This window comes from Pinus tabuliformis, chromosome 3_1 (genome assembly GCF_031772625.1).
Source record: "Pinus tabuliformis cultivar Carrire ecotype Pingquan chromosome 3_1, CPIR1, whole genome shotgun sequence".
NCBI classification, from domain to species: domain Eukaryota; kingdom Viridiplantae; phylum Streptophyta; class Pinopsida; order Pinales; family Pinaceae; genus Pinus; species Pinus tabuliformis.
The window spans coordinates 886,152,113-886,440,470 of NC_142301.1; the positions used below are offsets into that span (position 1 = coordinate 886,152,113).

The 288,358-nt window shown below is 38.0% G+C and overlaps 1 pseudogene; it reads right to left on the reverse strand.

The window, feature by feature from the left end:
• Positions 1 to 9,444: 9,444 nt before the first annotated feature.
• LOC149190449 (peptide chain release factor 1, mitochondrial-like) lies at positions 9,445 to 10,114 on the reverse strand (annotated as a pseudogene).
• Between the last annotated feature and the right edge of the window lie 278,244 nt (positions 10,115 to 288,358).

A 288,358-nucleotide genomic window follows, 5' to 3' on the forward strand; every position in this document is an offset into this window, starting at 1 on the left:
CACAAGAACGAAGAATGGCGGCCCCAATTTCCATGGATGTTAGACTAATTACAACTCCTCACCTGGACCTGGACTACCTTCCCCTTGCTGATAAAGATTTCCAAATCAAGGACCCTCTATCCATGAATCCCCACTCAAATTGTATTGTTGATACAGAGACCAATACCTAAACCATGTTGATAAAATAAGTCTTTGGGAGTATATTTTGCCCAAGTATCAATTTCTTGAGGTACACATCTTTCTAGAGATTGTCTGTTATTGCCATGCAAGTTACATTCCCAGTCAAAGAGCAGTGATGTCCCCAGACTAGACTGTACTTTTCACCATCATTGCTGATTGAATAAATGAAATGTTGCAACTTCAACGAGGACAAAATTTAACCCCTATCTCAATTGGAGACCTACTAGACATATTCCCCAAGGTAACCACTACAAATCTTGCTGAATTGTTCCAAACTTTTATTGTAGAACAAAAACATATCCCACAAGATCCTCCCCCATATGTATGTGCCATATTTTCTCAATTTGGCCAAGACATTGTAGCAATGATATCCAGTATCTTAGGCTATACCACCAATGAATACATAGATGAAATCATCTTAGCCTTCATGTCTATTTTCACTCTAGGACAGCCCCCTGCTGTCATGTATGATTATGCCAAGTACATAGCTGATAGGATGCATGAAAAATTTCTTAGAATGAGTAATGAAAGAGTATTCAAGTATTCTTCAGTTTTATACCATCTTTTTCTATATTACCAAGTTGACAAGTTCTCCTTCACTCTCCAAAAGATTGATACCAAATATCATCCTAGATCAGTGATTTTCTGGACTCCTTTGATCCATAACCATGACTCAACACATCCATACACAGACTTCATAGATATTTTTGTACATCCAGTAGTGACCATGCTGCTAGGAAGTCCTCCCCCAAGAATCAATTTAGATATCAGGAGGATCCTACAGCTTTCAAAACAACACAAAGTAAGAGATTGGTACTTGTACCTGTTAGCGCTCGAATCTGCCTCAGGCTGAAGGAGGGCGAGGTTCAAGGCAACATCAAACCAAGCTCATCCTCGTAGCTAGCCCTACGAGGACAGGAAAGGGCTCTCTCCACGTCTATCTCGATAAAATGATCAATAGAGTCCGAGATGACTTACAAAGGGAACTGATTTTAGGCTGGTAAATGAATTTGAAAGAAGTATTTGATTTTTAGGCTGGGTTTTCTGGGCTGTATGGGACCAAGGAACAACATGAACAGAGAAGTTAAATCAAAGACACAGATTATCTCTTGAGGCAAGATAGGCAAGAGATTTAACATCAAATTTGAAATACTGTGGAGTGGGTGGACTATTGAGAGGTTGACAAGGGCATAAAAGATGAATCCTTGTCAAACAGAAGAAAGAATTAAATATGAACACTTTCCCAATGCAGAGCAATGAATTGGATTCTGCCTTTCTCACTGTAAAAGCATTCACCTGAAAACGATTATGAATGAACTATGAAACAAAAACAAGAGACATATGAAACAGGAGAAAAAACACATGTTAAATTCATACCGCAAGCATCTCATGAAACAGAGCTGTACCATTCAATTATTTCTCTGTCAAATCTGTATAATGAAGCACTGGGTTTTTTCCTCCCACATTTTCCTCAGAAAAATGCCAGCCCCCCTTTTACAAATGATTTTTCATACAATAAATAAACTTTATTGTGGGAAAATGGATCGACCCAAAGTGGGGGTTATTTAATCATTGCTAACAGACATGAAAAGCTAACCGTCTGTTCTAAAGAAAAGGAGCGTTACACTTGAAAACTGTTTGATAGTCCACGAAGAGGCAACACCTGTAGTGTAGATACTTTGAATCATAACTGAAGTCCAAAAATAAACCGCCTGTTCCTATTTCTCTACTGTGACAGATGTCTTTGTTTTAAATTGTAGGTGTTCAATCTGTGACTGTTCGCTTTCCATTTACCTGGGCCTTTTGAATAAAACTAATTTTTTAATAAAAATAGCCTTTAAACTAAAATTCCGCCTTGAATAAAGGGAACCGCCATTTCCAACTGCAATGTAGCATTAGAGAAACAAATGCTGTAACCTGCACTAGCATCTCTTGTTCACCAACAGCTTTAATGAGGATAGAGAGTAGGGAAAGATCAACCCCGCTTGGCAATAGTGTGGCCTTTACCAATAAAATAGTAGCTGGCATAATATTTTCATGGGAGATTAACCTAATCTAGAGACTAGAAGACATATTTAATGATCAATGCAATTTTATTTACAATGAAAAACATTCTCTGCGCCTCAGAAATTTACCCATACAATCTGTTCAACATAGGTCTGCTGTGCACCATATCTATCAATTGTTTAAAAAAAAAAAACCTGGATGTAATAATACCATTTCTGATGATTCCAAGAAGCAATTGCAATATCAGGAGGTATCACTGAACGAAGAAATTGCATCCATTTCTTGTTTTAGAATAAGAGCATCGAAGAAAATATCCAAGCTTTCACCCTGCACGATATCTCCTATCGAATGATGAGTTATCCCAACTCTATGATCAATTACCCGGCCTTGGGGGTAATTATATGTCCGGATCCACTCTGACCTTTCTCCACTGCCAATTTGTTCAGAACAGAGCTTAGACTGGCTAGAATGGAGTCTCTGTCTTTCCATTTCCTAAAGTTTCACACATAGAACTTTCAGTGCTTTAGCTTTGTTCTTGTGTTGTGATCGCTCATCTTGAATGGTTACGACAATGCCTGTTGGAATGTGAGTGACACGAACAACACTGCTCGTTGTATTTACATGTTGACCTCCTGCTCCACCTGATCGATAAGTATCAGTTCTCAAATCCTCATGTGCAATTGCACATCAACCTCATCAGCCTGAGGAAGAATGGCAACAGATGCAACACTAGTATGGATGCGACATGATTTTTCCGTAACTTGGAACACGTTGCACACGATGCACACCACTTTCAACTTTAAGCTTTCCATAAACACCCGAACCTAATATTGCTACACTAATTTCCTTTCATACATTTTAAATATATCCATAGCAAACAATGATGCTTCCTCTCCTCCTGTGCCAGTTTCACATCAGATTTATTGGCTATCCACTTAACTAAAGGAAAATCAGAAATCTCCAAGTTTGCAGGATCAACTTTAACATCTTTATCTTGTTCAGCAGCAAGTTCATGCCTACCAATTGCCAATATTTGGTGAGGTCCAACTTTTGACACCATTCCATTTGCCCATGCTACCTCAATGTATCGATCCTTATGACCTATGACATTCCCAAACCAAGATAGATTGGATTCTTCAAGACTATTGTCGAGCTCTGCCTTCTGTTTTCCTTTCCGAGTTTTCTGGTTTGTAGTCTCGACAACATCTTTGGTTCTTGTTTCATCCTTACAGTCTGTCTGGACAACGAACTGATTGACTATGCCAGGCACTTCTGTTTCCCCTAATACCGAAGAGAGACGCATAACGATGCCCCCAATTAAGGTGTTGTAAGCTGTATGCTTAGCTAGCTCATACACACTTACCATCTCCTCGCCATCAAATTTGCCTCTATCTCCTGGACAATCCACAGATTTGAGCCACCTTACTCTTGCTCTGCGCTCCTTCCAATCCACATTTTCTACAACTCCTAATCGTCTGGCTCTAACGTCTGAATCCCCCTTCAATACATACTGTTCAGGAACAAAGTCATGGTCCCCCAAGATCATAAATGGGAATCAGAGTTCTAGAATCTACACCGCAACTCCTTGTTCCATCTTGCCATATCACATCGACCTTAGTCCGTTTGTTGCTCATAGTTAGTACCCCATCAACAATATTATCCCTAACTTTTGACATCCTCTTCTCTAATGCAGGAAGCAGACACCAGTCGCTCAGTCGCCAATTAGCATGTGAAAAACAAGATAATAGCTTTAGCTGCTTAGGGTCCTGTTGCATTGCAGGGACTATACTAGACTGAGAATTGTAACCGGGATTTGCTATAGTAATCCAACTGATGCAAATTGATCCCATTTCCACATCGCATATTGTACCTTCTTCACAATTTTCCTTCCATTTACCACACAGCCAAATACCATTCTTGAAAACTGCTGAAGAACTGACCCGGACACACTGCCGTGGAAAGTAAAGGTAAGGGAGATTCTTGTAGATTTGAATAAGGTGATCAGGGTGGGCGTTCATTAATTTAGATTTTGTTCCAACATCAAATATAACTGTCACATCATCAGCCACTTCATCCACTCTGCCAAGCCAAGGTCCAAGAGTTACATAATCAACACATGCAAATGCCCTTGTTAGATGAAGATTTCTAGTGGAAATGTTTGCCATGGCAACTGATGTGGGAGTTGACAAATCTACTGTAACATCCACTGCAACCACTACGCCTAACTGTCCCGATGGATGTGAAGCTGCTGCAACGATATCACCATGTGAGAACAATCTGTCAATCACCTCAATGCCATCGATTTTCTCTGTAGTCTCGGAATTGCTTGACCAGCTAATCCGTGCACAACCCTTTGGAATAGAATTTGAACGGTCTGCAATTTCAATTACTATCCAAATTAAACCTTGGTGTTCTATACATTGGACTGTGTCTTCTATGTAAATGCGTGCATCAATTCGCATTCTTGGCCTCTGAATCACACATAGAATTTTCTTCCAGACAGTTTCAAGATGTTGATCTAAGGCTTTCACAACAAACTTTAGGAAGCTCGAAAGCGCGACTACCATGCAGGAAGTCGAAATCTGAATTTCCATCAGGGAACTTCGAACTGCAGTTCCCACCCTCTTCATCCACTGATGGAACGTCGTCACCAGCTGAGCCATCTGTGCCTTTGGATGCACGACTATCTTAAGCCCACTATAATTTCCTTCCTTCAAATTCTTGTTCGCTTAGAAATCAGGCCTCTTGTGTCATTCAAGGCTGCCTCCTCTGTTTTCCGCCGGAGTCCTGTGGATTTTCCACGGCCCAGGTTCGGATTTGGTGCCATACAAACTTCCAAAACTTCGAAAATCTATAAAGCTGAAGCTGATATGTTATTGTTTAGGGAGGCACCCTGATCGATTAATAAGCTCAATGCGATCTTCAAACATTTGTCACAAGGTGAATTCACACGTTTTTGGGCAATTGGAGTGAATCTGGGCAAATCTTAGGCTTCCTGGCTGTGTGCGCCGCTCAGCACACCTAGTGCGCCGCGCCGCACCGGTGGGGCGCTCCCATGTAAAAACACACTGTGTGGAGGTGCCCAGTGCACTGCACACTCTCTATGCGCCGCGTGCTCTTTGTATGTTCCGCGCATTGACTGTTAGCACAATTCCAGCCTCAAAACAAAAAATTCATCCTTTAACCCTTCAATTAGATCTTTTTGGATGCAAATGGCCCTTTCAATCAATGAAAATATCTTGATGACTTTGATTTTGGCAAATTCACATTGTAAAGTTGTAGAGTCTTCGCACTTTGACAACTTGGACACAAACCCTGATTTCGCGTTTCCTCTGACTTTTGTCCTTGAAATGATGACTTTTTCTTGATTGATTTCCTGCAGGTGTTGGAGCTGCTGAACCGTGAAGACTTATTTCGATCCTCTCTACGTGCCTTTGGCATTATTGAACATTCTACAAACCAAGTTGTATAATTTTGGCATTCTGGCATTTGAATTCAAACTCTGTTTCGTTTGATTTTGCTTTGCCTCTTTGTGCTGATGATGTTCTTTCTGTTTGTGCTTTTGCAGGGATAGGAGCAGTGAAAGCTGCTACCATTGAAGAGTTGTACAACTTTGAAACACTTTGACAAATTACATATTTATTACAAAAACACATTTGATGATTTCTTCTTCAAAACAGGGTTTTGAAGAAGAATCAATCTCGCATTATTGACGATGACATTCCTGAAATAAAAACTTACTGAACCTCGCTCTGGCTTGCAAGCGTTATTTCACACTTCTGGAGACAAAACCCTGGACTCAAGAATTAAAATGACTCTTTTTGACCAAAATGGCATTTGATGACTGCAAATGACGAGAAATGAACCTTGGTGAATTTGATTCTGACAGAGGACTGACAAGACTGAGTCTAACATTGGCTCCAATTGGGATGGCAGCTGCCGCTCCGTGGAGGTGCCAAGAACATCAGATCTTTGGGAGAGCTAGACAGTGCCTTCGTCCATTGGGCTATGGAGTCCATTATTCCGACAAACCAACATGACTCAATTTATTGACTGAAGCTTGACTCAAACTGACTCAATGCGAACTGAAATGACTGAAAAACTTAACTCTAGAAAACTAACTCAAAATACCAAGACCTGAACTTAAAACTTAAAGCTTGGTGGCAGTATATGGCCACCTGTGTTTTTTACAAGGCCATATACGATCAAACTATATCAGAGTGCCAATGTAACCAATCAAGCAGATTCCTTCTTGCTTGATTCTCCTGATCAGATCTTCTGGTCAACAGTAGATGCTTGTAACTGGGTCTCCAAAACGCTAATTTACCATGATCTCCTTCATCACTGATCACTCCAATAATCACCGTCACTGCTGGCTGTAACAAACTTGCCAGAGGATCTTGAAAAACATGAAGATTTTCCATTGCCACTTCCTGCTGAAAGAACAAGGTGTCCCTTTCACCTGCTTCTGATCTTTCTTCAAAATGTACTTCATTAAAAATTTGCTCCTGGCGCCCAAAAAATTCTGAACAAATAGATGAGCATATCTCTTCTTGGAAAAACATTTTAGCACATGAAACATATGAAGAAGAATTTGAATGGAAATCCTGAATGTTTTGATCTTCTGCGGTGTAAATGTACTGTAGGTTATCTTCATATGATATGATAGCCAGGTTTTCATGTTCCTTATTACATTCATTTATCATAAGAAAAGCAACTTCGGATGATTCTTGAAACTCAAGCATGACATCATCTATCGTAAATTCATCAAGAGAAACTTTTTCACATACTTGAACAAAGATATCCTCTTGTTGTTCATGAATTGACTGGATTACCTTGGTCGGAAGGCTGTGTTCTGATGAGATGAGGGCAGTTAGGCCTGTAACTCTATCTTCTTCATTTGAGGTAGCCTCAAAAATGCAATTCTCTTCTATGAGATCCGGAACAACATGTTTTTCCTCGTCACAATCTGTCTCTCGATCTGGTTTATCATCATCATTTTCGGAGAGTGGAAAATCATTTTCCTGCGTATCCTCATTTGCTTCAACTAGATAAGAAATAGGACTTCTTTTTTCATCATTTTCAGTCATATGGAAATCTTTAACCTGCTGATTTTGATCCTGCTGCAAAGTTTCCTCTAATAGTTTTGTAGACTGCTGAAACGGATTTTCATACAATGCTTCCATGATCTCTTCAACCATAAAATTATCATCCTCATAATATCTTTCAAGGCTTTCAATAAAAGTAGAAGCATGCTTGCAACAATCCTGAACTAAGTTTAATGACAAATAAGATTCTTTATATTTCTCAAAGAATATTGAATGAAAATCCTTTAGACAATAAATGGAAGCAGGTGGCAAACTTTCATACCAAGATCGGGCTTCATCTTCCAGAGTAGCCATAAACATTTTCATCAAACAGTCTTCAGGAAAATCGATCTTTAATTTATGCACGTGAATGTGAAATTTCACCAGATAAAGAGCAGCATCATTACCTTCCACATTTCTGAACACAGGCAAATTCTTTAACCACTCTACCTTGGGCATTTTATTTGGAAAACCTGGGATGTGATATCGGCTCATGGGAGCGTATCTTCTTGCAATCCGATCCATCTTGAAAATCTTACCGCTACTGATCTCTCTGCAGTGGAGTCACCATGAAGGATTGATTGCTAGATTCTTCAGTGAATGGAGTCGCCAGGTGAATGATTTCAACCGTCTTCTTATGTCTGATCGTTGTTCACCATCAACCATCAGATCTGCACTTGATAGATGTACTGGGGCAAAACAATCTTCAATCAAACCATTTTCTCCCCAGTATGGTCGCCACAATGTTAGCGCTCGAATTTGCCTCAGGCTGAAGAAGGGCGAGGTTCAAGGCAACATCAAACCAAGCTCAGCCTTGTAGCTAGCCCTATGAGGATAGGAGAGGGCTCTCTTTCGGTCTATCTCGATAAAATGATCAATAGAGTCCGAGATGACTTACAAAGGGAACTGATTTTAGGCTAGTACATGAATTTGAAAGAAGTATTTGATTTTTAGGCTGGGTTTTCTGGGCTGTATGGGACCAAGGAATAACATGAACAGAGAAGTTAAATCAAAGAAACAGATTATCTCCTGAGGCAAGATAGGCAAGAGATTTAACATCAAATTTGAAATACTGTGGAGTGGGTGGACTATTGAGAGGTTGACAAGGGCATAGAAGATGAATCCTTGTCAAACAGAAGAAAGCATTAAATATGAACACTTTCCCAAGGCAGAGCAATGAATTGGATTTTGCCTTTCTCACTGTAAAAGCATTCACCTGAAAACGATTATGAATGAACTATGAAACAAAAACAAGAGACATATGAAACAGGAGAAAAAACACATGCTAAATTCATACCGCAAGCATCTCATGAAACAGAGCTGTACCATTCAATTATTTCTCTGTCAAATCTGTACAATGAAGCGCTGGGTTTTTTCCTCCCACACTTTCCTCAGAAAAATGCCAGCCCCCCTTTTACAAATGATTTTTCATACAATAAATAAACTTTACTGTGGGAAAATGGATCGACCCAAAGTGGGGGTTATTTAATCAGTGCTAACAGACATGAAAAGCCAACTATCTGTTCTGAAGAAAAGGAGCGTTACACTTGAAAACTGTTTGATAGTCCACGAAGAGACAACACCTGTAGCATAGATACTTTGAATCATAACTGAAGTCCAAAAATAAACCGCCTGTTCCTATTTCTCTGCTGTGATAGATGTCTTTGTTTTAAATTGTAGGCGTTCAATCTGTGACTGTTCGCTTTCCATTTACTTGGGCCTTTTGAATAAAACTAAATTTTTAATAAAAATAGCCTTTAAACTAAAATTCCACCTTGAATAAAGGGAACCGCCATTTCCAGTTGCAATGTAGCATTAGAGAAACAAATGCTGTAACCTGCACTAGCATCTCTTGTTCACCAACAGCTTTAATGAGGATAGAGAGTAGGGAAAGATCAACCCCGCTTGGCAATAGTGTGGCCTTTACCAATAAAATAGTAGCTGGCATAATATTTTCATGGGAGATTAACCTAATCTAGAGACTAGAAGACATATTTAATGATCAATGCAATTGTATTTACAATGAAAAACATTCTCTGCGCCTCAGAAATTTACCCGTACAATCTGTTCAACATAGGTCTGCTGTGCACCATATCTATCACTTGTTTAAAAAAAAAAAACCTGGATGTAATAAGACCATTTCTGATGATTCCAAGAAGCAATTGCAATATCAGGAGGTATCACTGAACGAATAAATTGCATCCATTTCCTGTTTCAGAATAAGAGCATCGAAGAAAATATCCAAGCTTTCACCCTGCACGATATCTTCTATCGAATGATGAGTTATCCCAACTCTATGATCAGTTACCCGGCCTTGGGGGTAATTATATGTCCGGATCCGCTCTGACCTGTCTCCACTGCCAATTTGTTCAGAACGGAGCTTAGATCGGCTGGAATGGAGTCTCTGTCTTTCCATTTCCTAAAGTTTCACACATAGAACTTTAAGTGCTTTAGCTTTGTTCTTGTGTTGTGATCGCTCATCTTGAATGGTTACGACAATGCCTGTTGGAATGTGAGTGACACGAACAACACTGCTCGTTGTATTTACATGTTGACCTCCTGCTCCACTTGATCGATAAGTATCAATTCTCAAATCCTCATGCGTAATTTCACATCAACCTCATCAGCCTGAGAAGAATGGCAACAGATGCAGCACTAGTATGGATGCGACCTGATTTTTCCGTAACTTGGAACACCCTGCACACGATGCACACCACTTTCAACTTTAAGCTTTCCATAAACACCTGAACCTAATATTGCCGCACTGATTTCCTTTCATACATTTTAAATATATCCATAGCAAACAATGATGCTTCCTCTCCTCCTGTGCCAGTTTCACATCAGATTTATTGGTTATCCACTTAACTAAAGGAAAATCAGAAATCTCCAAGTTTGCAGGATCAACTTTAACATCTTTATCTTGTTCAGCAGCAAGTTCATGCTTACCAATTGCCAATATTTGGTGAGGTCCAACTTTTGACACCATTCCATCTGCCCATGCTACCCAATGTATCCATCCTTACGACCTATGACATTCCCAAACCAAGATAGATTGGATTCTTCAAGACTATTGTCGATCTCTGCCTTCTGTTTTCCTTTCCGAGTTTTCTGGTTTGTAGTCTCGACAACATCTTTGGTTCTTGTTTCATCCTTACAGTCTTTCTAGACAACCAACTGATTGACTATGCGAGGCACTTCTGTTTCCCCTGAGACCGAAGAGAGACGCATAACGATGCCCCCAATTAAGGTGTTGTAAGCTGTATGATTAGCTAGCTCATACACACTAACCATCTCCTCGCCATCAAATTTGCCTATATCTCCTGGACAATCCATATATTTGAGCCACCTTACTCTTGCTCTACGCTCCTTCCAATCCACATTTTTTACAACTCCTACTCCTCTGGCTCTAACATCCGAATCCCCCTTCAATACATACTATTCAGGAACGAAGTCATGGTCCCCCAAGATCATAAATGGGAATCAGAGTTCTAGACTCTACACCGCAACTCCTTGTTCCATCTTGCTATATCACATCGACCTTAGTCCGTTTGTTGTTCACAATTAGTACCCCATCAACAATTTTATCCCTAACTTTTGACATCCTCTTCTCTGATGCAGGAAGCAGACACAAGTTGCTCAGTCGCCAATTAGCATGTGAAAAACAAGATAATAGTTTTAGCTGCTTAGGGTCCTGTTGCATTGGAGGGAATATACTAGACTGAGAATTATAACCGGGATTTGCTATAGTAATCCAACTGACGCAAATTGATCCCACTTCCACATCGCATACTGTACCTTCTTCGCGATTTTCCTTCCATTTACCACACAACCAAAAACCATTCTTGAAAACTGCTGAAGAACTGACCCGGACACGTTGTCCTGGAAAGTAAAGGTAAGGGAGATTCTTGTAGATTGGAATAAGGTGATCAGGGTGGGCGTTCATTAATTTACATTTTGTTCCAACATCAAATATAACTTTCACATCATCAGCCACTTCATCCACTCTGCCAAGCCAAGGTCCAAGAGTTACATAATCGCCGCGTGCAAATGCCCTTGTTCGATGAAGATTTCTAGTGCAAATGTTTGTCATGGAAACTGATGTGGGAGTTGACAAATCTACTGTAACATCCACTGCAACCACTACGCCTAACTGTCCCGTTGGATGTGAAGCTGCTGCAACGATATCACCATGGGAGAATAGTCTGTCAAGCACCTCAATGTCATCGATTTTCTCTGTAGTCTCGGAATTGCTTGAGAAGCTAATCTGTGCACAGCCCTTTGGAATAGAATTTGAACAGTCTGCAATTTCAATTACTATCCAAATTAAACCTTGGTGTTCTATACATTGGACTGTGTCTTTTATGTAAATGCGTGCATCAATTCGCATTCTTGGCCTCTGAATCACACATAGAATTTTCTTCCAGACGGTTTTAAGATGTTGATCTACGGCTTTCACAAGAAGCTTTAGGAAGTTCGAAAGCATGACTACCATGTGGGAAGTCGAAATCTGAATTTCCATCAGGGAACTTCGAACTGCAATTCCCACCCTCTTCATCCACTGATGCAATGTCGTCACCAGCTGAGCCATTTGTGCCTTTGGATGCATGGATATCTTAAGCCCACTATAATTTCCTTCCTTCAAATTCTTGTTCGCTTAGAAATCAGGCCTCTTGTGTCATTCAAGGCCGCCTCCTTTGTTTTCCGCTGGAGTCCTATGGATTTTTCACGGCCCAGGTTCGGATTTGGTGCCATATAAACTTCTGGAACTTCGAAAATATATAAAGCTAAAGTTGATATGTTATTGTTTAGGGAGGCACCTTGATCGATTAATAAGCTCAATGCGATCCTCAAACATTTGTCACAAGGCGAATTCACGTGTTTTTGGGCAATTGGAGTGAATCTGGGCAATTCTTAGGCTTCCTGGCTGTGTGTGCCGCTCAGCACACCTAGTGCGCTGCGCCGCACCAGTGCGCCGTGCCCATGTAAAAACACACTGTGTGGAGGTGCCCAGTGCACCGCACGCACTCTATGCACCGCGTGCTCTTTGTATGTGCCGCGCGTTGACTGTCAGCACAATTCCGGCCTCAAAACAAAAAATTCGTCCTTTAACCCTTCAATTAGATCTTTTTGGATGCAAATGGCCCTTTCAATCAATGAAAATATCTTGATGACTTTGATTTTGGGAAATTCACTTTGTAAAGTTGTAGAGTCTTGGCACTTTGACAACTTGGAAACAAACTCTGATTTCTCATTTCCTCTGACTTTTGGCCTTGAAATGATGACTTTTTCTTGATTGATTTCCTGCAGGTGTTGGAGCTGCTGAACCGTGAAGACTTATTTCGATCCTCTCTACGTGCCTTTGGCATTATTGAACATTTTTCAAACCAAGTTGTATAATTTTGGCATTCTGGCATTTGAATGCAAACTCTGTTTCGTTTGATTTTGCTTTGTCTCTTTGTGACGATGATGTTCTTTTTGTTTGTGCTTTTGCAGGGATAGGAGCAGCTAAAGCTGCTACCATTGAAGAGTTGTACAACTTTGAAACACTTTGACAAATTACATATTTATTACAAAAACACATTTGATGATTTCTTCTTCAAAACAGGGTTTTGAAGAAGAATCAATCTCGCATTATTGACGATGACATTCCTGAAATAAAACTTAATGAACCTCGCTCTGGCCTGCAAGCGTTATTTCACACTTCTAGAGACAAAACCCTGGACTCAAGAATTACAATGACTCTTTTTGACCAAAATGGCATTTGATGACCACAAATGACGCGAAATGAACCTTGGTGAATTTGATGCTGACAGAGGACTGACAAGACTGAGTCTAACATTGACTCTAATTGGGATGGCAGCTGCCGCTCCATGGAGGTGGCAAGAACATCAGATCTCTGGGAGAGCTAGACAGTGCCTTCTTCCATTGGGCTATAGAGTCCATTATTCCGACAAATCAACATGACTCAATTTATTGACTGAAGCTTGACTCAAACTGACTCAATGAGAACTGAAATGACTGAAAAACTTAACTCTATCAAACTAACTCAAAATACCAAGACCTGAACTTAAAACTTAAAACTTGGTGGCAGTATATGGCCACCTGTGTTTTTTACAAGGCCATATATGATCAAACTATATCAGAGTGCCAATGTAACCAATCAAGCAGATTCCTTCTTGCTTGATTCTCCTGATCAGATCTTCTGGTCAACAGTAGATGCTTGTAACTGGGTCTCCAAAACGCTAATTTACCATGATCTCCTTCATCACTGAACACTCCAATAATCACCGTCACTGCTGGCTGTAACAAACTTGCCAGAGGATCTTGAAAAACATGAAGATTTGCCATTGCCACCTCCTGCTGAAAGAACAAGGTGTCCCTTTCACCTGCTTCTGATCTTTCTTCAAAATGTACTTCATTAAAAATCTGCTCCTGGCCCCCAAAAAATTCTGAACAAATAGATGAGCAGATCTCTTCTTGGAAAAACATTTTAGCACATGAAACATATGAAGAAGAATCTGAATGGAAATCCTGAATGTTTTGATCTTCTGCGGTGTAAATGTACTGTAGGTTATCTTCATATGATATGATAGCCAGGTTTTCATGTTCCTTATTACATTCATTAATCATAAGAAAAGCAACTTCGGATGATTCTTGAAACTCAAGCATGACGTCATCTATCGTAAATTCATCCAGAGAAACTTTTTCACCTACTTGAACAAAGATATCCTCTTGTTGTTCATGAATTGACTGGATTACCTTGGTTGGAAGGCTGTGTTCTGATGAGATGAGGGCAGTTAGGCCTGTAACTCTGTCTTCTTCATTTGAGGCAGCCTCAACAATGCAATTCTCTTCTATGAGATCCGGAACAACATGTTTTTCCTCGTCACAATTTGTCTCTCGATCTGGTTTATCATCATCATTTTCGGAGATTAGAACATCATTTTCCTACCTATCCTCATTTGCTTCAACCAGATCTGAAATAGGACTTATTTTTTCATCATTTTCAGTCATATGGAAATCTTTAACCTGCTGATTTTGATCCTGCTGCAAAGTATCCTCTAAGAGTTTTGTAGACTGCTGAAACGGATTTTCATACAATGTTTCCATGATCTCTTCATCCATAAAATTATCATCCTCATAGTATCTTTCAAGGCTTTCAATAAAAGTAGAAGCATGCTTGCAACAATCCTGAACTAAATTTAATGATGGATAAGATTCTTTACATTTCTCAAAGAATATTGAATGAAAATCCTTTAGACAATAAATGGAAGCAGGTGGAAAACTTTCATACCAAGATCGGGCTTCGTCTTCCAGAGTAGCCATAAACATTTTCATCAAACAGTCTTCAGGAAAATCGATCTTTAATTTATGCACGTGAATGTTAAATTTCACCAGATGAAGAGCAGCGCCATTACCTTCCACATTTTTGAACACAGGAAAATTCTTTGACCAATCTACCTTGGGCATTTTATTTGGAAAACTTGGGATGTGATCTCGGCTCATGGGAGCAAATCTTCTTGCAATCTGATCCATCTTGAAAATCTTACCGCTACTGATCTCTCTGCAGTGGAGTCACCATGAAGGATTGATTGCTGGATTCTTCAGCGAATGGAGTCACCAGGTGAATGATTTCAACCGTCTTCTTATGTCTGATCGTTGTTCAACATCAACCATCAGATCTGCACTTGATAGATGTACTGGGGCAAAAAAATCTTCAAGCAAACCATTTTCTCCCTAGTATGGTTGCCACTATATTAGCGCTCGAATCTGCCTCAGGTTGAAGGAGGGCGAGGTTCAAGGCAACATCAAACCAAGCTCAGCCTCGTAGCTATTCCTACGAGGACAAGAGAGGGCTCTCTCTGGGTCTATCTCGATAAAATGATCAATAGAGTCCGAGATGACTTACAAAGGGAACTGATTTTAGGCTAGTAAATGAATTTGAAAGAAGTATTTGATTTTTAGGCTGGGTTTTCTGGGCTGTATGGGACCAAGGAACAACATGAATAGAGAAGTTAAATCAAAGACACAGATTATCTCCTGAGGCAAGATATGCAAGAGATTTAACATCAAATTTGAAATACTGTGGAGTGGGTGGACTATTGAGAGGTTGACAAGGGCATAGAAGATGAATCCTTGTCAAACAGAAGAAAGCATTAACTATGAACACTTTCCCAAGGCAGAGCAATGAATTGGATTCTGCCTTTCTGACTGTAAAAGCATTCAGCTGAAAACGATTATGAATAAAATATGAAACAAAAACAAGAGACATATGAAACAGGAGAAAAAACACATGCTAAATTCATACCGCAAGCATCTCATGAAACAAAGCTGTACCATTCAATTATTTCTCTGTCAAATCTGTACAATGAAGCGCTGGGTTTTTTCCTCCTACACTTTCCTCAGAAAAATTCCAGCCCCCCTTTTACAAATGATTTTTCATACAATAAATAAACTTTACTGTGGGAAAATGGATCAACCAAAAGTGGGGGTTATTTAATCATTGCTAACAGACATGAGAAGCCAACTGTCTGTTTTGAAGAAAAGGAGCGTTACACTTGAAATCTGTTTGATAGTCCACGAAGAGGCAACACGTGTAGCCTAGATACTTTGAATCATAACTGAAGTCCAAAAATAAACCGCCTGTTCCTATTTCGCTGCTGTGATAGATGTCTTTGTTTTAAATTGTAGGCGTTCAATCTGTGACTGTTCGCTTTCCATTTACCTGGGCCTTTTGATTAAAACTAATTTTTTAATACAAATAGCCTTTAAACTAAAATTCCGCCTTGAATAAAGGGAACCACCATTTCCAGCTGCAATGTAGCATTAGAGAAACAAATGCTGTAACCTGCACTAGCATCTCTTGTTCACCAATAACTTTAATGAGGATAGAGAGTAGGGAAAGATCAACCCCGCTTGGCAATAGTGTGGCCTTTACCAATAAAATAGCAGCTGGCATAATATTTTCATGGGAGATTAACCTAATCTAGAGACTAGAAGACATATTTAATGATCAATGCAATGGTATTTACAATGAAAAACATTCTTTGCGCCTCAGAAATTTACCCGTACAATCTGTTCAACATAGGTCTGCTGTGCACCATATCTATCACTTGTTTAAAAAAAAAAAACCTGGATGTAATAAGACCATTTCTGATGTTTCCAAGAAGCAATTGCAATATTAGGAGGTATCACTGAACGAAGAAATTGCATCCATTTCCTGTTTCAAAATAAGAGCATCGAAGAAAATATCCAAGCTTTCACCCTTCACGATATCTTCTATCGAATGATGAGTTATCCCAACTCTATGATCAGTTACCTGGCCTTGGGGGTAATTATATGTCCGGATCTGCTCTGACCTGTCTCCACTGCCAATTTGTTCAGAACGGAGCTTAGACCGGCTGGAATGGAGTCTCTGTCTTTCCATTTCATAAAGTTTCGCACATATAACTTTCAGTGCTTTAGCTTTGTTCTTGTGTTGTGATCGCTCATCTTGAATGGTTACGACAATGCCTGTTGGAATGTGAGTGACATGAACAACACTGCTTGTTGTATTTACATGTTGACCTCCTGCTCCACCTGATCAATAAGTATCAATTCTCAAATCATCATGCGCAATTGCACATCAACCTCATCAGCTTGAGGAAGAATGGAAACAGATGCAACACTAGTTGGATGTGACCTGATTTTTCCGTAACTTGGAACACGCTGCACACGATGCACACCACTTTCAACTTTAAGCTTTCCATAAACACCCGAACCTAATATTGCTGCACTGATTTCCTTTCATACATTTTAAATATATCCATAGCAAACAATGATGCTTCCTCTCCTCCTGTGCCAGTTTCACATCAGATTTATTGGCTATCCACTTAACTAAAGGAAAATCAGAAATCTCCAAGTTTGCAGGATCAACTTTAACATCTTTATCTTGTTCAACAGCAAGTTCATGCTTACCAATTGCCAATATTTGGTGAGGTCCAATTTTTGACACCATTCCATCTGCCCATGCTACCTCAATGTATCCATCCTTACGACCTATGACATTCCCAAACCAGGATATATTGGATTCTTCAAGACTATTGTCGAGCTCTGCCTTCTGTTTTCCTTTCCGAGTTTTCTGGTTTGTAGTCTCGACAACATCTTTGGTTCTTGTTTCATCCTTACAGTCTGTCTGGACAACCAACTGATTGACTATGCCAGGCACTTCTATTTCCCCTGAGATGAAGAGATACGCATAACGATGCCCCCAATTAAGGTGTTGTAAGCTGTATGCTTAGCTAGCTCATACACACTTACCATCTCCTCGCCATCAAATTTGCCTCTATCTCCTGGACAATCCACAGATTTGAGCCACCTTACTCTTGCTCTGCGCTCCTTCCAATCCACATTTTCTACAACTCCTAATCGTCTGGCTCTAACATCTGAATCCCCCTTCAATACATACTATTCAGGAACAAAGTCATGGTCCCCCAAGATCATAAATGGGAATCAGAGTTCTAGAATCTACACCGCAACTCCTTGTTCCATCTTGCCATATCACATCGACCTTAGTCCGTTTGTTGCTCATAGTTAGTACCCCATCAACAATATTATCCCTAACTTTTGACATCCTCTTCTCTAATGCAGGAAGCAGACACCAGTCGCTCAGTCGCCAATTAGCATGTGAAAAACAAGATAATAGCTTTAGCTGCTTAGGGTCCTGTTGCATTGCAGGGACTATACTAGACTGAGAATTGTAACCGAGATTTTCTACAGTAATCCATCTGACGCAAATTGATCCCACTTCCACATCGCATACTGTACCTTCTTCGCGATTTTCCTTCCATTTACCACACAGCCAAAAACCATTCTTGAAAACTGCTGAAGAACTGACTCGGACACACTGCCCTGGAAAGTAAAGGTGATGCAGCCCAGGCCGCTTCTACCAGGATCCTCAGACAACTGCTTCCACAAGCAATCTTAATACTTCTCATTCACATATGCTGGTTCAAGAATGCGCCCTTACTGTTCTAATTCGACCCTAATTCAATTGCCAAATAATGCAATATGGTCACTCTTCTCTCATTCTATGGCAAATCGGTCCATATTCAGTTTTCTCAAGAATCAAGAATACATGGTTTGCGGTTCAACATCTACATCTTCATGTTTTGGTCTTACGCAACATATATATGCTACCATATATATACCTGTAGCAATACGCATACAATATCACTAGCTGAATGCCGAACTGTGGTCCTCTTGCCACGAACTCATAGTAATATCACGATTTAAAATCTCTTACAACTGTTTCAACGTCTCTGGCGCCGGATAGTCTCAAACAGGAATGATAAACCTGTGTCGCTGGAATGTCCAAGGCGATGCTATCATCATAACAGTTGGCAGTAATTGCGCGTTGAAAAAAAATGATATCCACCATTCAATCAAAGAATTAAACATGCAAATACAGCGGTTAGAATTCGCTGTCCGCCACTAAGTCAATACAGAGTTGAATATATATCAAGGAAAATCAAAGGCGCCATGTGGAGACTGCGGAAGTTCTAAATCGTTACATAGACTTTCCTTTAAATAACATTACCATTATATTTGCGCAAAACAGAGGAATTTAATCTGATTGTAATGAAATCAAATTTGAATGCCGGTTTAATACGCACAGTTAAATAATAAGTGGAGAAATAAAAAGGCCATTCACGCCTTCCAATCCATAGTTAAAATCAACCACCACTGGATACATGCATAGTATCATATCCCAGAATTCATTAAGGCAATCATGCTCATTCAGAACTGAATTAACATACTCATATTTACATAAAACAAGCATTCACCAAAGTTCTATTCATGGCTAGATATGCAAATCTATGGCCCTTTTACAAACTGCCCAAAGGCTCACTCCTCACACTCACTCCTTACACACCCCCAATGCCTTTGAGGCTTCCTAATTTATTAAACTTAGCATGATATAAAAATCCTAAAATCACTCAACTAAAGCTCATGCAATGCATACATATGGAAAAATCATCCCTTCAGCTTTATTCTGTCTTTTTCCCTTGTTCTAAAATAGAAAAGCTTTCCTTATGATCCACATCCATTCCTTTATGCCTAAAATCTCTCCTAGTTTTATTTATTTATTTCGAGAATATCTAAGTAACTTGGAATTTAGGAAACTAATTCCACGATTTCATGAACCCTATGTCTGTTATTTACAATAATTTCCCTTTGGTCTAAATGCTCCCGCATCAAAAGGTAAGGGAGATTCTTGTAGATTGGAACAAGGTGATCAGGGTGGGTGTTCATTAATTTACATTTTGTTCCAACATCAAATATAACTGTCAGATCATCAGCCACTTCATCCACTCTGCCAAGCCAAGGTCCAAGAGTTACATAATCACCACGTGCAAATGCCCTTGTTCGATGAAGATTTCTAGTGGAAATGTTTGTCATGGCAACTGATGTGGTAGTTGACAAATCTACTGTAACATCCACTGCAACCACTACGCCTAACTGTCCCGATGGATGTGAAGCTGCTGCAACGATATCACCATGGGAGAACAGCCTGTCAAGCACCTCAATGCCATCGTTTTTCTCTATAGTCTCAGAATTGCTTGACCAGCTAATCCGTGCACAGCCCTTTGGAATAGAATTTGAACGGTCTGCAATTTCAATTACTATCCAAATTAAACCTTGGTGTTCTGTACATTGGACTGTGTCTTCTATGTAAATGCGTGCATCAATTCGCATTCTTGGCCTCTGAATCACACATAGAATTTTCTTCCAGACAGTTTCAAGATGTTGATCTACGACTTTCACAACAAACTTTAGGAAGCTCGAAAGCGCGACTACCATGCGGGAAGTCGAAATTTGAATTTCCATCAGGGAACTTCGAACTGCAATTCCCACCCTCTTCATCCACTGATGCAACGTCGTCACCGGCTGAGCCATCTGTGCCTTTGGATGCACGACTATCTTAAGCCCACTATAATTTCCTTCCTTCAAATTCTTGTTCGCTTATAAATCAGGCCTCTTGTGTCATTCAAGGCTGCCTCCTCTATTTTCCGCCGGAGTCCTGTGGATTTTCCATGGCCCAGGTTCGGATTTGGTGCCATACAAACTTTCGGAACTTCGAAAATATATAAAGCTGAAGCTGATATGTTATTGTTTAGGGAGGCACCCTGATCGATTAATAAGCTCAGTGCGATCCCCAAACATTTGTCACAAGGCGAATTCACGCGTTTTTGGGCAATTGGAGTGAACCTGGGCAATTATCAGGCTTCCTGGCTGTGTGTGCCACTCAACACACCCAGTGCGCCGCGCCCATGTAAAAACACACTGTGTGGAGGTGCCTAGTGCACCGCGCGCACTCTATGCGCGACATGCTCTTTGTATGTGCTGCGCATTGACTGTCAGCACAATTCCGGCCTCAAAACAAAAAATTCGTCCTTTAACCCTTCAATTAGATCTTTTTGGATGCAAATGGCCCTTTCAATCAATGAAAATATCTTGTTGACTTTGATTTTGGAAAATTCACTTTGTAAAGTTGTAGAGTCTTGGCACTTTGACAACTTGGACACAAACTCTGATTTCTCGTTTCCTCTGACTTTTGGCCTTGAAATGATGAATTTTCTTGATTGATTTCCTGCAGTTGTTGGAGCTGCTGAAACTGTGAAGACTTATTTCGATCCTCTCTACGTGCCTTTGGCATTATTGAACATTCTGCTAACCAAGTTGTATAATTTTGGCATTCTGGCATTTGAATGCAAACTCTGTTTCGTTTGATTTTGCTTTGTCTCTTTATGCTGATGATGTTCTTTCTGTTTGTGCTTTTGTAGGGATAGGAACAGCTAAAGCTGCTACCATTGAAGAGTTGTACAACTTTGAAACACTTTGACAAATTACATATTTATTACAAAAACACATTTGATGATTTCTTCTTCAAAATAGGGTTTTGAAGAAGAATCAATCTCGCATTATTGACGATGACATTTTGAAATAAAAACTTACTGAACCTCGCTCTGGCCTGCAAGTGTTATTTCACACTTCTGGAGACAAAACCCTGGACTCAAGAATTAAAATGACTCTTTTTTACCAAAATGGCATTTGATGACTGCAAATGACGAGAAATGAACCTTGGTGAATTTGATTCTGACAGAGGACTGACAAGATTGAGTCTAACATTGGCTCCAATTGGGATGGCAGCCGCCGCTCTGTGGAGGTGCCAAGAACATCAGATCTCTGGGAGAGCTAGACAGTGCCTTCGTCCATTGGGCTATGGAGTCCATTATTCCGACAAACCAACATGACTTAATTTATTGAATGAAGCTTGACTCAAACTGACTCAATGCGAACTGAAATGACTGAAAAACTTAACTCTAGCAAACTAACTCAAAATACCAAGACCTGAACTTAAAACTTAAAGCTTGGTGGCAGTATATGGCCACCTTTGTTTTTTACAAGGCCATATACGATCAAACTATATCAAGTGCCAATGTAACCAATCAAGCAGATGCCTTCTTGCTTGATTCTCCTAATCTGATCTTCTGGTCAACAGTAGATGCTTGTAACTGGGTCTCCAAAAAGCTAATTTACCATGATCTCCTTCATCACTGAACACTCCAATAATCACCGTCACTGCCGACTGTAACAAACTTGCCAGAGGATCTTGAAAAACATGAAGATTTGCCATTGCCACCTCCTGCTGAAAGAACAAGGTGTCCCTTTCACCTGCTTCTGATCTTTCTTCAAAATGTACTTCATTAAAAATCTGCTCCTGGCCCCCAAATTTTTTTGAACAAATAGATGAGCAGATCTCTTCTTGGAAAAAAATTTAAGCACATGAAACATATGAAGAAGAATCTGAATGGAAATCATGAATGTTTTGATCTTCTGCGGTGTAAATGTACTGTAGGTTATCTTCATATGATATGATAGCCAAGTTTTCATGTTGCTTATTACATTCATTAATCATAAGAAAAGAAACTTCAGATGATTCTTGAAACTCAAGCATGACATCATCTATCGTAAATTCATCCAAAGAAACTTTTTCACCTACTTGAACAAAGATATCCTCTTGCTATTCATGAATTGACTGGATTACCTTGGTCGGAAGGCTGTGTTCTGATGAGATGAGGGCAGTTAGGCCTGTAACTCTGTCTTCTTCATTTGAGTCAGCCTCAACAATGCAATTCTCTTCTATGAGATCCGGAACAACATGTTTTTCCTCGTCACAATCTGTCTCTCGATCTGGTTTATCATCATCATTTTCGGAGATTAGAACATCATTTTCCTATGTATCCTCATTTGCTTCAACCAGATCTGAAATAGGACTTATTTTTTCATCATTTTCAGTCATATGGAAATATTTAACTTGCTGATTTTGATCCTGCTGCAAAGTTTCCTCTAAGAGTTCTGTAGACTGCTGAAACAGATTTTCATACAATGTTTCCATGATCTCTTCATCCATAAAATTATCATCCTCATAGTATCTTTCAAGGCTTTCAATAAAAGTAGAAGCATGCTTGCAACAATCCTGAACTAAATGTAATGACGGATAAGATAATTTATATTTCTCAAAGAATATTGAATGAAAATCCTTTAGACAATAAATGGAAGCAGGTGGAAAACTCTCATACCAAGATCAGGCTTCGTCTTCCAGAGTAGCCATAAACATTTTCATCAAACAGTCTTCAGGAAAATCAATCTTTAATTTATGCACGTGAATGTGAAATTTCACTAGATGAAGAGCAGCGTCATTACCTTCCACATTTCTGAACACAGGAAAATTCTTTGACCAATCTACCTTGGGCATTTTATTTGGAAAACCTATGATATGATCTCGGCTCATGGGAGCGTATCTTCTTGCAATCCGATCCATCTTGAAAATCTTACCGCTACTGATCTCTCTGCAGTGGAGTCACCATGAAGGATTGATTGTTGGATTCTTCAGTGAATGGAGTCGCCAGGTGAATGATTTCAGCTGTCTTCTTATGTCTGATCGTTGTTCACCATCAACCATTAGACCTGCACTTGATAGATGTACTGGGGAAAAACAATCTTCAATCAAACCATTTTCTCCCTAGTATGGTCGCCACTATGTTAGCGCTCGAATCTGCCTCAGGTTGAAGGAGGGCGAGGTTCAAGGCAACATCAAACCAAGCTCAGCCTCGTAGCTAGACCTACGAGGACAGGAGAGGGCTCTCTCCGGGTCTATCTCGATAAAATGATCAATAGAGTCCGAGATGACTTACAAAGGGAACTGATTTTAGGCTAGTAAATGAATTTGAAAGAAGTATTTGATTTTTAGGCTGGGTTTTCTGGGCTGTATGGGACCAAGGAACAACATGAATAGAGAAGTTAAATCAAAGACACAGATTATCTCCTGAGGCAAGATAGGCAAGAGATTTAACATCAAATTTGAAATACTGTGGAGTGGGTGGACTATTGAGAGGTTGACAAGGGCATAGAAGATGAATCCTTGTCAAACAGAAGAAAGCATTAAATATGAAGACTTTCCCAAGGCAGGGCAATGAATTGGATTCTGCCTTTCTCACTGTAAAAGCATTCAGCTGAAAACGATTATGAATGAACTATGAAACAAAAACAAGAGACATATGAAACAGGAGAAAAAACACATGTTAAATTCATATCGCAAGCATCTCATGAAACAGAGCTGTACCATTCAATTATTTCTCTGTCAAATCTGTACAATGAAGCGCTGGGTTTTTTCCTCCCACACTTTCCTCAGAAAAATGCCAGCCCCCCTTTTACAAATGATTTTTCATACAATAAATAAACTTACTGTGGGAAAATGGATCGACCCAAAGTGGGGGTTATTTAATCAGTGCTAACAGACATGAAAAGCCAACCGTCTGTTCTGAAGAAAAGGAGCATTACACTTGAAAACTGTTTGATAGTCCACGAAGAGGCAACACCTATAGCGTAGATACTTTGAATCATAACTGAAGTCCAAAAATAAACCGCCTGTTCCTATTTATCTGCTATGACAGATGTCTTTGTTGTAAATTGTAGGTGTTCAATCTGTGACTGTTCGCTTTCCATTTACCTGGGCCTTTTGAATAAAACTAATGTTTTAATAAAAATAGCCTTTAAATTAAAATTCCGCCTTGAATAAAGGGAACCACCATTTCCAGCTGCAATGTAGCATTAGAGAAACAAATGCTGTAACCTGCACTAGCATCTCTTGTTCACCAACAACTTTAATGAGGATAGAGAATAGGGAAAGATCAACCCCGCTTGGCAATAGTGTGGCCTTTACCAATAAAATAGCAGCTGGCATAATATTTACATGGGATATTAACCTAATCTAGAGACTAGAAGACATATTTAATGATCAATGCAATGGTATTTATAATGAAAAACATTCTCTGTGCCTCAAAAATTTTCCCATACAATCTGTTCAACATAGGTTTGCTGTGCATCATATCTATCACTTGTTAAAAAAAAAAACCTGGATGTAATAAGACCATTTCTGATGATTCCAAGAAGAAATTGCAATATCAGGAGGTATCACTAAACGAAGAAATTGCATCCATTTCCTGTTTCATAATAAGAGCATCAAAGAAAATATCCAAGCTTTCACTCTGCACGATATCTTCTATCGAATGATGAGTTATCCCAACTCTATGATTAGTTACCCAGCCTTGGGGGTAATTATATGTCCGGATCCACTCTGACCTGTCTCCACTGCCAATTTGTTCAGAATGGAGCTTAGACCGGCTAGAATGGAGTCTCTATCTTTCCATTTCCTAAAGTTTCGCACATAGAACTTTTAGTGCTTTAGCTTTGTTCTTGTGTTGTGATCGCTCATCTTGAATGGTTACGACAATGCCTGTTAGAATGTGAGTGACATGAACAACACTGCTCGTTGTATTTACATGTTGACCTCCTGCTCCACCTGATCGATAAGTCTTGGAGAAACAAAAAGGACAAGAAGAGCTTATAGACTTGGTCCTAAAGCTAAATTACCAGTTGAAAGAAACAGAGAAGGAACTAGACACATTGATTCAGTCCAAACAAAGTGACCTGGCCACCACTTCCAGGATTTCCATTCCCACTGTTTCTACTGCAGTTCCTTCAACATTGGAAACATCATTGGAACTCACAGCTCCACCTCCCATAGCATTGCCTATCACTACTAAATCTACAATAGCAGGTGCTTCAATAGAAAAGATAGCAGAGCTAGTAAAAGTCGTGGAGGATATTGCAATCCAGGCAACAAAGATTAAAAGGCTTAAAGAGAAAGTGGCAAGCTTAGAAACTGAGTGTAAGCTTGCCCAAATACAGTAGAGAGAAGAAACACAGAAAGCCCTAAGGATGGGTGAGAAGATCTAGGTACTAGAGAAAGATTTAACTCTACAAAAGCCACTAGGACAGACCAAGGAGATGCTCTGGGCCAATATCATTGACTCTGTCAATGATATTTGGCCATCAATTCAAGTAATATTTGAGCAAACTAAATTGGTAAAAGTGGCCACTAAAGCAATTCAAAAAGTAAAGGAAGATTTAGGAGACTAGCCTGAGGATGTTAATCGACTTATCCACTTCCTGAATAGAAAGAATAGACATGAGCTTAATGAGCTTGGTGTGGAGGATAGCACTGAAGCCATCATAGAAGTCAAAAAGGATCTTTCCAAAAGAAACCTTATGGTTAACCTAGAGGAAAAATTCCATAACATGCAGGTGGGCATTGACAGATTCATGGACAAGTTTCAAATTTTGAGGGATAAAGGCCTTCCCAGCCCAATGGTCATCCATGATAAACTTATGACCCAATTGGACCACACTGACAGATTAAGGAAGTTGGCCAAGGAGCAAGCAAGCACTTTAGGTATCAAAGCCTTGCCAATAGGGAAAGTATTGTATGATACTTTGGAGAATATGTTTTTTCTAGAGCATGAGGTGAAACATTTGTTTGTCACCAAGCCTAATTTTTCCAAATACACAGAGGCGGACGAAATCTACAAAAGAATGCTCAAAGTAAAGCTACCTGAGAATGAATGGTGGGAAAAGATGACAGATTTACTATAAGTTACCAGAGTAAATCTGAAGGTAGTAGATGAAATAGGTGAATAGGGTCAAAGAGTAGCAGGTTAAAGAGTATCAGTAAAAGACCAAAGATAAATATGATTCCAACGTACAAATATCAACCAGCTTAAAGGGCTCAAATTCAACTGCAACATCCAGCACTACCACAATAAGAGGGACAACATGATGCAGTTTTCCATTTGTCTCTATCTTCATGCTTGAAGATATTTTTATTTCCTTAATTAAATCTCAAATTTTTATGAGATGTTTTGTAATATTTTTTGCATAAATACTTCACATTACGAAGTATTTAGGGTGGATTCAAAGACATTTCTGTAGACTTTTATCTGAAATCAAAGTGCTATTGTATCAAAACTGGATTGGCTTGCTGGATCATGGAATAAAGCTTAGATATTTTTCAGGATTCTTGTGTAAAGCGATAATCAAATAAGTATTCTCTCATGTGTATTATTTTTTTTCCTTATGTTTCTTAATAATCATATGCGATTCTGTGAAATCTGAATGGTAAACTAGGAATGATAATTCAGAACTTGCTTTAATGCACTTTGTCTTAACTGTTTACATTCTTAATGTTTTCCGCTAAACTATCTTAGTTATGGAATTCTTAAATGCTCCCTTAATTCCATAGTTTCTCCCCCTAGTCTATAGCAAAGGATTATTAATTTCCCTTTGTTCATGATCACCTGTTTCCTTTCATTCTGATCCCGATCTAAGGATTTTTCATTTCCCTTTCGCCCTGGTTAGAATCATCTCACCCATTAAAACCTAAAGATTTTCCTTTTGCTTTGTTAGCCTGCCCTGTGAACATTCCCTTTAATGATCTGGTCCAGTTAAGCTATCCTTTGGTTGACTCCATAGCCCAATGGCTTGAAGACTTAGCCCTATCCATCTGTTCTAAGAATTCCACCACCTAACTTTCAATCCAAAATCAAAATCCTCACAAACACTAAGAACTAGCCTGAAATCTAATACAAACAAAGATAAATCATAAAGAGAGAGCCCTCTCTGGACTTAGGTTAGCTAGAACCTGAGTCTAAAAGATTAGGTTTGTGGTTACCTTAGATTATTCCTTCTTTTGATAACTTCTAGGGAAAACTTTTGAGTGATAACATAGTGGTGACCATACTGGGGAATCAAATCCTCAGTGTTAATAAACCTCTAAGAAATTTCAAATCTTTATTTCAAGCCTCTTGAAGGGTTTATTAGAAGTTATTTACAAAATTTTTACAAAAAGAAAATAATCAGAAAACGCTTGAAAATTGGCTTCAAGGAGAACTCACTACACTAGGGCCAATCCTAATCCAAATCCTCCCCCAATAGTGGATAATCCCAACCTGATTTCAAGAAGATCTAGAAGACAAGAAATTTCAGTCAGTCCAACACCTTCAATTAAACGAGATTCATGCCTTGATGAGTTGTTGTTTTTAGAATACCTCCCTTTTGATGACCCATTTGACCTTTCCTTATTTAGAACCAGGTCTGAAAGTGCACTTGACAACATAATTCTAGATCCAGAATTTATAGCAGATCTTGAAGTCCAAAAGGAAAACCTGTCAATTGATGAGTATATTTTAAATTCCCCTTAGTCACCCCTTACTACTTTTAAAATCCGTGAGCTTTCTGAAACAATTTCAACTTCCTTCAGTTCACCATTATTCCCTTCCACCTCTGAAGTTCATTCCTCACCTCCATTCATACCCTCACTTCCCTACCAACCTATTGTTACCCATCAAAAACCCATTGTTCCTGGTTCTCCATCAACTACTGTATTATCCCCTGCTACCCTAACTCCATTTCTTAGCCTTGCCCAACTTAGAGCCATGGGAAATAGATATGCCCCGCTTGTGTTACCTACTCCACTAGGTGCCATGCCACAAGATTACCAGAACAAAATTATCCAATTTGATGGCATAAGACCTTATACAACACAACAAAATGTAAACAAAATGACATATTACTTTGAATTACATGAAATTGATATTGGAGATGTTCAAATGAGACTGTTTGCTCAGACTCTAGCTGGTGATGTTAGGAAATGGTTTAGAGCATTGCCTACTAAGAGCATAGATAGTTTAGAAGTATTTTATCAGCAATTTTTTAATAGATGGGAAAAGAAAAAGAACCCTCTGTAGATTATTTCAGAATATGAGAGCATCAGGAGAGGACCAAATGAAACAATCCAAGATTACTGTACCTGATTTAACAATATATACAATTCAATACCAATCAATATTAGATCCCCACCTGACTTGGAGCTGATAAAGTTTCCTGATGGGTTTGATACTAATATGGCTTTCCAACTTAGGGAGAGAAATCCTACAACTTTAGAAGACATGTAGAGTGTAGGAGTTAGTGTAGAAGCTAACTTGCTAGCAAAAAGATCTAGGGTTAGGAATGAAAGGAGAGGACCTGTGAAAGATGAAGCCTCACCCTTTGACCTTAAAATAGATGTCCTAACCAAAGGAATGGAAAAAATGATGGATATGATAGAAAAAATTGAAAGGAATTCTCAATGGGATAATCAATAAGCACCTCCAGTGAGAAATCTAAACTTTAGAAAGAATCAAAATCAAAATACTGGAAAAAATGGACTTGATAAGAATATTAGGCCTCCTTTTCAAGAAAACTATGCTGAAACATCTCATTCAAAAGACCTTGAACAAGACACACAAATTAACTTAATGGGATTAGATGAAGTGGAAACTGTCTTCTTGACTCAAGATGATTAGGAATTACATATGATTCAGCGATTGCAGATCCAATCTGGGGAATCATTTGATTATAAAGAAGGGTATGATTCTACTATCTTTGAAGTGAAAAAATAGTACAACTTGAGGAGTAAAAAGAAAACTGATACTCTTGACCAAAACAAGAAAGTAGTACCAAATCAACCTAAGAAAATCAAAATAGTTCCAGTTACTAAAACTCTCCAAATCCTCCCTAGACCAAATCAGAACCCTTTTGGTCTCACCATTGTAGATATAACTCATGACCAACCCCCTGATTATCAACCATCCACTTCAATCCCCTCCAAGGAGACAGTGGAGGAAACTCCAAATATCACATTAGAAAATCTACAGAAAAAGACTTCAAATGCAGGAAAAGAAGAACAATCTACTCAAACTCCTACCAGGAAAATTCCAAACCCTCAAACAGAGAAAGCCCCTTTGCCTTTCAATTTGGGAGCAGAGATGGCTAAGCTAAAAATTTCAGTCCCCTTAATAGAGTTGATTAAAAATGAAACTTACAAATCTCAAATAAGCAAATCCTTAAACTTCGTTGAGAATGAAGACTCTGTTAACTTGTTTGATGATCAGCTTGAGCTTATATTCGGTCCTGATGTTAATGGCAAACCATTAGAAGGAGGGATACCACCCTTTTATATTAGCCTTAACATTCATGATAAGATCTTACACAATGCAATGTTAGATTTTGGGGCTTCACACAATTTAATGCCTAAATCTGTTATGGAAAAAATGAACATAGACATCACTAGGCCTTACAAGGACTTGTTTTCATTTGATTCAAGTCAAGTAAAGTGTTTAGGGTTAATTAAAAAACTCTATGTTTCCTTAGTAAAATATCCTGCTAAAACCATTCTCATGGACATAGTTGTTGCTGATATACCACCTAAATATGGCATGTTATTGTCTAGATCATGGGGGGCTAAACTCCAAGGATCTTTACAACTTGACATGTCATATGCCACAATTTCGGTCTTTGGGCACCCTAAAAAACTGTACAGAGAGACTCTAATGAAATATGTAGTGAGTAGCTAGGATATGCCTCAAAACTTTCCTATCTATTCCATGCATTCTGACATCGATTCTTTTATTTTTTACAATGATAAACAAACACCAGAAACTACCTTAAATAGTATTATTTTAGAACCAAAAGAAGTTGCAGTTACAACCCAAATCCAAACTCAAGAGTTTTCAGATAAAAAAGATGATCAAGACACCTTAATCAATGATAATTTTGTCCCTCGAGACAGTAAGAATTATGAACATGAAATATTATGGCATATTGAATTTGATGGATTAGTGAACAAGTTAGGAGCAAGAGCAAGAGTATGGATTTATAATTTAGAGAATGATTACTCAGAGGGCCATGCTTACAGACTGAATTTCAAATGCACTAACAACATGGCTGAGTATGAAGCACTTCTTTTAGGTCTCAAATTGGTTAGAAAGTTAGGAGCTATAAGAGTTTCTATTATGGGAGATTCTGAGTTGGTTATAAAACAAATTAATGTTGTATATATGACCAAAGACCCTAGATTAAGTTTTTATAGAGGAACAATTGTAGAAATATTGAACACTTTTCTAGAAACTAAGCTTGCAGTCATTCCAAGGAAACATAATATGCAGGCTCATAGTTTAGCAATGTTTGCCAACACTTGTAAGTTACCATTCCAACCTAACCATCAGTACACTGCTGAGGTTAGGCACAGACCTGCTATCCCAGATAACTTAAAAAATTGGCAAGTATTCACTAATGACCAACAAATAAACAATTTTTTAACCTTAGAGGAGGAATTTGTAAATAGTAATATAGATACTGACATAACATTAGATCCTTGTTTTACAGATAAAATAGAAATTAACAAATTAGAAGATGAAGAGATAGATAGATTCCATCCCACTAAATTTACAAAATGATATGTACAAAACCTAAAGCAAGTTGAAATTGAAGAAATAATTAACGAAGATTATGAAATTATTAATATCAAAGACAACTTTTTGCCCAAAGGATTAACTCCTTTGGAAGACTTGTTTGATTCAAATAATTTCCCTAGAAAACCAAATATGGAACCCTTGAAATCTAATATAGAGGAGGGTAACATAGGTACTGAGGAAAATCCAAAATTGATAAAACTTTCGAAGTCTTTACCTCCTACTGAAAAAGTAAAATACATTGAACTATTAAAGGAATTCCAAGATGTTTTTGCTTGGAGTTATGAGGACCTTAAGCCCTATGACACCAGCATAATACAACACACCATCCCCATAAAAGAAAACCAGAAACCCTTTAGATAGAAGCTTAGGAGGATTAATCCTATTCTATTGCCTTCTATTGAAAAGGAAATCAGAAGAATGTACAAAGCCACGATAATTGCACCAATTAGATTCTTTGATTGGGTTTCAAATTTGGTGCCCACAAGGAAAAAGGCTGGTGAGATTAGACTGTGTGTTGATCTCAGGAATCTCAATAAAGTTTCACTCAAAGACAATTACCCTCTCCCTAAAATGGATCATATATTACGAAGGGTAGTAGGGTCAACCAGAATCTCATTATTGGATGGGTTTTCTGGTTAAAATCAGATTTTAGTTCACCTAGATGACCAGGCTAAAACTGCATTCACTATTCCTTGGGGCACATTCATGTATGTGAAGATGCCTTTTGGATTAAATAATGCAGGGGCCACTTTTCAAAGAGCTATGGACATAGCCTTTGCTAAGGAAATTCATGACTTCCTAGTAATATACTTAGATGATATCATTGTATTCTCTAAATCTAATAAACAACACTTAGATCATCTAAGGCAGGTTTTCATCAAATGTAGGAAGTATGGAATTTCTTTGAATCCTAAAAAATCTTTATTTGGGTTAGAAGAGGGTAAATTGTTAGGCCACATAATCTATAAAGATGGTATCCGAATAGATCCTGCAAGAATTGAATCCATCTTACATATACAACATCCTAGGAGCATTAGAGAATTACAAGCCTTTTTAGGGAAAATAAACTTTCTTAGGAGATTTATTTCTAACTTAGCAGAATTAATTAGATCATTGAATAACATGTTGAAGAAAGATTTGACCATAAAATGGACATTTGAGGCTAAGAGATCCTTTGAAGATATTAAACTAGGCTTAACAAAAACACCAGTTTTGATTAGTCCAAAGTTTGATATGGATTTCATTATATTTTCCTTTGCCTAAGAACATACAATTGCTACAGTCCTACTGCAGAAAAATGATGAGGGTTATGAAAAACCTATTGCCTTTTTTAGCAAATCCCTGAGAGATGACCCTTTAAAATGCAATATAATGGAAAAGCAAGCTTTTGATTTGGTCAAAGCTATCAAAGATTTTAGAGTTTACATTTTATATTCTCATGTAGTAGCCTATGTCCCCAATGCACTAGTCAAGGATATCCTAGCTCAGGATGGTCCAGATGGAAAGAGAGGGAAATGGATTGCTACTATACTAGAATATGACCTAGAAATTAAGCCAACAAAGTTAATCAAAGGCCAAGGTTTAGCCAAGCTCATGGCTAAATCAAACTATCAGGCCTTAGACATAAATTTTATTGCAGAAATGGATAATGGAGAGGAGATGGCGACTCCACCAATCAGCCAGGCCTTTATTGAATCACCATGGTATGCTAACATCATATATGTTTTACAAAATTTACAAGCTCCTCTTGAATTATCCAGGACCAAAAGAAGGTTTTTAAAAATGAAATCTTTAAAATTTTTCATAATTGACAATGCTTTGTTTTTGAGGAATCATGAAGCTATCCTTCTTAATTGTTTATTGAAAGAAGAATCTGACAAGTTGTTACAAGAGTTTCATGCAGGTGACCGTGGAGGACATCTTTACTGGAAAGCCACTGCTGATAAGATTCCCACTTTGTTTTCTGATGTAAAGAAATTTGTAACCTCATGTCATAAATGCCAAATTTTTGAAGGAAAGAAAAAGATTTTACCCCTCCCCCTAAAACCAATATCTGCTGAAGCACCTTTTCAACAATGGGGCCTTGACTTGGGCGGAAAATTGGAAGAGCGAAGAATAGCTAGGGTTGAATTTGTGCAGGCGTTGTTCTCCATGGTAGGGCGGGGAGGAGGGAGCTCTACTCCCTCCTACAAGCAAGTAGTTACCAGCCGTGGTAAGAAGCCATTGGAGGAAGTCAGAAGAAATGACAAGGTGAAAGAAAGCAGGGAAGAAGGGAAGGATAGAGACAAACATTGTGAGAATCAAAGCACTAGAGACAAAGAAGAAGATATCAAGGAAAAGGGAGCAAAAATCAAGGCTCAGAGTGGTCCTTGTAAACCTAAATCTCAGGTTACACCCAGGGTGGTCCTGAATGATCATGCGCTGCAGGCACACAGGGACCACATGGGCTCTTATGCTATTATTTGTAAATTCATGGGAGTATGGCCCACTGAAAAAGCTTTATAGACATGGATTAAATATCATTGGAAACCTAAAGGGAGCATTGATCTACATCTAGGGTCAAAAGGATTCTTCACAGTGGTCTTCACTAACATTGAGGATAAAGACAGAGTGTTTGAAGGAGGGCCCTACTTCTATGTAGTTGCTGGCCTCTATATGAGGCCGTGGAGGATGAACTTTGTCCCAGAGAGAGAGACTTTCACTGTAGTACCGGTTTGGGTAAGACTTTACTCCATTCCTCTTGATTACTGGCAAATAGAATCGTTAACAGCTATAGGGAATAAACTGGGACATTTCATCAAGGCTTCAGAAGCTACTAGAAGAGGAAAATATACTTCCTTCGCACGAATCTATGTGGAAATGGATCTCTCTGGAGCTCTACCGGATGAGTTGATCCTGGAAGTTTTGGATGAAGAATGGGTGCAAATAGTAGATTATGAACATATTCCATTTAGATGTCACAAATGTCATGAGCATGGGCACCTGTTCAGAGATTTCCCTCTCAGTAGAATCGAGAACAGAAGCAAAGATTATACTATGAAAGAAACAGAGAGTTTTCAGAAAGTGAGTCATAGAGGAAAAGGCGACAAAAGGGGTCTTAGGCACCTTCAAGCCAAAGGATCTCAAGTTATGCTGAATAGGTTCTAGGTGCTCGAAGAGGAAGAAGAGACGATTAAAGTAGATCAGGGATTAGAGGCAAATCCAGAGAATAAGGAGATAGAGGAGATCAAAGACCAACCAAAGCACAATAATATACAGAAAGAGACCATGATGAGCGATGTAGAACTGGATATGGACCAGGAAATCACCCAAAGTGAGATGGAAATGGATGATCAGGAGCTGCAAGATATTTTAGATAGAGAACATCTAGACTTAGAAGGATTCTTGAAACAGGGAACCATGGAAGGGTTAGATTCGTTACCTCAAGAAGAGTTCTCTAGAGTACAACAGTTGTACTTATGGAAAACCCAGGCTGGTGGGGAGGAAAGGCAAGGCAATACGACAAAACAAGGCAATGATGGTGTGAAATCTTCAAAAAACACACATGGATTAGCACCTCGAGGCCCTGGAAAGAAAAGAGGCAGAAAAAAGCAGAATGAGCTGCTGATGGAGTGTGGAAAGCTAATGATAGACTCGGGTAAGATGAAAGACCTAACCAGTTACTCTTTCACTAATCTTTAATGATGAAGTTTACTTCTTGGAATATCAGGGGTCTAGGTAGTAAAAGGAAGCAAATATTACTTAGTAACAGGATGAAACAAGAAGCTCCGGATATCATTTTTGTCCAGGAAACTAAATGTTCCATACAAAAAATTAAATATCTTCATAATAAATGGCTTAGTTGTTTTGAGTTTCTAGAAGTCAAGGCAGAAAACGCAGCAGGTGGTATTCTGACTCTATGGAATCCCCTCAAGATTGGTATAATAGATGCTGAAGCTTCCAGAAATTATCTTGCATTGGTCATATAGCCTAAGGGAGATAGGGAGATCTATCTGGTAACGAATGTCTATGACCCTCAGAGAATGGATGACAAATTGAGATTCCTTGATTCTCTTATGGATCTCAGAGATAGATATGCTGGGATTCCATGGATTTTGGGGGGTGACTTCAACATGATCAAAACACCATCGGAGAAAAAGGGGGCACCAGAGCTCTCACCAAAGATGCTTTAGCTTTTCAATCCTTTTTGGACACTTCGAATCTGGTCGACATTGATACAAGTAATGGATTCTTTACTTGGAATAATAGGAGAGGAGGGGGGTCTTTGGTGGCCTCTAAGTTAGACAGATTCATCCTTTCAGAGGACCTTATTCTCAGTGATACTGGTATGGGAACAAGGATTCTTCCCTTTGGAGGTTTTGATCACTGGCCAATTCAACTAGAGATCAGGGGCGTCGGTACTCCTAGGAATAGACTTTTCAGATTTGAGAACATTTGGCTCACCCATCCAGATTTTATCAATAACATTTCAGGTTGGTGGTCTGAGGTACGAGTATGTTCATTCTTCACAAAAGACTAAAACATATAAAACTCAGGCTTAAAGAATGGAACAAGAGAGAGTTTGGCAACATTTTTGAAGGTAAAAAAGCTGTTGAAAACAAATTGCAGATACTCAACCAATCCATCATCGAATTTGGCTTTGATAAGATCAACGATAATAGAGCTACCACTCTTCAGCATGATTGGGAGGACTTATGTAAACAAGAGGAAATTTTCTGGAGACAAAAATCTAGAGTGAAATGGTTAAAGGAAGGGGAAAGAAATACCAGATTTTTCCACAGATCAACCTTGGCAAATCGAGCTCATAACAGAATCTCCTCGATTAAGGATAAGGAAGGGCAACTTGTCAGTACCCATGAAGAAATTGAAGCAGTTTTAGTTCAACACTTTAGGGGGATTGCCCAGGAAAATATTCCAAACATAGAGCCTTTCATTAAGGATATAATAAGACATATACCAAGACTAGTGTCCAAAGAGGACAATCTCAACCTCAACCGGCCAATTATTGAAGAAGAAATTAGTGAAGTCATAAAGGAAATGCAGAATGGTAAGGCACCGGGTCCTGATGGTTTTAATATGGAATTCTTTAAAGCATGCTGGAATATTGTAAAACAAGACATGCTGAAGGTGGTAGAAGATACCAGGAGGAAGAGAACTATCTTGAAAGCACTCAATACCTCCTTCATTTCACTGATCCCTAAACAAGATAATGCTCTTACTCCAAATAAGTTTCGACCCATAGCATTGTGCAATGTGGTTTATAAGATTATTTCCAAGGTTGTAGCTAATAGACTCAAACCTCTTCTCCTCAACCTTGTTTCTGGGGAGCAATCTGGTTATGTGTAAGGTAGACAGATTTTCAATAACATCATTCAGGTACAGGAAGTGGTGCACTCACTAACTAGCAACAGGAAGGTGGGAATGATCATACAGCTGGACATAGCTAAAGCCTATGATAAGTTAAACTGGACCTGCATAAGGAGGGTTCTTATAGCTTTTGGGTTTGATCACAATTGGGTTAGATGGGTCATGGCTTTGGTAACGTCTTAAAGTTTTTCAATTTTGGTAAATGGCTCTCCCTCCGAGATTTTTATTCCCATAAGAGGCCTTAGGCAGGGAGATCCTCTTTCTCCCTTTCTCTTTATTCTCATGATGGAAGGACTTGGTAGATCGATTAAGCAAGCAAAAGCCAAAGGCAGAATCAAGGGCCTTCAAATGTGTGAGAATGGACAGACCTTGACTCATTAGCAATTTGTGGATGATACCATGTTGCAGGGGGTTCCTATAGTCAAGGAAGCTTTGGCTTACAAACAACTTCTAAATGAATTTGGTCTAGCCACAGGTATGGAGGTTAATCTTTTCAAATCTAAAATCTTTTTCTTTAATACTGATATTGCTATCCAAAAGAACATCTCCAGAATTCTAGGTTTTCAAAGAGATTCTCTTCCTTTGAAATATTTGGGAGTCCCCCTTACTGCTAAACCTCTTCATAAAAGTATCTAGGAACCAGTGATTAATAAGATGCAAGATAAAATCAGGAATAGGACCTTCAAATCTTTAAACTTAGCTGGTAGATTGGTGCTTATAAAGGCTGTTTTACAATCTATCCCAGTTTTTATGCTTTCAGCATTCCCTGTTCCAAAAGGAGTCTTACAACAATTCAGATCCATCCAAAGGGAATTTCTCTGGGGGAAAGGGGAGAAAAAAAGGAAATGAGCCTTAGTGGCTTGGGAAAAGATTTGTAAACCAAAAAATCTAGGAGGTCTGGGTTTGGATGATCCAGAGGTTCTAAGCAGGGCTTTAGGAGCTAAATTATGGTGGAGATGGGTAAAAGAACCAAAGGCCCAGTGGGCTAGTATCTAGACAGAGAAATATGCCAGCACTTGGGATAATAACGATCTCATAAGGATGTCTGGCAATATAAAGGGCTCATACATCTGGAATAAAGCCTGGGAGAACAGAGGCTTAGTTCAAAGGAATAGCTTCTGGGAAATTAGAGAGGGGGACTTGGCACTTTTTTGGGAAGATAAATGGCAACAAGAACCAATACTGCTAAATGAGCAATTTCTGGACCTCAAAAAAGAGACAGATATCAAGGGGCTATCACAGGTCAAAGATTTTTGGGACCAAAATAATAATGTAAGCAAGTGGAGAAAGTGGAGGAATATGTTTTATGGGGAAGATAACCCCTTGAAAACTAAAGCTGAGGCTCTCATGAGGATACTGGAACAAAGGAAGATCTTAGTAACAGGGGGGCATGACCAATTGAGGTGGGGCAACAATAATAAGGGCACATTTAATCTGAAGGAGGCCAAACACAAACTCCTCAATTTGGACTCGCTGGCTCCAGATAGAGTTTGGAAAAATATATGGAGGCATCAAGGTTGGATGAAGATTAAACTCTTCATGTGGCTTGTCTATCATAAGAGAATTCTAACTTGGGATAATATAAGGAAAAGGGGTGTGCAGGGGCCTTCCAGATTCCAGCTCTGTGATGCCCAAGAAGAAACTATGGAACACCTCCTCAATAATTGTAACTTTACTTCTAGTTTATGGGATTATTTTGCTAACATCTTCCAAAGGAGCAACAGGGACAGAGGGTGCATCTTCAACACCTTAACCAGATGGGGAAATAATTACTCAAATAATGAAATGCTCGATGTAGCTTGGGCTCTAACACCTAGCTTCATTATTTGGAATGTCTGGAAAGAAAGGAATCAGAGAATTTTCAAAAATGAGAAGAGATCCCTTCAGTGTCTTTTAAAGCTAACTTTGTCTCAGCTTAAAGAGACAATGAGCCCCATAGTTCGGAACTCCCCTATTCTTCCACCCTCAGAAGCTGACTTGAGGGTTCTGGGGCTATTGGGAATGCAGGGGCTTTTGTTGCAGGGCCCGGACAGAAGAGTTTTGGCTAGGGTCTCTAAACATGAATTCTGGCATCCTCCCCCTTTTGGATTTCTGAAGTTTAACTTAGATGGGGCTTCTAAAGGCAACCCGGGCAATGCGGGCTTTGGAGGGGTGTTAAGGGATGTTAATGGAAATATCCTTTCCATCTTCAATGGACATTTAGGCAGGGCTACGAACAACATGGCAGAAGCCATGGCTATGGAGCAGTGCTTAGATCTCCTGGTGCCGGATAACCGACAGAATGTAATTATTGAAGTAGATTCTGAATTAATTATCAACTCTGTAAAAAAAATTAGTTGGGGCTTGGAGCCAGAGAGGGTTTCAAATCATTGGAGGATAATCCAAGTATTTCAAAGGATCCAGATCCACTTCAGAGGCCTAAGCACAATCAGTTTTTACCACGTTCGAAGGCAGGCTAATAAAATTGCTGATTTACTGGCCAATCAAGGGGTGAAATGTTCCATGTACGGGGTGACATTGGGCGGGCATAGGCGGACTTAGGATAGTTTCATGGACCAGTGTGACATCCAAGCTGTCGAGGATATGATGGTGTACTGGACCAGAACTATGGAAGCTCTGTCCAATAATGTGGTTGAATTATGAGGTGCTATTTTCCCCTTTTCTCATTTTTTCTCATGTTGCTGGGGGCGTTTGCTACCATAACAGATGGTTGGAGGGAAGAGTTGGTACGACCCTCAGGATCACTTACGGCGGCAATAGCGACAGTGGTAGCAGACAAAATCCAGAGTCCAACGACGTCCTGTACGTTCCTTTTTTGCCGCCAAAGAGTGTTAATCCGCTAACGGAGTGGTGTCCGGTATATCGGGGGCCTCCCAAGCGGGAATTGGTTTTCAATTTTTGGGAGTGATCATACTCCTTGGTCGACAAGTGGCGGTGGGGCAGTTTTGGTTTCCACCTTTATTAGGTGTTAAACAACAGCTATAATGTTTGGAGCGATATGTTCCTCCGCTGTTGGATCTGTCCCAGTGGATCCACGGTGGTGATCTATCGGGATGGTTAGTGGGGCCACAAGATTAAAGGGCGGACGTCCAGGCGGGCAATACTTTCCTACACCATTGAATTGATTTGGATGGATCAACGGTTAGGAACATGCACGCTCATTGGTGCTTCCAAAAGGATTTGGTGGGAGCTGTGGTTTTGCGTGATCATCCATTGCAGATGGATTCTTTTGTGGCCAAGATATTTGTTGCCTTCTTGGGGGTGCAGTGTTGTGGGTTAGGATCAGAATTCTTATACCTAACTAGTGACCCTAGGTTATAGAGAAAGTAGTGTTGGTCTAAGATCCATGTTTCCATATGGATGGTTGTAAGATATGTAAATAATTTTTTGTTTTATTGAATATGAAGGTACGACTCTTGCTTCAGAAAAAAAAGCAATGGGGTCTTGACTTCATTGGTGAAATTCATCCACCTTCCTCTGCCCAACACAAATGGATTCTCACTGCTACAGATTATTTTACCAAATGGATAGAAGCCATACCATTAAGGCAAGCCACTGAAACTGTTATAATGACCTGCCTTGAATCCAACATCCTATCTAGATTTGGATGCCCAACCAAGATCATCACTAATAATGCAGCAACCTTCAAATCTAAGTGAATGATTGATTTCTGTAATAAGTACCATATAACTTTGGGCCATTCCACAGCTTATTACCCCCAAGGAAATGGGCTAGCAGAGTCCTGAAATAAAAGTCTGGTAAATATCATCAAAAAATTGTTAGAAGACAACAAGAAAACATGGAACAAGAAGCTAGTGAATGCCTTATGGGCAGACAGGCTAACCACAAAGAAATCCATTGGTACTAGTCCTTGTCAATTATTTTATGGAATGAAAGTTGTTTTCCCATCTTCCTTGGGAACACCAGTGATGAAGATACTCCAAGAGTTGTAGGTTGAACCAAATGACATCCAAAGGAGAATCAACCAAACAATCCACTTACAACAGACTAGGAAAGGATCAAGAAGAATTTCGACAAAGGACTAAGGCAGAAGATTTTTACCTAGGGGACAAAGTTTTGAAATGGGATTCAAGAAGAGAGGATAAAAAAAAACATGGGAAATTTTATTTCCTATGGAAAGGCCCATATATCGTCTATGCATTCTGTTATCACTCAGAACTATAGTTCATGTATATAAGGTTGTCCATAAGTTTCATATAAAGGTTTTAAGTCTTGTGAATAGGTTTATTGGTGTATGTCAATTTGAAATTTGAATTTCAAAAGGTATTGATGTGAATTCGTGTAAAGAAAAGATCATTAGATAGCCTCCATCATTGTTAGTTAAAGCCTGTCATGTCATTAGTACTTTGCGCAGTTTCGCAGCGCATGTTTGTTTGGTCCATTTAGCTGCGCAATGATGATTCTGTCTTTTCGCAGCGTACTGTCAGCAGCCATTTCGTAGCGTGTTTTGTTAAATTTGAACTGTCCGCGCTACGAAATCGGGGTTTCGGGGTGTTTGTAGCGTTTTCTCTTGCAATGTCAAATCCGGGACGGGTGAGTCATAGGTCCAGTCATGTTTGTCAGTTTACGTCCTCTCCAGGTCTTGATAAACCATCATTCCGCCATAAGGTCCAGAGTCATGCATTTGAGTGTCAGTTTAAGGGATTTTACAAGGGATGGTTATATCATAATGGGTTTTTCATAATGTGTAAACATGTTTGCTGTATGAGAAGCCCAAGTTCTTATTTAAAGGGACCATTGCAAGCGAGCCTGCACTCCAAAGCCGAAGTTTGTTTTCGTGCTACAAGCTACCATTAGTTTCCTGTGTGAAAATATTCAAAGCAAGATGGAAAGGAGGGAACACCGATCCGGTAAGTGTGTGAGGACAGAGCCGGAGGGGTTAGATGTTACTCTCAGGGATGAAGGTGTAGCAAGAGCCTTTCGAAATGCTGGCTGCTGGCGGTTTTGCGAAAAATTGAAGGGAGGACATGCAGAGGTGACGAAGGCTTTCGCATTAAATTTCACTGGACTGAATTCGAAGGTGGCAATGTTAGAGTTTCCGGTGTCTCCTGAAGTTATTTCCACTGTCACTGAAATTCCGAGGGGTGGCCAAGAATGGTTCAAAAACTTCAAGTTCGACATGAGTCCCTGTAAAGAGTTTTTGAAGGAACCTTATGTAGATGAAGACCTCACCAAAGCGGTGCCAAGGAGTTATATAAAAGAGAATTATGCTACGCTCCTCACATGCATCCAGAAATACCTGACATGCGAGGGTAGGTACAATAAAGTTTACTCCTACCACTTCAAACTTCTGTTACATTTCACAGGTAAGGTTTCAATAGACATACCTTTCTATTTGTTCAGGAGCATTAGCAAAATGTGTGATAAAATTCAGTTAAAGAAAGATAGTTGTGAAACATCCCTTTTTCATCATGGTCTAGTAAAGTTGCTGGTGTTGGATAGTTTACAAAAAATTGGTAGAGATTGGGATTCATTTGTGTTTATGGCCGGCTTCCCAAGCAAAACAGGCCTCACTCCATTGCCTGTGAGAGAAAGGGAAGAAAGGAGTGAAGAACCCACTTTGGCTGAACTTAGAAGAGAAGTGACAGACCATAAGCAGCCTAAAACTAAATCAAGGAAATCAGAGAAGTCTGTGGCAGCTAAAGAGACACCTGAAGCATCAGGGAAGAAAACTCCTAAGCCATCATCTAAGGAAACACCTCAGTCATCAAAGCAGAAGATTCAGAAAAAGAAGGATGAAACTAAATCAAGTGAAGTTGAAAAGATTTCAAGGGTGAGAACCAGAGGTCAACTAAACAAGGAGAAAGGAAAGTCAGTTACTGTGGAAGAAAGTCCTATTTCAAAAGGTAGTTTAAATGACTTACTTGAAGCCATTGAACTAGAGCAAGATCAGCCAGTACAAATTGAACCACTAGAATTTGAGCAAGATCACTCGGGGCAGCCAATGCATATTGACCTCACTCAGTCCTCACCTGAAAGTTCTAAAAAATCAAGGGCTTCTAAAAGGTTGAAATTTGAAGAGCCAAGTAAAGAATATGCTTTTAAGCCACGCAGACCAGTTACAAGAAGGCAAATCAAAGAAGTGGAGAAAGCGCAGAAAGAGAAGGCACCATTAGAAGTGCCTAGGACAGAGGTACTTGAGGTTTTCACCGGAATAGTTCAAGCAGCCAAAAGCAAGAACAAGAATAATAAGGTTATCATCAGTCAAAGTGGAAATGTTATTGCTATCAAGAAACAAGCTGGAGCAACAAAGGAAGAAATACCTCAGATTAAAAATGTTTCTAAGGAAAGGGCAGTAAGATATACAAATTATAAAAAGGCTGTAATGAAAGGCAGAACAAGTTTGATTAGCCAAACTGACTCAGTATCTGATGCATATGTGTGGACAGTGCCAGCTCTGAAGCAGGAAAAAATCATGAAACAAATGAATACAAGCTTAAGAGCAGAAAACAAGGTGTTAAAGGAAGAAGTTAGCAGCTTGAAAAGGAAGCTAGGCAAACTAGCTAATTGATCCAAGGGGAAATTTGCCTTCCAAATTTTGGTAAATTTTGGCTGTCATCATTTTGAAACTTTTTGAAACTTTTTGAAGTCCTTACACCTGTGTAAAATAGCTGAAGAGATCACAGAGTTAAGTCATTGTTGCTTTAAGGTTCATATGCTTAATTTTGATTACCTACAGCAGTTTCGTAGCGCGCTACGAAACTGCTGTAGATGACTGTTTATATGAAAAATTTGAGATTGATGCTGAGGTCAGCGAATCTTAAAGGGATGACTCGAGGCTAGCATGGAGATTATATAAAGCCATTCAGATGTTTAAAAAGGTGCCAGGTGTAAGTATTTAAGGAAAAGGTGAAATTTTGTCTTTTGTTAAAGTTTTCACTTTATATCCGAATTTTTAGGGTTCTGGTAGGGTTGCCGAGGTGTTGAGTGGTACACCTGTTCAGTTTATGAGATGGCCAGATCATAAGGTTTCTTCCATCATACGTGACTATTAGAGGATTAAATGGCTTGAAGCATAATCTTAAATGCATGAACACTAATGGGAGGCAGAGACCATGAACATAGGGCACAGATTCTTATCTGTTGATGAATCATCCATATATCAGGCATCCGAAGCTGCTCATTCAGTGAATGTTCTTCCAGCTTGGCTTGGCTATTATTGAAGTGCTACAGGTGTCAAATTTCAAGAACGCATCAATGCACACGAGGAGATAGACTTGAAGTTTCAATGGGAATGGAACCCTCTGTTTTCGCAGCACAATACCTTTGTAATTAATTAGTTTGTTTAAGATATAGATAAGATAATTAATGATAGAATTCCGAGCTCCCTTCATGCTTGTTGAGGAGTCTCAGGTAGTAGTATTTTGGTTTGCTATATATAGAAATGACTCTGATGTAAAAAAGGTTGGACATTTTATACAAAAACAGAGTTATTTGGGCCATTGTAAGACTTGTGACAGTAATAGTAAAACAGTGTTGATTTCTTCTCAAGATTCTCGATGGATTATTGTGTTCAAATATAATGGTGGTGTTTTATATTATATGTTCTTTTACAGTCTTGTTATAGTACAATCACTCAGAATTCATATCCTATGCTCTGACTTCCTGTGTATTTGGCAAGCTGTGGTTTTTATGGAATATGTTTGGACATTTAATGCAAAGAGCCTTGACTTCCATGAAATGACTATGTTTTCTTGTTTACTTAGTGTATGAGACTCCATAGCCCAATGAAGACCAGTTTGATATGTATCCAACCAGCTTTTGCTTTCATGAATGAGTAAAGAGTTGGCCATCTGTTGTAGTGAAGGATTTTTATTAAGAGTTTGTGAGAGAGCCCTCTCTGATCAAAGAGGCTAATCTTTGATCTAAAGTTAGGTTGAAAGAGTTACATGAAATCTTGCTTGGTTGCAGCCCTCAGTAGTGATTTTGTGATAACACATTCAGAGGTAACAATGCTTTCTTCGTCAGAGAAATGGATGGCATAGAAGCAGAAGGTGGATCAGTTAATGGTCGAATGCTTAAACACTACATTGAACCTAGTTATTGATTCCACTAATCATTTGTACCTATTATGTTTTTCAAAGTCTAGAGTGGATTAGATAGTAATTTTTGAAATTGAAGCCCGAAGAGAAGGCCCTAAGCTTCAAAAGTTTTACTGTCGTAAATAACAATAAGACAGAAAAGTGAAAGGGAAAAAGTTGTAAAGTGACATCACAGCAATTCAGAAGGCCATTGATCTACAAGTTCTTGACATTCCACCAAGAAATGCCATGCCCAAGTGGAGCCATTGTTAGGTTCGTATACCAATAGGAGTCATAATTTTTGAATGACTAAGATTAAAACTGTAATATGTACATACCTTTGCTTTCTGCAAAGTGTTTTCCATATTCAAAAAATTAAAAAATGTAAAGTGGGTATGTCCTAAAAGAAAAATCAAAGGACAAAAAGGATAAAAAGGTAAAAAAAGATGGAAAATATGAACCCCAAGAAAAGAAAAGACCATGAAAGTGTGCACGTCAAAATGCCACTACTTTTTACTTTTTGTGCAAAATAAATGATTGTGTGCAGTTTGTAATCTTTGCCACAATCCATGATAGTCAAAATGTCTAAACTTGGCTATTTTATGTCCATAGATAGAGAATAACATCTGACCAAATTGTTTAATCTTGGTAGATAAGTAGATAGGTAGAGTGAATGAAAGGAGCTCAATTATTTAATCTAAGCCCTTGGATGTAATAAGGTTAAATTTAGTTAGTTTACCATTGTAAGGAAAATAAAAATGTTTGATAAGGGTTTGCTAGCTCAAATGCACCCTAATAAAGAGAAGTAAAAATGGTAGGATGAGTAGATGGGTAAGTAGTAGAAAGGTTGCAGAATTTTGATAATTAATTAGACAAAAGCATGTGTATCATCTTTTTCATCATACAAGTTCCAAATGTGAATGGGAACTCAAGCATGCAGATGGATATCAAAGTCAATTAATTAATTTCCCTCATTCATTTTACCTTTTACTTAACTAATTTCCCAAAATAAAGATCAAAGTACTCAAAAACCCTAAGTCAAAGAGGTTTAGAGCATTTCTCTGACTTTTGGAGGGACCAGACCCTCGGCTCAATGACTTATAGGCTATAAGTACTAAATCCCCTCATAAGGATTCATTTCCCCCCTCAGATCATTCGTTTTCCCTAAATAATACTCTTCCTGAGGTTAAATCAATTTTACTTAGGGAAAGTATTCATTCCCCCCACATAACCCATTTTCACATAAAAAACCCATAAAAAACACTATATCCTATGTTTTATGTGATTATCGGAAAGCGTTAAAAACATGAAAATCATATGTCTAGGGTATGGTGCCCCTTCTGCCCATTTAACTAAATTACTAATTTATTTATTAAATCCTTAATGAAAACCCTTTCCCGTATATATATTAACTCCCGCAATAATTAATTACTCCCATCCAAGTTTAACTATATAAACTAAAGTTTCTACCCCCGGACCCACTAATTAATCGATCCTCGATTAATTAGTTAATAAACCCAATTAAAGTTTGCTCGAAGCCTTAACCCCCGCCTTAATCACGCATTAAGGCAAAACCACCATGCTTAAACGTCCGCCGGGCTGCCCCATTATCTTCCGTGCAACTCCCGAGCTCAACCACCGCACAATCTCTCCCCTCCCCATCTCATGGCCCATGTTGATTTCGGAAGGGCCCGAAATTTGAACAATACCTGCTCGAAATGGGCTATTTTCGATTGGGCCCCCGAGGCAACATGGCACTCGATGAATGGAATCAGGCGGCCTCCCCCAAATACTGCCAAGCGTCCAAAGGTTGTGCAAAGTAAACCACTTACCACCAGCCCGCTACCCGCCAAAACAGTCACTGTTCACCCCGCTACGCAACAAACGGTCACTGTTCACCCATACCCGCCAAATTAACTTTTTCCACATAAATCCAAAAAAGCCCCAAATCATTGTTTCTATTGTTATTTCGTCTGAAAACTTCCATGCACACATCTGTGAATGTCCAAGCTGTCAACCCACGTACAATTACACTTTGAAGACGCCAAAAGCTCCCAGATTGCCTCCCAGCCTGATTGAAGCCTTTTCAACTGTTCAAAATTTCCATTCACTTGGTTCAGACCCAAATTCGTCAAATTCCAGGTATTTATGCCAGAATCCATTGAAAAAACTTCTCAATTTCCAAACCAGTTACTAAATTTTCGTAATAGAAACTAAAGAAGAACTTTAGTAACATAAAACCCACCTGGAATTGACTCACCTTACCTTAAAAAATTGACAATTTACCTTCCCCATTCTTAAATCCACAAGAACTAAGAATGGCGGCCCCAATTTCCATGGATGTCAAACCAATTACAACTCCTCACCTGGACTTGGACTACCTTCCCCTTGCTGATAAAGATTTCCAAATCAAGGACACCTCTGTCCATGAATCCCCACTCAAATTGTACTGCCGATACAGAGACCAATACCTAAACCATGTTAATAAAATAGGTCTTTGGGAGTCTAATTTGCCCAAGTATCAATTTCCTGAGGTACACATCTTTCCAGAGATTGTCCATTATTGCCATGCAAACTACATTCCCAGTCAAAGAGCAGTGATGTCCCCAGACCAGACTGTACTTTTCACCATCACTGTTGATTCAATAAATGAAATGTTGCAACTTCAACCAGGACAAAATTTAACCCCTATCTCAATTAGAGACCTACTAGATAGATTCCCCAAGCTAACCACTGCAAAGCTTGTTGAAATATTCCAAAATTTTATTGTAGAACAAAAACACATCCCACAAGATCCTCCCCCATATGTATATACCATATTTTTTCAATTTGGCCAAGACATTGTAGCAATGATATCCAGTATCTTAGGCTATACCACTAGTGAATACATAGATGAAATCATCTTAGCGTTCATGTCTATTTTCACTCCAGGATAGCCCCCTGTTGTCATGTATGATTATGCCAAGTACATAGCTGATATGATGCATGAACAACTTCTTAGAATGAGTAATGAAAGAGTATTCAAGTATTCTTCAGTTTTATACCATCTTTTTCTATATTACCAAGCCAACAAGTTCCCCTTCACTCTCCAAAAGCTTGATACCAAAAATCATCCTAGGTCAGTGATTTTCTGGACTCCTTTGATCCATAAGTCTGACTCACCATATCCATACATAGACTTCATAGATCTTTTTGTACATCTAGTAGTGACCATGATGCTAGGAAGTCCTCCCCCAAGAATCAGTTCAGATATCAGGAGGATCCTACAGCTTTGAAAACAACACAAAGTGGGAGATTGGTACTTGTACAAAAATCACACATAAACTAGAATCTATGGCTGTGAGTTGGCCCCATATAAACTGCCCAGATACCTCCCGATGAGGTTATTTGCTCTATAGTATTACAGGCAGATAATCAACTTAGATGAGGTGCATTTTGTTAAATCCAAAAAGAAGGCCCAGCTCAGAATCAAAGATCAACTAGGCCTCTTTGTGTGTAATAGCCGAGAAGCTGGAAAAGAAGAAGAACAAATACTTCAAAGACTTAAACTAAAATAGAGGTTCATGTGGAGATATGATCCCTGTAACTTCATCTGCAACAGAAGATAGAAAAACAAGATGGCTCCCTACATTCACCACCGAATCCATGAGATAGAGAAATATGCAAATCAATTGGAATGGGTGGAGAATAATTTAGTGGACAGGGATAGCACTGAAGTTGTAGTTGAAAATTCTCTAATTGATCTTGAAAAAAGGCTTGATGAGGGTTCTTTCCTGCAGGTTCCAGGAGAATCTCAAGCCCAAGGAGAATCTCAAGTGCAAGGAGAATCTCAAATCTAAGAAGAATCACAAGCACATAGTGAATCAAATGCAGAAGGAGAATCCCAGGTGCAAGAAGAGTAAGAACATCCAGGCCTATCAGAGGAATTGACTCAAACAAGTATACCATAGCCCATCATGAGTACTCCCCCTACCTTGCAAACTGCTCTCAATGAGGAGAAAAGACTCAAAAGAAATAGGGAAGAGGCCACTACATCAGGCAAAGCAACCATACAAACATATGCTGGGACCAGCCTAGTCAAAAGGTAAAGGTTAAGTCTTGTCTCTGAGCTAAAATTCACAGAAGAAACAGTTGGGGCCACTAGCACAGAAAGAGAAGGAAGCAAGCATGCCACTCCCTCTCGGGGCACACTAGAACCTTCCACATCTCACACTCAGATGTTGGAGAGGCAATAGAGTGTTGAAGTGTCCTCATTTAGGATGCCAGCTGACAGGGACCAAGACATCAGAGAAAGGTACAAGGATATTAAAGCTAGGAATAAGAGGCTAAAAGCCCAGACTTATGCACAATACCTAAAGATGGCACCTACAAATCAGACTAGGCTTATGTTAGCGTATGATGTGAAAGAGGGCACAATACAGATGACATTTATGAAGTTTACTACTCAGCAACCAAGAACAGTAGCGGACTTCAAAAGGATAGATTTCGAAGTACTGGAAAAGGACATACATCCTATTGACCAGATTAAGCTACACAAGCAGACAAGGGAGATGATTTACTCCACCTTGACAAGGAAAACCATCGCAACTCACCAATTGCAAAATTCCCTAAATAACATATCAGCTCAGTTCCAATAGGAGACGGCCTCTTCACAGGCAAAAGACACCAGAATCAAGTCCTTAGAGGACTTAATCATTGAGTTGGGAGATTATCCCAAAGATGTAAAGGCCACAGAAAAATTGATAAAGAAGAAGAATGATGGCATAACTGCTTTGTAGAAGCAACTCAAGATTCCACCCCTACATCATCCACAAACAGCAGAAGTCCTGGAGACACAAAAAGGACAAGAAGAGATTATGGACTTGGTCCTAAAGCTAAATAACCAGTTGAAAGAAATAGAGAAGGAACTAGACACATTGATTCAGTCCAAACAAAGTGACTTGGCCACCACTTCTAGGACTGCCATTCCCACTGTTTCTACTGCAGTTCCTTCAACATTGGTAGCATCATTAGCACCCATAGCTCCACCTGCCACAACACTGCCTATCACTACTGAATCTACAATAGCAGGTGCTTCAATAGAAAAGATAGCAGAGCTGGTAAAAGCCATGGAGGATATGTCAATCCAGGCAACAAAGCTTAAAAGGCTTAAAGAGAAAGTGGCAAGCTTAGAAACTAACTATAAGCTTTCCCAAATACAACAGAGAGAAGAAACACAGAAAGCCCTAAGGATGGGTGAGAAGATTAAGGTACTAGAGAAAGATTTAACTTTGCAAAAGCCACTAGGATAGACCAAGGAGATGCTTTGGGCCAATATCATTGACTTTGTCAATGATATTTGGTCATCAATTGAAGTAATATTTGAGCAAACTGAATTGCTAAAAGTGGCCACAGAAGCAATTCAAAAAGTAAAGGAAGATTTAGAAGACTAGCCTGAGGATGCTAATCGACTCATCCACTTCCTGAATAGCAAGAACAGACATGAGCTTAATGAGCTTGGTGTAGAGGATAGAACTGAAGCCATCATAGAAGTCAAAAAGGTTCTTTCCAAAAGAAACCTTATGGTTAACCTAGAGGAAAAATGCCATAACATCTAGCTGGGCACTGACAGATTCATGGCCAAGTTTCGAATTTTGAGGGATAGAGGCCTTCCCACTCCAATGGTTATCCATGATAAACTGATGACCCAATTGGACTACACTAATAGATTAAGGAAGTTGGCCAAGGAGCAAGCAAGCACTTCAGGTATCAAATCCTTGCCAACAAGGAAAGTATTGTATGATACTTTGGAGAATCTATTTTTTCTAGAGCTTCAGGTGAAACATTTGTTTGTCACCAAGCCTAATTTTTCCAAATACATAGAGGCAGACGAAATCTATAGAAGAATGCTCAAAGTAAAGTTACCTGAGGATGAATGATGGGAAAAGATGATAGATTTACTATAAGTTACCAGAGTAAATATGAAGGCAGTAGATGAAACAGGTGAATAGGGTCAAAGAGTAGCAAGTTAAAGAGTATCAGTAAAAGACCAAAGATAAAGATGATTCCAGTTCACAAATATCAACCAACTTAAAGGGCTCAAATTCAACTGCAACAACCAACACTACCACCATAAGAGGGACAACATGATGCAATTTTCCATCTGTCTCTATCTTCAAGCTTGAAGATATTTTTATTTCCTTAATTAAATCTCAAACTGTTATGAGATATTTTGTAATATTTTTTGTATAAATACTTCACATTACGAAGTATTTAGGGTGGATTCAAAGACATTTCTGTAGACTTTTATCTAAAATCAAAGTGCTATTGTATCAAAACTGGATTGGCTTGTTGGATCATGGAATAAAGCTCAGATATTTTTCAGGATTCTTGTGTAAAGTGAAAATCAAATAAGTATTCTCTCATGTGTATTATTGTTTTTCCTTATGTTTCTTAATAATCATATGTGTTTCTATGAAATCTGAATGGTAAACTAGGAATGATAATTCAGAACTTGCTTTAATGCACTCTGTCTTGACTGTTTACATTCTTAATGTTTTCTGCTAAACTATCTTAGTTAGGGAATTCTTAAATGCTCCCTTACTTCTGTAGTTTCTCCCCCTAGTCTATAGCAAATGATTCTTAATTGCCCTTTCACCCTATTTACAATCATCTCACCCATTAAAACCTGAAGATTTGCCTTTTTCTTTTCTAGCTTGCCCTGTGAACATTCCCTTTAATGATCTAGTCCAGTTAAACTATCCTTTGATTGACTCCATAGCCCAATGGCTTGAAAACTTAGCCCTATCCATCTGTTCTAAGAATTCCACCACCCAACTTTCAATCCAAAATCAAGATCCTCACAAACATTAAAAACTACCCTGAAATCTAATACAAACAAAATAAATCATAAAGGGAGAGCCCTCTCTGGACTTAGGTTGGCTAGAACCTGAGTCTAAAAGATTATGTTTGTGGTTACCTTGGATTATTCCTTCTTTTGATAACTTCTAGGGAAAACTTCTGAGTGATAATAGGTGTCACTTCAATTTATTTATGGCTAAGGAAATTGGCAAAGACATTGGAAAAGATAAATAAGCATTAATTGGCATTTATTTATAAAGGAAAATAGGAGAAAAAGAAGACGAAAGGTCACATAATTGCATGAGAAGGAGATTGAAGGAAAAATAGAGGAAATTGAAGAAAATAGACACCTCAATGATAAAAAAATATTATGAGGATCAGTTCACAGACTTTTGCCAGTTCAGCCTTTGTCATTCTCACTCTTTTCTCTCTCTCATACTCTTTCATACTTAGATTATTCTTGGAGCACGCTTGGAGCACTCAGACATTCACTTGGATTTGGAGAAAGAAGGCAAAGGAAAACTAGAAAGTGCAAGGGAACAATTGTATCGGCAGCTAGAACGAAATTACTTTGCTGGTATTGAGCTACATGTATGGTTTCCTTGCTTGTTTTGGTATGCATGGTACATGCATGTCATTTCTTGGTTATGAGTTGTCATTTGGCATGGAGGATTGCTTGGATTGATAGTGGTTTTTCCTAGCCTTTCCATTTCTTAAATGGCCATGATGTTGTGTTTTTTTCCATTTTCTTTCTAATTGGTGTTCATGTTCCTTATGGCTATGGGTTGAATTACTAGTTAATGGTACCTAGGTTGGACAAATGCTCTGGAATCCTTGGAAAAACGTGGGTTGAGTTACTAGTCCTGGAAGCCATGGTTGGACAAACTCTCAGGATCCCTTGGTGGTTGAGTTACTAGTGCTCTAACCTTGGTTGGACAAGTTCTTTGGATCCATGTGAAATCTTTGCGTTGAGTTACTAGTCTTGGAGCTAGTTTGGAACAAACAATATGGATCCCTGGACATCTTGGGTAGAGACCGATCAAGTGATGGTTACTGATGTCCAACCGTGAGGTGGAATCACTGCTTGAGGGTTGAGGTGGTTTGGCCTCTGGAAGCCCAGGTTTTGTTTTGTTTTGGTTATCCCATGAGATCCCACATTCATGTTTGGATATGGCGTGGGGTGATTAGTTGAAATAAAAAATTGGTTCAGTCCAATCTATGGTCAGGTGGTACATGGAAGTCCCTGAATTGGTTGGAATTTTCATATTTTAATAAGAGGTATCTTCTATTGTGATATATGAGCATATGTATTGATTACCATGGTGATATTATGGTTGCGTTTCCATGGTTTATATGTTGGTTATTTGCTGGTTTCTATGTTGGTTATATGATGTATAAAGTCTATGGCTCTTGACATGTTTGATGAATATATGAATTGTTGATGAATGTGTGGACTAAAAAATGTTATTGCAGCTACTACGAGAGGGAATTAGACCTTCTTGGTGAATCTCAGGTAAGTTTCAGACCCCTATGTGCAGATATGCATTCATGACCTTTAGATTACGTGTTTTCCATATGTTTGATAAAATGTCTTTCATGGTATGCTTTGTTAGGTCAAGTACTTGATCAAGTTTTGTGTTAGAAGCTTCGTAATTGTGTCATTCATTGTTCTGGAAAGTTTCATTAAGTTATGGGCAGAGTTCTGGAGACTAGCCTTGAAAAAGTGCCTCAAATCACACGGTTGCATGCATAGAACTAGGTGAAAAAGATTGCAGTCACTCCCTTGCAGAATTATGCATGTGACTGGAGGGTTACAGTCAAATTCCTACAATGTTGTGGTAGCATCTGGGAGTCCAAGACACCGAAAAAGAGGCTTAACTCAGGGTTTGGGCACCTGGAAGGGTGGTTTAACCCTTGTGGGTCTTGTACCACCGGAGGGAACTCAGTAAGCTTTTGGTTTTGTCGATTCCACTTCCTTAAGGTGATCTCGGAGGTTGAGTCATGTCACAGTATCTCTTCCTCTCATGTTTACCCTGGAAACCTGGTGAAGGTGGGTAGATATGGTAGGGGGTGTTACAAAGTGTCAAAATGACATTGGAAATACCTATGCTCCAAGAAGAAATGTTGATGTTGTAGGTACCAATAAATATTATCAAGGAAATTCAAGGCATAATAGTTTCAGAGATGCAAAATGGCAATCCTCAGTTTCCAGGTATCATACTATTTTTTTTGGTCATTGATACTCTTGTATAAATTTTGGGCACATGGTAGAGGATTGCAGGGCATATAACAAAGACATCTATGAGGACTCCAATCAGTTCCCCAGAAGTAAAGGTGCAAAGAGATATCTCAATGTACATACCAACAGAGATTATGCTCCTCCATTCATGTACAAAATTGAATGCTTCAAATTCCATAATGTTGGACATATATCTCTAGATTGCAAATTGAAATGGGTTCCTAAACAATACGAAGAATCATCAACCAAACATAGAAAAAGAGATGCAAAGGTTTGGAGAAGGAAGCAAGTTACACCAAAACAAGAACACGTTAAATGTTCCTTTAATTCTCAAAGAATCAATCATTTTTGTTGATCAATTTAAGGGCATCATAGGCAAAAACTATGCTCTGCCAAGGTTTTGCCTCTTAAGAAGATCATGCATACAGTTAGGGGGAGCACAAGTCAAACACCATGATAACATGGAGAATACCTTAATGATAAGAAGAAAAACTCTGTGCCAACATGAATAGCTTAATGACAAGGAAATCAACATATTATGAGGGGGAGTTGTCCTTGATGAAGAAATTGGGAGAAACTTGATAGAAGTTAGAGCAATCATGATGATAAGGGAAGAAGCACAATGACAGGAGGAGAACCATATGAAAACATTGCCATTTCTATCAAAGGGGGAGAAAATGCTAAAAGGGGATGAGTATTACCATCAATCACAAAGTGGAAGATTGTTGGTAAAGTTTTCATTGATGTCAATATGATGGAAACCCTAAGTGCATTGTTGAAGCAAACCCGAAGAGAAAACCCTAGTGTAAAACCCTAACCCTAAGTGCAAAACCTAGTGAAAACCTAACATTGCTTGTTGAAGATGAAAACCATAGGTGTATAAAAGTTGTGATAAAACCATTTAATGAAACCCTAGGTCCTTACCCTAATATTCATATGATGAAACCTTAATATGCATGAAAGCCTAAGTTGACCTAAGTAGTGTATAAATGGATAAAGACCTAGGTAATGATATGCCTTCATGTCCCCCTAGCCCTAATATGTTGAAACATGACCAATGAATATGATGGAGGTTGGATGGAAAACCCAAGAAGGTTGATTAGCAAACTCCAATAGTGTTCAAGAATATATCTTGGTATTTAGATAAGCAACCCTAGATGTATCTATAAAAATATTATCCAAGCATGTCAAAATAGTGGAAAAACCCTAAGCGACATGATGATCTAATTCCATAAAATAAATTCTTCAATAAGGGTTGTTATAAAAAATATGCATATGTTGATATTTTTTTTTTTTTTGCCAACAATGGAGATAAGTTATTGGGGAAAAGACTACATCAGCTTATAGAGGAGGTCATAATCTTTCTAATGAGTATTCATATGCATTATAATTCCTTACCATTGAAGAGAAATTGATTTTTAAAGTTAAAATATATAAAAAATTGACAATTTTCCAAGCCGACTTTTGTAGAATTGACGTGCATCTCCAAAATCCGTGACCCTTCAATTATGACAAAAAAATATAAATACAAACCATGTGTTGTTCTATTAGGAATTAATTTTGGATCACAAAAGTGAAGTGCAGAGCAGAGTAAGGAAATTCGGTCAAGGATATAGAAATTATTTTAGACTTGACGTAAATATAAAAGGAAGTGGAAGAAGGTGAATTTATGTGGATTATCGCTGTGCAATTGGGGCGAATTTCTCTATAATTGATACTCTGTGAAGAAGGATGGAAATTTCAAGTAGCTAAGCTAGAAAGTCTCTTTGTAATATCGACCAAAATTTATGTGTTGTTACAACTAGACAAAGCCCTGTTTTGGAGAGGTTGAGTAGCATTATGGGTGGCCAGAATAAGGGTACATTCTTCTGAAGCACCAACACAAGAATATAGGGTCTCTGGGAGAGTTTTTATCTGTAATTTGAAGCTGCTACAACAACCCTAACCAAGGTTGATTTCCATTGGAGTAGAGAACAAACCTTAGGTTACTACTGTGGCTTGATCTTGGATTATATATTGGGAAAATGTAGATTATACTTGGTCAATATTCTACAATTGTGACTTGGAAAGTGAATAAAAATCTTGAATACTTTGTCACCTATTTTGGAATAAGTCTTAAATATTCTTACAACAACATATGGAGCATTTTTGGAGAAACTGATAGAGTGACACCTTGAAGCAGTCATTAAATATCATTGAACAATATTTGAAATAGTCCTTGAAGACACTCTTGAAGAAACTTATCTTGTGTTGAACATCTTATTTGGAACAAAAAACAACAAGATCTCCTATAGCAGTAGGGTAGTCATCCATATGAAGCATCCTTATTTGATGAAGTATTAAAGGTTCTTGAATTTGAAGCAACATTCATGTGTCTTGGTAACCTCAAAACACTTGGGCATGTGATTTGAAGGCTTGTGGAAAACCTTGGAGATAACTTCTTGAGAAACTTTTTGAGAAAACACCTAGTTAGTCTTATTGAGATTTGGAAGCAATCCATTTGTAGTCTTTTTGAAGTGCGTGACTTGAAGCATCCTGTTAGGTCCCTATAATACTAGTGCATTCCCTTATTATTATAGTCATTGTATTCCCTTATTGTTATTGTTGTGCCCATGTTGTCCCCATATTGTTATTATTGTGCCCCATAAAAGCTCACTATTGTTATTGTTGTGCCCTTACATTATTATTGTTATGTCTGCTTTGACTATATTGTGACCCCTTAGACTCCTATATATAGAAAGGAGATCTTGTCATTTGTATCATCCAAGAATTGTTGATTTGTGTAATTTAAAGGAGGTTTCCCCCTCGAAGAGGCTTATTTTGAAGTCGTTGCTCTATATTTTCTTATATTTTGTGAGATGGTTGCATAACATTTGGTTTTAGAGCTTTGGATTCTAGGGTTTCATTACTTCAAATAGGTCATCGTGGAAGTTTTGCTATAACTTATTTTATACGATTTTTCAGAAGCTAAAATCAAAAACCATTTGAGAAAAAATCTTGATGAACCTCAGGTACGAATTTTCGATCTTGTTTCGCTATATTTTCTGAGATATGATCCAAGGAAATTAGGGTTTTTTCAGGCTCCCAAATTATATCTCAAATAGGAGACCTAGGGAAAATAGTCATAAATTTCTCTCTGAGCATTAGATTGAAATTTTGTAAAATGATACAGAAAGAGGATGGACTTTAGTTTTATGTATTTCAGGTTCAAGTCCGAAGGTCGAAACAGTGACACATGGAACTTCGTACAAGTTCTCTATACTAAACTAGTCTATAATCAGGTTATCATGGGAGATTTGGAATAACTCTTTATTGGAGAATCCAATATTGGTCATACTTGCAGGGTTAGAACAAGAAATTAGAGGGATACCACAGGACAAAATTTCAGACATTGGAGATCCAAAATTATAGAGATACAATAGATTCAATATCGAGCTCCTACAAAGCCAAAAAAGGTGTATAAACTTTTTAAAAAATTTCATAAGTATGGTTTGAAAAGTTAGTTTGAAGGAATTCAAAGGACATAGTGAAGCATAATTAAATTAATTGATGCCTTGAAGAAAGAAAAAGGAAACAACTAGTAAGCAACCTAAAAGCTCTAGCGTGAAACATGAAGAAGAGAAAGAAATACAACATAATATATCAAAATTACGAGACCAAGTGCAACAAATTTCACTTTCACAAAAAGTAACAGAAGCTAATATGGATGGTTTAAAGAAAGGCATGGAATCTAATATGGATGGTTTAAACAATGGCATGGAAGCTAAGATGGATGGTGTGGAATATAAGATTGATGGTTTAGAAGTAAACATTGAATATTTGAATAAAGACATGGAAGGTTTAAAAGGAGGTTTGGCAAATTTGCTACAAGAAATGCTTCCTCATGGCGAAAAGGTAGTAGAGGAAACTAATGATGAGAAAAAAAGAAATGTTTTTCATGATATCATAGACTCTAATGTTGGATTGAAGACCCACCATGTTTCAAATATCGATATGAGGAAGTTTTATGGCAAGGATCTCATAACATGAATACTACAAATGGAGAAATATTTCAATCTCCATAATGTGCAAAACACACAAAAGGTACACATTGCGACTTTATCTTTGGAACCCAATCAATTTTTATGGCATCTATGGCTTTTCTCTTGTAAAAAATTTGTCACTTGGGAAATTTTTATGGAAGAAATCATAGCACATTATGAGGATACAAAAAACAACACCTTTTTTAGCCAATTGATAAATTCAAACAAAAAGGTTCAATGGTGGAGCACATTGAGGACTTCCAAAAATTGAATATAAGGGTACAAGATATTCCAGAGGAGCGTAGGATTGATGTGTTCAGAGGGAAATTAAAGGATAACATCCAACATGAGGTTTGCCTTTGGGAACCTGACTCATTGGAGAAGGCATTCAGGTTGGAAAGAAAAATTGAAAGAAAAATTATGGCAACACGGAAACCTACCAATCACAACTATAAAGATGGAAGTGTTGTTGCCCATATCCTTCCACAAACTACAAGGTTGACACCACAATAATTGGAAGAAAAAGAGAAAAAGAGCTTTGTTACAGTTGTGATATCAAATACACTAAAGGTCATAAGTGTGCTGAGAATAAATTATTTTACATAGATTGTGAAGAGGAAGAATAAAAGGAACAAGAAACATCAAATGAAGAGGATACACACCAGGAACAAATCTTATAGAAAGAAGAAATGAATCTGACCATATCTTGTAATGTATTGTTCGGAATAATCACTCCTCAAACTATCAAGATAGAAGGACATATCAAGAAGAAAAAGGTAATAGTCTTGATTGATTCGGGCAGTACCCATAATTTTATTCATTGTAAGATAGCAAAGGAATTGAATTGCTTCCTATATCCAGCATCAGAGTGTCAAGTGATGGTTGCAAATGGAAGAACCATAAATTTCTCTGGAAAGTGCCATAATATGAAGCTATCCATGGGAGAATATGTGTTGAATATCCAAATGATTTCCATTCCAATGGGTGGTGCTAATGTTGTACTAGGAGTCCAATGGGTACAATATTTGGGTACGATAACTTTTAATTTTCATGAAATTTTCTTGATTTTCTTAGAAGGAAAGGAAGTTGAATTAAGGGGTATCGTAGGGAAACCAAGAAAGATAATCCACTCTCATGGCATGACAAAGCTTCTAAATAAAAAACAGTGTGGCGTAATTACACAATTATGTTCGCTAGAGGCTCCCAAGTCGAAATCATATATTTCTCCAGATCTCCAAAAAGTCTTGGAGAATCATTCCAAGGTATTTGAGACTCCCATAGGCCTCCCACCTATTCGTTATCATGATCATGCTATTCATTTGATTCCAAGAAGTGTTACTCCAAACATCAGGCCTTACAGATATCCCTATGCCCAAAAGAGTGAAATTGAACGAATGGTTGCAGAAATGCTAGAGGTTGGTATAATTCAACCTATTCAAAGTTCTTTCTCTACTCTAGTAGTATTGGTTCACAAGAAGGATGGATCATGGCGCATGTGTCCGATTATAGGGAGCTCAACAAGCTCATTATTAAAGATAAATTTCCAATTCCTGTTATTGATGAATTATTGGATGAATTACATGGAGCAATTTACTTCACCAAGTTGGACCTTCATTTAGGATATCATCAAATCATAATGAAGACTGAAGACATTCTGAAAATAGCATTTAGAATTCATGAGGGTCATTATGAATTTTTGGTCATGCCTTTTGGCCTTATAATGCACCTTCTACATTTCAAGGTTTGATGAATTCCATTTTCAAACCCTTCCTCAGAAAATTTGTGTTAGTATTTTTTGATGATATACTAATCTATAGCAAGTCTTGGAAGGATCATGTTCAACATGTTGATAGAGTTCTCAAACTATTGGAGGAGAAACAATTATATGAAAAAACCTCCAAATGTTTCTTTGGAGTACAAGAGGTGGAATATTTCGGTCATATTGTATCTCATGAAGGTGTTAAGGTAGACCCTAGAAAAATTAAAGCCATTAAGGAATGGAAAATCCCCACATCCATAAAGCATCTGCGAGGATTTCTTGGGTCGACAGGGTATTATCGCAAGTTTGTTAAGAATTATGGGAGAATAGCAGCACCTTTAACAACATTACTAAATAAAGATGCATTTTCTTGGACTCCAGAAGAAACGAAATCCTTTGAACATCTTAAAGAGGCAATGTGCCAAGCACTGTCTTAGCTACACCATACTTCACAAAAACCTTTATTATGGAATGTGATGCCTTAGGAAATGGAATTGGTGTTGTTTTAATGCAAGAAGAAAGACCCATTGCTTTCGGAAGTCGTCCAATCAAAGGAAAGTATTTAAACAAAGCTATTTATGAGAAGGAAATGTTGGCAATACTACATGAACTTAAGAAATGACGACCTTACCTAATGGGAAGACACTTCGAGGTAAAAAAAGATCATGATAACTAGTCTTAAATACTTTTTAGAGCAAATATTATCTTCAGAAGAGAAGCAAAAATGAGTCACAAAGATGTTGGGTTATGACTTTGAAGGGAAGAAAAATGTTGTTGCAGATGCACTCTCAAGAATGGATGAGGATGTGGAAGCATTGCTTTGCATCGTTTCTATTATCCAACCATATTGGATAAACAAAGCAAGGGATGAATGGAAGAATGATGAAGAAGTGTGGGCACTCATTCAAAAGTTACAACAAGACCCTAGTACATTTGATACATTTAGCTGGAAAAATTATTTGTTATGGTACAAAGATCACTTATACCTCTATAAGAATTCCCAACTCAAACAAAATATTCTTATGGAATTGCACACCTCTCCCTTAGGAGGGCACTCAAGATTTTTAAGAACTTACCATAAGGTTAAAAAGGCATATTTTTGGGATGGCCTTAAATATGATATTCAAAGTTTTTGGCGGAATGTTTGGTATGCCAACAAATACAGTTGAAACAATTAAGACCCCATGTCTATTACAACCTTTATCCATTCCAAGTCAATGTTGGGAGGAGGTTTTAATGGATTTTATCACAGGTTTACCCAAGTCCAAAGGAAAGAGTGTCATCATGGTGGTAGTTGATAGACTTACCAAGTATGCACACTTTTGTGCATTATCTCATCCCTTTAAATACATTACATTTGCCACTGCATTTTTGGAAACAATTCAAAAGCTACATGGAAACCCAAAGATTATTGTAAGCGATAGATATTCCAATTTCACTGGAAATTTTTGGACATAATTATTTTCTTGTCTAGTTACTCAGTTAGCTCATAGCTTATCTTATCATCCTCAATATGATGGGCAAACTGAGATAGTGAAAAAATGTTTGGAATGATATCTTTGTTGCTTTGTATCTGATAAACAGACACAATGGGTTAAATGGTTGCCTTTGGCTAAATGGTGGTATAACACCTCCTTCCATACTACAACAAAAATGACCCCATTTATGACACTTTATGGATATCATTCACCATCCATCACATCATATTTAAGAGAAAATTCTAAGGTTCAAGTAATGGAAGATCACATCGAGCATCAACAACAAGTTCTCCAACTCTTAAAGGATAACCTCACTTTGGCATAGAATAGAATGAAAAAACAAGCAGATCAACATCGTAGCAAAAGAAGTTTTGATGTAGGTGACTGGTATTTCTACGACTACAACCATACAAAAAATTGTCCCTCAAGCAAGCTAAGAAGGATAATAAATTATCACCAAAGTATTATGGTTTGTACAAGGTGTTGCAAAATATTGGTACTATGGCATACAAATTGGAGCTTCCTACAGCTTCCCGAGTGCACTTAGTTTTCCATGTTTCATACTTAAATAAGGTTATAGGCGACAAGCTCCTAGTTCAAACAATATTGTCAGAACTTGACGAGGAAGGAAAAATCATATTGGAACCCAAGGCAATCACAGAAACAAGAACTCAATAGCTACAAAATCGATCAATTTCAGAGTATCTCATCAAGTGGAAGAATTTACTCGTTGAATATTCCACATGGGAGGATGAGAATTTTATACGGAAGCATCCATAACTACTCAAGTGTTGAGGAAAACACTTTTCTGAAGGAGAGGGGCATGTTAGGTCCCTATAATACTAGTGTATTCCCTTATTATTATTTTCATTGTAGCTCCCTATTTTTATTGTTGTGCCCTTACATTATTATTGTTATGTCGACTTTGACTATATTGTGACCCCTTAGACTCCTATATATAGAAAGGAGCTATTGTCATTCGTATCATCCAAGAATTTTTCATTTGTGTAATGTAAAGGAGGCTGTCCCCACGAAGAGGCTAATTTTGAAGTCATTGCTCTATCTTTTCTTCTATTTTGTAAGCTGGTTGGATAACACATCCTTAAAGAATTGAGAAGATTATCCTAAAAATATTGTTGAGCAGTGTCATAGCTTTGAAGGACCATGAAGAGAACCTGGTAATCCAGCCCTACATAAGAACATTTGAAGCAAATGAAAAGCCTTGGAAATACGTTCTAAAGTATCTTATGTGGAAGAGGTGTTTGAAACACCTGGGATTACTCTTGTAGCAATATATTGAAGATCATTTGAAGACCTTTTTTTTTACTTATTGAAGCAGTTGAAGAGAAAACCATTAAGGACATCTCTGGAGAAACATTCTTGGTGACACTTTCATAGAGCTAGATTGAAAAATGAACTAAGGAGGACATATTGAAGACGTATTTGGTGAAGCTAATCTTGTAGTGTTATTGAAGATATATGTGGAGCCTAGTTGGAGAAGATAATTTAGGACTTGTTGAAGATGACGTAGGAAGTCTTGAAGTTGTATTGAACATATCTTGAAGAAAAAAAACACAGGGTTGGAGCCCTAGAGGATTGGATTCCTCAAGAATACCAAGTTGGAGCCTGAACCAATTTAGAGGGTTGGATCCCTAGAGGATTGGAGTCCTCAAGAAGACCAAGTTGGTGCTTGGTGAAGTGTAGGTTGGAGCCTAGTTTTTTTTAAGATTGGAGTCTTCATCTAGGGTTGGAGCCTTGATCTATTATTGTACTTGATTCATTGTAAAGAGGACTGGAGTCCTCATTAATTATTATTAATAAAATTATTTATACTTTTATTGTTCAAATTGTAAGTGATATTAACTAGCATAAAAATAATAATTGTTAAAAAATTAATGATTCACCCCCCTAGTGTTTCCAACATTTGGTATCCTAGGAAGTACATTCACTTAGAATGTAGATCCTTAGAACATAAATGACAAGGTCAAGGAATAAAGGATCCAAACCTTCTGAAGATCTCTCTTCATCAGTAAAAAATTTAGATGAAAACTAGGTTGTCAAAGCCCCCATATTGAATGGAACAAATTTTGAAGCATGGAAGTGTAGAATGAAATTATTTTGTATGGCTCAAGGTATTGAAGTTTGGGAATCAATGATTACAAGAAGCATGATGGAAGAAGAGTCCAAGGAACATAATGCAATAGTGATAAAGGAAATCTTGAGTGGCCTCACTATCCTATAAAAGTCAAAATGGAGAAATTTTCATCAACAAAATAGCTTTGGGAGAATCTTGAAGATCTTCATTCAAAAGGACTTTTACTCAGAACCTCAAATGATGAAACTCAATAGCACAAAGATGATTGAGAACTAGAGAAGATAGATGAAAGCAAAGTTGAAGACACCAAGAGCAAGGAAGACCTATAAGATGAAGAAAATGAAGAATATCTCAAGGAAAAACTTGAAGTTTCTCTGGAAGAAATAAGTAGATTAAATAAGGAAAATAAGGAACTCAAGAAGTAGTTACAAGATTGTTGATCCTGACCTTGACAAAGAAAAGGAGGAATTTATTCCTTTAAAGCATGAAGTACAAGAAAAGAATGAGGATCTCACCAGGCTTACAAAATAATTGCATCAGTTTTAGGAAAGGCATAATGGAGAAGTAATATACATGACAAGTCAATTGGAAGAAGAAAAAAGAAGGGAAGATAATTTGTCAAATCGTATTGGGCAAAGACTTTAGGACTTGGGAAAATTTGAAGTATAAATTGGTAAATATAAGAAAGAAGTTTCTTCCCTTAAAGCTCAACTAGAAGAAGTGAAGAAACAAGCATAAAGATCTACAAATGTAATGAAAGGTTTAGTCCTCCTAAAAGGAAAAATTGATGAATAAGAAAATGAAAGAAAGGTCATGACATGCTGACTAGAAGAAAAAGATGAAGATATCTTCAAATTGAAATCAGATGTCATCTCTCTTAAGGACCAAACATGCGAATAAATAAGGATGAGGGGAAAAATGGAGAATCAACTAGAAAATAAAGATGAAGAATGAGAAAATATGAAAGAAGATATTTTTTCTCTAAGGAAAGAAATTGATCAACTCAACAAGAATGTAAAGATTTCTCAAACCTTAGATGATATCCTAAGTCGTCAAAGGTCTCCTGTTGATAAATAAGGTATTAGTTATGCAGGTGAAACTTTTAGCAAAAATTATGCAATCCCTAATGCAACAAAAGACAATAACACGAAGAAGCTTCAAAATTATGCTAATACCCCCAGCTCTAGCAAAAGCAAGGAAATGAGTCAAAATGACATTGGAAAGGCCTATGATCCAAGAAAAAATGTTGATGTTGTAGGTGCAATTAAATACTATCAAGGAAATTCAATGCAAAACAATTTCATAGATGCACAATGACAATCCTTAGTTTCCAGGTATCATATTATATTTTTTGGTCATTGTTACTCTTGTACAAATTTTGGGCATATGGCAGAGTATTGAAGGGAATATAAAAAAGGAATCTATGAGGAATCCAAATAGTGCCCCGTCAGTAAAGGTGCAAGGATATATCTCCATGTACATACCAACATATATTATGCTCCTCCATTCATGTACAAAATTGAATGCTTCAAATGCCATAATGTTGGACATATAGCTCAAGATTGCAAATTGAAATGGGTGCCTAAACAATCTGAAGAATCACCAACCAAGCATAGAAAAATAGTCACAAAGGTTTGGAGAAGGAAGCAAGTTACACCAAAAGAAGAACATGTTGAATGTGTCTTGAATGCTCAAAGCATCAATCCTTGTTGTTGATCATTTTAAGGGCATCATAGGCAAAAACTATGCTCCACCAAGGTTTTTCCTCTTAAGAAGATCATGCATACAGTTAGGGGGCACACAAGTCAAACACCATGATAACATGAAGACTACCTTTATGACAAGAATAACAACTCTATGCCAACAAGAATAACACAATGACAAGGAAAACAACATATTGTCAGGGAGTTTGTCCTTGATGATGATAGGGGGAGCAACTTCATAATAGTTAAAGCAAGCATGATGACAAAGGAAGTAGCACAATGAAAAGGGGAGAACCATATGGAAAAGACTCCATTGATGTCAAAGGGGGAGAAAATGCTAAAAGGGGATGAGTATTGCCATCAATGACAAAGGGGGAGAAAATGCTAAAAGGGGATGAGTATTGCCATCAATGACAAAGGGGGAGTTTGTTGGTAAAACTGTAATCTATGTCAATAAGATGGAAACCCTAAGTGTATTGTTTAAGAAAAATCTAAAAGAAAAACCTAGTGTAAAACCATAACCCTAAGTGCAAACCCTAGTAAAAACCCTATCATTGCTTCTTAAATATGATAACTATAGGTGTATAAAAATTTCCATAAAACCATTTGATGAAACCCTAGGTCCTTTCCTAATATTCATATGATGAAACCTTAATATGCATGAAAGCCTAAGTTGCCCTAAGTAGTGTATAAATGGATAAAGCCTTAGGCAATGGTATGCCTACTTGTCCCCCTAGTCCTAATGTGTTGAAACATGACCCATGAATATGATGGAGGTTGGATGGCAAACCCAAGAAGGCTGATTGACAAACTCCAAAATTGTTGAAGAATATGTCTTGGTATTCAGGTAAGAAACCCTAGATGTATCTATAAAAAAATTGTCCAAGCATGTCAAAATAGTGGAAAAACCCTAAGCCACATGATGCTTTAATTCTATAATATAAATTCTTCAATAAGGGTTGTTATGAAAATATGCAGATGTTGAAAGAAAAATTAAATTGCCAACAATGGAGATCAGTTCTTGCGGAAAAGAGTACATAAACTTATAAAGGAGGTCATAACATTTCTAATGAGTATTCATATGCCCTATAATTACTTACCATTGAAGAGAAAATGATTTTTTAAAGTTAAAATATATAAAAAATTGACAATCTGCCAAGAAACATATGTAGAATTGACTTGCCTCTCCAAAATTCATGACCATTAAATTATGACAAACCATTATAAATATAAACGCTATGTTGTTTGGTTAGGAATTGATTTCATATCACATAAGTTAAGTATATAACAGAGTAAGAAAATTCGGTGAAGGATATATAAATAAACGCATGGCTGAAGTAAAGACAAAAGGAAGTGAAAGAAGGTGAATTTTTGTGGATTATCACTGTGTAATCAGGATGAATTTCTCTATAATTGATACTTTGTGAAGAAGGATGGAAGTTTCAGGTATTTGAGCTAGAAAGTCTATTTGTAATACTTGTCGAAATTTTTGTGTTGTTATAGCTAGACAGGGTCCTGCTTTGTAGAGGTTGAGGAGCCTTGTGGGTTGCTAGAATTAGGGTTCATTTTTATGAAGAAACAACGAAAGAACATAAGACCTTTGGGAGCATTTTTCTCTGTAATTTGAAGCTGCTACAACATCCCTAACTAGGGTTGAGTTCCACAGAAGTAGAGCACAAACCTTAGGCTACTACTGTTGCTTGATCTTGGATTATACATTGGGAAAATGTAGCTTAGACTTGTTCAATATTCTACAATTGTGACTTGGAAAGTGAATAAAAAGCTTGAATACTTTGTCACCTATTTTGGAACAAGTCTTCAACATTATCACAACATCATATGAAGCATTTTTGGAGAAACTAATAGAGTGACACCTTGAAGTGGTCATTAAAGATCCTTGAAGCAATCTTTGAACCAACACTTGAAGACACTCTTGAAGCAAATTATCTTGTGTTAAACATCTTATTTGGAAAAAACAACAACAAGATCTCTTGTAGTAGCAGGGTTTTCATACATATGAAGCATCCTTATTTGATGAATTATTAAAGGCTCTTGAATTTGAAGCAACATTCTTGTGGCTTGGTAACCTCATAACACTCAGACCTATGACTTAAAGGCTTGTGGACAACCTTGGAGCTAACCTCTTGAAAATATTTTGGAGAAGACACCTAGTTAGTCTTATTGAGATTTGGAAGAAATCCATTTGCAGTCTTTCTGAAGCATGTGAGTTGAAGAATCCTTGAAGAATTTAGAAGATCATCTTGAAAATATTGTTGAGCAGTGCTATAGCTTTGAAGGACCATGAAGAGAACCTGGTAATGTAGCCCTACAAAAGAAAATTTGAAGCAGATGAAAAGTCTTGGAGATACATTCTAAAGCAACCTGTGTAGCAGAGGTCTTTGAAACATTTGGGAGGGCTCTTGTAGAAGTATGTTGAAGAGCATTTGAAGACCTTTTTTTGTTGACTTATTGAATCAGTTTGAAGAGAATCTGTTGTGCACACCATTAAGGACATCTATGGAGCAACATTCTTGGATACACTTTCATAGAGATATATTGAAAATGAACTAAGGAGGACATATTGAAGACATCTTTGGAGACACTTTGAAGCTGTTATTGTAGTCCTCTTGAAGATATCTTTGGAGCCCTGTTGGAGAAGATCATTTAGGACTTGTTGAATATGATGTAGGAAGTCTTGAAGTTGTATTGAACCTATATTGAAGAACAAAAGCATAGGATTGGATCCCTAGATGATTGGAGTCCTCAAGAAGACCAAGTTGGTTCTTGGTGAAGTGTAGGTTGGAGCTTGTTTGATTTGAAGATTGGATTATTCATATAGGGTTGGAACCTTGATCTATTATTGTACATGATTCGTTGTAAAGAGGATTGGAGTCCTTGTTAATTATTATTAATAGAATTATTTATTTTGTTATTGCTCATTTTATAAGTGATCTTAATTGGCATCAAAATAAAAATTGTAAAATAAATATTGATCCACCCCCCAGTGCCCTCCCCCCCCCAAGTATTTCCAACAAGCAGATGAAGTCATCCCCAATTTTTTTCAGAGCTATGCCAAACTAAAGGAGATCAAGCAGATCATTGGTGAGAGTGCTTAGGAATACGATCAGTGGTTCTGCGCCATCAAAATAGCAGTAATTAGAGTCTGAAATCCTTCTTGTTATTAATCCACCTAAATATGAATTACAAGCTGAATCTCAAAACTTAGTAAAGTATTTCAATTAAATTAAAAAAAAATGTTATTAATAAATATAAATCAAAGTGCCACATTTAACACAATGATATTAGATGTTTTCGACACATGGTAACCATGCCTGCATACTTTCACAAGTACACCACACGGGTTTATGCTCAGACCACTTGTCCACAACGATGATCTAGATGTATGTCTATTGTTATTTTTCCTGTTAAAGTTGGTAGACGATAGCCTGCCATTTTTCCTGTTAAAGCTGATCGAAGGTGGAGGTCACCACTGGTTAGCTTTCTTGAGAATGTGGAGGTCATCATTGGCTAGCTTTCCTAAGAACCTGAATTGCCCAAAACTCAAAGATCGAAGGTGGGGGTCATCACTAGATAGCTTTCCTGAGAACGTGAATTTCCAAAAACTCAAACGAATCCACAACAACAACATCCATCACATCGTGCGTGGAAAGAAACTGCCCTGTTGAATTGACCCTTCCAATTCGAAGTACCCATAGAATTGGAAAAATAGAAGAATGGTACCCATTTATTATCAAAAGACAAAACCAAAAATGGGGGGTTGTTGCTGCTACAAAATCAAGATAATTTTGGCATTAATATTATGGCTATGTAATTCATACAGTCTATATAATTTTGATGATAGAGGGCACAAAATTCAAGGCAAGCCTTACAACTGATTTGAGGGTTGTTTGTGGCACAAAAATCAAAGATAAGTCAGTAATTTCATTGTTGGGTTAATTATGTTGTGTAAATTATGATGCCAAAGGATAATAATAAAATCCTCCCTCTCCCAAACTAGTTTCCCTTAAGGGCTTTTCTAGGGACTCGTTCAAAAAATTATGAGTAAAATTTCATGGTTTGTTGAGTTATTTGTTGATTTAAAAGTTCATAATTTGTCATATTTCTCATTGTTCATAAAAAATAGAATTGAATTTGTTGAATGAATGCAATTTCTTGAGTGTAATTTTTATTGGAATTGTAACATGAGTGTTGACAAAGTGTTTGACAAAAGTTCTACGAGAGAAAATTGAATTCTAATGAATTTCCCAAGTGGTTTTATCCCATGGTATTAGAGTTTGGTTGCTTAGATTGAATCGACAATTGGGACAACACCTTGTACTAAGTTTTTCCTCATTAATTGAAGCAAATTTCTTTCTTTTGTCATGGTTATTGATCTGAGGTTTGAGCACATATTAGAGGGAGCTTCAAATTTTAGTGCATGGAAGGAAATGATTGTACTGATATAGGAGGAGAATGAGGTGTGGAATATCGCACAGAATGTGTGTTGTCCCTCAATATCTAGTTTAGTTGGAATCCTATAACAAGAAGAAGGTGAAGGCAAAGAGAATTTTTATTGATGCAGTCAAAGACCATGTGATTCCCCATATCATAGGTAAGACCCATGCTTTTGAAATTTGGGAAGCGCTTTGAAAATGAAATTAGAGTTCAAATTGGAATAGGAAATTTTTGCTTAGGGAGAAACTATGGAGCACCAAGATGAAAAAATGACACAATATCTTCATACCTTACGAAACTAACATAGATATGTGATGAATTGGGGGTTATTTGAGATGAAGTGGCTAACTTTGAGCTAGTTAGAATTTCCTTAAATGGATTTTCTAAGCCATGGGACAACTTTGCGTGTGGGATTGTTACTGGGGAAAACTTGCCTGATTGGGAAATACTTTGTGACGATTTCATGTAGTGGGAGCTAAGATGTGGGGGTTTATCTTCTAGCTAGTAGCTTCAAGATGATGAGGATAATGTGGCCCTTGCAGCTAAGGGAAAGAATAAATTCAATAAGGTTCCTGTGGAGCTGTAACAAGGGTCTTTTTCACCTCTAGTTATCTCACATTACAAGTCAATCCGGGAGCGTTTTGTTATTGTAAAGGACATCTTAATTTGAGGCTATTTGTCAGGATAATGCTTCGTAGTATAGATCTAAAGAATACAAGAGTAAACGGATGCTAATGCTAAATTACTTTTGCATAAAGAAATCACACACGCAGCAACTTCGTCGGTCGAGGGTATGGAATTAGTAACCTATCCCCCTAGAAACTGATGAAGGAGTATGGATCATGATCTGGGAGCATTATAGCGTCTGCTGTATCTCACAACAGTCTTGAACCTCCTCTCATGCCACTTCAATAAACGCAAGCGAAAGGAACAACAATAAAACAGAATGAAACAACAACTTCAGAAATGGAACAGCAATAAAAGGAACGGCAGTAAATGGAACGGCAGTAAAGAAACTAAGTCTCGCGAGGTCAACACTTCCAATCCTTGGCACACACTTACATACAAAAAGGAAAGCAATCATTTATACAGGTTTGCAGCTTAATCAAATGGAACAGCAAATTATTAAAGACAGGAAACGTCAATCATATATATATCAAATGGAACAGCAAATCATTAAAGACAGGAAACGTCAATCATATGTACACGATCTGCAATAGTCACCAACAATCCATTAACCCCAATCACCTGTAGCTGAAATATTCTACTTATGAATTCTGTAATTGATGCAAACAATTCGGATCAATAGTATGCGAAGAATCCTGAAAGTATGATATGAACTTGTTACAGAGATTTATAACAGGAAAGCTACAGATGAATAAATATGAAACAACATGCAACCATAACAGATTAGGAGAAACAAACCACACAAAGCAGAATTGTAATGGTACAATCAGCCAGTGTCCGTTGGAGCCGGGCCCAAAGCTTCCAATGGCGCACTGCCGTAAACTACTTCAGACGCATGGAGAAATTAACGCCAAGATATTATATTAACGCATCAATGAGAGTACAAAACTAGGTCTCAGAGAGACTCAATAGTCTGAGTTCAACTGACAATAAAATTCATGACAGAAAGTTAAAGATACCAAAAGTAATCCCTAGTTTCCAATGCTACCCTCCTTTTATACAATTAACGGCGGAGTTCACCGGTCGACAAAACGATTGATCGTAGCGATCCCTCAGGATCGAAGATCCTGAGGGATCTGCTAAACTGTTAACGCTTTCCTTTACTCGGCCTGTATTTCCGAACTGGCAGTCCTTCATCTCGTTCCGGACTGATCTTCCTTGATTTACTCGACCTGGTCTGAACCTTATTTAGAATTGGAGGGACAGCCGTTATCTTCTCATCAAATCCTCGTTTTGCATTGCGCCTTCCTGCTTTTACCTTTTCCTGCGTAGAGAAGACAACTGTTAGTGATTGGATCATTTTAGACTCGTTCTCGTTGCAGTTTCCCTACTTTATAATAAAGAAAAGATTACAACTATTGCTTAAAACATCACTAAATTATTTATTAAAACATACCTTCCCAATGCTCTACACACCCCCCGACTTACTCTGTTTCATGGCCTCATGAAAACGTTATAATTAACATGGAGAGCAGTAAGAGAATAGGCTGGAGAGGGTACTTCATGAGGGGGTCTGCAACCATGATAGGCAACCAGATTATCAAAGAAATAATGCAACTGATCTGCAGGCATATCATACAAGGCCTGGTACCCCGGTGCAGGGTGCCAGATAATTGGGCTACGGAACCGATATCCTAACCATGATGGTCCAGCTTGCAGAATGCACTGGCCATAAAAAGGCAATCGTTCAGCAGCCAGCTCAAAGTTCTCATATTTGAAGGGCTCCCTGAGCTGGATGCTTGGGGTGGAAATCCGATAACGGAATTTGGCAGCCTCCAAGGCGGAATCTTTAATAACCAGGAAGTATTCTAAGCTATTTCGGATCAACTCCTCATGCATGGGTCCTAGTAGTTTTATAACGCCAGGGTTTCTCATAAGGCTTTTATGTGATTGCCATAGGCGAACTGGATCTTGAGGCTCAGCCCTGACCCATAGATCTAGGCTGTGCTCCTGCCTCTGAAAGGCATTATAAGCCCTGAGCCATTTTAACTGGTTGACCCCGAATGAAATAAAGGCTTGCAGCTGTATATCCCCCACAAAGGGGCCAGGGTTTAGATCAGTTTCCTGCTCAACCACCATATTGTGCAAATAAAATTCGCATAATAATCGTTGGACCTTAACCCCATAATGTTTGCAACAATCAATAAAATCATTAACAATGTTAATCTGAATGGGGGCACCTGCCCTGACAGCTTTTATTTTCAATCTTAAGTATCTTTCAAGGAGGAATAAAGCATAATTCTTCGCGGGGGCCCTGCAAGTCAAAACATCATCATACAACGAACATACAGTGTCCAATTGTTTAATAACAGCATCTAGTCGACGTGTTACCTTAGCAACCTTTTCCTGTTCCTTCTGCCATCCTTCAAAAGCCTGACTCTCCGATTCACTCATGTTTCGCAACTGCTGTTGCAGTTCTTCATGTTTTTCCAGAGGGATCCTTTGTTCCTCTAACTGCTCAGCCCTCTGCTGCAATTCTTCGTATTTTTCTTGAGGAATCCTCTGCTCAACTTCCTGCTGCAGCTCTTCATATTTTTCTCGAGGAATCCTCTGCTCAACCTCTTGTTGCAGCTCCTCATATTTCTCTCGAGGGATCATTTGTTCCCGTAGCTGTTCAGCCTCTTGTTGGGCCTGTCTTATCTCGCGGCGCAAGGCCTTGGTTTTTGGATCCCTTTCCCATAATTCCCTGGAGGCAGGAAGTTTCGCCTGGACCTTTACATTTCGTCGCTTAATTTTCCCTGAAGGTGGTGTCTCAGTGTGAACTGCTCTATTTTCCCCTTCCTTCTTGACATGTATAAAGGGGTACGGTGGTCCCTCTGTAACTGGGATGTCGCCTTGTGGCTCAGTTTTAATTGGAACGGCAGTTGGTTCTAATGGGCTGTTTGGAATATCAGCCTGCTCCTCTATGTCAATAGGAACGGCATTCTGGTGCTCTGTTCCAGATGGAACAGCATTTTGTTCCTCAGTATTAATTGGAACAGCTGCAGGTTTGCTAGCAGAGTATCGACCTACTAGATGTCTATAGGTGCTCTGTCTTCCTCTCTGAGATGACCCAGCTGTATTTGTCCTTCTTTTTCTTCTCACAGTCCTCTTTATTCTCAAACTGGCTTTCAGACTCCGAATTTTCTGCCGAAGCTGGGCTATAATATTCAGCAATTTCTGCTGTTTTCTTCTCAACTTCTTAATTTCTTTTGCCTCGGCTGTGGGCACATGGGCGGCCCTCAGTTCTGCTCCTCTTTCATCGAGGTTTTCTTCTATCATTCAGGGAACGTCCTGTTCCCGACAAACATTTTCATCCCCCCTGCCATCAGCGGGTGGATTTCCTTCTGGTGTTTTGGGAACGGCTTGTTCCTGATTGGTATTCAGATTTTCTTTGTCAATGACAGGGGGGTTTTCTTCCCCTGCCATCCCATCATGCAATTCGTCACACGTCTCTTCCTCAGAAGGTCCTTCGGGAGGCTCTGCCGGACTGGAGGGTGAAGGATAACCTCTAAGGCTGGCCAAGATGGTGGCCAGCTCTTCTTCCTCCACAGGGTTTTGTGGATGGCTACCCCCCAATTGTTCCATTTCCTTTTCCCGAATTGGCTGCTCAGTAGCTGCCTCTGGATAGCTGGTCTCGGCCGCAGAGTCGTCATCCCTATCTCCTTCTTCAGCTCCTACTTCATTCTCTGTTTGTTCCAGGTTTTCCCCAGGTATTTGTTCTGGCGCTGGAGGGTCCTCTATTATTTCAATCGGCTGGCCTATGTTTGGCTGGATTTTTTTCAGCCTACCTCTTATCTTTGCCAACCGAACTGACTTTCTAGGCCTCCCGGGCTGTTCGGGTGTGCTGACCATCTGTTCCTCCACCTCCACCTTTCTGCGTTTTTCAACCTGTTCTTCTGTGCCAGAGGAATACCTTCGCTTTAAGGTAGCACGTCTTTCTGCGGCCAATTCCTTACGTTTTTCTGCATGTCTAGTTGCTTCAGGGGTGCATTTTTGTTTCCCTAGCTTTATGCGTTTCTTCGCTTGCTCGGTTGTGCCCGAGGGTTGCTTAGGTTTTGGCGATTCTCTGGGTTTTTTAGGTGTTTCGGAGGTGCTAGCGGGGTGCTTCGTCTTTGGGGATGGTGATGCTACTTCCCCTCCAATTGCTGTAATAAGTTCCCGCCAGCTAGTCTGCTGCCGAGCGAGACTGTATGTCACTATCAGGCGGATCAGCCCATGGTGGCTAACCACTGCGTCTTCATGGTGTGCCTTTTTCAGGCTCCGAGAGGTATCATGCAACAATGAATTTAACAATGCAGGGAGATTCACAACACATTTTCCTTTTAACACAGCTAAGAGCTTAAGGTGACGCGGCCTTACCACATCTTTTCGTCCTTCGCAGGTGATGTAGCGCTGTACTACCTTTGCCAGTTCGCTCCAAGGTTCTCCCAGTGTTGCTGGCAGCACTCCTTTTCCCTTCACTGTCAGCTCCTGCCCTTCATCTTGGAAGAGTTCTACGATCTTTTGCAGTCTTTCTTTCTTTGTCGTCCATATTGGACCTAAGTCTGGTAATCCGGTTACTTCCGCGATTATTTCCTTCGTGACTGCTATCTGCTTCCCACCTACCACTGAGTGTTCTTCCTGCAAATTCTGCAGGAATTCCATGGCCACTATTTCGTTTGATTTGCGCAGGCGGCCAAAATAAGTTAACCACCCTGCTTTTTCTAAGATCTTCCGAGCGGCTTCGGAGACTATGAGCTCGCTCGGCTCGCTTCTGATAGACTTCCCCCCATGGTTCTGTTTCAGGGTCTAGATGGAACAGCAATGCAAAGAACGTAATTGCGGCAAAAAGAAAAGACACAGAGCATGCATGAATAATTGATCATAAATAACAACTTTTTCAAAAAATAGCATTGTCATGCCGTTAACGCATATCGTACCTCCGTATCATATCATTTCCGAATGATGTGTTAACACGTGGCCGGCGGAGTAATGAAGTCACCTCCCCCCCGCGCGAAATGATAGGCTGCCTCAGCCGTCAAATAGAAGAAGGCGGTCATCCCATCACCGAGTCATAATGGAACAGCTTATAAAGTTTTGCCATGTTTCAGATTAGACAGAGAAATACCGAGATCGATGCGACAGATAGATCGCGTTTAACATAAGCCTTCGTGATGTGATGCAGAACATAAGGATAGGACGTCTAGCACTCATGGAAAGTCTGAGATAGTCATAGTCAATACCTTTGCCATAATTGGTAATGATAAATGTTCATGTGACGTATCCATTAAAGTGTAAGATATAATTATTACGAGGATAGAAAGAAATATTTAATAAGATCCAAATTGGTGTATATGTTTTGACTCCGATACCATTAACAGAGCTCTGCTGCCGACCGGTGTTTATAACCGTGGCAGAGTTGTTTATTTCACCCCGGAACCATAGTCCTTTGTGTAGTTTTGAAGAGCAATTCTTGTCAACATGCAGGCCATCATGCTGGCTTGGTAACCAGATAACCATGACGCCATTCACCAGAGAGGCGCGAAACGTGGGCAGGCTGGCTCGTGATGAGACCCCCTGTTCCAAGGTTTGTTTATATAATGAACCTGTTGGACCATATCCCTGGTGTGGTGGCCATGATGGGAATGCCACTTCGCTTCCAATCTTATGATCATAGTAGGCTGGTTCTTTAATGAAACCCCCTATCCTGCATTTGACAAATAATTTCTTTTGGTTCTGCTGCTGCTTTTTTTTTTTTTTTGAGATGGACTTTTGCTCTTGTATAGTTACACATAAGGGTGGTTCAGCCCTCCTTAAGAGTGGGAATGGCGGAAGAAGTCTTGTTATCCCAATAGGAAAATATAAATTTTCTATTCTTATTTCCAAGTAATAATAAAGAAAATTGTAGGAACGTAACATGATGAAGTTTTCCAACAGGGCAGAGGAGGTGAGACTTACGGCTGAAAGAATGATGAGTGTATGGTTCCCTCCGTTGTTGCTTCAATACTAGGACTGTTATAGATAGCGATTTATGATGTGCTGATCTTGATATATCATGCCTTTTATATTTGTTGCATAAATATATAGCTGCTACTTATGGCCTCGGGACAATGTTTTCTTCTTATAGAAAGGACGAGGGCATACTATTTCTTTCTTACAAGGGAGGGTGGGAGGGTTCTTTTGATGTAATGTCCTAAGATAACAAAAACACTTAAATGCTGCTTGCTAAAAAAAAGAATTGAAAGAAAAAAAACACACAAATGTTGCTCCTTCTAAAAAGGGATAAAAAAATTCAAAAGTGCTGTTCCTTTTGAAAAGGAACAGCAAAAATTCAAAAGTGCTGTTCCTTTTGGAAAGGAACAACAAAAATTCAAAAAGTGCTGTTCCTTTTGGAAAGGAACAACAAAACTCAAGGGTGCCGTTCCTTTTGAAAAGGAACAGCAAAACACACAAGTGCTGTTCCTTTTGAAAAGGAACAGCAAAACACGCAAGTGCTGTTCCTTTTGAAAAGGAACAGCAAAACACACAAGTGCTGTTCCTTTTGAAAAGGAACAGCAAAACACACAAGTGCTGTTCCTTTTGAAAAGGAACAGCAAAACTCACAAGTGCTGTTCCTTTTGAAAAGGAACAGCAAAACACACAAGTGCTGTTCCTTTTGAAAAGGAACAGCAAAACACACAAGTGCTGTTCCTTTTGAAAAGGAACAGCAAAACTCACAAGTGCTGTTCCTTTTGAAAAGGAACAGCAAAACACACAAGTGCTGTTCCTTTTGAAAAGGAACAGCAAAACACACAAGTGCTGTTCCTTTTGAAAAGGAACAGCAAAACTCACAAGTGTTGTTCCTTTTGAAAAGGAACAGCAAAACACACACTCGCAACATATATACAAAATTTACAATCTTATATACAAAATGTGGTAATAAAGAATGAACTTCTTACCAATCTATAGGGGAGGAAGTTTTTGCTTCCTCTCCCATAATCTTGATGTTAGTATCTTGGCGTATCTGCTGGCAAAATGATTCCCGAGTGAGCGGTTTGCGATACAGACGAACTCGGTGGCCGTTTACCTTAAATGTATATCCAGATCCATCAATTGTAATCAAAGTAAGGGTCCCATTGTCATGGACTTTTTGAATCTCGTATGGTCCCAACCATCGAGTCTGAAGCTTCCCCGGGAAATCCTGAAATCTAGAATCATATAACAGAGCCCAGTCTCCTTCGTGAAATATATTGTTTTTGATGAGCGCATCATGCCATTTGGCTCGCTGCTGCTGGATGAGTGCTGTATTCTGTAATGCAGCGAGCCTTGTTTCGTCCAACTCATTAATTTGCTGTAATCAATTTTTCTGTGCTTCACTTAAATCCAATCCGACTTCTTGGGCAGTTCGCAGGGTTTGGATTTCAAATTCTATAGGAAAAATGGGTTGCTTTCCAAACACTAAATGATATGGTGAATAGCCAGTGGTACTTCTCCATGTGGTTCGATAAGCCCACAGTGCCTCCGGTAGTCGGGCGGCCCAATCGCGGCGGTGTGAGGCAACAGTTTTTGTCAAAATTGACTCTATTATCTTATTACTGTTCTCGACTTGCCCATTTGCCTGCGGATGGTATGGGGTAGTAATTTTGTGATGGATGTGATGGTTATTGAGTGTTGCAGCTAATTTATGTCCCACAAATTGTGGTCCTCCATCTGTAACCACTTCCCTTGGAAGACCATAACGTACAAACAAATGGAACAAGAACTGAATTACCGACTCCTCTGTAGCTCTGGGTAATGCCTCCGCCTCAACCCATTTGGTAACATATTCAGTTGCCACCAAAATGTAGGTTTTTTGGTTTGATGGGGGGTTGATGGGTCCGACAAAGTCCAGAGCCCAGCGTTCGAAAGGTTCGATCACCAATTGAGGCCGCAAAGGCATTTCGTCTGCTGGGCCAGGTCGTCCTACACGCTGACAACTATCACAGGCCTGGACAAATTTTTTGGCATCTTTGAAGATTGTAGGCCAGTAATATCCTGTTTGTAATACTTTGTGTGCTGTCCTTCGTTCAGCGAAATGTCCTCCACATGGCCCGTCATGGCAGGCTTTCAAGATATCAAAGATTTCGTCTTCTCGAATACATCTTCTGATTTCCATATCTGCGCCTGTGTGAAACAGATAGCCCCCAACCCACAAAAATCGATTGCTTTTCGCAACGATTTGTTTCCGTTCATTGGGAGTTAAATGTTTTGGAAGCTTACCTACTGCAAGATAATTAGCCACATCAGCGTACCAGGGAGTCTGAACAGCGACTGCAAATAAGTGTTCATCTGGGAATTGGTCCTCAACTGCTGCTGTTTCAACTGATTTTGGTATTCGTGAAAGAAAATCAGCTACAGGGTTCTCCTTCCCTGGTCGGTCTCTGATTGTAATGTCGAATTCCTGCAACAAGATCAACCACCTGGTTATTCTTCCATTTGTAACAGGCTTATTTGCTAAATACCTAATAGCAGAATGGTCTGTGTACAAAATAACGGGATAGCCTGTAATATAGTGTCTAAATTTATTAATAGCATGTATCACAGCTAAAAATTCTTTTTCGGTGACAGTGTAATTTAATTCAGCCGGAGCCAAATTTTTGCTGATGTAATAGATAGCGTATGGTCTTTTCTCTTCTTCTTGGCCCAACACTGCACCGATTGCTGTGTCTGAGGCATCGGTTGAAATTTGGAATGGTAAGTTCCAATTAGGTCCTCTGAGAACTGGAGCTGTAGATAGCAACTTCTTTAATTCTGTGAAGGCTCAATCACATTTTTCTGTCCACAAAAAATCAACATTTCCAGTTAATGCATGTAGAGGTGCGGCAATACGTGAGTAATGTTGTATAAATCGTCTATAATACCCAGAAAAACCAAGAAAACTGCGTACCTCTGTTTTATTAGTGGGGGTTGGGATAAGCATGAGTATTTGAATTTTAGCCGGGTCTACCTGAATGCCAGCTGCTGAGATGTAATGTCCCAGAATGAGTCCTTCTGTCATCATCATGTAACATTTTTTGTGACTCAAGCAAAGCCTGGTAGCGATGCAACGTTCTAGAACTTTTTCGAGAGTGTCCAAGGCTGGATCAAAGTCGTCTCCATATGGTGTAAAATCATCCATATAGACTTCCAATCCATCATTAATTAAATCTGCGAAGATGCTAAGAACAGCCCGTTGGAATGTGGCCGGAGCATTACATAATCCAAAGGGTAAGACTCGGTAGGCGAACGTTCCCCAGGGGCAAGTAAAGGTAGTCTTGTCCTGGTCTTCAGGGGCAATCTGAATCTGGTTATATCCGCTGAAGCCATCCAAGAAAGAAAAAAATTTCTTGCCTGCTAAGGTGTCCAATATCTGGTCTATGAAAGGGAGAGGGAAGTGATCTTTTTGTGTAGCTTTGTTTAATTCTCTGTAATCGACACAGATCCTCCATTTCCCGTTCTTTTTAGGTACGACCACAAGTGGGGAGACCCATTTGCTGTCAGAAATAGGATAAATAAAATTAACGTCTAATAATTTCTGCAGCTCATCTTTTACAACATCTTTTAAATGGGGATTGAGTCTTCTCTGTGGTTGGCGAACCGGTCTTGCATCTTTCTCGATATAGATACGGTGTGTACATAGCTGGGGATCAATCCCCTTCATATCGGGATAGTCCCAAGCAAATGCCTCCTGATACTTTCGTAGGAGCTGGATGAGTTTGGTTTCTTGCTCAGGTGTCAGATTAGCGTTAATGTTTAAAGTTTTGCCCAGTTCAATTTGTATTACTTTGCTGTTAGCAACAGAGGTTACAGGTATATTTGGGTCATTGTCATCTTTTAGAGGATCTTCCTCTAATTCGTTATCAAATGCCGCTTTTATCATAAAGCATTGTGTATACGATGTGGATTCTGTTTGATTAATGAATTTATTGATGGCATCATCTTCCGTTTGATCTTTAAAATCTAGCGCTTCCTGAACTGTTAATGGTGGTCTAATATTATCAGTAATATATGAGGCAGGGCGCAGATTGGTCAGCGATATATGAGGTGTGATGCTTGGCTGGGCTGGTGGGTACAAGATTAAATTTTTGATATCCGGTCCTCTGGTTACGGTCATGTTTCCCTGCCGGCATCCAATGTAGGCGTCAGTAGTAGCGAGCCATGGTCTACCTAGAATTAGCGGATGTCCATCTAGTCGGGTTTTTGGATTAATCACCAGAAAATCGGTCGGGTATTCCCAAGAGTCCACTGAAACCATGACATCATACAAGGTGCCTTCTGGCCTTATTACTGATCGGTCAGCTAGTTCTAGTAAAGTGGAAGTAGGCTCTACCGATGTGATTCCAAGCTTCTGGCAGGTTGATGTTGTCAGGATGTTAATTGCAGCCCCTAGATCTACTAAAACGTTGGTCAGGGTCTGCCCACAGACTTGAACAGTGACAATTGGGTTTCCAGGATCCTCATATTTAATTGGTGTTTCTTTCCCTGATAAGAGGTCGGATAAGGTGCCGACTACCTAGACTCTAGGGTTAGGGGTTATATTTCTTTTTGTTTTTCTGCTACACAGGTCTTTTATGGTTTTTGCATATATGGGGATATCCTGTATAGCCTGAAGGAATGGAATTCTTATATACAAGTTTTGAAGTTCTCCCAGAATATCAAAATCCGGATATTGCATTTGTCTCGGAATGGCTAGTCATTCTGGGAAAGGTGGAGAAGATGTAATTACTTGCTGATGAACCTGGTCTTTACTTACTTCTTCTTGTTGTGACGGCTGTTCTATCGGTAACTGGTTTTCAATATGAGCGGTTCTATGTCCCTCAGTTTCTATTATTCGCCCAGATCTCAACTGAAGATCATTGCACTCCTGCAGAGCAGATTCAATGTCGGAAGATTCTATAATTTGAAGAGATTGAACTGGTCGATTATTTGGGTTCGGGTTGGGTTGGGCTGGGAGCTGCGGTCTTAGGTTGGGCTGGGGATTTTGTTGCAAGGCTGGCAGAGTTGGTTGAGGGAGCGGAATTGATCCTGGTGTTTGATATGTCGATCTTGGCCAGTTGCTCTGCCAGGGTGAACTTTGCGAAGTGGAAGGGGTCCACTGCGGAGGATATGAATTATTTGGCCAATATGGCGGAGGATAAGGAAAGTTTGGCCAACCAGCTTGGTTCATCCAAGGGTTCGGAGTAGGAAACATTTGAGGCGGCCAATTTGAAAACGGGTGCTGAGACTGATTTTGCCACATATTCTGTTGCTGAGCATTAAATTGCGGAGATTGAAAAGAAGAGGAGGGATCTTGAAACATACCAGGTTGCCTAGGTTGCCATTGACGACGCTGGTTAATAAAGTATGCTGATTCTGGTTCCTCTTCTGCTTCTTTGTACACCGCCTTCAAACCAGGGAGCGAGGGACAGCTTTCAGTCGGATGGTCCTTGGTACAAATAGCACATATTTGAACTGTATCGAGCGGGCATTCTTTCTGGCTATGTTTCTTCCTGCACCGCGGGCAGAAAATTGCCAGATTCTGTTCCGCCTCTGCTTGCTTCTGTTTAGCCTGCACAATATCAAGCTGTGTAGTTAATGTCCCCATGATATCAGTTTTAAAATTCTCTAACAGATTTCCAAGTTCCACTCGTGATACTCCTTCTGTTGATGTTCGATTGTCTCTAGTGAAGCGATCATATTCTGCTGGTTTTATCCTTGTGCTGCCTCTTGAGCTCCTGATACACAGATCAATGATGTCAGCAAAATTTTCCTGATAAATGTCCCCTTTTCCCATAATATTCAGCGTTTCAATCCATTGCTCCTTCATACCTCTAATCAATGCAGTTTTCAACACGTTATCGGGCAGAGGTAACGATGCATATGGAGATCTCTGCAAGTTATATTGGAAACATTCTACATATTCTTCTAAAGTTTCATTTGGTCTGGCTGACATTTGAAAGATTTCATCCTTTAGTTCTCTTGATCTACAGTAATCCTGATATTTTTTTAAGAAGGCCGCTTTCATTTCTTCCCAATTGTTTATGACTCCACCACCTAAACCCATGAACCATCTCAGAGCTGCTCCCTTCAAAGTAGAGGGAAACAGTTTTAGCTTCTGGGGATCAGTGGTGTAATCGTATCCCCTGCATAACACATCAAATTCGAATAGAAACGCATCAGGGTCTTCTGATGTGAGTCCATGAAACGTCGGAATATGTTGAAGCGGAATTGCCTTCATTGGTGCATTCGCAGCGGAATCTACTATGGGATATTGCAAAGTAGAGGTTTGGGTATTTGGCTGATTCTGCGCCATGGAATCAAATATATGCCAGTAATCTTCAGGAATTTCCAAGAGAGTATTCCTTGGTTGAGGAGGGGTAATCTTAGCAGGAACTATTTTTACAGCACTCCCTTTATCAGGGATAATGATGGCCCCTACGGTCTGAGGTGAATGAATTCCCTCAACGAGGATTTTTGCAGCGCTTCCTTTATCTGGACTATTTAAAGGCTGGTTTGGTTCAATAGGAGATCTAGGTTCCTCGATTTCCCCTGTTTCTCCTTCTCCTTCGCAAAGGTTGCTAAAATTTCCTTCGTGCACTGGTCCAGGAGTCGAATTGTCAAATTCTTGAAAGTCCTGCTCCTCTGTCTGACTGTGCACCTCCGCAAAGGCTTCAGATGGTGATTCTGAGGCCTGAAGGGAACTAGCAGGTTGTTTAGAGTTTACTTTCCTATAACCTACTGATGGCGGAGATCCGGCTTTCTTGTAAATTTCGTCTATAAAGGTCTTTCGTCCAAGGGTCGCCGACCCCTTGGCTTTTTCGGTTTTGGATGGAGGCTTTTGATTCTTTTCTGGCTTTTTCTGCGTAGTCATGCACTCCAATTAAATTACTAAATCAATTCTGCTAGGAAAGCGGATGGTGGAGCAGGGCTTTTACATGCTCCGCACGCAGGTTCTTACCTTCCGTTTTTAAAATCCAGTTCTCCCCTAACAGATTCACACACTACCCTGTTAAAAAAAACAAATGGCTATGCCCCTTCCCCGGCAACGGCGCCAAAATGTGGAGCTGTAACAAGGGTCTTTTTCACCTCTAGTTATCTCACATTACAAGTCAATCCGGGAGCGTTTTGTTATTGTAAAGGACATCTTAATTTGAGGCTATTTGTCAGGATAATGCTTCGTAGTATAGATCTAAAGAATACAAGAGTAAACGGATGCTAATGCTAAATTACTTTTGCATAAAGAAATCACACACGCAACAACTTCGTCGGTCGAGGGTATGGAATTAGTAACCTATCCCCCTAGAAACTGATGAAGGAGTATGGATCATGATCTGGGAGCATTATAGCGTCTGCTGTATCTCACAACAGTCTTGAACCTCCTCTCATGCCACTTCAATAAACGCAAGCGAAAGGAACAACAATAAAACAGAATGAAACAGCAACTTCAGAAATGGAACAGCAATAAAAGGAACGGCAGTAAATGGAACGGCAGTAAAGAAACTAAGTCTCGCGAGGTCAACACTTCCAATCCTTGGCACACACTTACATACAAAAAGGAAAGCAATCATTTATACAGGTTTGCAGCTTAATCAAATGGAACAGCAAATTATTAAAGACAGGAAACGTCAATCATATATATATCAAATGGAACAGCAAATCATTAAAGACAGGAAACGTCAATCATATGTACACGATCTGCAATAGTCACCAACAATCCATTAACCCCAATCACCTGTAGCTGAAATATTCTACTTATGAATTCTGTAATTGATGCAAACAATTCGGATCAACAGTATGCGAAGAATCCTGAAAGTATGATATGAACTTGTTACAGAGATTTATAACAGGAAAGCTACAGATGAATAAATATGAAACAACATGCAACCATAACAGATTAGGAGAAACAAACCACACAAAGCAGAATTGTAATGGTACAATCAGCCAGTGTCCGTTGGAGCCGGGCCCAAGGTTTCCAATGGCGCACTGCCGTAAACTACTTCAGACGCACGGAGAAATTAACGCCAAGATATTATATTAACGCATCAATGAGAGTACAAAACTAGGTCTCAGAGAGACTCAATAGTCTGAGTTCAACTGACAATAAAATTCATGACAGAAAGTTAAAGATACCAAAAGTAATCCCCTAGTTTCCAATGCTACCCTCCTTTTATACAATTAACGGTGGAGTTCACCGGTCGACAAAACGATTGATCGTAGCGATCCCTCAGGATCGAAGATCCTGAGGGATCCGCTAAACTGTTAACGCTTTCCTTTACTCGGCCTGTATTTCCGAACTGGCAGTCCTTCATCTCGTTCCAGACTGATCTTCCTTGATTTACTCGACCTGGTCTGAACCTTATTTAGAATTGGAGGGACAACCGTTATCTTCTCATCCAATCCTCGTTTTGCATTGCGCCTTCCTAATTTTACCTTTTCCTGCGTAGAGAAGACAACTGTTAGTGATTGGATCATTTTAGACTCGTTCTCGTTGCAGTTTCCCTACTTTATAATAAAGAAAAGATTACAACTATTGCTTAAAACATCACTAAATTATTTATTAAAACATACCTTCCCAATGCTCTACAGTTCCCAAGGATTGGGCCAAGAAGAAGGGTAAGTAGAAGAAGGATATGAGAAAATTTAAATGCTTTGCTTTCCATAATATGGGACATTATGTGGTCACTTTGCCAAATAAGAAGAAGAAGCAGGTTGTAGCTTCAATAGAGGTGGATGATTTTTCCACATGATTTGAGAAGGTGTTCTCATTGATTGCTTATCTTTCTTATAGTGAAGATTCTTCAGATTCTTGGTATATTGATTGTGGAGCCTCATGCCATATGTTTGGTGTCAAAGAGTTCTCTACTGACCTCATAGAGGATGGATTTGTTTGTGAGGTGGCACTTGAAGATGACCCCACGATCAGGGCAGTAGGTTGTCGAATTATTTTTTTTTAGAGGGATTGTTTGTTGCCTATGACAATGAGGGATGTTTTGTATGTCCATGGGTTGAAGAAGAACCTGATTTCAATTTTCACCATAGAGGATAGAGAATTTGAGGTGTTGTTCATACCTAGAAAGGTACTCGTGTACCCTAAGGGGTCCAACATCACTTCGACCAAAATAATTAGGATCAAACAAGGGAAGTTGTCGAGGTTCATGTTTCAACCTTGCCATGCCTTGATTCATAACAACAATAGTAACAAAGATATATGAGTTTCAAAATAGGAGGATGGATCATTTACATGATAGATCTCTAAGGATTCAAGGAGAGATTACCACAGGATTTCCTGAGTTCAGTGTAGAGCATGAGGATGCGTGCAGAGGGTGTGCTCTCGAGAAGTACACTAAGACTACTTTTCCAAGTAGTGATAGTAGGCCAACATGTATACTTGATTTGGTTAATTATCATGTATGTGGTCCGACGTCTTCAGTCTCTCTTAGTGGTTACAAGTAGTATGTTATATCCATAGATGAATTCTCCATGAATACCTAGATCTACTTCATGAAGACCAAAGGTGAGGCCTTCTAGTAGTTCCAAGAATTTAAATCTATTGTGGAGAACTAAATATGGAGGAACATTTAGGTGTTGAGGTCAGATAATGAGGGTGAGTATACCTCCATTCACTTCAAGGAGTTTTATGAGAAGGAAGGCATCAAGAGAGAGTTGATAGTACCATACAATCCTTAGTAAAATGAGGTTACCGAGTGGAAGAACAAGGCCATTGTGGGATTAGCTAGAGCTATGTTGCATGATCAGAGTTTACCATCCTTGCTTTGGGATCAGGCTTGTAGAAACACAATATATGTTCAAAATAGAAGTCCTCATCATACATTGGGGAGGAAAAATCCCAAGGAGGATTTATATGGGAAGAAGCCTGAGGTTGGGAAATTTCTTATATTTGGGTGCTTGACATGGTCACATGTCCCTTTAGAGAAGAGGAAGAAGCTATAATCCACTACATAAAATGGTATCCTTGTTGGGTGCAGTAATACTTCAAATGCATACCATATAGACATCCCTTCCTTGAGGAAGGTTTTTTTGAGGAGGGATATGAGATTTGAGGAGGATAGATACTTTTGTAGATCTTTGGAGGGAGAGCAGTAGGGACCTCATGTACAAGTTCCTCATATCACAAGGCCATAGATTTCAAGAGGTACAATTTCAATTGGTATTGGTTCTACACCAGTTTCAGCTGTCACCAAATCCCATATTGTTAGTTCACAGGGTGCTAATGTTGAAATGTGTAAATAGGTTCAGTCTTAGTAATATTATACGTACTATTGATTTTATATATTTGATGTAAAAGAGAAAGAAAAATTATTATTGTTATTTTATAGCACAGGTTTCATGGCCAAGTTCAATTTTTTTTAGGTTAAAGCACCCATTGTGTGCTTTTAGGTTTTGTCATAGAGTCTAGAAGTCAAAAGAGTCATTATCATATGTAGTATACCATATTGGGAATTTTTTAACAATTCACAAGAATTTATTTTGAGTCAAAAAGTGGCATATTACCCCTCCAAGATCAAGTTGGCCTGCAGAGAAGAAGTCTTCCTCATTAGGGTTATTAGTCCTTCTGATAAGTCTATATATAAGATGACATTCAACCTCATTTGTAGTAGTAGATCCAAGCAAGTTTGATCAAGAAGTTCTATCAAGAAAGGGGAAGGAAGAACAAGTGAAGGGCTAGATCTCAAGAAGAAAAATGAAATTCTGAATTTTTGCTCATTCTCTCTCTCACGTGTGCAAAGAAGAAGCTAGGGTTTTTGCAGCTATAAGGACAAATTTCAGATCTCCAGGAAGGGCTGAAATCATGATGAAAGGAATCAATTTTTGAATTCTACTTGTCTAAAATAAATAATAAAGTAAAACGAAGAAGTAAGGAGGACTAAAATAACTTATTTCTTCCACATGTATGAAATGGCAATAGTTGTAGGAGGGATGAAAAAGTGCAGATCTAAAGTGAAGGCTGAAATTTGTTGCATGGGTGGAAATTATGTCTTCTCCAAAAGGTTTGAATTGGCGAAAGAGAATCTAATCTACAAAAGGTTGAATTGGTCTTGGAGGAGTCTTAGTATTGGGTCTATAAGGGATTGGAATTTTTCATTTTAAGATTCTATAAGAAGAGAATAATTTCTTGTGGGTTTTCCTCTCTAGGAGAGGTTTTGTTCTTGGCTAACAACCTACATCTTGTGTCCATTAGTTCTATTCATCTTCATGTTTTGATAGTTGTTTGATGATAAGAAAACTATAATAATCAAGATGATAATAAGCTTATTATAATTACATCATGTTAAATTAAAGAATCACAAGTAGTTATAAAAGCGAAGCGAAATCACACCTATTCTAGCTGCCCTAGATTTCTCAACATGGTATCAAAGCTAAGGTGACAAGGAAAGGCAACTTGAATATTAATCAATTGAAAAAGAATACATAAGGGATTAATATAATAGGAAGAGCACCAAGAATACCTAGTCATCACATCACAAATACCCTATCATCTTGAACGAAGAACTCTTGGAAGAAGAATAAAAGACCTCAAGGAAACCATCTACATCTCAAAGAAAGAAGAACTTTACACATTTGAAGCATCTTGTGAAGCTTCCCACATTCCACATCATAATCCAAAGGATTCAAGAAGAATCACTTCATCATCATCAAAGGAATCAAAGTGACCCCTCTCATATTGAAGAAAAGATAAGAACTCAAGCATTTTTGAAGGAAGAACATCTTTCCTCATCTTGAAGAAGAAGAATTTCCATTTTGAAGAAGGAATATCATCCCTCCCTCATTCTAAATCTCACACTCTATTGGAAGACATCATCTTCAAGGAGGCATCTTCATTCTTCAAGTAAGTACTTTATATTCATGTCTCAATCTACAAATCAATTGTCTACTTTCTGCAAGGAGAACAATAAACTTGTTAAGACATCAAACTACCTTTCCTGGAAGAAAAATAATAGATTTGGCTCTCATAGAAAATGAAGTTTTGGATTATATCAAGGGCTCCATCACAAAGCCTCCTCAAGAACAATCTCAAACATTATCAAAATATATGAAAGGAGAAAAAGAGCTCAAAAAATCGTCATTGAACCTATCAATGATTCTCTCATTCCCTTTGTAGAAAAATTGAAGACATCTAAGAGATCTATGAAGAATTGGTAGAGCTATACTCTATAAGTACAATTGGGGAAATAATATCCTTAAGAACCAAATTATATAAAATGAAAGTATTAAAGGAAGAAGGGTTAGCTTCATATCTCATGAAGGTAACTCAAATTAAAGATTAACTACAAAATCTAGGAGAAACAATATCAGATCCAAAAATGACCACTTGTGTACTTAATGCACTACCAGATGAATGAGACAACTTTGTATCAAGAATATATGAAAATAAGGAAGCTAAACTATTAAGTGATACATGGGCGTTATATAAGCCTGAAGAAACCAAATTAAAATCAAATAATGACGTTAAATCCAATGAGAAGTCTCAAGCATTTGCAACCATGTCAAGGAAGAAAGTAAAGTTTGGAAAGTTTAAGCCTATAAAGAGATTTCAAAAGAAATTTGACATGTATAAAATTCAATGTTATGAATGTAAGGAATTTGAGCACTATAAGAAGAATTGTCATAAAATAAAGAAGGGTAACAAGAAAGGGAAAGAAAGAAGTGAAGCCCACGTGATTGAAGAATTAGAGGAAGTGGAAGAGAATAAAACAAAGAATAAAGAAGTGAAATACTCGTACTATTAAAGGTATCTCATACATTTAGTTCATTTTTAGTTTATGGAAGATAGTAAGTCATGGTGAGAAGCATTGTAGTTATGATAGGATGCATTGTAGCAGTATTGAGATGGCATCATACTATAAGTACAAAAGAATAACAAAAGTAGCAGCTTGTACGGTTGAAGTAAGTCATCTAGAAATATTGGAAGATAAGAGATCATAACACCTCATCATTATTAGAATTAAGTATTTGTAGAAAAGGATCATCAAGATCCTCTACAAGAATTTTTGTTGAAAAGGTTCATCCCTACTAAAAGAAGCAAGTGCTAAATAGATAGTCTACATCCAACCTAGTGTGGGATCTATAGTTTGGAAGGATGAAGTTATGATTACAAAAATGTGCAGCATGATAATTGAAGTTGAATTATTTTTCCATCTTCAAGAAAGGGAAAGGAAGCTTCTAGTAAAAGGTATGCATGCATTTGGTAACTCTTAATAGATAGATAAAGTCATGTAATCAGTTAATTAGGGATATAATGGTTAGAATTCTCTATATCATGAGCATGATTGAAGAGGAAATAACTCCTCCATATGAAGAAAGCATGAAGGCATAATTTCAACATACTACATAAAGGCATAATGGAATCAAAATACTATATGACCTCATGAAGATTATAAGGAGGTGGGCCATAAGGTTTCTAATAAAGAAGGAACCATGTATAAATATGCTAAAAGAAGTAGTATGTGCATAAGTTGGAAGAAGAGCTCGTGAGAATACAACTACATAGATGATATAGATAATCAACATTTGATTATAAGAAGGATTTACTAAGCCATATTCATGGAATAAGTTATGAAGACCCTGATAAGTATGATGAAGAAGGAAAATTTTGGTAGTGAATGTCTTGAAGATGGATTCATACAATTTTCAAGGGTGTTGATGTCGCAGAATAAAATGTTATGATGAAGGGCCATGATAAAGAGGTAATTATGGTTTAATCTTCACTTTTGATCTTTGAAAGAAAAATATCTGGTTGGATTAAAACAAGGATACCAACAAAAGGTTGTATAAATCCACCTACAACTAGTACACATAAATTTGGATAAATGATTCTGAGGAGAACATGACTTGGAAAAGGTAGTAGCATGAAGGATAGCTAGATGATGACAAAGAAGGCCACTTTCTGATGATAAGAAGGATGACAAGACTAGAAATAATTGGTTCACCACTGTGCTCCTTAAAGAAAAGTGATGAGAAAGATCGCTGAAGCTCTATAAAGAAGTTATGAAAGAAGATTGCTCCATGATGTAGAAGTTGAAGTTTACTCATGACATGATGATGCAGAAAGAGGAGCCCTACAAGTAGTTGATTGTACCATGATCTCCATAGAAGAATAGATAGTTGTTGTTGGAAACAAGTCCCTAGTTAAGAGGAAGCTTGGGTATATTCATTTCATATAAAGGAATGAGTATATTCTCCCTAGTTGAAAGAGAGAGATAGACACATCATTCTTTTCTTCACATCATGAAGAAAGAATGGAAGTGTTGTAGTGGCTACAACCACCCTCCAAAATTTTTCCTTAGCTTCGTTTTGGAGCCTCCCTACCAACCTTTCACAACAGCATATCTTGCTTTGTCAAGTACACAAGCTTCAGTGTTTTTCTTGCAGAATGACAAGCTTTCCATCAGAGCTTGTTGCATTCCCCTCACATGCTATTCTTCCGGACTTGGTCCAGCTGCAAGCTAAGAAGCTCCCCCAAGAAATTGTGCAATTTTGCAGGGCAACCAACCTTCCCTCCAGAAATTGTGCAATTCTGCTTGGCAGCCTTCTAGGCTCCAGAATTACACAAATATGCTAGCCAAGATTCCCCTAGAAAATTGTGCAATTCCTCCTAGCAGGGCTGCTCAACCTAGAAATTGCGAATTCTGGGTAGCATTAAGTTGCTCTGCCCAAAAATTTTGCAATCCCTCTTAGCAGCCAGCCCAAATCCCTCCCAGAAATGCACATTTTTTCCTCCCAGTTGAGTAGACTGTTGCATGTGCAGTTGAGTTGACTAGTTCCATCCAGGACCGAACAAAATCGATTTGCATGCACGGGCTGCCTCTCCCAAGGCAACATGCAAAGGAATTCCTTGAATCAGGGATCTACTTTTAGCAGCTAGAGGTTGCAGGCAAAGATCATTTCGGAGACCTCCCACCAAGTTTCACTCTTCCTAGATTTGTGGCATGCACATAACATCTTTGATTTTATTAAAACTCATGAATCGGACACTGCAGAGCTCATTCCTCACATCAACCTTGCAGCTTTGACATCCCACGTTGCATCTAGGAGTCGTCGGCACATTCAACTCAGCTGTTTTGGGGTAAACTCGCCTTCCATGTCTTGTGTTGCATTTCTGGTGCTTTTCATGTTTCGCTTCATATGAATGTTGTCTGCTTGATTTCAGTGAGTGCTTGCTATTGCTTTGATACATACTAGCTTGTACTAGCACCGTTTTAGTTTTCGTTAACATCTCACTGTTGTCACATGCATGAAACCGTTTTTCACAAATGGTCGTCGATTCGACAACTCACCTCACCCACATGCATGTTGTTATGTTTTCTGAATCTTTAATTCACTGTTTTCATGCATGATCATTCACTTATACTTACACTTAGTATTGCCATGCATTCACATTCACATTCATTTTCAGTTACCTGTCGGCGGGTTTGGGCAGCCTTGGCCCAGACTCTACCTCACCAAGATAACATTGCGCAATCCTAAAAGGGAAGGCTCTGTCTTACTCTCAGGAAATGCACATTTCTTCCCAGTGACTGTCCTCCAGTCTTGCATTGCACAATTCTGAGGGATAGTGACTGCTGGCCTAGAAAATTGCGCAATGCAGTCACTGGGCCTGCAACGATTGCTAGTTGACATTACGCATTGCGCAATTTCAACAGTCAGCAGCTGGGTTGGACTGTGAATTTCACAGTTTCAGCAACCATTTAGCCTCCTAACAGCCCAAACTGTGCCTTGTGCAGTCTTGGTAGTCAGTCTCCTGACCTCCCGGCAGAAATTGCACAACCTTCATGATTAGTCACACAGGTACATTACAAGTCAGTTCTCAAGTTCATTTCGGTTTTCGAGTGACAGATTTCTTGCCATGAGTTTTTCCATGTCTCAAGGTATCACAAGTGTTCATCTGCCTCTTAGTAGTACAAGTACAATTGTTTCCAGGAGAGCAGAGTCGAAGACACCGTTCAAAGCACACTTGGGGATGTAGTCGATCAAGTGTCTATGGACTTGCCTACCCATGAAGACATCAAGTTGTTCGTAAACAAGGACATCAAGATATGATGGCAACAACATCATAGCAAGAAGTTCCATGAACGATAGTTGAAGGCAACATAACAGATGCAACGAATGCAAGAGGAAGGTTGTTGACAACACAAAGGCAGAACAAAGTTGCAAAGCTTAAGCAAATACACTTGTGATGAAAGCAACTTTGGAGACTCGGGATATGAGGTGATGGAGAAACATGAAGATCACGTGAAGATAGAGAAAAGAATAGAGAAGGAGTTGCATGTGCTGAAGTAGCAACTCAAGGGAGAACAAGATTTGCACAGACGAGAGAATGAGTTATAGCAGGAATAGGTACAACAATGATCTCAACATGCACTCACGGATGAAACTACACCCATACAAGTTAAATATCCATCCCAACAGCTGGCACGAAGCAGACATGGTGAGCAGTGTTGTTGATCCCATGCAAGGGAATTTAGTAGCATGCATTTCATTGTGTGCATGCATGCGATCCCACCCATTCAGCACATTCACCGAGGCAAAGACAAGAAGCAAGTTTGACTGAAGCTGAACATGCAGTTGATAGTTGATGCGCATGACCACTAGCACACAATGGAAGATTAGCACAGACTCTATGCATTAGTGTGTTTCTGGTTTGGCCACAACCAAGAAGACCATGAGCATGTTAGTAGACGAGTTGGATGAAGGAGCCCCATCAATGCACCTCGATGCAATAGAGGCAAGAGTTTGCTTCAACAATATGTCACCATGGAGCGCATGCACACCATCACGGACGACCAAGCCTAACATCAGCTCACCACCTTCACCATCATAAGAATGTCAAAGAGTTAGTCTCACCACAATGGACCAAGTGTCAGTGATTTCTTGCATGGCTTTCTCAAGCCATTTTGTCTCACATGGGCACATGTGCATTTCAATGTAACATCTTGTCAAGTTCAAGTTCAAGTGTCGATAGTTGGATTTAACAATCATAGAGTGGATGAAGAGTCATGAGGGTAGATGAACTGTCACAAAGGGGAATGTCAAGGGTCACCCTACCCTTTGCTATAAATAGAACCTTGTAACTCATTATAAAGGCTTTTTTTTAGCCAAGCTTCTGATAGGACTATCTTAGAGAGAGCTTGGACAATATTGTAACAAGCCTTGGCTTCTCCACCGTGGAGAGCTAGTATATCTCTTTGGAGGAGCAGGCGGTTGTGGCTGTAACATTCCGCTATCAGAACTAGTGGTTAGAAATGGATGTATTGTATGACTAGAACTTACACTTATTAATATAATAGAGGCAACACGTTTAATGCATATGTTGCGTTGTATTCTATGCTATCTAGTTTACTGTAAATGATATATGTATTTATTTGCTTACGCATGCATGTATGGAATTTTTTGTGTGTGTATGTATGAATCTTTCTAAAACGTGTTGTTGGTTTAACCATCACTTTGGATTGCTACTAACTTGCCTTCCATGTTGTGATGCATCTTTGCTTGTGTGTTCCCTTTCTTAGATCCGTGATATCACAGGTTTCCAAGGGGCGCACTCATCTCAACCCCCGTTCGTTTGAACCTCTCATGCACCTTCCTCGGCTTTCTACAATTGTCACATCCTTGCTACCAACAGGGAAATCTTACTTTCCTCTGTGAAAAATCGTGGTCAAGGCATTACCGTACGTCCTAGTGCTAGGATTCCTACACCAAATGGTTTTAGGTCTAATTGGGACTTCCTACTGCAGATATCCCCTTACATGTTAGTGGGTCCAACACCATCAAAATTTTGGCGCTAGAAGGAGGGCCAGATGAGAATATGAGCCCTCATCATCTATTTTGAATCTTCGCACATCTATCATGGAGTTTGTTATAGTTCGCCCTCCGAAATGTCTGTCCAACAGACATATCTTTCACGTCGAGAGGGAGATCTGGGATCACTTGTCACAAATCATGTATGATGGTGAAGGCGAAGTGGCCTTACCTGAGCACCTAGATGACTTCCATGCGCTCATGCAAGGCATGGAAGATTTTAATGAAATAGAGGTTTGTTCGTTGCTCACACATACACTCCGTGACCACCCATCAAAATGGTGTGGCACACTACCTCATAACTTCGTGCACTCATTCAAGAACTTTAGAAATTTAATCGAATATGTTTTCCACCTTTTTGATCCTAAAGTGTTTGATAAAAAGTTGTTAAGACAACTGAAGGACCTGCATGAATCACCTATGGAGTTTTCAGAGTGCTTCCGTCTATTCATGTTTGAAGCCCCGAAAAGTCAGATGAAATTTCAGTATCTCATGGACAGATTCAAATACTACCTTGTCCAATCTGTCAATCCTAAGAAGAAGTTCAAGCTTAAACCTCGCTCAGCATACTTCGGGGATGGAGCTGCACAATCACGGACAGACACAATCACTATCACAAGTGACTGTTTGTCGTCCCCTCATCAAATAGCTCCACCATCACAGAGTGATGTGGGAGAGAATGCACACACATTTATTCAACCATCACATCCTCCCAACATTGCTCCTTCTGATTTTGGTGCAAACTTGGTTGTGAGTCCCATACCTCATCACATGTATTTTGTGCCTCAACCTTCGTCTTCGAACTAGGATAATTCTCTGGATGACACTGTCTTGTGTTCTTCTATTCTAGACTATACACCTGTTTTGAATGAGGATCGATCTATCAATGGAATTGTTTTTGCACAACCAACATGCACTGACATTCATGAGGAACATGACTGGGAGCTTGAACATCCACTGACAATAGAGAACCATCCTTGTCTGACCATACCTCCTCCTCTTTTTCCTGAACTCCTTGGTGATCTTTCCATCCCTAGTTTTTCATGTGTATCTCCGTCCACGAAAGAACCCATTGTTGATCATTCGCAGGACACACCAGATGTCAGTCCATCATCTAACAATGGAGAGGACCAATCATTCTTTGAACATCCACTTTATTTTTCATCTATCTTTTCCAGAAACGCAGGGGATGAACATTCTTTCTGCTCATCTACCCCTCTATGTGATTCATCGAATCATGAGGATGTCGACCAAAATCCTGAACTTTCTGATCTTGGTTATCGTGATCCATTTGCCTCATCATATGATCTTGATGTTGATTCACTTGTTGTAAATCTATCTAAGCCACTGGTCTATGATGATCCATTTGTCAATGAAGTCGAAACCCCAAAGACTGTCAAAGCACTTCAGCCCGAGCTGATGGTTATGTCAGGCCCTCGTTGTCCTGAGGTTGGTTTTACTTTTGATCAGGAAAATTTTCAAACATGAAAGCCTCCTCATCACTCATCTATATGCATTGAAGATCAATCTAACACTTAGATTTCACTTCCTACACTTGAACTACATGATCCCATTGCTCATGCATTGGAGGAGTCTTACTCAGCGAGCACACTTGCGCAACGTAGGTGGTCTACCTTCCTCACGTATGCTTGTATATCATAGTCAAGAGTGTGTGTATGCTTAACATTTGCACATAGTGCCACACAATATCATGGTATGTCCACAGACTGCATGTCATGCACTTTCACTCATTTTTGTTCTGTGGATGCTTGTAAGCTCGAAGTATGTCTGTCTTCATTGTTGTATGTTTCACAGCTGCTGGTCCACACGACCGTGTTGCTTGTGGACCATTCCTTCACCAACATGGGTCAACCGATGTGTTGGTGGGTGCATTGGAAGTATCACTTCACGTGATCAGGACCATGACCGTTAGCTTAGGAGTTGGAATAATGTTTTCTTTCAGTCTGTTTGCTTACTTGCTTTGTTGGTTTGTTTGTCCACTTTCTTGTTTGCTTACTCACTTTTCTTTCACTTTCACTTCTGCTTCTACTTTTCTTTGTTGTTTGTTTTCTTCTTTTGTTTGTAGGTTAGTTTTGCATGAAACCATGTATGAATCTTGAAACAAGCCGAGTAAAATATGAGAGGACTTGTACAACTATCAACGTTTGGTTATCTGTTGTCCGCTCTCTTATGTAAGAACTTGTTGTCTTCATTCCTTGATACATCAATGGAAAATATGTCGTTTGAAGTGAACCTTGGTGAAAACACAACATTTGCATGCTAACTAGTTTCACCTTCTCTAGTAAGTTGTTTTTGGGTTAACCCTTGTTAGCTCAGTTAAGTAGAGTAAGGCGAGGGGGAAAACCTTAACAGGCACGTCAGAGATATGATAAACTACGTCTCTGTAAGAACAACTTCTTCTGCTCTCAATAAGTTGGGATCCCTCTTCCACCTCTAAAATGAATAAGTGCATTGCATAGTTATGAAGATGAAAAATGAAAAAAATGAAAAAGTGAAAAAAGTTTGAAAAAAATGAAAATGAATAAGCTGATAGAAGAGAAAGGATTCCTATGTAGAGAGGTGATGCAAGTAACTTCGTTGGGGTACTGATCAGGCTCACTAGCAGTGAAGCCATGCTTATGTTCCTATGTGACTCTGCCGGGGTACTGTCTAGGGTTGTTGGCAGTGGAGCAACACCAGAGATTAAACTAAGACTCTGACAACTATACTACTTGTGCACCAATACACCCCTCAAACCCAATCGAAACAACTGTGTTGAATTGGCTTGGAATGTGTGTTAATTGACCAAGAGCTTGGCAGATGCTACATCTTACAACCAAGCAAGTGTGGAAACCAAGATGAACTGAGAACTAAACAATAATTCCGAAGGTGTTAGACTTGGTTTTCACGAACAAGGTCCATTTAGAGAGCTAGATTTCTACCAGTGTGTCACCAAGTGTTGTAGCGGCTACAACCACTCTCCAAAATTTTACCTTAGCTTCGTTTTGGAGCCTCCCTACCAACCTTTCACAACAACATGTCTTGATTCATCAAGTACATAAGCTTTAGTGCTTTTCTTGCAGAATGACAGCCTGTCCATCAGAACTTGTTTCATTCCCCTCACAAGCTGTTCTTTCAGACTTGGTCCAGCTGTAGGCTGAGCAAGTCCCTTAAGAAATTGCAGAATTCTGGAGGGTAATCAGCCTTCCCTCCAGAAATTTTGCAATTTTTTTGGCAGCCTGCTGGGCTCCAGAATTATGCAAATCTGCTAGCCAAGGTTCACCCAGAAAATTGCGCAATTCCTCCCAGTAAGGCTGCTAAACCCAGAAATTGCACAATTTTGGGCATAGTCAACTGCTCTGCCCAGAAATTGTGCAATCCCTCTGGGTAGCCAGCCCAACTCCCTCCTAGAAATGCACATTTTTTCCTCCCACCTGAGTAGACTATTGCATGTGTAGTTGAGTTGACCGGTTCCCTCTGGGACCGAGAAAAACTGATTTGCATGCACGGGCTGCTTCTCCGAAGGTAGCATGCAAAGGCATCCCTTGATTCATGGATCTACTTTTAGCAGTTGGAGGTTGCAGGCAAAGATCATTTTAGAAACCTCCCACCAAGTGTCGCTCTTCCTAGATTTGTGGCATTCACATCATATCTTTGATTTTATCAAAGCTCATGAACCGGATGCTGCAGAGCTCATTCCTCACATCAACCTTGCATCTCTGACATCCCACATTGCATCTAGGAGTCATCGGCACATTCATCTCAGCTATTTTGGGGTAAGCCCTCCTACCATGTCTTGTGTTGCATTTATGGCACTTTTTGTGTTTTGCTTCATATGAATGTTGTCTGCTTGATTTTAGTGAGTGCTTGTTATTGTTTTGATACATACTAGCTTGTACTAGCACTGTTTCATTTTTCGTTAACATCTCATTGTTGTTGCATGCATGAAACCGTTTTTCACGAACAGTCATTGATTCGGCGACTTGCCTCACCAACATGCATGTTTTTTCGTTTTCTGAATATTTAATTCACTGTTTGCATGCATGATCATTCACTTATGCTTACAATCAGTATCGACATGCATTCACATTCACATTCGCTTTTAGTTTCCTGTCCGCAGATTTAGGCAGCCTTGGCCCAGACTCTGCCTTACTAAGGTAGCATTGCGTAATCCTAAAAGGGAAGGCTCTGTCTTCCTCTCAGGAAATGCAAATTTCTTCCTAGTGACTATCCTCTAGTCTTGCATTGCACAATTCTGAGGGACAGTGATTGCAAGCCTAAAAAATTGCGCAATGCAATCATTGGGCCTGCAACCATTGCTAGCTGAGATTGCGCATTGCACAATTCCAACAGTTAGCAGCTAGGCTGGATTGTGCATTGCATAGTTCCAGCAACCATTCAACCTCTTGATAGCCTGAACTGTGCCTTTTGCAGTCTTGGAAGTCAGTCTCCTGACCTCTCGATGGAAATTGTGCAACCTTTATGATTAGTCACACAAGTATGTTGCAAGTTAGTTCTCAAGTTCATTTTGGTTTTTGACTGATATATTGCTTTCCATGAGTGTTTTCGTGTCTCCAGGTATCGCAATTGTTCATTTTCCTATCAGCAGTACATGTATAATGGTTTCCAAGAGAGCAAAGTTGAAGAAACTGTTCAGAGCACATTTGGGGATGCAGTCGATCAAGTGTCTATGGACTTGCCTGCCCACGAAGACATCAAGTTGTTCATAGAAAAGGACATCAGGATATGACAGCAAGAGCATCACAACAAGAAGCACCATGAACGACAGCTGAAAGTGGCATACCAGATGCAACAAACGCAAGAGGAAGGTTGTTGACAACACAAAGGCGGAACAAAGTTGCAAGCTCAAGCATATCCACTTGTGATGAAAGAAACTTTGGAGACTCAGGCTATAAGGTGACGACGCGACATAAAGATCACGCGAAGAAAGAGAATGGAACAAAGAAGGAGTTGCATGTGTTGAAGCAATGACTCAAGGAAGAACAGGAGTTGCATAGATGAGAGAATGCATTATAGCAGGAACAAGTACAACAACAGGCACAACATGCACTCACAGATGAAACTACACTCATACAAGTTAAAGATCCATCCCAGCAACTAACACAGAGTAGACATGGTGAGCATTGTTGTTGATCGCATGTAAGGGAATTCAAAAACATGCATGTCATTGTGTGCACGCATGCGATCCCACCCATTCATCACACTCACCGAGGCAAAGACAAGAAGCAAGTTCGACTGGAGCTGAACATGCAGTTGACAGTTGATGCACATGACCACTAGCACACACTGGAAGATCAACATAGACACTATGCATTAGTGTGTTGTCGGTTTGGCCACACCCAAGAAGATCATGCACATGTTAGCAGATGAGTTGGATGGAGGATCCACATCAATGCACCTGGATGCAACAGAGGCAAGAGTTCGCTTCAGAAAGATGTCACCATGGAGCACATGTGCACCATGACGGATGACCAAGCTTGGCATCAACTCAACACCTTCAACATCGCGAGCATGTGAAAGAGTTGGTCTCACCACAGTGGACCGAGTGTTAGTGATTTCTTGCATGGCTTTCTCAAGCCATTTTGTCTCACATGGTCACATGTGCATTGTAATGTAACGTCTTGTCAAGTGCAAGTTCAAGTGTCAATAGTTGGATGTAACAATATAGAGTAGATGAAGAGTCATGAGGGCAGATGAACTGTTACAAAGGGGAATGTCAAGTGTCACCCCACCCTTTGCTATAAATAGTACCTCATAACTCATTGTAAAGGCTTTTGGTTAGCCAAGTTTCCGATAGGACTATCTTAGAGAGAGCTTGGATAATATTGTAACGAGCCTTGGCTTCTCCACTTCGTTGAGCTAGTATATCTCTTTGGAGGAGTAGGAAGTTGTGTCTGTAACGTTCCTTTGTCAGAACTAGTGGTTAGACATGGATGTATTGTATGACTGGAACTTACACTTATTAATCTATGAGCCATCATGTTTCATGCATATGTTGTATTGTATTCTATACTATCTAGTTTAATCTAAACGATATATGTATTTGTTTGCTTACACATGCATGTATGGAATTTTTTGTGTATGTATGTACGAATCTTTCTGAAAAGTGTTGCTGGTTTAACATCCACTTTGGATTGCTAGCTAACTTGGCTTCCATGTTGTGATGCATATTTGCTCGTGTGTTCTCTTCTTAACTCCGTGCTATCACAAGTTTCCAAGAGACGCACTCATCTCAACCCCCATGTGTTTGAACCTCTCATGCACCTTCCCTGGCTTGTTACAGCTGTCACACCCTTGCTACCAACAGGGACATATTACTTGCCTCTATGTGAAATCGTGGTCAAGGCATTACCGTACGACCCACTATTGGGACTCCTACACCAAACAGTCGGAGGTCTAATTGGGACTTCCTATCGGGGAGATCCCCTTACATGATAGCGGGTCCAACACCATCAATAGGAGGATTGGGTAAGCATATGTGACCAATACCGATACTCTTTGAGGATGAGGTGGGGTTTATAATAGGCAAGAGTAGTCGAAGAGGAGATTCCTTGAGGATGTGTAAATCCAAGAAGTGAATGGTCCTAAAAGGACATACCTTATGAACATATGGATGGGGTGTGTGCCTTGAGAGACAATGATGAAGGTGTCTATAAATCATTGTCTCCCCAACATTATGGTCTAGTCTAGTGGAGAGATATAGTTGTTAGTCAAGGCCTTTCTATATAAAAATGCTAGTTGATATGATGAGATGCACTGATATAAGCTAAAAATATAGCTTGTGTGGTGGCTTACAAATCTGACTGTTCTTATGAGAATTATTTAGTATGAGAATGTCCATGTACCACCAATGTATTATGAATACCTCCTTAGTTAATAGGGAGCGTTGAAGTGTGTAACTAGGTTCGGTATTAATAATATTCTATGTACTATTGATTTTATATATTTGATGTAAATGAGAAAGAAAAAATATTATTATTATTTTATAGCATGGGTTTCATGGTCATGGTCAATTTTCTTTAGATCAAAGCACCCATTGTGTGCTTCTAGGTTTTGTCATAGAGTCTAGAAGTCAAAATATTCATTATCATATGTTGTAGACCCTATTGGGCATTTTTTAACAAGTCAAAAGAATTTATTTTGAGGCAAAAAGTGTCATAGTACCCCTCCAAGGTTAAGTCATCCTGCAGAGAAGAAGTTGGCCTCATTAGGGCTATTTTTCCTCATTAGAAGCTGATATATAAGATGACATTCGACCTCATTTGTATTACCAGATCCAAGTAAGTTCAATCAATAAAGGAGAAGAAATAACAAGAAAAGGAGAAGTAAGAACAAGTGAAGGGCTATATCTCAAGAAGAAAAATGAAATTCTGAATTTTTTCTCACTCTCTTTCTCTCACATGTGAAGAAGAAGCTATGGTTTCTACAACTACAATGATGAAATTCTAGATCTCCAAGAAGGGCTAAAATCCTGATGAAAGGAATCAAGTTTTGAAGTCTACGTGTCTAGAAGGAAGAAGCAAGGAAATCGAAGAATTAAGGAACCTAAAATAGCTTCTTTCTCTGACACGTGCGAAGTTACATCAATTGTGGGAGGGCCGAAAAAGTGCAAACGTGCAACGAAGGGTGAAATTTGTTGTAGGGGTCAAAATTGTGTATTCTCAAGAAGGTTTGACTTGGTTTGAGTTTGTGAAAGATAATCTCATCTACAAAAGGTTTACTTTATCTTGGAGGAGTCTTAGTCTTGGGTCTATAAGGTCTTGGAATTCGTCATTTGAAGATTCTATAAGAAGAGAATAATTTCTAGTGGGCTTTCCTCTCTAGGAGAGGTTTTGACCCTGGCCAGTAGCCTACATCTTGTATCCATCTGTTCGATTGATCTTCATTTTTTGGTAGTTATTTCATGATAATGACACTATAATAATCAAGAGAATAAGAAGCTAATTGTAAGTACATAAAGTTAAAGTAAATACCATCACAAGAAATTATCAAAGTAAAGATAAATCACACTTATTCTAGCTACCCTAGATTTATCAACAACTAACACACCTACTTCAGTGTCAAAGCACCAAGGAAAATTTTAAGGATGGAAAATTAATTTAAAGCTTAAAAACATTGGCGAATCTCACTAGTACCTAATATGAAAACTATAAATTTTTTATCGATATATTTGTAAAATTATTCAAATTTATAATGATTTTATATATAGTCTCTATATAATGTTGGCGGTTTTTAAGGTAAAATAATTTTATATTATAAAATTTGGGCAAATCAATTTTAAAAAAAATGGAAATTGGAAAATATCTTTTTTTTGGAAAAATCATGGAAAATTAGCCCACCTGCAAATATTAGCCCCTGAAATTTTCCATGCAAAGCACTAGAGGACAATTATATGAGTGTACAATATTCATCTACATATTTGGTAGATGAGGAGGACGAGAAGGATTATGCCACTCCACTGAGGAAGAAACTTAAGAGGCTGTAGGAACTCGTCAATGAAGCTAATGAGTCAGTGGGTAGTCCTAGGAGCATTATTAGGGAGAGTAAACCACCAGAGAGGTTCTGCAGTTATTTGGCTATGGTGAGAAACATTTGAGAAGTAGAGCCTTCTTCATATGAGGAGGCACCATATTAATATGTCTGGAGAGATGTTGTTGATTTGGGGTAGCATCGGATGTTCTCTAGCCATGAAAATTGGTGGAGAGGCTAAGGCACATGAGATCTCCAATACCCAGAAATGGTTTTGGAAGATTCTAAACATTTTGGGAGATATTAAAATAATTAATATTTTTAATGGAGTCCCTAAGTCTAAACTTAGGGAAAATAAAATATTAATGTGAATTAATATAACACTATGTTAGAATGGTCCAAAAGTCATGGATCAAGCCAGATCTAATCTTAGTCATTGACTAGGGACTTAATCTCGATCATTGATTTTTCAACGAGAAAAGTATAAGAGGAGGCTTGAGGGTCACTTGGAGAACACACTAAGAGATCAAGATTTCAACTTTCTAGGGCTGGGTTTGCTGAGAAAGTTGAGAGAGTGATCAGAGTTGCAGCTGAGGGGTAGTGAATATAGAAGTAGAGAGGCAAAGCTAGCATCGGAGGATCAGTGCAGTAGCTGGAGAGAGGGATGCAGAAGCAGCCAAGGGTTCATGTAGAGGCATCCAAGAGCTGCGCAGTGCCTCAGAGGGCCAGCGTGGGTGACGTAGAGGGCTAGAGGGCTGATGTAATGCCTCCAGAGGCTAACGTAGGCCAAGCCAAAGATACGTTGGGCTAATGCTGGGCTAGAGAGAGGCTGACACAGTGCCTAGAGGCTGACGCTAGGGTTTCGTGGGGCAGATTGGAGCTGTGGATTTGTCGGAGTGTTCATCTGGGGTTTTAGTTGGAATATCTTCTTCTGAGTAGAGAGGTACTATTACCGAGATTTTTCTCTGTTGGGTGATCTAGATTTGGCACCTAGATTGTATTATGAAACTGCTTAATAAATCAAACCCTCAGATAGCTACACCGGTTTTCCTGCATTGAGTTTTTTTCAGGACATTAGTCCAAAAACAATGGTGTCACTTGTGTTCTTGTTTCTATTTCCTTTAGTTGATGATTTGTAATGTGTTGAGCATGTGCTTGTATTTATTTCCAGTATTTACATGGTAAATAATTTGTTAATTAACAGAACAAGTAGGTAGGAATAAATCAGTAAAGTGCATGAAGGGTTTCTAACGTGTCAGACTTAGAAATTCCAACATCGTATCAGAGCGTGGTTGCAGATCATAGGAGAACTGAGGACATTAGCCAAGCAGAGCAGCAACAACATAAAGCAGTTGTCTCGAGTGACAAAATTTGTTCCGAACAGAGTAGCAGCAAGGAAGGGGTGACGCAATGCTCACGTCATTAAGATTGAGCTAGGAAGAGGCAGCGCAAAGGTTGCGGGAGGTAAAGGCAAGCTCATGTAGAGGCTAGGACAGTTGACGCAGTTGGCTGAGCAGGATGATTTTCTAGTACTAGGATTGCGCAAAGCCTAGGAGCTCTAACCTTTAGTTTGCTGGGGTTTAGGAGGCTATGGGTAAGTTGCAGAGTGGAGTTGGTGGGGTACTGTAGTCAGAAAAGTACCTAACGGGGAAAGACCAAGGAGGAGGGAGTTTCTACTGAGGATTTCTAGCCAAGAAATCCGGATCAGTGGTGCAGTTGCACTAGCGATCAGAGTGGGGGCATATCGACATTGGCAGAAGGGTTTCTAGGAGGGAAATCGAGGCTTAGAGGGAGTCACACCGAGAAATTCTAGGAGGGAAGTTGAGGAGCAACAAGATAGAAGTGAACGATGTAAGAGACCAGGATAGACTGGACGAAGCCACAAACTTCGTAGTCTGGAAGGTTAGAATATTATCTGTTCTAGACAGGAATCGTGTCAAGCACTTCGCCTTGAGGACGATAGCTATCCCAGTTGACCCAGCTGATAACGACAAGTATGAGGAGGCAATGGTGAGGGCCAAGAGCATCATTCTTGATGGGGTCAAGGACCATGTAGTACCACATATTTCTGAAAATGACACAGAAAATGAGATGTGGGAGGCCCTAAAGAAATTGTACCAGCATACTTTCATGCAGAGAAGGATGTTACTAGAAAACCAGTTGTGATCATACTAGATGCAGAAGGGGGAACAGATCGACCCCTTCCTCGGTCGATTGAAGGAGATCCAGGATCATCTAACTTCCATAGGGGCCACACTAGATCAAGAATTGATGGTGAGAACAACCCTGAATGCAGTCTTAGAAGACTGGGAGGTGTTTGTCCAGAGCATACTGGGTAGAGCGACCCTTCTAGATTGGGAGGAAATGTGGGCTACTCTTTGCCAAGAAGAGATCAAAAGGCTGAGCAAGGTAGGAAGCAATGACAAGGGGATCAGAATCAAGAAGGTGGAGGAGGTGGATGCTGCTCTAACATCTGAGGGAAAGTAGGAGAAATGGAAGAAGAAGGACCTCTCCAAGGTTAAATGCTTCCACTGTGGGGAGCTGGGTAATTATGTGGCCCAGTTTCCAAGGAAGAAGAGCAAGGGAGAGGCCTCTGAGACCAAGGTTGTGCAAGAAAGGGAAGAGAAGAAAGTGGAGACAGACAATGACTGTGCCATGAGTGCACACACGCCACTTGAGCAAAAGTGGGGAGACATTGAGCTGTAGTCAGGAAGACTACAGGAGATGAGGGGTAGGATCCTAGAGGTACCCAACCTCTTGGATTAGACCTTGCTATGGGAGCCCCAGAGAGGAGTAGCAGTGTAGGCAGATGTTAGGAGAGATAGATGTGGATGGAGCGACAGAGGGACCTACTGTGCAAGATTCCCAAGACAGCATGGGGCAGCAGTGCAAGAACCAAGGGAGTGTTGCACCAGTGCAAGATGGCATAGAGAGGTGTGCAACGATGTGAGATGCATAGAGTTGTTGCAACAGCGCAGAGGTTAGAGAGGGAGCATGTATCAGTGACAAAGTGAGTTTCAACATCAGGAGTGTTTTTAGAATGATAGAGATGTCATAGTTGGGAGACCAGTTACTTAATTCTCAGCCATTGAGTTGTCGTGTAGCAATTAGTAGTGGTAGTGCTATGGGCAGCACAATGCAGCATGATGAGAGGGGTTCTAGTGCAGATGCAATAGTGGCAGTGGCAGGACCATGGGCAGCAACACAGATGCAGATGGAGTTGTAGTACGGATGCAGCAATGGCAGTGGTAGGGCCATGGGTAGTAGTACATGATGCAGCAGTGCAGTTCATGGAGCATTAGCACAGGGACCGATGCTGGATGATTAGGGTGGTACTCAGTGAGGAGTATTTCTAGAGCACCATCCTCGCTAAGAGAGAGTGTTGATTTGGGGTAGCATCGGATGCGATCTAGACACAAAAATTGGTGGAGAGGCTAAGGCACATGAGATCTCCAATACCCAGAAAGGGTTTGTGAAGATTCTAAATAGTTTGGGATATATTAAAATAATTAATATTTTTAATGGAGTCCCTAAGTCTAGACTTAGGGAAAATAAAATATTATTGTGAATTAATATAAAATTGTGTTAAAATGGTCCAAAAGTCATGGATCAAGCTAGATCTAATCTTAATTGTTTATTAGGGACTTAATCTCAACCGTTGATTTGTCAATGAGAAAATTATAAGAGGAGGCTTGAGGGTCACTTGGATAACACACCAAGAGATCAAGATTTTGACTTTTTGGGACTGGGGTTGCTGAGAAAGTTGAGAGAGTGATCAGAGTCGTAGCTGAGGGGCAGTGAATACAGAAGCAGAGAGGTAGAGATAGCACTGAGAGGATCAGCGCAGTAGCCAGAGAGAGGGATGCAGAAGCAGCCAAGGGTTCATGCAGAACCAGCCAGGGTTCACGCAGAGGCATCCAGGAGTTGCGCAGTGCCTCAGGGGGCCAACGTGGGTGATGCAGAGGGCTAGAGGGCTGACGTAATGCCTCTAGAGGCTGACATAGGCTAAGCTAGAGAGACGTTGGGCTAATGTTGGGCCAGAGAGAGGTTGACGTAATCCCTAGAGGCTAACACTAGGGTTTTGTGAGGCAGATTGGAGCTGTGGATATACCAGAGTGTTCATCCAGGGTTTTAACCAGAATATCTACTTCCGAGTAGAAAGGTACTACTGCCAAGATTTTTCTCTGTGGGGTGATTTGATAATGAGATCTGCGACAATTATTAAGGTATTACAAACTCATGTGCATGGATTTGCCTATGTTACTTTATGCAATGGATCGATAAGATTGCGAAATACATAGACAATGAAGCAGTTAAAGAAGCATAATAGACAACACACACAAACACAACAAGTTTAATAAGGAGTTCACCTAATACTCCTGGGCTACATCTCCTCGTCCAACCTTCAGTGGTGACCTCTCTATTATGTCTTCAGAACAGAGTTTTACAACAGTGTGAGCTTAACTTGAGTCTCAACACACAACAAATACAACAGGAAGAGTTTTACTTGAACCTCTCAAGACTCTCTGAGTACACAGACTCACTCTATCACTCTCTGGTCTCTATATTTGCTCTGTCTCTTGACACTTCCTGCCTCTGTCTTCTGTTTTCTATGGCTTTAAAGCCAATCTGTGTTTCCTGTTCATTTCCTCTTCTCGAATTTCTGTCTCCCGGCCTCTGTCTGCTCAAATCCACCTTCTGAGCATTAATAATCACTGCATAACATCTTTAGGAGAGGTGGCCACATGTTCTGCAATGAATGAGTGCATCAGGCCTTTGAAATCCTTGAAATTACTATTCTCTGTTTACACAGAGAAATGCATTCAAACACAGGAAAAACCGCCAAAACACTGTTCATCCAGACTTAAACTATTCATAAATGTGTTCTATTCTCCTACCAAGTCCACCTTTAGGTCGCTTATCGCATCTCCACCGTTGATTTGGGAGATCCAGATCCAACAGCTGCAGTTCATTTTGGGCTGCTCTTTCTATGGAGGTTAACCCCTCGATGAGGGTGGTTTTCTCTCTCCTTAGCCTCGAAATGTGGCAGCCGATGTGTGGGATCGGGCGGAACCCGACCCAAACCTCTTACTGCCCTTGGCCCCCCTGAAATCCCACTCATATCGTGATTTCCCTTTGTATTGAAAATACATTAAAAACATTGAAAATACTGCTTATCGGACTTGAAATCATATGTAACAGTATTAATAAACCCTTTCGGGTCTGTAATATCGCATCGGCACATTTTCTTTGGTTTTTCGTTTATTCTTCAAGAATGCGATTTACAAAGGAAAACTCTATTTTCCAGATCTCAAATCATATCAAACATTGTTTATAATTGTTATCGGGTTTGAAAATTGCATCGCATACATGTATATGTATATAGCCCCATTCCATTGTGTTTGCCGATTGTGATTCTGCGATGCAATGTGAGCTGTCGATTTACGCGCTCGATCGACGGTCCTCGTTGACTGCACCGATCGCCATCGCAAGTTCTGTATGGTCTCCACTGATAACCTCCGATAGTGTTTGTTGATTGCGATTTGCCGATCAGATCTGGACCGTTGATTGGCCAGATCTGACGGCTACTGTGCATTCACTGTTCAAGCCTCCGATACTCTGTTTTTCATTGTTTTCTTGTGTTTTTCGCCTCCCGATAGTGTTTTCTACTATTTTATGAAGGTTTTCCCATGCGATAATTTTGATCTTTTGAATGATTTTGAAGACTTAAAGAGTATTCTAGGATCCATTTGAATCACGCCTTCCCACTAAAAAGGATTTTGGAGCACCAAAAGTTGGTTTTTAAGCATCAAGCAAGTGAGGATAAAACTTCCTCACTTGTCCAATCTCTATGCATTTTGCACTGCTTGGTTTTGACCCTTTGAGTCCAATTCTCAGGTACTCAACATCCCCACTGCACGTAGTTCTCACCTTTCTATCCAGAACTATATCTTCTTGCAACTCATTGAGATATTCAGGCAACAGATCATCAATAGAAGGTAACTGACTTTTCTCTTTGGGATCTTCAATCAAATAAAGTTCAAATAGTCTCAAGTTCTCTAATTAACTACTGAATATATGTGCATGTAAGTTGGCAAATCAAGGCGGAAAGCGTTCTCACCAATTTTCTCAAGTATCTTGAAAGGCCCATACCTTACTGGCTTCAACTTCTTTCCTTCACCTTGCATTCTGTCTTTGCTGATGTACATCCAAACTTGATCACCAACTTGGAAGCTATGCTCCGTTCGATGCTTATCATGCCTTGCCTTGTACTTGGCCTAGCTCTGTTCCAGCTGTTCCTATACTCCCTCGTGAATTTCATGGATCTGTTCAATGAACCTAGTTGCTTTGTCCACATAACTGTGTCCATCAACTGCTATGTCTTTACTAAAGACAAAATCCAAGGGAGACCTTGGTGTAAAACCAAAACAAGTCTCAAAATAAGATCTCTGTGTAGAAGAATGTTTAGCACGGTTGTAATCATGTTGCACATAACACAAATGTTCATCCCAAAGCTTGGGATGCTTGCTACAATAGCCCTGAGCAACTAAATCATTGTCATGTTGACCACCTCTATTTGACCATCTGTTTGTGGATGAAAGGTTGTGCTCTTCTTCAGTCTAGTGTCGATCAATTTCCACAGACTTGACCAAAACTTCCCAACAAATTGGGAATCTCGATTAGATACTGTGGAAGTGGGTAACCCAAAATGCACCCAGACATGCTGAAAGAACAACTTTGCTATTTTTTCAACTGTAATCTGTTTGTTACAAGGCATTAAATACACATTTTGTTGAACCTATCCACAATAACATATAAATAGTCATGACCTTTTCTAGATTTTGGTAGTCCCCCAACAAATTCCATGGAAACACTTTCCCAAGGATGAAAAGTGTTACACAGTAATTTGTCATTGGCCTTATATCCCCTCATCTTGGATAAAGTCAGTCTATGAGTGACATCTCCATTGTGTCATCCATAAAATGAATGTGTCCACATCTTCCTAATCATTCAAGAAGATTAAACAAGTGCTTTTTAATCCTGAAGATTGACCCTTTTACCCATGTTTCTGCATCATCGCAAGTAAACTGCATTCTTCCTGTGACGATTCTCTGTAATGCACTATAACGTCGCGACATCGTCGCAGGGGTACATCTATTCCCTATGACGGTCGATTTTTAGGGCTCGGTGGAAGAACTCAAGATATTTCTTATGACGATGGCTCTGGATACACTACTTCCTTGCAATGTCGTCGCTGAGCCCTAGTTTATGCCTTGTGACGATACAGATATGGCGAGTTAGTTCAAACAGAATGCTTCTAGATGTTTCTATAACTGGTTGTTGGGTCAAGGGAGTTTGCCTTTCCTCCTTTGGGATGGTAGTTCCACCTTTTGAGAAACCTCCCTTGAGGATAATCTCCCTCTCCCTCATTTATGGAGGCTTCTCCTCTTATAAGACACTCCCTATTGCTATGATCAGAGTTTTTGGGATTGAGCAAATTAGCTAGCTTTGGTGTGAGTTTGATAGTTTGTAGTGTGAATTGTTGATAGTTTAGCAATTGGTTGTGGATTGTCTTAGCCTTGTATTAGTGCTTGTGAGTGAGAGAGAGAGTCATCATCTACTTGGGAGACCCTTTTGAGAGTGAATTCTTGAAGAAACCTACTGGCTAGACCCTCCGAGAAAGCTTGCAACATCAAGGCTTGGTTGTAAGCTTTGCTTTTGTTCATTTTAATACAAACACTGGTGATTTCCTATGTCTTGTGTAAAATATACTTGATAGCTTATGGTTCCTTGACTTTGTAAGTAAATAGATCATTGTTGTACTCTATTATGTGTTCTGTTGTTCTCTTGTGTTGTTTCAGGTGAATTTCTCATTAAGGAGAAGGAAATGATAGTTGAAGTGGCGCAACGAAAGCTCCATCGAACACCAGTTTGAGGTAGGCTCTTTCAACAATGATTGTTTAAGGAAATTAGCTGTTGTTTTTTCTTGATGTGACTAGTCCCACTCTAGGGCTAGAGGGGTTGCCTCTGTCCACAGAGGGAACATTTCCTACATCACAAGCTGGCGACTCTGCTGGGGAGTCCTTTGTGTGTTGTCTCTTGTTTTTCTCTTGCTTTGTTTTTGATTTGGTGTCTCTTGATTTTGGGGCTGAGCCATAAGTGTTATGGGTTACTTGAGTCAATCTAGTAGTCCCTCTCATTGTCTAAGAGATTAGTCTAGTTTCCTTCAGGTGTTTTTGCTTTGTTTTTCTCTTAATTGAGATCATCGCTGTTTATAGCTTAACAATTGCGACTACGTCGCGCCTGTTCTCTTTGGTTAACCTGCATGTCACAGATATCCCTTCGTACAGTTGTGATGAGTCCTGAAATCAGACTGTTGCAGAAGATAGGTGTACACCTGCGATGACGTCGCCCAATTGCTAGCTCTGTGCTTTTAACGATTTGCCTTTCGTCCCAAGTTGCTAGTTGTTTTTTACAACTTTACCTCTTGAATCAACCAGTGTTGCTTGTCCCCTGCTGTCTTTTGTCTCTCATCAACTTGTTTTGGTTGTATTTGGTTAAGGCACTTCCTCCTTGGTTTCATCTAGTGAGTCTTGTGTTTTCAGACCGTGTGACCTAGCTCTTTTCAAGATTTCATCAAGAAGTCATTTGTTTGGGTTACTCGTTCGTCTAAGATTTGTCCACAACTAGTTGATTGATTTTTTTGAAGCTGTTTTACTGCTTGTTTTCTTCTAATTGGTCTTGAGTGTTTGGTTATTTAACTAGTTCATCATATTGATTTGATTTCCACACTATCAAACATAGATCACATTTGTTTGGATTAGTCAGGTTTACACTTGCTTTTTTGTCATTAAAATTCCAAAAATAAAAAATATTGCATTCATACAACATACGAAAGTGAAAGCGCATTTGCATTACTGAATTTTCATGATTGAGAAATTAGAAAGCAAAGCTTAAATCTTTCATTAGTAGTTGTGAGATCGGTGTATTGATGCATTGTGTTTCTTAGTTCTTACATTTGCTTGTCTTGGTTTGTGTTTGCTTGGAAATGAACTCTTTACCCTCGGGTAGGTAGTTGTTCATTGAAATGAATGGTGCTTTACTCATTATAGTTTCAACCTAGGAATTGTTGAACTACATTCGATAGGGCCTGAAAATTGAAACTTAATCCAAGATTAACTCTTAAAATCTATTGAATGAACCTAACAACGCATTGGAACTTAACACACATTTATCTAGAGGTCTAGGCTAGAGACGTGCTTCGACATTGTTAAACCTAGTCACTATTGTTTTCGCTAAGGTTGGGTGATTCCTCCTTCTATGATTCAATAGCTACTAGTACAGACTTGTGCTCCCCATACCGTCGAGTATATATTGGGAGACCCCACTAGGTTATCATCCTATCATCCATAGGAAGCCAAGTCTATCGCCTTACGAACCGTAACGCACTGAACACAACATTCGGGAAGATTGACTACCATACGGAAAGTCCTTGGTCATTTCTCTTTCATTTGATCACCAAGGTGTATATGCAGTTTTGCGGTTTGTCTAGTCAACCTCTTTTCTAATACTCTAGAGTAGTCACTTTCGTTCCTTTTTGAATCCTTAAAAGAAAAGGATCATCTGAGCACTTGTTCTTTCAGGCTCATTAAATATTCGAAGGTGACTAGAGTCATCTTTTGTCCTTTTTCTTGACTCTTTAAATATGAAAAGGTCAAGTTTTATTCCTATGTCATAAAATTTATTTGACCATGCTCACATTTTCCCTGTTAATCTTGATTGTGGTTTTGGTTCGTGTCGAGTTGTGACCCTACTCGATTATCGCTTTTTCCAGGATCTTGAGTTAAGTCATCCTGGTGGAATCGTTGATCCCGTACCCTGTACCAAGTGACCAAGACTCTACATCCCCTATTGCTTCTGTGGTATCGGTTGTTAGTGATACTCTTCCTATTATCCCGAGTATTCAACCTCTTGACTCTCAAGCTCCAGGAGGGGAACTGTTTGGTCAATTTAGTGATGTCTAAATTGCAACTTTTAAATGTCAACCCGGGGCTCGTAAGCTGATGAAGTGAGGTGTACTATATGTACTTAGGTAACTGTTTTCTTAATCTTTTGTCGTTTTTATCTTTTTAGTTTGTTTTTGATTGTATCTTTCCTAATGTGATGTGATGGAGATGTAATAAAGCGAGTGAATGTGGGTGATTGTGATGATTTCTAAGTGATTTCTTGAAACTTAAAGAGTATTCTAAAAGGAAACTTGAACAATAACTGAAATAAAATCAAAGCTTAAAATCAAATAAAGGACTAATGGCATCGGCCCAGTATCTCTGCTGCTGACGAAAATGAAAATGAAATCTATATTAACTCAATGAAAAGCAAGAACAACTACTTTATACTACTTTACACTATTTTAACTCTTCATTAAAATCTAGTCAATGTGAAATCTAAGTGAGACAAATCACACCATTTTAACCTTTTCTTAATCATGTGAGAACAATTATGAACAGGTCAGCAATGTGAGTCTTAAAGAAAAATAAACCAAGCTACACTAAGTGATATTTTGGCTCTCAATAAAGATATTGGATTATGGAAAAAAAGAACCATCAATAGATGAACAACTTGATAACTACTGAGCAGAAAGTAAAGTGCAAGTTAAAGAAATGATACTAATGAAAATCAAACTGCAGAAAAATAAAGGTCAGCAGCCTAGACAAGATGATCACACATGCCACTAGTTGTACAAAGAAAAGAAAGAAAACTGTCCCGGGCTCGCCTAAGAAACCTGCATAACACACTGATCAGTCATGAACAAAAGTGCAGAAATGTAAATCAGCAGAATTCAAAGTTTATGTACAGCTATTATACATGTTGAAAATGCACCAATTAAAAGACATCTGTACAACTATTATACATGAAACAAGAAAAAAAAGAAATGCTGGAAATTAAGAGTAAAACTACTATACAGTGGCTGCCGCAAACAGGGGCCCTCTGCCTACTTTAGCCAATCCAAAAAGCAGTTACACGCTTAGAAACAGAAGAATCTTCTCATGTATTAATCATCAAAATGTCAAGTACAGTGGGGAGCTCAAAATTACAAACAGAGGAAAGCAAACTAACTTAACGAAAACTAAGCTATTCAAACAGCTGTGTAAAAGCACGTAATCTGGCTGCATCCTCGGATTTAGGCAACGATCGTTGTGGGCATTCAATCTTCTGTTAGATTCGTGTTTCCCACTGTATTCGTGGCTGAGGAAGATGCCACCTGTTCTTCACGTGCTCCAAAATAGAGCACGCAGAGCCGTGCCACCGCTAATGACTTCTGTTGACCGTATTTGCCTCCTCGTTGACCACGGGTTTTTATGACCGGTTTGGGTGAGCTGGAAGGATACACACCATGTCCTTGGTTCCACGAACTTGCCCATGTGGCTCTTCTTCCCTGAGGACACCTGGAACATATCATTTAATAAAACAGCTGCGGAATCCGGGGTTGGCTGCGGAAACCGGGATCAGCTGCGGAAACCCTGTGTGAGCTGCGGAAACGTAGCACTTTGAACCAAAATTCTAAACCAACAACAGTCATTAGCATAATTAGCAAACCATGTAAAAAGTCCTAAAATACAATGATTTGAGCAATTTGATGGAGGGAATGAGTGGCAAAAGAAGGAAATGAATAAGAAAAGGAGGCTGAGAGGATGTGTGAAGAAGTGCAGGTTTGAGGCTCAACATACCCCCACTGTGAAGGTGTTGCATGTCCTCATGCAACCAAAACTTTGTCATTGTTTTTCAATCCATGTGCTCAGATGCTTCTGCCAAAACATCTAGCCTTCTTCTCTTTCTCCTTGCTGCCAAAATTGTCCTTGGTTTTCTGACTAAACACTTGAATTTCAAATTGATCAATGCCCTGCTCAGCTTCTTACATTTTCTCTTCAATTTTCTATTCTTCTTCTGCCAGAGTCCTAAGTGAAGCATGGTATTGTCATGTACAATTTTGTCCACCTTGCTTTGTTCTTTCAATGCTTTGTTTTCTTGTTTAATATGTCGATTCAGGACTTCTAGCTCAAATACCTCCTGTTTTAAAGATTGGACCTGTTCATCAAGGGGAAATATAGTGCTTGGACCTGCAACTGATTGCTCCAAGGTCTCCAAATAATTGTATACCTCCTGCTGGTCAGGGTCAATTTCAGGTGTTCTTTTTGGGCTATGTTCAAAATCAAATTCTGTTTGAGGTTCTGGCTGGAAGGGGCTCTCTTCATGTGGAGGAGTGGTCTCAACACGTGGAGGACTCGACTCAAGGTCAAGCCGAGTTGGAGCCTTTTCAGGTGTACCTTCTCCCAAATCAATGAAATGTGATTGTTTTCCTTTAGTCACACTCATTTTTTCTTTAAGTCTACTGCTTCTTCTCACTTGTGCACTAATGCTCTTTTGCTGGGCACCCTGTTTTTCTTTTTGTTTCTTCTTTGAGAGGGCAGCAGCTTGAAGTTGTGCTAGTCTATCAGCCAAGGTTTGAGAGTCTTCTTCTACTGAAGGTTCAGGTGATGGATCTGATTCTTGAACAATTGTTTTCCCTTTATCCTTTTTCTGTTTCTTGGTTTTATCTCCCTCTTCTTCTTCTTCTTGAGCAATTTCTTGAGTTTCTACTGTAGGAGGATCTTGGGCTGCAACATTTCTTTCTCTTCTCCTACTTCTTTTTGGGATTCTAGGGGAACTGCTAGAGGCTTCAGTCACCTCTTGGAAATGGTTTCTGATTAGAAACTTTTCCCATGTATCCTTGTTATTTTTCAATTTCTCTTCTATGAGAATTTTAATGAACCCGTGATGATACAAGTGGAGTTCAATATGGCCTACATTCTTTTGGACAGTGGAACTCATTTTCTTTAGGCTTGCTAACAGAAAGTGGGGTAAATTGAGGGCCTGGCCTTCCATGAAATTCATCATAATCCTTGCATGGTACATATACATAATGCCAAAGCGGCCCTCACATGTGATAAACTTTTGAACAAGTAATAACAATGCAGTCCATTCTTCCTTAATTACATGCACAGGAATCCCTTTAGTGAATATTGAAGTGTCCATACCTGGGTTCTTAAGCATGTTTTTCCATCCCTGATCTTCCAGCCCTCTATTCTTAAACCATCTGTCTCCCTCTTGTGGTAAACTGGTTGCTGCTGCTATGGTATTCTCTGTTATTGTGAATTTCAGGTCCCCAACTTCCACGGTGTGTCCATTGAAGGATCGAGCAAATGCTTTCGTGACCTCCTTATTATACCCTCTGAATTTTTGAATAAACTTCAACCACTTTGCCTTCTTTAATGCTTCATTCGTCTGTGGATACCCTTCTAAATATTTCGGACCCTCAAGTTCAGCTCTAAGCAGCTTCCCCATCTTCGGCTCTCAACTTCGGCTGATGCTTTGACTGTGTGTGGATGCTCAAGGAGGATGCTCGCGGGAAAAACAGGTGGATTACGGCTGTAAGTGGAGTAGCCGTAATGTGATGCAAGGCGTATTGCAGAACTGTAATCGGGGTTTGAAACAGAACTGTGGAGTTTGCGGCAGAAATGAGAGTGGAAATAGTGTGAGTACGAGGGAGTAGAAGACAAACACGAGAAATGAGTTCAACGCATGCGGAAATGGAGTGATAAGTGGACGGAATAACGACCAAATCCTTTAGAGTCGGGTGGCTTACGCACACGTCTCAACATTGGCTGCGGAAATGATGGTAAGGAGAGCCGTGGTACATTGGGTTACGTCACGGAGGTACGACCAATAAATGAAAGCGCAACCCCATTTCGAGTTTGAATTAATGGTGATTATGGAACCGTTAGAAAGGTATGAGGTGGATTATCGTGGAGGAGAAATGGGATGATCTTGCCGAATCATTGCATTTAGTGGCTCTTTCCACGATTTAATAACTATGCATAAAATGACATTAAATTGTTGTTTGGAAAAGATTTTGATCATACCTTCATAAGTTCGCCATTTGTTGATTAAGGTTGCTGACCCATTATTGCTTTTTGATCTTGCAGATGCCTCATATCCTTGCTATTCTTGGTGATGATGATACCTCTGACTGTGACTTTTGAAAACAGAGTGCTGCTGTAGAGACAGAGTTTGCTGGCTGCTGAATCATTTCGAGCTGCGAAAACTGGTGCGAGCTACGGAAACGGTTCCCAGCTGCGGAAACTAAGACAACTCCCCTTTTTGCTGCACAAATTTAGTTAGAAAAACAACTAACTGAATGAAATATTCCTGAGAGGGACTTTTATTAATGGAATGGAATGAAATGGAAATGGAATGGAGTGAAGTGGAATGGAGATGAAGATGAGATGGAGGTGAAGATGGAAATGACAAGTGAGGTGGAGTGAAGATGGAGAGAAAGAGATTTTTTTTTTTTTGGAAAATATAGAGTGTCAGGTGTCCCTGATTTTCACTCCATATTTTCTGTATAAGACCGCCAATCTGAGATTGGTTTTCAGGCTTATACACATTTTTTTTTTTTTTTTCAGAAAGAAACAAAGACTAGGCTGATGGAGGAGAAGAATTCTTCTCCACCAGTCTCATTGCAGAATTTTCTTGAAACATTTTGACAAAGTCCTCTTTTGAGAGTGGCTTATGATAAATTTTCAATCGGTGGCCATTCACAATGAGAGGAGTTTGAAACTCATCAATAGTCTTGACTCGAACTGCTCCATTGCTAAAGACTTCATCAATCTCATATGGCCCAAGCCAATGAGTTTGAAATTTTCCTTTGAAGTCTTTAAACTTTGAATCAAACAGTAATGCCCAATCTCCCTTTTGAAACTTCTTCTCTTTGATATATCTGTCATGCCACTTAGTTCTTTGGTGCTGAACTAGATCGGTCCTTAAAATTGCATCTTGTCTTATTTCATCTAGCTCATTCAGCTGCTCCATTCTGTGCTTTTGGGCTTCTGATAGACTCATCCCCAACTGAACTGCCATCTTGAAGGTCTTGACTTGGAACTCAATGGGGAGCAAGACTTCTTTCCCATAAACAATTTCATAGGGAGAATGTCCTGTTGTGTTCCTCCATGTAGTTCTATAGGCCCATAAGGCTTCAGGAAGCCTTTCTGCCCAATCTCTTCTGTGGAGATGAACAGTTTTGGTGATGATGCTCTCAAGAACTTTGTTTGTGGATTCCACTTGACCATTTGCTTGCGGATGGTATGGAGTAGATTTTCTATGCTTGATTTTGTATTCTTCCATCAGCTTCTCCATCAAGTTAGAGGTAAATTGACTTCCCTGATCTGTCACAATTTCTCTTGGGACACCAAAACGAGTAAAAATATCCTCAAAAAGAAATTGAACAACTGAATTTTCAGTGGCAGAAGGCAATGCCTTGGCTTCTACCCATTTAGTAACATAATCAGTGCAAACCAATATATACTTCTTTTTTTTAGATGGTGGATTAATAGGTCCAACAAAATCTAAAGCCCATTTCTCAAAGGGTTCGATGAGTACCTGTGGCTGTAATGGCATTTCATTTGAAAGAGTTGGTCTCCCAACTCTTTGGCAGCTGTCACACCTTCTAACATATTGTTTTGCATCTTTGAAGAGAGAAGGCCAATAATATCCTAAAGAAAGGATTTTATAGGCCGTCCTCTTGTCAGCAAAGTGTCCACCGCACGGTTCATCATGACATGCCTTAAGGATGTCAGGCATTTCATCTTCCCGAACACATCTTCTGATCACACAATCTAGCCCTGTTTTGAACAATTCATTAGAAATCCATGAATACTTTGAACTCTCCTGAATGATTTTCCTTTTCTCATTAGGAAATAAGTGTGGAGGTAGCTTCCCTGTAACCAAATAGTTAGCAATATCTGCATACCAAGGAGTTTTAGTAGTTACTGCAAACAGATATTCATCTGGAAACTTATCCTCTACGGGAGAATCTTCGTTAGTATTTTGGATTCTAGACAAGAAACCAGCTACTGTATTTTGTTTTCCTGGTCTATCTAACACAGTAATATTGAATTCTTGTAAAAGTAAAAGACATCTTGTGACTCTGCCATTAGTAACAGGTTTGTTCATGAGATATCTAATTGCAGAATGATCAGTATGGACAAAATTTTCATAGCCCGTTATGTAATGTCTAAACTTGTTAATTGCATGGACAACGGCTAAGAACTCTTTTTCAGTCACAGTATAATTTAACTCAGTGGGAGTCAAATTTTTACTGGTGTAATAAATGTCATAAGGAACTAAATCCTTTTGACCCAACACAACTCCTAGAGCTGTATCTGAAGCATCTGTAGAAATATGGAAAGGAAGTTTACAATTTGGCCCTCTCAGAATGGGTGCTTCAGATATTCTTGTTTTTAGAGTTTCAAATGCAGATTGACAGTCAGGATCCCACTTGAATTCACAGTCTTTTGTAAGTAATTTGAAGAGCGGAGATGCTATCTTGGTGAAGTTTTCAATAAATCTTCTATAATATCCAGTAAACCCAAGAAAACTTCTAACATCTTTTTGACAATTTGGAATAGGTAACTTAGAGATGACTTCAACTTTTGATCTATCAACTTTAATTCCATCTCCTGAAATATGATGTCCTAAAACAATCCCTTCAGTAAACATCATAAAGCATTTTTCATGACTTAATGAAAGATTTGTTTCCTTACATCTTATAAGGACTTTTTCCAAATTTTCTAATGCCTCTTCAAATGAATTACCATAAACTGTAAAATCATCCATATAGACCTCTACACAATCATGAATTAGATCAGAAAAGATTCCTAATACTGCCCTTTGAAATGTTGCAGGTGCATTACATAATCCAAAAGGAAGTACTCGATAAGCAAAAGTTCCCCATGGACAGGTAAATGTGGTTTTGTCCTGATCTTCAGGTGCTACCTGAATTTGATTGTAACCACTAAAACCATCCAAAAATGAGAAGTACTTTTTGCCTGCTAAAGTATCGAATACTTGATCAATAAAGGGTAAAGGAAAGTGACCCTTCAAAGTTGCTTTGTTTAATTCACTGTAATCAATGCAAACCCTCCATTTACCATTCTTTTTAGGTACTATAACCAAAGGGGAAACCCATCGGCTATCTGAAATGGGGTAAATGAAGTTTACATTAAGTAACTTTTGGAGCTCTTCTTTCACTATCTCCCTAAGGTTTGGATTCATCCTTCTTTGAGGTTGTCTGATTGGTTTACTGTTTTCCTCAATGTAGATGTGATGAATGCAAGTCTTAGGGTCAATACCTTTCATATCGGTATACTCCCATGCAAATGCAGTAGAATGTTTTTGCAAGATTTTGGTTAGCTCCCCTTGTTGTGATTTTTCCAAGTTTCTGTTGATATTCAATGTTTTTCCTGGAAAAATCTCAATGGCAGAACTACCGAACTCTTCCATAGAGAAAAGAGACATTTGTCTAGATGATAGACACTCAATGTCAGAATCCAACTGAAATTGTGTGGAGTCATATTCTGAAGATGGTTCAAAATTTTCTAATGTGTTCAAAATTTGACTATCTTCACTAACCTCAGAAATGGTAAAGACAGGTTGTATAGTATCTTCATCATCAATCCACTCATTATCCCCTATTTCTGTAATTGCTTTTGCTGGAGGATACAGATTGAACTTCTTTGTCGAATTACCATCAGAAATATACATATCCCCAGACCTACAACTTATGAAAGCATCAGCTGTGGCTAGCCAAGGTCTTCCTAAAATAAGAGGATGTCCTCATAGATTACTCTTGGGAGTTAAAATCATGAAATCCACTGGATATTCCCAAGAGTCTAGGGAGACTGGAATGTCTTCTAATACACCATCTGGTTTAATAATTGATCGATCTGCCAATTGCAATAAAGTAGGTGTGAAAATAAGATTAGGAAGTTTTAGCTGTTCCATAGTCTGTCTACTCATAATGTTAATAGCAGCCTCTAAATCAATCAAAGTATTTGGTATTTCTACCCCATTGATATGTGTTTTGACAATTGGACTACCAGGGTCTACATATTTCTGCATAGTAATTTTTCCCATCATGATATCTGCAATTTTTCCTACCAGGTGGATCCTTCTGGTATCTCTTGGTTTCCTTCCTGGTCTTTTAAGGCTCAACTCCTTTATTGTTTTTTCTAGAATAGGAATTTCCTTAATGGCTTGTAACAAGGGAATCTTGATACAGACATTCTTCAATTCATCTAGAAAATTATAGTCAGGCAACCAAATTTGTTTTTCCACTCCTTTGTCAATTTGTAATCTTTCAGGAAAAGGAGGTGTGGATAAAGATGCAGGTTGCTCAACTTTGGGAGTTGTGGGGGTTAATTCTTTTTCTTTTTCTTTTTGAGTGTTTGGGTTTTGAAGAGATGCTTTAGAACCCTTATTGGCTTCAAGAGATTCTTCCTCAAAAACGCTTTGCTTTTGATCATTTATAGAAGGCTTATCTAAGACTCTACCTGATCTGAGTTGTACTTCATTGAGAGGAACAATCATATAGGTAGGAAATGGTTGACCTTCCAACATGTAAGCATTTTGAGGATTTTTATTATTGGGGTTTGGCAATGGCTGAGAAGGAAGTTGATTTGACTTCTGTTGAAATGGAAGCAAGAGTTGAGAATTTGGATTCTGTTGAGAAGGTTGTTGTTGTTGAAATGGCAATGATAGTTGTGGATTTTGATTTGGAAGTTGTGGAGCTTGTTGGTTTTGAAAAGATGGAGGATATTGGTAAATTGAGCAAATCTCCCATAAGGATTTTGCATACCTTGTACCCATGATTGAAAAGGATTTTGAGGTTGGGACCAAGGTTGTTGCCAAGGATTCCAATTTGGTGGGGGTTGAAAATTCATAGAGTTGTTAAACCCTTGATTTTGTTGCCCCTGCCAAGGTCTCCTTGCAACAAAACAGAGAGATTCGAGTGTATTTGTATCTTCTTGAAAGACAACTTTGAGCCCAGGGATTGAAGGACAATCCTTGATCTCATGATTCTCTGAACAAATTACACATGTCTCTACAACTTTTGCATCCAAGGGACATTCCCTTAGAGCATGTTTCTTTCTACACTTTGGGCAAAAGATGGCCAAAGCTTCAGCTTCTGCTTTCTGCTTATTGTGAATCTTAAGGGTGTCTAATTGTTCACTAAGAATTCCTAAGATATCAGTTTTAAATTCATCAAGCATATTGCCAATCTCAGCCCTACTTACTGATCCAGTTGCAGATTTGTTTGCTCTTATGAGAGAAGGATCTCTAGGCCCTTTTTGAGTTTTAGACTTCCCCCTTGAGAGATGGACACATAGTTCTGCTATATCATTGAGTGAAAGTTGAGATATATCTCCCTTTCCCATCATGTTCAAAATATCTATCCATTCATCTCTAATGGCTTTTAGTAGAAGGGCTTTTAAGGTCTCCTCATCTAAGTTGTTCATTTTTGCTCTTTTCAAATTGTATTGAAATCTTTCAAGAAAATCCTCCAAATTTTCATCTTCTTTTTGCATCATTTTGAATACCTCATCCTTGTGATTGGTGGGCATACAATAGTCCAGGTACCTATCCAAAAATGTTTGTTTCATATCATTCCAAGACCTAATGGACTGAGTGAGTAATCCCATGAACCACTTCAAGGCTGCTCCTTTCAATGTTGAAGGGAACAGTTTGAGTTTTTGAGAGTCTTCCAGATAGTCATAAGTTCGACAAACGACTTCAAACTCAAATAGAAATGTTTCAGGGTCTTCATTCCTCATCCCATGGAAGTTTGGGAGGACAGATGGTGAGATGTTTTTCATGGTGGCTCGGGAGTCCTCATCGACTATAGGAAATCCGAATGAGTTATCTCCATCCCTATTTCCCCCAATGTTACCTCGACCTCCTCCATTGTTTCCTCCTCCTCCTCCTCCTCTACCTCTACCTCTACCAAATCTAGGTGCTCCTTCTTCTGTCATGGTAGTCTCCCCGGAGACTTCAGAGTTTTCCGGTTCCTCTACTAAGGGTGAACAAGAAGGAATTTCTCCCTCTTCTTCAGATGATTCTACTTCTTCAATTAAAATTTGTCCTCCTATGGAAGGAAGAAAAGGGTCCCTTTCTGATTCAGATTCGATAGATGGTGTGGGAGAGTCAACTATTGCCTCTTGAATTCCAGGAATCCTAGGGCTAGGAGTGTAAGTTGGAGATGATGGAGGTGTCTCTTGTCTATTCCTTGAAGTAGATGGACTTGTAAAAATCGAACTCTTGGCTCTAGCTAAAAACCTTCCCCTAGAATCTCTTGCTCTATGCATGTCATTTTTTTATTTTCCTTCAAGTCGGGGTAATAATTCTCTTTTTGATCTTCCAGATCACTTTAGGTGCAAGAAGAGAGCATACTCAAGAAACTATTAAACCAATAACTTTCTCTTTTCTGATCCTCCAGGTCACTCTAGGTGCAAGAGGAGAGCATACTTTGAGAGGTTATTAATTTTCCTTCCTTGAAATTTTCTTGTTTTTTTTTTAAGAATTGGCTACCTAATTTCACTTCCCCGGCAACGGTGCCAAAATGTTTGGTCAATTTAGTGATGTCTAAATTGCAACTTTTAAATGTCAACCTGGGGCTCGTAAGCTGATGAAGTGAGGTGTACTATATGTACTTAGGTAACTGTTTTCTTAATCTTTTGTCGTTTTTATCTTTTTAGTTTGTTTTTGATTGTATCTTTCCTAATGTGATGTGATGGAGATGTAATAAAGCGAGTGAATGTGGGTGATTTTGATGATTTCTTGAAACTTAAAGAGTATTCTAAAAGGAAACTTGAACAATAACTGAAATAAAATCAAAGCTTAAAATCAAATAAAGGACTAATGGCATCGGCCCAGTATCTCTGCTGCTGATGAAAATGAAAATGAAATCTATATTAACTCAATGAAAAGCAAGAACAACTACTTTATACTACTTTACACTATTTTAACTCTTCATTAAAATCTAGTCAATGTGAAATCTAAGTGAGACAAATCACACCATTTTAACCTTTTCTTAATCATGTGAGAACAATTATGAACAGGTCAGCAATGTGAGTCTTAAAGAAAAATAAACCAAGCTGCACTAAGTGATATTTTGGCTCTCAATAAAGATGTTGGATTATGGAAAAAAAGAACCATCAATAGATGAACAACTTGATAACTACTGAGCAGAAAGTAAAGTGCAAGTTAAAGAAATGATACTAATGAAAATCAAACTGCAGAAAAATAAAGGTCAGCAGCCTAGACAAGATGATCACACATGCCACTAGTTGTACAAAGAAAAGAAAGAAAACTGTCCCGGGCTCGCCTAAGAAACCTGCATAACACACTGATCAGTCATGAACAAAAGTGCAGAAATGTAAATCAGCAGAATTCAAAGTTTATGTACAGCTATTATACATGTTGAAAATGCAACAATTAAAAGACATCTGTACAACTATTATACATGAAACAAGAAAAAAAAGAAATGCTGGAAATTAAGAGTAAAACTATTGTACAGTGGCTGCCGCAAACAGGGGCCCTCTGCCTACTTTAGCCAATCCAAAAAGTAGTTACACGCTTAGAAACAAAACAGTCTTCTCATGTATTAATCATCAAAATGTCAAGTACAGTGGGGAGCTCAAAATTACAAAATGATTACAACAATCACTAACTATCCAGCATTCAAAGACGCTTTATTTATAACAGAGGAAAGCAAACTAACTTAACGAAAACTAAGCTATTCAAACAGCTGTGTAAAAACACGTAATCTGGCTGCGTCCTCGGATTTAGGCAACGGTCGTTGTGGGCATTCAATCTTCTGTTAGATTCGTGTTTCCCACTGTCTTCGTGGCTGAGGAAGATGCCACCTGTTCTTCACGTGCTCCAAAACAGAACACGCATAGCCGTGCCACCGCTAATGACTTCTGTTGACCGTATTTGCCTCCTCGTTGATCACGGGTTTTTATGACCGGTTTGGGTGAGCTGGAAGGATACACACCATGTCCTTGGTTCCACGAACTTGCCCATGTGGCTCTTCTTCCCTGAGGACACCTGGAACATATCATTTAATAAAACAATTGCGGAATCCGGGGTTGGCTGTGGAAACCAGGATCAGCTGCGGAAACCCTGTGTGAGCTGCGGAAACGCATCACTTTGAACCAAAATTCTAAACCAACAACAGTCATTAGCATAATTAGCAAACCATGTAAAAAGTCCTAAAATACAATGATTTGAGCAATTTGATGGAGGGAATGAGTGGCAAAAGAAGGAAATGAATAAGAAAAGGAGGCTGAGAGGATGTGTGAAGAAGTGCAGGTTTGAGGCTCAACAGGAACCTTACGATATCAATTGGAAAAATATTTGGGAACCTTCAGAAGAGGACTTCCCAGTTACTCCCCCTGGTGTTTTGGCTACAATGTCCTCTTCCGACATGGATGAGATGACCCCCGTTTCCTAGGAAGAGAACCTTGTGTCAAGTGGAGAAATTCCTCTTCCCACAGAGGGTTTCCCCTTTCACTCGGGTCTTGGCATGACATTTCCCCTACCCTATCGCACCTTATCCGACCTCATGAGTTCCATGTCTCTTAATCCGAGTTCTGTGTGGTCTCATACTATAGCCCTGACCTCAGAGCCTTTCATAGCTCGGATTCACAATGTGTCTGTCACATCTGTTCCGTCCATGCCTACTATCTGTGTGGCCTCTACAACTCCTGCTATTAGTGTCGTTGCTGCGTCCTCGGTGGTTACCGCTTATTGGGCCCTTAGTTGATCCCACTAGTGGTGGTCCTTTAGCCTCGACGTTTGGAGTCATAAATCCCAAAGGTAGTGTTCCACTCTCTTTCGGTTCCATTCCGACAGGGTGGTCATATGAGCAATACATGTTCGCTCTTCAAAATCTGGATCTGCATAATTTGTTGCATTATTATGATCCTAGAGGGACTCATATTTATCATATTGGGTCTCTCCCCCCCAGCCTATGGTTGAGGTTTTCATTCCGTTATCCATTGCCTGGGCTCATACTACTTACCATGGTGGCCAAGGGCAGCCTTCCGCTTTCCAAGGATCGCCATATCAAGGGCAACCATATCAAGGGCAGTCGTACCAAGGGTAGTCATATCAAGGGTAGCCGTATCAAGGGTAGCCATATCAAGAACAGCCGTATCAAGGTCAACCATATCAAGGGAAACCTACTAGCCTACAAGGACAACCTTCGGCCCTTACAGGTTCCTCTCTTATTTACTTAGGGCAACCTTCTGGTCAACCAGGTCAGCCTCAACTCCAACCAGGCCAACCCGTTGCCCAGCAAGGTCCACCCTCTGGACAAGTAGGCCAACCTCAAATCCAGCAAGGCCAACCTACTATCCAGGCTGGTCAACCCTCTGGACAAGTAGGCCAACCTCAAATCCAACAAGGTCAACCTATTGTCCAGCCAACTCAACCCTCTAGCCAAACTAGCCAACCTCAGCTTCAGCAAGGTCAATCTATTACCCAGCAAGCTCAACCTTCTGGGCAAATAGGTCAACCTTAGTATCAACAAGGCCAGCCTTCTAGCCAGTTGGGTCAACCTCAATTTCAACAAGGACATCCATCTGGTCAAATAAATCCATCTCCTAGTCAACCGGGCACTCACGCACTCGTTGTTTCTCAAGCCCCACCTGGTTTCTAGACTCAAGCTGGACTCCAGATCTCAAGTTGGTTTTCAAGCCCAACCTCTTTATCAAATGCAGCCTAGGCCTCAGGTGCAGTTTGGAGCTCAACCATAATACGGTCCCCAAGCACTTCAGCAACCCCAAGGGCAACCTTAGGCTACTCCGTACCAAAATTATCAGCAACCACAGGTCAATCCCTATCAAAATTTTCAGCAGCCTTATGCTACTCCTATTGGTCAAGCTAGTAACCAATGGGTTGCTAGTGGTCAAAACCTGGGTCAACCGTCCAGTTATACTTATAATCCCTATGGACAGAACCCTTACGGATAAAACCATTATGGGCAAAATCCTTCTGGCCAAAATCCATGGGGGCAACAAGGGGTTGGATGGAACCCTAATGCTGGCTCTTATCAGAAGCCTATGATGTCCTTTAATCCTCAATTACCTTTCCTAGAAACCTTGGAACTGCCTGATGTGTCCAAGCTCATGAACGATCCGATCCTTCATAATCCGTATTGGCCACCAGTTCTAACTAAAATTCTCGGTGATTGTCCTAAATTTGATGGTAAATCTGGAGAGGACCCTTAAGCGCATGTCATGACTTGTCACCTCTAGTGTTACTCTAACTCATGGCTTGACGATTCTATCTGTCTCCGTCTCTTCCAACAGACTCTCACTGGTTCAGCTGCGAAATGGTATATTGAGCTTTCTCATGGAACTTTCCAGGATTTCAATTTGCTTGGAATGGCATTTCTCACTTACTTTCAGTTACCGATTCGTTATGAAACGGGCACACACCTCCTTACATCTTTGAAACAGGACACGACGACGCACATCTCTGATCATATTCATGAATGGAGAAGGCGACGTTGTTTGATTAAGTTCTGGATCCCTAATCAGCTTCTAACTGACTGGTTTACAACCTCATTTTTCAGTTTGATATCTCACGATATTGCCATGGGGGCATGTGTTACTGAAGAGCAAGTTATCGCGTGTGCTCAGTATCTCGATTTGTTTTATTCCCAATCCAGTACACTATATGATTACTTGCCTGATGCTTCGCGACCCAGAACTACTAAGGCTCTGTCAACGCCATCGGTTGATGGTGTCATTGGTTCCGTTACTTCATCCACCCGAAAGTCTTCCGTGACCCTTGCGAAGCAAAACTCTACTGCTCCAAATGAAAATGCTTCTTAGGCCCTGTCTAATATTGGTAAAGCTTCCGAAGTCAATGTCATCTAGTCCACCATGGAAAATAAAGCTTTGAAAGGTAAGAAAAAGGGAAAAGGAAAAAAATAAAGCTGATCCACCGAAGCAAGATGCTCCTAAGCCTCCCACTGATGATGGTATCAAATGCAAACCCAAGTACCCTTGTCTCATCTATGACAAGGATCACTACACTAAAGACTGTCCTCGACAGTCTAAGGTTAGTCGTTTTCTTAAGGGGACCCCTGGAACTCCTGTTGTGCTTAAGGAACCTTTTCGCTCTCAACAAACCCAAATGATGGTTGATCAACCTCAGTCCTCTTCCACTTTTGGCTCTCAAGTTTCATGGCTGGGACTATTCCCATTCATATAAGTACTCAATCGAAAGAATATCCTCCACCCGCTAGAAAGGAACCTGAAGTCCCTTCATGTGTTCCTTCGTCCAGTACTTGCCCTCTCTATATTGAATAGCCTAGCACTGAGTCAGTCATTCAAACTCCTACCAAGGGAGTGCTCCGAAAATCTTCTTACAACCCTACTGCTCGTGCCGTGCAGTACTATAGCATTGTTGAGGACACTCCTTAACAGTCGAGCCTGCTTACGCATCCTTATGGTCGAGAACCTAAAGGTGATGGCGGCCTTAACAATCGAGCCTGCTTACGCATCCTCTCCCTTGGGGTCGAGTACCTAAAGGTCCTTATCAGTTGAGCCCCCTAAAGGGTCCTTATCAGTCGAGAGCGGATGTTCCTGCCACCACGCTGCAGAACGGGATTGATGCTCGTGTGGAACCAAAATTGGATTGGATTTATAGCGTAACAGCGGTGAATGAAACGTAACACAATATTACGCGTAACATCAGGTTCTGGATCGCTGCCTACAGGGAACTAAGCCAACCAAGTGTAGAGGGTCAGGCAACGTAAAGCCCCGTAAATGCCATTTCCCGGTCATCTGGCTAACGCAACGGGGAGGCGCTTAGCACGCCTTCACCCTCTCCCAAGCCCACCAAGCCTCACCTACCTATGCGGGTGTCCCTATCCCTATTGGCTATGCGGGGTGGCCTTAGCCCAAGCCCCTTCAGCTATGTCTACTTTGGAAGTCCTCCAGAGTTGTCCCTCCCAAAGGAAGTCTCTATTATCAGCCATTGGTGGCATTGACCCAGCCAATTCGGATTTAATCACTTTCGATCTTGACAATCATGTACCATGATTGCCTCATCAGATTGCTTTCCTCATTCAAGTCATCATTAACTTGAAGAATATTCATCGTACTGTTATTGATGAGGGCGCCTCCACTTGCATCATGTCTGTTGCTTGTTGGAAGGCCATCGGTTCCCCGACATTGAGTCAATCTCCTAATACTTTGGAAGCCTTCGATGGAAGAGATTCCCATCCTTTCGGTATCCTCCTGCATTTGCCCATCACTCTAGAGGGGAAGATAGTAGAGGTTGAAGTCAAAGTTGTTGATGCAAATTTGACCTACAACCTTCTATTAGGTCGAAGCTGGACATACGCCATGCGTGCTGTGGCCTCATCTCTCTTTCGTGTGCTTCGTTTTCCCCACCAAGGGAAAATTGTCATGGTTGATCATATGTCCTTCTTTGCTTCTTCTTATTTAGATGGCAATGTTCCATTTGTGGAGCATACCTCCGTTCCCTATGAAAGTGTGGGCGCTGGACTTTTCAAAGATCTTGCCCTTATGGGTGTCTTTTAGCTCCCACCTCCCAACGTCGCACCCATTAACATGATTTCTATTCATTTTGATCATTAGGTAGTCCCTCCCGTTGATCAGGTAGACTCCTGGGGTGATATAATGCCATTGAGTCCTACCAAGCTCAACTATGTCAAAATTATTTCCTTATCGGCTTCATCCTCCGATCCTACTCCATCGAGTAGGTCTCTCGACATGTATGTACAATCCCCTTGGCTCGGAGATAGTGTTTCTTTGGATCCGTTAAAGGAAATCTTTCCTTCCGATGAAGCGATTTTAGAGACTATGTCTTTCGAGGAGCCTCCCTAGTTCGATCATCACCATCGCTCCTCGTTTCTCCCAAGCCATGGGGCCATGACTACCTGTCTAGAGAAGTTTGCTTCCTATATCCCCTCTCAGCCGCTTCAGATGCCTATTCAGATTCATGAAGTATTCTTTGAAGGCAATATGGGGAATATTACGAAAAATATTCCCATCGACATCTCTGTCAAACCAGGATTATTGAGAATATCCACATTGGAGTTACCTATACTCTAAAGGAGATTCATCTTTATACCGATCCTTTTAGAGAACTTCGCGACATGTTTGCTTGGTCATACAAAGAAATGTCTGGTATTGATCCTAGTATCGTGGTACACGAGATCCCTACGTATCCTAGTGCCAAGCCTATTCGACAACGTTTACACCCCGTGCACCCGAGAAAGGCCGTGGCTATTAAGGGAGAGGTTGAAAAACTTCTCAAGGCCAGGTTTATTTACCCTATCCCACTGACTGATTGGGTCTCTAATATTGTCCCTGTGACCAAAAAGCAAGGCACTATTAGGGTTTGTGTTGATTACGTGACATCAACCATGCATGTCTAAAGGATAATTATCCTATGCCCTTTATCGACCAGTCCATCGACGATTGTGCTGGGAGTGAAATCTACTCGTTTATGGACAACTCTTCTGGTTACAACTAGATTAATATTTCCCCTATCTATTAACACAAAACTGCCTTCATTTGCCTATGTGGTACCTTTGCTTACAAGAAGCTTCCTTTTGGCCATAAAAATGCCGATGCTACCTTCCAGCGAGTAATGTCCTACGCATTTCATGACATCCGTCACATTGTTCAACCATATCTAGATGACCTCCTGGCTCATTTAGCTAAATGATCTGACCATTCGAACCACCTCCGCAAGATTTTTCTTCGCTGTCGAGATTACCGTATTCGTCTGAATCCTCATAAGTGTGTCTTCTACATTGAATCTGGAAAACTTCTTAGGTTTGTCGTCTCTAAAGAGGGAATTCGTCTAGATCCCATCAAAGTTGAAGTTATATTGAATCTCCCTCCTCCTACTTCTTTGCAACAATTACAGAGCTTGAAAGGCAAAGCCAATTTCCTATGTCATTTTATTCCTAACTACGTCGAGATTCCTAAAGGCTATACGCGAGTCCTAAAGTGTGACACTCCCTTTGTTTGGGATGACACCACCCAAGAGTCATTTGAGAAACTCAAGGCACTCCTTGTTTCTACTCCCTTATTGCATCCACCTGACTACCATCGTGACTATACTCTTTATCTTGCTGCTGCCGACAACACTATTGGCATGGTTTTGGTTCAAGATGACGACAATGGTTTCGAGCACATTATCTATTATCTCAGCCGCAACCTCCTTGACACTGAAACTCGATATTCTTATGTCGAGAAACTCGCCTTGGCAGCCGTTCACGCTGTCCAATGTTCCGTCACTATATTTTGTTGTGCACAATGACAATGATTTCTGATTGCAACCCAATGACATACATCTTGTCATGTCAATTGTTGGGGGGAAAGTACTTGAAATGGATCATTATCCTTCAAGAATTCGATTTGGAGTTTACTACTACCATGTCCAAGAAGTCCCTTGTCTTCGCTGAATTTCTTTGCTCGTTACCGTCCACAACCGCTCCCTCTCGATTAGAGGATCGCATTCTGGACGATACAATTTTCTTGATTAGCACCCTCGATCCCTGGTATGGTGACATTATTGTCTACCTCCAGACATCTTCCCTCTACCCTGATTTGTCTAAGGATGCTCGGTGACGTATCCGTCATCATTCTTAGCCTTATCGTATTGTTGGGGACACCTTGTATCGTCTTAGCGTTGATTCAATTCTCTACCGTTGTTTAACATTTGAGGAAGTTGAATGAGTCTTGAATGACTGCCACTCTGGCACCTGTGGTGGTCATATGTCTGGTTATGCTACTGCCCAAAAGATCCTTTGCGTTGGGTATTTTTGGCTCTCTATTTTTAAGGATTGCATTCTCATTGTCCGTTCCTATCACGCGTGCGAAATTTACTAATGGAATATGTGTGCACCACCATCCCCCTTGCATCTTATCATTACCGTTGGACCCTTTGCTAAATGGGGCATTGATTTTATGACTTGTAACCCTCGCTTGGCCGGGCGGCATGGGTATATTATCGTTGCAATCGATTATTTTACAAAATGGGCTGAAGCGATGCCTACATTGTCCAATGACGGTAAGACAACTGCCCAGTTCTTATTCAATCATGTGATTACTCGATTTGGAGTCCCTTAAGCTATTGTCACTGATGACGGTTCTCATTTCCACAGTCATATGATGACTGAGTTAACAACCCAGTTAGGCTTGTTTCACGATAGGTTGATGCCTTATTACCCTCAGGCCAATGGCTAAGTCGAAGCTATCAACAAGGTGTTGGTTACGATGCCTCAGTGTACCATTGGAATGCACATGTCTAATTGACATCTGATGTTGTTTTCCACCTTATGGGCCTACCGTACCTCAGTGAAGGATGCCACCGGATTCACACCGTTTCAACTCGTTTATGGTATGGAGGCTACCCTTCCAATTGAATGCGAGATACCTTCTCTCAAGTTAGCTGTCGAATTTCTCTCGAATACTAATCTTGTAGAATAATGTCTTCTTTACCTAGAGTGGCTAGACGAGACCCGTCGACTCGCCTCTTTAGTCATCGAAGCACAGAAGAAGAGAGTGAAAACTCACTTCGATCAAATTGTTACTCCTTGTTCTTTTATTGAGGGAGATTTAGTCTTGTTGTACGATCAAGCGAATGATAAGCTGGGGGCAAGAAAATTTGAACCAATGTGCCATGGGCCTTATATTATGAAATGCATTTTTTAGAAAGGGGCCTATGAGCTAATTGACTATGAAGGAAATCCTCTCGATAAGCCCTGAAATGGGCTTTATCTGAAAAAATATTATGCATGAGTTTTCATGCATTTGCTGTGTACATATGTGTGTTTTTTGTGTGTGTATGTGTGGCTTGGTATGTAGGCATTATTGCCGCTTACTGTGTCTTTTTACTTCTTGTGCAGATGTCTGATGCACCTTATATCAGTTTCGCTAATGGTGCTTGTCGCAGTACATAGAATCTTTCCTCTGCGACATGAGTGATCTACGATCGTCACGGTGAGTTAGTAGACTTTCAAGGTGTTTGTCTAGGGTGTACCATGAACAATGTCGATGAATATAGCACCGTCATTGAAATATTGGTTGAGGTTGTTAACCTCAATATTCGTGCATTGGTTGTGAATGTGGATTCTCAACTTGTTGTTCTCCAACTTAACGGGCGTTATTCCGCCATAAACCCTCAAATTTTAAGATTGTATTTGCGTGTTCGCTTACTGGAGAGACAATTTTATTTTATTACATATCAACACATTCCTAGAAGGCTAAACACATTAAATGATGCATTGGAAAATCATGTATTAGACAGACATTTACGCAATTTATAATAAAAAAATATTATGTGCAAGTACTCAGACACAATAAATAAAACATAGATAGCTATATATCGTGTGGCGCACCGAGGCACTAAAAAAATAATGTATATGTTCAAGTTGCATCCGAGACACATGTCTCTCAAAACATCAGACAAGGAAACCTAGGCGGCTACTGTGGTGGGTTTTGCTCTCTGTAGCAAATCACTGCTCGAACTACTCATCTTAGTAGCTTGTGAACCCTGTTCGACACACCCGTGGTGTGTCATTGGTACTGTCATGGGATCTCCTTGAACCCTCTATAGTCTGGGATCCCCTCGGTCAAGCCCTCTAAGTTTTGGGCTATATCGTCCTTTGCGTCACCACCTGGAGGTTGCAGAGCAAGCTCTCTGCTCTCTCCCCTTCGGGCTGTAGGGGCTAGACCCACTGGTCTCTCAGGTCGACATCTGCAAAAATGAACATAATTATTACGACATACACATTTAAAATCCAAAAACAATATAAAATGAAAAACTGAAATTTAATAGTGTAGTGGTCTATCCAAGTGTGTTACCTCTCTTGTCCCACTTCTCTCTGGGCGAAATTAGCATATTTGGGTCTCCTCTGAAATCTATACTTGCATAGGGCCAGTCCTCAACAAATACTTGCTGATGATGCAACCACTCCATGAAGACAAGACCCAATGATATTGGTTGGCCGCCACCTCCTCATGGCATCACCAGGGCCGAACTAGTGATCCTGATCTATCGTGGTACGCGCTCCAGCATGAACGGTACCAGGGTGGACCCATATCCAAACTGCTTTGTCTCCCCTCACTGGCACTTGGTCAGTTGCCTCTTCATATTCAGAGACACTGCCTCGGCCAAGTTGTACAAGGTAGGGTTGAGGCAATCTAAAGCCAACCACAGTTGGGTTTTAGTTGCCTCATGTTGAGCCTGAGAGCCTGCTGCTCTTGTGATTGTAAACAATAGAACACGCAGTGACAAGTCATTCACTATTGGGATCTGTAGCTTCCCGCCAGTGGGTGATTTGCGTGCCCCTAGGCACGCTCGTGCAATCAACATATCTAGAGACTCTCCAAGGACTCGTACAATGCCCATGCGGGGTCTCTCTCCTGGTCGAGATAAGCTAGTGAGGAGATATATGTCCGTCACATCAAACTGGACCTCTTGCCCCTGGATTATGAACTTACCCTCTGTTAGGTTCCATGAGCGAATCAAAAACTCTAGAAGGTTCAATTGTGCTTGTAATAGTGGCGTGAGGAAGAATTTGAGTAATCCACAGTTCTGAAGAACTTGCATACATTGGGGATCAGTTTCCCTTCTTTTGTCAGTGGCATCGTGCGTGCGTTCTTGCCATGCAAACACCATTTTACACCCTGCATACACAAACATAGTCTGATTAGAACATGTTTGAGTCGCTTTCACCATTTTTCAAATCATCGCAAGGGTACATGTGTTTCCTGCGACGATGCCAATTTTGGCATGTTTAAAATTCATAGTTGTCGCGACCACGCGGGGGACTTCTGCGACGACCTAGGTGATTTTTTGGAATAAAAAATCCTTCCAAACTTAGCCAAAATGCATGAAATTAGAACTAAAAGCACTGAAAACACAATGGCAGAGGCGAGATACTTACTTGGCGAAATATTGGCGCGGAATGGATGACCCCAGCTATAGAAATCGACCTCCAAATTTGCACAAGTATGCATTGTTTTAAAAATTACCAAGGTTGAAAACTAAAAAATTGTAAATGTTTTTTACCATAAGTCTTACTTTTTTTGAAATTTTAGGGTTTTTAACTATAGGTTTTGGGTTTTACTATAGTTTTTGGTTTTTCCTTATGGTTTTAGGGTTTTTGACTTAGTTTTTCTAACATTACACGTGTATCCTTGTCGAATGGATCTTACGTTTGAGTTTTCTGTGCAGATACAGGTGTGTCGAACACGAGTTCTGGTCGATGCATGCTTGGTAAATTTGTGAAAATTTCCCACGAGCCCTATTTAAGCTATTTTTTGACTCATAAAAGATGAAAAGATTGTCGAGTATTTTTCCCTTTTTAACTCGTTAAAGTGAATAAAAATGGCGGTCTGCTTTCAGCTCTTTTCCGACCATTTAAAAAACAAAAAGATGGTCGGGATTTTGTTGTTTCAAGCTCGTTTTTGGTTACGAAACATCATGTCACCAGTAAGTTTTCTACTTTTTCGGGCTAGAAACACTATTTACGAAAAGTATTCCTTGACTGAAATGGTCAAGCGGTTCTCTCAAGTATTGTTTTCTACCATTTCGGGCTTCGGAGACACAAACTTATGAAAAGGGCCCCCCTGGAGTTTTCTTTTCCGTGTCTTTTTCAAACTCTCTAAACATGAAAAAGACTCCGAGTTTTACCTATGTTGGACTTGTTAAACCCTGACAACATTGGACTCATCACCATGATGAGACCCGAGCTCCTCCTCCCTAGGGCTCATTAAAATTTCACTAGGTTGGATTTGTTCCAAGGATGAACTCATATTGCAAGCATATTCTATCCCATTCAAGCTTGTTTTTCAAAAATAATTAGGGTACTCGCCAGCAATGGTGGGGGAAAATTTGGAAATCTTCCACTGGTTACCTACGGAAAGTAGTCACTCTTGAACATCGACATTTTCGCTTCTCGCCGGGTTTGGGACATCCTCTCATCATCATTGGCCTTCCGGGGTTTGGATTTGTCATTTTACCTCATTTCATTTGATCCTTATTGTCTTCGTTAGACCTCTGATCCCTTGGTACCAAAATGCTGTCGCCTTCTAGAGTTGTGTCGCCGATATGTTGAAGAGTTTAATCCTTCTGCAGTTTGCACCCTTACCTCCTCCTTTGATTCTTTGTTTCATCCATCTTCATCTTGTTCCTTGTCTTGTGTCACTGGTGTGGGAAACATTATGGCCCTCCTGCGACGGGTCACTTCCCGTCGACACCAAATCATTATCCAGGAAGTTGATCTAGAGATTCCTTTCGATACCTTGGAACTTGCATGCCTCAATGGCAAGTTCTTCGCATTTCACAACAGGCTTGCATTATTGGTCTTTGATTAGGTGATTCCACAAGTGTTCGACTCCAGCTCATTCTTCACACTTTGTGGATTGTACTTGGTAGTACCTTGAGAACCATTGACATCACTAGTGGTCTCTCTCGCACTTGTTAACGGTTTCCATTATTGGCCGGTAATCAAGCGATTTTCTAGTATGCTCGACTTCAACACATCTATTCGCATATTAGAAATTGTACTTTGATTGGTTTGGATTCAAGACCCCGGACTAAGATTACATAATTTCGGGTTGCGTGGATTGGTTCGTGATTGCATACATGACTCTTTGATTAGATGGATGCGACCATACCTCTATCTTTATATATGATCTTATTGACTGAGTGGCTGCATCCATACCACAGACCAAGTTTTATATGTCTTTTGGATGGCTGCGCCCATGCCTAGATTACATGTATTTCATTATCAGAGATATCAGTTGTACTTGCGCCTACAGGCTCTTAATGATGGTGTTCCAGTTCGGTTATGATTTCGTAAAGCATTTTACCCCTCCCACTCTCTCGGCCTTCATGATTTAGGGGGCATCTGTTACACATCAATTTTTCACTGGCCTTATATCCCTTGATCTTGGATAAAGTCAGTCTCCAAGCGACATCTCCCCTATGTCATCCACCAAATGAATGTGTCCACATCTTCCTAATCATTCAAGAAGATTAAGCAAGTGCTCTTTAATCCTGAATATTGACCCTTTTACCCATGTTTCTACATCGTTGCAAGTAAACCTCATTCTTCCTGCGATGATTCTCTGTAATGCACTATAACGTCGCGACATCATCGCAGGGGTACATTTGTTCCCTGCGACGGTCGATTTTTAGGGCTTTGCGCAAGTACTCAAGATCTTTCTTGTGACAATGGTTCTAGATACACTGCTTCCTTGCGATGTTGTCACTGAGCCCTAGTTTATGCCTTGCGACGATCCAGATATGGTGAATTAGTTCAAACAAAATGCTTCTGGGTGTTTCTAGAACTGGTTGTTGGGTCAAGGGAGTTCACCTTTCCTCCTCTAGGATGGTGGTTCCACCTTTTGAGAAACCTCCCTTGAGGATAAGCTCCCTCTCCCTCATTTATGGAGGCTCCTCCTCTTATAAAACACTCCCTATTGCTATGATCAGAGATTTTGGGATTGAGAAAATTAGCTAGCTTTGGTGTGAGTTTGATAGTTTGCAGTGTGAATTGCTGATAGTTTAGCAATTGGTTGTGGATTGTCTTAGCCTTATATTAGTGCCTGTAAGTGAGAGAGAGAGTCATCATCTGCTTGGGAGACCCTTTTGAGAGTGAATGCTTGAAGAAACATATCGGCTGGACCCTTCGAGAAAGCTTGCAACGTCAAGGCTTGGTTGTAAGCTTTGCTTTTGTTCATTTTTGTTAAACACACATGGAAAACAAGACAATGTGAAAGATAAAACATGTAGTTCATTTTTTTATTAACAGAAGATATACATTTATAGTACATTATGTGACTCTTGGGTTTCAGATCCCAAGGTATCTTGGACTGCTTTTGTCCATTCGACTTCCACACTAACCCATTTAGGATTAGGTGTCCAACATTCCCCCCCTTAATCCGAAGGGTTATGTATGAGTCCAAGAAGAGAGCTGTAATACAAAATGTGCAAAAAATGCATGGCAGCACTAGGCTGAATGTGCTCTATGAAATGTTGGTATAAAGGGCAGTGGTTTAAGGATGACCACCAACACTGGAACGCTTAGTGCAGTTCCCGGAACTCTTCCAAAACTGGCAAGAAACTGAAGTTTTCTGCTAGAGGAAGTGATCCTATTGTTTTAAAGAGGGAAACCTTCAACCATAAAAGGGAGGTCTCACCTCGCATAAAAGGTAAAACTTCAACCTGAAAAGGGAATTCTCAACCTGTGATGGTTTAAGGATAACCAACAACTCTGGAATGCTTAATGCAATTCCTGGAACTCTTCCAAAGCTGGCTAGAAGCTGGTGTCTTCTGCTAGAGGAAGTGTTCTCAATTTTGTTCCCGGAACTCTTCCAAAACTGGCAAGAAGCTGAAGTCTTCTGCTAGAGGAAGTGTCCCAGATTTCCAACTGAAGGCATGTTCACGGGCATCTTTGTTTCTGGCTACAACTCTGAAACTGGTGTGGCAGGTTGTGGCTCAGGCTCGCTTGATGTGACTTTGAAGCTTGTAGATGACCATCATTTTCCCCCCTGTCAGATACAAGGTGAGAAGATGGAGAAAACTCAACTGCAAGACTGTTCAATACTATGGAACAAGTTCTGACATGTGTTTGGAATATCTTCTTGGCTGTTGATGCCCATTGCCAAGAAGCGATCCATCCAAGATGAATCTTTGTTCTTGTACGACGTTTATTTATGAAACATCTGTGTGAAGAATGGTTGGTTTTATGACAGTGCTTACATGGATGAAGATCAAAACAGTGATCTTTCAAATGGCCAACTCGATCACAGTGTTGGCATTTCACGATCTGTTGTTTTTGTTGTTGTTGTTGTTGCTGTAGAAGAGGGGCAGAGTCTGGAAAAGATGAAGCTGAACCGTCATGAGGAGCAGTTGAACTGTAATGAATGAATCCAGCACTCTGAAATTGAATGGGCTTGGCATAGTCTGGAATATGAAAGGACAAGTCCTTGTCATATCCAAGACCAGTTTTGTTCTTGTTGTGGAAAAGCTGTTCCCAAGGTCTGATGATGGGCTTGGGAAGTGCAGACTGAGTTTTTGCATCTGCATATACAACTGCTGCTTTATTTGAATGAACTGTAACATTATTAACATGCTGCTGATGGGTGGTTTTCTCAATGTTCTGAACAAAAATAGGTTCAGAATGGTGTCTATTTTGATGTAGCTCTTCTTGCTGTAGCTGTGATTCAAGCTGCAAAAAATCGATCTTTTCCTGTGCATTTTGTAGACATGTCTGAATTTCTGAGAGAGATCCTTTGCTGATTTGTAATGTGTCATCAACAGTGGATTGTATAAGAGTTTTCATGAACTCTAATACTTCAGTAATTGTAGCCATTTTTCTCAATAGAAATGCACCACTAGAAACTTATTTTGGAGTGAAAATGTACCCTAAATAATCACAATGCTTGCAACAAATAGCAGACAATCACCCCAACAATTAAAGCAATCTTCTCATTAGAATCTGTTGAGAAAAACAATTTTGTTTGTTGCACATAAATTTATGCCCAAACTGCACAATAGGAACAAGTAAATTGAACAAGCAACAACTTTAAATTGAATTGGATCTTTCAAATACTCCTTCACTTTCAAATCAACATCAGCAATAGGTTCCTAGAATCCAGGTTCTTTAAAACGGACTAGTAACATGCATCTCAGCTTTTTACCCAAATCAAAAACCTCAATCGCTGGAAATTTCACAACTGTACCATTGTCTTTTAATGCTTCCACATGTAGTAATAGTCTCCAAATAAACTTATATTATCCACTAGCAAATTCAGAGATTAAATGCAACGACCATTAAGTGATAGCTACTACATAATGGACTGTTCTCATTCAAAAACTTAACTTAAACAAAGAACAGATTGGAAGATAGAACTCGACAATTAAATGTCAGTGAATACAAATTAGTAGATATGCAATTATTAGTCCCCAAAATGGCACCTCAACATTTGTTTATGATGTACGCTGCCCAGGATATGGAAGAATAGATTCCCTCTTCACCACAGCCCTTGTATCATCATCAAACCATACTCATTCAACTTTTGAGATAGCATACAGTCCCTTTAATGCAGCTGCATCAATAACAGAAGGTGGAAACACGCAAAGAATACCGGTGACCTTGGTATCATCCACTGGATGCTAGAATCACAACAATCAACCTAGTTAGTGTCTAGAACGAGTGAGCCTCCCTTTATTATAATAATACAAGATCGAATCAGTGGGATAAATTTCCTGCACAATTCAAACAAGCCAACGAGACTGTGCACCGTTGACAAATAACAAAACCTTGCTGGTATGAAGTTGCTTCACGTAACAAAACCCTCAGTCAAGCAAGAGATAAATGGACACATCTAAAAATATGGTCAAGCAATAGAGAGCTTGCAATAGGGATTCCTCACCGATGAAGTCATAACCTTAAGAATCAAAAGAATTGGGGATCTTTCAGTGAATATTTCTCTTTATGATACCACCGTGGAGTTTAAAATTCACCAAAGTCCATGTGGCCTTTATCCATCTGAAGAAAAATTCAGATACCCATTAACTCCCAATAAGAGATAAATATAGCCCAGAGACAATGAAATAGTCTGCACTTCCAGATTGTAGCAGCTTGTTCAACCAGCAATTAATAGAGGGTGCAATCAGCTTAAGGCAACTCAAATAAGGATCATGGCTCTTCCAACATTACCAGCAACAACTCGAAACTTTATGCAGTCAACAGTAAACCCCAAATCATGATGACAGGCAGCCCCAATGCACAGTTAACTACAACAACTTGGCCCAGATTTTATTAGTGGCTCATTCAGCTATAAAAGACAGTGACCACGGTTCTGGAATGGTGTAAATGCTTCCCTCTTCACACTCAGAAGAATAACTTGACCATTATAAGCTTCTAGCAATTTATTAATAGGTGTTTCAACCTCCTACTAAAGTAGCTCAATCCCACTGTAAAGGAGAACTCGTCCAGTCACAGGATAAGAAACTCATCCCTTCTATTCTCCATGGAACTCGTACTAATGGTGGTTGGTTTTTATTACTGCGTTTGCTTCTTCAACCCAACTTCTGCTTTAGAGATTTCGACCAGCAGAGTGAGGGAGAATCGTTCCTATTTTATTGGCAGTGCCTTAGCTCTTGATATGACTGGAAAAATCGAATCCCAACTTTGTCTTCAACCTTTACGGTGAAATCTGAGTGATTTCACTTTCGAATACCATATGCAATGTGTTAAAAACTTCAGCAGGGCTTTATTATGTATTCTGCCCTCAAAATACAGAGATTCCAGCTAGGAATTTAGCCAATCACTGACAGATTTGTGTCGCAGAGTCAATCAACAGGAAGCAACAACAGGAGAAGCAGCACTAATACTAACACTACCACCAACAAAGCAACGACGATGGCTCAGTACAATGCGGACGCGAGATTACTCCAAGTCTTCGAACAGTCCGGGGAATCGGGTAAGTCTTTCGATTACACGAGATCCATAAGTCCACAACAGAGTCTGTTCCAGAATAGAAAATTACCGCATATTTATCTCGAATTCAAAGAGGGGGAAGAGTACAACCATTTGGCTGTGTACTAGCAGTGGAGGAGACCACTTTTAGGATCATTGCTTACAGTGAGAACGCAGTGGAAATGCTAGATCTTGCGCCCCAATCTGTCCCGAGCATGGAACAACCTCAACAAGATGTTCTGACGTTCTGGAATGAGAGGCTCAAAGTCCAGCAAATGTTCGACTCCAGTGCGTAATCCAATGGGGTCTTTGCCAATCACTTCCCCAACTCCTCCTCAAGTTGCTAGCCACGCTCAAAATTATTTTCTTTGGCAGAGTAATTTGAAGGAAAGGAAACAAAGGTCGAACCTGTTCGATATGCACTGATTTGCGACCAACACAAATAGGCGCAGTCGACACAATCCGGTTACATTACATGACATTTTGTGCGTTCGGCAAAACTTCTCTCTAACGTTGGCAGACGTTGCTCGATAGAAGGTGAAGGCTAAGAAAGGCGGGCAGTTAACACTTGGAAAAAGATGATGATGTCAACAGATACAGGTAGTATAGAATTCAATGAAGGATGGGATATTATTCAGAATGGCATCCTAAAGTTGATAAATATTCTCAAAACAAATTTAAAAGGCGAGTTTCCTGTAACGGAGTACATTAAGATTTATACAACTGTGTACAAAATGTGCACCCAAAGGCCTCCTTCTCTGTACACACAACAACTCTATGACAAGTACAGGATTTCGTTGGAAGAATACGTTGCTGTCACAGTATTGCCAGCTTTAGGGGAAGTGCATGGTGAGTTCCTGCAAATTTGCGAGGATTAAGATTTCACTTCCACAAATAGATGAGAAGAAAGTCAGAGAGGTTGTAGATGCCATGCCATCAATGCTGCAATAATCCGGACAACAGAGGCTGAGCGTATATGGACAGTGAACGCAGGTCTCATAAATAGAATATGGAAGACATACATCTCAGAACGGCTTGGACAGATGCGTTATATGGCAGAGGCAGCATGTCAGGAACGCTGGAAAAGAATATGGCAGAGGGCTTTTAACGTACAGCGTTGGAAAAGAATATGGCAGAGGGCCAGGACTGCGCACATCAGAAGAATGACATCGCTGATAGAGGTAACAACTTCTATTTTAAGAAATGCTCAGAAAAGTGTAATCAAGAGGAGAGCATTGGTTTACAAAGGCCACAGAAACAGGTGGCTCACACTGGAGCAGGGTAGGAGATCACCCGCTCTGATACCATGTTAAACACACATGGACAGCAAGACAATGTGAAAGATAAAACATGCAGTTCATTTTTTTATTAACAGAAGATATACATTTATAGTACATTATGTGACTCTTGGGTTTCAGATCCCAAGGTCTCTTGGACTGCTTTTGTCCATTCGACTTCCACACTAACCCATTTAGGATTAGGTGTCCAACAATTTTAATACAATCACTGGTGATTTCCTATGTCTTGTGTAAAATATACTTGACAGCTTATGGTTCCTTGACTCTGTAAGTAAATAGATCATTTTTGTACTCTATTATGTGTTCTATCATTCTCTTGTGTTGTTTCAGGTGAATTTCTTATTGAGGAGAAGGAAACGATAGCTGAAGTAGCGCAAAAAAATATCCATCGAACACTGGTTTGAGGTAGGCTCTTTCAACAATGATTGTTTAAGGAAATTCGCTGTTGTTTTGTCTTGCTGTGACTAGACCCACTCTAGGGCTAGAGGGGTTGCCTCTGTCCGCAGAGGGAACATTTCCTACATCACAAGAAGGAACTGGAAGTGGAGTGTACAAGCCTAGTTTTCTATTGTTAGGCTTGCTCTTAGCACACATGGTACACCCTTTAATGTATCTAGAAACTGTTTCATGCATTCTTGGCCAATAACAAAATATTTGTTGCTGTGCAACTGTTTTACTTACACCAAAATGACTTGATATTAGAGAAGTATGTTCTTCTCGGAATATGTTAACTCTTTCAGTTTGAGGAATGCATAACTTTCCCAAATGATACAAGAGTTGGTCCTTAACATGATAATCCAATTCTTCTACTTGTTTTCCATGACTTAAAGTTGCATATACATCTTTAAAATCTACATCTTGAGCATATTGTTCAATGTAGTTTTCATGCAATATTGAGTTATGATTAACTATGGTAGATGCATTTATGATTGATCTAGACAACATATCTGCAACTTTATTGTGTATGCCCTTCTTATACTTGATGAAAAGATGAAAATGTTGCAGAAAACCCATCCACTTGTAGTGTCTTGATTGCTGCAATTTAGTTTGTGAGTGTAAATATTGAAGTGGTTGATGATCAATATGTATAACTGTTTCTTTGCCCAATAGGTAATGTTTCCACTTTTTCACACCCTGCACTAATGCATACAATTCTTTATCGTATGTGGGATAATTAACTACTGCAGAATTAAATGTCTCAGAGTGATAACATATGGGTTTACCATGTTGCATCAACACTGCTCCCATGGCATAGGCATTGGCATCTGTTTCAATCTCAAATGGTCTTTGAAGATCTAGCAATGCTAGTATTGGTGCTGTACTAGTTTTTTCTTTCAAGGTGTTGAAGGCTTTCTACTGTTTGCCTCCCCATTGAAACACCTTGTTCAATCCTGTCAAAGCATGTAAGGGAGCTGCAATCAATGAAAAGTTAGCAATAAACTTTCTCCAATGTTGTGCTGCTCCTAGGAAGGTTCTAACTTCTGTAGCAGATTTGGGTTTAGGCCAGTTCACAATGACTTCAACCTTAGAGGGATCTATCTTCAATTCACCACCCCCTACAATATGACCCAAATAATTGAAAGATGTTTTGCCAAATTCACATTTTGATAACTTAACATAGAGATTTTCTTTTTTCAAAACATCTAGAGTCTTCTTTACATGCTTCAAATATTCTTCCCATGTTTTACTAAAAACAATAATGTCATCTAAATATACAATTACAAAATCATCAAGAAAATGTCGGAGTACATCATTCATTACTCTCATGAAAGTGGAAGGAGCATTAGTTAAGCCAAAAGGCATAACCAACCATTCATACAACCCTTGCTTTGTTTTGAAAGCGGTCTTCCATGCATCTTGTTCTGCTACTCTAACCTGATGGTAGCCACTACGCAAGTCCAACTTGGAAAAGTAAACAACTTCTTTTAACTGATCTAATAGATCATCTATGCGAGGAAGAGGATAACGATTCTTGATCATTATTTTATTCAGTGCTCTGTAATCAATGCACATCCTCCATGAACCATATTTCTTTCTCACCAACACAATTGGATATCCGCATGGTGATGTGCTTGGCCTTATGAATCCTTTGTCCAGCAGCTCTTGTACCTGCTTCTTGATCTTTGCATTCTCTAAAGCGGACAACCTATACATTCCGATGTTAAGCAATGGAGCATCTTGCTGCAAATTAATATCATGTGCAATTTCCCTTTTGGGTGGCAGACCTTTAGATTCTTGAAATAAGATATCATATTCTGAAACAACTTTTTCTAAATCAGCTTGTTGTTTAGCATCACAACCTTCAAATACATTGGTTTTATCAGGTTTCTTTTCCCTTACAACCATTAGTAAAAATTGCTTGCATGAATTTATAATTCTTTTCATCTGCCCTGAGTTAATGAGAGTGTACTTATTTTTGAGTTGATGAGCTCTTACAATATATTCTATTCCATCTTTTGTGAGTTGATACTTATTTTTAGCTCTATGGAAAATGCTTTTGTATCATACAAGGACTTCCTAAAACAATACCACATATATTCAAGGGAACTATATCCAACTCAACCTCATCTACAAATGCTGACCCAAAAGAAAACCTAATTTTACATTGTCTAGTCACTTGTAGCTTTTCTTTATCACATACTCAACCTAATGGATATGGCTTCTTGTGAGGTGTGGTTAGTAGTCCCAATTTCTTTACAACTGCTTCAGAAATCAAGTTTACTTGTGAGCCACTATAAAATAAAGTATCAATCTTTTGATGCTTGGAAATAACTTTAATATGAAAAAGTTCATGTCTTTTCCTCTCATTTTCTTCATTATCATTAGATTGTGCAAAATTACTAGTATATGCTTCAGATTTTTACCTTTGATACCTGTGGCTGCAATTGTTGTTTCATCACCTGAGTTTGACCCCAAATATTTTTAATAGCAGTAGCAATCTTCTTCTTCTTGCCATCGAACTTCTTGGGTTTCAGCTCTGGATGCAAAGACTAGCAATGTTCATCATCATGTCGATCATTCTTATAGTGAGTGCATGAAGGTTTGTCTTTCTGTACATCGTTTTCCTTCCTTTCTTTCCATTTATGCTTCCTCTTTTGCTTGTCCTTTCTTGCAGTGGGTTTTGATGATCCCACAATCTCTGGGTTCACATTCTTGCCTCTAGCTTCTAGATGTGTAGCCTGAACAGATACCTCATGTATGATAGTAGGGTTAAAAATGAGAATGGTGTGCCTCAAATAGTTGTGTAGACCACCTATATACTTCAGCAAATTTTCAGGTGAGTCTAGAGAAATGCCTAGAATTAAAACTCTTTTTCTAAATCCATGGGTATAACTTTGTACACTTTTCCCTTTTAATTGGTGAAGAGTTTGCCAACTCATCATAGCTTGCTGCATATAAGCTAGTGGATAGAATTTTTTTTTAATGGCAGAAACAAATTCACTCCAGGTAGAAATAATTTTACCATGCTTCTTCAAATCAGCTTGGGTTCTGCCTTCCCACCACACTAGGATAGTTCCTCCAAGGCGAAGGCTGGCTAGCTGAATATTTCTCCTTTCTGAATCGATGTTCTACACCCTGCAATATACGTCAATCTGTCTAATCCAGTTATCTAGCTTTTCTGCATTTAATTCTTCATCATATATTGGCAAATCAAATTTTACATCTAATTTAATCAAAGGGCTAGAAGGAGGTGTTGTTAGAGGAGGCTTTTATCCTTTCCCTCTACCTTCAGAATGGCCATATAGAAGAGATTCCTCTGTTCCTTTGTCTTGTTTGGAGGTTGAAGAATCTTCACTTCGACCTTTCTTAAATTCTCGATACATCTCTTCTACCATGGCTCTCATGGTCATGAAATTGTCGATGAACTGAGAGTCTGATTCCAAGGGATTTTCTTCTACCATTTCCCTCTTAGGATAGACTCTTCCTATTTCTGGGTTAGCTTCAACTAGTTCTCCTTCTCCTAATTTGAGCTTTGACCTAGTTATCATTCACCAATCCAGCACAAGCTTGTCTAACTTAGCAGCCTAAAGCTTTGATACCACTTGATCTGATAATGAGATCTAAGACAATTATTAAGGTATTACAGACTCATGTGCATGGATTTGCCTATGTTACTTTATGCAATGGATCGATAAGATTGCGAAATACGTAGACAATGAAGTAGTTAAAGAAGCTTAATAGACAACACACATAAACATAACAAGTTTAATAAGGAGTTCACCCAATACTCCTGGGCTACATCTCTTGGTCCAGCTTTCAGTGTGGACCTCTCTATTATGTCTTCAGAACAGAGTTTTACAACAGTGTGAGCTCAACTTGAGTCTCAACACACAACAGATAAAACAACAAGAGTTTTACTTGAACCTCTCAAGCCTCTCTAAGTACACAGACTCACTCTATCACTCTCTGCCTCTTGACACTGCCTGCCTCTGTCTTCTATTTTCTATGGCTTTAAAGCCAATCTGCACTGCCAGTTCGTTTCCTCTTCTCAGCTTTCTGTCTCCCAACCTCTGTTTGCTCGAATCCCCCTTCTGAGCATTAATAATCACTGGATACGTCTTTAGGGGAAGTGGCCACCTGTTTCACAATAGATGCATCAGGCCTTTGAAATCCTTGAAATGGCCATTCTCTGTTTACACAGAGAAATGCATTCAAACATAGGAAAAACCACCAAAACACTGTTCATCCGAACTTCACATATTCATAAATGCGTCCTATTCTCCTATCGGGTCCGCCTTTAGGCCGCTTATCGCATATCCACCGTTGATTTGGGAGATCCAGATCCAATGGCTGTGGTTCATTTCAGGCTGCTCTTTCATACAGAGGTTAACCGCCTGATGAGGGTGGTTTTCTCTCTCCTTAGCGTCGACACATGGCAGCTGATGTGTGGGATCGAGCGGAGCCCGGCCCAAACCACTTACTGCCCTTGGCCTGCCTGAAATCCTGCTCATATTGTGATTTCCCTTTGTATTGAAAATACATTAAAAACATTGAAAATCCCACTTATCGAACTTGAAATCATATGTAACAGTATTAATAAACCCTTTCGGGTCCATAATATCGCATCGATGCATTTTCTTTGTTTTTTCGTTTATTCAACAAGAATGCGATTTACAAAGGAAAACTCTGTTTTCCGAATCTCAAATCATATCAAACATTGTTTATAATTGTTATCGGGTATGGCAATTGCATCTCATACATGTATATGTATATAGCCCCACTCCATTGTGTTTGCTGATTGCGATTCTGCAATGCAACGTGGGTCGTCGATCTGCGCGCTTGATCAACGATCCTCGTTGACTCCGCCGATAGCCATCACAAGTTCCATATGGTCTCCACCGATAACCTCCGATAGCCTTTTCCGATTGCGATTTGCCGATCAGATCTAGACCATTGATCGGCTAGATCTAACGGCTACTGTGCATTCACTGTTCAAGCCTTCGATACTCTATTTTTCACTATTTTCTTGTGTTTTTCTCCTCCCGATAGTGTTTTCTGCTATTTTATGAAGGTTTTTCCATGCGATAATTTTGATCTTTTGAATGATTTTGAAGAGTTAGAGAGTATTCTAGGATCCATTTGGATCATTGGGTGAGCCAGATTTGGAACCCAGATTGTATTCTGTAACTGCTTAATAAATCAAACCCTCAGATAGCTACACTGGTTTTCCCATGTTGGGTGTTTCCGAGGACATTAGTCCAAAAACAACGGTGTCACTTGTGTGATTGTTTCTATTTCCTTCAGTTGATGATCTGTAATGTGTTGAGCATGTACTTGTATTTATTTCCAGTATTTACATGGTAAATAACTTGTTAATTACCAGAACAAGTAGGTAGGAATAAATCAGTAAAGTGCATGAAGGGTTTCTAACGTGTCAAACTTAGAAATTCCAACAGATGCCATGGTGGAAGAGTATGATTCCATCATGAAGAATGATATTTGGGAGGTGGTACCAAGACCAGAGGGGAAGTCAGTTGTGACTTCTAGGTGGATGTATAAGATTAATTATGTTCTGTATGGAAGCATAGAGAAGTAAAAAGCATGATTTGTGGAAACATGATTTTCATAGGTTGAGGGAATTGATTATGATGAGACATTCACACTAGTTGTTAGATACACTTTGATTAGAGCAGTGAACTACATTTCAACAAATATGGGGTGGAATATCCATCAAATGGATGTGAAGACCACATTTCTAAATGGATTTTTATAGCAAGAGATGTACATTGAGCAACCATAGGGCTTTGAGATTCATGAGAGAGAGTCTCATGTGTATTGGTTGAAGAAGGCACTATATGGATTAAAGCAATCTCCATGAGCCTAGTATTCATAGATAGATGCTTACTTGTAGCATATTGTTTTTGAAAAGAGTGAGGCAGATCCAAACATGTATTACATTTGTATTGGAGGATAACCCTCATTCTTTTACTATATGTAGATGACTTGTGCATGACAGGAGAGAAGAGAGTAATAGCTACTTGCAAGCATGTTATTGCTTCAGAGTATGAGATGAAGGACCTTGGGTTGATGCACTATTTTCTGGGGATGGAGGTGTGGCAGGAGGATGGGCATATATTTTTGGGACAAGGCAAGTATGCATTTGATATTCTAAGGAGATTCAATATGGAGGGTTATAGGCCTATGACTACATTGGTAATCACCAACTTCTAGAAGCTTAGCACTTTTGAGGGAGAGTTGGTGGGCCCCACTTTATATCATAAACTCATCACATCATTTTTGTATTTGGTCAAAACTAGCAAAAAAATGTGTTTTGTTATCAACACTCTCAGTGGGTATCATTTGGAGCTTAGGAGAATGCATTTGGTTGCAAAAAAACATGTGCTAAGATATGTGTAGGGGATAGTGGATTATGGGTTGGATTATGTGTGAGGATATGGAGTGCACCTAATTGGCTACACAAGTTCAGATTGGTTAGGAATTTCAAGGGACCAAAAGAGCACATATGAATGTTGCTTCAGTTTGGTTCGGTAGTTGTGTCATGGCTCAACTAGAAAAAATAGTCAGTGGCACTAAGCTCTATAAAGGAAGAATACATGGCAACTAGTCAGGAAAGTTGTGAGGCAATATGGATTCACAAGTTGTTGGTGATCTTTTTTGGACAACAGTTTGAGCCCACTACGATATACTGTGATAATAAAATTTGTATCAAACTCTTGGATACTCTAGTATTTCATGACTAGTCCAAACATATTTACATCAAATAGCATTTCATACGAGATCATATGTAGAGAGAAGCAGTGAAGTTGAGATACATTTCCACTGATGAGAACGTTGCAGACATTCTCATGAAGTCCCTTATGAAGGGATTTTTTTTTTTTTTTTTAGAGACAAAATGGGAGTGGTGAATAACACTTTCCTATATAAGAGGGAGTGCTAGAAGTTAGCTAGGAAAAGTGTTTTCCATATAGGCTTGGAGCTAGCATGTGGGAGATTTTACTAAAGTGACTTGAGGTTTAATTTAACTTTACGAGATATAAATTTAACGAGAAAATAACACTTTATTAATGTTAACAAGAGATTAAAACATAACCATTGGATAAAGAGGGCCTAATATTAAATTTCATCCCTTGATATTGGAGGCTAGGTGGAAGGCCAAAGGACAACCCTCTTTTGGCTTTATAGTGGCACAAATTCCAAGGAGAAGCTATATTCTAGTTGTTGAGTGGAAGACTCATGAGAAAGGAGAGGGTGGAGCTAAAGGAAAGAGGATGAGATGCTAAGTATAACATTCAAGTGGCACAAATTGCAAGACAAGGGTGCTGGCATGAATCCCAAGGCAGTGTGAGATTAATTGTAGACCATATAAGAGTGAAAATGTTATGTAACCAGATAAAAAAATAGAATAAAATATAGATTAACAACTTCAAAATAAGCCTCTTCAAGGGGGGTCCATCCTTTTACATCACATAAATGAACAATTCTTCTATGATACAAATGACAAGACCTCCTTGGTATATATAGGAGTATAAAGGGTCACAATATAATTAGGCCTACATAACAATAATAATGTAAGGGCTCAACAATAAAAATAATGGGCTTCTATGGGGCACAACAATAACAATATGGGGGATACACTATTATTATAGGGACCTAACATGCCCCTCTCCTTCAAAAAAGGGTTACATTAGTGTTTCCATAAATGTAGTAGCAACTGTAATAACTTTTAAAGAATGAGATAGTGCACAAAAGTGTATATACTTGGTAAGTCTATCAACTAGCACCATGATGACACTCTTTCCTTCAGACTTTGGTAAACTTGTGATAAAATCCATAGTTACCTCCTCCCAATGTTGAATTGGAATGGATAATGGTTGTAATAGACCTGGTGTCTTAATTGTATCAACTTTTGTTGGAAAACAAAAGATTTTGCCACAAATTTCTGAATATTAGATTTAAGGCCATCCCAAAAAAATTCCTTCTTGACCTTGTGGTAAGTTTTTAAAAATCCCGAGTTCCCTCCTAAAGAAGAGGTATGAAATTCTAAAAGAATATTTTGTTTGAGTTGGGAGTTCTTACATAGATATAAGTGGTCTTTATACCACAATGAACCATTTTTCAAGATAAATGTATCAAATTTACTAGAATCTTGTTGAAACTTTTGAATGAGTATCTACACCTCTTTTTCATTCTTCCATTCATCCCTTTCTTTAGTTATCCAATCTGTTTGGATAATATAAATGACACCGAGAAATTCTTCCACATCCTCATCCCTTCTTGAGATTGCATTTGCAACACCATTTTTCTTTCCTTTTTTGTAGATGATTTCAAAGTCATACCCTAACATCTTTGTGACCCATTTTTGTTGCTCTTCTAAAGATAATCGTTGTTCCAAAAAGTATTTAAGACTATTATGATCTATTTTTACCTTGAAGTGTATTCCAATTAGGTAAGGGTGCCTAGCTTTAGGGCATGTAGTATTGCCAACATTTCCTTCTCATAAATAGGTTTCTGTAAATACTTTCCCTCGATTGGATGACTTTCAAAAGAAATGGATTTTCCTTCTTGCATTAAAACCACACCAATTCCATTACATGAGGCATCACATTCCACAATAAATATTTTTTGTGAAGTCTCGTGTAGCTAAGATCAGAGCTTGGCGCAGTGCCTCTTTAAGATATTCAAATGCCTTAGTTGCTTATTGAGTCCAAAAAAATTCATCTTTCTTTGGTAATGTTGTTATAGGTGCTAATATTTTCCCATAATTCTTAAAAAACTTGCAATAATACCTTGTCAACCCGAGAAATCCTCAAAGGTGTTTTAGGGTTGTGGGGATTTTCCATTCCTTGATAGCTTTAATTTTGTTAGGGTATACCTTAACATGCTCATGAGATACAATATGAACCAAATATTCCACCTCATGTACCCCAAAGAAACATTTGAAGGGTTTTGCATATAATTGTTTCTCCTCCAATAGTTTAAGAACCCTGTCAAAATGCTGAACACGATCTTTCCAAGACTTACCGTAGATTAGTATATCACCAAAACATACTAACAAAAATTTTTTAAGAAAGGGTTTGAAAGTGGAATTCATCAAACCTTGAAATGTGGAAGGTGCATTGGTAAGGCCAAAAGTCATGACCAAAAATTCAATATGACCTACATGACTTCTGAATGTTATTTTTGAAATGTCTTCTATCTTCATTCTAATTTGATGATATCCAGAACAAAGATCCGGCTTGGTGGAGTAAATTTATCCATGTAATTCATCCAACAATTCATAAATGACAGGAATGGGAAATTTATCTTTAATAGTGAGCTTATTGAGCTCTCTATAATATGGGAAATTACACCATGATCCATCCTTATTGTGCACCAATACTACTAGAGAAGAGAAATAACTCTGGCTAGGTTGAATTATACCTTCCTCTAGCATTTCTGCAACCATACATTCAATTTCACTCATTTGGGCATAGGGATATCTATAAGGTCTGATGTTTGGAGGAACACTTCCTGGAATCAAGTGAATAGCATGATCATGATCAAAAATAGGTGGGGTACCTTTGAGAGTCTCAAATACCCATGAATTATTGTTTAAGACTCTTTAGATATATGGGGAAATGGATGATTTCTATGTTTGAACATCTAGTGAGCATAATTGTGCAATTGCACCTCATTGTTATTTCTTCAAAATATTTCTCATGCCATTATAGCTTCTTATCTTCCTTGGCTTCCTTGTGATACCCCTTAATTTAATTTCCTTTCCTCCTCAAATTTCTTTTAATAAAAGTTCTTGAAAATTAAAAGTTATCATCCCCAAATATTGTAACCATTGGACTCTTAATACAAAATTAGAACCACCCATTGGAATACAAAGCATTGGACTATTCAATACATATTCCTCCCTTGATATTATGGCACTTCCCTGAGTAATTTATAGTTCCTCCATTTGCAACTATCACTTGAAACTCTAGTGCTAGATATATAAAGCAATTCAATTCCTTGACTATCTTACAATGAATAAAATTATGGGTACTACTCGAATTAATCATCACTATTACCCTTTTCTTCTTGATTTATCCTTCTATATTGGGAGCTCGAGGAGTGGTAATTCCCGCTAATACATTTCAAGATATGGTCAGATTCATTTCTTCTTTCTTTGGGGTTGGTTCTTAATGTATATCCTCTTCTTTTGTCGTTTCTTGTTCCTTTTCTCCCTCCTCTTCACAATCCATGTAAAATAATTTATTCTCCACAAATGTATGACATTTAGTGTATTTTATATTAGAACTATAATAAAACCCTTTGCTCCTTTTTCCTCCAGTTGTTGTGGTTTCAACCTTGTAGGTTATGGGAGGCTACGAGCAACAACACTTCCATATTTATAGTTGTGAGTGGTAGACTTCCTTTTTTCCATAAATTTTCTTTCAACTTTTCTTGCCACCATGAATGAATTCTCTAATGACTTAAGTTCCCAAAGGAAAACCTCATGTTGTATGTTATGCTTTAAAGTCCCTATAAAGACATCAATCATATGCTCCTATGGAATATCAATTACCTTGACATTCAATCTTTGGAAGTCCTCAATGTGCTCCACCATCGAACCCTTTTGTTTGAGATTTATCAATTGGATAGAGAAGGTATTTCTCTTTGTATCCTCATAATGTGCTACCAGTTCCTCTGTAAAAATTGTCCAAGTGACAATTGATTTACGAGAATGCCATAGATACCACAAACTGATTGGGTTCTAAATACAACGGTGCAATACATATCTTTTGTGTGTGTGGCACATCATGTAGATCAAAGAATTGCTCCATCTGTAGTAACCATGTCACTGAATCCTTGGCATCAAACTTCCTCATATTGATCTTTGGAATGTGGTTTGTATTAAACCCAACGTTGGATTCTCTAAAATCATAACTCATATTCCTTTTGTCACCAACATCCACTTGGAAAAAGTCTAGTTGCAGCTGCAGAAAGAACGCCTTACAAGAGCCCATCAGAAGCTCAAACCACTTCGATATGGTCCTTACACCATTAACAAGGTTGTGAGAAACAATGCTTTGGAGCACATCATTCCCCCATCCCTTCATTTTCATTGAGTGTTCAAAGTGGACCACCATTGACCATGCTTGCCACCATTACTGGACACAACAGAGGTTGCATAACAACTCACTAGGGACCAAGTTCAGCAGAAGTTTCCTCATCTCATGGAGGAACTCAACGTAATGGGGAACATTTATTCCTTGGGGTGGAGGAATGATCCAGGTGGATGTTTGTGGCCACTCACCTATCCCACTTGAAGCCCCACAACTGTCTCTTTTAGTTTTTCAGTTTCCTTAATTGTAGCACAATTTACTATTTTTAGCAGTTTTTCGAGTCCTGAACATATGGATCCGTTTTGAGGCCCTAAACGACGTTTTTTGGGAAACATGGGAGCAACATCGGTCCATGGACCGATGTTGCTCTTCCCAAAGTTGTAGTCATCGTATAGATATTTCTAATGAGGTATTGTGTGCGTCAAACAAAGATCATATGCCAAAGTTACGACCCCTGGAAGTTGATGTATCAGTTTACCCAAAACGGGGCTTATAGTTTGGCGCTTCATCTCCTAGGGTTAGGGTTTTGGATGTTTAGGGTTTTCCATTGTTTCTCAACAATAAATAGGCCTTTGAGCCTCGTTGTAAGATAGTTTAGAGGCATGTAGCCACCACATCTCTTCTCAGAGATAAGATACCATCGCCTTAGCTACTTTATTTCCATTTCTATATGTAAGCATATTTAAGTATTTTACATTAATGAAATGAAGCATTATTTTTTCTGCATCTCTGTATTTATGGTTATTTCTATAATTTGTTACGTTCCTATTTAAATCCGGATCACATCATGATTTTCATGGATTACCTTGTCACCACTAGGAATTATTTCTTGCAACAACTTTGTCAACCCTTCCAACTTAACATTAATTGCATCTTTGTCTACTTTAAAAAATCACATGTTTACTTTTAAACCATCCATCTTAATTTCTAGTTCATTTTTGGTTACTCTTTGCGAGAGAGAAATTTGTTGCACTTGGTCCCGTAATTTCTATATATCATGTTGCATTTATTCCTCTTCTTCATGTGTCATAGTAGAGATTTATGTTGGCTCATTAGGTGTATCCATTATTTTGTTTCAAGGAATTTCGGAACTAAATAATGATATATATGCTTCACTATACCCCATTGAATCACTTCAAACTAATTTTTCAAACAAAAGTTATGCAAATTTTTAAAAAATACACACATGTTTCTTACTTTGGGAGCTCGATATTGAAACTATTGTATCTTTGTAATTTCGAATCTCCAAGGTCTAAAATTATATCCTATGGTATCCTTCAGGTTCTTCTTTCCAGTGCCAAAAGTTAGAATGAGATTTCATTCTTCAAGGTAAAGTTATGCCAAAACTCCCACGATGACTTGATTATGGACTGGTTCAATAGAGCGAACTTGTATGTGATTCTACATGTCATTTTTTCAACCTTAAACCCTATAAATGATAGAAAAGAAGATAAAGTCCATGTGATTTCAACCATTTTTTATGAAATTGAAATCTGATGCACAAAGATAAAGTTATAACAATTTTCCCCATAATACTTATTTGAGACTGAATTATAGAGCATGCAGAAACCCTAACTTCCTTAGACTATATATCTAAAAATATAGTGAACCAATCTCTGAAAGTTTTACATGATATTCATCAATATTTTTTCTCCATATGGTATGAATCTTAGCTTCTTAAGCCTCACAAAAAAAAAATTATAATGAAAATTCCAAGATGACCTGTTTTAAGCAACGAAACCATAGAATCTAGAGCTCTAATACCAAATTTTACGTAACCAGATTACAAAACAGAAGACAAGATAGATCAACGACTTCAAAATAAGCCTCTTCAAGGGAGAAACCTCCTTTTACATCACATAAATAAACAATTCTTGGATTATACAAACGAAAATACCTCCTTGGTATATATAGGAGTCTAAGGGTCACAATATAATTAGGATCTACATAACAATAATATGTAAGGGATCAACAATAACAATAGTGGGCTTCTATGGGGCACACAAATAACAATATGACAGATACATGGGGCATAACAATAACAATATGGGGGCTACACTAGTATTATAGGAACCTAACAAAAAAAGTAGTTCGTACAATAGTCAAGAAGCACATAAATTGAGGCAGAGAAGGGGCATGCACTTATGAAGGAGTGTTGTACCATACACCAATTATTTGCATGCTTTCCAATGAAATTTTTGCGTTGATTTTTTGGTTGTACATTACATACAAATTGTAAAGTTTGGACAATAGAGGGCACACAATTTGAGGCAGACTGTACATTTGATTTGAGGGTTGTTTTGTGTCTTGGAAATTGATATAAGTCTATAATTTCAATGTTGGGTTAATTTTTCTGTGTAAATTGTGATTGTTGAAGCATAATAATAAAATGCTCCCTCTCCCAACTAGTTTTCCCTCCGAGTTTTTTCCAAGGACTTTTCCCCAAAAAATTCAATTAAGTTTGTTAAGTTCTCATGGTTTGTTGAGTTATTTGTTGATTTAATCATTCAAAAATTTCCATCTATGTTATTGGTCATAAAAATCAAAATTGAATTTGCTGAGTGGATGCAATTTCCTTAGTGTATTTTTTATTGGAATTACAACCTAATGGTTGATAAAGTGTTTAACAAAAGTTATACTAGAGTGAATTTTCTAAGTGGTTTTCTTACATGAAGTGCTTTCTTTCATAATTTTGTTCATGTTTATAGGGATGGGTTATCAAATATTTTGGAATACATTTCTTCATATTTTAAATATGCAATTTTAATAACATCTATGTTTATATCTTTCCCAAGTGCATACTTACTTCCTCGAACTTGTTTCCCCTTCAATTGGATTTTATAAATGGTTTTAGGCTTTATATCTTGAGTAGATATTTGGTGTTATGTTCTTCATGTGTTCTCCATTCTCCACAAGTCTGTCTTGTAATTCAACTTTATATTTAATCATGTTCTATAATGATTTTATGTTACTATGCTCGAGTCAACATGGTTCATTATGTTCTCTAAGATTTTTAAGTTTCCCCATAAACCTTACCTTGGTTTATAATTTCCATCATGTTATTTTACATCATCATAAAACAACATGGGTCCATGAAGCATGAGGTAACAAGGGAAAAGGAATAAAATACCATGTGGTGGAAAGTTTTCATAGCAATGGATTTCACAGGTGACAAGGTACTTCTACATATGCATGACATTACACAAAACGATGTCAATTTGGATGAAGATAATGATTAATAGGACAAATGGAAACAATAGAAAATGTCAGATTGTCATATTATTAGAAGGGAAGGTTGGATAAGCAACATGGAAAGTTTAAAGGGTACCATGTTGAATTATCACATTAACATATTGGTCATGAAGATTGTTAGGACTCCACTATGTACCATTTTTGCTATATATTTTGACACCATTCTACTCTTAAACTATGAACTTCAATGTCTTTTTCATCCACTTTATCCCAAGGTATATAGAAACCTCTTCTTTATTATATGATTAATCTGTCTTACATTTAATTCCGCAATACTCTTATATTTCATCATTAATTGAAGTGCATTGTTGCTAACACAAGTCAAAGATCGCAGATAAGTTATATGCCTTGTTGGGAACAAGCGGCCGTTGCTGAAACAGCTGACTCCGTTGCTGAAACAGCTGACCCCGTTGCTGAAACAGCTAACTCAGTTGCTGAAACAGCCGTCAAGCACGCAAATCCCGTTATGCGTAATTTGCGATTCTGGAAGAACTTTTTGTGGAATAGTAGCAGTAGCCCGAAGATACGGTTACCTGGATTATCCTGAAGATAGCACCTCTGTTGTCTCGGTTGTAACAATATCTCTTTTTAAAAGAATAGAATAGTCCTGTTTTGGAGAAGAAAACAGAATCGAGATATTCGCTCTCATGTAAATTGTAAATGATGTCTCCTCTTTAAAAAGAGGAGACATCATCATTAGAGGGGGATTGAATTGTAAGTTACAGGACAGTATTGTGGAGAACTGGAGCTAGTCTCCTTCTGTAATGTATCAGTTACTTTGACAGATGAATAAAAACTTCTTTTGAGCGTTCCAATTTAATTCTTTCTCCTGGGGAATCTTGTGAGAAGGAAAGGGCCCGCCTTCCTCACAAGATTCACCCTTTTGGTTCCTGTAGTTTGTTTATCTCTTTATGTGTTTGCACTTCCCTTAATTCTGTTGTTGAAACACTAGTTACATGGTTTGCAATACTCTGTTTCTTAGCGCTACACGTATTGAATGCACGAGTGAATGATGTTGAGAGCATGTGCTGAAGATCCCTGCATAAAGGGATAGGGTCTTGCTCCCATTGATTGCTTTCCTTTGCCTGCAGTGTGATTAAAAACAAGAGGACAAGTGCTGAAGGTTCCTGTTCCTGGGAATAGGGTCTTGATCTCTTGAAGTTACTTTTCTTACAGTGTGATTAAGTGCCAGGCAGCAGGTGCTGAAGTTCCTCACCAGGGAATAGGGTCCTGTTCCTGCTATGGTTGAATGATTTCTTTCCTTATAGATTGATTTTCCTTTGCTATAACTGAGAAATCGTTTCTGCTATTGACTTCAGCTTTAATTAAGTAGAGTGTGAATTAGTAGATTAATGAATTCAACAGGTGTGTGTCTTTCTTTCACTACAACATCGATCCCGCTTTTGAAATTGAGCATATCCAGTGCGCTATTATCTTTGAAATAAAAAGACCTTCTCGGGTTGACAATTTATGTGGAGCTCGAATTGTGAAAACAATTAGAGCGACCAACATTTTGGCGCCGTTGCCGGGGAAGGTAATTATAGATTTCAAAAGCATTCATCTTTTCTTTTTAATGTGCAGATTGTATGAGAGGACGAGGAAACCAGAAGAAAAATAACCGCACAGGTGGCAAGGGCTGGAAAGGACGAAAAACTTTTATTGACGAGATTGTATCGAAGGCTGAATCATCACAAAGATTAAGTTCTCGGAAATCAAAATTCCAGCGTTCTCCTCAGTCAGATTACAGAACAGAGGAAGTTGTGGGTCCTGAAAATACAGAAGAACCAGCAGCCAGCGCTGAAGAGTCAGAGGGAAGTATTAGCAGATCAGTAGAACACATTGAGGAAATAGTAGAAAGCGTTGGACGACCGGTAGAAAACATTGAAGAACCAATAGAGGATTCTGACGATCAAGAAAGTGCAGTAGGAAGGCCAACGATGGAAGATAACAATGATGCATTCCTCTTTGGAGGAGGACGTGCAGGTCCTGAAGAAGAAAGAAGGGATGAAAATTCCCTTTCTACCTTAGGATTTCCCATCAGTGATCTTCCTGCAGGAACAATGAAAAATATCCCATTGTCTGCTCTACCTAACTTTCATGGTTTATCCACTGAGGATCCTGACGAATTTCTTTTTGAATTTGATATTTTATCCAGAAGTTATGATTATGTTACTAATACTCAAAAATTGAAGCTGTTTCCAGCCACCTTAAAAGGGAATGCTTTAAGGTGGTTCATGAGCCTTGGAAGTCAGGTAATCACAACATGGGAACAAATGAAACAAAAGTTTCTGCTTAAATATCAAGACTACTGCCGGACGAGAGAGAAGAAGGATGAACTATTCAATATGGCACAAAAATCGGATGAAAGTCTGGAGGACTACATAGAAAGGCTGCAATACAACATACAGAGATCCGATCATCCGGATATAAGTAAGGAAATTCGTAAAACAATATTACTTAGAGGTTTAAGGGATGATTGTTTAAATATGTTAAATATGCTTGCTAAGGGAGATATATCCAAAGAATCATATGATGAGATTTGTGAACTTGCTAAAAGGTGCTCTAGGGGAGCTGCAAGAAACAGAATAAGAGACTCCACCTATTCAAGGGTGCAGAAATCGGCCAATGGAGGAGCAACAAGAGCAGAAATAGGTAATTTACTTGAAGAATTTAAAACCGAAATGTTAAGTTCTTTTTCTTCGCAGATTGACACTTTGCAGGTTAAGAAGAAGCAGGTCGAAGCAGAAGCAACTCTGGCTGTCTTTTGCCCGAAATGTAGAGACAAGCATCCACTAAGGGAATGCCCAAGAGATAAAGTACCAGTTTGCACCCTTTGTGAGAAAGATCATGAGACAGAACAGTGTCCATCTCTACCAGGAATAAAAGCAGTGTTGCAGCCAACGGAAGAAGAAGCTGAGGCAGTTTACTTGCTAACTCAAAGAAGACAATGGCAACCTAAAGGGCAAGGTACGAACTCTGGTATGCCATTTAATCGTTGGAACAATTATTCTGCTTTTGGCCAAACAAGTTACCCCCCCTTCAACCAAATGCAATATCCACTTTTCAATCAAATGAATTTCCCACCCATGCAAATGCAAAACCCTCCCTTTGTTGATCCTTCAATATGGACTCCTTGGCCTCCACAGCAACCACCTCCTTTCAATCCTTGGAACCCAAATTGGAATAGTCAATCACTCCCGTACCCAAATCAAATGCCTCAATTCCAACAATCACTCTCTCTGCCATCAAATGCTCCGCCAAACAACCAAATGAGACCCCAACTACCTGTGCAACCAAATCCTAACCCCAATAATAAAGTTGTGCAAGTCATTGATATTCAGAATCAGTCTATATTCCCTACTATGCAATGTAACGATATTCATCTGAGATCTGGAAGAATAGTAGAGCCTATTATTGATGACATAACCGATTCAGATAAAAATGAAACCGAGAAACAAAAAGAAGCTCAACCACCTCCTAACAAAAATGTTGAATTAACAGAAGCACCATTCCCCGAGCGTTTGGTTTTAACCAAAACAGCTGAAACACCTGCTTTTAATTTTATGGGGGAATTGCAAAATTTGTATATTAAAATTCCACTTTTACAAGCATTAAGAGATGTACCAATTTATGCCAAAACATTAAGGGATATTTGTGTTAAGAAACCTGGTAGGAAAACCAAGGATCCCCTTACAGTACATGTGATGGGAGACTTGTCTGCATTAATGTCCGGAAAAGCCCCTCCTGTAAAATATGGTGATCCTGGCCATCCTACTGTCACAGTTCAGATTGGTAAAGCAATGATTCCCCGAGTTCTGGTAGACTTAGGTGCAGCAATTAATATAATGACTCTAGAAACTTCACAATTGTTACAGCTGAATAACACAATCAGAGATACACCCACCATCTTAGAGTTAGCTGACCGTTCCATAATTAAGCCAGAAGGGATTGTTGAAGACCTACTCATTTCAGTTGAATCCTGGAAATATCCAGCTGATTTTGTTGTATTGCAAACTAAAACAAAGCTGGGGGGACATCCCTTAATTCTAGGAAGGCCATGGTTGGCCACAGCTGATGCATTTATTAGTTGCAGATCTGGTTCAATGACAATTTCTAATGGTTATGAAACAAAACAATTAACTCTTTATCCTCACGCTACGCCAGTAGTCAATAATGAAGATTCTATATGGATGGATTATGATGATAATGCTGTTCAGCCGATTCTAACTATAGGACAAGCTTTAACTCTTAAAGACAATACAGAAGATAAGATAATTAATAATTTTATTTGTGAGCCTTCTTCTGTCATTGCTGAAACACACAATCAATTAACTGCAATTTTTGAAACTGATGCACAAGAAAAGATTGAACCTGAAGATTCATCTCAAACTTTGACCACGATCTCATCTAAAAGCATAACAGTTGAAATTGAACTCGGTAAGACATTAAACATAAATCTTGATCTAACAGATGCTGAAACACAGCAGCTAATGAAGTTATTACACGAATATAAGGAGGCATTTGCCTGGGATTACACGGACATGAAAGGCATTTCTTCTGAATTATGTACTCACAGAATCTACATTAAAGAGGGATGCCGACCTGTTTGTCAACCCCAAAGACGAATGAATCCTAATTTACGAGAAATTGTTAAAGAAGAACTTCAAAAACTGCTTAACGCAAGATTTATATACCCCATATCTGACAGTGAATGGGTTTCCCCATTAGTAATTGTTCCTAAGAAAAACGGGAAATGGAGGGTATGTGTCGACTATAGAGCTTTAAACAAAGCTACTCAAAAGGATCACTTTCCCTTACCTTTCATTGATCAGGTGTTGGACAGTCTTGCAGGGAAGAAATTCTTTTCTTTTCTAGATGGATTTAGTGGGTATAATCAGATAAGAATTGCACCCCAAGATCAAGACAAGACCACTTTCACCAGCCCCTGGGGAACTTTCGCCTATAGAGTTCTTCCATTTGGGTTGTGCAATGCACCAGCAACTTTTCAAAGAGCTGTTATAGGAATTTTTTCCGATATGCTGAATGATTGTATGGAAATATTTATGGATGATTTTACCCCCTATGGTGTGTCTTTTGAAGAGGCATTACAAAACCTTGAGAAAGTACTTAAAAGATGTATTCAAGCTCACCTCTCCCTAAGTACCGAAAAATGCCATATGATGATGAGTGAGGGAATAGTGCTTGGACATTTCATTTCATCTCAAGGTATTCAGGTAGATCCATCTAAAATATTGGTCATTCAGAATCTTTCTGTTCCTAAAACTCAAACTGATGTGAGAAGTTTTCTAGGACATGCTGGTTATTACAGGAGATTTATTAAAGATTTCTCTAAAATAGCTTCTCCATTATTTGTATTGCTTATGAAAAATGCTGAATTCAAGTGGACTAATTCTTGTCAGAAAGCTTTTGAAGAACTGAAGCATCAGTTGTCTACTGCTCCTATTTTGAGGGGGCCCGACTGGAATCTTCCGTTTCACATATCTTCTGATGCTTCAGACATTGCTATTGGAGCGGTTTTGGGACAAGAGGAAAATCATCTTCCTTATGCTATATACTTTATCAGTAAGAATATGACCTCTGCTGAGCTTAACTATACAGTTACCGAGAAAGAGTTCCTTGCAGTAATCTACGCCATTAATAAATTCCGACACTATATTACTGGTTATCCTACTTTTGTGCACACTGATCATTCAGCTATCAAATACTTAATGAACAAATCTGTCACAAATGCTAGAGTTACCAGATGGCTATTACTATTGCAGGAATTTGATATTACAATTGTAGATCGGCCTGGTAAAGAAAATGTGGTGGCCGGTTTTCTTTCACGGTTAAAAACTGACAATGATATTCCAGTAGATGATAGTTTTCCTGACGAATATTTGTTTGCAGTCTCTGCTCATTCTCCATGGTATGCAGATATTGCTAATTACTTGGTTGCAGGAAAACTACCAGCACACCTGTCATATAAAGAAAAGAGAAGAATTGTTCAACAAAGTGCCAGGTACAGCTGGATAAGCGGGTGTCTCTTCTATACTGGGCTTGATCAGGAGATCCGAAGATGCATTAGAGAAGATGAAGTGTATGACATATTGAAAGCTTGTCATGATGGCCCTTGTGGAGGCCATTTTGCTGATAAAAGAACAACGCATAAAATTCTGAGGATGGGTTACTATTGGCCCTCATTATTTAAGGATGCAAAGAAGTATGTAAGGGCTTGTGACAGCTGCCAGAGAATGGGTCAACCCAATCATAGAGACCAAATGCCATTAAATCCCCAGGTAGTTTCTGAACCATTTGAAAGATGGGCCTTGGACTTCATAGGACCCATTAATCCTCCATCCAATCAAAGAACCTATATATTAGTCTGCACAGACTATATGACTAAGTGGGTGGAGGCCAAAGCACTTATTAGAGCCAATGAAGAGGCTGTTCTAGCCTTCTTGTTTGAAGAAATTTTCACTAGATTTGGAATTCCCAGAGAGCTAGTTACTGATGGAGGACCTCCATTCAATTCTCATGGTTTTAAATCTACCCTTCACAAATATCATATTCAACATAGAATGACTACACCATACCACCCCCAGGCCAATGGGCAGGTGGAAAGCACAAACAAAGTTTTAGAGGCCATTCTAACTAAAACAGTGAAGGACAACCGAAAGGATTGGTCCCAAAGGCTCCCTGAGGCATTATGGGCTTACAGGACTACTTGGAGAAACACTACAGGTTTTCCCCCCTATGAATTGGTTTATGGTAAAAATGCTGTCTTTCCTGTGGAATTTGAAATTAAAACTTTAAGGACTGCTTTAGCTGTTAATCTTGATTTGAATGATGTGCAGACAGCTAGATTGCAGCAGCTTTTGGAGTTGGATGAAAAGAGATTAGATGCCATTCATCAAACAAACATGTTTCAGCAACAAAGGATGAGGTGGCATGACAAAATTATCAAACACAAGCAGTTCCAAAAAGGTAATTGGGCCTTGTTGTATGACTCTCGGTTTGAAAATTTTCAGGGAAAGCTACGTACACGTTGGCTTGGACCATATGAAGTAGATGATGTCTTTCCAAACGGAACGGTAAGGCTTGTAACAATTGATGATGCTAAAACACCTCTACTAGTCAATGGCCATAGGCTCCGTCTATATAAGCGCCCTGTTTCTAAAGAGGATTTCAAGACTGCTTGCATGACTGATATTCATTATCTTTTTCTAGGGGAGTCTTCTGCTCCTCACAGTACTTAATTTTCTGCACTATATTTTTAGTATTAGATTAGATTTAGCACTAATAATCCCTGTCAAGGATTGGCATATTACAATTGAATTTTGCAGATTCTGGAAAAAGCAATAAGGAGGACAGATTCATCATGAGAAGATCTGAAGCTTTAAATCAAGAAGCTTCTTCCCATCATTTTACCCTCTTTCCTAAAGCAATATCCCTCCATACCCACATTACTTCTATTATTCCCACTCTCACCACCCTTGAAATATCCTCCTTCAGTCAGTATTTCCCACCCCTTACTGCCGAAATAATCCCTTATCATTCACGGACCTAAGTCAGTTATCCCATTTATCTGATTTTCCCGTTGCTGAAACACCTGTTTCAGCAACGTATCATTGATTTTTCCCGTTGCTGAAACACCTGTTTCAGCAACGTATCATTGATTTCCCCCGTTGCTGAAACACCTGTTTCAGCAATGTATTATCGATTTCTCCCGTTGCTGAAACATTTGTTTCAGCAACGTATCGTTCATTTTTCAGTTGCTCAAACACCAGTCTCAGCAACTTGTTATCATCAAAGTAGTATCTCTCTTTGCTGTCATATGAGCTTTCTGGTTCTCCACGATTATACTTCAGATCCTTTTGGTGAAAACTATTCAGCATGTACCAGATTCAATTACACCTCCGTTCTAAAAATCTACAAATTCTTCCATGTACATTAAAGCTATTTTGAAGCAACCGACACTTCGAATTATTAAATCAAAGGTAAAATGTAAAGTATAAGGTTTTAATGTAATTCGGTTAAATCATATTAAAGAGAGGATTTCATTTCATAATGATTGCATATCTTTACACGTCCAATCATTATTACACCATACGTAGGGGGGGGAATTCCGAAAATAGAATAATCATTTCGCATGAACCAAGCAGCCGCCCGTTGTCATATCTATTTCTGCCGTCATTTAGACTATGCAGCCTCTGTTGCAACAACTAGCGCGATCAGGGTCTGTGTTTACTGTGTCTGTGCCTCTGCAGAAAACTCAAAGCTACAGCCATGGGAGGGTCGGCCGTTAGACATGAGCCCAGCTCCATAAGTCTTCTTCAATTGTTTCCTGAAGTCTATCAGATCTTCCAGCAAGCGGGATGGACAGTATATTTCGAAAGGTTGGGGGAATTTAACGAGGAACAAGTCTTAGAATTTGCACAAAACCTTGAAGACAATTTTTCAGTGGTCCAAGGGGTTCGCATTTCAGTAACAGAGGATGACATAGTGCAAGTATCAGGGTTGCCAGCTGAGGGCACTCGCTGGTTTAGCAGGAAGCAGGTCGTTCTTAACGCACAGCAAGAATTTCTGCACCCGGACGAGCAAGTGGAACCCAGAGGCCGCGGGGTTAGTCTGCACTCACTTCCTCAACCATGGCCATCAGTGGCAGAGTTCATCAAACACTATTTAACATGTGAGGGGCGTTATCAGGTAGTGTACAATCATGATTTTGTTTTGATGAATCACTTGAGGAATGGACGACTGATTAATATCCCCTATTATCTGCTTGGTTGTATTAAAAACATGTCTTATTATTGTAAACGAGCCAAATCTCCAATGTCATCCCTTACCCATCACCGTTTATGCCAGTTGCTGATACAGAGGGGTTTTGCTCAGCAAAATCCCCCTCTGCACGCCCCACCTAAAATTCCCCAGCCACCCGAAATTCCTCAACAAGTACCTGAAATTCCCCAGCCGCCCGAAATCCCTCAACAAACCCCAATATCCCAACCACCCGAAAATTCTCAGGATATTCCGGAAATTCCTCAGCAGGACCAAATGCCTCAACCATCTGAAAGTCCTCATGACATTCCAGAGATTCCTCATGAAGAACAACAGGAAGAAATTCCGCATTCTCCAGTTGGCCCAACCCCGAACTCGCCTCATCTAGCAGAGCCAACTGCCCCCACTATTCCAGTCCCTAGTGACGATTCTCTAACACCCCCTTCTTCACCCGTTAAGAAAAAGAAGAAAACCTCAGCAGTCGCAGGCTCCAGACCACGGACAAGGTCCACATCTCAAATTCTTACCCCTCCGGAAAACCCTGTCCCCAGAAAAAAGCCCTCCCTTTCAAAGAAAAGGAAGGGCAGCAATTTTGCTGCCTTCCTACCAAAAAGAAAAAGGAAAACGACTGTTGAGACAAAATCCACCTCCATTTTCCCTGACTTTGCCACTATTCTATTAAAATCTTTATCCCCATTCCAAACTTCCCAACCCGGCTCGTCCGAAGGCACTGCCACACAAGAACCAGCGCCCCGGGATAATATGACATTGTTTATGGGTCAAGAAGTGACTGCTCCACAAGAACCAGTCACTTGCCCAGTGACTGAAACACAAGAACCAGTCACTGAGGCACAAAAATACACCAAGCAGGACGATAGTGGGAAATCACCAGTGACTGAAACACAAGAACCAGCCACTGGAGCACAAGAATCCATTTCTCGCCCAGTGGATGAAACACAAGAACCACCCACTGTGGTACAAGAACCAGCTACGACTGTGCATCAACAAAATATTCCAACAGAGCCAGTCAGCACACAGGGTTCACATACTATGACATCTCTACTGGAGGAAAATGAGTTCCTGAAGTCTGAATTAGAAGCTTACAAAACTGAACTAACCATGGCTCGAGAGGCTTTTGAAAGAGAACTGAATCTCCATACATTAGCACACGTAGCCTCAATGCAAAATAAGGAGCCATGTATGGAATATATGTGCAAGGAGTGTGGCAGCATTTACCAGGATGCAGGCTACAAATTAGTTAAGATTCAGCTCCCTGAAACATCTACGACAGGTGGAATAAAAGAGGAATGCCCTACTGCTCCACAAGAACCAGTAGGACCCTCTATAAAGCAAGAAGAAGAAGAAATCAAACCACAGATATCCCATCCTTTGCAGGCGGATGCAGCCATCCCGACAGAGGAAACAATGCCCCAACGCATTACCTCTGAGGCAGCCATCCAGACAGAGGAAACAATGCCCCAACGCATTACCTCTGAGGCAGCCATCCAGACAGAGGAAACAGTGTCCCAACCCACTACTTCTGTCAAAAAGACACAGACTCTGCCATGGAATCCATTGGAACAGATGAACAGATGGAAGAAGCAATATGCTGAAGAACAAGATATAATATTACGACAGCATAAGTTGGAATGGCAGAACCATATATATGCTAACTGGGATAGCTGGGACCAAATACTGCAAGAGCACAGGGAGTATAAGAAGGAAGCCAGACAGTCTAAGGCACGGATAGCCTTGATGTTCTCATTAGTGCGGAAATTGATGGTTACACGTAAACCCTCTGTAAATTACTCTCTCTTTCTTTCTGAACGATTAGTTTATTTTCAATTAAAAGCAATAGCAAATGGCAGACCATATGAATTAATGACTTCAGAGAAATTTGTTGAGACCTTTAAGGAGGCCCCTGAAAGTGACCAGCATCTGCTGTGCGAACTCTACCTTCATAATGAGGCCATTCCCGAAGATAGGAGAGTTAATCTTATTCCAATTGCAGGCGACATACAAATCAGGGCATTTGCTTCATTTTTGTCTAACCAGCTCACTTGGCAGACTGCGTTCACTGCAAGCAGTCATAATGAGGAGAATAAACTCCTGTGGATTAGACCAGAGCCTGTAGGCCCAGCCACGTTTATAGCACAATATTATGAATTCTTGCAGAAGCCAGGAATGAAGGAGCACATACAGCAATTACAGGCTTCAATACTTTTTAAGTGTCAAGAGCACATTAGAATGAAGGGTACTGCTGCATTGAAGGCCAATGATATCTTTTGGCAGCAGTCATGTAAGGAAAGACAGGATTATCATCCTTTTAACCCTCTCAATCTTCAAGCTGCATTATCCAGGGTCCCTAAGTACATTGATTGCATTCAACATTGTGGAGTAAACTGGATCGGGTATCATTTCCGTTTTCCAATTTTATGGCTGCCTTCAGACGAATATCAATGTCATTACCAGTTGACTGACAGAGAGGAAGCCTTGGCATGGCAACATTTGCAGACCAACAGCGGATTCCGAGCTCCTACAGATGCCACCTTCTCCAGCTACTGCTTGAGTAATTTGCATGCTCAGTCCCAGTACTCAGACACTGATTCAGACTAGGGGTTGCCTGAGGACATGCAACATTTTTAGCTGGGGGGGATGTTAGGACTCCACTATGTACCATTTTTGCTATATATTTTGACACCATTCTACTCTTAAACTATGAACTTCAATGTCTTTTTCATCCACTTTATCCCAAGGTATATAGAAACCTCTTCTTTATTATATGATTAATCTGTCTTACATTTAATTCCGCAATACTCTTATATTTCATCATTAATTGAAGTGCATTGTTGCTAACACAAGTCAAAGATCGCAGATAAGTTATATGCCTTGTTGGGAACAAGCGGCCGTTGCTGAAACAGCTGACTCCGTTGCTGAAACAGCTGACCCCGTTGCTGAAACAGCTAACTCAGTTGCTGAAACAGCCGTCAAGCACGCAAATCCCGTTATGCGTAATTTGCGATTCTGGAAGAACTTTTTGTGGAATAGTAGCAGCAGCCCGAAGATACGGTTACCTGGATTATCCTGAAGATAGCACCTCTGTTGTCTCGGTTGTAACAATATCTCTTTTTAAAAGAGCAGAATAGTCCTGTTTTGGAGAAGAAAACAGAATCGAGATATTTGCTCTCATGTAAATTGTAAATGATGTCTCCTCTTTAAAAAGAGGAGACATCATCATTAGAGGGGGATTGAATTGTAAGTTACAGGACAGTATTGTGGAGAACTGGAGCTAGTCTCCTTCTGTAATGTATCAGTTACTTTGACAGATGAATAAAAACTTCTTTTGAGCGTTCCAATTTAATTCTTTCTCCTGGGGAATCTTGTGAGAAGGAAAGGGCCCGCCTTCCTCACAAGATTCACCCTTTTGGTTCCTGTAGTTTGTTTATCTCTTTATGTGTTTGCACTTCCCTTAATTCTGTTGTTGAAACACTAGTTACATGGTTTGCAATACTCTGTTTCTTAGCGTTACACGTATTGAATGCACGAGTGAATGATGTTGAGAGCATGTGCTGAAGATCCCTGCATAAAGGGATAGGGTCTTGCTCCCATTGATTGCTTTCCTTTGCCTGCAGTGTGATTAGAAACAAGAGGACAAGTGCTGAAGGTTCCTGTTCCTGGGAATAGGGTCTTGATCTCTTGAAGTTACTTTTCTTACAGTGTGATTAAGTGCCAGGTAGCAGGTGCTGAAGTTCCTCACCAGGGAATAGGGTCCTGTTCCTGCTATGGTTGAATGATTTCTTTCCTTATAGATTGATTTTCCTTTGCTATAACTGAGAAATCGTTTCTGCTATTGACTTCAGCTTTAATTAAGTAGAGTGTGAATTAGTAGATTAATGAATTCAACAGGTGTGTGTCTTTCTTTCACTACAACATCGATCTCGCTTTTGAAATTGAGCATATCCAGTGCGCTATTATCTTTGAAATAAAAAGACCTTCTCGGGTTGACAATTTATGTGGAGCTCGAATTGTGAAAACAATTAGAGCGACCAACAAAGATAGGTGGCACATCTAGGCCTTATGGAACTATTACATATTCATATTAGTGAGGCAAAGCTTTTATTTGTCTTTAAACTTTATTCAAGTGTCAATCATTTTATTTTAAAAGAAGTTTTAATGGGATATTATAAAGTGTGTTTGGTCCACTTGGTTGGGGGAACGTTTTCCGATATGTTTGGGCTTACACATTTCTCTTTTTCCTCGATGTTTATTTTAATTGCAATTTATAATATTTCATATTAACGGAACTAAGTGAAATGGGTTCCTCGTGCTTTGAAGGTTCACAAGTACGATTCTAATGTACATGATGAATATTAAGTGAGAATTCACAAATATTTCATGCTTGGATTTGAGGACATAATCCAAGACAACATATATGATAAATTTTGCTTAAAGACCCAAGACCATTTTGGAATGTCGTAAACAATTATGATCATAGGTGGATTTTCATATGATGTGGACCAATTGAAAATTTGCATGTTATAGTGAGGTCAACATGTAAATGTTGAGGACACAAGGAATTTTTAGGTTCAACATATGGCATTATGCATCATACATGGGTTCGCCATTAAAAAAAAAAAAAAAACTCTTTTTCAAAAAGATTTAACTATATTTTATACTATTTTTGTGTTTTCTTAAATAAGGTGAATTTTATTCATGTCTACATAAATTGCTTGTTGGATCTAATGCGTAATTTAGCTATTTAACATGATTTTTGGGTCTATGCACTTGGTCAAACAAAATCATTTTATTCTTAAGTTCCACAATTATCCTAACATGCCTAAAAATGCTTTAGGTAAGGATTACAAAAATCTTAGGTTTGGAGTAGGCTAAGTAGATTTTATGAATTAAGCTAAGGAAAATAAAATGATTATAATATGCCTAGATTGTGCCATGTGGTGATTAGCCCACACTCTGCATTATCCATGACAATGTTATTAAGGACAAAATGGAGGGGTGTTTACCAATAGATATTTCCATGTATGTAGGATGACTTTAGAAAAGTTTAAGTCACTAAGACAGATGGAGAGATTTGAAAGAGCCACATGGCATTAACATAGCTTAAGTACTTGAATGATTTCTTTTCGATTTTTTTTTTTTTACAGGAACGGTTATGGAGCTTTATATTAATCTTGGGCAGAATGCCAAAATCTGATTACATTATGTGCTACTTTGACTTGATGCATTTCTTCGCTAAGAATGTAGCTGAGACTTACAAGATTCTTCCTTGGATAGACCTCTGCTGAGTTATTTTCAGATATTTTCCCCCACTTGAAAATACAAACGAATTGTTTTAGTAATAGGCAGTAGAACATGGCAGCAGTCTAATTATGGAATAGGTTCCCATGATTCTTCTTCCTCTTTCAGCTTAGTCCCTGCAGAGAGTCGGGCAGCTTTATTAGCTTCGATGTCTGCCTTTTTATTGTGGATTCTCAACACATGGTAGTACTTCAAATCCTGAAAGTTGCTTTCCAAGCCTTTGATCCTGGTGATCAGCCTTGCTAGATTGAGGTCCGGAATTGGATTGCTGGAAACCATTGCATTTATAATGACTTGAGAGTCGCCTATGACAGTTGCTTCATTAATGCCCAGTTCTTTAAGGGTCTTGAGTCCTTGGAAGAGGGCTAAGGCCTCAGCTTGGATGCTGGTAGTGTAACCAAGACCCCAAGCGTAGGAATGAATTTTTTCCCTAGTTTGATTTAGAACAACACCTCCTGCACCAGCTTTGCCCGGATTTCCCTTTGCTGCTCCGTCAAAGAAAAGAGAGTGCCTTGCTTGCGATTTAAGCCACTCTTGGAAGTCATTCTCGGGCTTTCTTATTTGCCATTCTTTGATAGTGGGGGCTTTTTTGATTGCTGGATGAAATTGAAGTTCTAGCGTTGATCCCCATGCTATGTCCTGCTGTCTGAGATTGGAGTCGTCTTTTAGATCAATCAAGCACTCCTTTATGTGGCTTTTAATTTTGGTTTCTAGGACTTTGTGGCTCTGTTTTGTGTTTCTGAAAATTCTTTTATTACGCTCTATCCATAACTGCCAACAAATAATTTTTGGGAGGACAGCCCATGATGCTTTGATAATCAGATTTTTAGGTGGAGGTCCTGGAAATCTGTTTGCCCATTTTGAGAAGAGTTCAGATGTGGTGCGAGGAACAATGAAATTGGGATCCAGATCGTGGGTAAAATAGGCCCAAATCTGCCTGGAGAAGCTACAATCTAGCATAAGATGGACTGCTGTCTCGGCGTTGTCATTACACAGAGGACAGATGGAAGGGCTGTGGAAGCCTTTTTTTTGCAAGTTATCATAAGTTAAAATTTTTCCATGACAGTAAACCCAGGCGAAGAAATTGACCTTGGGCCAAGAGGGCAGTTGCCAGACGCCTTTCCAAGGAGCTGGATTCGTGGGAACATGAGGATGCTCGATAAGTTTAGCATACCCCTATGCGACTGTGTATCCGCTGCCTTTTGGCCCCCAGCCCATCTTATCTCTCTTCCGCAAATGCGTTGGTGCCAGACCATAGAGGGCGTCGAGGAGCGTGGTCCACTCTAAGATCAGGTTGTCCGGCACATGTAGATTCTTCCAGCCTGCCCAATTCGCATCATTCCAGCATGAAATATCCCAGAAGGTTTGCATGCCTTCACTATCCATCCAACAATGCAGTAAATTTGTGGACGCTCTGGTTTCAATAGGCTCCTTGTTCATTATTCTGTCCGACCATATATTAATGTTTTCCCGTTGCCTGGTATCCAGTAGGAGTGGGCGGAGATTAGAGTTTCTGCTTTGTCATATATTTTGAGGAATGTCAAATTTGGCCGGCGTATCACATTGTCTAAGCATCTGGCTCTTGGGCCTCTAAAATATTTTTTCCAGAGTGCCTTTTGGGCCTAGCCAGGATTGGGGGCGATGATCCTCCAAACAATTTTTGCAGCCATTGCCACATTCTGCTGATGAAGATTCTTGAAATTTAGGCCACCTTCCCACAACGGTTTGGAGATGATATCCCAGCTGACAAGAGGGATATTTTTTTCATTTTGTTTCCCTCCCTTCCAGAAGAACCTCTTTATGTGTTCCTCCATTTTGCTTAGGATGGTTGATGGAGCGAGGAGTCCTGAGAATTGGAATAGAGGCAAGCTGTTGAGAACAGATTTTATTAAGACTATTTTGCCTGCAACATTCAGCCAGGAGTATCCCCAGGCTTGAATCTTTGCTTTGAAATTTTCTAACTGAGGGTGCCAATCTTTGCTAGATGATCTCTTATGAGATAATGGGAGGCCTAGGTATTTAAAGGAAGACCAGGTGGAGGAGGCTTCAAAGCCCAAACATCTAGAGATGGCAGATAGCAGCCTAGGCGAAGTGTTCCAACTGTAAATATGGCATTTGCTCTTGTTAACAACACTGCCTGAAGCTTCACTAAACTCATTCAGGATTTCTTTGAACTTTGTGGCAGAGGGAATAGAGGCGGGACCTAGCAGCAGAGTGTCATCCGCAAACAAAGCATGGTTAATATTTTTGGTCCCTCTTGCAATGCGCAAACCATTAATTTCTTGTTCATGCAGCTTTTTATCTAGCAGGAAGCTGAGGGCTGAGGCCTGAATGACAAAGAGCAGGGGGGATAGAGGGCACCCCTGCCTGAGTCCTCTCGAGGCTTTAAAGAAGTCTGTGGCTCTTCCATTGACAAGAGGAGCTATCCATGGCTCTGAGATGCATGCCCGGATCCAATTGATGAAGCTTGCTCCAAAACCAAATTTGCACATAACATTTACAAGAAAGCTATGATTGACTCGATCAAAAGCATTTGCTAAATCAAGTTTGATCACCATACCTCGCTCTTTTCGCTGTAGACTCGAATGTATTGCCTCCTGGACCAGTAGAAAGTTGTCCACAATCTGCCTTCCATGAATGAAGCCTCCTTGATTCTCTGGAATTATTTTGGGGAGGATAAACTTTAATCTGTTTGCAATTACTTTGGTGATCAGTTTGTACCCTGTATTACATAGAGAGATCGGCCGAAATCTGGTGAAGTTGTTGGCGCCTTTTTCCTTGGGTATGAGCGCTAAAAACGCAGAATTAGTGCTGCCTCCGATTTTCTGAGTATTTTGGGATTTTTGAACCATTTTGAGTAGATCTTTTTCAATAATCGGCCAGCAAGCTTGGAGGAATCTAGTAGAGAAACCATCCGGTCCAGGGGCCTTATCCATGTCCATATCGAAGAGAGCCTTTTTCACCTCATCTTTAGTGACTTTGGCCTCCAGAAATTCATTTCTTTGCTGAGATATTACAGAGGGTATATTTTCTAACAGCTCCGGGTAGTGGCTTGGGTCCTTGTCTTCACTGTATAATTTTTGGAAATGTGTAAACGCTGCCCTCTTTAGGTGATCAAAATCCTTATGGATATCTCCCTCTTCTTTAATCTCTGAGATGGTGTTGAAGCATTTCCTTGCTTGGGCTTGTTTATGAAAATAAGCAGTGTTCCTATCCCCTGCTTTAAGCCAGAGGTTTCAAGATTTCACTCTCCAATACTCTTCTTCAGCTAAACAGGCTTTGTGATATTGCTGTTGAAGCAGAGTTTCTTGTTCTAGAGAATCCTTTGTGGGCACTACGTTTTCCATATCATTCTGATGGGTAACAAGAGCTGGTTTAGTGGTTTTCCTTATTGTGGCTGGATTGGACAGCATTTTGGCCCATCTTTTTAGAGCTCCTTTCACCCTTCTGAGTTTTTCCTCCCAAATATAGAACAACGATCCTTTAACTGGTTGGTTCCAGCATTCCTTTACAGTTTGCATGAAATCAGGCTCCTTTACCCAAAGGGGACTGAATCTAAATGGAATGGGACCCAGATCATGGTGAGCTAAAAGATCTAGCTTTATGGGCTTATGATCAGAGATGTTGTTGGGAAGAATATGCATTCTGGGCTCTAATCCTAGTAGCAGATAGGAACTTTGAATGATAAATCTATCTAATCTAGCAGCAATGTGTCCAGGGCCCACTCTTTTGTTAGACCAAGAATACTTACCTGAAGAGGGCTTGATGTCCAACAAATCCCAGTCTTGCACTATGTCTTCCACCCATTCTCTAGCTGGATCTCGCACTATGCTGCCTCCCTTTTTTTCTGATGGATGAAGGGTAAGGTTGAGATCGCCAGCAATTATTATGTTTTCCAGATCTGTCAAATCTGCTTGAAGTCTTATAGAGTCCCAACAGTCTTTTTTTTCCCTAATGTTGACTGGAGAGTAAACATTGAAAAGGCAGAACTTTTCCTTAGTATCCAGGTTCTGCATTTTCAGCATCAACCAATGGGTGTTCCTGGCCTCGAATAAAACTGTAAATTTGTTTGCATTCCAAAGAGTACCTATCCCTCCTGAGGCACCCCGGGCGGAGATTGCTCTTGCTTCACTTTTGCTCCAGAGATTCTTGCTTGTTTGAAGGAAGACATTGTCTTCCAACGTTGTCTCCTGGACTAGAAGTAGATCTGGGGTTTCTGTCCTGATTAGACTTCTGATGGCTTCTTCTTTAGTTTTGCTCCCCATCCCTCTGCAGTTCCAGGAGATGACCTTCATTATTTATGCTTCTGGTGGGCTCCCTTGGAGCCTTGGGGTGGGTTTTTCAATATCTTCGGCTTTGATGCTAGCATTTTCTCCAAGGTTGGTTGACTGCCCTGGAGTTTTTCTTTGTAAGTCTCCTGCTCCCTTTTTTCCCTATCGGTTTTCCGGCCTCTTGCTGATCTTCTTACCGGGGTGTGGGACTCTCCTATTTCTCCTTCCTCTTCTGATTCTTCCGTTTCCTGCTCTTCTTCTTCATCTTCTATAGTCATGCCTTTTGGATCTTCAGCACCTGTTCCTTTGAGAGAGATTGAGATTGAGGGAGTACCTTTGCTTGTGGGTTGAGCTTCGGTCTCCTGTGTTTCTTCTGTCTTCTTTTGAGTCTTGCCCTCTTGTGTGCTCTCTGGTTGCATGCTCAGGGGATCAAACTTGTTTTCAGAGATGGGTTTGGAGATGATCTGCTGAGTAGTGGTTTGCTGGGTTCCTTTGCCATTGGGGCCTCCTTGCTTCTGGTTCTTGGGATAATTTTTGTTTCGCTTGACTTGGTTCCATCCATCCTCTTTTCCCTGCTCAGTCTCTTTATTAGATGGGCATCCTCTGGCGAAGTGGCCGTAAACATGACATTTCCGACATTTGAAGGGCAGCTGCTCATAGTCCAATTTCTGCATGTGTGTCTAGTTTCCGACCTTTATTTTGATGGCCTCTGGTAGTCCCACCTCTAGATCTACTTCTACACATATCCTGGCGCAATCGTATTGATCCTTGTTATTCGCACGGTCTATGAATTTTCCCAGGGAATTTCCAATGTGTTTCAGCGAATCCTAGTTCCAGCAGTGCACTGGGAGATTTGGGAGTCTGACCCACACCGGGACTGCTTTGGGCACATCTACTGCCAGATCGAAGTCCGGGGTCCATTTGTTCAGATAAAGACCCTGGGGACCCATGAAGTAGGGGCCATTTCGGAAGATCAGGTCTTTATCTTCTTTTGAGGTGAACTCGAAGAGGAAATAACCTCTCCCCAGAAAGTAAGAGGCGACGCTTTCTTTGATTAGAGGAGCCCAGTTTCTGTTAACCCAACTTTCTGTGGTTTTTGGAGACGGCCATAGCTCGGTGAATTGGCCGATGAGAGCCCTTTCAGCCAGTGACAGAGCAACCTGTATCAGGGTTTCTGGAGGGAGGGAGATCACCGGTATATCGTCCAACCTCTTGACAAACTTTGCTGCTTCAGTGTTTTTCTTCTTTGGCAGTCCTGCCATAAGCCTATTGAACGCCTCAGAAGGAGAGGATGGTGGAGGAGGCGGATGAGGCGCATGGGTTCCCATCCCCTCCATGGTCATAAGATCTAAGAATACCTCTGAAACACTACTGGACGGTCCATGTAGACAGGCCGCAGCAGGCAGGAGGCTTACCAGCGGGTAGCAGGACGGTCCAACAGAGGGCGGGCTCACTGACCTAGCGGGGGCTGCGGATCGGATGGAGGCCGAGGGTAGCAGAGCGCCACGCAGCAGTTCCAACTCCGATGCTCCATTTCTTTTCAAAATTTAACTAATTGATAGGGATGGAATTAAAATGTTATGAGTGTAATTTTTAAAGTATTGGGGTCCTCAATTTTTTCCTTGCAAAAATCCTTATATGGACATAAGTTGGGAGTTAATTAGGTTGAAAACCCATTTTAAGTGGGACCTTAGGAAAAATTAGTTTCCTATGTTCTATGATAGAGGGGTATCTTTAATAACTTTTATTGGAATAGATATTATTTTGGGTCTACAAACTATTGAAAATTGGGAAGCTTCGGGATGAATTTCCTTTGGGAAACCATCCCGCCCCAAAAGAAAAGCCCAACTGCTTCAAATAAAAATTCAAATTGGGAAAAGGAAAATATTATCATGCATTTGGCATTCTTCTAATTATTATTATATTATTGTGACAAAATTTATTTGGGCAAAAAAATTAAAATTGATTCAAGAAAATATGTTAAATTTGAATTGGAGCATTCCCTCCAAATTAAGAAATCGTTCTCAAATGAAGGGTATCAATTGGCACCAAAGGGACCTCATCGAATTATATAAAAAAGTCATTATAGTTCTTGGTTTATATGCTTATACATGATTTGTGACACAAATATATTTTGAATGGATCCTTGACTAATTTCATAATGACACACGTTATTTGTTTGGATCATAATATGTGGTTTTCTTATCTGGCACGTATTTTATTCCAGTGGTTCACATGAAATCGCGAGACTCGCATGAATTCATGAAGTTTGCACTAGTTATATGGGTCATATATAACTTGGTTTTATTCATTGTATGATCATCACTTCACATTTTGGGCATCATATCTCTGGTTCGCTCAACTTTTTTTGACTTGGGATTTCTCTGTTGACATCATTTGACTTGACATAGCAATATACAATGGAATCACTACAATGGAATTGCTCGACTTATTATAGTATAATCTCTTAAGTGGCATCACTTGATTTATAATAAAGTGAAATAACTAAATCGCTTGAATTTTAGAAGAATCACATATATTTGAAAGCATCAATTATATACATACCAAAAGCATCACACATATATAGAACACATGCATCACATATACCTGAGGCATCAAAATTACACATAGAACAGGGGTATTTATTCATAGTAATTTGCTCCTTGATGTCATGTCTTTATACACAACAATTCACTCTTTTACAGTTGTTGTATGTCACATTAGGTGTGAATTTGATTAACATAACAATGAAGCATAACATATGTCAATTAATATATGGTTGTAACTTTGATGCATTTGGAAGTAACCTTGAGATATACATATTCTAGGTATGTTGGTAATCCTATTGATAGCATGGATGTTATTTTTGTAATATAAGTTTATGAAACATTTATGACACATGATAGAGATGTTTAATAATATCTTAATGAGAGTGTGATGTCTAATAATATCTTAATGAGAGTGTGATGTCAACATATTAACCTATAACAATTACTTTGATACGGGACAATGATATATACCTATGAAAGTTGTAACAATTCTTTGTGTCAGTTCATCTATGACAACTATAATAATGTTGTGTTTGGTTGTAACTTTAATATTTGACAATAACCCTAATGAATGACTTGAAAGTATATGGCAGACATGGCAGTGATCTTGATAAAGTCAAATTAAGTCAATTTCATATATGAAGGACCCTTCTTGGGTATGTTACATATTTGTATGAGTTATTAAAAGAGTAAAAAGGCCCTCCAAGACCAAGCAAAAGCACCTCCAATAAGTAAGCCTTAAATGAAATAATGAAACTACACCAAAGGACATGTCGACTCACCCACAACTCAGCTTAGCTTATTTGAGGAACGAAACACTATAAATAGGCAACTCAACTCTCATTTGAACACAGAGGAATTTGATCAAGCAAGTCAGCAATAAGGAGTGTGAAAAACACTTGGAAAGGAACCTCATGACCAGTGAAGGAAAGGGAAGGAAGAGTGAAGTCTTTGGTTTTACTTTGGATCTATTTTAGGGTTATTTCTTGTCACACATACGAAGAAGAGAGGCATCGTCTTCTACGGGAAAGGCTGAGAGTATTACTATCTGCTATAAGGAAGCGTCGAGGTTGGTAAGTTCACTTTAGAAGACGAATCAAGAAGAAAACATTCCAACCATCAAGCTGAAGTGTAGAATGAAGTCTCCTTATTCAAGTGAAGTGGTAACAAGGTGCTGCAGCTAGGGTTTCTAAAATAAGGCCGAGAATTGTAGTGTTGAAGTAAGGAACCAAAACACTTCAAGATAGTCGAGAAGGAGGAATAAACAAGGAGTTTGAATATCATTGACTCAAGGAAGAAGAGGAATATTTGTGTCTTGGTCTTGGAAATACAAATAGGTTAAGGGTCCTAGTCTTGGTATTCTTCAATCAAAGTCTCTATAAGAAGAAGAATCATTTTGGGTTTTCCTCTCAAGCGGGAGAGGTTTTGGATGATCGCCTACATTTTGTGTCTCTTGTGTCTTTATTGTTTATGCATTGATAACTGTTTGATGAATAAGAACAAAATAATAATCTAAGTAAAGAGAAGATCCTAGTCTAAAGAAGTAAAAACATTCACAAGAAATTATCATTATAGAGAAATCACCTAATCTTGATGCCCTAGATTTCTCAACATGGTATCAGAGCTAATGTGACAAGGCCAAGGAAGGGCATCTTATCAAAGGACACTCAAGGATCAAAATATCAAGAAAGACATCAAAGTAAATCTAAAAAGATCATCTTGGATTCAAGATCTACAAAGAAGTATCAAAACTCTAGATTGAATAAGAATTCTACACCAAGAAGAAGTCTTGCGATCCTCAAAAGACCAAAAATACCCTACTCAAGTTGAAGAGACTTATGAATCAAGTTTCTTGAAGACTATTCATTCTAGAGAAGCAATATCAATAAAGTTGTCATCATATTCAAAAGTTCTAAGGCATTTTCCTCTCGTTGAAGCAAGGACCTTACCATTGAAGAATATCATCCAAGAAGCGTCAAGATATCATCAAGAAGTCATCATTATGAAAGGATATAAAGTGATCTCCTTCTTTGTGAAGTCAAGGATCAATCTTGAAGAAATATATCTTCATCAAGGAGAACTTCTTTATCATTTATATTATCATCAAATTCAAGGAGGAGGTAAGTGAAAGAAGCATCTTCACAAGTAAGTATATTTATGTCTGAATATGTAAAAATGTCTTTTTGCAAGGAAAGCAACAAATTTGTTGGGGCTTCAAACTATCTTTCATGGAAGAAGAGGATAGATCTGAATCTCATTGAAAATGAGGTTATGGACCATGTCAAAGGGTCTATCACCAAACCAGCAAAATAAGATTCTAAAGCACTTGCAAAGTTTATGAAAGGGAATGTGAGGTATCAAAGGATTCTCATAGAATCCATTAAGGATCCCCTCATTCCATATGTATATAAAATAGACACCTCAAAATAAATATATGACAAATTGGTAGATTTTTTTTTGGAAGCACTATAGGAGAAGTTATCTCTCTAAGGAAATAAATCTACAAGCTAAGGATATGAAAAGATGAAGGAATAGCCTCATATTTTATGAGGATATATGAAATAAGGGATCAAATTCAAGATCTAGGAGAAGCAATGTATAACAAGGATATGAACAATGTAGTATTAAATGCACTACCAAAGGAATGGGGTAACTTTACTTCAAGCATTTATGGGAAGAAATAAGCTACTCCATTCCAAGATCTATAGTATCTATGCAAAATTGAAGATACAAAACTGAAGGAAAAAACTGATGTGGGATAAAGTGATTAAAATCAAGCATATGCTGCTATGACAAGGAGAAGAAGAAAATTTGGGAAATTTGGTCCTCAAAAAAAGGAAAGGAACATGGCTAAGATTCAATGCTATGAATGTCAAGAATATGGGCATTACAAAAGATATTTTCCTAATCTCAAGAAAGACAATAATAAAATAGGTAGAGAGGAAGACCTTATCACTGAAGAAGTGGAGGAAGATGAAAAGAAGAAGTCCAAGAAAGAGGAAGTAAAAGATATCTTATGATTGAGATAGTCTTCCTCACGTAGTTCTTTTCAAGTTCATGTTTTTTATTTTTGTTGTAAGATATGGTCATCATGATTCACTAAGGAAAAATGATAAGATGCATCATGGCATCATATAACCATTAAAATAAAGAGCTCGTGATCATAGAGAAACATGAAAGATGGAAGGAATATAGTTGTATGGAAGTCAAGGATGGAAGGATATAGCTCTGGGTAACCTCATTAGAAGCAAAAGTCATCTTGTACCAAGCTCATCATACATCATTCAAAAGGAAACATCTACTGGATGATGATACTCAATATCCTCTATTGGAATCTTCATCGAAAGGTTCAAAATAAAGAAGCAGTTTCATCAAGAATTACAATTTGTAGGAATTCATGTGATGATGGTATGATGACAAAAGAGGTGAAGCAGATCAAGGGATTGAAGTTGTTTCAATAAAGGAAGCTATTAAAGAAAGTCTAAGATGAACTAAATTAAAATGAGGTATGTATGCTTTTATTTGAGATTTTAGAGTCATGTCATATGGTTGCAGGTAACATGGATAACTTCTCTATCACGAGAGCATGATCAAAAGAAAGGATCTCCTCCTTTGAAAGGATGTAGGAAGGCATGGGTCACACATTGTCTATATGAAATCAACATTATATATCCTCATATGGAATATGAGGTGGTTGAAAAATAGGAGGAACAATGATTTGAGTTTCCAAGAAAGAAATGTGTGAAGAAAGAAAGGAAGAGATCATGAAATATGCAACTATGGAAAAGGAAATCAACATCGAGGGACTGAGAGATTTGATTAGGATATCTCCATGAAATATATGAAGACTTTGATGAAGTCTAAAAAGGAAAGAGACCCTTGAAAATATAGTACATATCTGTATAGTTGTGTTGAGTCCTCAGATTGCTGCTTCTCCAACATGGGGGATAACCACCCGGTCCAGACCTTAAGACAACTCCTTTTCTGTTTAAAGTGGTGGCTCCGATTAGGGATGATGGGACTAGTTTCCCATAATGGGTTTTAAAATGAGAGAGGGTGGTTTTTTGAGTGATTGCAACATAATAATGATAACTAAATGCCCTATTCTATAATGCAAATCTCTTGCTATCTTAATCTAATATAAACCCGGGTATTCTGTACAATATGCAATCTAAAAAGATATATGCTTGACATGTGATAATAAAGATCAATCACGTATAAAACAAAGATGATAACGTGTAGAGATAATTTCTTTGACTAAATTGTTAGTCAAAGAAATGTATAAACTATATCGCATATTGTTGGTCACTTTAATTGCTTATTGAATTAAACAACAAAGTGCGACATTAATTTTCAAACCAGGGAAGTCTTGTTATTTCAAAGGCAACTGCGTACTATATGTACTCAATTTTAAAAGCAACAGAAGTTATAGTATAAAAATCACGCCTTAAATTAACAAACTGAAGCTCCACTCTGCATTACAGCAATTACACTCTGTTGCAGATGGCTATCAGAAAAATGCTTAATTGTAATAAAGAAATGGAAAGAATCAATCTGCAAAAGAAAACAATGGCTGTGCTGTAACAGAGAGTCAGGACCCTATTCCCTATAGCGGGAATCTCCTGCACCTACCTTTGATTAATTCAGCTTGCCAATTCACTCTGTAACTTAATCACCGGTGAAACACTCATATAACAATTAACAGAAACAGAGTTTCAGCAAAGGTATTATAAACAATGTTCAGCAAACAGTACTGTTAACAAGGCATGAATAAAAAGCACACTTAACACACTGTAGAAATGTAATGGGTGAATCTTGTGATGAAGGTGGGCCCGGTCCTTCTCACAAGATTCCCCAGGAAACAAGAACTAGAAAAAGATGTTCAGAACAAAAATTTATTCATCCATCAATATGTCATATTACAGAAAAGAGTTCCAGTCCTGTTCCTTCAGCTAAGCCTTTTTCCACAGTCTGTTCATCATCCTCTAATGTAGATGTCTCCTCTTTATATAGAGGAGACATCTATTACAAAAGATTTACATTGTTCTAACCCATTATACAAAAATAGGGAAGTCAATTCCCTGTCAATGAAATGCTGTTACAATAATGCTGTCTTTAGATATAAGCGTTACATCCAGTGTAATAGCTTCTTTGGTGATCAGTCCTAATTCCTTTGCTGCTGTCATATTTAGAACGCGGATCTCAACTGTTTCAGCATCATGATCCATGTGTCTTTTCTGCTGTTTCAACAACTACAAAAATAGTCTTCTGGTTGTTTCAGCATCACAGACTGCACAACATCCTTTAACTATTTAGCACTTAATAATTCAAAGATTTAACTATGAAGATGTCGTGATTATATGCTAAATAATTAAACGTATAGTGATGAGAAGAATCATTACATACCTTTGGGATAATTGAGTTAAAATACTAACAAAGGCTTCTAAATATAAGTTGAAAGGGATGGTATCATAGCAAAATATATGGTCAAAAAGGGACAATATGAGGTCCTAACATCCCCCCCAACTGAAGTAGTTGCATGTCCCCATGCAACATCTACTCTGAATCTGAATCGAAATATTGGGATGTAAAGTGCAAATTACTTATACAGTAAGTATAAAAGGTGCTATCAGTGGAATCTTTGAAACCCTGGACACTCTGTAATCTCTGCCATGCTGCAAGCTCCTCCTTTTTGGACACCTTGAAGTCGGCCTTATATTGCTGTACTGGAAACCAGATAAGGGGGAAGTGAAAATGATAACCCAACCATTTGTTACCACATCGCTGAACACATTTAACATAATTAGGCACACGTGAAATTGCTGCATGAAGATTGAGAGGGTTAAAAGGATGGTATTCCCTTCTCTCCTTAGGGCAATGTTCCCAAAACAAATTGTTTGCCTGCAAGGCAAGAGATCCTTTCTTCTTGATATACTGCTGACATTCTTCTAACACTGCTACCTGTAATTCCCTGATATGCTCAGTCATTCCTGGTTCTTTTATAATCCTATGATGTTCAACAATGAAAATAGCAGCATTCTGTGGTTCAGCTCAAATCCACAGAAGGCGATTTTCTTCGTTATGTTTTGCTGAAAGAAAAGCGTTTTTCCATGTGAGATGATTGGCCATAAAAGAAACCAAGGCTCTAATCTGAATGTCACCACCTACAGGAATCAAATTAAACTTCCTATCTTCCGGCATGGCCTCATTATGGAGATAAAGTTCACATAAGAGATTCTGTTCATTGACTGACGCTGCTGCAAAGGTTTCAATAAATTGTTGTGGTGTAGTCACTTCATGTGGTCGTCCATCTCTAACTGCTTTTATCTGAAGGAATGCTAGGCGTTCTGCTAGGAACATAGAATAATTAAAATATGGTTTCCTAGTGGCCAGAAGTCTTTGAACTAATTCAAAGATAAGAGACAGTCTGGTTTTTAACTTTTTATTTCCCTTCTGCTATGCGTGGAACTGTTCCAAGACTTCCCAATTCCTATATGCATGGTTCTGCCATACTGATTTTTGTGCCTGAAATGCCCGTTCTTGCAACAAGGCATACTCTTTCTTCCATATAGCACTGAGTTCTTGAATGCTTAAAGTTTGAGTAAAAACAGTCTCTGCACAAAGAGGCTCAGTCTGGGTAAATACCGTCTTTGCAGACTTTGGTGCAGGATTCTCAACTTTGACAACTGGGGTAGGTCGGGGTACTTGCGGTTTTTCTTCTTCTTCAGAAATCTTTGAAGGCCCTGCTGGTTCTTGTGTAACAGTAGGGCGTTCCTTTTTAACTACAACAGGAGTAACTGCAGGAGTAGGTCCAGACAATGGAACTTCAACTATCTTATAACCAGCTCGAGAATAAAGATCACCACATTGGTTGCACATGTATTCCTCATACCCATCCTTATCCACACTTCTCTCGGCTGCAGATGCTACCTGGGCCAAAGTATACAGATTAAGTTCTCTTTCATAAGCTTCCCTTGCTATTATTAACTCTTGCTTATAAGCCTCAATCTCGGCTTTCAGAAACTCATTCCCCTGTTGAAGGGAAGCTATCATGGCTGGGCCTTCTATAGTAGTTGCAGTCTCCGTGGTTGGTTCAAGTGGATGGGAGGGTGGTTGTTTAGTGGCGGCTTCATCATTTATTTCTCCAGCGGGTGGTTCTTGTGTGACAACTGCTGGATCATCGGCTGGTTTTGTAACAGCTATATCTTCCTGAACATGTAAATTCTGCATACTGAGCAATTGAGTGACTAGTTCTTCCGTAGCAGTAGTATCCTGGGTATCAACACTTTGCTCATTAGCAGGTGGCTCTTGTGTATCAGCTGTTGAGCCAATAATAGCTAAGTCTTGTTCAATTTCCTGTTCCTGGTCATCAGCAAGTGGTTCTTGTGTGACACTTGCTGAGACAGTGGCTGATTCAGCTGTATGTTGATTACCCGTTTCCTGTTTATCAGTAGGTGGTTCTTGTGTAACACCTGCTGAATCAGTAGCTGCTATGTCTTGATGTGTTTCCAGATCATGGTCGTCAGCAAGTGGTTCTTGTGTAACACCTGCTGGACTAGTAGCTGGTTCTTGTGTAACAGCTACGTCTAGGTTGTCTATTTTTGGCTCCTCAACAGGTGGTTCTTGTGTAGCACCTATTGAGTCGGTAGTTGGTTCTTGTGTAACAGCTACATGCAGTACATCATCCTGGGTATCTACTTTTGATAAGTTATTAGCTGGTTCTTGTGGAGTTGCTACGTCTTCTGAGAGGAATGATGTCACAAAATCTTGGACGTTTTGCATTTTGGTACCCGAGGGTGAGGAAGGTAGGGATTCGGGGTTTGGTGGGGTATGGGGTTTTAGAATAATGGGTGGGGCATCTAGGATAGGGGTCTCTATTGCTGCTGCGGGAGACGTCCTCCTTCGTCTTTGAGGTAAGGAGGTGGGAAAAACGAAGGTTTTTCTTTTATGGATGGCCTTTGCTGGGGTAGGAGGAACACTAGCTTGTTTCATTGAGGCCCTTGTTCATCTTTTTATTGAAGGGACAACCGTTTCTTACATTTTTCTTTTCCTTTTTAGCCTAGCCAGGGGGATGTCATCGTCTGAATCACCACTGGGAATATGGACAATGGAAATGGATGATTCAGGTAAATTATGGGACGGGGTTGATACACTGGCAGGGTCAATTGGATTGGCTGTTGTGGATGGCTGAGGAATTTCATCCTGTACTTGGGAGGTCTCATCTGCCGCCTGAGAAGTTTTAGCAATTTCTTGAGGAATTGCAGCAGCTTCCTGGGGTGGGTTATTAAGGGGGAGAGGGTTCTGTAGGGAAAAGCCCCTGAGGATTAAGAGCTGAACCAGGCGATGGTGAGTAATGGAGAGGAGTGGGTACCTTGCATCCTTGGAATAATGCGACATATTCTTTAGACACCCAAGCAGATAGTACGACATATTCAATAAACGACCATGTCTTAAATGATTCAATAGTACAAAGTCATGCTGGTACACTACCTGGTAACATCCTTTGCAGGTAAGATAATGCTTGACAAACTCTGCAACCTTTTTCCATGGAGGTGGTAATGAACGCGGTGCAACACCTCTGCCTTAGGTTCGACCTGCTCCCCAAGTAGAAGAAAATCTTGCTGAGCATTTAGAATTAAGTGTTTTCGGTTGAACCAGCGGATGCCATTGGCTGGTAATCTTGAAACCTGCGCTATATCCTCCTCTGTTACTAGAATTCACACTCCCCGAACAGTAGAATAGTCTTCCTTTAAATTAAGTGTGAATTCCAGGACTTGCTGAGAGTCAAATTCCTGAAGTCTCCGGAAGTAACCCACCTAGCCTGCTTGCAGAAAAATTTGAGATGCTTCTGGGTAAAGCTCCAATAAAGCCATTGAACCAGGTTCATTTCGGACAGCGTTACCTCCCATAGTTACTGGTTTGGTAAAATGCACAATACAAAGCCGAGTTACCGTAGCCAAGACAGAGTAAGATATTGCAAATGGGGTTATGACAGAATAGAGCCGGGACGGGGTGACAAGACTCAATCGTGTTAAAAAACGACGGTGATTGGCATATCGGGTAATTATTGCGAAACTTTGATATTCCCCCCCAACTGCGGCTAAAATGATGAGTTTTTTAGTGTACGACGATTTCGGCAATCATATCGTGATCTTCTCATTAACTATAGTTTAATATTTACACATAAACACACATACCTCACGTTTTACCTTCGATTGCTGTGCTGAAAGTCCATTTTTGTTTTTTAGTGGATCACTAATGGTTATTAGAACAGGTTATAAGATATGAGGGTATTTATATAAAAGGCTTTCTTTCATGCACAGGAGGTGATGGCGAAGGAACTCAATTATCAGGATAAATGGCTGATTCTCTGAGAATGGATAATATTAATTATTTTTGAGAGAAATTAATGCCTCAATTAGGGGAAAAATGGGAAAATTGACGCCTTTTCGGAAAAATGAGAAAAAGTCGGTGTTTCCACAAAGGATAAGAATGAGGAAAATTTGGTGTTTTAGCGACGGGGAAATGGGGAAAAGTTTGTGTTTCAGCAACGGGGAAAAATGAGGGAAGATTGGTGTTTCAGCAACGGGAAAAATGGGGGAAGATTGATGTTTTAGCAACGGCCGAAACTAGTGTTTCAGCAACGGCTGAAACTGGTGTTTCAGCAAAGGGAAAAGAGATGCTATCGTTAACGAGGATAGGAAAATGTCGTTGATGGATAATGAATTGAAATGGAATGGCCATGTTTCCCAAACTGAAACCTGATCCTTCTTGTAATGAAATTACTCCTTCAACCAGCCTCCATATTAAGTCCTGCAAAATAAATTGTAATATGGCAGCCCTTGACAGGGATTATTAGTTAAGTAATTTAATCTAATACTAATAAAAATAATGCAGAAATTAAGTGCAATGAGGGGCAAGAGTCTCCCCCAAAAGGTTGTAGTGTGAATCTCCCATGCAGGTGGCCTTAAAATCCTCCTTAGAAATTGGTTGCTGGTACAGATGAAGCCTATACCCATTTACTAGCAATGGAGTTCTAGAACCATCAATTGTTAGGAGCCTTACTGTTCCATTGGGAAATGCAGTATCTATTTCGTAAGGTCCTAGCCACCTTGTTCGTAGTTTTCCTTGAAAATTTTCAAACCTGGACTCATATAGTAAAGCACAATTACCTTTTTGGAACTGCTTATGTTTAATAGCTTTGTCATGCCACCTGGTTCTTTGCTGCTAAATCATAGTTGTTTGATGGATGGCATCCAGCCTTTTTTCATCCAATTCCTGCAGCTACTGCAACCTAGCTGTCTGTGCATCAGTTAAATCAAGGTTAACAACTAAAGCAGTTCTTAAAGTTTAATTTCAAATTCCACAGGAAAAACAACACTTTTACTGTAAACCAATTCATAGGGTGAAAAACCTGTAGTGTTTCTCCAAGTAGTTCTATAAGCCCATAATGCCTCAGGCAGTCTTTGAGACCAATCTTTCCTGTTCTCTTTCACAGTTTTTGTTAAAATAGCTTCTATGACTTTATTTGTACTTTCCACCTGACCATTAGCTTGGGGGTGGTAAGGTGTAGTCATTTTATGATCGATATGATATTTTTGAAGCATATCTTTAAAACCATGTGAATTGAAAGGAGGTCCTCCATCTGTGACTAATTCTCTAGGCACCCCAAATCTAACGAAGATTTCTTCAAATAAAAAGGTTAAAACAGATTCTTCATTAGCTTTGATTAGTGCCTTAGCTTCCACCCATTTAGTCATATAATCTGTACAAACCAATATATAAACTCTTTGGTTGGATGGAGGATTGATGGGCCCTACAAAATCTAGAGCCCATCTTTTAAAGGGTTCAAGTATTACCTGAGGGTTCAGTGGCATTTCATCTCTATGGTTGGGTTGGCCCATTCTTTGACAGCCGTCACAGGCCCTGACATATTTCTTTGCATCCTTGAAAGTGAGGGCCAATAATAACCCATCCTGAGAATTTTATGTGCTGTTCTCTTATCAGCAAAATGCCCACCACAAGGGCCATCATGACAAGCCTTCAATATGTCATAAACCTCATCTTCTCTAATGCATCTTCGAATCTCCTGATCAAGGCCTGTATGAAAAAGACACCCATTTATCTAGTTGTACCTAGCACTTTGTTGAATGATCCTTCTTTTCTCCCTATGTGATAGGTGTGATGGTAACTTCCCTACAACCAAATAATTGGCAATGTCTGCATACCATGGTGAGTGAGCAGATACTGCAAACAGATATTCATCAGGAAAGGAATCATCTACTGGAGTATTATCATCAGTTTTTATCCGAGAAAGGAAATCAGCAACCACATTTTCTTTACCTGGTCGATCCACAATTGTAATATCAAATTCTTGTAGTAACAATAACCACCTGGTAACTCGAGCATTTGTAACAGATTTATTCATTAAATACTTAATAGCTGAGTGGTCAGTGTGAACAAAAGTAGGATAACCAATAATATAATGTCAAAATTTATTAATAGCATAAATAACTGCTAAAAATTCTTTCTCAGTAACTGTGTAATTAAGTTCAGCAGGGGTCATACTCTTACTAATGAAGTAGATAGCATAAGGAAGATTGTTTTCTTCTTGACCCAAGACCGCTCCAATTGCAGTGTCCGACACATCAAAGGATATGTGAAAGGGAAGTGCCCAATCAGGTCCCCTTAGAATAGGAGTTGTAGACAACTGATGCTTAAGTTCATCAAATGCTTTCTGACAGGCATCAATCCACTTAAATTCAGCTTTTTTCATAAGTAACACAAACAAAGGGGAAGCTATTTTAGAGAAATTTTTGATAAATCTTCTGTAATATCCAGCATGTCCTAAAAAGCTTCTTACATCAGTTTGTGTTTTAGGAATAGGAAGGGTCTGTATTACCTGTACTTTGGATGGATCCACCTGAATCCCAAGAAATTAAATGAAGTGCCCTAATACAATTCCTTCATTCATCATCATATGACATTTTTCAGTGCTTAAAGAAAGATTAGCTTGTATGCATCGTTTAAGTACTTTCTCAAGGTTTTGTATCACAACTTCAAAAGTCACACCATAGAGGGTGAAATCATCCATAAATATCTCCAAAGAATCATTAAGCATATCAGAAAAAATTCCTATTACTGCTCTTTGAAATGTTGTTGGAGCATTACATAGTCCAAATGGGAGAACTCTATAGGCAAAAGTTCCCCAAGGACTAGTAAAGGTGGTCTTGCCCTGATCTTGAGGTGCAATTCTGATTTGGTTTTATCCACTAAAACCATCTAAAAAGGAAAAGAATTTCTTCCCTGACAAACTGTCCAACACCTGATCAATAAAGGGCAAGGGGAAATGATCTTTTTGGGTGGCTTTGTTTAAGGCTCTATAATCCACACACACTCTCCATTTCTCGTTTTTCTTAGGCACTATCACCAATGGAGAAACCCATTCACTGTCAGATATGGGATATATAAACCCTGCATCAAGCAACTTTTGAAGCTCTTCCTTAACAATTTCTCTTAGATTGGGATTCATTCGTCGCTGGGGTTGACAGACTGGTTGGGCTCCCTCCTTAATATAAATACGATGAGTACATAATTCAGGAGAGATCCCCTTCATGTCTGTGTAATCCCAGACGAATGCTTCTTTGTTTTCACGGAGCAACCTTATTAGCTGTTGTGTTTCAGCATCTGATAAATTGGGGTTTATGTTTAATGTTTTGCCAGGTTCAATTTCTACTGTTATGCTTTTAGATGAGATGGCAGTTGATGTTTGAGGTAAATCTTCAGATTTAAGCTTTTGCTGCGTTTCAGGATCCAGAATTGTAGTTAACTGATTATGTGCTTCAGAAGTAACTGAGGAAGGTTCAGAAATAAAATTACTAATTACTTCGTCTTCTGTGGTATCTTTAAGAGTTAAGGCCTATCCAATGGTTAAGATGGGTTGAGTATCATTATCCTCATAATCTAACCATACATAATCATCATTATTAATCATAGGTGTAGAATGAGGGTACAGTGTAAGCTACTTAGTTTCACAACCATTAGAAATTTTCATTGAACCCGATCTACAGCTGATAAAAGCATCTGCTGTAGCCAGCCAGGGTCTCCCCAAAATCGGAGGATGAGCCCCCAACTTTGCTTTAGTCTGTAACACCACAAAGTCAGCTGGGTAATTCCAGGATTCAACTGAAATAATCAGGTCTTCAATAACCCCTTCTGGTTTGATTGTGGAACGATCAGCTAATTCCAGGATAGTTGGTGTTTCTCTAATTACATTTTTAAATTGTAACAACTGTGCAGTTTCAAGGGTCATGATATTTATAGCAGCACCTAGGTCTACCAGAACTCGTGAAACAATAGTTTTTCCAACCTATACTGTGACCGTAGGGTGACCAGGGTCACCATATTTTATAGGAGGGGCTTTTCTTGTCATTAAAGCAACTAGATCTCCCATCACATGAACTGTAAGGGGATCTTTAGCCTTCCTACCAGGTTTCTTAATGCAAATGTCTCTAACAGTTCTGGCATAGATTGGTACATCTCTGAGTGCTTGTAAAAGTGGAATTTTAACATACAGATTCTGTAATTCCCCTAAAAGGTTAAAATCAGGTGGCTCAAGCATCGTAGTGAGAGCCAAGCGCTCAGGGAATGGTGGTTCTGCTGTTTTAGCAGTCCCATTAGAGGATGGCTTGACTGTTTCAACAGTTTTATTGGAGGGTGGTTTGACTGTTTCCACATCCTTATTAGATGATTTACTCTGTTCTGCTTCCTCTTTCTCAGAGTCTGAAGAGGTAATATCATCTACAATTGGCTCGACTACTCTCCCAGATCGTAAATGAATATCATTGCATTGCATAGGAGATGTAGGCAGGTTCTGAATGTCGATAACTTGCACAGCTTTATTGTTATTTGGGTTAGGGTTTGGTTGTACAGGTAGCTGAGGCTTCATGGTCTGATTATTCGGCAGGGTACCTGCCGGAAGAGAAAGTTGTTGCTGGAACTGAGGAAATTGATTTGAGAATGGAGTCTATTGAGCTCTCTAGTTTGGGTTCCATTGGTTAAAATAGGATTGCTGTAGAAGCCAGGGAGTCCACATTGTAGGGTCTACAAAGGGAGGGTTTGTTTGCTGCATGGGTGGGAAATTCATTTGATTAAAGGGTGGGTATTGCATTTGGTTAAAGGGTGGGTAATTTGCTTGATTAAACGAAGGATAATTATTCCAACAATTAAATGGCATACCAGAATTCGTACCTTGTCCTCGTGGTTGCCATTGCCTCCTTTGTGTCAATAGATAAACTACTTCAGCTTCTTCCTCCGTTGGTTGTAACGCTGCCTTTATCCCTGGTAAAGAGGGGCATTGTTGAGTTTCGTGGTCCTTTTCACAAATGGTACAGATTGGCACCTTGTCCAGTGGGCATTCCCTCAATGGATGTTTTTCCCTGCATTTAGAGCAGAAGATGGCCAAAGCAGCTTCTGCCTCTGCCTGCTTCTTTTTAACCTGCAAGGTATCAATCTGTGAAGCAAAATAACTTAACATAAGTATTATCCCTGCTCTTTGATTTATTTGCAGCTCCTCTTGAACACCTCTTGCAGAGGTTAACAATTTTTTCATACGATTCTTTGGATATATCTCCTTTACCAAGCATATTTAACATATCTAAACAATCATCTCTTACCCCTTTCAATAATATTGTTTTGAGAATATCTTTACTTAAGTCGGGGTGCTCAGATCTCTGCAGATTATACTGGAGTCTTTCCACAAAGTCCTCCAGATTTTCATCCTCCTTCTAAACCATCTTGAATAATTCTTCCCTTTTTTCTCTTGTCCGGCAATAGTCTTGGTATTTGGCCAGAAATTTCTCCTTCATCTGATCCCATGTCGTGATCACATGAGCTCCCAAGCTCATAAACCATCTTAGTGCATTCCCTTTTAATGTTGTTGGAAACAACTTTAATTTCTAAGCAGGATTAACATAATCATAGCTTCTACACAATATATCAAATTCAAAAAGAAACTCATCAGGGTCTTCAGAGGATAAACCATGGAAATTGGGTAATGCTGAAAGTGGGATATTCTTCATAGGAGTTGTTCCTTTGGGGAGTTCCCCAATAGGGAATTCCAGGGTGGAGAGAGAACCCCTTCCTTCTCCTCTATGACCTCCACTGAAGATTCCTTCATTGTTATCCTCCATTGGTTGTTTTCCTGATGCGCTTGCCTGGTCTTCCGTGCTTTCTGTTGGACTCTCAATGTCCTGAACTGGTTCCTCAACTTCAGTATCTTCTATTGGCTCTTCAATATTTTCTACTGGTCCTTCGACTTCCTCCACTGGTTCCTCAATGTATTCTGGTGTTTCTATAACCCTTTCAGGTCCCACTACTTCCTCTGTTTGATAGTCTGTTTGGAAAGAGTGCTGGGTCTGTGGCCTTCGAGAGCTTAACCTCTGGGATGTCTCAGCTTTTGAAATAATATCATCGATGAAAGTTTTCCTTCCTCCTCTTCCTTTTCCCTTGCCACCTGTAGGATTAGTTTTCTTGCGTCCTCTCATGCATTCTGCATATCTACAGAAAAATCATCAGTACTTTTAAAATCTATAATTGCCTTCCCCGGCAATGGCGCCAAAATGTTGGTCACTTTAATTGCTTATTGAATTAAACAACAAAGTGCAACATTAATTGTCAACCCAGGGAAGTCTTGTTATTTCAAAGGCAACTGCGTACTATATGTACTCAATTTTAAAAGCAACAGAAGTTATAGTATAAACAAATCACGCCTTAAATTAACAAACTGAAGGTCCACTCTGCATTATAGCAATTACACTCTGTTGCAGATGGCTATCAGGAAAACACTTAATTCTAATAAAGAAATAGAAAGAATCAATCTGCAAAAGAAAACAATGGCTGTGCTGTAACAGAGAATCAGGACCCTATTCCCCAGAGCGGGAATCTCCAACACCTGCCTCTGATTAATTCAGCTTGCCAATTCACTCTGTAACTTAATCACTAGTGAAACAATCATATAAAAATTAACAGAAACAGAGTTTCAGCAAAGGTATTATAAACAATGTTCAACAAACAGTACTGTTAACAAGGCATGAATAAAAAGCACACTTAACACACTGCAGAAATGTAATGGGTGAATCTTGTGATGAAGGTGGGCCCGCTCCTTCTCACAAGATTCCCCAGGAAACAAGAACTAGAAAAAGATGTTCAGAACAAAACTTTATTCACCCATCAATATGTCATATTACAGAAAAGAGTTCCAGTCCTGTTCCTTCAGCTAAGCCTTTTTCCACAGTCTGTTCATCATTCTCTAATGTAGATGTCTCCTCTTTATATAGAGGAGATATCTATTACAAAAGATTTACATCGTTCTAACCCATTATACAAAAATAGGGAAGTCAATTCCCTGTCAATGAAATGCTGTTACAATAATGCTATCTTTAGATATAAGCGTTACATCCAGTGTAACAACTTCTTTGGTGATCAGTCCCAATTCCTTTGTTGCTGTCATATTTAGAACACAGATCTCAACTGTTTCAGCATTGTGATCCGTGTGTCGTTTCTGTTGTTTTAGCAACTACAAAAATAGTCTTCTGGCTGTTTCAGCATCACAGACTGCACAACATCCTTTAACTGTTTAGCACTTCATAATTCAAAGATTTAACTATGAAGATGTCGTGATTATATGCTAAATAATTAAATGTATAGTGATGAGAAGAATCATTACATACCTTTGGGATAATTGAGTTAAAATACTAACAAAGGCTTTTAAATATAAGTTGAAAGGGATGGTATCATATCAAAATATATGGTCAAAAAGGGACAATATGAGGTCCTAACACATATGTGATGATTTATATATGAAAATAAACAATCTCAGCTAGGCATCATACAATAGTGCAATTAATGCTTAACAGAAAGAATATATCTCATATACAATTCATGAAAATAAAGTGTTGTCACTAATTAAATAGAAACGGGACTAATCATACACTATAGAAGTACCATATATGTGAAGTTATGCTCATTTGAATAATTACATAGATCAACTTCTTTCTTCAGATCAAATTATCTTCCAAGTATACAAGAGTGCATCAACAAAGGAAAGTAGTCTGAGATTTAAAAGAAACGATCATGTTCCATAATTTTACCAAAGCATTCACAAACTTACAAAAGTGCATTCTTTGCAAATGTTTTTGATAAAATTTTGGACCCTTCTCTAAATGCATGAGAAGGGTATAAATACTATTCTAACTAATGTTCAAAAATAGATTATACAAAAATTTGAGGTTTCAAACAACCTTCCTCCTAACTAGTTAACTAACTCTAAAAATAAGAAGTGACTAGATGAGCAGAGGCTATGATAATGATTTGCTATTTGCCGGCTTGTCTTTCAAATCACATATATCGACCATCAGTTTGACTTGAGGAGGTGCCCCAAACTATGTTCTGACATATCCTGTGAAAATTGACCTGTCGTGAAAAAATTGCATCTGTGAGAGGTGGCAGCATTCGCTGATTTGAATGGAGTGAGAAGTTAAGGGTCACGATTTGACTGTGTCTTGACGAGGTATTTCCAATATGACTCCCAATCAGTTTTTGCTAACTTTACGATTACTTCCCTTTGAGTTTCCGCCTTTTCCTTCCATCTATTATGCAAGTCATTTATATTGGGCAGTTCTTTTGGGTTGCCTTCCTTCACGAGGTTGGTGGCAAACAAAGTGTGGTTTACTGCCTTTACTATTTTCTTTGACACCCTGACTACTCTTGCCACTGCTAGTTCGACTTTTTTGATCCTTGCATCCCAATCCATGAAAGAATGTCCTTGTGTGTATTCTCAATCTCAAGCAGATTAGCTTTCCTTCCCTCTTCTGTTTCTTGCCATTTGATGAATTCTGAGATTCTTGTGTTTAGATCAGTAAACTTAGTTCTCTGGTCAATCACTTTATTTATTAGCTGGTCACTAGTGATCAGATAAGGAGTGATATGTGACATATTTTGGAAAAATTGTTCTTGTTGTTTTAATAAGAGAGAATTTAGCTCTAGCACCTCTTTGATGAATTCCTCGACAGTAGGAACATCTTTATATCTTTCCATGGCTTGCTGTAAGTCTTGGAGTTGCATGTTTTTGGCCGATATGTCTGCTTCATGGCTTATCTTTAGCATCTCCATGCTTTATTGCAATTGGGCTAGCTGCTCAGGGGCCTCCCTGTTCACACTTGCCTTCTCTATTTCGAGCTGTTGCTCGAGCTGTGCAATCTTCTCTTATTTTTCCTTCAACAAAATAGATATCTCAGTATCTTTTTCCATGGTGGCAGTTGCATACACTCCTGTAAACTATGACAATCTAGTCAAGTTTTCAACTAGGTTGGAAGGGATGTCCTTCCAAACTATGTCCATCGGCTCATTCCCAGGTGGGAGCTCAGGTGTTTCTATCCTTCTCCTTTTCCTCTGTCTCCTTACTACAACCTTATGTAGCGGGCTGTAGAACACATCAAGAGGAGGGATTTTAGTCACCTTTAAGACAATTTCCGATGTGGGCAGAGCAGGAATGATTTCAGTTTGTTGAGACATCATTGCTTGCTCATCCATTGATTCAGACTCTGTGTTTTTCTGAACATGCAGAGGAGTTTGATACTCCATAGTTTCCTGGGCATCTGTTGTCTTGGGAGTGTCTTGTAGTTTCTTATTGAATTGATCCCACTCTTACTCCAAATTGCTGCTTTTGATCTCAGAACTAATATCTTTAGGTGGGGTACTCATACCCTGCTTTTCAACTAACTTCCTACTAGATTCTATTGTATTCTCGGTGTATTGCGCCTTCCCTATATCCAGTGCTTTCCCTGTATCTACTTGAGACTGTATGTGAGAATCAGGTCTCTCACTATTAACAGTGACACTGGGCGTAGGTTTGTCCTTGATTTTTAACAAATGCAGCGGAATTATTTCGAGCCTTTTGTTTCTAAACTCCTGAAAGCTTTCAAAATCTTCAGGACTCGGATTTGTCCTTGCCCATTAGAATTATTGTTCGAAGGATTGAACTGATTGTAAAAGGTCTTCAAAATCATCAGCCTCATGGTTATAAGGCTTGATCTTTACTGTAGTAGTGCTATCTTTTATGGATCAAATTTCCTTTTGGGAAAAGTATGGAGCCTAAAGCTTTCCTATTGAAAATTAATTGATGCAATGGCAAAATAACATCATGGCATATCTTATAAAAATGGGGTATATAATGGGATTCCCAATTTTTTTTTATGGCTGAGATGGATAGGGTAGGGGTCCTGCAAGGTCCATTTCCAACCCATGATTGGAAATTTAGTGCAGAAACAGATGGCATCCATAATGTAGGCACTAAAATAGAATGGAGGAAGGTTCTCTGGAGAGGAGGATCTCTTCTGTCGATATTCGGTGATGACAGTGGCTAGGTTATCAGATAGGATGGTGGCCCAATTCATAATGTGGGAATTGACACAGGCATCAATCAAAGGAATCCATTCTATGGAAAACTTAGCATTATTAGGTAACCCGTATAGTCTACATAACATAGTAGCTGCATAGTTGTAGGGGTTTTCCAAAGAGGCTACAGGATACATACTTGTTTTATCAAATTTGAACTTGTTCTCTAGTACCCTCCAACCCTGGATCATCTTGAAAGGTTCTTCATTCTTCTTTGCGAAGTTGGCCACATATGATTTATCATATATGTCTTGAGGGTCAGGTATATGGTACATTTGCTTCAGGTCTTCCGCTTTGAATGACCCCATGAGTTCCATTCTCGAGTTCTTGAATTTCCTATCTTCAATAGTGAGGTTTTCCACCACCCACCTAATCATATCAGTGTATGGGAGGATTTTTTCTCTCGCTCCTATTCTGTGAAGGAAAGAACATGCAACATCCTTGAATTGGAGTCCCGAAGGTTTTATTGAGTCAGTCGTCGCTTTTGTGACAATAATCTTGGGACGCTCATCCTCAAGCCTATTTTATATGACCTCCCAAGTTGTTGCTCCCCCATCGGCGCTGCAGACCGTATCAGAGAATATAGGAGACATTTCTAATAGCTCAAACTCTGTAATGCTCTGATTTTTTCTATTTATGCATGAATTTCCGCAATGACATGTCTTTTGTAGTTTTCCTGAAATGGAAGAGATATATTCAGCACATACGATATAGGGAAATTAAGGCTGAAAACTTTCTGAAATGAATTTGAATTGTGGGAGGATTTTGAATGAGATATTCAACGTTAACTAGCCATAACTTGAAACATCATTACCTCTCCTCGGGCCGCTAAACTGTTCATTATTATATTAAAACACAGTTACTTCCCATACTTGGTGCTTTATTCGTGCATTGCATCTTTTTAAATGATCTCATATAGTGTTGCCTGTTTATAATGCGAAATGTGATTGCGAATATCGCAATATCGCATTTCACAAATAGTTAACGGATGACACAATGACATGGCTTATTTATTTGCGACTCTTGCGAAATGCGATTGCGAATTGTTAAGGCATTTTGATCGGAATGTCAAAGCAGGGGGGTTGATCGCATATCGCAATTTCTTTAAGGTGTTTATGATTATCACATGGAAAAATACGATTTGTGATTTGCGATGAGGATCCTAAACTTGGGTTGTTTTCTAAGAGTTTTCAACGCAATTTCTTAGAGTTAAGATTTATTTTTCAAAGATTAAAAAATAAAATAAAAAAATCCCCATTTATATGTCTAATATTAGCTATTACTATATATAAATGGGGGGGTTGTTACATAGTACAACAAGTTGTTACTTATTAATATTTTTTAATAAATTAATAAACTAATATCATTATTTAAATATATATATATATATATACTAGCTGTTTAATATAGCCATTACTTAATAATATTTGTTTTAATATATTAATAAATTAATGTCATAATTTAAATATTATTGGTTAAATATGGTTGTTACTTGAAATTATGTCTCTACATTGCTCTCTATTTAAGCCTTTTCCATGCTCTGCCTCTTGATCTAGTCCTGATGATGAACCACACTTATTGGTTCGAAATGCGTTGGCCAAAATTTCTCTTATGTGATTTCTACCAAAATACTTTGCTTAATATATATATCTTTTGGATATGTGTCGACGTGTATGCAAGATGATGATGTAAATTAGAAGATGCCATGATGAAAGACCATCAAAAAGGTAATTTAATGATTCATTTCTTATTTTTGGATAATATCTGGATGGGATGATGCAGGGCTTCCAAGGGAAGAAGTATGGATATCTTCCACCACTGATGTCCATGTAGTAGGATGAAAGATCCTTAAGGAAACATGTCATGAATAAGGCAACATGGCATGAAGGAAGGACAAATATGAATTGATGGATCAATTTTCGATGAAAGGGAAAAAAACATGACTAAATCATAATGAAAGTGATGGATGGTATGTTCCCTATGAAGAAGTCTTGTAAAATGTAGACTCCTTGACAAAGAAGAAAAAATAATGACATCAAAGGAAGGATTTATATAAGCAATTGGTTGTCCTATGATCTCCACTTAGAGAGCCGCTGGAACTAATTCCCTGGTCAAGAGGGAGATTGGTCAAGTCCATATTTAAGAGGGAGCTTGGGTACATTCCTTTATGGAATGGGTTGGTCATCCATGGTTAAGAGGGAGTGACCATTTTGGTTATCTATCTCATGTGTCATGCCCTAGACCAAGACTAACAGTCATAAGTCTTAGTGAAGGTCATGAGGAGAGAGATAGACATATAATTCTTGTATTCACTTGGGAAGACATAATGGAGGATTGGGTAAACATTTGGCATTCGATACTCTTTGAAGATGAGTTAAGGCATCCAAGATAAGAGTAGTCATAGAGGGCCGATATTCTTTGAGGACTAGGAATCCAAGATAAGAATAGTCCTGGTGGAACACACCCTGAGAACTTGGGTGGGGTATGTTCCGAGAGATACAATGATGATGGAATCTATACATCATTGGTCTCACCAACATTGTGCTCTAATCTTGTGTAGAGATAGAGACATAAGTCAAGGCCTTGCTATGTGACAATGTTGGTTGATATGATGTTATACAGATGGGTTATCAATATAACTCTTCATATGAGAATTCTTTAGATTGAGAATGTCAAAGTACCTTGTATGGATTATGAATACCTCCCTAGTTAAGAGGGAGTGTTGAAAAAGTGTAACTAGGTTCGGTATTCATAATGACATGTGTAATTGTGATTTTATGTATTTAATGTAAAGAAGAAAAATAAAATTATTATTGTAATGCTTGTCTCATGGGTTTCATGAGCAAGGATTTTTAATTTTAGTTATGGCTCCCATTGTGAGCCCTTAGGATTCGTCCTAAATTCAAATTGAGTCAATGTCATATATGAACGACCCTTCTTGGGCATGTTACATATTTGTATGAGTTATTAAAAGAGTAAAAAGGCCCTCCAAGACCAAGCAAAAGCACCTCCAACAAGTCAGCCTTAAATGAAATAATGGAACTACACCAAAGGACATGTCAACTCACCCACAACTCAAGTCAACTTATTTGATGGATGAAACACTATAAATAGGTAGCTCGACTCTCATTTGAATACAAAAGAATTTTTTCAAGCAAGTCTGCAATAAGGAGTGCGAAAAACGCTTGGGAAGAATCCTCATGACCATCGAAGAGAAGGGAAGGAAGAGTGAATTCTTTGGTGTTACTTTGGATTTTTTTCGGGTTATTTCTTGTCATACTTATGAAGAATACAGTCATCATCTGCTACAACAAAGGTTGAGAGGATTACTGTCTGCTTCAAGGAAGGGCCGAGGTTGTGTTCACTCTAGAAGGCGAATCAAGGAGAAGACATTGCAGCCATCAAACCAAAGTGTAGAAGGAAGTCTCCCTATTCAAGTGAAGTGGTAACAAGGTGTTGCAACTAGGGTTTTTGAAATAACGCTGAGAATTGTAGTGCTGAAGCAAGGAACCAAAGCACTTCAAGATAGCCAAGAAGGAGGAAGAAATAAGGAGTTTGACGATCGTTGACTTAAGGAAGAAGAATAATCTTTGTGTCTTAGTCTTGGAGAGGCATATTGGTTAAGGGTTTTGGTCTTGGTGTTCATCAATTGAAGTCTCTATAAGAAGAAGAATTTGTTTGGGTTTTCCTCTCAAGTGGGATAGGTTTTGGCCCTAGTTGATCACCTACATTTTGTCACTTGTCTCTTTATTGTTTATGTGTTGGTAATTATTTGATGAAGAAGAAGAAAATAATAATCTAAGTAAAGATAAGATCCTAACTTAAAGAAGTAAAAAGCATTCACAAGCAGTTATCATTATAGAGAAATCACCTAATCTTGATGCCCTAGATATCTCAAGAATATTTCAATAGCATGGATGATGGAACTTGTGACAGTGATATGTTATCAACTCTCTTGCACATGTTTGATTATCATTCAGTTAACAAACAAAGTTGTGAAATGACTTGGGTTAGACCCAGGAGGCTTGATGTAATTGTTATATCTCATTCTCATCATACTTTGTATCTCAGCTGAATAATATATGAATATCTAATAGAAGAAGAATATGGTTGGGTTTTCCTCCTTGTGGGGTTTTTCCCTGGTCTCTAACCTAAATATCGATGTCCGATTTGTGCATGCTTTTCTTCTATTGATATTTATTTTTCCACTGCATTACTGATGTTATTTTTCTTTCTACATAATTTCTAATGATGTTATGATGTTATGGGGTGAATGCAATATGTAAATGATGAAAAGGTGTGTAAATCCAATTATCTAAAGCAAAGAACAATCTAGCCCTAAATATTAACACAAACCTATATAGATCTAGACCCGTGTACATTTTTATTATATTACTTCTTTTAAGTACCTAACACTAAGTTAACATAATTTGGACACAACACTCCATATAAAATAATTTAGACTCAAGTAGGAGAGGTTTTCTCAATTTCCATTGTATTTGGTAAGAAAGGAGAAGATATGTGAGTTGTATAAATCTTTCAAAAAATAATATGCATAATATCATGTGTCTATATTCATGGATAAATGTGTTACATAATTGAAATGTTGGAGAACCAAAGGATTAGGTAGATTAGAGAGATAGTATTCCAAGAGAAAGGTGGTGTCTAAACACATCATTACAACACTTAACACAACTAAACATAGCTCAACATATATAGAGTGTATTAAATCAACACATTTCCAAACACAAAACACACACACACATATTATCTCTCATCCTCATAAATCTACCCATAATTCCATCTTATATAGCACCAATATGTAACCAAATCCATTGAACTGAGCAATAAAAAGTCCACACATATTGTTGAGGGTGCATAATAAACTCCTTTATTGTTATGTTGTTAAATGCACCAACCAATTGTCTTAATCTAACTACCAAACTAGTGGAATGCTTAGTCGACCATCCAATTGATGACTCAATTAACTACTCAACCAAATGTGAATTATCAAATAATTGTCTCCAAAAATATAAAGGTGTGATAAATATACACAACATATTGTTACAACATGAATAACCATTGATTGAAGAACTCCATAACACAAATATGATCATTGGAAATATAAATTACATGCAATGGAAAATGTCTAACATAAAATTTTAACAATACAACTAACATTAAATGCCATTATGGGTTTAACTTTATAATGGTTCACAAAAAATGTGATACCATTAAGTTCTTTTCATTTAATCTTTTTCTAAGAGGGGTTTATCACCAATTCATATTGTAAAAGGAGAAACTACTACTTAAATGTGTGTTGTAAGACCCACTTGAGTTAGGCAATGGAGCTTTATGTGCTTATCATTTACACCTTGTTTGAAAACAAATTACACCAATTTGTATGCTAAATGAAGAAACTACTATCAAAATATGCATTGTGAGATGTAACTTGGCTGGGAAGTTAAACTTTCCTTCTTCCTATCCAAGGTTATGTTAATGTGCTTCATTTTAATAGTATAAATATTGGTGTAAATATGTTAACTTATTAAAAAAAAGATATTGAAAATTTAAAATAATGTCTCATAGTATATGTACAACACATCGTCCATGTGTGGTGGCTCATATAATTTGATACTATTGACATTGCCATCAATATCAATTATTCTTAGATGAAATGACAAATTAATATTTCTTCTTCCATGTATGTTGTTTCATATAATTTTAGTCTATTGACATTGACAACATTAAGTATGATTAGATCAAATCACAGATTGTGGCAAAGGTTCTTTGGTACAATGACTTATTAAATAATATATATGTCACATTTAATTGCTTTTGAAAACTTGTGATGTTGTTGTTGAATCATTATTTATATAAATTTAATTGAACTCATTTTTCTTAAAAAAATGATGTTCGATCCTATATTTATCTTGTAAAGCTTCATATTACAGTACTGCTAAACTATCACATCCACACATGAAAGATGAAAATTCATTAGGAAAGTGGTTTGCATAATAACAATGGACCATAAACCCTAACCTTTAACATTAAATTACTACATATCTATAGGTGTAATGAATTGACATCTTATCTATCTATCTATGTATATGTGGACTTACTTTTTAACTAATCGAGTGACACTCAAATTTGAGTCAAAGTTGACATTTATGATCTTTTTAAAGAAATGAATCTTTAATAAGCCTACAAATCCCAACATAATGCACATACAATATGTTACTTAATTGTAAGGCTCCCCTAATTATATTGAGGGTTGATCTTGTATGAGAATTTGTGTTTGATTAAATATAGGGTCCAAGTTAAATTGTATTAAAAAAGGCTAAAACAAATACTATATAAAATATTACATTAGGATATAATTCCAATAAAAAAATAGCAGCATTTATATAGTTTATACAAAATTCTATTATAGACCTGAAATAAAAATGGCCTTATGCTATATATTATGTAGTAAATGGCTATAATTATTAAAATCCTAAGGACCATTTAAATCAACCTTGAGCATAGCAACTAGCAACATCCTCTAAATCTATTTCTTATTGATTCAATTTCACCTCTCATGGGTTCCATTTACACATTTAATTGAGGCATATATTCTACCTCTTTTAGACTTGATTTGGAGGAATTCATGAAGGTTCTTTGATTTGAGGCCATTTACTAATAATTTGTGTGAATATCGAGATAAACGTTTTGGAGAGGGATGCGTTAAAAAATTATCATGGTTACTTGTTGCTTTAATGCCAAGACATACCCCATAATTAATGTTATTTGTGCTATAATTTGATTCTTGATTTCATGAATTTTAACAACAATATTTACAAGAGAGGACCTATTTCAATGGACGTGATCTTCATAGAATCATAGAACATTGTGAATGTCTTACGAATCCATTGAATCCATTAGATTCGCTATGGATAAATTGTATTATGTGAACAAATTATGTGCCCTTTCAATAGAAACCACCAAGTTTCTCGCCTCTTGAGAGCCCTAGAAACTCCCCTATGCTTAGATCTTAAGAAAAATCACCTCTCAACAATCTAATTCTATTAAGGGATAACCCAAAACTTGACAAACTAATATTGTTAGTAGCCCCCCAATACTAAAAAACAACCCAAGATACATTTATGCTACATTGGGGAAGCATTTCAGTAATCAGTGCTTGGCACCTTATAACAAACCAAAGAACAACAAAGCAGTAGAAATGATAACCTAGTTAATAAATTTTAGAAGCCATCAACTTTTATCCAATATTAACACCATTATCCCATAAAAATCTTGGGATGTAAAAGATAGAAAAACATAAGCATGAGGAAACAAAGTTGGTAACATGCAAGAGAAAAAGTATTGTCTCTTCACATTTATGTTCAAGTGTTTGAAGCATTAAATGAGATTTCATGCCATGTAAAAGTTGATGGACCCATTGGTACTTGCCACATGATGATATACCAACATTAAAAGTTTCATCTACAAAGTATCGATTAAGAGATTGTTTCGTGGGTTGACACAACATTAACCATAAAATCCCCTTCCTTTTGGTTTGATCATGATTTTTCACACTTATCTACTTATTTGTTGTGTTATCCAAGAACATGATAGTATTGTTGACCCATAAATGAGATACTTATAGCCCACTTTCTCCACCAACACAAATCCTCTACAAAATTTAAATTCTAGTATATTATGATCCTTACACCTTAAAAATGATAAGAAACTAATAATTATAGTCCTCTTTGATGGTGAAACCTCCTTTTACAATGAATACAATGTACAAGACTATATTTGATTATCCTAAGACTATGTCTCCTTAGTTTATATATAGGAGGCAAAGGATACAATTATAATAAAATGGGACCATGAGGGGTTCTAGCCTATATAACAATATAACAATAGAAATGTAGACACTCAATATCTAGGGCTTAACAAGGGGTTTTTGGGTTTACCTGGGGCTTATATAGGGTTTAACATGCCCCTCCCCTTCTAAGAAGTTTTTTTTTAACACTTGACTATATGTGGGTGTTTCTGTATGTACAAATCATCTTCCCATGTCACTTCTTCCACTGCTAGGTTCTTCCATTTGATGAGGTGCTCTACAATTTCTCGATTTCTCATATTCTTAATCCTTGCTTTCAAAATTGTTTCTAGTTCTAGTATTATTTTACCTTCATTAATCTCTAGTTGAATAGTTTAGACTAGGATCTTGTCACTGATTACCTTCTTAAAGAAAGAAACATAGAAGACTGGATATACACGTGAATATGGAGGAAACTCCAATTTGTAAGCCATATTTCCAACCCTTTGCAACACCTTATAGGGGCCATAGTACATTAGATATAATTTATTGTCTGTATTTTATTGCTTGAGGGACATCTATTTATATGGTTATAGTCTCGCAAATACCCAATACCCCACTTCAAATCCCCTTTCACTATAATGTTGATATGCTTGTTGCTTCATCCTATTTTATGCCATAACCAAGTTGTCCTTCAATCGTTTGAGAATGTCTTATTGGTGTTGTATGTGGTCCTCTACTTATTGAGCCTTTATGGTCCCTTTTAAGGGTGATGTGATGGATGAAGGATGATATCCATAAAGTAACATAAACAATAACATTTTTGATGAGGTACGGAATGATGTGCTGTACCAAGGGAAACCTTTTGACCCATTGTGTCTATTTATCAAATGCAAATAAATTTAGATATCATTCCCAACATTTATTCACAAACTTAGTCATTAGATTGAGGATGTTAAAATGAGTTGTGAGGCAACTAAGTACCCAAACAAAAAAAGTAATTCAGTCCAAAAAGTTTCAGTGAAAATTATCTTTATCACTTACAATAATCATTGGTATTCCATGTATCTTTTGGATTGTTTCGATGAATGCTTATGCCACAATACTTTCTTTAAAAGGATGAGAAAGAGAGAAAAAAAGGCATATTATTTCATTCAATCTACCACTATCATAATGACACTGTTTCTTTCAAATTTGGGTAAACTTGTAATAAAATCCATTGAAACTTCTTCCAAACACTGGCTTGGTTTGGGTAATGGTTGAAGGAGACCTATGGTCTTGATAGTCTCTCCTTTATTTTGTTAGCATACCAAACATTCCACCACAAACCTTTGCACCTCTACTTTGAGACCTTACAAAAAAAATATTTCTTGATCCTATGATATGTCTTCAAGAGCCCTGACTTTACTCCTATAGGAGAAGTGTGCAATTCCAAAAGGACCTTATTTTTGATTTAATAATTCTTACATAAGTATAAGTGATCTTGTTACCATAGAAAATAAATTTTCCACATAATATTAACTATTGCATCAAGGTCCTCCTATAGTTGTTGAATGATCTTGCATATTTTCTCATATTGTTGCCATTTTATCCTTGCGTCTTCCACCCAGTCAGATTGTGGAATGGAAATAACACATAGTAAACCATTTGTGTCTTCCTCTTTCCTTAAGAGTGCATCTATTACAATATTTTGTTTACCATTTTTGTAGATAATTTCAAAGTCATAGTTCAACATCTTTTTGATCCAATTTCTTTTCTCTTCTAAAGATAGTTTTTTCTCCAAGATGTACTCCATAATATAATGAACTCTTTTTACTTTGAAGTGTCTTCCTATTAGATATGGATGTCATTTCTTAACTACATGCAGTATGGCCAAGTTTCTTTTTCATAGATGGGTTTAAATTCTTTTCTTTAATTTTTCTATTTTCAAAGGAAAGGGGCCTTCCTTCTTGCATCAAAACTGCACCAATGCCATGGCATGAGGCGTCACACTCAATAAAGAATAATTTTGTGAAGTTAGGTGTTGCCAAGATAAGATTTGTACACATAGCCTCTGTAAGTTCTTCAAAAGATTTGGCTCGTTATTTAGTCCAATAAAATTCTTCCTTCTTCAATAATTTTTTAGAGGTGCTATTATTTAACCATAATTCTTGGTAAACTTGCAGTAATATCTTATCAATCTAAGAATCCTCCGAGTTTATTCAAGGTATTGGGGATTCGTTATTCCCTCGTAGCATTGATTTTATTAGGATCCACATTGACACCATCAGGTGATACAATATGACCCAAATATTCCACTTATTGAAATCTTAAGGTGGCCAATGCATGGAAAGAGATTATTATAATAGTCTCTTCTAGCTCCAAATCTTGCACTACAAGGAAAAGGCCTTCTAGCGGAGGTTATAATGGAGGTTTTTAGTGTTATAAAATTGGTAAAAATTGTCAAAAAAAAATCCGCTAAAACATGTGTTTGGGATAAATTAGGTTTTAGTGAAGCTTTTAACGAGACTTCATCATAACTAAAAAATCTAGGCGGTCAGAGGTTCTAGCGAATATTTTTTCTTGGTGCACATAATGGAACAAGTAGCACTGGTGTGCTACATACATAAAATCACTAGGCATGATAAATTACTAAAATCACCGACGCATTGAATGTAAATAATATCAGTGTGTAATATATACTGCATCGGTGTTAAGAGATAAAAAAACCCCAGGGCATTCTTCTAAGGAATGACATCAGGGCATGCAAAAAATAATTTTTGTGTCGGTGCTTCTTTTTAAACTTGTAGCATCAATGCCTATCATTAGTACAAAGGCCCCAATGCATTAGTTATACAAAAGGACCAATGTTGTTAGGTTTCATAAAGAACCGAGATGGAGATAATATTTTGTAGGATCAACGAGTTAGTTATATGAAAGCATTGGTGCATTACGAATTATAATGCATCGGGACATTAATATCAAACATGACATGTGCGTGAAGTGAAAACCACACTGGTGCTCTCATTTTCTTAAAAGGTAACTAGCATGCAAAAGGATGTGGTCACAATGCTTTTATATAACGCAATGCACCGATGATTTTTTATATTATAGATGTACCAGCTTTTTGAATGAGATTTTCTCTTTTTGGAAACATCGACCTGTGATAGTGCAATTATTTTAATTTTTAAAATCCATTATTCATCGAAAAATTGACATAGATCTTATAAAAATATTCATATAAATTAAAATTTGATTAGTGAATTTATATGATGTTTAGATTAATTTTTTATATTATCATATTTCGCATCTCTTCATTATATTATTTAATCCTCTATATATTTAATCAGTGGTGTAACATTTCATAGCGACATTGGATAACACAATAGAATAAATTAAAATGTATTTTATTATATATCAATAAGAGGCTCTTTGTCATGAAAAATGGGATTGTTATTAGTAACCTCTTGTCTTTCAATTGGGATAATATGTCCATTACATTAAACAAAATGTTTGATTTTCACAAGAATTATTTCAAAAAATATAACAACTTGCATTGATATCCAAATAGATCATCATTATTCGCTAGAACTATTGTGAGTGCTTGAGCTATGTCCATGACTTGGGTTATCTGGATGAATTTTTTGTTGATTGCATCTATTGTTTTCCTCTTCTTACTCATGTTCCATCTATAAACATAAAAATAAAGTGTAATGAATGTATCTACATTGGTGAGAATAATGAAAATTGAAATAAATAACACACATCAATGTAAATCGAATAGAAATGTACCATAGCAAGAAGTGACTCATAAATTGTGCACATGCTGTCAAAACCAAGTCTCATGCCTTATTGCAACAAGTATTTTGTTGGGATAGTTCCATACTTTGTTTTCTTCATGTTTTAATCCCCATTATAAATCATAGATTTAATATAAAGGTTTTTTTTTTCTCTATTAATTATAAACTTAGAGAAGTAAAACAACATACATACTTATAAATTCCACAATTAATTTTTGATATGCCAACATATACTCACAACCCTTATTTAACCCAATGTCAATCAATTCTTCTGATGGATCTTCTTTGTATGTTAGCACCTATTTGAAAACATTCAAGGATGGTTGTTGTAAAATAACTTAAAATATACAAAAATGAAACCTTGATTTTTTATAAGGAAGTATTAACAACAATAAAGGATGGATCTGCAAATCTTCAACGCTACGCCTCAAGGTCTAGGGTAAGATCACGGGCGCTACTATTACCACACCTGCCCATTTTATACCTGCGGACATCCCTGTGTTATAGTGTGTGGTCTGACCCCTACCTTTTCGCGCTACCATTACTGTTCCCTTGACCTCCTACTCGACTGCTGGAATGGAACAAGACGCTATCGACTATTCAGCAGACCCAAATCACTACAAGGAGATTTGGTCACGCCCTCGCGTCGTGTCAAGTTCTAGCTCATTTGGTTCATCACACCATCCAATGTATGCTCATATTCCTATCTGAGACCATTGTAGCCCATCTGTGCCCCACCTACCTCCTTCTATTGCACTGGATGCCTCTTCCAGTTTACACTACCCTCAGCTCTCCCCGGCTACCCTCAACCTTCTCACGGCTTGCCTACCTCCATCAACCTCTTTTGACTCTATGCTTCCGGACCTTCCTCATACCTCTGATCCATCCTACACTCCCCTCTCATTCGGCATCACTCGGCTTGGACATCAATCCCCCACTTTACCACTACAGCTGGCTATGCAATCCCTAATCGTATCTTCCCTCCGTGTGGTTTTCCCATTCCCTCGGGATGCTTCAGTACACCTGTCCCTAACCTTAAGAGCACTCCACCATCCCCATAGGTGGCTTATCAAGGCATCAGGGGACCTTTCTGGGACTATTTGACGACACGTAGATCCAACAAAGTCAAGAAAGGGAAGTGCGTAAAGGTAACGGAAAAGGACCTTAATCTCTCATTGGGAGAAGATCTCACAATGGGTGAAGTGGTGGACATGACCAACAGGGTCCTAGTGGGATGAGTTAGAGGGTGTAACTACTCAGTGGAGCGTCTATGACTCTGGACCATGGAAATATGGGGTTCACTCCTCAAAGAATTTCCCTCGATCAAGGTCCTCACACATGGGTGGTTTGCTCTCAGATTCCACAGGGAGGAGTATACTGATTGGATCCTCTCGAGATTTTGGCACATCGAACTTGCTCTAGGTCGATTTGGCTTCACCTTCCAGGGCTCCCAATGTAATTCTGGTTAGAGGATAGGTAATGCTCTGGGGACTTATCTGGAACACGACAAGACATACTAGTCCTCCAAAAACATGACTATGGCTAAAATCTTGGTACATATAGATACAAGGGAAGGATTGGAGGAGAAGATCACCCTCCATTGGAGACATTATTCTCGCAAGCAAATCCTTGACTACGAAGGAGTACCCTTTTGGTGTCAGAGATGCCACAAGGTTGGGCACCTGTTCAAAGAATGTCCACTCATCTCGCCTTCAGCTACTCCTACCTCAAAGGGAAAGAAGCACATTCAGACTGAAGACCCACTTGTGGAAGAGCATCCCTCTCATCTAGATAGTCCATTGGATGTGGTTGGGGACATTGTTCGGCCATCTTGCTCTGGCCAGGTTCTGCCCATCTCCCCACCCATGACTAGATCTTGGACTACTGCGGCGGCTACTCCATCCATGGGTACTTATCCTCCTCTCTATTCCTCTGTTTTGCAATTTAGTAATTTCATTTTTTCTCTGGCTGCATCTGCATCCATCCCTTACATGAATACCACTCCTATCAATTGTTCACTCAACCCCCCTCTAGCTATCTTCTCCACCACTCCTTCGACTGTTCACCCACCTGGTCTATTTGACCCTCCCGTATCCTCCTCTGCTTCTGGATCACATTCATACAATCTCTAACCTCATATCTTGTTTCTCCCTGAACCGATTGGCTTAGGTATCTCATCCTCACTTGCGGAGCCCAAACCCTCCCGGGGAAGGCCCTCTAAGATTTCTAAAGCCATTAATCTTGCAGGGGTCGATGTGGCCTTGGGCAGACAAAACACTATTGAAAGGGTACTTAGAGCACAGGAAACCCTTGCTAGGGTTCCCCCATGAAGTGGGTATCTTTTAACTGTATGGGTTTAGCTAGCCCCTCCAAAAAATTAGCTCTAAAGAGGCTTTTGGATTGTGAGCCCTGTGATATCATTTTTCTTCAAGAGACCCTCGGTATGGCTGAGAAGATTACCTAGACCCTTCAATCTCTGAAGCCTGGATGGAGCTTTCATGCCTTGGATGTCTTAGGGTGATCAGGGGGTATCGCTCTGGGTGTAAATCCCTGTACCATTAAAACTATCTCTGCTTGGGGTGGACATGGATTCCTCGGTTTGGACATTTTCTCTGCAGAGCTAGGCAAGAATATTTGCATTATTAATATATATGCTCCTAATCATAGCAGACTGGATTTCTGGCATAAACTATTAGGGCACTCTCTGATAGAAAACTCTACCATTTTAGGCAGAGACCTAAATTTTACCATTGGACATGAAGAATCTTGGGGACATCATTCATAGCTGGACCCCCTCTCAGACCAGCTGGAACAGCTATTGGAGCAACATCGCCTGATCGATATCCCCATGAACAAAAAGTTGTCGACATGGCACAACAGAAGGACTGGAGATGCGGCACTAGGCAGAAGATTGGATTGTTTTCTCATTCATGAAGATCTATTAGAATCCTTCACAAATTACAGGCAGTGGGTGGGGTTGGTGGGATTTTAGATCATTCCCCCATCTATTTGGAGCTGGCTGGTCCTTCAAGAAAGCCTAGGTCTCCCTTTAAATTCAATTCAACCTGGTTAAAGGACCCTAATTATCTCAGACTAGTAACTAAGTTTTGGAGAGACCATCCACTTTCAAATGATCCTTGTGTAGCTGAGGGCTTCTGCCACAACCTGGTGAATCTTAAAAGACTCTCTATAATTTGGGCAAAGGAAAAAAAGTTCAGGAAGGTTTAGACTCTATGTGACATTGAACGCCAGATGGATGAGCTGATGGATGACCATGGCAGAGGGTACACCTCAATTGAAGCAAAAATCCATTTGATAGGCTTGGAGGCCTAGAGATCCAAGATTCTTCTGGATTAGGAAGAGACATGGAGACTCAGAAGCTGAGCTATATGGCTTCAAGCTAGGGATGACAATACTAAGTTCTTTCATAAATTTTCTAATGGAAGGAGGGCCAACAATACCATATGGAAGATGCCAACTGAACAGGGCCAGATGGCCAAAACTTATAATCAGATGGCACATAGGGAGAACACACACTTTAAGCAGCTCTTCAAAGCCTGCCTGGTGCAAGTATTGCAGAAATCATCCACATAGCAGGGAATTTCCCTAGATTTGCGGATCTAAACTTTGTGGAGGATCTTATCAAACTTGTAACAATGGGGGAACTGGAGAGTACATTGAAATGGTTCAAGAAGGATAAAATTCTGGGGTTGGATGGATGGTCAGTAGAATTATATCTATACTTTTTTGACACCATTGGCCTGGACCTTCTCAAGGTAATCAATGACTGCAAAACTTCTAGGCGAATGTATGAAGCCATTAATACTACCTTCATCGCCCTAATTCCAAAAACAGACTCCCCTCAATCCTTTAGCAACTTCCGGCCCATTTCACTCTGCAATTTCCTTTATAAGATCATTGCCAAGATCATTATAAAATGAATCAAGCTGATTCTATCCAACAACATATCCTCTAAACAATTTTCCTTTCTCCACAACCGTCAGATCCATGAAGCCATTGGTACTGCCCAGGAAGCCCTCCACTCCATCAAGCTGAAGAAACTAAAAGGTGCCATTCTCAAAATAGATCTCTCCAAGGCCTTTGATCGAGTCAGTTGGCTATACATCAGGATGATTTTAACTCATCTGGGCTTCCCTATTCCTTTCATTAGATGGATCATGTGTTGCATTACATATGTCTCGTTCAGTACTCTCATAAATGGATCTTCTTCCTATTTCTTTCATGCAGAGAGGGGACTTAGACAGGGTTGCCCTCTCTCCCCGTTGCTCTTTTCTATTGTAATGGAAGGTTTAAGCAGGCTAATGGGTCTCAATATCACAGATCAATGCATACTCACACATCTTCTTTTCGTGGATGATATTCTTATCTTCCTCAATGGAGGCATTCAAGACTACAACACTCTCTCTGAGGTGTTGCAATTATTTAGCTCAACATCGAGGATGGAAATAAACAGACCCAAATCTACCATCACCCTGTCGGCTTGTTCCCCACAGGAATTTCGACATGCATATCAAAAGTTCCCCTTCTAGAGACTACAACTGGAGGATGGATTAAATTACCTAGGTTTCCGAATAAAATCTCATGGATATAAAATAGTTGATTGGACCTGGTTAGTTTCCAAGGTCGAAAGAAGATTGAACAACTGGAGTCATCAACTTCTATCTAGAGTTGGATGCCTGGTGCTTATAAAATCTATTCTGGAAGCCACCCCAGTCTATTGGATGTCTCTTGCCTAGATTCCTCAAGGTATCCTAGCCCGGATTCAAAGGATATGCTGCAATTTTTTATGGAAGGGGCACAAGGATGGAAAACCCTTTGCATGGGTTAAATGGAGCAAAATTGCAGTCCCAAAAAAATGGGGGGGATGGGGCCTCAAGGATCTCTCAGCCTTTGCTCATGCACTAGCAGCCAAACTAGGCTGGCTTCTCCTGAAGCACAAAATTTTATGGACAGAAGTCATTTCTTATAAATACATTTGGCCCTGGAATATCATGGAATGGGTCCGACTACCATCTTGGAACAAGCAAGGAATTTCAGTTATCTGGAAATCTATCATTCAAACTCTCCCCATTATTTGGAGCGGGCTGACTTGGTGAATTGGCAATGGTTCGGTTGTTCGCATCGAGGTTGATCCATGGATTGGCTACGGCAACATGAACAATATACCTCTAGAACTGATAGCATATCTTAACAACAAAGGTGTGGTCTCCATCGCCCATATCGGGGACCGATTGAATACTTCCATTTATCAACAAGCTTGGATGTCTGCTGATGATCTTGGCATACCCAATCAATGGAGTTAGGAGTGGAGACATTATACAATTGCTTTAACTGAATCACATGTGAGGCTCAGGGACAATGAGGATGAACTGATTTGGGCTCCGGCTGTGCAGGGGGCTTATACTCCTAAAGAGGGATACCCCATCATCCACGCTGCTCATAAGCCCAATACTCTGGAATGCTGGTGGCGTATGATATGGAAACTCAAAGCTCTACCTCGCACCCGCCTCTTCATGTGGAATATGATCATGGAAAAGACTCCAATTGACACTAATCTCATGAAACGATCCTTTTAGGGTCCATCCTGGTGTGTTGTTTGCTGACAAGAGGAGGAATCAAACAAGCACTTATTCCTAACATGCACCATCACTCAATAGATTTGGTAATAGGTCTTGGACATACTTAACATCAATTAGTGATGGGAAGGAGATTGTATAAAATATGTGTGGAACAGTTGGTGGACTGCTGCCCCCACCATGAAAACCTGAAACCTCCCTCTTATTCTGTGTTGGAACATCTGGCTCTGTAGGAATAATATCATTTTTAACAACAAACTCATCAGATGGCCTCTTATTGTCTCAAAAATTTGCAACATTTATAATGAAATCTCGGATGAGGAACAATCTGCCATGTTTCGAACAATCATCCTGAAATTAATAGATCATGCTCATCCTTGGGCCTACTTTGATGGCTCTGCACAAGAACAGGAGTGTGGGGGATCCTACTCCACCTATCTGATTCACATGTTTTCCGCATTTGTATGGGATTGGGTGCGGGCACAAACAATTTTGTTGAGCTCACCTCGCTTTGCCATCTATTATATTTTTCACTAAACCAAAACTGTCAACAATGGACTCTAAGATTGTCATAAATTGGTTCAATTGCACTACTGTATGCTGTTGTAGCATTTTTTGGTTTTGATAAGTTAGAATAAATTAGACAAAAAAATTTGAAAATATATTTATAAAATGTTAAGATAGGATGTGGACAAAAATAATATTGAATAAAAAATGTTAGGAAAATATTTTGATAAATATGTCCATATCAAAGAAAATGTTAGGGTAGATGCCCTAAAAAATGAAGGCAAAATAAAATGTTAGGTTAGACAGAAAAGAAAAAGAAATCAACTCTGAAAGTGTTGTAAATCTAAATGCCACTACATTGTTCTAAATTCAGTTTGGAAAATAATATTTGTGTGCAGTTTGTTTAGATGCCACGCTAGGTTATTTTATCCAATTATACATTTGCATCATAATTGAATTTGTTTTAAATTAATTCTCATTGGTAGAAAATAAATTGGCTCAATAGTTTAATCTGAGTGAATGAAGGGAATAAGGTATAGAGATAGATTGTTTATAAAAAGAAAATATTGGGTTCCTAGTTCAAATGCACTTTGAAAGGATAAGTAAAAATTTTAGGAATAGAAGGGTAGGTAGAAATGTGAAAGTTTGAGATGTTGAAATGGTTATTTCCTGAAGACCAAAACATTAGGAAACATATTGATGATGGGAGTTCGAATAACGAAAGTTTTGACTTTATGTTATTTCATTCATATGCTATCACTTCATTCATTAGAACACCCAGACCCACAACCGCTGCGTCCGCCTATCATATCAAGACTCCACCGTTCATTCCCCGCTCACACATTAAACTCCCTCCACCTCACCTCTCATCCTGCACACTCCTCCAAAATTGTATGGCCCACACTCCCTTTCAGCCCTCATTTGTCGTCTAAAGTTTATCGATGGGGGGGACGAAATGGGTAGTTTTTAACACCGCCTACATAAACCACAAAAAGTACCTTTTAGTCTTTCGAGACTAGAAATCCCAAAACCATAAACCACTCCATCTTACTCCCAAACATGGTATCCTTCATATCCATTTACTACTGCCCCACATCATGTTCCACTTCATATCTCCCGTCCAATCATCTATCGCCTATCTGTTGCCCATTCATTTCCGCTCCTGCGCATTTATAACCAAATGTCTGTTAATTAACCCGTTGGATAATTAATGAAATTTCAAACGTTCAGAGCCACCATCCCACTCCATTTTTCTCTTTATAAACATTGTGGCATGCATTTCAAAGGTTACACAGTTAACTTTTGTGACCAAGATTATTCTTCAAGCCCGCCTACTCATACAGCTCAGCCACTTGTCCTGTTCGCAAGCACATCTTCGAGGTCCACTTGTCAATTGCCTGTCTCCACTCTGGTAACTCCTTTTACCATTTTGTCATTTACAGTCCACAGTTTCATTTGACAAACTGCCTCCCAAGCAAAAAACAATTGTAGATGTTTCAAATCCTCTAATTCACCCACAGGTTGATTTCCACCATACTCCATTAGTTGACAAGGATTGCAAAATCATTGAGACTTCTTCTCAATTTTATTTATTTGAAATTTATTGCTAGTGGGAAGAGCAGCTAATTGACCAGAGTGAAGAAATTGGGCTTTGTGAATCCAAATTACACCACTATATTTTTCCACAAATACACAGAGCTCCAGAGTTTGTGAGAAAATGCCATGAATCCTATGATCCCAGCTAGAGAGAAATTATCTCACCTACTGGAGAAATCCTCTGTCCCATTAACGCTGATTCAATTAAGAAGATGTTGTAGGCCCCTGCCACTACACCAACTCATCATTTTTCTCATGAAAACCTGATAGAAGCTTATAACAAACTGGACTTTACCAAGAGATCCCAGAGCTTGGAACTGTTTTTAGCAATTGGTAGTCCTCTACCAAAGAGAAATCCCCCTTATGATTCATCTATGTTTCCTTATAGGACTAGGCATATTACTACTATCTTGTCCTATTTTCTTGGTTATCACTCTAATCAGTCTGTCAATGAAGCCATCCTTGGTTTCTTATCCATGTTTTCTTCTAATTCTAAGCCTACTGTTATTTGTGATTTCAGCCATTTCATAGCTGAAACCATGCATGAGCAGTTTGTCAAATTTAACACTGAAGAAGTATTCAAGTATGCTTCAGTACTTTTGTATCTTTTTATATATTTTCAGGGACACAAATTCCCATTTCCTTTGTAGAAACTTGAGGAATAAGGACAATAATAGTGACTGATTTTCTGGACTTCAATGGGGATGAAGGAGAAAGAAGAATTCACATACAAGCAGTTCATAGAACTATTTATTAATCTAGCCCTCAGCCTTATGAGCAGCACTCCATTACCAAGGATCAGTGAGGAGATTGTCAAAGAACCTCAGTTCATAGATCAAGCTACAACAGGAGATTGGTATTACTACCAAAACTACATAGAAATCAGGGTTTTTGGTTGTGAGCTTCCGTCCTACAAATTGCCAAAGTACCTCCCTGTTAGAATCTTTGCACTGGGGTAATTGAGGAAAATATTGAATGTAGATGAAGTACATTTTATAGCTACCAAAAATAAATCACAATTTAAGCTTAAAGCTCGAGTTGGTCCCTTCATTCGTAATAGCAGGGCAGCAGGGGAGGAGGCTGATAAGTTGTTAAAAGAAATGAAATTTGCTCTCAGTTTCTCTTGGTCATATGACCCATTGGGAGTCATCTCCAAACTCAGGGTGGAAAATAAGTTCACACCATATCATCATACAGCTAGGCTTGAGATATAACAGTTCAAGAATAAGTTGGAATGGACATATAATACCCTCCAGGAGGCTGAGGAGCAGGCAGTCTCTACATCAAATATGCAAACTTTAATTACACAGGAAAAGACAACCAAGAGAGGGAGCGAAGAACAATCTTCACCTACAATAGAGGGAGCAAGCCAAGTCCTCAAGGTCTTTCACAGGAAAAAGAAACAAAGGGTCTCTATGAATATTGATTCACAATCTGGTGGACAATCTATACAATCTCCAACTCAGTCTACCACTTCTCATGAACAACAGATAGTCCAAATTGTTGGAGGCATTACAAAGAATAAAGAGGAGACATCTTCCATGTCTTTAGTGAAATCAAAAGAAATAATGAAGAATTGAAGTTAAATACTTACAACTAGTTCTTGAAGCATTCTTCCAGCTCTCAAGCCAGGCTTCTTTCAGTCTTCGACTCTAAGAAGGGGAAGATGCAATTGGATTTCTTGTAGGCCCAAGTTCCTCAGCCCAGGATTGTAGCACAATAGCAAAAACACACTTCTTTTGAGATTAATGTCTAGGACATGCATCCAATTGATCAAATCGAGATGCACAAACAAACTGGATAGATGATTGCTTTTACCTTGACAAACACTGTTATGAGTTTGTCAAAAATGTAGGTTACATTGGCCAACATTCAATCACAATTAAAGTTGGAGAAGGTCTCCTCATTAGCAAAGGATACCAAGATTCAATCCTCGGAAAACCTAGTGCTAAGGATGGGATATGATCCCTCAAACAAAAATGTTGTAGAGAAGCTCATTAAGAGAAAGAACACTAAGGTTGTAGCATTAAAGAAACAAATGAAACTACTAGCATCTGAGGATCCAATGGCCAAAGAAATCGAGGAGACAAAGACTCAAAAGTTAGATATGATGAAGCTCACCATAGAATAGAATTTGCAAATAAAAAAATGGAGGAGCAGATGGAGAAATTAGTTAAGGAGAAGGAGTAAGCTATCAAGAACATTCAAACTTCAATGGATGTAGTCTCTCTTGCAGCAGTTCCCATCACCAGAGTTTCTACTTCAGCCACTACATCAGCAACAGGTACAACAGAAGGAGCTGAATAGCTTACTGAAGTTGTTCAGAACCTGTCTATCCAGACATGAGAAATCAATAAACTAAAGGATGAACTCAAAGAATTACGGCTTATGAAGTCTATATTAGATAGTTCACATACAATTGAAACAAACAGACTCAAAGGCCAAGTGGAAATGTTGAAGAGAGAACTCACAGATTCCTTCATAGGAAACAAGTTGGGTTTAGCAAAAGAAATTCTGTGGGAAGAAATCACAGAAGAAATCAAGGAGATTTGGCCCTCCATTAAGATAATATTCAATCATAAAGATCTCTTGGAAAAAGCTCAGGAAGCAGTGGAATCCATAACTAAGCAGCTGGAGGATATGCCAGAGACTGCCTTTAATATAATCAAATTTCTGAATTCCAAGGATGACTATAAGCTTGAGGAGTTAAGAATAAGTGACATAACTGCAACGATATTAGAGGTAAAGAATATTATCACTAAGAAAAATCTTGCCCTTTAGCTACAAGAAAAGTGCAGCAACGTTAACAACATAGTTAAGAGATTTTTCAACAAAATTGAATCTTTGGTCAGCAAGGGTTTACCTTCTATGATGGTTATTAATGATAAATTAATGCCAATTGAGGATTATGTCAATAAGTTAACAGAGGTGGGCACCCATGCAGCTTCAATCACCAATATCAAAGGATCAACAACACTAGCTCTCATAGTAAAAACACTCAGGGATTCTTTCTTCATCCTGGATGAAATCAAGCATATATTTTTGGTAAAACCCACTTTTACTAAATACACCGAGATGGATGAAATCTACAGGAGGGTAACAAATATTTCTATCCCAGATAAGAAACGTTGGGAAGAATTAATAGATTTACTTGATTAAGGATTATTGAACAACATTCAGTTTTTGAGGGAACAGTCAGCCAACTTCAACCACTTTTCAATTTTTTCAATAATAGTCATCGAACAACGTAGCACCAAAATAGTGCCATATCATTAGACAATTGTATTTTTGATTGTGTAAATAATCTATTTTTGTAAAATCATTTTAGGATATTTTTCGTCCTACTTTTGTATAAATAACTCTCTTTACGAGTTATTAAGGGTTGCACCCTTGAAGAAGCAATTCTAGACATCTGATGTAATTAATCTTTCTGGATCATTAATACAAAGCAAAGGATTTTGAATTTTGTTTTACACAGTTTGTGTTTCCTGTAAGTTCTTACAATGTCATTCATTATGTTTTTCTTCATACACTTGTGTCTTGCAGAGATAACTAGGTAGGAATAATTGTATTTCAATCTATTCCTATAAGCTTTCTGAAGTGATAAACTATAAAGAGAATGAATTAATGGACTGTTTGTTAAATTAATTCCCTCAAAATTAATAAGTCATTAGCATCTTTTGTAAGCTCATGCGTATTTTCTCAAACCTTTAAACATAGTTTAAAGGTTTTCATACTTATGATTATTTAGCTTTCAATTTGAAAACTGTGGAAGTCATATTACTTTTCTATTTCTACTCATCATCATAAAAGCTATTTCAATGTGTAAATATTTATAGCAGCCCTCTGCTGAGATATTGACATTATTCAAGAGGTTAATCACATTATTTCTATATCTGTTTCATCCATTGGTCTCCCAAATTAAAACAAAACCCCCAAAACAATTATCTTAGATGCTTTGGCATAATAGCTGACCATTATTATCTTAGAGATACAACATCAAACTGGCGTCGTTGCCGGGGAATCGAATTTCACTAAGTTTTCTTGGGGAAACAATATGTATTCTATTCCTTTAAGGTGATTAAAGGTCTATAAAGTTTAAAATCCTTCACCTGGCGACTCCACTCTTCCAAACTGGCACCTTTTAAGCACACCAGATCTCATTGAGAGGTTGACTTAGTTGATTCTCTGTCAGACCATGAAAAAATTCTGAGGAAAGCTAGTTCTAAAAGGGGACATCAACCCTCTTCTTCTTCCTCTTCAGTCTTGCAGTCTAAAGATTTAGCATCATTTGATCCTTATATTAATATTCCACCAAATCCAGATTACTCCCACCTATCGCCTAGGGTTGCTGAACTCTTAGAAAGTGGAGTTGATTTTAAATCAGCATTCCTTATTCATTCATTTGAATCTCATCTAGAACCTTCACTACCACCAGGATTACCTAAAACTGAGTTTGATTTGGGTGTTAATTTACTAGAATACAAACCAACACATTTCATATCCCCTACCACTTATTCATTTCCTCTCACTTTCGGACAACCCGAAGCTTCTACTTTTGAACAACCTGAAGAGACCCTCTCTATGTACTCAAATCCACTCTTTGAAACAAAGGAGGGTATTCATCCACAGGTCCAGAAGATAGTTCTTAAGACTCCTTTGAAATCATTCAGGAGATCCCCCCCTTCTTCACCTCCAACTAGTTCTTCACCCCCTCAATCACCTTTTTCAACCCCTTCTTCATCTTCTTCAACTTCTTCATCCACACAAACACCTCATACACCACCTCTCACTATGGCTTTCCAACCTATTTTACAGGCTAGATATGCAACTTTAGTCTTACCTCCTAATCTCGATGCACTCCCAGCTGGATACTTGAAATACCTTCCCAGGTATAATGGAGAAACTGGTCCCTCTACTGAAGACCATCTTCAAGTCTTTTTAGACTTTGTAGATAACATGAATATTGAACAAGAAAATGTTTACATGAGGTTGTTTGTACAATCACTTGAAGGAAATGTAAGAATTTGGTTTAGGTAGTTACCTGCAAATTCCATTAGAAATTGGGAAGAACTTACAAACATATTTAAAAACCAGTGGGGTGTGAAAAAAAATCCTCTTTACTTTCTCACTGAGTTTGATGAACTTAAAAGAAATTTTGGTGAACCTATATCAGACTTTATCAAAAGATTCAATAAGATTTATCATAAAATGCCCCCTGATTGTAAACCCCCTATAACAACAACAAAGTCTAGATTTTCTAAATCCTTTGATGATGATTTTCCTGTTATGCTGAGAGAGTGAACTTCAAGAACTCTTGAAGATATGCAAACCAATGCTATTGAGGTAGAATCAAATAGGGCTGCTTCAACTTCTTTGAAAGTTGAGGAAAAGGCCCAAAGAAAACTCAAATCGATACCAGAGGCTTCTAGTTCCTCTAAGACTAAAACAGAAGATTCTAAAATAGATGAAATAACTTCTCTTCTTAGAAATATATCTAATAGAATTTCCAAGATTGAGACTCAACCTAGGAAAATTCAACAAATAGTTACCAGACCCCAAAATCAAAATCAAGGTCAGTATAAAAGAAATCCACAATTACAAATTCTTCAGAGACCTAGTAATGATCAACAGATTCCCACTCCTTTGTTGATAGATGATCAACAACCTGATGATAATACTATGACCATCACTGAAGATATAAATAATATGGATACTTCCTCTGATCAAACAGTTATTATTCCTCTTACACAACAAAATCAGGTTCAAGAAGATCAAGAATCTTCACAAGTTTCTAAATACCATGCCTTCTCTGAATTTTTAATTGCAGAGTTGAACAAAAGATATGACCTTAGGCCTAGGCCTGGCCTTGGAAGACCTCCTAAGGAAACTCCAGTAATTGAACCTCGTGCCAAAACTGCTCAAAGTCAAATGACTTTTATTCGACCATTAGATCAGTCAATTGATACTCCTCAAAATGACAAAAATGCTTTGACTACATTTAATGTTGAAAAAGAGTTAGAAAGAGTTAAAATCCCAATTCCTCTTTCAGAACTTTCTAAAAACCCGAGGTATAAAAATCAGGTCTCCAAATGGATACAAAATACCTTGGTTGATGCTGAAGGTGACATCATCAGTCTGCAAGATGGAAAACCAACAGTTATTTTTGGCCCTAGCTCAGATATGATAGATTAAATAGTGCCTCCTTTCTATGTAACTCTTAAGACAAATGATTCCATGTTGTATAATTGTATGCTTGATTCTGGAGCATCACATAACCTCATGCCAAAAACTATCATGGATCATTTGAAACTTGACATAACTAGATCCTATCATGACTTGTACACCCTTGATTCTAAAAGGGTGCCTTGCTTAGGATTGATTAAGGATTTAGTAGTCACTCTTGCCCAAATCCCAGTGAAAAGTGTACTACTTGATATAGTTGTCACAAATATTCCTCCTAAATTTGGAATGATCCTTTCTAGGTCTTGCTGTGCCAAATTAGGGGAAACTCTTCAGATGGATATGTCTTGTGCTACTATTCTAGGTTATGGGGGAGAACAACTAAGATTATATAGAGAGGTGAGATTTGTGCACACTGTTTGCAAAACAGACCAGCCAAGGAACCATCCCATTTATGTAATTGGCCAAGATTTTGGTTGTTTTCAACTCTCTTCAAATCAAGTGCATGAAAATCAAGTTAAAATTGAAGATGTAATTGAAAGTCCAGTACCAAATCAAATTGATATATGGAAACTATTTTTTGATGGCTCCTGTACAAAAGATGGAGTAGGTGCTAGATTAGTTTTAATATCACCAGAAAAAGAAAACATTACCCAATCATGTAAGCTCGACTTCGAAGTTACAAACAATGTGGCTGAATATGAAGCTTTCCTTTTGGGATTGCAATTAGCCAAAAGCTTAAAGGTTCAAAACTTAAGTGTTTTTACTGATTCAGAACTTATTGTCAAGCAAGTGAGAAATATTTGCCAGAATAAACACCCCAGACTTAGGTCCTACCGAAACGAAGTATAGGATTTAGTTGAAAACTTGTTTGATGCTTTTAATTTGACTTATATTCTAAGAGATCAGAATATTCATGCAAATTCCTTAGATGTTTCTGCTAGTTCATTTAAAATTCCTGATCAGACTAATTTACTCTACCAAATACAAGTCAAGTATAGACCATCTATCCCAGACAATCTAAAACACTGGAAGATATTTGAAGATGATGAACATTTGAAATCTTTTTTGCAAGTTGTAGATCAATTTTCTATTCTACAAATTGATGAAGATAGATCCAAAATAAATGAAAATACAAGTGAGAATGATACTTCAGATTTTAGTTCAAAAATTGATGTTCATGATATTATTCAATTGTCTAACAATTTTATTCTCAAAGGCTTGATACCTTTAGAAAATTTGTTTATTCAAAATGATGTCCTCTGAAATCCTCAGTCCATTTCTTCGGAAGAAAACGTAGAAGAAATTAACATTGGAACAAATGATGATGTCAAAAGAATCAAAATCTGTGCATCTCTAGACCCTGAGATTAAAACTCAATATCTCACGTTACTTCAAAATTATAAGGATGTTTTTGCTTGGACCTATGCTAATATAAAAACCTATGATACTTCATTAATACAACATAATATCCCTTTGAAGCTAGAAGCAATACCTTGTCAAGAAAAACTTAGGAGGATTAATCCATCCCTTCTAGCAACTCTAGAAAAGGAAATTAAGAAAATACTAGATGCTCAAATCATTCTCCCTCTTAGATATTCTAATTGGGTTGCAAATTTAGTTCCTGTTAGGAAGAAGAATGGAGAAATCAAACTTTGTGTGGACTTTAGAAATTTGAAAAAAGCATCATTAAAGGATAATTACCCTTTGCCAAAAATGGATCAGTTACTTCAAATGGTTTCAAAAGCACAAAGACTTTCTATGCTTGATGGTTTTTCAGGTTATAATCAGGTAAATGTTGATCCAGTAGATACGGAAAAGACAACCTTCACTACACCATGGGGTACATTTATGTACGCTAGAATTCCATTTGGCTTATCAAATGCTGGAGCAACATTTCAGAGAGCTATGGATGTAGCTTTTATGGGTCAGGTAAACAAATTTGTGGTTATTTATCTTGATGACATTACTGTTTTTTCTAAATTTGATCAGAAACATCTAAAGCAGTTGATGAAGGTTTTTGACAGGTGTAGAAAATTTGGGATATCATTGAACTCTAAAAAGTCTTTGTTTGCTATCAAAGAAGGAAAACTGTTGGACCATATAATCTCAAAGGAAGGAGTGGTAATTGATCCCAAGTGTGTGTCTGCCATTGAAACATTGACCTTACCTCGAAACAAGAAAGAAATTCAAGATTTTCTAGGCAAAATTAATTTTTTAAGGAGATTCATCCCAAATTATGCAGAGATTGTAAGAGATATAACTGACATGCTCTGAAAGGATCATGAAGTTAAATGGATTGTCTCTTTTAGGAATGCATTTGATTAGATCAAGAAAGCTATCTCTGAAGCTCCCACCTTGGCCAACCCTGATTATACTAAACCATTCAATATCTTTTCTTTTGTCGTAGAAACAACCCTTGCTATTGTTCTATTACAAAATAATGAAGATTCCCATGACTAGTCCATAGCCTTTTTCAGTAAGGTTATGAGAGATGTCGAGCTTAAGTATGAATAATCTAGAAGCAAGCCTATGCCCTCATTCAAGCCCTAAAATCTTTCAGGATGTATGTCCTACATTCACCTATTACTGCTTATGTTCCTAATGGTGCTGTAAAAATCGTTTTAACTCAACCAGACACTGATGGGAAAAGAGGTAGGTGGATCACTCAAATAATTGAGTTTGATCTAAATATCAAAACTACAAAGCTAGTAAAAGGCCAAGGATTAGCCAAGCTTCTAGAAGAATCCAATTTCAAAGTGCTTGGAATCAATTCTATTTTAGAAGTATAAGGGAAAAACCCATAAGAACCTTCCGTCCTTGCACAAGGGAAGAATCCATAAGAACCTTCTGTCCTTGTAGAAGGGGAGAATCCACAAGAACCTTCTCTTCAACTTGAAGAAAAGAATCCACAAGAACCTTTACCTTCATATCAAATCAACCCTTTACGTATTGATGATAAATTTCTATTGTCAGATTGGTATCAAGACATTGTAAATTTTCTGCTCCATTTTCAATGCCCAACATCATTCTCCAAAGCCCAGTGTAAAACTCTTAAATTGAATGCAATCAAGTACTACATCATAACTGCAAATTTGTACTGGAAAGATCCATTGAATATTTTGTTATTATGTTTAATAGAATCAGAAACTGAAGGAATAATTGATCAGTTTCATACAGGATTTTGTGGAGGACATTATGCTTGGAGAGCAACAGCATACAAGATTTTAAGGGGAGGATTTTATTTGCCAACATTGTTCTTGTAAGTAGGGGTAAAGGTTAGAGGTTGTGCTCCTTATCAGATGTTTTTTGGTAAGCAGAAACTAGCATCTCTTTCACTAGTACCATCAGTAATCTCAGCACCTTTCCTTCAATGGGGATTATATTTTGTTGGAGAGATCCATCCCACTTCAAGTAATCAGCACATATGGATCCTGACAGCAACAAACTACTTCACTAAATGGGTGGAAGAAATTCTAGTAAGAAATGCTACCGATTCAGTAGTAATTAAATTCATTGAAGAAAATATCTTATCTAGGTTTGGTTGCCCAACTCAAGTTATCACAGATAATGCAACAACATTCTCTAGTGTTAAAATGATTGAGTTTTGCTGGAAATATCATCTTCTATTACATCATTCAACTCCATACTACCCTCAAGGTAATGGCCTTGCAGAATCCTAAAATCAAAGTCTGGTGAAGGTAATCAAAAAGACCCTAGCAAATCACAAAAAGAGTTAGGATTCTCATTTAATTTATGCAGTATGGGCAAATAGAATAACTCCAAAAAGATCTACTGGGAAATCTCCTTTTCAGTTAGTCTATGGGAAAGATGCAATTTTTCCCACTAATTTGGCTTTCCCAATTTTAAAATTCTTGTAGGACTCAACAGATGAACCTGATGATTTTTCAAGAAGGATAAATCAAATTATTGAACTAAATGAAAATAGAGATGAAGTTCAATATATTGAAGAGATATCATAATAAAATGAAAATCCTGTTTGACAGAAGAGCCAGGGAAAGGGACTTCAGGGCAGGTGACCTAGTTCTAAGATGGGACTCTAGGAGGGAGGAAAAGGGAAAGCATGGAAAGTTTGATAACCTATGGTTTGGTCCTTTAGTAATTGCCGAAGTGAAGGGAAACAACACTTTTGTGCTACAAAATCTTGAGGGACTATATTCCACTTATCCTGTAAATGGAAGGTTTCTCAAACATTTCATTCAATACTAAGAAGTTGGAATTTATTTCATTGTAAAAACTCTGGTTTCTTTTACTTTTCACGTTGTCAGTGAGATTTTTTACAGCAAAGGACTCCATAGCCTGAGGAGAAGAAACATGGATCTGCAGGTTCTCTGCATTCTACAAGAGAAAGCAGTCCCCAGTTGGAGCCAATGTTGTAGCATTTTTGGTTTTGATAAGTTAGAATAAATTAAACAAAAAAAAATGAAAATATATTTACAAAATTTTAAGATAGGATGTGGACAAAAAGAATATTGAAAAAAAATGTTAGGCAAATATTTTGATAAATATGTCCATATCAAAGAAAATGTTAGGGTAGATGCCCTAAAAAATGAAGGCAAAATAAAATGTTAGGTTATACAGAAAAGAAAAAGAAATAAACTCTGAAAGTATTGTAAATCTAGATGCAACTACTTTGTTCTAGATTCAGTTTGAAAAATAATAGTTGTGTGCAGTTTGTTTAGATGACACACTAGGTTATTTTATCCAATTATACAGTTGCATCATAGTTGGATTTGTTTTAAATTAATTCTCATAGGTAGAAAATAAATTGGCTCAACAGTTTAATCTGAGCCAATGGAGGGAATAAGGTATAGAGATGGATTGTTTATAAAAATAAAATATTGGGTTGCTAGTTCAAATGCACTCTGAAAGGATAAGTAAAAATGTTAGGAATATAAGGGTAGGTAGAAATGTGAAAGTTTGAGATGTTGAAATGGTTATTTCCTAAAGATCAAAACATTAGGAAACATATTGATGATGGGAGTTCGAATAACCAAAGTTTTGACTTTATTTTATTTCATTCATATGTTATCACTCCATTCAGTAGAACACCCAACCCACAGTCGTCGCGTCTACCTATCATATCGTGACCCCACCGTTCATTCCCCGCTCACACATTAAACTCCCTCCACCCCACCTATCATCCTGCACACTCCTCCGAAATCATATGACCCACACTCCCTTTCGGCCCTCATTCGCTGTCTGAAGTTTATCTGCATTGGGGGGGGGGGGGGGGGGGAATGGGCAGTTTTTAATACTGCCTACATAAACCATAAAAAGTACCATTTAGTCTTTCAGGACTAGAAATCCCATAACCATAAACCACTCTGTCTTACCCCTGAACGATGTATCCTTCATAGACGTTTATCGCCGCCCCACGTCATGTTTCACTTCATATCTCCAATCCAATCATCTACTTCCTATCCATTGCCCATTCATTTTTTCTCCCGCGCATTTATAACCAAATGCCCATTAATAACCCTTTGGATAATTAATGAACTTTCAAACGTTCGTCGCCACCCTCCCACTCCATTTTTCTCTTTATACATAGTTAACTTCTGCGACCAAGATTATTCTTCAAGCCCACCTTCTCATACAACTCATCCACTTGTCCTATTCGCAAGCACATCTTCGAGGTCCACTTGTTAGTTGCCAGTCTCCACTTTGGTAAATCCTTTTACCTTTTTTTTCATTTACAATCCACAATTTTGTTTGACAAAATTCCTCCCAAGGGAAAAACAATTGCAAAAGGTTCAAATCCTCTAATTCACCCACAGGTTGATTTCCACCATACTCCATTAGTTGACAAGGATTGCAAAATCATTGAGACTTCTTGTCAATTTGATTTATTTAAAATTTATTTCTGATGGGAAGAGCAGATAATTGACTGGAGTGATGAAATTAGGTGCTGGGAATCCCAATTACCACACTATAGTTTTCCACAAATACACAGAGCTCCAAAGTTTATGAGAAAATGCCATGAATCCTATGATCCCAGCCAGAGAGCAATTATCTCACCTATTGGAGAAATCCTCTGTCCCATTAACGTTGATTCAATTGAGAAAATGTTGCAGGCCCCTGCCACTACACCAACTCATCCTTTTTCTCATGAAAACCTGATAGAAGCTTATAAGAAACTAGACTTTACCAAGAGATCCCGGAGCTTGGAACTGTTTTTAGCAATTGGTAGTCCTCTACCAAAGAGAAATCCCCCTTATGATTCATCTATGTTTCCTAATAGAACTAGGCATATTACTACTATCCTATCGTATTTGCTTGGTTATCACTCTAATCAGTCTACCAATGAAGCCATCCTTGGTTTCTTATCCATGTTTTCTTCCAATTCTAAGCCTACTATTATTTATGATTTCAGTCATTTCATAGCTGAAACCATGCATGAGCAGTTTGTCAAATTTAACACTGAAGAAGTATTCAAGTATGCTTCAGTACTTTTGTATCTTTTTATATATTTTCAGGGAGACAAATTCCCATTTCCTTTGTAGAAAATTGAGGAATAAGGACAATAATAGTGACTGATTTTCTGGACTTCAATGGGGATGAAGGAGAAAGAAGAATTCACATACAAGTAGTTCCTAGAACTATTTATTAATCTAGCCCTCAGCCTTATGAGTAGCACTCCATTACCAAGGATTAGTGAGGAGATTGTCAAAGAACCTCAGTTCATAGATCAAGCTACAACAGGAGATTGGTATTACTACCAAAACTACATAGAAATCAGGGTTTTTGGTTGTGAGCTTCCGTCCTACAAATTGCCAAAGTACCTCCCTGTTAGAATCTTTGCACTGGAGTAATTGAGGAAAATATTGAATGTAGATGAAGTACATTTTATAGCTACCAAAAATAAATCACAATTTAAGCTTAAAGCTCGAGTTGGTCCCTTCATTCGTAATAGCAGGGCAGCAGGGGAGGAGGCTGATAAGTTGTTAAAAGAAATGAAATTTGCTCTCAGTTTCTCTTGGTCATATGACCCATTGGGAGTCATCTCCAAACTCAGGGTGGAAAATAAGTTCACACCATATCATCATACAACTAGGCCTGAGATAGAACAATTCAAGAATTAGTTGGAATGGACAGAGAATACCCTCCAGGAGGCTGAGGAGTAGGCAGTCTCTACATCAAATATGCAAACTCCAATTGCACAGGAAAAGACAACCAAGAGAGGGAGGGAAGAACAATCTTCACCTGCAACAAAGGCAACAAACCAAGGCCTCAAGGTCTTTCACAAGAAAAAGAAACCAATGGTCTGTATGAATATTGATTCACAGTCTGGTGGACAATCTATACAATCTCCAACTCAGTGTACCACTTCTCATGAACAACAGATAGTCCAAATTGTTGGAGGCATTCCAGAGAATAAAGAGGAAGACATCTTACGTGTCTTTAGTGAAATCAAAAGAAAGAATGAAGATTTGAAGTTAAATACTTACACCTAGTTCTTGAAGCATTCTTCTAGCTCTCAAGCCAGGCTTCTTTCGGTCTTCGACTCTAAGAAGGGGAAGATGCAAATGCCTTTCTTACAGGCCCAGGTTCCTCAACTCGGGACTACATCACAATACCAGAAACACACTTCTTTTGAGTTTAATGTCCAAGATGTGCATCCAATTGATCAAATTGAGATGCACAAACAAACTGGATAGATGATTGCTTCAACCTTAACAAACATTGCTATGAGTTTGTCAAAAATGTAGGCTACATTTGCCAATATTCAGTCACAATTAAAGTTGGAGAAGGTCTCCTCGTTAGCAAAGGATACCAAGATTCAATCCTTTGAAAACCTAGTGCTGAGGATGGGATATGATCCCTCAAACATAAATTTTGCAGAGGATCTCATTAAGAAAAATAACACTGAGGTTGCAGCATTAAAGAAACAACTGAAACTACCAGCATCTAAGGATCCAATGGCCAAAGAAATCAAGGAGACAAAGACTCAAAAGTTAGATATGATGAAGCTCATCATAGAATAGAATTTGAAAATAAAACAAATGGAGGAGCAGATGGATAAATTAGTTAAGGAGAAGGAGGAAGCTACCAAGAACATTCAAACTTCAACAGATGTAGTCTCTCTTGCAGTAGTTCCCATCACCAGAGTTTCTACTTCAGCCACTACATCAGCAACAGGTACAACAGAAGGAGCTAAACAACTTACTGAAGCTATTCAAAATCTATCTATCTAGACAGGAGAAATCAATAAACTAAAGTATGAACTCAAAGAATTACAGCTTATGAAGTCTATATCAGACAGTTCACAAACAACTAAAACAAACAAACTCAAAGGCCAAGTGGAAGTGTTGAAGAGAGAACTCATAGATTCCTTCATAGGAAACAAGTTTGGTTTAGAAAAATAAATTCTGTGGGAAGAAATCACAGAAGCAATCAAGGAGATTTGGCCCTCCATTAAGATAATATTCAATCAGAAAGATCTCTTGGAAAAAGCTTAGGGAGTAGTGGAATCCATAACTAAGCAGCTAGAGGATATGCCAGAGACTGCCTCTGATATAATCAAATTTCTAAATTCCAAGGATGACTATAAGCTTGAGGGTTAAGAATAAGCGAAAAAACTGCAATGATATTAGAGGTAAAGAAGATTATCACTAAGAAAAGTCTCACCCTTCAGCTACAAGAAAAGTGCAGCAATGTTAACAACATTGTTCAGATATTTTTCAACAAAATTGAACGTTTGGTCAACAAGGGTTTACCTTCTATGATGGTTATTAATGACAAATTAATGCCAATTGAGGATTATGTCAAAAAGTTAACAGAGGTGGGCACCCTTGCAGATTTAGTCACCAATATCAAAGGATCATCAACACCAGCTCTCATAGTAAAAACACTTAGGGATTCTTCCTTCATCTTGGATGAAATCAAGCATATATTTTTTGTAAAACCCACTTTTACTAAATACACCGATATGGATGAAATCTACAGGAGGGTAACAAAGATTTTTATCCCAAATAAGAAACATTGGGAAGAATTAACAGATTTACTTGATTAAGGATTATTGAACAACATTCAGTTTTTGAGGGAACAGTCAGCCAGCTTCAACCACTTTTCAATTTTTTCAGTAATAGTCATCAAATAGCACAGCACCAAAATAGTGCCAAATCATTAGACAATTTTATTTTTTATTGTGTAAATAATCTATTTTTGTAAAAGTAGTTCAGGATATTTTTCGTCCTACTGTTGTATAAATAACTCTCTTCACGAGTTATTAAGGGTTGCACCCTTGAAGAAGCATTTCTAGACATCTGATGTAATTAATCTTTCTGGATCATTAATACAAAGCAAAGGATTTTGAATTCTGTTTTACACAGTTTATGTTTCCTGTAAGTTTTTACAGTGTCATTCATTATGTTTTTCTTCATATACTTGTCTTGCAGAGATAACTAGGTGGGAATAATTGTATTTCAATATATTCCTATAAGCTTTATGAAGTGATAATCTATAAAGAGAATGAATTAATGGACTGTTTTTTTAATTAATTCCCTCAAAATTAATAAATCATCAGCATCTTTTGTAAGCTCATGTGTATTTTCTCAAACCTTTAAACATAGTTTAAAGGTTTTCATACTTATGATTATTTAGATTTCAATTTGAAAATTGTGGCAATCATATTACTTTTTTGTTTCTGCTCATCATCATAAAAGCTATTTCACTGTGTAAATATTTATAGCAGCCCTCTGCTAAGATATTGATATTATTCAAGAGGTTAATCACATTAGTTCCATATTTGTTTCATCAATTGGTCTCCCAAATTAAAACAAAACCCCTAAAACAATTATCTTAGATGCTCTGGCATAATAGCTGACCATTATTATCTCAGAGATACAACACATGCCATGTTCACTCACTTAGGAACATATTGGATGATGCATTGCTTTTAAAATCACATTTTGATCAATTTCATGTACTCAAATTTACACGGATCACAACATATCTACAGATCAGTATTCTGAAGAGGCAACACACCATCCCAGATGAGAATGGATGATACATGAGGAAAGACAAGGAAAGGCCTATCAGTACTATCATAGGCCATATATAGAACAGAATCAGCAAAGGGTCAGTCGACCCTAACTTATCATAGTATTTTGAGACATCAGCAACAGAGACTCACAAAACAATATATTTTTTGAAATTTTGTAAACATATTTGTATATGCATACTGATCTATGATGGTACACCCTTATTTGGTTCTATGTAAAGACTTACTACTTTTATTGAATACGGTCACACGTACGGCATATGCCAATGTCATCTACAACATGTAATTTTCCATTATAATAGAAAATTACGACTTTTCCCAGGGGAAAAAAAGGAAGTATTAACAATTACTCACAAACTTTGAAATCAACCCTTTTATTCCTTTTTGTCATGTTTTATGTGTTGAATGAGTTTCATCTTGTTTTCTTTTCCGCAAGAAAATACTTGAAAATTAAACAAAGTCAATCATGATTACATGCATTTGGAGCACATTGTTGTTGAGATGGCTCCTCCTATGATGCATTTATGTCCATTTCTTTGACCATCTCCTTGTATACTCTTTTGGACATTCCCACTGGCATGTTTCGCATATCAATGCATTGATCATTTGTGATTTTCATAATCTTCCTAAAAAAAAGTAATAAAGCATTTTTATAATAATATATGAAAAATACATATAACAAAATCGATATTAATAAATTAATGGTTTGTAGTAATATATACATTTAATTCTAGAAAATCATTTTATAAAATTGGGAATATTACCTTTTGAATTATTATTTTTTGTTGTTGTATGTTTTTGCTATTGCAAGTCTGACATGTCTCATTGATCATTACTTTGGAAACAAATCTTGTAGTTTAGATATAATTTGGTTCTTAGAATCATTGGATTGATTTTTGTATTGTGAGTGGAAAGTACATCTATACATTCATTCCACTAGATCCCTCATAGTTTTGTAAAAGAAATTCCCCCTTTCATTAACCTCGAGCACCACTCCATATGAACTAAGGACCAATTCATGATCATTTACATGTTCTATAATTTTTCTTTTCTTAGAAGGACATCGATATTTTCCTTTGTTGTTGCTCCATGTAGAACATTAAACATATATTAATTAATAGATTGTTTGAAACATTTTATCTAATATTCTTAAGTATATTATTAATGAAAATGAAAAAAAAAAAAAAAAAACAAACAAACAAACAAACCTCATATTTTTTCATTCACCTGATTCATCATTCTACAATTTTTCTATGAGGATTTTACGCTCATTTACACTTAATTAGAAATAACCTTATTAAATTTTTTCATTTTGTGGCTTTGCATGACACACACCAACAAATACATATTAGTTAAAGTTACATATAGCTCAAACATATTAATTTTATAAAGAATTTACAAATAACTTTCCTTCTCTGCTTTTTTTTATGTGTTATCATTGTGTCGATCAATATTTTTATTACTTGAGACCCCGAGAGATATTTTTTTATCAATATATTGTTAGAAAATCAGAAAGGTGGAAAGATTTTCTTATGTTGATAATTACTTGTGATATCTTTGAGTTCTTATTAACATTCTTATGTTCTTCTTTTATCTTTGTTTCATCAAGCAATTATAAAAATCAAAACAAGAAGATCAAAGACACCAAATTTAGGCACTTTGTTAGGGCTAAAACCACTATATAGGGGAAAACCCAGGCAAACTCTTCCAAAAGCAAATTCAAGTTGAGATAGCCCAAGAACCTAGACCCAAAGACCTTCCTCCTCCACCAAGTCAGCCTTTCAATATAATTCAACAACTTTCAATAGTCTCTTCTTTTATAATAGTTATAACCCAACAACAACCCAAAATTTTGGTCCCCAACAACTTAGAATTTTAGCCCAGCTTCAACACTGCAGTTTTGGCCCCTCCAACAACTCACCAATTTCACACGAGAGAGAGAGATAAATAATTTTGAATTCTTATGCTTGATAAATATCTCATCCTTTTCTATCCCTTTCCTCTTCTTTACTTGAATTTCACACTTTTTCTAGCCCCAGAAGTTTCAAATTGAACTTGATGAGTGAGTGCTCCAAATGAGGTCGAATTGCTACCTTTACATAGGATTTTATGCCCCTCAGCTAGTCCGACTTTACCAATTTGAGGCCGATTTGATGGAGGAGGCATAAAATACCTGATTTAAATTAAAATAAATTTCTTTCTTGACAAATAGAGCCCAAGAAGGGTCTTTTACATTACTACATGGACAAGTATACTTGACATAAATCTTAGAAGCCTTAAGTGGAGGATTTGATCTAAAAACAATTGACCCAAGCATGAAACCCATGCTTTAATAAGTCAATTTATTTTCCTTTCTTTTGACAAATACATTACATCATGACTCAAATATAATTATGAAGACCAAAACTAGTTACATTCTTCAACACTCCCTCCTAACTAGGGAGGTATTCATAATTACATATATACATAGGTACATGGAAGATCTAAAAATGATATGCTCTATGAAGATTCATAGCTTACTTAGTGTTATGGACTAGATACCTGACCCAATTATGTCGAAAATGCATCAAGAAATTCCTAAATTTATTTTGTCCTTGAATTAAATTAGGAGAAAAATTGTAACTCCATATCACAAGACAATATGTACAAGTTAACTAAGTTAGTTTGACTTAGTTGGTTCAGTTAATTTGAGTTAAGGGTCTAACTAGAGTCATGTAGAGTGTATCCCACATTATAGGAGCCCTGGTTGAGTTTATTTTGAGTTGTAATTAATTAATTAAGTCTAACTAAGTTAAGGTTAGTTAAACTAGTTCCAACTGATGGAGGGACTAGTGGGAGGTCTCATAGTGTGGTGCTGCCTAAAGTGCGGTGTGGTGTTGCTTGAAGTGCAGTGTGGTGCTTCCTGAAGTACAGTGTGGTGTTTCTAGAAGTACAGTGTGGTGTTGCCTGTAGTGGAATGTGGCACTGCCTGGAGTGATCAACCAATAAACTGAAGATTCATTCAGAATTAACTTATGCATGTCAGATCAGAGAAAGACCCAGTTGAGATTGGAGTTCAAGGACAATGTACTTTCATTCGTATAATTATCCAAATTATATAGATGGTGCATGCAGTCAGAGGAAGATCCTAAAGAAACTACACAATCCAATGGAGGAAAATTCCCATTAAATAGGGGCCTAATTCCTCATTGAACAACGCAAAGAGGTAGGAGCTTGAAAGGCTAGGAAATTGGCTAAGCATTGGCCAAAGTCAGCCTAGAAAGTTGTGAGATAACTAGAGATAGTGCAGAGGTTTCTCAGGCTTGAGAAAAGCATTGTAATCTTCTCATATTTTATGACTAATACAATATACAGATACCAGGGGTTTTTAACTGTGGCTTTCCCCAGGAAATAATTGTGTAATGTGTTGATTGAATTATTTCACTTGTATGATTTGTGATTTCACGATGGTTTAATTGTTTACACTGATGAGTAGAGTATATTCATCTCTATTTTTTTAGAATATTACAATTAGCAGTTTGAATCTACAAGGAATTTCTACATGGTATCGAAGCATGTATCACTATCAGAGTAGGATTCACATTAGATTGGGAATTTCAAATTGTAGATTGATGGAGCTCTAGTTTATGGAATATCCAGAAGACCCTATATGCAAACTTCTTACTTGAGCTAGAAGGCTGCTAGTGGGTAGATCAATGAACCAATGTTTAGTGACACAAAAATGAGTTGTGATCATCTACATTGGAAGATTGAAGAGAAAATATATTTCCCACAGGGAGATCGAAACTCAGAGGCAGTCTATTTTTAGAGGGAGAAACCCTATGGAAGCTAGTACTTCAGGATATGGTGAAATTAGACTCATTATTGCAGTAGTTGCAGCAGAAGTGCAGAAGCAACAATAGAATAGTAGCAACAACATTATGAGTAGATAAAAATTTTGTTTTCATGCAGTTATACCTCATGGTGTGAGGTGGAGTGATGTGAATCAATAGTTCCAAGAGTTGCAAAAATTTGGGCAGGGTCTATTGAGGTGTTTTTGTCTCATGGATCATTACCTTGCTACGGGGGCCCATAGTATTCAGTAGAAGGAGGATCAATTTTAGTAAGATGTTGAGGAGTGTAGAGCAGTGTTGATAACAGAGAAGAAGACTCATTAGAAGAGTCATCAATGTCACAATTTTTCCAATGGAGAGTTGCAGATTGATTTAGTGATTATTTATATTTATTTATTTTTATGTTTTTCAGTTGCAAATGTTGTAGTAGCAACAACAACAGTGAGAAGTGTTGCATGCAGTACATTCCAAAGGTGTTGGATCAGGGTAGATGTGAATCCCTTTCTTGCTAAGAGGGAGTGTTGAAAATGCAACAAGAAATTCCTAAATTAATTTTGTCCTTGAATTAAATTAGGAGAAAAAATGTAATTCCAAATCACAAGACAACTTGTACGAGTTAACTAAGTTAATCTGACTTATTTGCTTTAGTTAATTCTAGTTGAGGGTATAAATAGAGTCATATAGAGTCTATCCTACATTATAGGAGCCTTGGTTGAGTTTATTTTGCATTGTAATTAATTAATTCAGTCTAATTGAGTTAAAGTCAGTTAAACTAGTTCCAACTGATGGAGGAACTAGTGGGATGTCTAGTAGTGTGGTGCTGCCTAAAGTGCAATGTGGTGTTTCCTAAAGTGTAGTGTGGTGTTTCCTGAAGTACAGTGTAGCATTGATTGAAGTGCAATGTGGTGGTGCCTATAGTGGAGTGTGGTGCTGCTTACAATGATCAACCAATAAACTGAATATTCACTCATAATTAACTCATGCATGTCAGATAAGAGAAAGACCTAGTTGATATTGGAGTTTAGGGACAATGTACTATTAGTTGTATAATTATCTTAATTATATAGATTATGCATGCAGTCATAGGAAGAGACTAAAGGAACTGCACAATCCAATGGAGGAAATTTCACATTAAATAGGGGCCTAATTCCTCATTTAACAACGCAAGGAAATAGGAGTTTGGAAGGTTAGGAAATTGGATAAGTGTAGGCTAGAGTCAGCCTAGGAGATGTGAGATAGATATAGATAGTGCAGAGGTTGCTCGGGCTTGATAAAAGCATTGTAATCTTCTCATATTTTCTGACTAATGCAATATGCAGATTGCAAGGGTTTTTAGCTATGGCTTTCGTTAGGAAATCATTGTGTAATGTGTTGATTGAATTATTTCTCTTGTATGCTTCATGATCTCATGATTGTTTAATTGTTTTCGTTGATTAATAGAGAAGATTCAATTCTATTTTTTTAGCATATTACAATTAGCAGTTTGAATCTACAAGGAATTTATATATTTTATTCTATCTGGGTGTGACTAAGGGGACTCAAGATTTATCCACTCTAGGTACCATCAGGATTTTAAGCTCTACCACTAACCTAGGGATCTAGGTGTGTATCCAAGTTCGAATCTCCATGACCAATGCCACCGTCCCTCTTCAGGATCTAGACATCAACACATAAGCTGACTAGATGTCCTCCCAAGAATATTTCCATAAGATTCTTCATCTCTCCCTATCAACTAAATCAGATATATCCATTTATCCAAGCATGCTTCCAGAGTGTTCAACCTTTTTATGGAGAGATTTATCTATACAAACACAAAACCTAATCAGTAATAAACTTTCAAATATAAGTAAACAAAAACCTTTGGGGTCCTCAATAATTTTGATGTTGCTTTTGTCATTACGTTATCCATATAAAATTTATAAAAAGATTTCTTCTTCTTTCAATTCTCCAGCAACATTAAACACATCCTCAAATATTCTCAAGTCTTTTGTTTTTCAACTTCATGAAACATAAACATTCATCTATCTTACTTTTTCTTACTTCATGGTATTCATTATCATAATATGCCCTCCCTCTCAATTGTGGAGATATACACTTTCTTCTATCTAGGCTCCCTCTTAAATTAGGGATATCAATCACTTTCTTCTTCTATAACATCAGAGAACCTTTCACAGCTTACTTCCTTATTACTCCATCAAGGTCATCTTGATCATCATCCTTCATATAACTTCCTTCATAATGCTTATTATTATCAAACAAACATCTCCATCATCTTGAAGATTATGTACCTACAAAACTTTAATAGCATGTACAACCAAATACAAACATACAGAAGCATGAAGTTAATTATATCAAAATAATGTTACTATAATGGAAGCATTTAGACTTTAGACATCAAACACCTAAACCTAGTTAGGTTCATAATCAACAAGAGTAAGATCTTTTTACACAGTAGACTTCAACCTTTTTCTAGAGTTTTTTCATAAACCCTAGACTCCATCTTCGAGACACAGAGCCTTAGATATCAACAATTTAATCAAATACAAAATCTCCTATACATCTAAGGTTTCAACAATATACTTTTAAAATTACATGTCAGACGCTACCTATATTTTATCATCAAAACTGAATGAAAACAATATGATCATATCCTAGAATATCAATCTCTACGAGGGATTTGTTACAAATCCTCAAATTCACAAACTAAAACATGCACTTCAACAACTAAAATAACATACTAACATACATATCTAGGATGCATTTCGCATCAATATCTACTAGGTAAACCCAAGACACAAACATTAACACATCGAAGTTAGATATAAAATAATTTTCACCGAGCTAGGTTTTCAATAAAACATACGAACAAACACCTAGGGATTTATTCCTAGGATCTTACTATAAGTATTACAAAGTTTTTGTTCATAAAACCTAATTAACCAAACCCTAAAGATTTAGGGTTTCACTATATAATGTAGACACTAACAACAAACCCTAAATAACTAGGGTTTCTATCATAGCAATACGAAAACCCTAAAAGAAGAGGATTTGTAGACTTCATCAACAACCCTAAGTAGACTAGGGTTTCATAATCAACATTGTCATACCCTTATAAACAAGAGCCTAGGGTTTTATAGTGAACCCTAAAGGTTAGGGTTTCACAAGAATGATCAAATGATATTATAAAGAGGGTAGATTCAATATAAGGATTAATCACCCTAACCAGAATCTTTAAGATTCAAAACTCTAGACATAACCATGTAAGTAATGTAAAGAAAATTTCAAGAGAAGAGTGATTGTACCTTTTACATGAAGAGAAATATATAACAAATATTATAGTCTAGAACATACATTGAGTTATTCCTTAACAAACCTTGTAGGACATCAATTCTTGAACGACTTCCTTTGCAACAAAACTTCTTCCATGCTTCATGTCTATCTTTTGAAGTATCCTCCTCTTAGCATTCAACAAGATTTCCTAACCAAGTAAAATATAAAGAAAAGGTTATTAGCATACAATACAAACAAATCTTGATGTGAGGAGGTAACCAAACATGAAAAAAATTAAACAAAGAACAAATATTTATCTTTCGGTAAAATGGTGGAGGCTCCCTCTTATACCAATCTTGAGGGATACCTACAACTTTATCAAAATAATTCAAAAATGTTCTAACAAGACATGTTACACCTACAAACTCTAGAAATTAGAACATAAAGGAAAACAATACAAGACTAAGAAATATATGTAGGAGACGACTTAGTAGTATAAGTCCTTTACTTTTGATTCCTCAGTCTTGTTCTTCTTAGGTGGAGCTTCATCGATAATATTGGTTTGTCCTATATCTCTCTTCTTATTCCTTGGATTCTCATGACATTGATTCTTGTAATGACCCATCTTATGACAATTGTAACATTCAATTTTGAATAGATCAACTTTCTTCTTTGGTCCTTTGAACTTCTTGAAGGTTCCCTTTTTCTTGTAATGAGCATAATAAGCATTAGAGGTATTTTTCGTCTTCGTCTTCCTTCTGGTTGTTTACTAATGATATTTGTGCTTCTTCTTGAATGCATGCATTCCACATTTGTTCGAATGTTGGATTATCCTTCCAACTATTAATTCCTTATGCAAAAGCACTCCAAGATTTTGGTAGTCCTATAAGAGCAGTAATTATGATCTCTTTTTCTGGTACAAATTCATCTATTACTTAGAGTTCATCTAAGAATTACAGATATCCTTATAAAGTAGGATGATAACGTATCGTCTTTCATCATATTAATAGTTTTTAATTCATTCTCGAGGCTTGTTATTTGACCAGTGATCTTGATGGTGAATAATTTGGAGAGAGCCTCATACATTTCTTGAGCAGAATCTATGTTGGATATGTATGGAATTAGGTTGTCCTTTACTCCATCTACTATTAGGTTCATGGCTAAGATTTTAGTTTCTCTGAACTTCTCTTTCTCTGCTTCATTAGTAGGATTCTTGAATTTTACTTGAATACAATTCAAAACTTTGTGCTTTTTGAGGATAAGATCTATCCTCTTTTTCCATGCCCTATAGTTGGAGGCTCCTTCTAGCTTGTTTTCTCCCTTCATTGAAGTTGACATAGTTCTTGTAGATAATAGGATTATCTTCTTATATAATCCCTTTCCTTAATGACCTTTGTTTGATCCCTTTTTCTTCAATAGATATCCAGTATGCCTTTTTCCTTCTTCTTCACCTTAGCCTTGATCCCATATTAGAAAATCATAAAGGCAGAAAGATTTTCTTATGTTGATAATTACCTGTGATATCTTTGAGTTCTTATTAACTTTCTTATGTTCTGCTTTTATCTTTGTTTCATCAAGCAATTATTAAAATCAAAACATAAAGATTGAAGACACCATATGTAGGCACTCTACAAGGGCTAAAACCCCTATATAGGGGAAAATCCTTTCAAACTCTTCCACTAAAAACTTTATTTTGAGAAAGACCAAGACCATAGACCTAAAGATCTTCCTCCTCCACCAATTCAACCTTTCAATATAATTCAACAACCTTCAATAGTATCTTCTTTTTGAACATCTATAACCCAAAATTTTGGCCCCCAACAACACAAAATTTTGGCCCCACTTCAACACTGCAGTTTCATCCCCTCCAGAAGCTCAACAACTTCACACATGATAGAGAGAGAGAGAATTTCCACTTCTTGTGCTTGATAGAGATCTCCTTCTCCTTCGCTAGCTCTTTCCTCTTATTTCCTTGAATTTCACACCTTTTCTGGCCCCATAAGTTTTTGATCGAACTTGATGAGTGAGTGCTCCAAATGAGGTTGAATTTATACCTTTATATAGGATTTTCTGCCCCTCAGTAAGGCAGACTTGTCTAGTTTGAGGTCAACTTGGTGGAGGAGGCATAGAAGAACTAATTTACATTAAAATAAATTTATTTCTTGACAAATAGAGCCCAGGAAGGGTCTTTTACATTATGACATGGAAAATGATACTTGACATAAACCCTAGAAGCCTTCAATGGAATCTTTGCCCTAAAATAATTGACCCAAGCATGAAACCCATGCTTTAATAAGTCAATTTATTTTTCTTTCTTTTGACCAATACATTACACCATGACTCAAATATAATTATGAAGACCAACACTAGTTATATTCTTCAACATATACAACTTGTAGCACTCAATATAGAACCCATTAACTATATTTTACAAATAAATCAAATAATTTTCATCCAAAAAAGCTCTGTTAATTGATGCATTTATCTAAATAAATGCACTGGTGTGTTTAGAACATTAAACACACTTGGAGTTTAATTGTTGAACACTGTCATGGAAAATTATTTTTGAAAAATAATTTTAAATTATTACGGTGCAATTTGTAAGGATAAACACACCAAAATGATTTAACAATGTTATTTGGAAGAGGTGTGCCAATGTGTTATATTACATTGAGAGCAAAGATGAATAGACTGGACATAATAAAGAGTGTTCTAATATGTTGGTGTGTTGTTTTACATAGGGAGCAACAATGTGTTATATTACAAAGGGCGCATTACAAAACATATAATCGTTTTAAAAAAAATAGAGACAATTGATAGGGTAATTGATTCCCCTACTTTACACTTCAAATGCCCTATATATAGTAAGTACACAAACCCATTAAATCTAAAATCCCTAAATTGAAAAACCCTAATTGTGAAGTGGTAGAGGAAGTTAAACCCTAAGGTGAAATTTTGCATGAAGAAGTAAGCATTTAAGGTAAGTATTGAATTTTTTTGTTTTTTGTCTAAATTTTAATTAAATTTAAATAGAAAAGCAGATCATAAAAAAATTTACTATTAAAATCTATAGTAATTTTTTATTATACAGGGTCTTTAATTAATTAATTAATTTTATTTATTTATTGTTATTATTTATTTATTGAATTGTGAATAAATCTAACAGAAATTATAAAATATTTTAACAGTAAAATTTAATATTTTTGCTATCTAGGGTTTTGAGTGAATCACCATATCTTTCAACTTCTGATCTTTTGATGGATCCAAAATATTTTGCAGCTCCACAATGCTCTTAGTATGTCTCTCTTGCAAATGATCTCTCTTTTAATTAAACCCTAATAGAAATTGTAAAAAAAATTATTAGTAAAATAAACAATAAAATTTAAAATTTTTACTATGCAAGTTTTTGACTGAATCACCATACTTTTCAGCTTCTGATCTTCTGAATAATTCTGCTGCTCCAAAGTATTATGTTGCTACACAGTGCTCCTGGTATGTCTCTCTTGCAAATCACTCACTTGAAATTTTGGGTAAAATAATGAAATGGTAAATAACATTTTACTATTTAAAATTTTATATCACATCGGTGCATTTATAAAAACAAAGTGTGTTTGATAGTCAAGCACACCGGTGCATTTATAAAAAAGGTGCACCAACATCAATGGAGCGCCAAATATTTTTAACACACCAACATGATATATTTTTATTTTTTTCGAAATATCGAAACAATGCAATTAATTTGTAATGCAACAATGTGGTTTCTATTTAAAAGGACCGATGCTCTAATTGTTATAAGAGCGTCGATTTGGTTGAATTTGTTTTGTTTTGTTTTTTGTTTGTTTTTTGTTTTCTTTTAAATTGGGAAACAGGTACATAGCGGTGTTGTTTTTTTCTTCTAAATGCATCAATGTGTTTTTGTAGAAGAGCACTGATATGATATCATATTTAGTTCGGAATGCCAAAAACTGGTGTGGGTATTATTTGAACACCCCGATGTTGTCAATGTTTTAAATGAATCGGTGTGCTTTGTTTTGATAAGCACACTGGTTTGGTTTAAAATTTATCTAAAATTTAAATTCACATAAAATGGCATATTAATCTCAAGTTATCCTTTAGAATGCATCCACATGAATTACAAGAGTTCATAGTATACATTTTCCTCTTAAAGTCGCTTTATTATTGAAAAATGGTTTGAAAACTATATTGAAATTCAGATTGTTCTTATATGGTTGTTGAGATTAATTTTGGATATGCACACAATTTTTTTTTTCTGATTTTTCTCAAATGTAGGGACAAAATCTCAATAATATCAAATGACCAATTCTTCAAATTCTAGCTCATTCCATCTTGTTGATCAAAGTCCTTCATAGAGTTCTCCCTTTCCATCTCCAGTAAGTTCATATTTTTTTTATATTTTGATTATCTAAGTGAATTTATTTATTTTTAATCCATGTCAATTTGAATAAAAATGTATCGGAATTTACAAGAACCTGATTCAGAATCGAGTTCATATGTAGAAAAATTACTCCATATTTTCAAAAAGTGTCGGAAGCTCTTATCAAGAGAAACATATCGTAAGAAGTTGGTGTATGAAAATGGACAACCTATTCACCCTGCCAATTGGAACATGGCATCTTCCAGTCATAATCTTGGATCAACGATGGTAATAATTGTTTGGTATAATGTAATTTCAACAAACCAATTGCACTGACGTGATTACTAATATCATTGATATTGTACTAATGACGTTCAATATTTTTGGAAATTAGGATTCTTGTGATGATGAGCAACCTACCTACCATCTTCCATAACATCCCACTACAAATGTCAACTGAAGAGAAAGTTTCATTAAGTGAAATAATTTGAGAGGAAGCATACAATGAATGGTTGTATCAACCACCGATTCAACTCCCACTATGTCCAGATTCACAAATTATGAATGACTACAACAATAATATCCCTTCATCACAATTTGGCAATGGAGGCAATCAAATGGAGGTTGGTATGGATGATTACTTATGAGATATGATTGCCATGGATGAAATGTTGTTAGATGCATTCTAGAACGATGAGCTAGGGGATGATGCTCATATCACTGATACCTTATTCAAAAGCCTGAAATCTGCTTCCACCACCCCTCTCTTTGGACATGGTGGTAAATCAAATTCTAGTCATCTGGGTACAAAGATGTTGTTGTACAAGGTGAAAGAAAATTTTGCCATGTCGAATACATGTTTCTCGAAAATATTAAGGTAATTGACTTGCATGATCGATCAAGTTCCTTATATTTTGTCACAAAATCAAATTTAAAAATGGTTGATTTTATGAATGTTAAATATTTACATTGTACAATTATATTACCCACTGATTGTAGGATATTGAAAGATAAGGTTCTTCCAAGAGATAATGTCTTACTGGGTAGCTGCGAAGGGGTAAAGTAGTTGTTGAAAATGTTTAGTGTTGAGTACATATCATATCATGCATGTCCGAATGATTGTATTCTATCTAGAGAAGAATATGTATACAAAGAGATATGTCCAAAATGTGGGCATGACAGGTCCTATAATTAAAAAAATATAGGTAAATCACATGGTCCTCCTCATAAGATATTGAGGCACATGCCTATAATCCCAAGGATTCAAAGTCTCTTTCATTTGCAAAGAATTATTTATGTTGTAGGGATGGCATGCCTCACACAGAAGTGAGTCAAGAGTTATGTGAATCCCAACATATTCAATAGCCATGAAGCATATAGAGGATACATGGCTTGAAAAATTCAAGGATGAAGTACGAAGTCCATGACTCATCATAGCCATAGATGGCATTGTTGTGGAGGTAAATCCCCTCTGCGGACATAGACGATCCCTACTAGCCCAGACCGGGTCTAGCAACAATCAAACAATGCTATCACACAAGTTCCTAATTGCAAATTAAAGGTGGATGATGAGAACCTACTTGGATTCCAATGCTAATATTCGTAGAAGAGACATCGCTCTCGTTCCTTTGCTTCAGCCGGTCACGATCCCCACGATCTCCGTGATTGGACACCTGCACATGCAAAGAACAACACAAATACAAGCATAAAATCCAATAGATGCAATTATATATCAGTCAGAAAAGATATAACTCAACATCAATCATTACAAAGGACAATGAGAGTGGAATCATAATGATAGTCATCTATTATTGATAAATAAAAAAGAATAATACAACCATAGTTCTGACGTCAAATCCTCCTTTGGCTGGGTAATCAGCTACACAAGTCTTGCAAAACTTGTTGGGATGGGAAACAAGCCTCTCTCTCCTTGGTGACAAGAATCTCCTCTCTTAGATTTGGCCTTATGGATGCAAAGAAGGCTCTTGCAACTTCAATCTCTTGAACTCCTGGAATTCACACTATCACTAGCACTGTGCTAGAACTATTGTAACTATGACTAGCTTGCTCAAGGCATAGAGGCAAGATTTTATAAATAGAGAAGAAAGAGATAGGATCAACCACATTATTCATGGGATTGGCTTTATCACTTGGAAACTTCCATGAAAGGTGGCAAACCACTTTCCCTTCTATGGAGATTCGAAGCCAAACCATCCTAGCTCAACATAGATTCAGTTGGTGAATGGGTTGAAGAGAACCTTCGGGAGCTTGTTGGTTAAAAACTTTACTCAATTCGGTTGGCGCGAGTGCGACTCTGAGACAGAGCGCCAATGGCGCGCCCTTTTTAGAGGATTTCCCTCATTAGCACAGGCAGTGAACTGTGGACCCGCGCTAATGCAAAAAGAGCTGTTTTCATGGGTATTTTACAGGAGATGTCTTCAGGGCATATGAAGCTCATACTTAGAGGAATATGATGCAAGTGATTTCAGGCCATGTCACTTTTCACAGGTCCCGGAATGAGTCCTCCAATGTACGGGTGAGGGGTAACAGGGACGGTGACAAACGGTGACAAATTGCTGTGTAACAGGCATCAACCCATATTCCCTCCAAAACAACAACTATTATGTTTGGCATGTAGTAATGATGAATAAAAATATACCCCCATGCTTGCCTGTGAGGAATGAACATTTTATGTTGGCTCTCATAGTCCCTCGTAGAAGACAAGTGAAGAATATGGATGTATACTTACAACCATTGGTAGATGAATTGAAGGAATTATGGGAAGGGATATATGTGTACGATGTAGCAAGACCCATCACAACAGAGAGGAGTTTTACATTGTATGGCATATCTGCTTACACCATACACGATTATCAAGGCTTAGGAGTTTTCTATGGTAAATTAATTCTTATTGATTTATTTAGTAACAATATTGTTTCACATTTTAATATAATTCATTATAGTTGTTCAGATCTTTATGGTCACTAATGTTTTGGCATGTATACAATAATTTCGCAGGTCTTGTAACAAAATGGTATCATGGATGTAAATGTTTTTGACCTTATCTGAAGGCTAGGTGGTTCGACCACCTACGAAAGCTAGTGTATGGAGAAACTAGGGTATTCCTCCCAAAATATCACCCTTATAGAAGAGCAACATCTGCTTTCAATGGTAAATTAGAGAGAACCCAAAGGCCTGCAATAATGACATTAGTTGAATGGCTTATATCATATGAGAGAGAGAAGGAGAAGGAGTTTTCATAAATATTTGATTCAAATGGGGAGCCTACATTCAATGATCCAGAATTCTTTGACACCTGTGTTAAGACATTCCCCATTGGGATGAAAAGGAAATATGTCTTTTATGAGCTCCCATATTGGGAGCATCTTAAGATTTCCCACTTACTAGATCCCATGCATATATTTAAAATTGTTTCATATTCTTTATGGAGGCACATATCATAGAAAGAAAGTGACACATTATCTCTTAGGAAAAATCTTATTTCTTCAAAAAATAAAAAGAAACATTGGTCAAGACAAGAAACTAGAGGAAAGGTTGGTCCCTCTTGGTTTTTCAAAGAAGGTGATGTCCCATGGATTTTAAATAAAGATGATATTTCTTTTACAAAGGAAGTTATAACAAGTGTGAGGGTTCCTTCTTTATATGGGTTTGCATTACGGCGTTGGTTCAATGTGGAATATCATTTGTTGGAGTTAAAATCACATCACCATTTGAACTTTCTGAGACTACGTATTTACAAAACATTATTTTATTATTTCTATTTTTATTTTTATTTAATGGGATATTTTACAATTAATTTTTGTATAATGTATTATTTACTATGCAGTTTCATTATCCTCTACTCATGCGTGGGTGTGTGAACCATGACTTCCCCAAGACCTATGATGTGCCATATCTAAATTATTTGAATTTTCACTTTGGATCAATTAAAAGGAGATTCATATGGCTAGAATTCCACAGTGGCATCAAGAGATAGCTGAGATTGTTTGTATGTTTGAAAAGGAGATACCAACAAGTTTCATGGACTTGTAGGTTCATCTTCTAATTCACCTAGTAGATGAGGTTGAATTAGTTGGGGTGATTTCTTTTCATATGATGTTCTTCTTAGAGAGGTACATGAATAAATTGAAAGGCTTTTTTTGACAAAGGGAAAAACCCGAGGGGTCTATGGCAAAGGGGTATCTATCATATGAGTCTTTCTATTATGCCAAACCGGATGCAGTGATTTGGGATGATGAAAAGGCTGAAGAAAAAAGAGAAGGGGAGCTTCTCGAAATGAATGGAAAGAGGTGCATGATAAAGAGTAAGTGCAAGCTTATCATTTGTCAAATTACTACATGGTAACTATTCACACTAGACTTCATATTAATGCATATTTTGATCTCACACACACACACACACACACACACACACACACACACACACACACATATATATATGTATATATATATCTGTGTGTGTGTGTGTGTTGGTTTGATTTTATCATCAACGAATTCAGAAATTAAAGCCATCAACCAAATCATTCTTTACAATATGGAAATGACACAACCATGCGTTGCACTGAATGAAGAGAAGAGGAGGAAATTGGACAGTGATAGGAAAGAATTAAAACAATTGAATGGTAGAATCTTGCTTTATCCTAATCATTTAAAAGAAAATATGCCAATGGCATGCCCTAATAGTTGGGTTGTTGATCAAGTTAGAGAGAAATATGGTGCATCTAGTCACTACCCACATGCTGAAGAGGATGCACTAAACATAGGGATTGGGTGCAACCACTTGGTAACTATATTCCATTTCTGTACAATTTTAACTTCATACTGCACCTTTGAATTGCAACATATATATATATATATATATATATATATATATATATATATATATATATATATATATATATATATATATGTTCACGTTATTAGACACATGACAATGTGATTTTTTCACTTTTTTAAAGGTGCATTTGTTCCCATCTATGTGGACATATGGGCATAATTTTTGCACGGAGGATGTCGATGATTGATGCATGACACACGAATGTGGAGTGGAAGTGGATTTTGATCAATCTAGTCATGCTAGCCACTACAATCAAAACCTAATGCGGGGGACATTAGGTTACATTGGAAAGATACAAGAGATCATTCAAGTGGACTTCTATTTGTTGCAATGTTTTTATTTTTAGGTTCAAGTGGTGGGACACCTTTGATAGGAATAATGTAAAGTAAGATCACAATAGTGGGCTGATATCTATCAACTTTAGAAATATGTGGCATGAAGCTAGGGAGCCTTAAGTTTTCCCAAAACACTACAACCAAGTGTTTTTTTACCCATGTGTTGGATAGAGATTGGTGGTTCATATTAAGACACGACCCTAGATCAAAATATATTTTTTAGAACAACAACGTTATCATGCCAAGTGAGGAAAATAATCAAGGTGATGATAAAGGAGAGTGATATGTACTTGTGTTATTTCATCATTTTTACTATTGATGTATGTTTTTGTTCGTTAGCTAGGAGAAATGTGAAAAACATGAATTTTAGTGACTATCTCGTGATAAGCATGTGGAAAAAATAATAATTTCGGAGTTGTTCGTTAAGAAATAATCAAATATATTATTTATAAAAAGTTTAAATCTAATTTATTATCATTTTTGTATTATGTAACTCATATTTATTATTAAAAAGAGTTAAATTTAAACAAATACAGTAGCAAATAAAGAATCAAAATAACATCAAATTGTTATATCTTTATTACTAGAAAAAAAATTCACTTGCCTCTTTAAGGGAGAACTTCCAATAGAGAAAATTTCCAACTACAAGTAACTTCACATGAAGCCTTATCATGTTACATTTCTTTATCCTCATATTTAGAGAGAGAAATTTCTAATTTAAATTTGTAAGAGTTGAAATAAATATTAAATTTAAATTGCTTGAAAATCTCTTAACTTTAGCAATAAATTAATTTTATAAAAATATAATTTTTTAAGTTTTTTATGGTAAACTACTGCATGATCAACGTCTGTCAAACTCAACTAAGGTGGAGGAGAAGGTGGTTATCCTGTGTGAGTAGAAGATGATGTGTGGTCAACTACATATGTGCCATCAACATGGTCTGGCGAACTTTGAGGTGGAGGAGGAGGTGGTTGGTCTACTTTTCCAGGAGAAACATGAGGCACATCCTCTAGATCTGGCATCTCATCATTAGGAGACTGAGGACGTGTACTTCCAGATAGATCACCGACACCCTGATGACCATGATTCGATGGCATGGTACTACTAGAAGCATCATGATCACCACCCTCTTGATCATGATCATTACCACCACTTCATTTGATGTATTTTCCACTACATGATGTTGGCTTACATCCGTCATCATTTTCAGCATCCTACTAGCTCTTATGATATGCTACATAAGGGACATAATCTCTCATGGATAGTCCCTATACAAAACCACGAAACTAGGATCCACGATGATATCTCGAGCCCTCGCAGGGTGGACTCCCACATCAAGCAAAACTATTTCCAATCTGTCGCAGTAGTCCATCAAAACTCGCAGACCAGCCCTACGACCCCGAACACCCACACCCCCCTAAGGATATGCCTCACCCTCTTAGGCCTTTCCCATGTCCTCATCATCTTCGACATCTGGTTGGGGAGAAGACATGTCCCTATCGAATGTGTCGATGTCTACAAAATATATAGTGCAGAAAATTAACTAGACAATTTCATTAAGAAATTTAATAAAACAAGTTAAAGAATGTGGTAGAATAAATTTTATTCTAATTCATTAAAAAAAGAAAATGAAGCTAAATTAATTCAAAGAAAACACTAATATTACCTATATCATTTGGAGGCTCAGTTCTTGTGAAGAATATGTTGGGACACCCTTTCCAATCAATCCCCGCATACGGAAACACCAACGTGAAAAATGCATGGTCATCCTCACTGCCTAGTAGTGTTAGTGCCTCGAGAGAAATCTTGGTTGGAAACTATGAAAAGCCCCTCTTGGGAATTATCTACCCCCACATGTGCATCTAAACCTCAATGATTGACCTAGGAGGGTTACGGTCAAATGTAGGCCTTATATCTAGAAACCTATCAAAACATAAACAAAAAAGCTCGGAAGGGAAAAGAATGGTCTCCCCCCCATGCCTTAATGCACGACATCTATCTAAAGCCATGCAAAACTGCCTAAAAAAAAATGACATACCATTTGATTCAATGTGGCATCTGAATCAAAAAATCAACATAATACAAAAGAGGGAAACTAATGTGCTTCCCAACACTATTAGAGTGTATAATGGTCATGACTAATAACGAGAGGCACCTAACCTCCTCTACAGCAAAATAATAAATATTTAATTGTCCACCATGGACCTAAAAATATGATGGATGGACCACATGAGGCTTGACATATCTTTGAGTGTATGCAAGTTGACTCTCATCTGCAACACCATGGGGGACATTAGGTAACTCGAGAAAATCCTCCCCTCTCCTAGATAGGCTATTGATAAGGTATATGTCCTCCTTAGTGGGCCTATACCACATCATAGCACTGACACAAAAAGTCTGATCCTAGGCAACCCATCGATGGATCAAATACGCCAATAAAAACAATGTGCCTTTAGGGATGTAGCCTCCTCATAATACTTAAGGAGGCCTACATTCATCAAGAGCACTCGGGTCTCTACAGTAATAGGGCAAGGGTATAAATCCCTGTTCCTCTCTCTAGTCTTCCATGTTCAGAAAATATTGTTTGGTTCGCTTGTTGCTCTCGGTCCCTTTGTTGATGTATCTGTTACATGATTGACATACAAAATACATCAACTCAATACATAAAATATAAAAAAATTATTAAATGAAACCTGTCTTTATAAATATGGAAACATAACTTTCAATTAAAAAAAAAAATCACTAGTGCGCATGAAACACAGTCATGCACAGACGCCAATGCGCTTTCAACTATAACCACATCACTATCGGAGCACACATAAGTATCATGCACTGTTGTTGGTTCAAAAATTTAACTTTTGATAATGATGTGACACACTTGTGCACTGATGCACATGTATAACCTTTTCATACTAGTTTGAAACATTCATGTTATCGAACATGTCAAGCTACAGTTATATTTTTAAATATTATTTTTGTTGTGCATTTGGTAAATATAAACGCACCAAGTATGACACACTGACGTACAATATGTCATATCTTTCCCACTGTGTTTTCATTTACAAAATTAACTGTTACAATTGCGGTGTGATATGTTCACGTACTGACATGCGGTGTGCCCTATAAATTACAGGGCACACCGTGCATGGTGCAAGCCGAACATATCGAGCGCACCACGTGGGGAATTTTTTTCTTTCAATAACAGTGGAAAAATTAACCTAATTTGCAATTCTAATATGCTAAAAACTTAAAATACAAAGAAACATAGACATAACCTAGACATTTGGTCATCGGGGAGGCATTGTGGACACGTAATGGAGAAAACTAAATTTTAACACCAATTGAAAAGATTGGAAACTCAAACAATGAACACAATATGGGAAGAAGTTGTGCAAGAGAAGCACCAACGTCAAAGCATTTTCATGTGTCAAGAGTGGCACTGGTGCTTCAGAGCTCTCCCACACTATAGATGGTAAAAATAAAAATCACAGCCAGGAGGGTTTTATTTAACCCTCCTTTGGTGTGTTCATCTAACCGCACCGGGGTAGGATATATCCAAAAGCACTGCATTTTTTTAATTAAAAAATATCACGGTGCATTTCTCGAGATGCCCTGAAACATTTCTATATATGTACCACACCGATGTTGTGGTTTTACTACCACACCCCTCTATTTTTAGAAATTTAAAAATTCTTAGTGGTGCTCTTTAGAAGAAGCCTCGGGGCATTTTAGTACATTTATCACACCCGAGCGTTGTTGGCAAATAGTATCGTGGTTTTATTAAATTTAAAACTACAACAAGCTCCTTAGTGGTATGCACCAGGTCGTTTTTCTACAAGAAGGGCACCAATGTTATCTATTGTTAAAGCACTAATGTTTTGTGTTGTTTAGCACACCATGTTTTTTATTTTATAAAAATAAATTTTCCATGGTGCACCATGTTATATGAAGCGTCGGTTCTTGCATGTTTAGTAAAGCACCAGTACGTTTGTAGATTTTATATACATCATCCAAAAAACTCTGCTAAAACATCTTCTCACCCACGTCCACTAGTGACCTCCACTACAAATGTATTTTTGGGCTATTTTTATAGGGGCTTCTATAAAAATCTCCACTAGAAGGTCTTTTCCTTGTAGTGTTGTGAAGTTTCCACTTTTTGATATTCTTGATATTCATAATCTATGTAGAATAATTTCCTCAATACATATATGCCCCTTGTTGTACTTACTAACATAATTGAAACACAACCCCTTTTCTAATTTTTCTTTCATTTGTTGAGGATTCAACCTTGTTGGCTTAGGAGAGGAGCATGATTTTATTTATAGTTATTAGTGACCAATTTTCTAGTGGCCATACTTTTACTTTTAACTTTCCTTTCTAGACTAAAAAGCATTCTCTAGATATTTAGATTTTAAGAGATGCACCTCATGTTGTATGCTTTCCCTTAAAGTTCTCATAAATAGGTCTGACCAATTATCCTCTTAAATATTCTTTACTCTAAGAATCAACTTTTGGAATTGTTGAAAATGCTCTGTAACTAATTTTTTTTATCAAATATTTACCAATTGACTAAAGAATTTGTTTCTTCTTAATATCCCCATAATGTGTTATCAATTCCTCTATTAAAATGGACCAGGATATAACTGAATCATTTTCTCTCTCTCAAAGTTGTTGATACTATACATGTTCGTATTATTCTAAAAACATGAATGAAATATTTACTTTTTGTAAGGATGTCACTTGGTGTAGATCAAAGTATTACTCTATTTAAAATAACCATGTTACAGGTATCATAAAACTTCCCCATATCGATATTTAGCCTGTAGTAATTCCTTAGTGCTGACTTGAAGCCCTAATGATGTGGGTCTTGGATTGAAAATTCATGATTATGGTTTTGCAATTCAATATTTGTGCTCTCCAATTTTGATAGTATACTTCCATATGATATTTATTCTCAACAACATGCTTCTCCTTATGTTCATGATTTACGGGATATCCACATCCCTTTTAGGAAGTCTCTCTAAGATAAGATTTTCCATGGAAATCATGGATTTTTGTATTTCTTCCTTATTTTCATTCATCTTCTTCTCTATTTCTTCCTTATTTTCATTCATCTTATTTTCTATTTCTTGATTATTTTCATTCATCTTCTCCTCCATTTTTTAAAAGTTTTTCTTGAGAACCTAATAAATCTACCTTTTTCAACATACTACAACTATTTCATTAAATTTCTTCTCTAATTGAGATAACCTAAATTCTAAGTCTTCTCTTTCTTCATGAGTCAAGGATGAGATTTCAATAGTTTTAATTAGTGTAGTAGCTTTCTTTGGAGGCATGTTGGAAAATAATAATAACTCTTCTCTTTATCATAAATTTCATCTAATCAATAGTTAGGTCACAAGTAAGTTACATACCTTAATTTGGAGAATATTAGAATGGTTGAAGTTTTATTAATATATCATTGAGATTTGAGCCCTTATGGATTGAAAATTTGTTATGTAGTACCATAATATGTATATTCTGCAATTCCACAAGTGTGAATTGAAATATATATGTCAAGTAAAATTTATAGTAACTTTCCCAAAACTTGCTTAGTTTTGGCCTCTTTCCATGATTAAACTTGTATAGCATACCATGTGTCCAATTATTCAAATATAATTATGAAATTTGTACCTGAGGTACTTCTGTATGTCCCCTGAAATCCCTAAATACTTCATAGTATGAAAAGTCCCAAACAAGAAGATATAACAAAAATAATAAGCTAACATGTTTAAAATTTATTTCAAGACTGTTGAAAACCCCTAACTTCCATAGGGAATAACTCCAAAAATATGGCAAAAAAACATCGGAAATTTGGACCAAATATTTCTCAAAATGTCTTCTCAATATTCTCCAAGTTTCATTATCTAAAACCTCCTAGAAAAAAACCATAGGTAAAACGCCATGATGACTTGTTTAAAGTTGAAAAACCCCATAATCATGAGCTCTGATCCCAAGTGATATGATTCGTGCACCTTAAAAATGATTAGAATCTGATAATTACAATCTTTTTGAAGGGGGAAACCTCTTTTTACAATGAATACAATGTATAAGATTAGGTATCCTTAATGTATATATAGGAGATAAAGGGTACAATTATAATGAAATGGGACAATTAGGGGTTCTAGCCTACATAACAACATAACAATAGAAATGTAATCATTCAATATCTAGGGTTTAAAAAGGCATTTTTGGGTTAACATTGGGATTATATAGGTGTTGAAAATTGGGGAAACTATGGGATGAATTTCCCCATAGGAACCCCATCTACCCCAAGAAAATCCCATCGAGAATTTGTATTGGTCAAAGGAGAAATCAAATTAATAAAATAAATATTATTAATATGGCACAAATTGGGCAAGCAACCATTGAGGGAAAATATATTTTATATTATGGTGAACGAATTTGAATTTGAGTTTTTCCTCCTAATTCATAGCTCGACTTCATACAAAAATAACTATAAATAGCCATTCATTTTGGCTCATTTTGAAGAAAGAAGAAGCATGCATTAATCTGAGGTTTATTCGTTCATCTAAGCCAGCATATATTATTTATCTTTGTGGCATGTTGGATTGTATCAATCTGTGCCTCACACCTCTTTGTGACACACATACCTCTGGCTCACATATATTCGTGATTCGTATACCATTTTATGGCTCTGTGGAACACATTATATCTATGGCACATATTGTCTCTATGGATCACATAACTTTATATGGCTTGCACACATGATTGTGACTCTTATTACTTTATATATCTCACACACATGACTATGGCTCGCATAAATTTATATATTTCGCACATATTATTTGTTGGAAATAATACTGAGAGGGGGGGTGAATCAGTATTATCAAGCCAAATATTTCCTTTTTAAATTCCAGATGATATACACTACTTCAGTTAATAAAAACCGCGTATATACGCAACTTCAGATAAAGAAACTCGCGTATATAAAGCAGACTTATAATTTGAATTATATTTCAGATGTCAGTTATTAATCTGTGATTCAAATGCACATAAACAGTACCAGAAATAGTGAAACAGAAGACAGTCACACACAAGAACACAAGATATAAGGAGGAAACTCAATGTGGGTGAAAACCCCCTGCTGCAATTCGTCTCTATCTTCTTTTTAATTAGAAACTTCTCTTTACAATGTCTTGTACTGGAGCAGACTTTACCAGTACGCAGGCTGCAACCTGTAGAGAGCTACAACTCTCTCTCATTTTCCAGCTTTCCTGGAAGGGAGCTCCAACCCCCTTAGTTCTTGTACTAGCTTGAGATACAAGTACGCAGGCTCCTACTTGCAGAAGGCTGCAACCTTCTCTCTGCTTTCAGGGACCTTGTTTCATTAATTTTTAGACTGGATCCACAAGTAACATTAATCAAACATCAAGAATTTCTGCACAACCCAAACTCCTTTTTCACCAATCAAAAGCTAAAACAAATAAGCACTTCTCTGACCACTGTACCCAGATCTCAGTAACTGTAATCAAACACCAATTCTGAACCCAGAGCACTGCAACAATAAAACAAAAGCAGCTAGAACATAAATCAAGATATATACGCTACTTCACTGTTCATCAACCTGCGAGTATACGCTTCTGTACCACAACCAACCTGCGTATACGCGTCTTTCATTCACAGAAAACGCGTGTATACGCACTTTCAATTCACTGAACCTGCGTACAGATCTATAAAGGACAATTTATTCTTTAAAGCATTCAGACACTAGTTAGCCCAGATTTATAGATCAAGAGTGCGCCACATATAACAGATCAAAATCATACAGAGATACCAATGATCAAGCCTTGAGATTTAGATCCATCAATAGTACTTGCGCTTAGGTTCATCCTTTTCAGATCTAGATCTGCACCATAACCTGATCACACCTATTCTAGATCTAGCACAATATCAGATATTCAATAAATCAGATGATGCCTTGCCACATGATCTCCTTCCTCTTTTATAGTTATAGGCCTTGCACAATACCACGGGCCAAAACCATAATAAACAATACCAAGGGCCCAAAACCTGGGGTCAGCTCTTCTGACGAGATACAATGGTCCACAACCATGGGTTCAAATTCCAAGGAATAACAACCACGGACCAAAAGTAAGTTTCCCACCATGTACGCGCTTTTATGTGCATAAAAGTGTGTGTATACGCATACGCGACTTCAGAATGTATAACCCGCGTGTATACGCGTCTTCTGCAAGGTGTACCTGCGTATGCAAGATTTCCTTCATTCTGAGCACCTGAACTGAGATATGTCACCACAGAGAGTTGCCATCAAGGACAACACCTGTGCCATAGCGCCACGCCTGTGCCAAAATGCCAACAATCTCCCCCTTTGGACTTGATGGCAACACCAAGATCCTCAAAGTCATTCTCCCCCTTTGTCATCAAGGGAAAAGGGCTGTGCTCCCCCTGAGTACATGCTGATATCTCTACTCTGCTGTGCTGAACATGCTCCCCCTGACTGTAGGCAAGATCTGCAAAAAGATGTTCTTCAAGAAGAACCATGACTTATACATCATAAAAGACCTTCCTACCGAAAGACTCAATACATACAACCATCACCCAACCAAGTGGGGATACATCAGAAATTTACATATGACAACCTATCACATCAATCATCCCAGGCATAGTGGGGAAACCAAAATAGGCCGTTACATGACCTTGATAAGAAAAAGATATACATGACATAGAGATGAAATATCAGGACTATGCAAATCACCATTAACAATAATCAGCAGCGCTGACAATCACGGTAGATATCAGCAATCATGTTCTCCTTCTGATCTCCTTTCTGCAGCTGATCCACCTGAACCAAAACAGCTTGAGTACTAGAACCAAGAACTTCTAAGGTAATGCCAACAATGCATTATTAGAAGATTAACTGCTCCCCCTGAACCTGTGCCTGATGGTATCTGACAGACTCATCTCAGACTCTCTCCAAACAGAGTCTGCCCTTGCTGATTTTCTTCAGAACTCCATATACGCGACTGCACCTGCATAAATCGGCGTATGTACGCGGATACCCCTCATCCAACCCGCGTACACCAACTTTTCTTTGGAACAGACAAGCTTCAACAGCAGGATGAAGCATCAACGACTCCCAGCTTCTGTCTGAGATATTCAAACGTTTCCCTGGGCAGTGGTTTGGTGAGAATATCAGCAACTTGTTCCTTAGAAGGAACATACTCCAATTTGACTTTTTGTTCCAACACTTGTTCCCGGAGAAAGTGATACTTGATCGGTATGTGCTTGGTCTTTGAATGCATGACTGGGTTCTTTGAAATGCTTATTGCACTTGTATTATCACATAAGATAGAGACAGGTGGAGTACAAGTGATTTGAAAATCCTGCAAGGTTTGCATCATCCACAGGAGTTGTGTGCAACAAGATGCATCAGCCACATATTCCGCTTCAGCTGTAGATAAAGAAATCGAACTATGTTTCTTGCTGAACCAAGATACTAATCTTGAACCCATAAAGAATGCACCGCCACTTGTGCTCTTCCTATCATCCACGCTTCCGGCCCAATCTGCATCTGTGTAAGCATGAAGTGTGAGATCTGTATCTCGAGGATACCATAAGCCATAGTTTTGAGTTCCTTGAAGGTACTTGAAGATTCTCTTGACTGCCTGGAGATGAGTTTCCTTTGGGTTGGCTTGAAACCTTCCAACTATTCCTACTGCATGCATAATATCTGGTCGGGTACCTGTCAAATAAAGCAAACTCCCAATCATGGATCTATAGGTTGGTTGATGCACTGCTGCTGATTCATCATTTGCACTGAGGCTGCATCCTGTAATCATGGGGGTACATACAGGTTTCGAATCTTCCATTCCATACTTCTTCAAAATCTGCTTGAGGTACTTGGTTTGAGACAAGAAGATACCGCCTTCATTTTGTTGGATTTGCAATCCAAGAAAGTATGTTAGTTCTCCAAGCAAAGACATTTCGAATTCATTCTGCATCACCAAGGCAAAGCTTTGACTCATAGCTTCTTCACTGCTTCCAAAGATAATATCATCTACATACACAACAAGTATTAGCAATTTGTTATTTTCAATTTTTATATAGAGATTGCTATCTGCTGATCCTTTTGAAAATCCTTGTTGATGAAGGTATTTGTCCAACCGATAGTACCAAGCCCTTGGAGCTTGTTTAAGCCCATAGAGAGCCTTTTTAAGTCTGCATACAAGATTTGGATCATTTCCAAGGATAAAGCCATCTGGTTGTTCAATGTACACTTCTTCTCCTAAGTCTCCATTCAAAAAGGTTGACTTCACGTCCATTTGAAATACTTTGAATTTTTGAAAGCTAGAGAGGGCAAGGAACATTCTGATGGCCTCAAGTCTAGCAACGGGAGCAAAAGTTTCTTCAAAGTCTATTCCTTCCTGTTGAGCATACCCTTTGCAAACAAGCCTGGCCTTGTTTCTAATAACTTCCCCATTTTCATTCAACTTGTTCTTGAAGATCCATTTTGTTCCTATGACATTCTTGTCTTTTGGTCTAGGAACCAACTCCCAAGTGTTGTTTTTTTCGATCTGCTCAAGCTCTTCATCCATTGCCTTAACCCAACACTCATCTTTGCATGCTTCTTTTACATTTTGCGGTTCAGTGGAAGAGATCAATGCCAAATAGCTTGAAGCTTCTGCTATTGTTCTCCTTGTTTGTATACCTGCCTCTTTCTGCCCCAAAATTTGAGATTCTGGATGATTCTTCTGAACATATCTGGATGGAGTCTTCTCTTCTATCCTTATCTGTTCCTCTGGTGCCTCTTGGGGTTCTTCTTCATTATCTGCCTGATTTGGAGAGTAGTCTTCATCTTCATCGATATTTTCATGATTTACTTGCCTGGGGATGTATCCTTTTTCATCAACCACTACATCAATACTGTCAACAATTATTCCATGTCTTTTATTGTTACACTTATATGCTTTGCTGTAGGGAGAATAACCAAGAAGAATGCCTTCATCTGCTCTAGGTTCAAGTTTGCCAAGCTGCTCATCAGTATTCTTAATATAGCATTTGCTCCCAAAAATTTTGAAATGCTTTACCGAAGGAGTCTCACCATACCAGAGCTCATGAGGAGTTTGAGTGTTGTTCACTCGGACATTTGTTTTATTGAGAATAACAACCGCAACATATGCAGCTTCACCCCAGAAAGTTGCGGGAGTTCCAGACTCATCAAGCATAGCACGAGCCATTTGTTGGGCTGTTATGTTCATTCTTTCCACCACTCCATTTTGCTGAGGAGTCCTAGCTGTAGAGAATTCCCTTCTTATTCCATGTTCTTCACAGAAATCGAAAAATTCATTTGAGGTAAACTCCCCACCTCTGTCGGACCTGAGGCACTTAATTTTGTAACCTGATTCATTTTCAGCCAATGCTTTGAAGGATTTGAATTTCTCAAATGCTTCGTCTTTGTGCTTCATAAGTCCTAACCAAACAAACCTGGAGAAATCGTCAATGAATAATATCAAGTATTCTTCTCCTCGAGGTGACCTTTTCCTAAAAGGACCACATACATCTGTATGGACTAGCTCAAGAGGCATGCTAGCTGATCCTTCCTTCTCAGGAAAGTTAGTTCTGGTTTGCTTTCCAAACTGACATGATTTGCATATGGTGTTGTCTGGAATTTTGATATCTGGAAGACCACGAACTGCCTGGTATTTGCATGCTTTCCTTATTTGTGAAAAACTTAGATGCCCCAACCTCCGGTGCCATAACCAGTGTTCATCATCCTTGCTCAAATAGCAATGTTGTTGTCCTTCTTCAAATATGTATAGATTATTTGGATTTCTTCTACCATTGATCACTGTTTCACCTGTATTAAGATCCCGAACATGACATCCATTTGATCTAAATATTACCTCGGTTCCTTGGTCGCACATCTGACTGACACTCAGAAGATTATGCTTCAATCCATCAACATACAAAACATTTCCAGCTTTGACCTTTTCTTTCAACTGAGCAATGCCTTTTCCTTTTATAGCTGCAGGGGTATCGTTTCCAAAAGAAACCTTCTTTCCCTTTTCTAGAGCAGTATATGATTCAAGTTTTTCTTTATCCCCTGTCATATGCTTCGAAAATCCGCTGTCGATATACCATAGATTTTCTTGTCCTTCTGCATAGAAAGCTATCCCACATCTTTCTGGTTGTGGTTCCTTCATTCTCCATGTTCTGGCACTTGAGGTTTGTTCCTTCTGAGCTGTCTTCCAAAACCTGCTCCTGCATTCAGAATCTTCATGACCAAAGTTATTACAAATAGAGCATTCAACTTCATTTTCAAGGGCCAAAAAGTTGTTATAGGTCCTTTTCGTGATCCCAGTCATATTCCTTTGCTTTTGAGCTTCTCTAGTCATGATTGTCTTATAGGCAACACATTGAGCTGCTTTGTGACCAAAATTATGGCAAGAGAAACATTGGCCATTGAAGAAACTCCTGCGATTATCAAATCTATCATCCAACCGATTGTAGTTTCTATTGACATCCATTTTTGAGGTAAATTGAGAAGATTTTACCTGTGGCTGATTGTAGCTTCTATTTGTCCTTAAGGTAGTTTGCCCCCGATTTTCTTGATAGTCTTTATTTGTTTTTGAGGTAAATGGTCCTTGATTTACCTGATGATTTCTATTAGGCATTTGCTCGCTCCTCCTTGCTGCATCAAGATAACTTTTGGATGTGGATGCTTGAGATGTTTCTCCATTATATCCAAGACCTATCTTGATTAGTGGAGAACGCTGCACATTGATAATCTCATCCAGAGTTTCAAATCCTTTAATAAATTTAAGATTAATAGCTTTTGTTTTCTCAATCTCCTTTATAAGACAAACAATTTCACTTTCCAATTTTTCAAGATGTTTTTCCCTTTCAGCCAGTTGACATTGTAGAGAATCAATAATTGCACTTTTCTCTTCTAAGCAAATTTTGAGATTAGTCATCTCTTCACAAAACCCGTCTACATCTATAGCATCCATGTAGTCATCATCTTCAAAAGCCATTAAAAGTTTATATTCATTACCTCGTTCATCTTCGTCACTATTTAAGAGACCATCACTATCTTCATGAGTGTAATAGCTTTTCTTATTTGCATTCTATTTCTTGTTCCATCTAGTAGGTTCCTTTCCCTTGTCAATATTATCCTTATGAGGACATTTGGCAGCATAGTGACCTACTCTTCCACAAGCAAAGCACTTGAAAGGTAACTTACCTCGGAATCGTCCAGCACCCCTTTGAAGATTTTTGACAAAATTTGATTCTTCTTCTTCTTTTGATATGTTTCCTGACTCATAGTAGTCTCCTTTGCCGGAAGCTTTGAAAGCAGCTTCTCTCCTGTCTGAAGGTCCTCCTTTCCTCATTTCATAAGCAGTTAGAATTCCATGCAACTGCGACATTTTAAGGTTTTGAAGATTCTCCTTTTCTTCTATTGCAGAAACTTTAGATTTAAACCTAGGGGACAAAGATCTTAGAACTTTTTCAACCACAACATCCTCTTTTATTTCTTCACCCAAATTTTTCATACAATTAACAATCTCATCTACAGGAAGAAAATAGTTAGCCACACTTTCATCATTATACATCTTGAGATTTTCATACTGAATCCTGAGAGTTTGAAGTTTTGCTCGTTTTACCTAATCATCTCCTTCATAGCTTAGGACAATCTTGTCCCATATTTCTTTTGCTGATTTTAACTGCATAACTTTCATGAATTCTGATTGAGATAGACATCCCAATAGAGTATTGACCGCCTTTGCATTTGTTTCATATTTCTTCTTCTCAGCCGAATCTGTAGGAGTTGCTGCTGGAAAAGTATATCCTGTTTCTATGATATCCCAGACTTCTGTACCCAAAGATTGAAGATAGGCAGTAACTCTTACCTTCCAATATACGAAGTTTATCCCATCAAAAATCGGTGGCCTGATTGATGCTTCCCTCTCGTAGTTGCTCATGATGAAAGATCTTCCTTCAAGCGATCAAGCTTCTTCAGAAGGACCTGCTCATATACCAATTGTTGGAAATAATACTGAGAGGGGGGGTGAATCAGTATTATCAAGCCAAATATTTCCTTTTTAAATTCCAGATGATATATGCTACTTCATTTAATAAAAACCGAGTATATACGCAACTTCAGATAAAGAAACTCGTGTATATAAAGCATACTTATAATTTGAATTATCTTTCAGATGTCAGTTATTAATTTGTGATTCAGATGCACATAAACAATACCAGAAACAGTGAAACAGAAGACAGTCACACACAAGAACACAAGATATAAGGAGGAAACCCAATGTGGGTGAAAACCCCCTGCTGCAATTCATCTCTATCTTCTTTTTAATTAGAAGCTTCTCTTTACAATGTCTTGTACTGGAGCAGACTTTACCAGTACGCAGGCTGCAACCTGCTGAGAGCTACAACTCTCTCTCGTTTTCCAGCTTTCCTGGAAGGGAGCTCCAACCCCCTTAGTTCTTGTACTAGCTTGAGATACTAGTACGCAAGCTCCTACTTGCAGAAGGCTGCAACCTTCTCTCTGCTTTCAGGGACCTCGTTTCATTAATTTTCAGACTGGATCCACAAGTAACATTAATCAAACATCAAGAATTTATGCACAACCCAAACTCCTTTTTCACCAATCAAAAGCTAAAACAAATAAGCACTTCTCTGACCACTGTACCCAGATCTCAGTAACTGTAATCAAACACCAATTCTGAACCCAGAGCACTGCAGCAATAAAACAAAAGCAGCTAGAACATAAATCAAGATATATACGCTACTTCACTGTTCATCAACCTGCGAGTATACGCTTTCTGTACCACAACCAACCTGCGTATACGCGTCTTTCATTCACAGAAAACGCGTGTATACGCACTTTTAATTCACTGAACCCGTGTACAGATCTATAAAGGACAATTTATTCTTTAAAGCATTCAGACACTAGTTAGCCCAGATTTATAGATCAAGAGTGCGCCACATATAACAGATCAAAATCATACAGAGATACTAATGATCAAGCCTTGAGATTTAGATCCATCAATAGTCCTTGCGCTTAGGTTCATCCTTTTCAGATCTAGATCTGCACCATAACCTGATCACACCTATTCCAGATCTAGCACAATATCAGATATTCAATAAAACAGATGATGCCTTGCCACATGATCTACTTCCTCTTTTATAGTTATAGGCCTTGCACAATACCACGGGCCAAAACCATAATAAACAATACCAAGGGCCCAAAACCTGGGGTCAGCTCTTCTGACGAGATACAATGGTCCAAAACCATGGGTTAAAATTCCAAGGACTAACAATCACGGACCAAAAGTAAGTTTCCCACCATGTACGCGCTTTTATGTGCATAAAAGTGCGTGTATACGCATACGCGACTTCAGAACGTATAACCCGCGTGTATACGCGTCTTCTGCAAGGTGTACCTGCGTATGCAAGATTTCCTTCATTCTGAGCACCTGAACTGAGATCTGTCACCAAAGAGAGTTGCCACCAAGGACAACACCTGTGCCATAGCGCCACGCCTGTGCCAAAATGCCAACATTATTATGGCTCATATAAATTTATGTTGGTTCGCTTATTCTTCTATGGCTCATATTCTATACAATGAATCACTCTATGTTGTTCTGGCTCACAACAATGGTTTGCATACAGTGACTCACGTTAATGCACAGTATCTCTGGATCGCATTGATACACACTTGTTCTAGCTCATAATAGTGGCTCGCATTTAATTGTTTATGGCTTGTATTATTTATGGCACATATTTTTTATAGCTCCTATACTTTGTGGTGTGTATAAATTTACACTTGTTTTTCTATATTATACTTTGTGGCATCGAATTACATTGGCATAAATATACAATACTCTACGACATCTTTACAGTGGCATCACTACACTTCTGCGGCATCAAATTATATTTTAGTTTTCATTGTCTCTTTAAGGTTAGAAATTTATTTATGTGGCTAGAAATTCAATTTAGGACAACAATCTATATTAAAATGACTTTATTGTGATCTATAGACCCTTGACCTTGATGAATGATAGTTGACATGATAAGGAAGTGAACTGTTATGACAATGATTTATGTGACGTAGGTATGACTATAATTTGTGTAACAATGACTTGGAGTATATGACCTAGATGTGTAACAGTAACCTTGGCATGAAAAGTGACATGTGATATGGTTGTGATAATATATCCAAAGTGATTTTTGATATGGTAGGATAGTGAACATTAATATGGTAGTAATCTTATATGGAAATAACACTATATCAATGACCTATATCTATATGACAATGATCTTAATAGTGACCTTGATGCAGTGACCTTAAAATGACAGTGAAAATGGCCTTGATAACTCTCTTGATGGAAGTAATAATAGTTATATTGATAATAATTACAACAATAATCTTGATGATAGTGATAATATTATGTCTACAATACTCTTGATGACAAAAACTTTGATATGGAAGTGGCCCATTAGTGTATGGAAGTAGCACTCTAATATATGACTTGTCTCTTTGATTATGAAAGAAGCTTGTCTCGTGATATTTTTATATTGTATATCAATTTAACATTTGATGAATATCTAATAGAATAAGAATTTGGTTTGGTTTCCCCCTTGTGGGGTTTCCCTAGTCTCTGACCTAAATCATGGTGTCTCTATTGTGTATCCTTTTCTTTTGTTCTTTATTATTTCACTGCATTGTTGATGTTATTATTCTCTACATAATTCATAATGATTATATGGTGTTATGGGGGGAATATAATGAGAAAATGTTGAAATTTTTTAAAATTGTAATTATCTAAAATAGAAAATAATAGAGCCCTAAAATTAACATGGTTTCAAAGTTGAGCTGAAGGAAAGTCATTGAAGATCACCCCCATGAAGACACCTATGATGAAGTTCATGATCAAAGCGGAGTGAAAGGGATGAAGATGGAAAATACCTAAAATAATTCTAGGGTTTGAAAGAAACCCTACGGAAGTCCTTTATTCTTGCAAATAGAAGCTGACGTTTGGGAGAAACACTAGGAGTGGCCTTGATATGGAAAGATCCTAGTATGATTCATAACCTTTCTTGATGTGATGTAATCACTAAGAAGCCATTCAGTTGTTCAAGTAGTTGTGACAGATTCAGAGAAACCATAGATGGACTTGTCTCAATAGGAGATGATATGATATGGATCCAATGATCATCTTGTACATTGATAACTTGGAAATGGTTGTCGATGAAGAAGATCAAGGATACATGTGGTGTTCAAGAAGAATCATTTATTCTTTTTCAGATGACTTTGACATATGGTTGATTATCTGTGGGGCATGATCAAGGGGCGTTGATAAATTCCTACAATCCTCATGAAATATAAGTACTTTTAAGACTTATGTTATTTATTCTCTTGTTTAGATTTATCGTTTTAGACTATTGCTTATCCTTCCTGCATGAATATTTGGATTATTCTTTATATCATGAGGATCATAAGGATGCAAAATAATGTACGAAGAGTAAGCTCCAAGAGGGAGTTAGTGGAGGAAGAGTAAACTCCAAGAGGGAGGTGGTGCAGGAAGAGAAAACTCCAAGAGGGAGTTGGTGCTAGACAATGAAGAAGCCACTCCCCTATTTAGGAAAAGGAATACAATCCTACCTCATAATCAAGTGCACTTTCATTATGTTTACTTATTTTTCTATTATTGCTCTTGCTCTTGTTCTGGGGTCTACAGGTACATCATATAAATGTGAGAACAAAGCTTCGATATTGAGAAATATGTAGATATACCCCTTAATTAGAATGGAAATAGAAAATATCCAAAACCTTAAAGGAAGGATTACAATCTCTTACGTTGATGACTTTATCTGAAGAAGCTTCCCATTCAGAGGGAGTAGACTATTAGGTTGAATGCAACAATATGATGATATGATGAGAGATATATGTCCTTCATGCAAGGAACATTCTAGATGATAAGATGCAAAAATGTCAGATGCCTCCACAATGTTAAATTAATTAACGATAAGGAATATGCTCTTAAAGGGAGAAGATTTTAGTTCATGTTACTAGATGCACTATTATCATATGTATGTGAAGTTGTTTTCCTTCATTATGTACTTAAGGAAGAAGCATACTTAGAGCTACCTCAAGGATTTGAGGCACATAACATGAGACTCATGATTATGAATTGAAGGAATTCCCATATGGACTCAAGTTAGTCCCCTAGACCTAGCATGCCTAGATTGATGGACATCTAATGCAGAATCCAACCCCTCTTCAAGGTTGAAGGTATATCTTTGATATTTGATTTCATATGCTAACAATTTATCCATGACAGGATTATATCATCTTAAGGGAGTTGACCACTGTGACTAGATGATCAACATATTGATATTGGTGATGATGACTTCCTTGTTATTCGAAGTATGCTATCAGATACTTGGCATGATGGATTACACTAAAGTAGTTGAGAGAGACTCTTCTTCAGATTTAAATTTGAAGGATATTATGATGAGTTAGCATCTAGATGGGGATTTTCTTTGCATTGTATACGCTGAGCTAGATAGAGCCTAGATATGTATTTGGATATCTACATGAAATGATTAATCATGGATTAAGATACATTACCGGACTTCATGGATAAAATAATGTTGATTGAGGCTGAGAAATGTTGTTGACAGGAAGAGAAAATCTAGGTATTGTTTTAGCTTAGGGTTTGCCATAATTTCTTGGATGAGTTAAAATAAAAGTTTGTTGCTTTGAGTACAATAGAGGCAGAGTACATTTCTGCTAGTATAGCTAGCTCCGAGTAAGTATGGTTGAGAAAGCTCTTTGAAGAGTTGTTTGAGAATGTGTTGGGCAGAACTATGATATATTGTGATATTAAGAGTGGGATCCGAATTTTAGAGAATCCCATGTTTCATGATTGGTCCAAGAATATTCATATTAGATATCACTATATTCGGTATATGGTGTAGAGAGGAGAAACAAAGCTCCAATTCATCTCGATTGATGAGTAGATAGTTGACATTCTTACCAAGCCTTTTCCGAAAGTGAATTTCTTAGTCTTCATAGACCAACTTGGACTGGTGGATGTGAACCTTCCAAGAAGTGGTCATGGCTAAGAGAACATTGAGCTATGCTCTTCCACCCTGTTTGAGAGCCCATGGTGGGAATGGAGGCAGAGAGCTCCTGGGCTTGAGGGAACTCTAAACAATATGAACTACTACATATAGCACTAAACTATGAACAATAGGAACTACTACATATAGCACTAAATTACGACGATTATTTTCCTTTCGTGCAATGAAAATTCATATCTATAATGACAAAAATGATATTTCATGAAACATCAAACATTTTATAGTCATATTTTTAACATCTCCTTGATTGTGGAAAGTTTGATGATCATTGCCATCACAATTCTTGGTGTCATTATTTTGACAAAAATCGTCATCGCATCTCATTTGAAGACACTTGTTTGTGTCATCTAAACTTGCATCGCAATACCAACATCCGCACATGGTAATTACGACATAGAGGATAGAGAATTGTGATGCCAATTGTGTAGGAATTACGACATTCATGCTATGAACTTGCAATGTTTAAGGTTGGAAATTATGACGTCTCTGTAAAGGTATTGCGATGTACTTTGCGTAGTAAATGTGACAATTAGGTGTGGGAATTTAGATTTCTAAGTTTGGTAATTGTGTCATCGATGCAAAGGAATTGCAGTGTTCAGTGTGTAGGAATTGTGATGTTTAGGCATGGAAAGTACGACGTTTGTGCGTGGGAATTGTGACATTGACACATAATAATTTTGACATATTTGTGAAGGAATTGCAATGTTATATGTGTAGGAATTATGCCCTTTGGGCATAGGAAGATTTATGGTTATAGGTTTTGCGATGGGTATATGGGTGTCACAATACCGATGGAGTTGGAAATTTTAAAAAAAATCACCTCCCAAAAATGTGTTTGACCTTGTTTTGATTGGTGTTAAAATATTATGGTTAGAGTTATGTTTGTGATTTTGTAAAGAATTTGGAAATTTTGTTGGAAAGGTTTTTATTTTTTATTTTTTAATTAAAAAATAAAATCATTTAGAATTATGCATCAGCATAACCTTTTAGGCTAGGTTAGTGAATACAAGCAAGGTGAATCAAAAGCTCAAGTTTTTTGGAGTGACAACAACTTTAGAAAAGTGGGTCCATGCATAGTAAAAATCAAAAAGTTAATAAATGCATGACTTTAGAGTGGATCCACACATATCCAAATAGTGCCAACATCACAGTAGAGTTTCAATGGTACAACATGCTCATAGGATAAAATGAGGCCACCCCCCAAAAAGTTGATTGCTAAAATTATCTATCATAAAATCAATGATTGAGATCCATTCTGGGGGGTCAACAAAAATTTTCACAAACCTCTAAGTTGACACCCCAGAAGTGGTAAGTGGATTATTGAAACCACTCCCACCAAATTTGTATAGGACAACGCATCTACCAGATGAGCCTATTCCCAAGTGAGCCTGCTAAGCGAGTGTCACAAATGATCCAACGCCCACATCATACTCAACCTCATCCTCCCATGTCGCATCACTCTCCACATCATCATATGTGACATGTCATTTTTTTGCCACGTCATCCTCCCATACCTACACAAGTCATAAATGTCATTTTCCCACTTAGTACCAAAAGGGTTAAAAATAGCTTTTTACTTGCCCTTTTCATCCTACAAACCAAAATATCCATTCAACTATTTTTCGTTCATATACCAACTATTCGACATCAGCACTATGTGGTGTAACCACTTTAATAAGATAATTTGAGTATTCATGCCTACCTCTATATTTCCAAAATGATTAAAATGAAGAAAACCCAAAAACATGTGACTACTAACCCTTCTTCTCAAGTACCTCCTTTTATGAATACAAAAGCCGAAATTCACTACCCTTTTTGTCCTCATGATTTCATGGAGGTTCATTTTGATAGTCTTAGTCATTTCTACAATGAAGAAAATCTTTTTCAAGTCATATAGTTGGGCCTATATCACATTATAAGCCCTTTATGTCTATCACTTTCCCAAGTTTGTATCTTGGTTGAGTCCTCATTTGTTCCACAAGAGAAATTATATCATGTATTCATTGGGGGGAAATGTTCTTGAAGTCACACCCAAACTCATTCAGAAGGCCTTTAATTTTCCTACAATAAATAACCTGAGAAATTCACTAATTCCTCATTGCTTGTAACCTTTAGTCAACTTCCAAAATAAATAAAAGAGGGTTTGTTTAAATTAATTCTGCCTACTGGTTCTCAAAACCCTCCATCAACTGTAAGTTATCCCACATCCATGTTTTCTGAAAATGCACAACAAGTTTTGGCTGCAATTTTAGTATTTTTGGGTGAAGATGATACAAATCGATGTTGTATTAGACATTCCATCATACCTGGTTGAGTCAATTAATTATCAACTCAAAACTTTCGAGCTTGCTAGCTATTTTATATACCTTTCTATCTTGGTCTATTTGTTTTTATATGTTCATGTTGACAAATTCAACTATTTGGGTTTCAATATATTTGATTCTCAAAAGAAAAGGAAGTGTGTGATTGAGTGGACCAATGTTGTCAGGAAGAAATCAAATAATGAGGGTTTTTCTTAATTTTTGTCTACATTGATCACAACTATTTATACCATTTTAAACCATGCACAGCCACCAAGAATCTTGCTTCAACAAAAACAATTGTTACAACTTTGGATACCAAAGTGGGAGATTTGTATGTCTTTTAAAAGTACACAGAAATCAGAATTTATGGAACTGAAGTGCCCCCTTATCATTTACCCATCTTCTTGCTTATGAGAATATTTTCTCTTGAATTTATAAGACATATCCTTCATGCATATCAAATTCATTTTGTTCGAGCACATAAGGGGTACATGTTCAATTGGCAAGGGTTGTAGGCCCATTCATTGTAAATTCCAAGAATTCCCTTTAACATGTGGAAGAGATGATGAAGTATTTGATTTTGATGTTGGTGAGAAGTGGTAGTATGACCCATATCATATAATTTCTGATGGAAGAACTGATATTAATTTTTCACCTTATATCCATGATAATAAGGTAGAACTTGAGAAGTTGGAAAATTAGGATACCTGGTTAGTCAGTCCCGTGAAGTAAGAAATAGATGTTGAGATCCCTGTGGTGAAAGAGAGAAATACTAAAAGTATCCTTAATGAGTATTTAGATGTTGAGATGGAGGATGTGCAAACTCAAAAGAAAGCAAATGTTCATGTTGGAGATAAAGAAGAAATACAAACTGAAGTAACAAAAGGGTCCTCCAATCAACTAGGTTTTCAGGTGCATTTGGGAAACCCTGATTATGCCACCTCTCCTAGCACCTTATATCCATGATAGTAAGACATAAGAAAATTAGGATACTTAGTTAGTCAGTCCCACGGAGTAAGAAATAGATGTTGAGATCTCCGCAGTGAAAGAGAGAGATAATAAAAGGATCCTTACTGAGCAATTAGATGTTGAGATGGAGGATGTGTAGCCTCAAAAGAAATTCATGTTGGAGATAAAGAAGAAATGCAAACTAAAGTAATAGAAGGGTCCTCCAATCAACTAGCTTTTCAAATGCATTTGGAAACCTTAATTATGCCACCTCTCCTAGCTCTACAAAGTTAGCAATACATGAAACTAAAGGAACTCCTTCTGTAATGGAAATAACACTAAAGTATTATTAAAGAATAGAAGAAAAGAACCAATAAGTGAATAATTATATGGTAGCTAAATTAGCAATGCAAACATCCTCTTCTTATCAAACAAGATTTATTTCAGCTATGGACTTGGAAAGAAACCAGATGAAACGTTCCTTATTACATCTTACTGTTCAATCACTTCCTCCAAGTTATGAATTTAAAAAAGTATATTTGTATCTAAATATGGTTTATGTTCCGTTGTATGATAATATCAATATACATAAGTAGGAAGGGGAAATGTTATACATTGAATTGAGCAATAACTCATTAATAGTCGGTAAAGTTGATAAGCTCCTTTAAAAGGCTTCAATCAAGATCAAACAAGAAAAATTGAGCTCCAGATCTTTACATTTATAGAATGAAGAGTTCAAGAAGTTGATCATCGAGCTAGGAGTCAATCCAAAAGACAAGGAAGCCATCAAAACTTTAATGGAAAATATAGAGTCTGAAATGCAATCTAGGAAAAAATTGAAGATGCCCAGAACAGAAAATGCTCAGACAGTTGAGTTGGCTCATGTAGAAAAGGTATAAGAACCTATGCTGACATAATTAATGGAAAGACTCAATATGATACCTATGCTGACCAAGCTTAAAATTTCAAAGGCTGAATTGAGGAAGACTCAATATGATATATATCTAATTGAGGCCCAACTAAAGGAAAAGGAAATAATATTGAATATAGCTAATGAAATAAGACTCAGTGGAAAAACAAGTACAGAGAAACATAGGATGAAATAAAGGAGCTAAAATCCAGGTTGAAAGGTAATATGTCCCTCATAGAATCTAGACAGGTCATTTGGCACTACATTATCCAAGAATTTCGAGCTATATGGGAATGTATTCACATTATTGGTATGCAAAAATTCATGATTAAGGGATCTTAAATAGCCATTCACACATGTAGAGATCAGATTTATAAGGAAGTAACAAAGGCCAAGAAAATAATTAAATTCCTCAATGAAAAGTCTGCAACAGAATTAAGAGCATTATATATTGTTGATAGAGTTGTAGTGACTATGGAAATGAATAAGCTAATTGAAAATAATATGTTTCAAATTAATGTAGAGAAGAGGCTAAAAGAGGTCCAAAGATCAGTCTCCTTGTTTAACTCTAAATTTGACTAGAGAACCACTACAGAACCAGAATTGGTCTACCAAATCTTTAGGGTCCATAGAGAAATTTACTATCATGGGACCTATATGAAAAAGAGTTAGTAGCGGCCAAGAGAAAGGTATAACATTCTCATGAGAAGGTTGCAGTGTTAAAGGGGAATACAATAGTGAATTACTTACAAAGGGATTTTCAACTCTTATGGAAGGTAAAATCATTGTTTGTCACTAAGCCCAATTACTTAAAATTTACAAACTTGAAAGTTTCATTTGAGAAGATGATTTAGTCCACTCTCCCAAATTTAGTAATTTGGAGCAAGTGTGAAAAGTTAATTATACCTATGAAAATTTGAATTGTGGAATCAGGACCTCCACCTCCAAGTCAAAGTTCCACTTCTCATGCTACATCTCGATAATGAGAAAGTTATTTTGTAAATTTTGAAACACTTTTTATTTTTAAATAGTGAAAATAGTTAGGGATTTTTTTATATTTAAGCCATAATTGCTTTTGATGTAATCTTTAAAAAGAATTTGAGAACCACTAGAGGGGTTTTCATATTTTTGAAAGCTCAGAGACTTTTGCAAATATATATGTGTAATGTGAAAGTTGTTGTGGAAGGTCATTAAAGTCTATCAAGTTGATTCCAAAAATTGGTTTTCACAGTACGTGTATTAATTTTGTGATATGTTCATTTCTATTCTCTCCTATTGAAGTAGGTGTATGATTGTAGTTGGCTTATTATTTTAAACATAGATTTATCTATGTCCCTAAAAGTCAAAGAAGATACATGTGTAATATTTTAAAGAAACCTTATAAAGTGATCCAATACTTCATCACCGCATCCTTATCCCATTTCATACAAATATTTTCTCGTAGGGTTAATATATTTGATTTTGTAATAACCCAATATATAAAATCCTTTGTGTTATTCTACAATTCCACAGTGAACTGTGGCCACCAATTCAAGGTCATCTTGACAATTTTATCAAACCTTCCAAGATTAACTCCCCATTGCACCTAAGGGTTTGTCTCTAAGCACAAATTACAAATCAATTTATCTTATTGAAATAGATGTCCTAGGAACAAGTTCCCTTTCAACTAGGAACTATCTCTAGGGAGACAACAATGGTCGTGGCCATATTGATTTAAAAAAAAAACTAAGGATGATGATTATTACATTGGCATAAAAAATCTTCACCAAACAAGCAAGGAAATGTTAATGAAGATTGAAATTAATTCGAAAGTTACAAAACGAACGAGGCCGATTTTGGTCCCTTGGATGCAACACCATGTACAATTGGGTACCTATAGATGTATATTTGGCTTGTATGGCTCTGAAACTTTGAGAAATGGGCTCAAATAATCTTGGCTTTCGAAAACAAATAGATTGTTGTTCACAGAGTCTCTATATATGAAATTGTGAACTAACTCTAGCACCCATACTTTATGGGTACCAAAATCAACCTTCACTTCATGATGAAAATGAACGGACTGTAAATCATCAAGTTACCTTGCTAGGATTTTACCATAAAGAATGGTATTTATGGTTGAAAAAGTGATCTGAGCTAAAACTTGAGTATAGTGTGCTATCAATTCCTGACATTTGTTACTTGTTATTTCTTAAGGTAAAGATACTTACATGAAGTGGATCCAGGATAAAGGTAACCTTGATTGGTGTCTTGTGTGGAGACCTCTTCATGTCCATGGTCATATTGATTTTAAAAACAAAACAAAACAAAATACTAAGGATGATGATTATTACATTGACATAGAAAATATTCACCAAACAAGCATGGAAATGTTGCTAAAGATTGAAATTAATGCCAAAGTTACAAAATGAACGAGGCAACTTTTAGTCCCTTGGATGCAAATCCATGTTATTGGGTAAAATATTAATTTCCAAATTTGTTTTTTCCTTCGAGGAAAACAAAAATATCACTGGTACTACTCACTATGCTAGTATAAATACCCACTTGGGGATAGGTGAGTTATCATTTGTCTAGGGCTTTCAAAACTAGATTTGACTTCTATTTTGGCAGGTTTTTTTTTTCAATAGCTACACATTGTAAATATAAATTTTTAGTTTAGTGATTGGATATTAATTTTTTGGATGGATAATTGTTCTTTTCATCTTTGCATGAGGTTTGAAGCAAAGAAGGAAAGATAATATAGAGTCTCTAGGCTATGTGATGATATACCTCCTCTAGTGAAAGTCGTGAACTCACTCTTTCTCCAAAAAATAGGATTGCTCCTTCCAATCGTCACACTTCAGCTGTACAACCACATTATTTTTTGATGTCTACTTCTGGTTTCAAAAGGGTGGGCTATGCTCGTAATACAAGACAAAAGAATGTTAATGATGGCATTCTTACTGGTTTCCCTTTCCTTAGAGTTGAATCAAACCAACTATGAGTATTTCCCATTATTACATTGATCTTGTAGTAATTCTACAAGGGCATTGCTTATATTTCGAGGATCTTACAACAATTAGAATCCAATTAGTATTTTACAACAATTACAAGAATTAAGAGTTTGAGTCAAATCTATGACTTAGTAAGGGACTAAACCCACAGAAACCCACTGATCTACACCTCATGGACTTAGTTTATGAAAGTTATACCCAAGATTGAAACCTATGTTTTATGCCAAAGGAAAATCCATAGGAAGTACCAACTAAATAAAAAATTATGCCATATCTAATTTACACTTCAAAAAAAAACAACAATCTTCTTCTTCTCCACTTACAATACCTTTCCAAGATTCTTGTAGATTCTCCTCATGTTTGTATACTAGTTGTGCTACCGAAGCAAAATAGCCTCTAGCCCTCAACATCATATCCACTTCAAGAAGTAAAAATACCCCCTTCATCAAAGGACAATAAAAAATTTCACAATTAGTGAATGATCTCAATTGTATGTGCCCTGAAAATTGGATGTTGTAAGACATGCAACACCAGTTCCATAATTAATCAAAAAAACAAAAGAAACATAGTGAATACCTTGATTAAGAGAAATATCTTTATAAAAATTATTATTCAACAATTTATTGTCTCCAACCGAAAATTTTAGAAATGTGAGAGTGCCTTTAAAATATAATTCCTTCAACAAATAATCAAGAGCTTCAAAGGTTGGGACATACAAAGCAATATTTGGATGACATCTCTATGTACTTAGGTTGCAACCCAATATTATTGAATGACTAGCCATTGACTTAGATTATTGCATTTGCATTCCAAAGCAATGTTTTAGCAATCCTCCTCATCATTACCCAAAATATAATGTATATAGCATTGTTCAATCAACATCAAATCCTTTTATATCTTAAATTCTCCCAAAATTGACTACAATATAGGATGAATGGAAAGATTCAAGAATGCCTAGAAATGAAGAAATGATTTCAATAATAATAATTTTTCCACTGTTCTTGAATTTGTTTAGGCAATAAGGACCTCATTTGTAAATTATGGAGCTCATCTACCTTTAACTAATTATCATTCTCTTTCATCAGCCACATCATAATTTCTTATAACCATAATTTGCTCGATTTCCCCCATGCATATAAATTCTAATTTTTGACCTCACATTGTTGATTGGATTAGATTCTCAGGAAAAAAAATTGCATTAAATTGCTACTTTGCCTTTTTGGTTTCCCCCACAATCATTTATGGTGGTAAGGATCATTGATGTGACCTTTCCTTGTGTTATAGTTTGTCGTTTAGACCAACTATGGTGTAATTTTTCTTATGTGCATGCTTTTCATGTTCTTATGTGTGGCCTTATGAATTTAAGATAAAATAAATTTTTCGCATTGACATGTCCAACAGGCCAAGTAACAGGTTTCCTATGTTTCTCATCAAACAATGATGGGCATGAATATTGTCCCTCAAAGACCCTGAAATGCTAGAAATTCCATTCCCGTATTTACCTATCTTCCCCCTACAAGTAGGGGTCTGCAAGAATGCCTGCACATTCCTTGTCATTAAAGGATCTACAGATGCCCCTCAAAACACATCTACAGTCTCTCTCCACTCCCTGAAAAAAATTTAATACTCCCAAATAAAATCACATTAAGTCATCAAAAATTAAAAACAATATATGTTGGAATAAGTAATATGCATCCAAGGAATGATGACAATTTATGAAAGTTTCAATGAATCTGAAACATGAATACATATGGATGAGTTTCTAATTACGTACTAAATCTGAAATTTTCTATCCTTTTAAATTTTCAAGAGTCTCATCTCTTGAGATTTGGGTCTCCAATCATTACCACAACCCATTGGTGTCCTAAAGGTGTAAAAACTAGGCACAAGTTATATCCAAGTGAGGAAGTTAGGTGATTACTCAATCACAAGCTAACAAAATCCAAACCAAAACTATCCAAAGGGGATCCTCAGGGCATGAATCTAGTGTTTTCATGTATATGAAACCTAACCAATACATGAAATGTTCTAAATAGAAATCCATCTTAGGGCTAATATCCTTGAGGGGTGCAATCTAAGTAACCTAGATATACTACTTGTAGATGTCCCTCTAATTACCAAGTTTAAAACATGTCTAGATGATATGAGGGTAACATAAATAATATGAAGAGCACCTACAAGGGTAAATATGACTAGGAGAGATGGGGACTTGATAAATTAAATTGGAGGCCTTGGAAAACCAACAACGATCCACCCAAGGATTCCTGCATAAGAAAAAATCTTGAAAGAATACTGATCTAGGTAGAGGTATTGTTCCCCATCGAGAAGAACGTCACCAAGATTTTAAACTCTATTAACGAAATACACAAGTCTAAAGATTCCTTAACGTGTAAATGATGGGCCCTAAATTTTATTTAAATGATGCACTAAGGCAACGTTAATTTGCAAATAAGCCCAACTATCTCAAAAAAATCCAGATCCCAAAAACTTAGAACCACAAAAGGAAATGGATTTGATGATTGTTTCTTTCCAACACCATTATCTGACTAGTGATCACCGGTGGTAGACATATGCAAAGGTGTTTGATTAATGTTGTTTGAATAAAACAATGGTAGACATCTATTGGTTGATTAGTGAATCTAGCGTCTTTTCATTTATGTTCTACATCTGGTTTCAAAATGGCGGGCTATGCTCATAATACAAGACAAAAAATGTTAATGATGGCATTCTTACTGGTTTCCCTTTCCTTAGAGTTGAATCAGACCAACTATGAGTATTTCCCATTATTACATTGATCTTGTAGTAATGTTACAAGGGCATTGCTTATATTTCGAGGATCTTACAACAATTAGAATCCAATTAGTATTTTACAACAATTACAAGAATTAAGAGTTTGAGTCTAATATATAACTTAGTAAGGGACTAAACCCACAGAAACCGATTGATCTACACCTCATGTATTTAGTTTATGAAAGTTATACCCAAGATTGAAACCTATGTTTTATGCCAAAGGAAAATCCATAGGAGGTACCAACTAAATAAAAAATTATGCCATATCTAATTTACATTTGAAAAAAACATCAATCTTCTTCTTCTCCACTTACAATACCTTTCCAAGATTCTTGTAGATTCTCCTCATGTTTGTGTACTAGTTGTGCTACCCAAGCAAAGTAGCCTCTAGCCCTCAACATCATATCCACTTCAAGAAGTAAAAATACCCCCTTCATCAAAGGACAATAAAAAATTTCACAATTAGTGAATGATCTCAATTGTATGTGCCCTTAAAATTGAATGTTGTAAGACATGCAACACCAATTCCATAATTAATCAAAAAAACAAAAGAAACATAGTGAATACCTTGAATAAGGAAATATCGTTATAAAAATTATTATTCAACAATTTATTGTCTCCAACCAAAAATTTTAGAAATGTGCGAGTGCCTTTAAAATATAATTCCTTCAACAAATAATCAAGAGCTTCAAAGGTTGGGACATACAAAGCAAGATCTGGATGACATCTCTATGTACTTAAGTTGCAACATAATATTATTGAACGACTAGCCATTGACTTAGATTATTGCATTTGCAATCCAAAGCAATGTTTTAGCAATCCTCCTCATCTTTACCCAAAATATAATGTATATAGCATTTTTCAATCAACATCAAATCCTTTTATGTCTTAAATTCTCCCAAAATTGATTACAATAGAGGATGAATGGAAATATTCAAGAATGACTAGAAATGAAGAAATGATTTCAATAATAATAATTTTTCCACTGTTCTTGAATCTGTTTAGGCAATAAGGACCTCGTTTGTAAATTATGGAGCTCATCTACCTTTAACTAATTATCATTCTCTTTCATCAGCAACATCATAATTTCTTATAACCATAGTTTTCTCAATTTCCTCCATGCATATAAATTCTAATTTTTGACCTCACATTGTTAATTGGATTAGATTCTCAAGGAAAAAAATTGCATTAAATTGCTACTTTGCCTTTTTGGTTTCCCCCACAATCACTTATGGTGGTAAGGATCATTGATGTGACCTTTCCTTATGTTATATTTTGTCATTTAGACCAACTATGGTGTAATTTTTCTTATGTGCGTGCTTTTCATGTTCTTATGTGCGGCCTTATGAATTTAAGATAAAATAAATTTTTCGCATTGACATGTCCAATAGGCCAAGTAATAGGTTTCCTATGTTTCTCATCAAATAATGATGGGCATGAATATTGTCCCTCAAAGACCCTGAAATGCTAGAAATTCCATTCCCGTATTTACCTATCTTCCCCCTACAAGTAGGGGTCTGCAAGAATGCCTGCACATTCCTTATCATTAAAGGATCTGCAGATGCCCCTCAAAAGACATCTACAGTCTCTCTCCACCCCCTGAACTCCCAAATAAAATCACGTTAAGTCATCAAAATATTAAAAACAATATATGTTGGAACAAATAATATGCATCCAAAGAATGATGACAATTTATGAAAGTTTCAATGAATCTGAAACATGAATACATATGGATGAGTTTCTAATTACGTACTAAATCTGAAATTTTCTATCCTTTTAAATTTTCAAGAGTCTCATCTCTTGAGATTTTGGTCTCCAATCATTACCACAACCCATTGGTGTCCTAAAGGTTTAAAAACTAGACACAAGTTATATCCAAGTGAGGAAGTTAGGTGATTATTAAATCACAAGCTGATGAAATCCAAACCAAAACTATCCAAAGGGGATCCTCAGGGCATGAATCTAGTGTTTTCATGTATATGAAAGCCTAACCAATACATGAAATGTTCTGAATAGAAATCCATCTTAGGGCTAATATCCTTAAGGGGTGCAATCTAAGTAACCTACATATACTACTTGTAGATGTCCCTCTAATTATCAAGTTTAAAACATGCCTAGATGATATGAGGGTAACATAAATAATATGAAGAGCACCTACAAGGGTAAATATGACTAGGAGAGATGGGGACTTGATAAATTAAATTGGAGGCCTCGAAAAACCAACAACGATCCACCCAAGGAGTCCTGCATAAGAAAAAATCTTGAAAGAATAGTGATCTAGGTAGGGGTATTCTTCCCCATCGAGAAGAAGGTCACCAAGATTTTAAACTCTATTAACGAAATACACAAGTCTAAAGATTCCTTAACGTGTAAAGGATGGGCCCTAAATTTTATCTAAATGATGCACTAAGGCAATGTTAATTTTCAAATGGCCCAACTATCTCTGAGAAATCCATATCCCCAAACCTTAGAACCACAAAAGGAAATGGATTTGATGATTGTTTCTTTCCAACACCATTATCTGACCAGTAGACATATGCAAAGGCGTTTGATTAATGTTGTTTGAATAAAACAATGGTAGACATCTATTGGTTGATTATTGAATCTAGCGTCTTTTCATTTATGTTCTACATCTGGTTTCAAAAGGGCGGGCTATGCTCGTAATACAAGACAAAAGAATGTTAATGATGGCATTCTTACTGGTTTCCCTTTCCTTAGAGTTGAATCAAACCAACTATGAGTATTTCCCATTATTACATTGATCTTGTAGTAATTCTACAAGGGCATTGCTTATATTTCGAGGATCTTACAACAATTAGAATCCAATTATTATTTTACAACAATTACAAGAATTAAGAGTTTGAGTCTAATATATGACTTAGTAAGGGACTAAACCCACAGAAACCCATTGATCTACACCTCATGGATTTAGTTTATGAAAGTTATACCCAAGATTGAAACATATGTTTTATGCCAAAGGAAAATCCATAGGAAGTACCAACTAAATAAAAAATTGTGCCATATCTAATTTACACTTTAAAAAAAACAACAATCTTCTTCTTCTCCACTTACAATACCTTTCCAAGATTCTTGTAGATTCTCCTCATGTTTGTATACTAGTTGTGCTACCGAAGCAAAGTAGCCTCTAGCCCTCAACATCATATCCACTTCAAGAAGTAAAAATACCCCCTTCATCAAAGGACAATAAAAAATTTCACAATTAGTGAATGATCTCAATTGTATGTGCCCTTAAAATTGGATGTTGTAAGACATGCAACACCAGTTCCATAATTAATCAAAAAAACAAAAGAAACATAGTGAATACCTTGAATAAAAGAAACATCTTTATAAAAATTATTATTCAACAATTTATTGTCTCCAACCAAAAATTTTAGAAATGTGAGAGTGCCTTTAAAATATAATTCCTTCAACAAATAATCAAGAGCCTCAAAGGTTGGGACATACAGAGCAAGATCTAGATGACATCTCTATGTACTTAATTTGCAACCCAATATTATTGAATGACTAGCCATTGACTTAGATTATTGCATTTGCATTCCAAAGCAATGTTTTAGCAATCCTCCTCATCTTTACCCAAAATATAATGTATATAGCATTGTTCAATCAACATCAAAACCTTTTATGTCTTAAATTCTCCCAAAATTGAATACAATAGAGGATGAATGGAAAGATTCAAGAATGCCTAGAAATGAAGAAATGATTTCAATAATAATAATTTTTCCACTGTTCTTGAATCTGTTTAGGAAATAAGGACCTCGTTTGTAAATTATGGAGCTCATCTACCTTTAACTAATTATCGTTCTCTTTCATCAGCCACATCATAATTTTTTATAACCATAGTTTGCTCGATTTACCCCATGCATATAAATTTTAATTTTTGACCTCACATTGTTAATTGGATTAGATTCTCAGGAAACAAATTGCATTAAATTGCTACTTTGCCTTTTTGGTTTCCCCCACAATCACTTATGGTGGTAAGGATCATTGAGGTGACCTTTCCTTGTGTTATATTTTGTCTTTTAGACCAACTATGGTGTAATTTTTCTTATGTGCATGCTTTTCATGTTCTTATGTGCGGCCTTATGAATTTAAGATAAAATAAATTTTTCGCATTGACATGTCCAATAGGCCAAGTAATAGGTTTCCTATGTTTCTCATCAAACAATGATGGGCATGAATATTGTCCCATAAAGACCCTGAAATGCTAGAAATTCCATTCCCATATTTACCTATCTTCCCCCTACAAGTAGGGGTCTGCAAGAATTCCTGCACATTCCTTGTCATTAAAGGATTTGCATGTTATCACTGAGATTTTCCTTAGAAGTTATCCAAAATAAGGAAAGGATCCAAGGTAAGTACAAACCAATATTTTAAGTACAGATCCTAGCCAATCTATACTCAGAGAGGGCTCTCTCTTTATGATTTATCATTGTTTTGAGGTGATGTTAGGCTATATATTAACATTCAAGGGACTTGGTTTGATTTGTTTGGTGGAATTAAAGGAAACAGATGGGTAGAGCAGATATTCAGGCCATTGGGCTATGGAGTCGAATAGGAAAGGTTTATCAGGATTAGATTAATCACTAAGGTAAGAGTTCACAAGGCAAGATAGAACAGTAGGGACAAATTTGAAGGTTTCAATGGATGGAGAACTCAACCAGGGCCAAGGGCAATGAAGAATCCTTAGCAGGGATCAAGCTAAAGAAGGGAGGTTTGGCAAATAGCAAGGGCAATTAAGAATCCTATACCAAGGGCCAATAAAGGGAATGAATCACAAAAATAAGGGAGCAACTAAGAATTCCCAAACTTAAGCGATTTCGTAGAAAACATTAAATGAGCAAACAGTTAAAACAGAGAGCATTTAAGCTAATTTTGATAGTATTTTTCCTTGTTTGTTTTTAAGAATTTATAAAAAAACACATATGATATTTCATAACATGAAGGAAAACAATATTCAAACTTAGAGAAATGATACTTATTTGTTTCCCACAGTGCACATGAATCGAGTGAAATGTCCTCAACTTTATTCAATCCAGTAAACCAGTCCAGCCTTGATTACAGTAGCTCCTTTAGCTCAAAACAAAAGTCTACAGAAATGCTTTTTCAATCCACCCTAATTACTTCAATTTCTAAAGTATTTATACAAAAAATATTACAAAATATCTCATAACTATACGACATTCATTATAGGAAACAAAAGTTATTTTCCCCAAGAAGGTAGAGACAGATGGAAAATAGATTGTTTGTTGTCCCTCTATTTGTGAATGTGCTGGAAGCTGGAATTCGAATTTGTCTCATGCAGTTGTCTTGGTAATTGTGTGCTGGACTTCACTCTTATCTTCAACTACTGATACTCTTTACCTGTGCTAATACTTTTTACCTGTATTTACAAGACTTTACAATAGTAAATATTTTTTCTCCATGGATTTACTATAGTAACTTTATAGTATATCGGTCCTACTGGTCCACCATTCATCATTTGGTATTTTCATTATGATCATTTTCCTGTACACTTCATCAGCTTCTGTATATTTAACAAAATTGGGCCTGTTGGTGAAAAGGTGTTTCACTTCATGTTCTATGTAAAAGAGGTTTTCCAAGCCATCATAAAGTACCTTTCCTGTAGGTAGTGCTTTTACTGTTGAACATCTGGCTTGGCTCCTAGTCTGTTTGTTTAGTCTCTCGATGTAGTCATCCTGTGTCATCAACTTCTCATTTATGACCAGTGGGCTTGGAAGACCTTTCTCTCTCAAGATGCCATACTTCAACATGAAGTCATCTATATCTGCTTGAATACTTTGACACCTTTTCTCCAAGTTGAACATCAAATTCCTCTTAGTAATAACTTTCTTAATTTCAAGAATGGTGGTTGTTCTATCTTCAATCTCTAATGCATCCAATTGGTACATGTTCCTACTATTCAATAAGTCAATCAACTGATTTGCCTCTTCAGGCTTATCTCCTAATTCTTCTTTGGTCGTTTGTACAGCTTCCATAGCTATTTGACTAGCTTAGTCTGTTCAAAAATTATCTGGATAGAAGGCAAAATATCATTGATGGAATCAATGATATTCGCCCACAATATATTTCTCATATCTCCTAGTGGCTTTTCTAGTGTTAAGTCCTTTTCCAGGACTCTGATTCTCTCCTCCATTCTTTTGTTCTTCCTTTCTTCTTCTTTGTTTTGAATTTGTGCTAGTTCATAATCTATTTCCATTCTTGATATTTTTTCTTTGAGCTTCTTTAATTCAAGAGCCTGGATACTCATCTATTCCATGGCTTTGATCACTTCATCTATTATTTCTATTGTTGTCCCTGCGCTGGTTGATGTACCTGTAGTAGGAATAGCTTCTACTACTGGCATTGCTGTTACCAGTGGAAGTGTTGGTGCCAAATATGCTGCCATAGTGGAGGGTACTACTGTGGAAACTGTGGGTATGACAGTTGGAGGAGTGGTGGCCAGCTCACTCTGCCTAGACTGTATTGCATTTTCCAATTCCTTCTCAGTTTCCTTTAGTTGTTCATTTAACTTAAGGACTAGGTCCATAAGTTCTTCTTCCTTTTGTTTCTCTATAACTTCTGTAGTTTGAGGATGGTGGAGAGGAGGGATCTTAAGATGTTTCTTTAATGCAGCTATATCATCATTTTTCTTTTTGATCAATTGTTCAGCTGCTTTGACATCCTTGGGATCATGTCCCAATTCTATCACCAAATCTTCTAAGGTTTTTATTCTGACATCTTTAGCCTAAGAGGAAGCTTTTTCCAGTTGCAGCTGTGTTGTTGTGTTGTGCAAATAATTTTGCAATTGGTGGGCTGTGATGGCTTTACTAGTCAATGTAGAATAGACCATTTCACCAGTCTGCTTGTGCAGTTCTATTTGGTCAATCGGATGGATATCCTTGGCCAAAACTTCAAAATCAGTTTTCAAATAGTCAGCCATTGACTTAGGCTGTTATACAGTTGGTTTCAAGAAACTCATTTGCATTTTTCATTCTTTTATGTCAAAAGCTGACATAAGCTTGGTCTGATTAGTTGGAGCCATTTTGAGGTAATGAGCATAGGTTTGGGCTTTTAATTTCTCATTCCTTGCTTTGATTTCTTTGTATTTCCCTTTAATGTCTAAGCTCTAAAAGAAGACACTTCTGTGATTTTTTGTCTTTCTAATGCTTGTATATGGGAGGTGGACGGTGTACCACTTGCTGGGATAGTCTACATACTATTTATCTCTTCTACTACTGTGTTACCTGTGGTCTCTTCAGTATATTCTTCTTCTGAATAGGGATTCAACCTTTGCCTTTTAACAAAAGTTTGATCAATAGGTCAGCTGGAAGGAGTGGCCTCTTCTCTATCTCTTTTGAGATTTCTTTCCTCATTGAGAGGAGTCTGCAACATAGGAGGATTGCCCATGATTTGTTGAGGTTGAGCCAGCTCCTCTGAGATTTCGGGCTGCTCATATTCTTCTTGTTGCTCTGAATCTTCTGCTCTTTTTGAGGTCCCTTGTTGCTCTGATGGATGTGTACTGGGTTCCTGTGACTGCTTCCTGGATGAAGTTTCGACAAACATCTGTACAAATGAATCCTCATTAAATCTTCTTTCTAACTCCTCCATTACATTGCCAACCTCAACTTGAGTACTATCTTGATCTATCAATGTGCCTTCCACCCATTCTGATTAGTTGGCATATTGTTCAATCTCTGGGATCCTATGGTGGATATATGGTGATAGCTTATGTTTTTGCCTTCTGTCACAAATGAATCCGTGAGGGTCATAGGGCCAGATGAAACTCTTTTTTAATTTCAATCTCTCAAGGATTTCATCTGCCACCTTTCCGACTTCTCTGTTATTGCAAATAAATGGGCCTAGATGATCCTTTATCCTCAGCTGGGCCTTCTTCTTGGTCTTGACAAAGTGAATTTCATCAGAATTAATCATTTTCCTATAGTACTCCAGAGCAAATAATCAAATGGGGAGATATTTAGGTAATTTATATGGAGGTAGCTCACACCCATAAATTCTGATTTCGGTATGGTTTTGGTATAAATACCAATCCCCAACTTTGTATTGTTTGGACAGCTGGAGAACCCTCTTAATGTCTGCACTGATTCTGGGAGGGGGATAGCCTATCAACATTGTAGTTACTGGATGCACAAATTGGTCAATAAAATCTGTATATGGATAGGGAGAATCATAAGACCTATGAAAAAGAGAAGTCCAGAAAATGACAGATCTAGGATTTCCTCTGGTATCAAGTTTTTGTACAGAGAAGGGAAACCTATCAGTCTGGTAATAAAGAAACAAATGATACAAGACTGATGAATACTTGAACACCCTCTCATTTTCGAGTCTCATAAACTGATCATGCATTTTATCTGCTATGAATTTGGCATAATCAAACTTGACCGTAGGAGGTTGACCAGGGGTAAATATAGACATACCAGAAAAAATAGTTTCATCTATATACTCATTAGTGGTGGAACCCAGAATGCATGATAGCATTGTTGTGATGTCTCTGCCTAGATCAGAAAAGAAGGCTGACATGTAAGGAGGGGGATCCTTTGGCATGTATTTTTCTTCAGAAATGAAGGTCTGGAGGATTTGAGTACATCTGGAACTAGACAGTTTGGTGAACCTTTCAAGCAAATTGGCGATGGATAGGGTGGTGATGTCTTGACCAGGCTGTAACTATAACATCTCATTTATGGACTCAGCTGTAATGGTGAAAAGGATTTTCTAGTTTGAGGACATTACAGCTTTCAAAATGGGGTCATAATTTGCATGGCAGTAATGAATAATTTCCGAAAAGACGTGAACAGTTGGGAATTGATATTTGGGCAGGTTTGACTCCCAGAGACCTATCTTATCTACATGGTTTAAGTAATTATCTTTATATCTCCAATGCAATTTTAGAGGGGTTTCATCAAAGGTGATGTCCTTTATTTGGAAATCCTTGTCAACCAGGGGAAGATGGTCTAAATCTCTATGGGGAGCGGTAATGGGCCTAGCATCCAAAGCAAATGGAACATCCATCCTTGGTTCTTGTGGATTCAAGGACGAGGGTAGGGAATTTCAGGGAATTTTTGAAGAATGGGGTCATTTCAAAGAGGTTATAGACTATAGAATGACTTGCTATCATTAAATTTACTTGATTTTCACAGCAATTTAGTCTAGGTTGAATATGAAAATAGGGTTTTCTCAATAAAGCGGGTAAATACCTGGTTAAGGTTGCATGAAAGAACAAATGGCTCTGGTGCACTATTTGCATGGAGTGCACAGGTCTGCAATGGAAATATGGAATTCAACAGCTTCTGAAAATTGACAGTTGGAAGCAGGGTGACGGCTCAAATGTACTCTGAGTGTGCATGGAGAACATAAGTTTCTTTTCTTGGTAAGACAAAATAATGAGTATTTTTTGTTTTTATTTTGCAAAGTCAATGTTTTGGTGGGTATAATGAAAACGACAATTGGCGCCAGTTAACGGATGGGACATTTTGTCATTTAGCGCAGGTGGTAAGCGGGTGTGGTAAGCAGTATCTATCGCACCACTTATGAGGGTGTCGTGGTATTGGAAGAGGTCCGCCCGATGCCATTCACCGGGTGACACGTAGCGGCGGGGTGAATAGTGAAACCACTCGTATCGGGCGAGTAAATTTCAGCATCGGGGGCCGCCCGATATGAGCGTCGGCTGTTAGATCTGAAGGTGTCAGATCATATTTGTCAGGGAAGGGACTTGTTCGAGTTTTAATGGAGGGGCCTGATGGGGTATTAATGGCAGATTAGGGAGGTTAATGACATCGGGGGTGACGCGATTGGCGAAAGGTTCTTAATTAATCACAGGTTGATTAATTAATTCCTTTTTAATGCAGCGGAGAGGTTATATAGCTTAGTTTGATCGCGGATAGATTAATTAATCTATCGATTAATCAATCTATCGAATTATTCTTTTACTTATGGTTTATATTTCAAACCAGGGTGGGCTATTAGAATAAGGGATTTTAATAATATATAGGGGATGGGGTGTATTTTGCGGGATCTAACTATAGTTAATTATGTTAATATGAAATAGATGTGGAAATGAGAATACACTAAGTAAAATGTTTCAAAAAATATTATATTTCCGCATATAAACATTCATAACTTAGGCTTGGATGCATGTTGTGGGTTTTTCGTGGGAAAAAAGAGGTTTT